The sequence below is a fragment of the Oryza brachyantha genome, chromosome 3 (genome assembly GCF_000231095.2).
Source record: "Oryza brachyantha chromosome 3, ObraRS2, whole genome shotgun sequence".
NCBI lineage: Eukaryota > Viridiplantae > Streptophyta > Magnoliopsida > Poales > Poaceae > Oryza > Oryza brachyantha.
In genome coordinates, this window is record NC_023165.2 from 4736430 (window position 1) to 4979340 (window position 242911).

Here is a 242911-nt window from a genome sequence, read left to right on the forward strand (position 1 = left end):
GTAAAGCTTCACAACGCATGAATCGATGGACTGCAGGTCTGCAGCCAGATCGTGATGAACATGTAAAGCTCGAGGCGACAAGGCCTAAGATCAATCAGACCATCCAAGATGGCCCTATACAAAATGGGCTAGCTTATTCTGTTGGGCCAGCCTAACATATACCTTAGGGATGGCATTTGTGCCCACGGGTATAAGTACCCGACCCGACGGACATATGTATGGGCGTCGTTTTTTACCAATGGGCATGCCCGCTCGCAACCCGACTATACAGTGGCGGCAGTAGCCGGGTTTTAAATTTTACCCACGAGTAACCCGTACCTGACTCAAAAATTAAATAGATGTTTAATAGACTTTTTCTATTCTGACCCAATTGTCCTATTTAAAAAATCATATATATACCAAAATGAAAACCCTAAAACTCCATCCATCTTTCCATCCCCTCTGTTCGGTCAGCCGTCAGCGTCCAAAACTCCAAGGCAGCAACAGCAAGTCCACCATTCCTCTGGAGTCTTGCCGGCTGCGGGCGGGCAGGGGCCGAGCGGTGGACAGCGGACAGGTGGGCGGCCAAGCAGCGGACGGGCGGGCAACCGAGCGACGGCCAGCCGGCCGAGTGGTGGACGGGCAGCCGAGCGGCGGGCAGCTGAGCGACGGGCCGGTGGCGAGCAGGCGGCCGAGCGGCGAGGTGGGTACCTACCGGGTACCTGGTGGATACCCGGTTGCTCGTCGGCATGGGTTCGAGTATAAAACTTTGCCCAATAACCAATTCGGGTACGAGTTGAGTATGGACGGGCGTGTATTGGGTTAAGCATGTTTGTGCTTCGTCCGTACCCGACCCGACGTCCATTACCATCCCTACTAACCTTCTGAATTCTAACGTACTCCACTCCAGCGTCGGTGCTGCACGAAGAACCCACAAAATCTGCCTGCACAAGCGAATTGGCGGCCGGGGCACACGCCCACACACGGCACACCCCACCCACCCGGCACCGGCTGACCCGCCGCTGCCAAGGACGGCCTCCTACCAGACGCAGCATGAGAGGGTGGTCGGCTCGCCTGTTCGCCTCGTGGCCTCGCCGTCGCTCTCGACCGGGAGGGCAGCCAGGCGGTGGTTGGTGGGTGCTGCTCTCTGCTGCTGCGCCTGCGTCAGCCGTTACGTGGGCGGGGCAAAAACGGGGCGCCCCTGAACGGTGGCGGGTTGGTTTTCCGCGACATGTACCTTAGCCCATGATGCGACGGTGGCGGGTTGGCCTCCTGGTTTCCTCAAGCAACACTGGCAATCAAGTTTACCCCTGCGTTGCATCTCTCAAAGAAAATTTGGCATGGGATGCTGCAACTCCACACCATAATAATCCATCGCATCGGCTGTTTGAGATATTCAGGTAAATTGTGTTCTACTTTTAGGGGCTTCTGATCCCCAAAATCAAGGACCAATACAAGCACGAGTCGGTAACAGATTACGACATGAATTACAGTTGGAGGATGCGCATGAGACATCACTACATGCCATGGGGGAAGCTAGAGTGAACGATTCGCATGTTAATTTGCCATGAAAACACCCGTATCAAACTAACAACTGTTTCCATTCCAGAATACAAAAGCACCCATAAACACTCTGAGCACGCAACACAGCAAAGCTAGGCACGCAAACGACAAGCTTTTTCATATCTACAGGAAGCTCATCTTCGGTCAACACTAGGTTCTCTGTATACATCCCACTGCAGCAACTGCAGGTAAAAGGGCCATTTCTATGGTGATATGCACTCAAAAAATTACACGAATCAGCTACACTCGGTGAGATCAAAGCAGATTAGGACACACTTCACACCCAACAAATGGTTACAGCTTTCATTACCTGTAGCACAGTCTCCAGTGTGAAAAGATGAGGCCGTGTGATGTTAGTGACCACCAATGTGGCAAGACAAACTGATCTACAACCGTGTCTGGCTCTGCTTTTGCTTTCGTTGTAGCATATGAGCTTGCAAGCTACACTGTTTAACCTGTGTTTCAAATATATAATGAACGCGATGAGCTACACAGCAATATATAGAGGAAAAAATAGACAAAAAATATCACAGAAATTCTCCATACATGTATAGCTGCGACCATGGACAAGAGATCTCTTGACTGGTCCAACAACATCTGTTCTTGTGTCGCAAGTTTAGCAAGCTCAGACACCACAGAGCTCGTTCCTTCCACCTGGAAGACCAAAAAGACATGATTTAGAGGTTGCCAAGGCAGAGATGCCATGAATTACACAAAATGCATGTCCAATAGTTCGCTCATTGCCCAAGGCCTTACAACTCATCAGGTAAAGTTCAAAGAACAGGCAAACAACCTGCAGTCTACCCAGCTTATATTTACAGACAAATGATTCTAGCTAGCCAGCTTATATTCAGCATTCTGGATTCAATACAAGGAATTTAAGTTTGGTATGAGCAGAGGCTGTTTTCCATCGGATGCTAGGATTCCAACTTCCTATAAACCAGTAGATCTCTCAATACATTTGAGTGCACATAGGACCAATATATCATGAAAGGTTTACAGTTGCTAGCTGTTCATTGGATGGCCAATCTAAGGTCATTAGCCACAAGTAAAGGGTTATTTAAGCTGGAAGAGTACAAAGTTATGTATGACCATATAGCCACCCATCAGGATGTACCTAAAGAATCTATGTACGGACTTGGAAATTTAGATATGATAATTTCAGTCCTGATGTAATAAAATGGAAAGAACGGAGAAGGATTATAAGCTCAGCTCAGCTCTACAGAAAGATAGGACATACGCACCTTAGACAACAAAGTACATATTGAGGATGCCATTGTGTGCATCACATCCACCGCTGAGTTAACAGCTTCTTTCACGCCTTGGGCATCAGCCTGCTCAAAGAGAAACATTCAAACTATTCATGGCTGCAAATCAAATCATGTCAAACAACTATACTGTATTATGAGAAAATTCCTAACCTTCGCACCACCAACAACTGGAAGACGGAGAGTACTAGCCTTCAGCGCTTCGATTGCTGCTGACAAAGCACTTGAATGATGTTTTTCAATATGAGACCACTCATCTAGATAGTATATCTGAACATGTCAAATGGCAGAACTTAGATACAGTCAACCTTACCAGAATTGCTATAAAATCCTAGCATAAACTGCATAAATAGATAAGCCAATAAAATATATGATCTCTTTTACCTGTCGTCTGAGAATAGCAAACAGCTTGAGCTTTTGTTTTAGAAGTTGGAGCTTGCTCCTTTTAGAACTGACATTGTCTCGTAATTTTGATATTTCTTTCCATGCACTGTGCAGAGTTTTCTGAAAAACAATGAAATAGCAACATTAGTTAAAATAGTAGCTCAAGTTTTTCCATATTTTCTTTCTGTGGAGCATAGTGCTCAATATATTAAGTGTCACAGCATCATTCAGTAGTTACAGGCTGCACATGGCATCTCCAAGTTTGCTAATTTACCACTGTGCATTTTCATTTGCATCCCTCAGATATATTTACTCCAATATAAACCACACAGATCTGACTACTAGTTGCACATGAACGTACACTCATGTAGCTGAAAGACTCATCAGTAGATTTTGCATCACAATCACTGTTGAGAAATCTAGAGCATTGATAACAATGGATATCCACTGTGGTATCAAAGGAAAATAACAGAAGAGTTCACCTTTACATAAATCCATATATGGAATCCAAAACACAGATTTAATAGCATTGCCAATTTTCACCAAACGATGGATAGATGTAAAATTCTACGTCTAGATTGTTTCCCCCAATAACCAGTCAGTATAAGGACCTACGTGTATCTCAACTGGCTAATAGTGACCAAGAAATAATTTCAACAGTTATCTATTGATCAGTTGCTAATAGGTGCAATAAAGCTGACAGCACTAGATTAAGGTTTACAAGCTAGTCACCTAAGTCCAGACACTGTCAACATCCATAGCAACATTTCACTAGTATCCTTTTGTAACCTGACAGTACATAGAACAAAGGGGTACGGGTCCAACCATTTACCATTCATACTCAAACTATCCTTGGGCATGAATAACTAAGGTGTATCATCTCTTTGACATGTAAAGCTACTGAATGTATTTGAGGTGGCATATACAAAAATATTTTGGTTTAAATAATAAAATCGAGACATAACTGCAGGCATGAAAATATCTTACAGTTTCAGTGTATTTGATGCAAACAAAATCAAAAAGGACTACTGAGATGTATTTATATACAACACCCATCTATATATGACACACTAAATGACAATTGCCCACCAAACTAAATACACTACGAGCACTGAACTCCGCAATGCAATTGTTATGTATTCTTAATATGCTCCCTGTGGCTTATGGAGTATATTTGATTGCTAGTCACCGGTTGGAGTCAACATTTAAAACTCAATTCATCAAAATCAGGGAGCAAGGTATTAGCAGATTCCTCAATTCTCTTCAGTAAAAAAAGGATTTGCATTAAACGTTTGCAGCATAAAACATCTAAGATTTCAATACAATAATTGTGAGCAACAATGAATAATAAGCTAGCCAGTCCCAGCTGTTTTAGTGGTCTAAAACTACCAAGTTACTTGCTGGGCTCCTACAGCCCACTGATACCTCATTATAATAGGAACTTTTGTGCTCTTTCCTCGTTTGCGAAATATAATAGATACTATGACCTAAATTGACCAAGCACCCACTTGATTTGCATTTGCTCTAAATCCAAAAGATATAATGAAACAGAGTCAAATGTGCAGTTGCTGATTACAGATACCCCAGAGGCCCAAATGTACCCCACACATTTGCATTTAGGAAGTAAAGCAAATAAACACAATAATAAAAGTGAAAGTAGTAGAACATTAACTACTATAATAGAGTGGATAGATAGATATTATGAGTAGCCAATAAATAGGATTTTGAAATGTTATAACTTCAACCCATATAGGTCAACACAATTTACCTCAGCAGTGAAGCTCTGCACCAGAAGCGCTGCGTCTGTTCGAGCATTGATGCATCGCCACTGCAAATGCCGGTTATCCAGCAGTCGCAGCCTGTGTGCCTCCTCAATTCTGTTCTCTCCTTTTTTCGCTCTCCTCACCTCTGCAGCAAAGCTAATGATAGATGGCGCATTCGCTGGTGCCTGCATTGTATGCCCATTGGGTGATGCCTCTCCACTCCGCCCTCTCGATGGGCTCGCCATGCCCCTGCTTCCACGGCTTGGAGATGGGGAGCGGCCAGGCAGTCGCGGTGACATTTGACTGTCCGAGAACGATCTCCTGCCAGACGATGATGGTAGCGGCAGGCCTGGTTCTGGAAGCCGACGCAGGCGGCTGTTGGTCTCCTGCCAGAACCTCGCTGGCACGCTGATGCCGCGGCGTGGAGGATCACCGGCGCCCGAGTTGCTGCCCGATGAAACGCTGTCGGTGTCGGAGGATGCAGAGAGGTCGGGGGCCGCGGCGGCTGCCGGGTCCGAAGGGGAGAGGGATGTGGTGGAGTCGAACGCCATGGAGCGCCGGAGCAAGTGGACGGCAGCCAGGATGGAGTCCTTGCGGTCCAGGCTGCAGTCGAGGCTGCGGGCGAGGGGGTCCGACGCCTTCGGCTTCGCCGCCGGCCATCGGTGCTGCGGCCGCGTGTTCTCGGCCTCCGGCACCGACGACACGCTCTTCCGCCGCTCCGGTGTGGGCCCACGCCGGCCGGCGGGGGACGACGGCGACGCGGCCCGCGGCGCGCGCGACGTCTGGTAGAAGAAGGACTCCCCCTGGAACGACACCGAGAGGCTCCGCATCGTGGTCGCCGTCAAGGTCCCCGGGGCGGCCGCCGCCGCGGCCGGGGTGGGCGACGTCGAGTGCTGCGGCGGGGGAGTGGACGACCGGGCGCGCTGCGCGGAGAGGGAGCGGCGCGACGACGACGTGGACGACGAGGACGACGTCGAGGACGAGGTGGAGGAGGTCGGCGACGCGGCAGCGGCCGACAGGTACCGCGAGGACACGGGCTTGCTGGAGCGCGCCGGGCGGCGCGGCGCCGGGGCGGAGTTGGGCTTGTCGAGGGCCGGCGTGAGCGGCGGGCGCGCGGGGTGGGCCGGATCTGGCGCGGTAGCCGCCGCCGCAGCAGCCACCATGCCGCTTCCCCGCGGCCGTCGAGGCGAAGGACGCGGGAGATCTATCTACCCGCTGCCCTCCCGCCGCAATGCAGGTCCCGTAGGCTCCAGATTCGCCGCCCCCGCTCTCGCTCCGGCTGCGGCGGCGGGGAGCGCCCTCCGGATCGACGCGGCCGCCTGCGAGGAGGAGGAGGAGGAAGAGCAGCAGCAGCAAAGCAAACTGGTGAGTGGTTGATGGATGCAGAGAGAGAGAGAGAGAGAGAGAGAGAGAGAGAAGCAGAGTGAAGTGGGGGATTTTCTGCGCTTTTTTTTTTCTCCTTTCGCGGTTTTTTTTTACTCGTTTTGTAATCCGCCTTTGGTTTTTGGGATCTTTGCTTGTGTTGTGCAGCTCTGCAGCTGATTCTTCCAGCCAGGTTGTGTGGCCGTCAAGCTGTCCTAAAGAGAGGAGAGTGGCTTTTTCTTTCTCTTGATCTCTCTTTCTACAGTGCTTCTGTTAATTAATACTCGGTATATTTTTGGAGAAATACTCCTAAGCACAGGAACTAAATAGGTTACATGTCTATCTTGAAAAAGTGTCCGCTGAAGCACCTTTGTATAATGAATAAGAAAATAGAAAATGTTTCGCGTATGATTCCCGTACGATTCAAACGGTTCACCCGGTACTGCCGTAGATAGGACCGTAGATAGGACGAGCGCCGTTACCGTACGACGGTCGTACGACTCCTGTTATACATATAACATCGCTGATAAGAAAATATATGGCGGGAAGTGTTTGTTTATAAATTTTAAAATATGGGAAGATAAATAATGGCGAAACAAAATAAGAAGAATATTTTTTTTCATTTATCTTGTATTCTTAAATGATATCGAAAATTCACAAGTCATGAATTTGAATTTGTGGAATGTAAATGTGGGATATTTTCCTGATAAAAAAGTGGGTTGACATGGAAAAAACTGAAGACTTGAGAGGATGGTTTTGTTCTTTATTTTAATTGGTGGTTAGGGTTTAAAGGAAAATCAAATATGGATTAAAATTTCTTTGAGAAATAAAAGGTGTCTGGTCGTGTCAATTTGTTACTTGTGTTGGATAATGACTCGATTGTGCGGATGGTTGAAGCAAGCTGACCAGTGTAAGATTCCAAAGATGATTCAGTGGTACCAATTTTACTTGAAAAAGATATTTGATAAATACAAGAGCGTGATGAGAAATGGGAGCCGGTAGTGAAGTGCAAGGGTGAGAAAAATTGAAAAAAAAATGAAATACTGAGTCACATCAATCTAAGGAAATATTTCTCAACTTATGAAATGTTGTATTTGAAACAGAGATAGATTGAACGTGAAGAAGATAACATCAATAAGGGACAAATTTTGGTGTTGAAAAGGCAAGTACTTGTTGAGAAGATTTGGGTAGGTTAGCTAGACTGAATATGTCCTAGTGGTACTTCCAATTAATTTAGGATGTTATTGATAGAATGGAGGGACATGTTGTCCTGTTTACATTGTTTAATTGGGTGTTTGTGCGTGTAACTTGTGGGAGGATTAGGCGCTAGTATCAGATTTTTTTTTCGCCTTTTAAACCTTATCTAGCTCTTCATCAGTGAAATGGTGTGGTTCTAATTCATTTACATGGATAAAGAAGTCGAGATGCCCATCTACCTTTATTTTAAGATAGCTCGGAAAAGAATACACCACATTCACAATGATCTTATTATTACAAGTTTACAACATTAATGGGAAAACAATAAAATATATGGTTTTGATCTTGATGGAACCAAATTATAACGATGTAGAGCAGTAGCAATAGTTATGCATACAAAGTACTATTGTACCCATAAAACTTAAGATAAGATATGCTTATTGAACTCAATACTACTTTTAATATCTTTGTGTACACAATATAATTGCATATATAGAAAAGGGGATACCAAAAGTAACTTTATGAAAACTAAATTAACTAGCCGTTTTAGTGTAAAAATTAACTAGCCACGCAAAATTAAATTTACGTAAAAATTCTCTAGTTAAAGTGATCTGAACACAGATGGTGGACAGGGAAGACAGTACATAAGGTAGATCTCAAATTTTGTACAATAATTAACAGACATCACTCGCTATCATGGAATTAGCATTAATAATTTTTACTGTATTGGCTACATATTCTTGACTTGATTTCCTACCTCGTATGGAGTACAAATAAATAGCCCCCTTGCCCGGTTTGATTGCTACAGCCTACATTCAAAAAAAAAAAGTTTTTTCCCAGAAAACAAAAGTTTGATTGAATGCGCGCGTTCGCCGATATTGATGCAAACAGGAATGGCCATGTTGTGATAATTTGACAGCAATTACCCAAAAAAAAAACATTACTAAAATACTCTGCATTATTTTGTTGGGAAATTTTTCTCGTTGCTGAGAAACATCTCAAAACTTTGATTCACAATTGTTAGGAATTAACCTTATGAACTCGGGCATGATCATGAGATAATCAAATGTAAAAAAAAATAGTGGGCTTTTCTTTAACTAGAGAGATTACGCTTGAATTAATTTTGATGGAGGAGATAACAGGAGTCCCGTGAAACGCATGCAATAAGTGGCCCGGTTGTGAACCAGTGTGATGGCTACTTATGATCTCAATTGCAGGGGCTGATTAAGTTTTCTTCAATTAAACGCCACAATTATTGATTTTATCACAACTCTGAATTTAACCTGAAAAAATAATAGTAGCAATATGGATGTCCCACCAGAACAACTCTTTAGTATAAAAGGTTCAGTGTAAATGGCTCTACGTATAGAAATTGACATGAGCAGTTTCCCCCGAAAAGGATGACCTAAACAACATTAGCTAGAAACGTATTGTCTAATTTTTCTCTTTTGATAAATAGAAAAGAGTGATGGATGGCACAGAAAAGGTAAACAGGGGAAAGTAGTTCCTTTGCTAAAAGAAAGGTACCATCTCCAAAAATTTCTTGTTGGACTTTCTGTACAAAATCACCAATTTCTTAAGCAGTTGTACCAAGAACACACCTTAAATATCAAGTCTTTTGCAATATGATTGCTTATGTGACCCATTAGAAAGACCACTCAAGAAAGTCTGCATATTACCACTGACCAGTTAGTTGGTTTCTTTATGATATCAAAACTGTAAAGTGATTTAATCATGTGTCTAAAATGATGAGAACTGTACTGTGTGAGTAAAGAAAATAAGATCAACTATGTTTGCTGGTTTCTTCTTGAAATTAATTTAACATAAAAGCTTGATGTTTGCGGATAGTAGTTGTACAATTTTCTGATCAAGGGAAAATTGTATGATCCTGCCAAATATTCGAAGCTGGATGAATGTGTACACTTGTACTCCTTGGTCTAAAACTGTTACAAAAAATAATGACACAGAATAAACTTTGAATGAAAAAAAAACTGCCGATACCATTTTTCATGTGAAAATAAATTAAATATATTTATACATTGTAATACATGGACTAGCAAAATTTTAGTGTGACAAATACAGAATAACAGAGGGAGTGATGTACCAAATAATCAGTTAAAATCATTTTACATTCACTGCACTAACAACTACCTGCGCACATTTGATTTATTAATGTCATTTCCATCTCTTTCTCTGGTTTAGGTAACAGTACATTTTTTAACCACAGCTGAGCTGAGAAACTGCATGCACCTTTGCACATCTTGCTAGCTGCCTGTACCCATCTCTCCTAATCCTCCGTTATGACTCACTGTCATCATGCTAACTATAGTATTTTTCGCTAACTAGTCCTTCTCAGAACGACGCTGTGTCCTCGCCTTTCTTCTCTTATATATAATCGCATTGTTGCTTGACATCTAACCTTCCTAACGCTTTACTTGAGGTTTTAATTCGTTTTGCGTCCTGTCAGGTTCAGGAGGCACCACTACAGACAGGTCCTAGTAAAACATGCCAATTAGGAGAGATGCCTCTTCATCAAGTGACAGTAATTCAAGCCCTAAAACAGCCCCCCTACTAGTTTATTCAAAAAGGATATTTCCGCTGGACTTAATACTCAAAATTTAAGGAAGTGCTCGAGAAAATATTCGCCAGAATAATATTGTTTCTATTTATACTAGTGAATGAAAATTTTGTCGTTCCAAATAGTACCCAGCGATTCTACGATAAAATTCAATGATTTGACAATCTCGACACTCGTAAAGTATGACATATGAGACATGGCTACCTGAGTCAGTGATAATAAGACGATATGTCAAATAATAGAACCCTAATTTATAAAGTGTCAAAAGAAGAGAAAATCAAATATCTGGATTCTGAGTATGTGCAGATGTTTTCTGAAGGAACAGATGTCTATAACCGTCGATTGTTTAATCAGTTTTATCCAGTATATTATTGCATCAATGTGGGCACACTAGTTCTGACAGATGGTATTCAAAGGTTCAGAGCGGAGCACAAGCAAGCACACTCGTTGATCATTTTTGGGAACCACAAAACTTTGCAAGCCGTCTCGTTATAAACGAAAACAATCTGCAATGGCTTCCTAAGTGCCAATCACATGTCAATTTTCTCTGCAAAACTATGAGTCCATATGATCTTGAAATTGGTCGCCCCCATAATATATTGGAGCACATCACATGGCCACTAGACAAGCTTGAGACGATCATTAATTAATTATGGATTTTTTTAAGGTGCACCAAGTTAATACGAGTCATCCATTGTTCATAGATCTAAGGGTTGATAATACTCTTACCTCAGGTGTGGTAAGAGTCATTTATTGCCATTCAAATTTAAATATGATCATAAATTGCACTGTAATAAGGAAAGAAAGAGATAATATTTCCTTACTTAAATACAACAATTATACTAGTAAAATTAAAAATATGAAATACTCTCAATATCTTTATACTTTCAATTTATAAACTAAGTTCAAAATAATTATGATGCATATATGAAAAAATAATTTTCACTTTTGTAATTTTTTTTTTAACAGAACCTAGTATCCAAATTCAGTCATATCTATTTGGCTTCAAATAAGAAAAGTATTTGTAATAAATTTCATGTTAAATTTGAATCCTTTGGGGAATCAATTGGAGTTTGCACGATTTTTAGCAATATGTATAAACTAAAATTTTAGTTTGACTGGCACGTTGGTCTACCAAAATTTTGCCTAATATTTTAGTATGGAATTAATGTGCTTGGCGTTATTGTCATTTCCACCGTAAGCATGCATGCACGATTAGCGTGATTATTATAATAGCACTTTACTTATTTGAGCATGCTAAATTAATGAGGTGTTGGATCTTTTATGTTGATTAAAATAAAAGGGCAAAATTCAATGGTCAAGATTAATTGAGAGCTCTTACCTCACAAGAGGTAAGATGAAGCCTGTAAAACTGCTCATTAATTATTGTGTAACTTGTTAAGTGACACGAGCTAGTTAATCGGCAAAAGAAAAACAAGTAGCTAATTGGATATCATCATCATCTGAACAGTGGCAACAGTACGTACACATGCTGTGCATCTCCATGCATGCCATGGCCAAAAAATGTGCCTATAGTTAGCAGACACTATAAATACTTCACATGTAGAAGCACCCATGCTCCATGTTAATCAAATGTGTAGTTAGACAAGTATAGCTCACCAAACTTGACGAATACCATACAGAAATGTACATATCGATCGGTAGCTAAGCTGCTAACCAGCAGAGCTATCGATCTCATCGGTCATGTTCAGGCAACCGCCCCAACTAAATGGTGCTAACACTAATTAAACACCGTCCTTAATATCGACGTGTCGTACAAATTTTTATGTATTCCCATCTGTTTCGTTCAAATTCATAGAAAAACATAGCAATATTTATAACACCAAATTAATTTTATTAAATTCACTATTAAATATATGTTTTTAATATATTTGTTTGGCGCTAAAAATGCTGAAAAATATTAGGACAAAACCAGAACACGAGGGATCATTATTCTTGATGCATCTAAATATATTCGACGTGACGGTGTAACTGTACAATCACCAGTTCTATTGTAATAGCATTTGATTAAGTTAACCCTCTTCCTTTCCTCATTAATCACGGTAGTTGTATTATATGTTAAAAGTCAATATATAGTCTATATAGACAAGAAGAAAGTGCTAGCAGTATTTGACAGATTGAAAACTGGCAGGTGAGTATTTTTGCTTTTTACATACTCCAGCTAATGGTGACGATAACAATCTTTAGTTCGTGGTGTATATAATATGGGGTTGCTTGAACAACTAAAGTTGCGTAAGTTAAATCAATTAGTACTAAAAGTATACTTCTGTACACTTGTACAGTTGCTATAGTATGTGTGATCAGTGGTGCTGTGCATTGTCAAGTCATAAATAAACCGTGGTCACCGGAAAGAAAGATGAGCTAAATGCGTAGCTACGCAAACCTAATCGGTCCCTACTGCATGCACCACCTACGCATGAAGCGATCGATGTGTCACGTCGATACAAAAAAAAATGTGGTTGCACCGCTCATGGCTATCTGCTACGTCGCCTAAATCAGCAATTAAATGGTGATAGATACGGAGAATTACGTTTTGGGTACTCGTCAGAATTAATAAATTGGTTGAATATTGATCAAACCGGGTGAATGGGCCAAACAACCTGAGAGGGAAGTTCAACTGGCCATACATGTATGTGCCACCACCGGTCCAACTTTAAAAGGACCAAAACCTACTGACTACCGAGAATTTCACACTATGGTACCCACTCCATTTCTCAAAAAAAAAGAATTCATTTTCTTTTTTATATTCCTTTTTTTTTCAAAATGTCGTTTTTTCTTCAACAATCTGCATCACTTCACATTTCGTCACATCTTTCACCTTTTTGCCTACGAGGGTTTCCGTTCCAAAACTCTGTTTTGTTAAAACTCTCAAAGCTTGACTTGTAGCGCTGCAGTGCTGCCTGCTGCTAACCGCGAAACCCACAGGTAAGCTCCCGTGGGCGAGGCTGTAAAGCGCACCGGCCAACCAACCAACCAAAACCCCTCCTGCCCTCCACCACACCTCGCGTACGCACGTTGCACGGCGACCCGCTTGCGTTTTTGGATGCGAAATGGGCCGCTTCTCACCCCACCCCCACCCCCGGTCGCGAGGCCTCGTCTGCGCTGCACAGCACAACCCCAACACGCACACCTCTGGTCCCCGGCCGGTCGCTCGCTGGACATATATAATAAGAGCAAGAAAATAAAGCTGGTTGCACTGGTGCTGCCTGTAAAGGGGTAAAGTTCGTGTATAATTTCCTTCGAGGCACACTGCCAGGATGGAAACGGATGGGTCGGTGTACGTAGTATCCGATCTAACCATGGATCGGACAACCAGCGACGCACTTCGGGCTATGGAATGGATGCGACGGAAATGGACACGACTGGCCCCAGCCAGTCACGGTAGCCAGTACTAGTAGCTACTAGCATCAAGGCATGGCATGGAAAATGGAGTATAGGAGTACGTGTACAAGAGCTAGCACGACGGAACTGGAAGGGAAGGATCACTTGGATTGGAGCTAGTAGTAGTGATACTTTGACAGGACAGAGGCAACAGAAACAGTGGCGTTTTCTGCGTTGCCTCCAGGGGACCAAACCAAACCAACCAACCAACCCGTTACGGAGCCCATCTCGCCGGCCATCGAGGCAGCGGGGGCTGCATGCTCGGCGAAGCGATCTAGAAACACGGGAGGTGCCGTGATCCACGACGACCCTGGACCACCGCGCACCGGGCGGCCGGACTCCATCCTGCACTCCACACCTCCCTAGCTTGACCGGATATGCCTGGCTGCCTCCTGCCCCCTTGCCGTTTCCTCCGGCTCTGTCGTATCCGCCACCGTCGGTGCTGGTCCTTCCCTCTCGTCTGCTTGCTGTTTCCGTCTATCGATATACTCTTTCCGTCTTCGATGGTTGGTTTTTTATACATGTTTGACTGTTTATCTTATTTAAAAATTTATATAATTATTTATTATTTTTATATCATTTTATTTATTGTTAAATATACTTTTATGTATATATATAGCTTTACATATTTAAAAAAATTAAATAAAACGAACGGTCAAATATATCGAAAAGTCAACGACGTCAAACATTTAGAGATAGAAGGAGTATTATGTCTTCTACGCAGTTAGTCGTAGATATGTTGCACAACCTTATTGATCCAAACAGTGTGTGCGTTTCTTTTTCCTTCTTTTTACAATTACGATATACTCCATTCGTCGTCCTTTAATAAAAGAGATTCTAAGGTTTAAATTTTGTTTTTAAATATAGATATTATACAACATTATTTATCACATCAAACACCTCTCATTCAAATTTATATCTATTTTATCATCAACTACTTTCTACTATCTAGTCTATATATTAACGATGAGCACCACAGTCCTTTTATTTTATCCTTAATTTGTCCAAAACAACTTATAATATAGAATAGTTAAGAACAGAGATATTATTAGAAAGAAGTCGCAAATGAGCACACACATATGGAAATCTATAAGCATGTTTTATCCTAGTATATAGTGTGCTCTTTAGATAGAGACTAGTGATAAACCTATTAAAAATGCAAACCACACCCAGGAAACCGTGACACTTCACCTAAGCGAAAGGTTGGATTTTTTTTCCCCAAAAACTTGGTATTGGTTCATGTTTCAAATAGAACTCCAAAAACCTTACAAAATGTTTTTATACCAAAATCAAACATTTCAGGGTTGGATTTTATCAGTTTCAAATCAGATACTTGAAATAACAAGAGTCAAGCTAGGTTTTCTTACTGTTGTTGCACTTGCCACTTGCACATTGATTTCCGATATGTTGCACTTGCATGGCCGATTAATTAGAAATCATCAACAACCATAGTTATGGTGGTGATACTAATTAATGGAAGGAGGTGGTATATTTTTATAAGATAAAGTATGTAACTAAAAATTAATTGCTAGGATGTATGGTGAGCTCTTACCTCTCTATATGTAAGATAAGATGGAGTATATATAGTAAAAGAGCTCGATGATTTATCATCTATGCTTCACTAATCATGGATCCATGTAAGCTGAACCTAGTTTCTGGCCAAGTACAGTGAACCAATAGTCCACTGACAAACGGCGGAATTAAGAAGCAAAATAGTCCAAGAAAGATTCCATCTTCCCATGGAGGCATGGAGCCATGCATAGTACGGAGACATACAAAATTTACATATTCCCCCATATCTTGGACAAGAACGAATTTACAAATCCACCAATCATCAGCATTGCTTGGTTTATTTGAGTTCAATTTGACTAGAGATAATGTGTAACGACATTGCCAATTAAGAGACACTAGATCAGACATGGGAAGCATCAGCCGCCCATGATTGTGCTTGTACATGTTGTGTCTGCCTACGGCTAAGGGTTCCAATCCCATCATGCACATGTGTAACATGTGGAATTGCGAATTATTTGCAATGTACATGTAGTGTAAGATAGTGTAGCTAGTGTACAAAACATTTTCTACAATAAGTGTTGATAATAGTACTACAAAATGGATAAATTTGTTTGTGCTCTGCATGGAAGTTATTGTCAATATTTAGAAACAAATTCCATGATTTTTCACTCTTTATATTGTCATCTACCACCCCATGACAATAATGTGTAGGATCCTCCGACTCAACAACACGTGGATTAGAATGACAAATCGTCAAATCCCGGATCTAAAGAGTGACAAATTATTAAATCCCCTATTCTTAGATAACGAAAACAATTTATTTCTCCGGCCACTCTAGGAAGACACACTAGGGGCTCATGACATGGTAACGTGATGTACTTCTAGTGGTCAATTCTTGAATTATAAATTAATTAGATTTCATTTCTAACCATTTGATTTGCTCTATAATCATTAAAACGGTAAAAATAATAGGAATTAGTGTAGAAATATTTATATTATAGATATAAAATTTAAGCAGTAGAAATGATTATATTTGGAGACGGTCGGCGGAGGGAGTAAGTTAGAGATGACTGTCTCAGCATTCAGCAGAATTTCTGTTGATCTGGCGGTGCAACTGCGACACAAAGGCTCCCAGAGATCTTAAGCTTTTTCAGTAGTTGGAGAAGCTATACCGGTTTCAGGAAAGAGAACAGAAGGTCTCTATTCAGATACCGACACGAACTACGTACATACGCTCTCGGAGACAGGGACGTGGCAACGATTGGGAGCGTCGCGTTTTCTTCTTTAGCCTCTTGTAAGTAGCCGTTTGTTTCTCGCTCGCCCGTATTCTGATTTGTGCATGTGAGGCTGTGAATTGAATGACATGACATCACGGTGGTGCTGCTGCTGCTGACACGCGGATCGACCTCGTTCTGAAAGAGCCGGATTAGCAGCTGAGAGCCATGCTAATAATATAGCCAAGAAAGCTGGCTATAAGTCTCTTTGCGGTCTTCTCTTAATTCACTATATAGTATTTAGTTCTTTATCATTAACGAAGGTTTCACATGTCTCTCTCACATAGTTTTTTTATTCATGTGACCAAGCTGGCTATAAGATTATGGTACACTTCTCATCTCTCTCTACTCCTCTCTTCTTCACATAAGCATTTAGTTAATTCATAGTCTACTATTATACTTGCTCTGATAGGCGCATGTAAGCGCCGGATCACTACGCGTGGATTTCGTATTGGTAAGTGAGTGGTTGAGAGGGAAGCTATTGTGGTGTTTTGCCTACCTAGGATCTTTATTGGATATTTCATTTAGTTTTCTCCTGAGTGAACTTTGCTGTTGATAACTGTTCTTTATTATTTTTGCCTGAATTTTTGCCCTCTCTGTATCCTGCAATACGAAGGTGCACCTGGGCATTCTTGATAGTTGATGCTAATCAAAACCTCAGCTTAGAAGTCGTTTTAAATTGGTGGGAAGATTAAAGCATCTGTTGGCTGTCTTATTGGCTAAATCGTCATCAGGTTTAGCTGGAATGCTAAAGCCTGATGTAGTGAACAAATTTATCTCCTAGACAGGATGCAGCTTAAATGCAATGCATTAAAGAAGTAAGAGCAACAACAGGCAATGCCAGGCACTGAAAAAGAAGATCAGAGGGGGCACCTCAAGATTCCAAAGAAAGAGAATCAAATACAAAAGCTGCCATAGTATTGTTGAAAGCAAATCTGAACTTTGAAAGGCTGAGAAGGTTTCAGCAGTACCTGGGTTGGCAATGCAAGGCTCCCGCAGATGATCAGGGGTGAGAAGCTTAGCAGGTGACTGAAACCCAGCCTCCTAAACCAGCTGCTCAATTGATCTCTTAAGAAAAGAGCCTCCAAAACCCAGCAAGAAGCAGCTTTAGTGCCCTTAAAAGCAGCTATTATTTGCAGATTAAGCTATGTGAGCCCCTCACACAGTTCCCTTCCCTCTCTACATACCTTTCCCTGTCCTCTCCTCCTTTGCTTCTAAGGAGGTTCTACTCCCTTTTTGATTCCCTTTTATTCAATCCTGGGGTCACACAGTCTCTTTTTAATTTACAGATTGGAACAGTGTATCCACTTTCCCATAAGCATAATTTTCTCAGTATTAGCCAACGAATTTTAATCACATTAGCATTTTGGCCATGTGCTAGTGCATGTGCACTAGGGTACAAAGGTGACTGGTATCTGACTTCTGCTCATCCACACAGTAAAGTGGCAGCATCTTTTATAAGAGCTGCTGGACCTGTGTACTAATCACTGACTAGCTCATGAAGATTTGCAGATTGCAGGTTCTTGCTGCAGTGGTTAGTTTCTGGGAAGTACTGAAATGTTATTACTGCATGTGACTTTGGTTACTCTGAACACTCAACATAGAATAACACTGGAGAATATCAATAGCTCTGGGACCATTACGGCTGTGCTTTGATGCTTTTACTCGACTCATGTATTAGTACCAAGTACTGTACTGTAGTTGCTGCTTACTACGGCAACTGGTACACCGCAGTATTCAGCTGTATTTAAGTACCTGTACATAGAGAGAAGCATTTAAGCTTGATCTCTCGCGTGCCATCCAACAATCTGAAGTGGCTTGACATTATAACTCACAAGATTAACACTAAAAACAGAAGAACTGAAGAAGCATCCAGCAAAAAGAAGCAGCATCATTTATCTTTACATGACTTAGCACTGACTACTGCTGAAAAGATCTGTGGGGATAATGGCATGTATGCGTAATCACACTCAACTCTTGCTAACCTGGGCAGGGCTGGCATAATTGTTTATGATGCCTTTGCATCAACAACAGCGTGACTAGGACGACTGCTCGTGACTTTAGGATAAGGAAGGAGCAACACAATTTGGAATGCAACAGCTAAGCTTGTGCCCAGAGCTAGACTTGTTTGCTCATATTTCCATGCAGCATCCAGATGAATTTGACACTGCTTTGAATCAAACTGAGTGCATATTTTGGAGGATATGCAGCTGGCAATGATCTTTACTCGTTATCCATGAGTTATAAAGATTCATGACCCTGCTTATGCATACTCAACATTTCACTTGCGATTGCAACCATTGCATTGTTATGAATTTTTTAGTGTGAATCAGGGAGTGTCATGGCCTCATCTTTTCCTGTTGCTTACGTTTATAAGCCAAAATTTGAACTTTCAATTTTAAATTTAGAATTGATTTTGAAATTTTTCATTGTAGTTTATTTGTTAACCTTTTCTTTTTAGATCGCTAAACACACACAATAAACAACGCGTGATACAACATCCATATCCCACACTGTCCATCATCCCCCCACCTTCACACCTCCAGTTAAATTTTAACTTTTTGAACAACACACCACATATATCGATTTGAATTAAAATTTTACTAAAACACACCGCATATATATATAACTTTTATTTATAAATTATTTTTTGTTTGCAAATGTACCGTTTGGTTTTTTCAAAAAACAAAAAAAAAATGACCCCCTCATTGTTTGGTTAATGGTCCTATTCATGTTCAATACTTCAATGCTTAGTAATTCGAAGGATTCTGCACTTGAAGATAGCATAGAAGTAACGTTTCAAAAGCTTGATGTTCAATTTATTTTGGTCATCTGATTCAGTTGTATGGTTAGGTCCATTTTCTTCCTGGAAAGGAAATATCCAGTCTCTTTAGAACAACTTTGAATATGTAGGGGAATGAAGCACTCAAAGCATTGATCAATTGCAGTTGCTTGGCAAATGGCCGAAGAAATGTAGAGCCTAGCGTTTCACTTGTATCATAATCTATTCTCATTTGAAACTTAGGAATTTATCAAAGTGAACACACTTTTCTTTTTAAAGCTGTCCTGAAACAACGGAATTGTGCAACTTTAGCAGCCTTGAAGATCCATTTCCCATTGGATGAGCATATGAAATTTAGTATGCTAGTAGTCCTTTATACCATACACTTATTGCTATAAATATTCTGATTTTCATAATATTAATTTGAAGACGACATTAGGTCCATAAGGCTGTGGATGTCATACAAATCTGCAGTAAGGTTTTCTTACGAATATTGGGATCCTCCGACAGCAAGAAATATGAACGGAAATGACAAAAGTGAAAACATAACGAACTTCAGTTGCAGAACGGTGTTATTACAATCAAAAGCCCGAATCAGAAATGCAGAATGTTCAGAGGGTCTTAATCCTGATTTACAATAACCAACAAAACCTTCCTCTCGTTATCTAACAAAGGAAAAAAGAGGGTCTTTTTCATATCTAATACGCAGATTATTCAAGAATTGTGTCGAAGGGTAGCAGGTGATAGATCATGGATGAACATCAGTTTGCAAAAGATAAGGGCAAAACACTATGCCAACAGCTCCTGAAGTCTGAACAACCTGTGTGACTGTAACCACGGACTCTGTGTACTGCTGAAAGAAACAGCACCACCGGTTTTCAGTCGTTCTAACGAAGATTTCAGCATTAGCTAGGGTGTCAGCGAAGGGCGACTGGAGTGATTGCTGAGTCTTAACACCGGCACTAGTCCACCATCACTGGCTGATTGTCCACTAATGATGTGTGTTAGCTAGGTGGTTTGTAGTAATAGGCCCATCTCTGAAATCCTGAAAGTAAGTGTCACCTACAGAGCATAATTTGGCCACTCGAACAGCCTCAAAACTGAAGCCTTATCTTTAGTTCTTTAATTAATTTAGATGGAGGTTGTCAGTGGAGAGGTAATTAAACCTCAGTGCCTACTAGATGAAGAAATGGTAGATATCAGTGGCACATTTTTCTGCATCATTCTGTTGCATCATGGCTCAAAGATTGCATGGTAGTGGTCTAGTGGATGCATGCTATATGGGGGATCAGTAGAATGCTGATGGCCTTATTATGACTTGAAACAGAAGGAACATACATGCCATTGCGCATAATTGTAATCGAAGTTGTTGCCAGTGATGCTTGGTGATTAGGTCTCATGTCAGTCAAGCTTATCCAAGTTGATAATATTTTTCATTGTTTATATCTTTTATATATATGTGAATCAAAACAGTGTTTTCTAAGAGCAGGATGTGGCCTATCTGTTGTTCAGCATGTTTCCTTCTGTTTGCTTACGATTTAGGATGGGCTAGGCTAACAGAGGAATTCTTTTGACAACAAAATTCATTTCAAAACGAGTTGTGGTCTAACTAATTTGCTTTTGAAAAATATTAGGAGAGAGACGAAATAGTGACATATATTCTTTGCCGTGTCTATGTCAGTTCAAATAAAGCTTGAAAGGATATTGTCCGTAAGGGAAACCATCGCTATTAGTTTGTTCTGCTTGTCCGAGCTTAAGTTAAAAGCAATGCGAAAATCTTAACTAACAGCTCTAAGAAATTGAAACATTACATCAGGTAGGTATAAGCCAACACTTGTTTTAAACGACATATTGAGTGATAATCTACGAGGTCAGGTTATATATGTCTAAGAAAGAAGCTAACTGTGCTTTATTTCTTCTTATATTTAATGTTGTCAAGATAGTACTCAAGTTCGTCAATGCAATTAGATTATCTGGAGTCAAATCAAAACTTGACTTGACAAACTAAGATTTGTTGCAGTTACATCAAATATTGAAATGCAGCTTGAAGGTATTCTATTATCACAAGCAAGAATTTTCCAAGTTCTCAACGAAAAGTCCAAAAGACAGTATAAAGGTATGCTTCCTTTTCTGATTAAATCATAATTCTTAGTGTATAAGCCAAACAAAGAATAAAACAATTAACATGTGCTTAATACGATGTCATAAAATACGTACAAGGGTATGGTAGATTGTTAGGTGGTCGTGAAAATTTAATCAGCACATGTTTGTATAGTGGAACAAAGTGGCTTTTGTTTAGACAACTCTAAAGAAGTCATCCTTCGAATCATACCGAGCAAAATTAAGTGTCTCCTAATCTTACCATGAAAAAAAATATTATTTTTACTGACGCCAGTACGCTACACATTGAAATATATCCAGGAACTTTTCCATTAACCAATAAATTTCAGTATTATCTTCTGAGACTGGATAGAACAACACAATGATGCACATTTTTGCACAACCACCTACAATAGTCATCACGTAAGGACCTCTACCTTCCGGTGATGATGCACGTCAGAAAATGAGGCGTACAAAGTACAAACACTAGTGCAAAGTTCAGAAAATGGACATCTGCGCTCACTAGGACACAAAATTTCAGTCCCAGTTGTGACAACAACATAACAATGTCAGTTACACCTAACGATTCACGAAATGTATGTTCTCTGAATTTGAGCAAAAGAGCAGTTACCTGATCCATCACTAGCAAGGTAAAATAACACCATATATACTAGTGAAACACAGCACAAAGCATGAACTACTCAAATGCTCATGGTAACAAAGTTTGAGGCAAATGGTACTTTAGCAAACATGAACTTAGCAGCACAAAACAGCTGATTCTGGCCACATATATCCAGTGCGGTGAGTAATTCAGTTTTCACCTAAGTAACGGGAGATTGGGCAGGATGGTCAGGAGGCGGCGTAGGTCGCGGCACATAAGGAAGGAGAGGAGTGCCATGCTCAATTGGACCTGCCCCAATAGTTGCCTTGGAGCTTGGACTTGGATCAACAGGTCGGTAGTCATCGATCCTGACATCTTCCAAGGACCTTGTCTTGCGGTTAGTAGAATCAAGTCTTCTTTCCTGAGAACGATATATGAAAGAACATGAGTTATGCAGAAGTACTGGAGTATTATTATGAAACTGGAGAAATACCTTCCAACTAACTTTATATCTTCTCAAAAATAAGATTAAAAAAAATGAACATCAAGGGAAATATATACAGGTAGCATAAGTTTTCCATGTTCTGCCTGAAACTCAAAAGTGCACACCTGTAGTCTTCTGCCATTTAGCTCAATGCCTCCATAGGCCTGATGATCTGCTATTGAGCAAAATGTCATCCATAGTTAATAAATATATTACCCTCTTAATCTAAAAAAAGTTCAATAAAACGTTGAACCGACATACAAAAGACTGAAGAAGCCAGAACCAGGTAGCCAATGAAGAAAAGTGACGATGTATAGCAAAAACCGAACTACTACTCTGACAACGGATGGAAATCCAAATATATTCATTGAAAACTGCAAAATGGTGCTTAACTACGCCTACGGTACCTAAGAACGTTGAAATGTCGATAGCATCACATCTCATTCAAACTCTTTTAAGACATCCAACATCAAACATGAAGCAAGCACCAATGGCAGATAGCTGCTAAAGCTAAAAAGGAACGGAAGCTATCACTTTTCACTCTAAACCAATAGGACATCAAGAGAGGACATGAACAGCACGAACCAAGTAAGTGACAAGAGAAAAAACACAAAGAGGGTAGGATAGGAACAGATAGAGCAATCCTTTTCTTTGTGTACCTGAAGATTTCGCCATGCTTCTTGCATCTAAAGACATCCCCGCTGACATGTTTCCTCCTCCAGCAAATGTAACGACCAACAAAACAAACAAAGGGAGACGCTTCATCTTCAGCTCCCCTAAAACACAGCAGCTACTTCGAACGCCAAAGGCTTCTGTTCTGCACCCCCTCCTCGGCTTCCTCTGGCTCACTCTTTTTCAAAGATAACGAAAGGTCCGTGCATGATGTGATTTCATTTGCATTTTACTCGCAAGGTGCCAGTACATGATTAAAAAAATGATGTGATAAGACGGCAGAATTTATGTCTCGCCAAGACCGAGGAGCAGCAGCTGCAGAAAAAATGGCCCAGGGCAAAGGCCAGGAAGCTGGCCACCATGCATTCCTCCGTTGCCAGCACTTCGCATTAATTGCCAATCGTGCAAACATATACCAGTGCAGGAGCTCCGTAGCTTCCAGGTTTCACTGATAATGTTCAGAACTTCAGAAGTTCAGATACAGGAACAGTACGCACAGAAATCTGCTTGTATAGACATGATTAACAGGTAGGGCGTTGAATCAAAGCATCAGATTGAAGTATACATCCACAAATGGGACAACTTCGCCAAAATATTCAGCTGAAGCTTGTAAATAGAGTAAGACATGACATCAGGGGCAAGCTCATTTGATACAAAAAATATAGCAATATAGTAGTATTACAATGATATAGGAAGCATGTCGGCACTGGCAATTAGAACTCCTTTTCCTTGTGCTCTTCATGCTGCCCATCCAGTACTGATTTAAAATTAGTCCATGTTGCAGAATTTCTAAATGATTCTTATATGAATGTCATCTATTCGGGATGATGTCGTTGGAGCCTTCTAGGTCACAGGTGCGTTCAGGGCAATCCAGCTTACCCCACCGTGCATTTACTCTCTGGCAGGGAAATATTGGTTTTCCAAGGCTGCAAAAGACAACCAAAAAATGATAAGATGAGCAACTCATAAGAGAATGATCTCGTCACGGGAGGCCATGAGATTCAGCAAAATCATGATGTTGTGAATGAAAACATCTACTTCTAAGGACATACCCCCTTTATGGTAAAAGGGTGCCAAAACGGTATGGTGCCTTAATTTTCCTCTTTTTGGCTTTCAGACCTTATTTTTGCAGCAACTCTATATGAACAAATTAGCATTGCAATACCTTAAGAATTTTCCTTTGGGAATGCCAATTCAACGGTTCAAACTTGGCTAGTATGGACTTACCTTCGATTGACAACGTTGTGCACATAGCATAACCACTGAGAGAATTCAGCCTGAGAACCAGCCTGCACAGGATTTGATCTATGAACAAGAAGTTAAGAAGGTCAGTTCAATATTGTGCCAAGTCAACTTATTGTTGTTACATTGAGAGAAAAACATGAAAAATTTAAGATAGCAGAAGAAAAGAACAAAAGAGCAACAATAGGCAGCTGGATAGCACCTCATGACTGGAAAATAATAAACTATAACAGGCAAAACGAATATACCTACACAAATATGAATATACATTAGCAATTAGTGAAATGAGCTTAAAAAATAGATACGGATTGTTACATCCAATGCCCACGTCCCGTTGTCACCATAATTTCTGTGTTGAGATAGTGTAAAATAACTAAAGAAGTATTTTAAACAAATTTGTGGATGCAAAACTTCAGAAGATAAAAGATACAGAAATATAGTTTCGTATTGCAAAACTAAAATGAATTCCTAGTTCCTACATTATGTCCTTGTATCTCATCCTAAAGCAATCAAAGAACAAAGGCTGATATCTTATTATATACCAACATTTCAACAAGATATAATCCTGTCACACAGAAACACTCCTCGAGGAATCAAACAATCAAAATGGATATTATAATTTCTCCTAGTGGATGGACAGCGTCACTTACTTTAAAACTTCCTTGAAGTGATCTGCACATTCCTTGCAAGGGTACAGTCTAGATATTATAGCCATCTGAACATGAGAATCAGCAGAAATGTTACCTTCCATGAAACAAGTAACCAAGAAAAAGGAATAGTGAGATGCAGAAAAGGGTAAATCTTCAGTAAATAATAAAATAAATTCCTCTTTGTTAGAGTGAATGAAAAATAGGAAACAAACTTCTCATAATTCATCGTGGGTTGAGGCTCAGTTTGCAGTTCTGTGCTACTATGTTTATGTTTTAAGCTTTCAAGGAAGAGTTTTGTGAAATTCAGTTATCTCAGGTTAAAGCTAGATATTGTTCAACGGTCAATTTTCATCTCATATTTTTTAGAGGACAATAACAGCTAGACAAACACCCATATATCTAAATGTGGTTCAACCAAATGAGATCACCATAGTCCACTAGAATTCCAAACAAAGGCTTAGTAGTATTCATAACATATTGACACCTATTTTCAACAATGTAAAATATAACATTTATTTTCAAGGAACGTAGTGGTAATTCACAGCCATGCTAGACCAAGAACAACATACTTTTTAAAATGTCTAAGCTCAAAGCTGGCGGGGAATGAATCAAGAGAACAAAGCCTGCATATTGTAGTACCAAAACCACAAGACTTGCCATGCTGGAATTACACTGATCAGCCTTAAAGTAACCTTGAATCTTTCAGTGCACATAAATAATACTACATCCGTTTCACAATGTAAGACTTTCTAGCATTAACTAAACTCATATGGATGCTAATGAATCTAAACATATATATATATATATATATATATAGATGAATCTAGTCATAACCAAAATGTCTTACACTATGAAGTAAATTAAAAACAAACTATTTATTAAAACAAGATTGATTACAGGTGAATACAGGGCTCACAAGATTCAATAATATTGCGGTTAACCATGACAATATTACGAGCAAGTAACGACTGCAAAGTTGTCATGTTGTTCCAAAATCTCGTGTACCCAAAAAATCAGAGGAGACTTCCCAAGAATATTATACATCCTCCCCAACTCTAAAGAAACATGACCAAGCTGTTTGGCCTGCTTAGTGCTTACCAGCTCTTTCGCATCACGTTTTTGTTGCCTTGTTGGTTCGTCAGGAAACTGAAAGACAATTCACAAATACAAACATGGGTTAAACATAGACAGCTAAAGGAGTAGAAATGCGAACTTTAAACAATTTGCGCCTATTCACAAGTGTGTCAATCAATCTAAGCAAATGAGTCATGATTCATGGATATGCTCCAAGTTCACCCCTAATCCTATATGAGGTAAAGCTTACTAGTGTAGGGCAAATACAGAAAATTTATATGTGCTTTCTTGTGCCACTCAGTACTCACAGAGGCAAAAGACCGAGCACCTGCGCTGCGATGGTGTGGAGCAGCATCCACGTGGCCCTGCCGACCTCCTCCTTCGTCAGGGGTGCGGCCTTCGAATCCTTCTGCCGCGCATTCACCCGAACAATTTCAGAAATCCCCTCCTCATACGGTAACAATGATGCAAATGAAGGAAGGCCGGGGGGGGGGGGGGGGGCTTACCTTCAGGACCTCCGGCGGCGGTGGCGGCGGCGGCGTGGGCGGTGGGGACAGGGAGAGGGAGAGGAGGGGGCGGAGGCGTGCGTCGTCGGGCGCGGCGTCGGGGGCAATGAGGAGGCGGCGGGAGAAGGCGGCGACGGTCTGGACGACGGGCTCCAGCGGGTTCGAGCCCCACGGAGGAGGCATCGCGGAATCGCACGACGACGACGACGGCTGCGGGATTGCGGGTGATGAGTCTGCCGCCACCTCGCCGGCCGCGGACCGGTGACGGCAAGCGACCTCGAGCGACGACAAACTCGACGGCTCGCGTGCGGGGAGAGCGAGGCTGCCACGACGAGAGGGACGAGCGGAAGGCACGAAAAAACGCCAAAACCGGCGGCGGTGCGTTTCTTCCAGGAGGAACCAGCCGATGGAGTTGGACGGTGTTCCCGTCCCACGTTGGACCGTGGTCCGTGGGCCGCCGGGGCCCTCCCTGGTTTTGTGCTTGTGCAGCGTTGCGGTGTGCGCGGCGCGCCGCGGAGCCACCGGCCCACCACACACACGCGACGCTACGATCGATGGCGTGGCGTCCAAGACTCGACGCGTGACGGTGTTGCGCTCCGGATGGGCGGTTAATTTCACGTTTTGTCCATTGCTCGGTTGTATACAGTATATACGTGGTTACAACAAGTACCAGAAAATTACAAGTCTACGTGAAGAAAAGATAAAATACAAAATTAAAGAGGATTGGTTCACATGCAAAAGCTAGTTTTACACTTGCTCTAAGCTAAATACATAAATACATAATTAAAAGAAATAGATCGGAGAAAATATTAAAGCTAACATTATAGCTAATATATCGTACATTGTTAGCTAATTTATAAGCTTATGGCTAATAGTTGGCTATGCTATTAAACTCAGTTTTATTTCCCTGCCTGACGACATCTTATATTATGCTTTGGAAAATCGTAAAAACATGTCCGAATATCACTCTTGGGTTATGTTTGAAAAGTTTAAGACTCTGAGACTTGCTTCTCAAAATCTAAAAAATGTAGGGTTTCCTATTTCTGACTTCTAGTTTATTTTCTGAATTCTACAGCTCCATATTCTTACAAGCTAAATGTTGTTTAGGACCATGGAGATTTTGTGCGAATATATAGCTGTCAAAAATTACCTCAAACAGACCATTAGTTTGAGATTCTCTCAATAAGTTGATTTGTTACAAAATACTCATGTCCTAATTTATTTTGGTATGAGATTGTCCCCCGTCACCATTGCTGGCGGACTAGCAAGACACATCTAGAAAATATTAGCCATTGGATAAATGTTCCGTGAACGGTCTAAAATAATTTGGTGCACCTTCAAAATTTCCGCTAGCGGCCTAGCAAGACACAGCCTGACTGATATAGTCGCACCGTGTCAGCCGTTAACACGCCGAGAACGACGAACGGGTGGCTGTGGCTGGCGATTAATTAGGCCTGACGCTGACGGCAACGTTCACGCAAAACAACCGTCCGAGTCTATTGCGTGATCGGAACCACGGGCGCTTGCGGCCGAGAGCGACGCGGCCCCGACCATCCAACCAACGGCGGATCCGTTGAATCGCCGACGCGCGAGATTGCGAGAGCCAGCTACTAGCGAGGAGGGCAGGGCAGTGGAGGAAACTGGATAGGCACAGCGGAAGGATTGTTTGGTTCGTGGACTAACATATATGTATGCATATTGATATTATTTGGTTACGTATAATAAGAAACACACATGAATTTATATGAAGCATATTAGCCACAGCCATAAGACAGAAAAAGAAATTACAGCGGAAGAGACAGCGAGCTTTCCCCGGCGCGGCAGCGAGCTCCCCCTCTCCCCGGCGCGGCGCGACGAGCTCCCCCCCCCCAGCGGCCACGGGCCCACGGCGAGCTCTCCTCCCTTCCCCCGACGCGGCGAGCTCCCCCCACCCCCGACGCAATACCAGCCCACCCCGGGTTCCTCCCGTCTGACCATTTTGGTGGAGCCATCCACCTAGCATATTGAGAAAATATTCTCTACTTAGTCTAACCCAACTTAACTGGTCCATAAACCAAACACTATCTAGGATGGGATGGTTCTATCTCATCACATCTTATCATTGCAACCAAGCACACTCTTAGCTATTTGTCACTTAAAATTGAATGATGATAGATTTGTCACGCGTTTTTAATAACGTGTGGACCCTTATGTGTGTATGACATATGAGTTCAGTGACGAATTTGTTATCACCACTCGTAATAGTGGCAAAAGTTAATTATTCTGGCACAACGTGGTTGTTTTTTAAGAAAATAGTTAAACAGTATATTTTGTAAATAAAAAATATTTTATGATTAAAGTTTTATATAATTGTTCCACTAATATCGACCTTAAATTTAATATTAAAAAATAAAATTTTGATTTACAAACAAAAGCATAAGCGTAAACATGCATATGCCGGCCATACGCCCAGGCAACGCAGCAATTAATGGGCGACGATGGCTGTTGGGTGCTCAGCATCAGGCATCAGCGATGCATTCAACGGCAGGGAGGGGTCGCGACCAGGCAGGAGGCACAGGAGGCAGCTGCCGGCCTCGTGACGGCGCCCGGTACGCCACGGGCGCTGTATGTACATGGATGCATGGCCGGCAGGTCGAAGTTGACGGTGATCATGATATTCAGACGCATGGCTTTCCATCCAACCCATGCATCCATGGATCCATATGCATTGCCGGCCGGGACACGAGCCGGTGGGTCTCGCGGTGGGGCGGCTCGCTGGCTGTGCCCGCGGGCGATGGCGACGAGCGAGAGGCCGTGCGGTGGTCCGTCCGCCCCCGCTCGTGGCCTCGTGGGTGGACTGGAAGGGAACCGGCAGCCGGAACAACGAATCGATCCCTCGAAGTATCGCTTTAGACCATGTCTACCGTTTGCATTCTTACGCTGAATCCGAATACGAATAAGAATGACAGAATATTCACAGGCTCCCGCTCGATTACTTCCCACCGTTTCACGACCATGTGTATGAATCAGAAATTCAGACTCGACCAGCATACATACCACTTCTCTAGTATGACATAACGCTACACTTTCAGAGAGCTGCTATTACTCCTCGAGGATGGCTCTGTCTAATCCTTCGGTTTTAAAAAGACTTTTATTTTTAGCTGATCTCACATATACATATACAAAACTAAAAAAACTATAATACTGTTGATTTAAAAAACTTCAATGCATTTATCCTTTTTTAAAACCTCAATACATTTTACAACATCCTTTACTTTACTACACTATAATATAATAATTATCTAAAAATAAAGTGACCCTGCACCGTCCTTTCCTTCTATACTATTGCTACCTCTGTGACTGTCTTCAGTTTTAAACAAGCTGCCGACACAGACGGCGGTGCTAAGTACGCATGTACTGTGTGACATTGGATACCCAAAAACACACCGCGATACTTTTTGACAACGTATCTGGCCGTTGTCACGTCTCTGTCAGCCACGGCAGCCCGCAACTTATAGATGCCAAGGTATCACCGTGTGTTGCACCTCTATTATTTTGGAATGTTCGAATTGTTTGCTCGCGTCAAAGAGCAATTAACAAACGAAGAGTCTCAGCTGCATATGGCTGAACACACGCGAGGAGAGGACGGTCTTGAGGATCGACATGGCCTCTTTTTAATTCAAGTTGGTCAGCTAATATGAACCATCCGAATTAACAAACTCCCAGCATTTGGTAATCAAGGGCGTTGGTTAAGCAGCCTAAGCTAATTAGTAGCTTTTTCTAAGCACGTACACTTACTTTACTGTATCTCCAGACAAAAGCTTGGCAGACCTTGCTTTATTGTTTTCATACGAGATTGCACTGGGAGCAGCAGCCATCAACAGTGCTCCAGTAGTGGTCTCCTATCAATTATAGCCATCAAAAACAAATAAAGCAGATCTAATCATAACGCTGTTTTATTGGAAAAAGAATTTTTCAGGAAAATGTCCCTAAATTAGGTCATCTAGACAGTGGCTTAGTTAATGATCATACGGATAAGATATTGTCAAGTTTACATTTCATATAGCTACAAGTACCATCCGATTTCGCATCCCAAATAATTTTGTAATGTTCATGAAGTGTTCCTATTGAACTATAGTCATGGACCAATAACTTTTACTCATTGCTGGTAGTTTAGCATTATTAATTTAAATTATTATCTAATTTTGACCCTTATTTTTTATTGAATGTCTGACACTGAAATTGTTTAAAAACATAGTGTGATTATGAAAGTTCTGCTCAAGAATACATAATATCAGTTTGAAAGAAACTTGTGCAGCTGACAATTTTGAGCGTGGAAGGGACAACAGTATCCTAGGCCCTTATAGAAGAATCACAAAACCATCAGAACCTGTCGTTGCCAATGGCTGGATATATTTAGTTTTTAGCATTTAAAATTACCGGAGTAGCTAGGAGTGACATCGACTTTTACCAAGAGGACCTAAAGGCGAAAAGTCAGTCCAACGACCGAAAGCTCCGAGGATCTCTTTTCCTTTTTTTTTCCTCAAAAAAAAGATGAATACTTACAGCTTAAGTTACTGATTTTAGACGTTAACAGGATAGCTTAATTGATATAGACAGTAATCAGTGCCATTAGTTGAAGTGTGATTCAATCATTCAAGGGAGATACTTGTCGGAAGAAAAAGAAGGCAATTATTGATGGCCTCTGACAATATGAAGCACAGTGATTGATAGGTCTCGCTAAGCACCGAAAACCACAGAACAAAACTGTGAAACAAGTCATTACGTCAGGATGAGGCGTCAAAATCCTTGTGTGTATGGTATTTCTACTCAAATTACAGATTTTGATTTTCTTGGACACTTTAAGCTGCTAGTTTGGTCGGCAATCAGTCAGTAACTTATATGGTGTATAACTTGATATAATCATTTTTAAAAGTAGCAGGTGTCTCTCCGAATCTGTTTATCCTCAACCTTCCCCCTTGTGATGATCTTTTTCTGAACTGTTGAGTGGCGGCCGCTGCAGACTGAAGTTTGAATCAGAAACTGAGGTTTAATTGATTTTTGATCAAATTCTTGACCCCCCCCCCCCCCCAAAAAAAAAAGAAAAAAAACCCAAAAGAACCTGAATTTCAGTTCTAAGGTAAACGTGATCATAGCAACCACTAAATAATCAGATAGGAAAATCAAGATGAGACTTGTAAACTGCAAAGGAGACGAGAAATTAACAAGAAAGTAATCTGAAACAGCTCTGTTCATTCACATACCCCAAGTATCATCTACAGGCGGATCGATACATGAGGAGGAATCGACTACATCTCAGAGCCCAGCAGCGAGACGGAAGAAAGGGAAAGTAAATCAAAGAGAAGTCGCGAGAGAAGAGCACGAGCTAAGCCAGCCACAGCTTATAGGCGGTGGTGGCCGCCCGGCCGCGGAGACCTTCTAGAAGCCCGCGCAGAGGCAGATGCTCTTGGTCCATGGACGCGGCTGCCGAAACCGGCTGTGCCTCCTGGCCGGCGGCGGCGCACCCATTCCCGCCGCCGCCGTACTGGTGCGGCTCAGCATCTCCCACATCACGTGCACGTCCTCGTACTCGCACGTGCTCACCTCCTGCCGCAGCCTCCACAGCCCTGCGAGCAGAGATCAAAAGGCATCGCCGGAGTTAGTCACCACGTACGCCGCCGCACCCCCACGCCCCCCCCCGCCGGGTCGCCGCCTTGCTTGCTTACCTGTCTGGCGAACCCCGAAGCGTGCGGCGACGCCGAGCCACACCCGCCGCACCGGCAGCACGACGCGGTCCCACCAGTACCCCATCGCCGCCGGCGTCGGGCGAGTCCGATGGCTCCTATCGACCGATCAATATCCTCGGACCCCCTCCCGTATCCTCTCCGGCGACCACCGCCCAGCCTCGCGCTCCCCTCTTCTCTGCTCCCCTCCCCTCCCCTCGATTGGGGCCTGTTCGTCTCGCCGCCCCCCCGAATTTGTACACGCGGAGGGGAAAACACCACCTCCACCATCAACCACGCCCTCCCCTCCACACTGACACCGCGGGCCCAGCACCGAAAAGGCTTGTGTGGGGACACGGGTGTCAGTGACACAGGTAGGTACGGCGGGTGGGGGAGTTTGTTACGCGGGGGCGGCGTGCACGTGCCCGAATGCGGTAGGCGGTGGTGCACACGTAGGCGAGAGTGGGGGGGGGGGGGGGGGTGGGGGTGGGGATTCCTGATAAAGTGGGGCCCAGCTGGATTCATGCGCAGTCGTAACTGCTGGAGTATGTGGCAGTTGAGTGGTGGTTACGGCGGCGTGGCGGTATAGTGGACGGAGTTAGGTCACCGAAGCGCGCAACGGTGGTGACATCTCCACCGGAACACAATCCACGGCGATTTCGGCGAGCCGCCGTGTCAGGTCAGACGAACTAGGAACAACTACTACCGGCATTTTTTTTAACTTTTAATATTTTTAATAAATAATTTTATATTTTAGTTAAATATTTTTACTATCTAAATCTTTTTGTCACGACACTCATTCTAATATGGCAAAAATAATTGTCACTCTAATATGATTGACATGCCAACAACATGAACAAAAGTTTCAGATAATGAAAATATTTAATTAAAAGAGTTAGTAATAAAAATGTCTAAAAAATCTTAGCACCTCATGTTTCACTTTGAGATTCGTGTGTTTTTAGTTGTATGGTGTTAACTCGTAATCGACTTGGTGATGTGCAAACATCAGTGCTGATGGCTGAGCTAGACGAGCGTTAGTTAACACCTGCAGCAAAATGATCTTGACGTCCGATGCGGATGAACGGGACTGCGTTTGCTGCAGGTGAGCAGTCGCATGCACGCACGCACCGACGCACGCACGCACGGCAACACCTTATCTCTAAAATGACAACTTGTGCAAATTGCAACACCGGATCATACATAATTCTGAAGCACTACGTACCACACCGATTTGTCACGCTGCTGAGAAGAACAATAATATCTCGTTAGGCAGTATGTATCGACGGGGCGTTTTTATACAGGATGATATAGACGTGATAACAATAGGAACGTGAAAGTTCAGAATTGCGTGCGAAACAGATTTGGTCGTTGAGCTGAAAGAAGGATCGATCACACAGGAAACAAAACTCCAAACTCAATGGATCAGCACGAAGATTTGACTATCTAGATTAATGTCAGAGCTGGCTAGTTGGTCTAATTCTGCCTACTGTCTAGTGGCTCCCGTTCCATCTACATGCTTGAAATGAAGTTCTCGACTACGTACTTCAAAGGGGAAAAAGAAAATAACTTGGTATGTGGCTGTAGCAGTAGTCAGATCGGTTAACAAGTATTTGGAACGTGAGAATGTGAGAGCAGATTGCTATACTATCTGCTGATGACTTCGTGCCTTGAATTCTCCTGGCCCACCGGCTGGTTGCCCGGTTGGTTAGTGCAGATCACCAAGCCTAGCTCGATCTGCATGTTAGTTGCAGATTACAACATCGCCAAACATACAGCCTACGCCCTACAGGTTGATGTTCCTGGAGCATCCAAAAAAAGTGAGCACCTATCATTGGATATTTGGATGGTGCAAATTGGTCCTTTCAGATTTCATGCTGGTCTCTCCAGACCTGGCAGATATCTTACGGTCAAGTTGGCTGTATAAACAAGCCATTGTCCTATGGCCGATCTCAATTCTCAAGGAGCAATGTAACCGGACATTAGTCCCCTGCCTCCTGTTATTTTATACCTCAAAGTTCGATGCGAACGGTATGATGACCATTGACTATGAGTCTTTTAGCAGCTACAGTAGCATATTATAAACCAACTATAAGCATATAAGGTGATAAAAGAGAAAAAAAAGTGACGGGCTATAGATTTATAGCCAGCTACAACTACGGACTCTAAGACAGATATGTGTATGACATGTGAGACTGGATATTAATTGTGTAGTATATGACTATTGTATAAGTTGACTATTAAGTTAGCTATAGATAATTTGTAGCGAGCAGTTGGCTATACTATATATTGAACTTGCTCTTACACGCCTTATACTTTAGCTTTTTCTCATGTTTATAAGTCAAAAATAAAATAAAATAAAATGTCAACTTTAGATCTAAAGTTAATTTTAAGGTTTATTTATTATAATTTATTTTATACTTTTAACTTTTAGATCGTTTTAGATATATATATATATATATATTATAAATTTTATTTAATACTAGCTCCGTTTCATATTGTAAGACTTTTTAACATTGTCTGAATTCATCAACTGATAAATGTATATAATTTATATATGTCTAGATTTATTAGCATTATAAATGTAGTCAACGTTAAAAAGTCATATAAAACGGAGGAAGTATTTATTTTATATTTATAAATACTCTCTCCGTCCCTAAGTGTTTTTGACACCATTGGTTTTTTATACGCTTTTAACTATTCGTCTTATTAAAAAATTTACCTAATTATTGATTATTTTATATTATTTTATTTATTATTAAATATATTTTTATGTATATATATATATATAGCTTTATATATTTTTTAAAAAATTAAATAAGATGAATAGCTGAACGTGTATATTTAAGGACGGAGGTACGTTTAACCCACATTGGGTCTGCAGCCTGACCACCGGTCACGCGCGCTCCTGACCACCGCACGAGCAACCGCCGGCCGCCGGCTGCCGGCTGCCGGCTGGACCATCCCGCTCCGCCGCCCCCACCCACGATCCGGTTTTTTTCACTTGCTCCAGTATAAACGGTAAACAGCGCATTAAACCAGAACAAACCTGCCCGTACTTTTTTAGTAGCAGTACGAAGGGGAAATCCCACTGGCAGGTGGGGCCAACGTTGCAGTGCGACGCCGGATCAGACGCGCGGCCCGGTCGGTGGAGCGCGCGGGCTGGGCGGGGCGGGGTCCACGGCGCGGCACGCCGCAGTGGCGGCGTGGCTCCCCAGAAACTACCCCTCGCTTTTTTCCCGGCCAAAAAGCAGAGCGAGATAAAAAGAAATAAATAAATAACGAAAGAAATAAAAAAAACCCTCTCTCTCACGAGGCCGGCCAAAAGGAGAGCGAGAGAAAAAGAAATAAACCCAGGGAAAAAGAACAAAAAAAAAAACCCTCTCACGAGGGCGGCCTCGATCGCACGCACTAGCCGGACGCGACGCGTTTGGCTGCTTCCTGCGGTTGCGGCGGCTGCGGTTGCTCTCCTCCTCCAACAACAAATCCAGTGAGGCCCCCTCGCGCACCCACCCGATTCCGGGCACCCAATTCCGGGGCGGCGGAGGGCGAGATGTTCGCGAGCAGGCCGGCGGTGCACCCGGTGGAGGCGCCGCCGCCGGCGGATCCGGCGGAGCAGCCGCGAGGGGTGCTGATGAAGGACCTGCCCGGGATGCCCGGCACGCCGGGCGGCCTCGGCCTCCGCCTCGTGCAGTTCGTCTTCGCCGCCGTCGCGCTCGCCGTCATGGCGTCCACCAACGACTTCCCTTCCGTCACATCCTTCTGGTGCGTGCGCGTGCGCCCCCCCGCCCCCCCTCGTCCTCCCCCGTCTCTGTTTCTCTTTCCGCCTTTATCCGTTCCACGTCAGTTGTTCAGGTTTCCTCTTTTAGGATTTGAGCTTTTCGCTGCATCCAGTTTGAATTGTTGCGTTAGAAAGGAAATATAGTCGTGTGTGTGGTGGTGCGATGGCCACAGGGTGCCTCATGCTTTCAGGTTTTGCCTTGCTGATTTATGATTGAACAGAGACAAATGGAGTATTTCTGAACTGTGGATATGGTAGATTAACTCAGCGATGAGTATTTGTACACGGCTTAGTTAACTGTGGTCTGTCCAAACTTGTGGCTCTCAGTTAACTGTCCATTTCACTTTCTATTGTATGGAGTTGAATATATATGCATCACTTGTCGATGTAAAGATGGTCATTATCTTCAGAGTGCAAACTTTTGAACTTGAATATACATCGCTTGTTGATGTTGAAGTATGTACATGGTGCCATATTATCATCAAGTCAGCTGTGAGCAGCTGTTTGAAGGCTTGTCAATACATAAGCACAGCCTCGTACCATTACAAATTTGTTTTAGCTAATTAGATGTGCAACCACACTATCCCGTTTCAAGTTTTCCCTTCCGTTGTACTAAATCAAGTACTACTAGGTATATTGCATTAATATTTTGTACTTTCTGAAATTTTCCTAGGGGTATAAATAGCTCATCCCATTATTAGAAAGAATAATACAGATATCCCAAGAAAAATATCCTTCTCATCCATGGTTCCGAGCTCTTCTTAGCAAGTTGCAACACTAAAATTCAATTTGGCGAATACTTGGGGACTAGCCGCCTCACTTAGCATTTTCCTTGGTAAAATTGTTGTGTTGCATTAACTTATAAATTGATTATGTGGCCATTTTTCTCAAAGCATCAAAAGAATTATTATGTATTATGCTCTAAAATGTGGTATCAATTATTCATGTAACTCAATGGGTGCACACTTTTATTTTAGAATTTTAAGTGGAGATTGAATTATTCTTGTACCTAAAGTATCAATTGGCTTTTTTGGTATTACATAGTTTAGTAGATAAGCCTTGTCATATAGGTTTATGATATCCAGTCATATTTTTCATATGCTAATTCTATGACAATGTTTGTGCTCAACAAAAAGAAAAAAAATCAACATCAACATATGGAACTATATATTCAAAATAATTATTTTCACTAGGCAAACATAACTAGATTGTTTTCATCGTCTTCTACTACAATTTATATTGACCAAATAATTCCCCCCCTGTTGTGTGTGTGTAGGGGGGGGGGGGCATTGGCCCTTTACTAATTTTTGGTCTTTCTTTTAGTCAGCCGTAAGGCTTTTTGTTATTATTTAGCTCAACTTAATTTGCATGGATAATAGACTAATGAGCTGCTGTTTTGACCAGCTTTCTTGTTGCGGCAGCTATTTTACAATGCCTATGGAGCTTTTCACTAGCAATTGTGGACATATATGCACTGCTTGTTAAGCGTTGCTTACGAAATCGCCGTGCTGTTTGTCTATTTGCTATTGGAGATGGGGTGAGTGAAAACTGTTTTTTACTTTCTTTCTGCTACTTGTGATATCCATTGGTCAGTGCACCTTCATTTATTCTCTGCGACTAATGGATAAATGTGTTGATAAATACATTAAAAAGTCCTGCTAACCATCATCTTGTCCATGACAACACTAGCATACTACTTTGCTGTGTAACTTAGACTATTGCAAACATTTTTCTGAAACTATAGGGGTTCGATGATACATAATACAATTGATTTATCTTGTAAACTATAAATGCATTGCCGTTGATCTTCCATTTCTTTGCAGATCACAGCAGCACTAACCTTCAGTGCCGCATGTGCATCATCAGGCATCACTGTGTTGATTGACAATGATTTAGACCTATGCTCAGAAAATCACTGTGCAAGTTTTGAAAGTGCGACAGCGATGGCGTTTCTTAGCTGGTTTGCCCTTTCACCGTCCTTTCTATTGAATTTCTGGTCGATGGCTTCTGGATGAGACGAAAGCAAAGAGGAAGTTTAGAGCCTGTTTTTTGAATGTAATGCGTGCCCAATTTACCAGTTGTGGTTAAGTGAGAATTGGATAGAGTGACACAGCTAATCATATTAGAATTGAAAGCTGATGTGCGGTCTTGGAATCATGTGTCTAGTATAACTCTGTAAAAAGAATAGGGAATGGCTCGCTTTGCAAATGTTTAATGTGGAGCTCTCAAAAGTCTCTTAAGCAAGGTGCTTTCCGTACGAGGCTTCTATGTTCCAGCTGGTTTAATTTCAGCATGTTGTCATGTGTTGGAATGATATCCTCTGCAGTGCTGCTTTTACAATACTGCTCATTGATATATAGGCCCACCAACACCATGGAGTTCACATGGTCGATGAACAGTACCGCTTATTGCAAGTACAGCAAATTAATTCTGACTGTGAATCATATAGCCTCGGCACAACTACATAACAAGGTTTGTGCCTAATTTCCATCGTTACAATTCTGTTGAGATGATTCTGAAATACAAATAACCACATAAATTGGTGAACATTCCGATGTCGGCTGACATTCTTGTGTGCAATGCCCATCCATGGTCACTCAAGAGCTCTGCAGCGGCCAGGACCATTCCTAGAATGTAGTTCTTTTAGCACACGGGTGAATGTTGATCCGTTGCTTCATGTCATCTAAACAGTCATTAAAATATATTAAAAAATTGATAAGATAGATTAATATGAGTTATATCATTCTACAAACATGCAAGTTTAAATTCAACTTCTAAAATAACAAAAATAATTGTAAATGGGCATATACTATTTTTTTGGCTACAACTTATAAAGGTTGAATTTAAACTTGCATATTTGTGAAGTGATATAATTCAATCTATGTAGTCAAATTTTTTTATATTTTTATGACTATTTATATGACATACAAACACACGGCTGAACATCCATAGTGCGCTTAAAACAATTTTCACCATTTCCTAGTAGAGCCGTAGATGGCACTCTCCTGGTCTCCATCGGATGTTCTTTCGTATCCTCGCTTTCTTGTTCTTTTCCTCAATATATGTCTGTATATGCTACGAAATGCCCAAAGTCCTGGTCAGGTCATGTTCTAGATGTCAGTTATCACTTGTAAGTAGCTGGGAGAGATGAGATGCATTCCTGGCCATGAAAACATCATCGTTATCGTCCGGGGAGAGACATGATAATGCCGCGATTTCATTCGCGTCGTTACCCGGACAAGCTAGCACTTCACTGGTTGGGACATCTCATCTTCTTGAAATGAAAAGAAGACATCTTGAAAAATTACCGTTTATACTTCAGTGGCTGAGAACGACTTCCATCATACCAGTTGCTAATCCGTAACAAAACTTGACACTGATGAGACTTCAAAACTATATACAGTGATGCTTCTCTGTAGGGATCTCTGACATAGTTTGTAGAGGCAAATTGCAGCACAAACGATACAGCTACAATGCTACATGCTGAAATACTACACTACTTGGAGTAATGCTGCCTCCATATTACCATGCTTATTTATTTATGTTCATGAAAATGTTGCTAATTAGTGATCATGAAAATTCACAAAGCAACCACAATGGAGACACCAGCCATGAATATGATCACTTGATCAAGCGTTGGCTGGTCAAGAAATGGAGTGCCTCCGATCCTTGGGCGGCTTCGTCCGAACCCTGCCGCCACCCAGCAGGTCCGATCGCAAGAACGGGTTGAGCCGCCCGAGCTTCTTGGACATGCTGTTCATGAACCCGCTGCTGCCGCCGGCGCCCGGCTTCTTCGGCAGCGGTGGCCTGCCGGACGGCGGGAGTCCTCCTCCTGGCCCGAACGACGCTGACGGGTCTCTCAGGCGCATCTTCATTCGGAGCAGCTCCATCCTCAGCTCGTCGTTCTCGCGCTGCAGCCGGGACACCTCGTCCGGCACGCTCGGCCGGTGCCGGCCGGTGAAGCTCGGCGTCGGCCTGTACGACAGCGCCGGCGACTCGCCCCCGGCGTACGACGGCGCGGCGCTCGGCGGCTGCGACGGCGCACGGAGGCGCCGCTGCTCGTGGTACAGCACCTGCACCACCGTCTGCATCGGCAGGCGGTCGTTCTGCGCCGCGTGCGCGCACGCCTCCCGCGACAGCTTCTGGCAGTCCATCGCCCTGCACACCTTCTTCCTTTCGCTCTCAATCAAATTCGGATGCGCCTATCGAATCAATCCAACAGAGCAATCAAGAAACATTTCGTGAGCTAATTAACGAAAGGAATTAGCCATTTTTTTTACGCGATCGATTTTAATGGCAGCTTCTAACCTTCAAGTAGATGTCGATGGCGCGGTACATGCCATCCTCGTTAAACCTGGCGCGCTCCGGGATGAGCTCGGCGAGGGCGGTGAACTTGTCAATGGACAGGTTCTCGTCGGAGGCAATCTCGGCGAGGTAGCTCTCCATGAGCCGGCCGACCTGGGCGACGTCGCTGTGCGGCGGCGACGCCGCCGAGCTGAAGTCGTCGTCCGTGTTGTAGTCCAGCCGTGGCGCCGTCTCGCTCTCTTGGTCGAGGTAGCCGGTCAGGATCCTCTGCACGGCGTCGATGTCGTACGCGGTGGTGCCGGCGTCGGGCGAGGAGGACGGGATGAGGAGGTCGTCGATCACTGCCTGGCCGAGCTGCGCCGCCATACGCTTCTCGAGGTCGAGCCGGCACGCCAGCGTTGTGTCGAGGTGGATCGCCGCGCGGAGCAGCATCGACAGGAAGCTCACCGACATGGTGTTGTTCTCCCTCGGCAGCAGGCTCACGATCGTCTCGAGAACCACCCGCTTCTCGTGCTCCTGCCTCGCGCCCATCTTCTTCCCGTCCCTCCCCTGCATGTCCTGCACCACCGGCCGAGATCGCCGTGGTCAGATTATCCAAGAAACGACCGTCCATTACCGGCGACGAGCGAGCTCAAGACTCACCAGCCGTCGCAGAGACTTCTGGGCGTAGAGCATGATCAGTGTTCCCATGGCGATGCCCTTGAACCCTCTCGCCTTCATCGCTATCATGACTCGCTGGAACGTGTCGATCCGCAGCGCCGTCAGCTCGTCGGCGCACCAGTCGTCGACCTCCCTCGACATGGCCGCGCTCACGCCGTTGTAGCCGCCGCCGCCGCCGCCGGGGGTCCCCAGAGACATGCTGAACTGGCTGTGACCACCGCAGACGATGGACGCGACGGCATCGATGCACCTGCCGATCAGCCGCGCCTTCTCGGACGCCGGGAGGAGCTCCTCGGCCTTGCGGAGCACGGTGACCGCGCCCTCGAGGCTCGCCAGCGCCACCTCCTCCAGATAGGCCTCCGTCCTGCCGACCAGGTTGCGCGGCTTGCACTCCTCGGTCATCTCGAGGTGCTCGGCGGCGCAGCGCAGCATGGCGACGTTGTCCACCGCGATCTCGAAGTTGACGCCGTAGCAGAACTTGATGACGAGCTCGAACGCCTTCGTGCCACCGGGCATGCCCGTGATCTCGAGGTGTGTCACCTTGCTGCCGCCGACTCCTGTCACCTGCTTCTTTATGTAGCCACACCTGGATGCCAATGGAAGCTGCAGGAACGAACAATCACAGACAATTTTTCGTTTGCTCGTCTCTAGCTAGAAGCCTAAAGCACAGAGTGAAAACCGAAAAAAAAAATTAGTGGTTGATATGAATCACCTTGTGCAGGTTGAAGGCTGCATCGTCAACTTTGATGGTAATATCGCTTGGTAATTCTTGCGAAAGTATCCTGTAGCAATTGTGTGAAAGATTTGTTCAGAAAGCGCTAACTTATATAGTTCAGTTACACCGTTAGAGTATTGTGATTTGTGACTCCGCACTTAAAGGCAGGATACTACCAAGCGAAAGTATCCTCTGTTGAGCCATTGAAAATTTTTAAGCTGTTCAGTTTGAAGCAGCACGGTTTATTCACTGTCACAACTAACCGACGTGCAAGTGAAGGAAAAACGCACAGACAAAATCACAGCTCACCATGCCAAACAAGTGAACTACACATCCAACAACAAGAAGAACAAGAAGAGCAAAAGAAGAACGACGAATTCATTCATCATAGCAGGAAGCAAAAGTTCATCAGGGAGGGAGGTGAGGAGGACGAACGAACTGACGCCGGGCACCAACGTACCAGTCGCCGGTTCGCTTCATCGCGGGCGAAAATAACCGAGCCTCAGCCTGCATCATCCCTGGCGCTCTCTCTCCTCCTCCTCCTCCTCCTCCTCTTCTTCCCTCACACAGAGAGAGAGAGAGAGAGAGAGAGAGAGAGCGAAGTGACGAACAGCCACAAAGCTGTTGCGCTCTCTCTCTCTCTGACCCAACATATTCTCACCTTTATCCCCGCCAACGCACGTCGCCGTCGGCCGGGGGAAATCACGGGGGAGCGGAGCGAGTGAAGGAGGTGCGGCACCTCCGGATTGAGCCGCGCTCGCCATTGGACTTCGAGAGGCCGTCCGGGCGGCTGGAAGTCACACGTTGGAAGTTTGGCGCGCACCGGCGCTTGTGGATGGATGGATGGAAATGCGGGGTGGAGTGTGAAGACGGCTTCTGCTTGCTGCCCCCGCGGCCCCGGATGCCCACTTGCGCTTTTTCCGCTCATCCGCTGTCGTTTTTTTGAGGGTTTTCACGTCAAAATTCTGTCGACGTGAGCTGCGCCGATGAACCATGGGCCTATACGAGGTGGGCTGCGTCTTAGAATAGAAGGGATGCGGCCCACTGGGAGATCGTTCATCTTCAGGATTACGATCATGCCCACTGGGAAGTTGCCACGGCAGTGCTTCCTGTCACGTCAGTCGTGGCGACGTGTCAAGTCAAATCTATCACGCTGATATTTTTTTTTACCATGGCAGGAGGGTCCCGTGGCTAAAAAAATTTATAATTTAAAAATATTTTTCTTTGAGGTATAATGATAAATTTTATTTATTAAAATGTTCAAAAAATAATAAAAAATTTCCCTCTCCACACGTGGGATGAGATCCTATCCCTTAGCATTCTAAGTAAAGAAAGCGTAATTAAGTTTTTGTATATCTAAAGTCCATTTCTATCCAGAACTTTGCTTATACACATTTTTTCATCTATTACTGTAAAACCAATTATTTCACCTTGGAATCTAATTTGAACAAATAAAATACGGTAGATATTTGTTAGTGGTTTTGTTTGAAATGAATGTGATTTCCTGCCCGCACTTGTTTTGCTGGTGCAAATGTCATAATTAGATTCATATCCATAAATTTTACAGAAATGATGATCATTTGATTAATAAAAATACTGCCATCTCAATCAAAACTAAAAAATGGTTTAGGTTGTTAATGATCTGGTTTCAAATAGTTAGAGATGTCCCCTGAAAAAAAGTTAGATGAAAAATAACCAAATTTTGTATTTTTAGGTTGAAAAATGAACTTTGATCAGAAACTTAAGTCTTTTAGAAAAGCTTTTACCATTAGTAATTACTGAGATATGTAAACATAGTTATTTTAGATGTTGACGACAGAGAAAACGCTCTCTTTTGATGAAAACGTTTTAGGTATAATACTCCCTCAATTGAAAATAATTTTGATGAATGGTTATTTAGTTTTTTCTATCTTAGGATGAGGAGAGTACTTTATCAATACATTATTCTCTTCATAATCTGAATGCTAATATTTTGATTTACAAACGTTTATATGGTGTTCATCTAAAAAATATTAAGCATAAAAATTATGCTCTCCTCAACCGAAATCTAAAAATAAATAACTTGTATTAGTAACAAGTATTCTTGTCCCAAATTTAGGACACACGTGAGCTAATTTTAGGCATACGTAAATATTAGGAATGCTTTTAAAAATCTGTTGGAGATATATTTTCTTGCTCAATTTCCAAATTTTAATTTTAGGATCAATTTTAAACATCTCTTGAAGATGCTCTTGCATAATATAGAAATTGTTATATTTTAAAACGGAGAAAACAACCGAGAGTGATATGCTTGTTCGAAATATTCTAGATAATACCGAAATGAGGATCGGCAGTTCGGCACCCTATTCCTTAGTACCTATACTAGAGCTAGTATACTAGCTCCTCCGTTTCATAATGTAAATGTTTGACTTTTTTACTTGTAATGCTTGCCTATTTGTCTTATTTAAAAAATTATGAAAATATCATTTATTTTGCCTGTGACTTATCATTTTCTATATTAGTACTAAATTTTTAAATAAAACGTTTGATCAAACGTTGCAAAAAAAAATCAAACATCTTACGATTTCACTATTTTTATCATTTTGGTTGAGAGTGTGGCCAAAATTTTAAAATTTAAATATTAATAAATTTTAAAATATCTAATTAAAAATATCAGGACAATCTATATATATTAGTCCTTAAGAACACTTTAATAAAACCAAATATTTATTTTTTTTATATATTTTAATTTAAAAAGTATAGTCAAAAATAAATTTAGAACTCTATCATTATCCAAAACAGAAAATATCATAAAAGAAGGGGTACTGTATAATGCATCAATATTGTTTATGTTTGGATGTGCCCTAGCCCCTAGGTGCACAAAAAACTACTGGTATCAGGAAATTAATTAATTAAGCGCGAAATAGGAAGGAACGACGAAAAAGGGGAAGAGCAAGCAAGCGAGCGGAGACCAACCAAATCTTTGTCCGTTCTCTCGCCGCGTCGAGGAGGAGAGGAGCTCGCACCGCCAGCGCCACCGCGCGCGCCTCACCCCGGCCCCATGACGAGCGCTTCCGAGCTGTTCACCGCCCGCCGCGCCCGCGCGGTCCGCCTCTCCGACCCCGACCCCGAACCGGATCCGCCCGCCGACGCGCTCCGTGACCTGCAAGGCATCGCCGCCGATCGCCGCGGCCGCCGCCGGGGGTGTCGCCCGCGCCGCCAGCTCGACGCCGCCGGGGACGCGCGCCAGCACCTGCACACCGGGGCCCCGCCCTCGCGCCGCCGTGCGTCGTACACCGTGAGAAAGCACACCCCCGCGCCTCATCCTCTCTAGATTATTGTTTTTATTTAGTGTTTTATTTTGTGTGTGTGGATGTGATTAGGTCGAAATGATTCCTTGTGTTAGCTCACACTAAAAAATATTGAAGGATAAGGGCTTGGTGTTTGGGGTTGCTCGCAACCCCGATTGAGGCTTGGGTGCCTTAGGTTAGGTTTTCCTCGCCTAGTTGATGATGAAATGAGGACACTTGCTGGTGAGGCTAGCGTATTCTGTTCCATTTTTTTTTGTTACTGTGCGTACTCATCAACATTATCTCGGCTAGTAGTACTGGTTCTTGCACAAAGTACTGAAATCAAACTTGATCATGTTTGTTGTTGTTGTTGTTCTTGTTGTTGTTGTTGTTGTTGTTGTTGTTGTTGTTGTTGTGTGTGTGTGGAAACTTGATCATGTTGTTGGTCTATTTAGGTATTTAACTAAGGTGTTCTGCTGCTATTCACTTGTAAATCCTTACGGTCAGTCAAGGCGTAATGAACTAGTGATCATACCTTGCAGGTTTCTCCAGCAGTGCATTCAAGAATTTGTTGGAACTTGGAAGACTTGATCTTTGTTAAAAACATTAAATTGAGGGAGGCTCTTCTTTTCTTTTCCATAGAAAGTATAATGGATCAAAATGGTGTCATGGTGCCTTATCTTTCTTCACCCACTGCTAACTTGGATGTATGTTTGGAATATTGGCTACGCATATTAGAATGTCAATGCTCCTCACAAACCTGTGCATTTAGACTTGCGTTGTTTTTTTTTTTCCTTTTGTGCTAAAGTTCCATTTGAAATGCTTATTATGAATTGTAATTGCTGATTGTTAAATTAAGATGTATGCTTCATGGCAGAATTTATTACTCTGTGCCATTCTGATATATTTATCTCAATTAAGAAAACATAGATATATATTGACATATGTTTGTTGTGAATTAAATGAGGATCATTGGTCTCTTTTGTTTTCTACAGGATCGTGTCTTATCATACATAGACAATAGCAACATTGGGGATTATGCAGCTAGGAGGAACCGACTTGATAGGCTGATGTTCAGAACAAATGAGCGGCTTCCAGGTGCTGTACTGCAAGCACAAGCACGTGTTCTAGAGAGACTGAGAGGCATTTCTATTGGTTCATCTGTGTCAAGGCCATCTATCACATTGGATGAATTTTCAGCTACTGACGTGTTTAGGATCATTGACTTTGGGAATAGGGAAGCCCCATATGATGCAAATAGGCCCAGCTCATCATTGGCCCATCCAAGTAGCGAGTCGGATGAAGAAGTTTCATCCATTGGCACCAGTTCCTTGAAAAAGTCACGTGGGCTTAGCAAGGCAGCGTTCCTTCGGCTACAAATAGAAATTTTTGAGGCAAGCAAGGATGACAACAGGGAGGCATCACCAGAATGCTCGATTTGCCTTGATGGATTCTATGATGGAGATGAGCTGATAAAGCTGCGCTGTGGACACAGGTTTCACTCTAATTGCTTGGAGCCGTGGGTACGGAAATGTGCTGATTGCCCGTATTGTCGAACAAACATACAGTCAAGGTCCTGATGACAAACCTTAGTTCTGTGTTGCCACTTTCATTAAAACTGTAATTATCAGGCAACATGTAATGTTGTGATTCAGTGCTGTGTTCATGCCCGCCACTCGGAGTTGTATGACATCACTCTGTTAAATATCATTTTTGGCACTGGAGGCTAAGAATTGTGTGCAATGACTGATAGTATATAGTAGCACTTCTTGCTGTAAGTCCTATGAGAAACTGACATAACCAATGTTGCTTCTGTTGGTATGAATTGCCGAGTATGCTTCGAAACCCTGTTGCAGGGCAGCAGCATGAGCTTTATTATATTTTACTGGGTTATCTGGATTGCAAGTAACAGAACCCAGAACAAGAAGAATAACTAGACCTTTATTATTTTACTATAGCTTATCTGGTGTGCTTTCTGAGTAATGTTCTAGTTATTCTTCTTGTTCTCTTTTTTTCTTTTTTTTTTTCTGGGGAGGAGTATTGTAGTTCAATTCTGTGTTCATGTTTTCAGCTGGTCTGCTATGGGCCTATGACCGTTCGTTCTTTCACATTGGATTTCTGCTACCTGATTCCTTTTGTGCCCTGGAATCCTGGATGATCGAGCATGAATGTCTTTGGAATCTTGACATTCACCTACTAATAATTTGTAGTACAACATTTCTAAAAAGTACTGTAATCACTATCATGTTCTTATGAATGACCTGTTTTTCTAATTTTTGGTCAGGAATGGTTCTTGAAGTAGGGGAAGAGCGCATCTTTGATGCCATCATCCTCCCACTCTAGCTGCTGCCACCACTCGTCACTACCCTGGATCTCCCGCAGCTTCAGTGGCCGCACGCCGTCCAGTCGCCGCAGTGCGTAGCAATGGCCGACCTCGAGGATCTCGAGCGCCGGGAAGCTGGCCGCCGGGACGCCCCGGCACAAGCACCCAAGGCTCCGCATCCCATGGACCGCAAGAGTCCTCAAGCAAGGGAACGTCGGCGCCCTCCGGTCCGCCGCGGCTTCGCCGCCGCCGTCGACGATCGCCACCATGTTGTGGCAGTAGTGCAGCTCCAGATATTCCAGCACCGGGAGGTGCAGTACCCAGTTGGCGTTCTTGAGCTCGAAGCAGTTGAGGATGTTGATCCGCCGGAGCGCCGGGAAGACATGAGCGGCCGTCGTATGGTGGAACCTGACCGTCTCGAGGTGACGGAGCCGCAGGAGACGGAGCCTCTCCAGCTTCGGCAGGCGGTAGGCTCTGCACAGATCGTCGTCGGAGTTGGCTCCGGCGGCGTCCACGACGATGTCCTTTACGCCGGCGCAACTCCGGATGGCGAGGTGCTGCAGAGTCTCGAGCATGTCAAGGCCTCCTAGCACGTCGGACAGCGTGGAGGGGAGCAGGTTGAGCGACGCCGGGCCGGCCATGTCCTTCAGGCACAACCGCCTTGTCGAGACGTTGGCGAAGCTGGAGAGCTTCCGAAGCGCCGCGACGCTGCTGACATTGATGCCGAGGAACTTGATGGACGCGTTTCTTGATTCAAGTTCATCGAGGCTCGCATCGGCGGCGGCGGAGTCTTCGCCGCCCTCGCCGGCGTCGTCGGCGTTCAGCCTCCACCCGGTGTACTTGCTGGCGTAGACGTCGAGGACCTTCAGCTTCTGGAGTCCCAGGATGACGCCCCTTGGGATGCTGTCGAGCATGTTCGTGTCGCTCAGGAGCAGGTGCTCGAGCTGCGTGAGGTGCACCAGATCAGGCGGCAGAGCGTTGATGTAGGTGCCCGCCGCGTTGAGGTACCGGAGGCCGACGAGAGAGCCGATCTCGCCGGGAAGAGACATGATGATGGTGTCGGAGAGATCCAGGTACGTGAGTGCCGGCACGCACCGGAGGAAGCTCCCGGGGATGGCGTGCAGCGACGTGTTCGTCTGCAGCATCAACACCCTGACGCCGGGGCGAGCGGGGAGCCGCGCCGGGAGCTCCTCGATGAGGTTCTTCATGAGCGAGACGCGCTCGGTCGAGCCCGCCGGCGAGAGGCGCCACTGCTCGGTCAGCTTGGACGCGGTCCTGATGCCGGCGCCGGCGCGCACCAGCCACTTGTTCCTCGTGGCGCCGCACCCGGAGGCGATCCAGATGGACATGTCGCGTATCATGTCGTGCATCCTGATGCCCTGAGTGTCGCCGCCGTCGCCGCCGGACTCGAGAAGGCGGACGTCCTTCAGAGCGGTGATGATCCGCGTGGCCGTCTCGACGTCGTCGTCGACGCTGCCGGAGCCGGCGATGAGGCCGAGCCCGAGCCAGCACTCGACCAGCTTCTCCCTCTCGATCGGGCTATCCTCAGGCCAGAGGCAGCATGTCAGGAAGCACTCCTGCATCACGGTGGTCGGGAGGTAGTCGTAGCTGAGCTTGAGCACGCGCAGCATGCCGGAGTTCTCCTCCTCCATCCCGGTGATCTCATGGAGGTGCGCGTCTCTCAGCTTGTCGATGGCGTGCCGCCACAGCTCCGGGTCGGTCTTGGTGGAGAGAGCCTTGCCGATGGTGATGAGCGCGAGCGGCAGCCCACGGCACTCGCCGGCGACCTCCCTGGCGAGCCCGGCGATCGCCGCGTGGGACGCGATCGTCGCGGCCGTGGCGTTCATCTCGAATAGCGTCCACGCGTCGTCCTGCTTGAGGCACTCCACGTTGACAACCCGATCGGCCTTCATCCTGCCGCAGACGACCTCCGACCTCGTCGTCAGTACAACCTTCCGCCGCCGTTCGCTGCCGGCGCCGTCTGGATAAGGAACGCCGATGAGCTTGAGATCGAAGCATTCCCACAGGTCGTCGAGTAGAATCAGGAAACTCGTGTTCTTCAGGTGCTCCGCGATCGGCAGAGCACGTTGCTCCAAGTCGGCGTCGGAGTGCTCGTCGGGGAGGTTCGCCAATGGCAACCCAAGCTTGTTCGCCACGTCGTTCTGGAGCCGCTCGATGCTGCATTCTTTCGAGGCCACCGCCCAGATGACGTGGTCGAACTTCTTGCTGCTCGCCGGCGACTGCCGCGCGGGAAGGAAGCAGTTGTTGATGGCGCGGAGGAGGGTGGTCTTGCCCACCCCTCCCATGCCGCAGACGCCGATGACCCCCACGGCGTCGTCGGTGATGTAGCCGAGCGCCTCCTTGAGGTAGTCGTCCGTCCCGACGGCGCCCGCGGGCGCCGGCGCCGGCGCCGCCTGGTGCGTGGTGGCGGGGAAGCTGCCGGCTCCGCGCCGCGCGGCGCCGATCCCGTCCCGCTCTTGCACGAGCAGCTGCGCCTGCCGGAGCGCGCGCGCCGCGCGCTTGCCGATGCGGTAGCGCGCGACGAGGCGGAGGCGGGGCAGCGACAGCGCGGCGTAGTCCGCCACGACGGCGTCCCCCTGCTTCACGGCGACACGGGCGCGCCCCAGCCAGTTCACCGCCTCCTCGGTGCACCCCAGGCGGCGCAGCCGGTCGGCGCCCCCGTCTTCGCCGTCGTCGGCGCCCGCCACGGCCACGATAGCGCCGTGGACGCTGCTTCGCTGGGCGGCTAGCTGGCCGACGGTCTCCTCCAGGCGGCGGACGTTCTTCACCACGTCGAGCATGTTGTCCAGTTCACTCCACAAGTGGATCGTGCAGCAGGTGGACGTGCTGCCGACGTCTTGTTGGTAGGCCGGAGCGTCCATGTTACCCTCGCCGCCGGCAATGGCGTCTGGTCATGGTCGGGGCAGTCAGGTTGGGTTGGCAGCGATCGCAGTGCGGACTAGATCGAGCTTGCACTGGATATAGCCATATAATCTTGTACTACCCTCGTTATTCCGCTTACGTTTATACTTATAAATCAAAATTTGAATATCTAACTTTAAATTTTAAGTTGACTTTAATTTTTTATCATATACTATATCATGTAGCCTTTGTTTTTAGATCGTTAAAAACATACATATAAAATTTTTATTTATTAGATTATTTTTGTTTGTAAATACGTTCTTTCGTTTTTTTTCTTAAAAAGACAAATCAATGAACTTGTTACTTGTATGATATATGAATTGTGGTGCCTGATTGATAAAATTTCACAATGTTTGATTGCCTGTTAAAAAATAGAATTAGTGAATTTCTTGGAAGTAAACAGAAGATATTGAACATGTGCGAGCAGTTGGATTGACCCAGTAGTCAGACTAGTCACCAACTAATATTAATAGCAAATCCAAAGTTTAAAATATGCAGAGGTTCTCAAATACTTGTCCTTTTGCAAAAATGAACTCGCAAGTCGCAACTACTTTAGGATGGCGTGTGAGTTGTGACAGTTTGACTGACAGGAACAGCTTAATGGTTCTTTTTCCTTTGGCTAACAATCAGGCTTGACCTGAATAAACAGAGTCAACCATAATCACCGTGTGAGGATAGGATTTATAGGCGCATTATGAAAGCTGACCATGATATATACTTCCTTTGCTTTTCTTTATTTCACATCGTTAATTTTTAATCGATTGTTTGTCTTATTTTATTTAAGCTTATATATATATATATATATATCAACATAACTATTTAAATGATATGAAAGTAACATGAGTACATCCTGTTGAGAGTTTAAACCCATTCCCACAAAATCAGCAGTCAATACTATGGGTGGACGGGTGGTAGTGATGGTTCACAAAACCGTGATTATCGCGATAATAGCACGTATCGTCAAGATAGGGTAAAGGGTTTTGTCGATACGGTGTCACAAATATCGTTCTAGTTCAATTTTTTTGAAAAAATTTAGTAGAAAAATCCAAAACAATCATGGTGATAGTTATATTTATCCTAAGTTTAGTGGTGAAGAAAATTTTCTAAAACAAGACATAAATCAATTAAACAAAAGGTTAAAAGGTGAGGAAAAAATTAAAATCTCACTGTTCCTGAGGCCCAATGCGGAGAAATTTAAAATTATCGCGATAATCGTAGTAAACCATGTGATAATAGTAGAAAACCGTATGATTATTGTGATCGAAACCATGATTATCATTGTATTCAAAATCACACGATAATTATACCAAACTGCGCGATTATCGTGATCGAAGCCGTGATTATTGTCGTCTTCGAAATCGCCACTGTGATGATTTGTTTTTTTTTGAATTTTGAGTTTTAAATTCGTATGATTTTTTAACGATGATAATCACGATTATCATCAATTATCGTCGCTCCGCCTAGGACCGGTTTTAATCCCCTCCGTGGTAAATGAAACCCTGGTGGTAGTGCACTGCAACACTATAAGCTACAGAAAATATAATGAAGCACAGTTACGGCTGTATACGGAGAACAAAAGGGAAACACATAGTAGTCCATTTCTTGGTCTGTTCTTCTGAGAGACTGCGCCGCTGCACCAGAGCATATTCCGGTTCGCTAAGGAACACAACCTTGTCAAGTGTCAACTGCTTTTGCCCATTCCGGTACACAAAGCACGACCTAACGTTGAGTCTTAGTTAGACTGGTTCTTGCTGATTACTCGCTTCTGTTGTGGATAACGACACGATAAAAGACAGTACGAAGAAAAAAATCAGGACAGGAAGATCCAACTTGTTGAGGATATGCTACTGAATTAAAAAAAAAATCCTGGGTTTGCGGTACCGTAACCTATATTATTTCTTTTTATGTACATGCTTTTCAAAAGGTTTTTATACAGAAAGAGAAGATATATTTTTTATTTTATATTTGTTAACTTTATAGTTTACAGTTTTACACCATTAAATAAGATAATATTTTATCTTTGTCGACCAAAAAGAACATAACCCTAAGATTTGTTCTCTCTTATTGTTGTTAGTTTTACTTGCAAGAACATAACCCTAAGATTTGTTCTCTCTTATTGTTGTTAGTTTTACTTGCAAGAACATAACCCTCAGATTTGTTCTCTCTTATTGTTGTTAGTTTTACTTGCTTCTATGTATATATTTTCTGAACTACTAAAAGGTATATTTTAAAAAAAAGATTCACAATCTCACATTCGTATAGTTCATCTTTCATCATTTATCACCAAAAGAACACAATAAGTCCCCACCTCAAGGAATCTTCTGAATAATAGAAATCGAACTTCGCTAAGACTCATCTTTTTTGTTTAGAAGCATAAGCAAAACCACATATAACAACTCGAAAATAATTTTGGTTAAAAATTTTATATACATATCTTAGCTGTGTAAAAACAAAGGATGAAAAATAAACTATAATAAAAAACATCGAAATCAACTCTAAATTTATGTTTTAAAATTTAAAATTCTGCTTATAACTATAAACTCAAACGAAAAAGATGCATCCTAAGACTTGGCTGTCAGATGCTTCTGTATAAATTCGCTCTTTCAAGTCCAGTCATTCTGGAAAATAAAAAGATTGATCAATGAATTGTTGGAAGTGCCTATATTAAATATGGGTGTGAACCAGAGGGGTCTATCTATTTACTACGTGACTACAAGAAGATACACGAGCAAACCGGGTTCCCATTATAAGTTTATAACCGCTGACTTCTCCGGACTTCTTGAGCGAAGCTTCTCCATCTTTTACTAGATCTGGTCCATCAAGAAGAAATTAAAAAAAAGTCCTAGAATCAATTTAACATAAGAATACATGAATTAGAACCTCTCGAAGGGGTAGAAACGGGCCCTAGGATTTTCTTTACCTCCCTTAAGAGGTATTGGAGTGATTGAAATGACATATTTGTAAACAATAAATAATAAATTTTGAATAAAATTTTTATATTTGTGTTCTTAGTGATCTTAAATTATTTTCCAGCGTTGGTTTTAAATCGTTAAAAATACATATAGAAAAGTTTTTTTATCATAAATTATTTTTCGTTTGCAAATATACGATTTATTTTTTCCCAAAAAACCAAACAATCCACCTGCCCCATTCACGATATGTTGATAACCTCCTTTCACAAAGTTAATTAGCTGGTTGGTTACCAAAAATAACCAAAAGAAAATGTTTCGTCTGTACTTAGTGCAGAATGAACTCTCTAAAACTCGGAATGCTTGTGAACTGAGAGAAGCTCAAACCTCTCCAAGTAACAAAGCAACATGTTCAAGTACAAGCTCATGTTCTTGCACCATAGTAGCACTAGCACGGAAAGTACTCGCGAGTACTTTGAATTTGACCGCCTCCAATTATAACTAAAATAACGTAGACTACTAGTCCAGCATTTGCTGTACACATCTTCACTGGAACAGCTAAAATCCATTTTAAAGTTTCAGAGCGTCTTAACAAATGGTGTGCACTGTGCAGCAGTGCAGCACACCCGAATGGGCTTGATGACGAGGAGTTTTTGCAGTAAGACTGAAGTTGAGACTTTGACCCGTTGCAAGTTGCAGCTCTTGCCTTACGTTAGAAATTCGTAGCAATTCCAAAGGAATGGTTAAGGTGAATACAACTGCACAAACACTCACAAAGAGGAATTTTCCTCTGCAATTGCCTGTTACTATTTCTTTCCTGGTTCATTTTAAACGTGGGAATTTCTCACGAACAAAATTCTCCAATCCAACAGTTCAATGTAAGAACAGGCCTGAATTGAGTAACTGGACCAATCTTTCATCACTAATACTCAAATTTTCCACGCTTGTAAACTGTGTATGCTGTCAGACAGCTAGTAAGAGAAGGAACTCAAAACCAACCACTAAATCCACATATAATCTGATGCTGACCCACTGATGGTGATGCTTGTAACATATAATATGTTTCTTGTTTTCTTAAGCTAGTTATTGTCATTCTATTACACTCATCTCTATTATTATATCGCTATCCGCAAAGTCTCCGTTGTCCTGAAGTCCACCCTTGAGGCTTTAAGAAAAGCAAGCTGCAAGTGTTGGCATATCAATTCCAGGGAAGTTTTTTTTTTTGGTAGTTGTTAGCATGGCAAGTTTGAAAAATAGCAATCAATTTCAGTTGAATTCCAGTGTAAACTTCTTGAAACGTTAGTGTGCATGGTCAGTTGGTCACAAGACCAAGATCACTAGTCACTGGAGTAAAATAGTAACAGAGCAAGAAGCTAGCATGGCAGAGCTGGTGCCGCAGGTTGTCGGCGCCGTGAGCCGCAGCATCGCGGACCGCCTGCTCGCCGACATTGACCTCGCCAGCAGCGCCGGCACGAACGTCGAGGACGTGACGGACGCGATCACACGGCTGACGTCGATACGGACCGACCTCGAGGCCTCCATGAGGCGCCTGCCGCAGCGGCGGCGGCCCGAGGAGGTCAGGGACTGGCTGTCGCGGGTGGACGGCGCCGAGAAGCGGGTGGCCAAGCTCCGGCGGGACTACCAACGCCGGTGCTGCTCCTGCGGCTGCGGCGGCGGCGGCGGGGCCTTCTCCCTCAACGTGTTCGCGAGCTACGCCATCAGCCGGCGCGCCTGCCACGAGCGCCACCGCCTCGCCGCGCTGGCGGGGGAGTGCGACAGGGTGAGGAGCCTCGTCGCCGGGGCGCCCCGGCCGTCGTCCGGCGGCGCGAAGGCCGTGCCCTCCACGGTGGTCGGCATGGAGGGGTACCTCGAGGAGGCCCTGGCGTGCCTCGACGGCCGCGACGCCGGCGTCGTGGCCATCTGCGGCATGGCTGGCGTCGGCAAGAGCACGCTGCTCCGCCGCATCAACAACGTGTTCGTCCAGGACCCCGACAGGAGGGACGAGTTCGACTACGTCATATGGCTCGACGCGCCGAGGGACTGCGCCATTGGCAAGCTGCAGGACGCCATGGCTGACCGGCTTGGCCTGTCCGCGCTGCCGGACGGCGGCGTGCTCGACCACCGTGCGCGTCCAATCTTCGAAATCCTGAGAGACGCCAGCTTCTTGCTGCTGCTCGACGGCCTAACGAAGCCTGTCTACCTGGCGGACATCGGAGTCCCGCACCTCGTGCACGACGATCGCCGGAGGCAGAAGGTCGCCATGACAGCCAGGACGAAGGGAGTCTGCGGCAGGATGAGCTCGTCGCAAAGGATTGACATGCAATGCCTGGACAGTCACCATTCGTGGACTCTGTTCAGAGCTGTCGCCCGGGACGAGACGATCAACGCCGACCCAAGGATACCGGAGTTGGCGAAGGAGGTTGCCGGGAGGTGCGGCGGCTTGCCGCTTGCACTCACCGCCGTCGGCGGCGCCATGAGGTGCAGGAAGCACCCACAGGAGTGGGTGAGCACGGTGAGCGCTCTCAGGAACCTGGAGCTCGACAAGATCCCCGGGATGGACACCGGCGAGAAGCCGGCAGCCATGCTGCGGGTGCTGCAAGAGAGCTACGAAGATCTGCGTCATCCCGTGCTCCAGGAATGCTCCATCGCCACGTCCCTGTGGCCCGAGGACCACGCCATTGACAAGAACGAGCTCGTCGAGTGCTGGATCGGCCTCGGGTTGGTGGGCGAGTCGCTGCCGATGGACGAGGCGGTGCGCACGGGTCTCGCCGTCGTCAACGAGCTCGAGGAGGCCAACCTGCTGCTGCCCGGCGACGCCGCCGGCGAAGTGAAGCTGCACGGTGTAACGAGAGCCGTGGCGCTGTGGATCGCTCGCGACCTCGGCAGGGCGCCGAACAGATGGGTAGTGCACACCGGCGGCGTCTCCCTCCGGTCGAGGCAGAAGCTCGCGGAGTTCTTCGAGCGCGCGCGCGGCGCGGAGCGGGTGTCCGCCATGCGCAGCTCGGTCGAGCTCCTGCGGCCAATGCCACCGTCGTCCCCGTGCCGGAGCCTCTCCGTCCTCATGCTGCAGCACAACGCGGCGCTCCGCGACATCCCCGGCGGCTTCCTGCTCGGCGTGCCGGCGCTCACGTACCTCGACGCCTCCTTCACCGCCGTCCGCGAGGTGCCCCCGGAGATCGACGCGCTGTCCTCGCTGCGTTACCTCAACCTGTCGTCAACGCCGCTCGAGTCCGTGCCGCCGGAGCTGGGGAAGCTGGGGCAGCTCAGGCAACTTCTGCTCCGGCACACGGCGCACCTCTCGATGATCCCCGCCGGCGTGCTGCGTGGGTTGCCGAGCCTGGACGTGCTCGACGTGTGCCCGAGCCGGTACACCGAGTGGTGCGGCGCGGGAGGAGGAGCAAGCCTGGACGAGGTGAGGTCGAGCTCGGCGTTCCTCCGGTCTCTCGGGATCGCCGTCGCCACTCTCGCCGGTCTACGCACGCTGCGCGGCCTGGACAACGTGCGCACGCGGCGGCTGCTCGTGACGCGGGTGGCGGCGACGGCGCCGTCCGTCACGCTGCGCCCCTCCGCGCTGAGCTTGCTCGAGACCCTGCACGAGCTCACCGTCGCCAACTGCTCCGGCCTGCAGGAGCTGGAGATCGCCGGCGACGACGATGGAACGCGTAGGAGCACATGGTGGCGCCTCCCGGAGCTCAGGAAGCTCGAGATCGACGAGCTCCACGAGCTGAGGACCGTACGGTGGACGCGGACGGACGTCGGAGCGTTCTTGCCGGCGCTCCGGTGGGTGAAGATATCGCGTTGCAACATGCTGAGGAGCGTGAGCTGGGTGGTGCAGCTGCCATGCCTGGAGCACCTCGAGCTGAGCCATTGCTCGGAGATGGTTCACGTCGTAGACGACGCTGAGGAGGAGGAGCGGCAGAAGGGGGAGCTCCCGGAGGCGCGCACGTTCCGCTGCCTGAGGATGCTGCTGCTGGTGGAGCTTCCGGTGATGAGCAGTATTAGCGGCGGCGCGGCGACGAGCTTCCCTCGGCTGGAGACCCTGCAGATTGCCGGCTGCAACAGCCTCGGAGAGCTGCCTGTTGAGCTGCACAAAAAACTGAAGATTTGAGTTGAAAATATTTTCATCCCTCGGATAGATATCCAATCTTTCTTTCACATAACCTAAATAATTACCAAAAGATTATAAGATAAATTAATACAAGATATATCACTCCACAAACATGCAAGTTTATATTCAATCCTACAAGTTATAACAAACACGTACAATAGTTCCAGTTTAATTTGTTTTTTATAACTTGCAGGAGTCAAATATAAATGTGAATGTTTGTGAAGTAATATATCTCATATTATTCTATTTTATCAAAAAAAAAATTATATTATTTGATGACTATTTAGATGATATATAAGAACGGGATGAAAATCCATCTCCAGATTTGAGATTATGTTGAGTCTGTTGAGGAAGCTGTGAATCTGGACACTGTTTCCCTACCATCTTAAGGCAAAGCTGAGGAACATACTTAATTTGTCTAAGGTTGCCACAATATTTTAGCTAAGCTGACTAAGGTTTGGCTAATAAAAATGAAGTTACACTTTAGCTAACGTGTGACAAGTTTACCACACTTTATTGTATTATTGACATGTGGGTCCTATATATTAAAAAGGAAATCTTGTCATAAGTATGGCACAAACCAAACACACACCTAACATGGTCAAATTTGGCTAACTTAAGATGTAGCAAGCTTAGACAAGTTATGGTAACCAACCAAACAACCCCATAAATATCCACCATAAATATTCACCAGAAGTTTCAAATATCACAATACATCTATGGCTATCTAGAAAGGAGTGGACGCCCCAAAAGGACTCACTGCCTGTACAGTAAAATTTCTCGTCCAGGTTGACTTGATCTGAAATTAGCCGTTGCAAAATCAATAGGAGCCAATGGTAGCTCCTGTAATAGCCTATCTAACGAAATGGAGAACTGCAAAACTCTAATTCCAGTGCCCAAACAAACAGGACGCCCGGGCAAACTACTGATTCTGTTGCGATTATTCTGTCATCTTGCACGGTTCACTTCAGAACCTATTCCTATGGAACCAACTATGACGGTTCAGGTGAAATATAATTCCGAAAGGAAATTTACCATTTCTTCCAACTTTCCAAAGCAGGCCCTTACACTGTTCCACATGTCAAGTGGCCATGGTCAGGATCAAGACCTTGAGGTTCATCATTATCATACAGGCAACGGACCGCACACTGCATTTGCCAGCGATATAATGGTGCAGCACGCATCCATACAGTCAGTGCGACAGGTTCCTCCAGTTTGATCATTCTTCATGCCGCAGCCGCCAGTTGAACACCAGTAGTAACATACAGGCAAATGGTAGCACCTCGCAAGCTGCTCATCTCATGAGGCTTCTAAGGAAATCATCGGCTCATAAAAAGTCACCAAATTTTCTTGAATACACACATGACTGCAAAGTATAATAAATTGTAAGGTATAACAGGACAAATGAAAAGCTGTAGAATATGTAACCGAAAGCTGGGAAAATTGACTAGATTATCCAGGATTGTTAGTGTTAATTTAAAGTTACAATGACATGCACACGATAAAACAATTGCACCAACTGACGAATGCATGAGCAAGTGAAAAATTAAAAAAAAAAAGCAATATGGCAGCATTTGTATCAAAATTAATTTGGAGATAGGTTTGGATAAGTGCAACAAGACCTTCAAAGCATTAAATATTTACTAAACCACGCTTTAAATGTGTACCTCAGTAACTAGAACAATGTCAGTTGACAGGCTGGTCACTCAAAGATCACAACTGAAAATGAAAATGAAATAGCAGCACATATAACAACTAATGAACTTACATATTAAGAGAACAGCAGCTGCTAACACAATTAATTGAACAGGGTGCCCATATCGAATTTGATATTGCGACCTCTGCAATCGTCTATGCAGGGCTCCAAGCCAACCATAAAGTTTCTTATTGCATATACTCCCATCGCAAGTACTTGCGCAACTCTTGCTTCTTTCAAAGCATCCATCTGATCCCTACAGAAGGAATGGTTTTACAGTATTAAAGAACTAGAATATCTTCTCGAACGAAAACATTATTGGACAATGAGTGTTTGCATCGTTCAAGGATGCCATCTGTACCTGAGCCATCTGAGAACTCAGAGGGATTGTTTCTTCCACATCTTGTTGGTCAACAGCTGCCCATTTCACAGATCCACCCTTTTTCTTCGTCCTAGGCTTAGACTGCAAGGCACTCGTCAGTGCACAAGTTTTCACTATCTTCAACAAAGGTTCTTGGTGTTGTCCATCATATGATAGATCAGCAGCACTCTCGCACTCATTTGGAGATAACATAGTCCATGACCCAATATCAGCATGGGCACTAGCAGCCCTTCTGTGCCCACGACGCATTTCTTCCTTTGCTCTTGCTGAACTCAACTCTGCAGAGCCAGATTCCTTGGAGCTGTCAGCTGACATATCCTTTTTCACCATTGCTGCATTGTTGCCAACTTCAATATCACCAACAGATGGAAGTGTAACTACTTTGTCTTGCTGTTGAAAAGAGCTTGCAGATAGGAAGGCTGCAAGATCAATCCGTTCATCCTCATCCAAATCAATCCACCTTAGGGCCCCTCTTCCCTCTGACACATTGGATTCTTTCAAGTTGTTCTCAACCTCAAGTATGCGATAACCAATTGCCGCAACGAAGTCATCACGCCGTGCTTTTGTATCCTTTCCAGAACAGAAAAACTTGTCATTTGATCTAATCGCCCGCTCCAATTCATCAAGCTAAAATCAGAAGACATAAAACACAACTATTAGACACCTTGCCCAACAATCTTCAATATAAAATCTCTGAAATTGAAAAATAGCACATTTTGGGACAATGTTGCTCCTCAAATAGCACCTTAAACGACAAAATCAACATAAATGCTGGTTTTCTATATTTTTCTCATGTACCACAGTTCGTAAGCGAAAATATCAACATAACAAAACAAAAATGATAAAATCAAGCGGCACGCATTAGTGGCTCATCGACAAGAAAGGTGGCTCGTCGACAAGAAAGGAAACCATACCACGTTATAGATGGTTTCCTGCTCTAAGCAGTGAATTGTATTTGGGGCTGTCCTAATAATTTAGCGACAAGGCATTCACCATTCACCATTCACCAACCAGAGATCAACACGATCGGGCCCCGCCCCGGCACGGCACAAATTAAGAAGTTATACAGCAGCGAAATGGATATCGAGAGCAACAAATCACCTGCCACTTGGCGGTCCCGAGCGCAGTGTGCAGCTCCCGGCGCAGCTCGCCGGCGGGGAGCCCTCCTCCTCCGCCGACGGCAGCAGCCGCCTCCGAATCACCCCCGCTCCTACCCTGCACCCATATCCTGTACACCGACTCCATGCTAGTACAGAAACACGCCAAGAATCATCTTCAGATCCAAAAACCAACCCAAGAGAAGGGAAAAAAAAAATCCACGGAATGGGCCAATGTGGGGGACGGGCAACGCACCGGTCGGCGGATTGCTGCACCTCCTCGGCGGCGGGGAAGAAGGGGTCCTTCTCCCAGCGGTCGAACGACGTCGCCATCGCGAGGAGGGAGCGCGCGGGAGGGGGAGCCGAGGCCGGAAGGGGAAAACGCAACGGGAATGGCGAGACCCCCCCTCCCTCACGTCGAGGGGGCTCGCTGTTTCGCTTCCGCTCGCCGCTGCCTATTATTAACTCTCTCTCTCGGCGAAATGGCGCTCGCCTTCTCGCGCTCGGCGCTAGGCACGCACAGGCAGCTAGGAGGAGGATGTGTGCTTCCCCGGTTTCTCTGAAAGACGCTTGTGCTTTCTCGCAGCAGCTGATCCGATCGCACCAGGATTTGCGTTGCGCTTGCGCGCGCGTGGCAGCTGCCAACTCGACTGCACGAGAAAAAAAATAGTACTTCGTTTCGATGAATTTTATGGGCGATCTCGGCATGCTGTAACACGGGTGGTGGGAGGGTGCTGTCGCATCGTGATTACGACGGTCATCACGTCGTCCTTCGCTGGCTTGAGCCGCCTGTTGTCTTCAAATATATATAAGATATCGTGATAATACAATAATAAATCTATATATATATATAATATATTTATTGAGAAATATAATATAAGATGAAGAGAGTATTGATTAATGGTCGCCCTGTCGTTTTATCCTGTGCTGTAGCTTTTATCCGTTATTTATTCCAGGGAAAGGTTTAGTTATTGTTTAGCTTTTCACACAGTTGCTGAACTGCGGATATCTTCTAACCTCAAGATGTGCATCTCCACGAGCACATGCGCCTGCAGAAATGCAGGACCGCCAATCGCGCTAATGCATTATATTGACTCGTTGGTGCATACTGCCAGTGTATCGTATAGGTGATGAACTGATGACAGTTTGGGCCTTTGGCTTTCTGGTAAACAACAGAATGAAAATATTTTGATCATTACTACATCATCGCGGAGCCCTCTCTGTTAAACAATTTCCAGAGTTCCAAGTTCTGACAAGTGACAACTCCGACGAAGGGATTAGATGGAAGACAGATGTCACTGACTGGAAGTTGACAGGGCGACACCAACAAGGAATACCCAAGTTTGCATGTTATTATCTGATCACGGAGGAAACATAAAGAGGACCAAAATGAACTGTAATCACTATGAGTCGAATAGCTGCACTAACTAGTTCTTGACGTGCACATGAAACAGTTCTGCAATCACGACATCAAAGAACACTAACTGTTTGTCTGAAAACCCGACTCACGTGATCACATCTTCAGTTCTGTCGTCCATGTCCCCTGAACACTGGGGCGTTTTGTTACATGTCTAGTTCTCAGCTTCACCACTTTCCTGCCCAGAGAATTCCGTAGCCTGGTAGCTTGCAATAGTATGTCCTCAGGCGGTAAATTTCTGACACAAACAACTCGCTCATTATGATTTTCTGCACAAGAACAATGTTCCTTAGAAAACTGAGGGCAAAAGATTCATTTTGTCATAAACACATTACTTGTAGCCATGTAGACATAAACATAAACAATATAGCTGTTTGTTTTAAAGAATACACTCATCCTAGAGTCAACAGGTCCCACAGAATTTTGTTTTGTTAGTAAATGGGAACACATGCAGCTGAGATTATGGAAGCTTGTGCAATGCACTCACCCACAACTATGCATCTATTCATCCAAGATGGGTGTACAGTGTACTTATTGTAGCCAACGGCAACCATAGTAATAATAATATGTTTAAAACAATGCTTCAGCTAAGATAATTCCATTCGAAACACTCAAAGATAGACAATACAGCACAACTGACAAATGACCATGGTGTGCCTGCTGCGCAAATGGGTGAGAGTTTGGGTAGACATATACTCTTATGGTGTTTTGTTCACAACGAACTCAACAATCTAATTTGAGTACCAGAAAGTGGCATTCTTATCAGTAACAGGAATAAAGCTCCTAATCTCCTATTCTATAGAGTTCCTGGTAATTTTACAATGGTTTAAAAGCAAGGGAGAATGTCTTACTGTAAATGCCCTTCAAGTTAGGATGCTGACCACGGACTAACTCTGTCACAACCTCTAAGTGAGGGTTCTTTTCCTTAAAATCTGGAAGATGTGCCTCCATGAAAGCCCTGCAATTCCAAACAGCATTTTCATGATGGAGCAACTAAATCAAATTATCTAACTGTTGAGGCATCAGCTTCGGACAACACATTGTATAAGCTCAAAAACTATACGAGTGGATATAATGTGCAAATTACCGTCCAGATAAACCAAGGTCCAAAATGATGGCCATGATCCCAACGTGTGGCAACAAGCATCTTATAATGCACTCAAATTGTGGTCAGATGGCCTAATGCCTCGCTTTTTTCCCACATGTTACAGTATGGTAAAAGAATACCTATTAACTAGCCACTTTTTTTGCCAGATCGGTGATGGATTGCCAGGTCAATTCTATCAAGATTTTAGGAGGAAAAGCTACAAGTCGCAGCATATGGTGCTCCAGAGAGAACACCCTGCCAAGCAGAGTGAGCATACTTACAAATACAATTTACAACCTGTTGGGCATACCAAACCCAGCAATTAGAGCTTACTACTCCATCGGCTCAGCCTTATTTAAACAAGCCATCCCGTCCTCCATTCTTAGAACTATCATCTAGAGTCAAGAAGGTTGTCTCCTTCGGAGACTGGTCATATTGTGAAAAAACGGAGCATTTCTCTCCTTCCAAATTATCCATCGTTTCGTCATTTGGAAGAAAAACGAAAAGAATTTTTGCAAACAAAAAATAATTTAAGGGTAGAATTTTGATATATGTCTACGTAACGACTCAAAAGCAAAATCTCTAAAATAAACCATGATGAAAAAACTATAAAATCAAGTCCAAAATTTAAAATTCAAAATTGTCTTATAAGCAGTTGCAACTATGAAATGATGGGAGCCTAAAATTCGCAGGGAGTTCATTATCTGACGAAATCGACAGAGTGTTGCATGCAAGTGCTGAAGTAACACCCATTCTCTGATGCACGGCCACCAGACTACTCGGGGTAATCTCTCGCAGACAAAAGTAACAGTACCCGGATCTAAATCAATCCCCCCAACAAAGCAATGGCAAATTGGGTCACTTAGGGGGCTTGTAGCATCATCATGGATAAGATATACACCTGATCCCCCTGCTGCTCCCTCCCCAATCGCAGTAGTTCACGACGAGCTTCTGCAGCTGCCAAACGCCCCTCAGCGCCATCCCGCCGCCACCGGAATCGATCCAAATCGGGAGCTGCACAGGGAACTCCGCTTCGCTGTGCAAAACAGCGCGGATGGTCACAGGGCGAATGAGAAGGACGAGGAGGCAAGCGAACGAAGCCAATCGATCACTCTCCTTACCTTGCTCGGCTCCGGCGGGCGATTTGGGGGAGGAGACGGCGAACGGAGGTGGCGACGGTGGAGGGGGCAAGCGCTCGGTTAGGGTTTAGCCCAAAGGAGTTGCGAGGAGTTCGGCTGGGCCTAGATGGGCCTGGCCCATGTTATCCATTAAGGGCCTGCTCTGCCTTGGAATAAAACAAAAGGTAAAGATCACTCGTACTCGTATAATACTCATGTATATGTACATATCAGTATTCATACGAATCAAATGAAAGCCAAAACATCTTCCAATGTGAAATGTAGGTTATATACACTATTATATACTGTTTGGCAAAGAACATAAAAAAAATAATCAAACCTTGATTTGATGAACGAGGATATCTTATAAGCCAAAATATTTTATAAGCTGAAATGAAGATAACATATACAATTATATGCTGTTTGACGAAGAACATAAAAAAATCAAACTTTGATTTGATGAACGAGGATATCTTACGAATTCAATCGAACCAGCTAGGCTAGAAATCTGACCAAACAAAATGGACTGGGGGATTCAAGAAAAAACAACAAAATTGATCTAATTTTTCAAAAAAAAAAAGATTTTGTGCATTGTATTGTTCATCAAACAGTTTCGAACAGAACAAAGAGAGCAGCACGGGACTTGATGATAAATGTTGTGCAAAACCATCAAAAGCTATAGCACACATCTCTTTTCATGGCAACCAACAGGTCAGAACTCATCAACATTTACAAGGTAGATGATGGCGATCTGGAGAGAATCGATGCCAACAACATTGTTGAGGTGGTACGATGGAAATCCAGTACATTTTATAATCTCTCTTCTTCTTCTTTTTTCTTTTTTGACACGGTGTTTCAAAATTTAAGGATTTGCGCACCTAAGGCGCATGATGCCATGCTACGACTTTTTCGTTGCCTCAATAGATATTAAAACAAAGGAGCAAATCTGGAAAGCCATTCCACAATACAATCCAACAGCAGCAAATGGTGCTCGTTCCTGTTACGGTCTCATTCTACTTTCTTCTGCTGCCCTCACTTGTTCAAAGTAGGGATGCGCCTGCAGGGGAGACCAAAGCACCATGTTACAGACTTACAATCCAGGGTCCAGGCCAACAAACTGTTTGCGACATTTGCTCGACCAACAGGTCCAACAGCAAGTTAGTTTGTGGACGAATAGCTGGTGATAACATACCATAGCTTCACGAGCTGTGAGCCTGTCTTGATGGTCGTAGCGAAGAACTCTATCAAGAAAATCAATGGCCTGCACAATGATTGTTGTGAAGATTAGTCTTGAATTTCTGGTAGCAGGAAATGGCATATGAGAGAAAATCATAGGAAGAGAAAGAAATCAATGTAACCTCTGGGGAGACAAGATGCCTATTATCTGGATTGATAAACTTAGACCAAGGTTTCCTGATATGCCTGTGTGCAAGACAAAACAAACGTATGAATGAAAACTTTGGTTTTCCTAATCCGAATGTGATATAACGTGAAAGCATAATAATAACATACTATACTGTGAGATAATACCTCCCAATCAGAGACTCAAGCTGGGGGTCAAGTTCAATTCTGTATTTATTCAGATAAGCATAAAGTTGATCTGTACCTAGAACCTGCTCAGGTATAAATAGTTCATCAATACGCTAGAATATTTTCAGGCTGAAAGCAGAGCAGTAAGATATATACACGTGCAAATGCCCAGCATAAACACAGGTGCATGCACCTATGTGAGGAAAAACAAAACAACTGTGGCTATGAGTGTAGCAAACCTTGGCTATTTTGACAAGCTGGTCATGGTTGTCATGACCATAGAAGAATGGTTCCCTGCGAAATATCTGCATACAAAAGAGCAAATAAAGCCTAACTGTTGCGATATTTCTATAAACAAGAAATTTACAGAAATATCATTTCCATACATTATTTTATAATTATAGGAGGGCAAACACACCATTCCAGCAAACATACAGCCAAGGCTCCACATGTCTAAAGAGTAGTCATAACTTTGGAAGTCAACCAGCAATTCAGGCCCTTTGAAGTATCTGGATAAAGAAATAAGTTTACAGATAAAGCTATCCGCATTTTCAAATATAAGGGTTAATATAGTTTTCTAAGACCAGTAAATTTGCTGTAATGCCATAAACAAGCATGGACTATCCAACTATGCTTGCCCATAAAATCAGAAAATTTAATAAAATTATTTTGCTAACTATTATGCAGAATCAATGTAACAAGGGACAGCAGAAGGTCATGTCACTTCAGATGTTTTTATTGAAATAACAAGCGAAAATTCATAAAAATGATATGAAATTAATAGGAAATTAAACTAGTACCAAGAACTATATAAATAATGTTCTATAATGGAAACTTAGATTTCCTCTTGAGGATAATAGGATGGCTAGACATTTAAATGAACAGAACACAGTCAATTTCCAGAGCTGCAGAATAGTGCAGGCATATTTTATGAACTTGCCTTGAGGCAACCCGAACATTGTACGCTTTTTCTGGAAAATAAAACTCAGCAAGTCCCCAATCAATTAAGCGGAGCTTGCGGAGGTCATGGTCTATCATAACATTGTGAGGCTTGACATCGCGATGCATAATTCCTTGAGAATGACAGTAATCCAATGCCTGGAAGGTAAGCAGAACAGCAATTAGAAAAATAACAAGAGATTAGATAAATAAATCCTGACTAATAAATCCATGAACACCCGACAAGCCCAACTAGAAAAAGGAAGCAATAGGAAGCAAATTATCCAAAAACTAGTAACAAAACAAGAATTTAATAGCATATGCTGTACTTACCACATAAGCATTTCTGTTATCAGTTCATTCACATAAACAATCAGCATTAGCAGACCTATGTTAGAGGGCTGCTATTGAATGATATCCCATTACGGAACAGGATGATGCATGCGAGGTAGCATACTTGATACCTCATCGGTATCGGCTGATACTAGGGCGCTACCAGATGATACCCTGCCAGTACCAAATCTGGTGCCTCACAGTTATCATCTAATACCCATTTGATTATCATGTTGATTCAAATCCCTCTAGGACATAGCCTTAATGCTAGAGATCCATGTTAATCAATTTACAGATCAATGCATACAATTTTGTAACACACTCAATGTTGCAATAAACAAGGATTGTATGTTGTATCATAGTTGCTATCTACCAGAATATCTTTTCCATAATGTTATCACGAAATAATGTTAAGCTAATGCCATTTGGAATAATCACAAGAACAATTCACATGAAGTCCATGCATAGTTAATGGTCACCCTCTGACAGGGTATGTACATACAACTACTTTTAACTATCATTGTTATAATTAAGCACAACAACAGTTTTGTAGCTGTGAACTTATTGCAGCAATACTCATTTGGGCAAAGTTTAGCTTAATGTGGTGTTAGATAGGAACAATCAGATCCGTCCACCCAGGTACTGACAACTCTATTCACCCGAGCTGAATTTACAACAGTTTTACTAACGACTAAATACAAAACACAAGAACTACCTTAAGAAGTTCATAAATGTAGAATCGAATGTCATAGTCTGTCAATGTTGGATACAGAACTTTGTAGTCTGTGCTGTTTACATATTCAAATATCAAACTTGGAGTTTTCGATTGTTGGTCTCTGACAATATTGAGAAGTTTGACAATATTTGGACCACCGCAGAGGTTCTGAAGAATTTTTATTTCCCTCTTTATCTGCAAAAAGAAATAAGCCACTCATATATGCCCACTATTATATATGAGTAAATAGAAAACAGTTCCAAAAGAAAACAAACGAGGTCAAATATCCAACAAATGAACAAAATTGAGATCATGCACTGTAGCAGGAAGGAGCACCAAGATAACAAAAATTGCAGTTAAAAATTAAAAATAGTAAAATTAACTGGATAAAAAAAGTATCACCAGCCATTCAGTCCAGCTACTTGCTTGTAATCATGAGCTACTAAATGAAAACGGTAAGAATGTGAACAGAATTGGGATGTTAAAATTCAGATAATTGAACCAAGGAACACCAATGTTTAGATTTTGGAGAAGTAAGCAATGCAGAGTTTGACCCATCAAAATGAGGCCAAGTCTTGAGTGCATTATCTGGAATAATTAAGCATACATCCAAAGATCTAATCTTAGAAAATATGGGTACCTTCTTTTTCTTAACAGGCTTGAGAATTTTAATGATGCAGCGCTCATCAGTTGTCACGTTAATTCCTTCGAAGACTTCACTGTATTTCCCTCTGCCTACCTTTCGCACAACCTCGTAATCATCCTGCTCACTGAATGGAGAACAGCGGTCCATTGTTAATAGAGCATAACTAAAAGAAATTTAATACTTTGATTTTACTACAAATTCCCCACAGTTGTCAGTTAAAACTGGAAAATGGATAGGTAGTAGAACATTTGTTAATCAGACAGCATTAGATGGTCATGGATCTGATGTCGACTCATTGTAAAGAATTTATTCAGTTAGGCATATTGGTTGGTGCAACTATACTTTCTTTCACTTAAACTTACCTCCAGCCGTACAGTGAGGTAAAATGGTTTCCCTCGAATCCTCGATGAATATTTTTTTTGAGTAATTTTAGTAGTGTAGTGTATAGTTCTCTAAATGCACGCACAACAACAGCATAATTGTATCGTCAATCCTCTTTCAAGCATCACAGCTCACATGATAAATCTAGTCGGATGACCCACAACAAAAAGGGACATCAATAGTACTGAAGAACAGGGTCATTTATTTAACTAATATATACAGATTACAGTTAGGGAAACTTTAGCAACTAATCCTGTCAAACTTAAAACAATCACACCCAGATGAAAGAACGTGTATGATCATAGCTTGGTAAAAAAAGGTTTAACACGGTCATGAGAACAGAAGGTCCAGCACTATCTCGGGAACACGGGTGATGACCAGACCCAATACCCACTTCGAACAATACCACTGCCGAACACACCGATCGAGCACAACTAGCTCGCAGTTCACACAATCTCCACAGTTCAATCATACGAGCGCTACGAAAGCATCATCCCTGATCTATCCCCAACCCTCGACAGGCGTAGGGAATCAGCCTTACCCCCATTCGACGGCGAGGGCCTCGTAGTCCCAGTACTCCCTGGGGCGGTGCACGTTCACGTCGGCGTAGACGCGGGCCGTGGACATGGCCGCCGCCGCCGCCGCCACCGAGCGGGCGCGGGGGAGGGATCCCGCGTGCGCCCCCGCCGCCGCCGCCGCGAGGGCCGCGACGGTGCCTGTGGCAAGGGAGCCGACGGTGGCGAGGATGGAGGGGAGTATGGTGGTCGTGGTGGCGGGTGGGGTGGCCGCGGCCGCGCTCTGGCCGGCGAGGCCGATCGGATTTGTTTTGTGGGGTCGGGTCGGGTCGGAACCGGCCGGTGGGGCGCTATATCACGGCGGGGGCGAGCGGGTGTGCTTTTGGCGGCTTCCGTTCCCGCTGAAAAAGAGGGTGCGCCATGAGTCATGCGTGCTGCGCGCGCGCACGCACGCCGGTTTTCTCAACCAAAAACGCATGCAGCTCCTGCAGCTGCGGGTTCATCTATGACTGACTCTCGATAAGATAGCTGACAACCTTATCTTTTTCGCTTAGTTTATATGTTTATAAGATAAATTTAATTTTTAAATTTTAAGTTAATTATAATATTTTTTATTATATTTATTTTTCTTATCCATGTATCGTTTGTTTGGTATTACACCCTACATATCGTTTATCTAGTGGACATCAATGACCTAAGTAGCACTTGAGTAGCACTTAAGGTTCTTAAGTTCAAATATCCAAATGAGTCATTTCAAATTAGATTGTTTAAGGTCTAAATTATCACTGAAAAGATTGCATATATCTGGTTGGATATAAAAGTTTGATGAAAAAAAAACTTCTCACTATAACATTGCAATAGCGTTTGAGTCCTTCTATGTGGTTGGGGGCAAATTCCTTTCAGGCCTTCACTAGCTTCGTCTCCTCTCAAACAACAACTCCAAAGTCATGATAGAACTAGGGTCATAAGTGGGTCATCCTCATTGAGGAAAGGGGAGAGCTCTAAAGTAATGGTAGAACTAGAGTATGAGTACCAGTACTTGAACTACCACTACTCCATGAACTCGATTGTGGACATGTGGTAGGGAAGGTCCCTCTGTCACATGCTATGGAGCTTTGTCTAGTGCTTCTTTTGCCATCCACCTCTCTAGGTATGATTTGGACAGGGATGACACCAGATATGCCTCTTTAAGTGAAACTCTTTAAACTCTCAAGGGGATATCTATTTATTTATTGCATGTATTTTATATAGTTATGAAAAAATAAGATGATTTAGCGAGATATAGTGTTGTATGATATATCGATATACACACAAAGATCATTTTTTTATGTTCACAAGTTACAAAAAATAATAAATATAACTTTAAATATTACGTATAGTACTCAAAGTTTATTTTGTTTTTTTATGACTTACAGACCAAATTCATATATGCATGTTTGTAGAGTGATATATCACATATTAATTATTTTGCCAGTTTTTTTTAAAAAAACATAATTATTTAGATGAAATAAAATATTGTGAAAACATCCGTAAAGAGATTAAATTCCATTTGGCATGTTCAACTCAATTGTTGACTACAAACAACGAAGAAAGTCACGTATACCAATCGATCCATACCAGCACAAAAGAGAGAAATGATTCTAAACCAATACATCAATGCTATCAGAAAGGAGAAAAGACCGTTCCTTTAGATGAAAAATAAAGGACAAATAAACCAGGAGACATGGGCTCGTACAGAAAAAACAGAGCTCGATCGAGTGGGTAGGCATGGAGAAGGGCAAGGAACCTTTAACTTCAAAGTCAACTTTAAAGCCACGTATCTTTATCACTAACATATGAGCCTAATAAAACTTTTGACCTATATATCAATGACGAACATACTTTAACTCTAAAAACAATGTACAAGAGTATCGAGCTCTACTGTCAGAAACCGGTGACGAGTTCGAGATGATAGGAGAGGGAGAGACAAGAAAGACATAATACGTGGGGTCATATTGTTTTAATTCATTTATCACTTAAGTGTAAGTTCTTTGTTTTTTAAATCTTTTATAACATAATGAACCATGTAGACAGCATGCTAGATTACGGCAAAGTCAACATGACATGTGGGTGTCTGTCGGTTGAAACCAACTACTGATTTTGGAAGATGACGGATGCGTTGTATCATGTATTGGGTTTCAATGACATTTTTTTTGTTAAAACTCAACAGCAAGATAAGTTACCTGAAGTGGAATTTTTCCAAATATACGAAGGCTGAATTGGGTTGTGAAAGTATTCATAGGCCTTAGACTATTGTCACCTGTACTTGGGCCTGATCCGGCCAGCAGGCCTAACCGAACTGGGTGTATATGTCGTAGCAGTCCAGCACCGGTAACACCGTTACAGCTACTATCCTAAAACAAGCAACACATATTTAAGGCCTTGTTTATTCCTTAAAAATTTTTCGAATCTTTGAACACTTCAATGGAGCATTAAATATAGATAAGACGAAAAACTAATTGCATAGTTATGTGAGAAAATTAGTCCATGATTAACCATAAGTGCTACGTTAACCAACATGTGCTAATGACAGATTAATTAGGCTAAAAAAATTCATCTCGCGGTTTCTAGGCGAGCTATGAATTTTTTTTTCATTCATGTCCGAAAACCCCTTCCGACATTCGATCAAACGGATGTAACTTTTTATCAAAAATTTTTGGCAAATAGGTCTTATTTAGTTTCCAATTTTTTTTTCCAAAAACATCACATCAAATCTTTGGACACCTAAATAAAACATTAAACATAGATAAATCAAAAAACTAATTGCACAGTTACGGAAGAAATCTTGAGACGAATCTTTTGAGCCTAATTAGAACATGATTAGCCATAAGTGCTACAGTAACCAACATGTGCTAATGACGGATTAATTAGGCTCAAAAAATTCATCTCGCGGTTTTCAGCCGGAATCTAAAATTTGTTTTGTAATTAGACTTTTAATACTTCAAATATGTATCCGAAAACTTGATGGGATGTTTTTATAAATTCTTTTTAAAACTAAACACCACCTAAACAAGGCCGCAAAACCGGAAAAGAAGCCCAGCAATTATAGCCTATCATCACGTAGCCAAAAAAAAAAAAGTTCATACCGAAGTCTGCCTTCTGCTATTTTCACAACATCCACACTGCAACTCTCCAAAAGAAAAAACGCGTGATCGTGAGCAAGTCGTCCTTCCGTGCTACCAGTAGTCCGAGATGCATGGTCAACCAGGTCCAGATATGCCCTTCCCGACATCAACCGAGAACCCCGATCGAGCTCGTACCGTACGTTCGCAGGGCACGCCATCCCCGCCCGCTTCGCGGCGCCCAACGGGCGGAGATCCGGCGCGCGGCTCCCCTAGCGAAAATGATGACGGTCGAAACAGTTCGTTTGCCGGTTAATCCACGTGGACACTTTATATATGCAAAATTTGTATATAAAAACTTTCAATTATATATATATACTCTCTCTGTCTCATATTATATGGGATTTTGACTTTCTGTTTGTAATGTTTAACCACTCATTTTATTAAAAAATTTGATATTATTAAAAGTAGTTTAAGTATTACTTATAAATTTTTGTACTTACACTAAATTTTTGAATAAGACGAATGATTAAAAATTACAAGTGAATAGTTATAATACCATATAGTCTGGGACTGTGGGAGTATATAGTTTGTGTATACAGTTTTTAGTATATATTTTTTATAAATATAATTTTTTAAGATGATATTTTTAGGTAGATACTTTTTTACTAAATACTTGATATATTACAAATTTATTTTTTAAAAAAAATACACATTACTTTTTATGTTATATATATATATGTAATCCCTGCCAGATGGGACGCAGACTAGGTGACATTGCCACGTGACATTGACATCGAGTCACTGACGTGTGGACCCTACATGAGTCTTTGCATATGTGGGTCTTACACGTTAGTGACTCAATATTACATAGGCAATGTTACCGAATCCGGATCCTGACTATGTGTGTATGCGTGTATATATGTATGTATGTGTGTGTCTTCGTGTTCGGGCTTAACGGACGCGTGAACGGATTGTCAGCTAGACACGGTAGCGAAAACCTCGCCTAGCTTGGCTTGGCGAGCTAACAAACGCGTCTGCCCAATACCGTTAGTTCCGCGTCTCCGCCCGCGCGCGCGCGCGCGTCGTGCCGTGCTCCCCCGGCTAAGCTTTACCCGGAAACCGGTAAACACGCGGGCCACCCATCGGCATGACGGCATCCCGCCTATACACACACACCACCACGACGCGCGCAGCGCACGGTGGCTCACTTCACTCTCACAACTCACGACCCCGCACCGCGCGACGAAACCCAAGAGCGGGCAGAAAAACCCTGCGACGACGTGTACCTGAGCAGCGTCCGACTGCTGTCTCGCCTCGCACGCCATGCCCATGGGGGCGCTGCGGCGGTGGCTGCCGTGCTGCTGTTGCGGTGGAGGAGGAGGTGGTGGTGGTGGTGCGGGGAAGGGGAAGGGGAGCGTGGGGGACGGGCTGGTGTGGGACGTCCCCCTGAAGGCGCACGCGTCCGGGGACTACTCCGTCGCCGTGGCGCAGGCGAACGAGGCGCTTGAGGACCAGGCGCAGGTGCTGGCGTCGCCGGCGGCGACGCTCGTCGGCGTGTATGACGGGCACGGCGGCCCCGAGGCGGCGCGGTTCGTCAACAGGCGCCTCTTCACCCTCATCCAAGGTCGCTTCCCATCCTGATGAGACGGCGAAAGGATTTTTCATTTTTCATGGGCGCGCAAGTGATGATTAACCGGAGACGTCGATCGATTTGGTTGTGTTGCGCAGAATTTGCAGTGGAGAATCGTGGCCTCTCGGCGGAGGTGTTCGAGAAGGCGTTCGGCGCGACGGAGGAGGAGTTCGTGGCGACGGTGCAGAGGTCGTGGCCGTCGCAGCCGAGGATCTTGTCCGTCGGCTCCTGCTGCCTGGTGGGCGCCATCGAGGACGGGACGCTGTACGTCGCCAACCTCGGCGACTCCCGCGCCGTGCTCGGCCGCCGCGCCGCGCACGGCAAGGGCAAGAACAGGGTGGTCGCCGAGCGGCTCTCCAGGGACCACAACGTCGCCGACGAGGACATCCGCCGTGAGCTGAAAGAGACGCACCCCGACGACTCGCACATCGTCCTCAACACCCACGGCGTCTGGCGCATCAAAGGAATCATCCAGGTTGGTAAATTAGCCATAACCAATTCTTCCTTCCAAGAACACTCGAGCTGCTCGATTTCGCTCTTGCTGGTTACTGATTTGGCTCCCGCGGCGACGCAGGTGTCCAGGTCCATTGGCGACGTGTACCTGAAGAAGCCGGAGATATGCAAGAGCAGCCCGATGCTGCAGCAGTCGATCTGCCCGTTCCCGCTGCGGCGGCCGGTGATGAGCGCAGTGCCGTCGATCAAGACGCGGAAGCTGAGGCCCGGCGACCAGTTCGTCATCTTCGCGTCGGACGGGCTGTGGGAGCAGCTCACCGACGAGGCCGCCGTGCACATCGTGGCCAGCGGCCCGAGGAAGGGCGTCGCGATGAGGCTGGTCCGGGCGGCGCAGCTGGAGGCGGCGAGGAAGAAGGACATGAAGTACGAGAGCATCAGGACGATCGAGAAGGGCCAGAGGAGGCACTTCCACGACGACATCACCGTCGTCGTGCTCTTCCTCGAGAAGTGCCGCGGCAAGGGCAAGGGCAAGGGCAAGGGCGCGCGGCCGGGACACGGCGACGAGATCGACGGCACCTACGGCCCCGTCGACGTCTTCTCCCTCAGCCCCGACGACCAGGAGGACCCAGCGAGGCCCGTGCTCCGTTGATCGGCCGGCGACTCTGCACCAGCGGTACCGGAAGTACATACTGTTCTTGGTTCTTTTGCTCCCCAAATCGAAGCTGCATTTGCACGGATCCTGAGGCATCCGTGTTGCTGTTGCCACGAATTTGGCGCGAAACTGGCCTTTTCAGCCAAACGGGATTTCTTTCATTTTGCTGCTCGAATCGTCTTCTGGTTCAAAGCTTCAAAATTCAATTTTTGGTTTGTTCAAATAATGCTGAAAAATCACTTCATCACAGAGAGAGAGAGAGAGCTACATGTAATTTAGTTGTGAAGAGTAGACAGTACTAGTGTGTCGTGTCTTGTAAATTGGGAATTCTAAACAGCACCAGTTGCTCGAGCTTCTCCGTGGAGAGGCATCCAGTGTTTTTTTTTTTGTCTCTTCTACTTCTGCCACTGCCAGTGTTCTTGAATGTGGTCAAGCCAATCAAAGAAGACATTGGGATACACAATTCACGTATCAGATCGAGAAGATCATTGAAGTCCAATGTGCATTCATCATCAGCCGAAGTCTTGCTGAAATTTTGCACGAAATTTTGGGTGCAGCCACTATCGTGGATCGGTTCAACCAACGCTCTGTGAGCTTGTGTGACTTCTCCGGTCAAGAAGGGTACTGTCTTCCAAACTACATTTATTCGTACAGACGAAAAAGACGGCTGCGAAGAAATGGTAGATGAAACCTAAGTAAAGTACGTAATTGCCTTGAAGATTTCTTGGTAGTGGGTTGGGAGTGTTTCCAGGTTAGCTGAGCCGTGAAAGCGAAGACATATGCCATGATGCCAATTCTTCATTTGCAGTTGATGACCCCTTCAACGAAGAACTAAAGTCTACCAGGTTCAAACGCAGGTCAAAAGCACACTAGTGCTACCGCGTAGGACTGTATCCTTTTGTGCCATCTGATCATCTTCTCCACTGTCCAAATGGCCTTTTTCATCCGAACAGGAATAGATCTTTTTTGAGAAATAATAGTGTGGTCTCTAGTGGTTAGTATTATACTATCGATATAATCGATCTAAACCATCTATGTATATGGGTATTGTAGTACTTTATTAACTCAATGATTAGGAGTAATGTGTATCTGTGATTTATTATTTGTTTATAAGAAGTTTTATTTATTTATTAGATTATATTGATACCTAGCACATACTTGATGGTGCAACCTTCGGCACACATGCAAATATATGATTTTACCTCTTTAAGCTCATTTTTAATCATCATACGACTTCATGTTTCTACCACTATCAAATGATATGTGAGTAGAAATAGATCTAGGCTATTCGATAAAAACAGATCAAAAGTTTAGATTTAGGGGACGTTTAGTTGGTGAAATAAAAATTTTTGCGTGTCACGTCAGACGTTTGACCGGATATCGAAAGAGTTTTTTGGACAAGAATGAAAAAACGAATTTCACGGCTGGTATGGAAACCGCGAGACGAATCTTTTGAGTCTAATTAATCCATTATTAGCGTATGTGAGTTACTGTAGCACTTATGGCTAATCATGTACTAATTAGGGTTAAAAGATTCGTCTCACGATTTTTCATGTAACTGTACAATTAGTTTTTCGATTTATCTATATTTAATACTCTATTTAGGTATCAAAAATTTGATGTAATGTTTTTGGATGAAAATTTTTGGAGACTAAACAGGGCCTTATCTCTATTGCTAGCAGAGACCAGCGCAGCGGGGCTCATCCTTTTTATGTAAAAGAATACTGGATACGAATGATCCGCTAATTCCGAGGTTTGTAAAGAATCTGAAACAGAGACGATGGTGTTGTTTTTGGCCGTATCTTGACCATGCGTTTTTGAGTCGTGAGTCCAGGTCTCTCCATTCTGTTCTGGCTCCTGACTTCCAAGGCCAAACACACACGAAAGCCTTAAGTTAGTTAAATTTGACTATGTTAGGTGTGTGTTTGAGTTGTGTCACACTTGTGATAAGATTTTATTTTTAATATATAGGACCCACATGTCAATGACACAATAAAGTATGGCAAACTTATCACATGTTAGCTAAAGTGTGGCTTCATTTTTGTTAACCAAACCTTAGCCAACTTAACTAAAATATTGTGGCAACCTTAAGTAAATTATGTATGCCAACCAAATATCCCCTACGTCCCCATCTGTCTGCTTTTGCTTTCAGTTCTTTTGGTCCGTTTTCCCCGTTATTTTAATTAAGGCTTGTTTAGGCCATGTTTAGATGACAAAAAAATTTTAGAGGAAACGTCACATCGAACGTTTGACTAGATGTCGAAAGTAGTTTTCAGATATGAATAAAAAAATAAATTTCACAGCTCGACTGGAAAGCGCGAGACGAAACTTTCAAGCCTAATTAAGTTGTCATTAGCACATGTTAGTTACTGTAGCACGTATGGCTAATCATGGAGCAATTAGGCTCAAAAGATTCGTCTTAAGATTTCTCCCATAACTGTGCAATTAGTTTTTTGTTTCTTCTATATTTAATGTTCCATTTAAATGTCCAAAAATTCGATGTAATGTTTTTGAAGAAACTTTTTGGGAACTAAACAAGGTCTTAGATTGCAAAAACATTTTAAAAAAATATCATATAAATTTTTTTAACACATATTTAAAGTATTAAACGTAGTCTAATTACAAAAAAATTTCAGATTCCGCCTGGAAATCGCGAGACAAATCTTTTGAGTCTAATTAATCCGTCATTAGCATATGATGGTTACTGTAGCACTTATGGCTAATCACGTCCTAATTAGGCTCAAAAGATTTATTTCATGATTTCCCCGTAACTGTGTAATTAGTTTTAGTGTTTATATATATTTAATACTTCATTTATATGTTAAAGATTCGATGTGATGTTTTTGAAAAAAGTTACGGGGACTAAACAGGATCTAATTTGTCTTCTGGGTCATCTGATGAACCACACTCAATTCAGGTCATCGCGCAGGTGGTTATTTTAATTAATACTAGTACTAGGATGCATTGCATAATTGCATTGCTCATGATCTAGCTTGACGTTGACTCCAGGTACAAGACGACCTGACAAAACCCACGAGGCGTGTCAGTTTTGCTTCCATGTGACTTGTTCTTACAGGGCATTTTTTCCCTCTCGACAACAGCTACCGAGAAACGATCACCGTATTTGCGTCTTTGCTTATATTTATAATTATAAGTCAAAACTTAAATTTTTAATCTAAAATTTAAAGTTAATTTTAGGTTTTTCCACCAAAATTTATTTTTTGTCATGACTCTTAAATTACTTAAAAATACATATATATATTTATTCATAAATCATTTTTCATTTGGTAATATACAATCAACCTTAATGGTAGGTCAAAATGGTAGTGGTCAGCTTTAATCAAGACAATCTAGACTCACAATGATCTAATAGCGTATATTTTTCTCTTTGGGACTAATTCTCTATCCATTTTATATCCATTTTATATTATAAGACTTTCTTGATTTGTCTATATTTATCCATATATTAATGTATATGTTTTATATATGTGTCTAAATTTATTAGCATATATATAAATATAGACCAGAAGAGAAAGTCTTATAAAATGGAATGAAGTAAATAATTTTTTAGTCTGCACAGCGTACATGCTGGGTTTTTTGTGCCATCTTTAGGCCCCGTTTAGTTCCCAAAAATTTTCACCAAAAAACATCACATCAAATCTTTGGACACCTAAATAGAGTATTAAACATAGATAAAACGAAAAACTAATTGCACAGTGACGTGAGAAATCGTAAGACGGATCTTTTGAGCCTAATTAGTACTCCCTCCGTTTCATAATATAAGAAGTTAATTCATCTATTAACCAATATATATTGTTTATATATATATATATATGTCTAGATTTATTGATATCTATATGAATTTAGGATACGCTAGAAAATCTTACATTATGAAACGGAGGTAGTACATGATTAGCCATAAGTGCTACAGTAACCTATATGCGCTAATGATGGATTAATTAGGCTCAAAAGATTCATCTCGCGGTTTCCATGCGAGCCGTGAAATTCGTTTTCTCATTCTTGTCCAAAAACCCCTTCTAACATCCGGTCAAACATCTGATGTGACACACAAAAATTTTCATTTCACCAACTAAACACTCCCTTATTGTACGGTAAACTTCGCACCTTCAAAAGTTTAGTATAGAAATAGTGGATCATTCTGTATTAGATCGGAAAATCCTATCAATAAATATTTCTCAAAACAAATACTACCTCTATTTTTCTAGTATTGATTAGATTCATATGAATGTTAATGAATATATATATATATATATATATATATATAATACATTTATATATTGATGGATTTAGATATAGCCAAAAGTCATTAATATGAAACGGATGGAGTAGCTCCAAACCGTAAAATATGGGAACTTTTGAATATCAAAGCCTTACATCAGAGCTTTAGAACGTTAGAACTTCATACTAGAACTTCCAACCCATCCTTTTTCATGAAAGTTTTATTTAACTCAATCAACTACATCAACATCAAGATAGTAGAATCATACTGAGAATACTCCCGAACTTTGCATAACAAAGACACACCTAGAAAATTATAAAAATACCACTTGAACGTTTCATATACTAGATTTTATAAACAAGGGGCAATTGCAAATTTGCCACTTGAATGAAATGATATTGCAAGACTATCACTAGAAAATTATAAAAATACCACTAGAACAAATAGTTCTAGTGGTATCTTTGTAATTCAGTAAAAACGAGTGAAAAATTTGCAGGTGTAGGAAAATTCTAAGGACCATTAACCTGTAGACTAGATTGTCATCCATGCTCATGTAAAAACATTTCCTGGTGATCCGCTACAACACATGACAAGCCGATGCAACTAAATCACATTAACCTGAGTTCTGAAGTTTACCCCAACACAGTGCTAGTAGATAATTAAATGGATAACCTGCAAAGTATAAGTAATTGTTTTGCTCTTATAACCCAAAAATCATTCCTCCATAATCCTACATAACCATAACGACCTACAAGTCACGACTCCTCCTAATAAGATCCGCAATTTCAACTCTTTTGACATTCTCAAAAGCCAATAACTAAAAATATGCTAGACACTATATAGAGGAACATTGCTATGAGCAGGAGCTAGATGCTAGATGATGAGATTTCGTTGAGAACTCCCTATTCGAGGTCAGGTTCTAATGAAATATATCTTGCTCCTACATTAGCACATAATGGCGTATATAGAATCTTATGTTTGGGTGGTTAAACTTATATAGTTTTCTTTAAATACAATAAATATATAAATATAAAAAATATAATACAACAATCATTGAAAAATCACCATCACGTATTATTAAGGAAGTTTTTTTTTCTTTTTCTATGTATGTGTGTTTGTTGTAGATTAGAATTTTTTTGGTATCAGCACAGTATCAACAATATCAACATAAGGGACATTAGGTTATTCCACACCACTGATTTAGGCCTTGTTCGGCAGCCCAAATTCCAAACCAGTCCAGGAACCATTCTAGACCAGGTTTGAATGGAGCCAAGTGTATTCACTAAAAATCTGAAACCACACGTGGTTTGAATCCACTCCTTTTCTTAATCCAGCTCTTCAAAAAAAGTGTATTCGGTTTGAGCTGGAAAGAAAACAGCTAGCACCAATATACAGTTTGTCACAAGTGCCCAAGGGGCTTAACAGCATAGCAAATTAACAGTTTCAAGTGCCAAAGGACAGACAACACTCTTTCAAGTGCCAAAAGGGCTGGACATAGAAGACCCTTAACAGCAAATCAACAGTTTGTCACAAGTGCCAAACTGGCATGATCAACAACCATAATATTCAGATTCGAATGTTGAGACAGCTCCTCCATTGTGTGCAACTCCATGGGTTCTTTCCCTTCTTCGCATGCTTTATCCAAACCGCAAACCCACAATTAAGATAAAATGACAAATGTTTATAAATCAGTGTGAAGTAGAATCAGTATGATAATCATTTTGATATTGGAGACACAAAAGATTGTACTCTCAATTTAGTCTTCTAGAAATAACAAAAAGCACAGCTTGAAGAGCACCACAATGAGGCTCATGTCTTCAAGAAATAATACATAGTTTTTTCATATTCTTTCAAAGGAAATCAGGTACTCCTAGAATTGCAGTTTTTTCAGTTCTCACTTGTCAGCCTAGTCATCATCTAGCAGACTTTAGAAAAAAAAAGCATGATCTAATCCTTAAACATTAATTGATATAGATTAGTACTATAAGCCAAACAACTATCCAAACTGAACATCATACTGAGCATCTATCCAAACTGACATCATATTGTTAGAGTACTGAATTGAACTAAATATACTAATCAATTTACTTAAACATGAATTACTATACTGTTTAAAACAGCAGTAAATGTCAGCGTTCCATTTTCTCTTAAATAGTACTACCATACTTCAAGAATCTTAGCATACACCTAAATTTATTAATCAACTACATAGCCTGAAATCAGTCTGCAGAAAAAGGGCATCAAGCAAATGATCAAAGCAAAATAAAAACACATACCAGTAACACAAAAACTGTAACATGTTCTTTTCCAAACAATACAAGTAGCCCAAAGTTTCAACAAGACGAGAACTAACCTTTGGTGATGCTAGGCCATTTCATTTCTCAGCCACATTAAAGCAGACTCTAAGTCATCTTCGCAGGCACACAAAAAGATTTCTCTATTTGCTAAGGTCTTAAAAACAGCAAAAGCCTTTGCCTTCTCTTGTTTGGTAACATCCATTGAGTTCAACATAGATACACACTTCTTGACAGAATAGTCTGCTGCTTGTGAAAATTCCTTCTCTCTAGCTATAGCTTCTTCCTCGTGTTGCTTAGTCCTCATCTCAAGGTATCGATCCATCATGTTCTCCACTCTTGAATTCTTACTAGTCTTTTTATCTTCTTTTTCTTGTCTCCTCTTTGCTATTAAAGCCTGTCTTTTTTGCTCTTCAGTCATAATTCTTGAATCCTCAGCTTGAGTTTCCTTCTCTCTCGTGTTTCTTTGGTCTTCAAGCAGCACATCAGTTTCTTTCTCTCTCGGGTTTCTTAACACAACATCACTTTCTTTCTCTCTTGAGTTTCTTTGGTCTTCGAGCAGCACAAGATCATCTTGCTGTTGACTATCATCGTCCAATTCTTGTACTAGCCTTAGGGGTTTCTCATCTTCCATTGAATCAAGGGAGGTGCAGTTGTGTTTTCCTTCAGCAAGTTGGCCTATGTAACAACAAGGATACAATACACGGTTTAAATTGTAGATAAGTAGCAATTTTTCTACCAAGTTACTTACTAATTTGGACAAGGAGAACTCATTAATTTGGACAGCAAGATCAAAACCTATCATCATATAGCTCACCAAGTGCAGTACAAGGGAAAGTTGGCCTTGTTGTTGCAGAACTTTTTGATCTTTGGGAATGTCTGCACATGCAAAAGGATAATCACAAATCATTGTAATGCATCAAAGAAATCACAAATCACGTGCAAAGGAAGATATTGATCACAAATCCACTTACAATTTGCAAGTTTTCCCACATAGCCGGCGATCCCTCTACCATGCATCTCTTCTCGTTCCAAGAAGACCCACTTTGTTGCCTAGCCGCTTTCAACATCTTGTAATCTCTTTTCAGTTGACCCTCCTTCTCTTGAACTTGACTATTGGTGAATGATACACACTTGTTCCGTGCATGGAATTCCTTCACCATTCTATTCCATGATTCAGTGTTCCAGCCATTATCTCCTCTATAGTCTTTGTGCTCGAAAAGGATTTCAACAAGTGACTTCTCCAACTCCGCGTTCCAAATTGCTCTCTGTTTAACTTGGTTGCCTAGAAGGAATTATATTTACAATCATTTACAAACATAATAGATGTACATTGTGAAATCATGAATACACAGTAAATACAATACCTTTTGGAGAGACTCTCTTCATCCTAGTACTTGTCGCAGATAGCATCCTACCAAACTTAGGAGTTCCCTTTGGAATCATACTGAGTTTTGGCGAACCTCTTCCAACCATAGCTGTCATATATACATAACGTTATTCAACTATTACATGATGATTTATATTATACATAACTTTATTCAATTATTACATGACTCATGACTAATGTATATGCTGTTGATACTGGACCCACATCTCTTGAGCAATCGAGTCTCTCAATGTGTTGCCTTCTTCACTACTAGCTGAATTGCTCTGATCACCACTTGGCAAATCAACATAGTTTGTTGGGTCGATATTATCTGGCCGATCATCCAGCCACGACTCATCTCCTTCCATTCCTTGATTACATTGTGAAATATAGCGGCTGCAATGGGTATTTTGACTTGATTATTCAACTTGTGGAATGTTGCGACTTTAAGAATAGGAAAACACTTCTTAAGCACTCCTAGAGTCCTTTCCACATGGTTCCTTAGTATCGCATGTCGGTGATTGAACAACTCTCTAGGATTTTGTGGCCTTCTATGTCTAGCCCCAAACTCTTTCAAGTGGTATCTGACTCCCCAATACGGTGCTAGAAAAGAAGAGGTGTTTGCGTACCCGCCATCGACAAGATAAAACTTGCCTGGAGGCACCTCAAATCCTTTACTCATTGCAGACCTCAACACTCTGGAGTCTGTAGCAGAACCCTCCCATCCACTAGAAACATATGTGATCTTAAGGTTAAAATCACAAACAACCATAACATTGATGCTCAATGTTGACTTCCTATTTCTAAAAGGGGCAGCTTTTTCAGAGGCAATTGATATAGGAATGTGGGTACCATCAATGGCACCAAGACAGTCTTTGAAGAAAGGAAAGAATCTTGGATTTGTGGCAATTTTTGGATGGACTAGATTGGGGTTAGGAGGTTTCATGAATTCGCGAGCAAGACCTGGCAGAACATGCTTGAAGAAGTGCTTTAGGTGGCGGTGAAATGTATCATTGCTGTGGTGAAATTGGAGCTGGAGATCCTCATAGGAAGAGTTATGGCTTAGCATCCAAAGAAAAAAATCCAAGTTTCTCCTCGATCTTGATTCTCATATCAAGAACAAGTTCATTCCTTCGAAGATAATCAGCAAAATAATTGAAGATCCAGGGTTCCATCCGGAAAGCTACCAAACAGTTCTTCACATGTCCTTGGAGCAATCGACGGACCTCCTCCTCACCCGATACCTCAGGGCTATGACGTTGTTGCTCTTCCCCTCCTTGGTTAGAACCCAAAGGAGAAAGGGCAGGGAAAATAAAGAGCATCATGTTGTCGTCCTCCTCTTCCTCCCTCCTCTTTCTAACACGGTCTCTCAAAGTCATATTCATTGGATTACTATATACCAAAAGAATAGGGTAGTCATATATTTATTGATTGAAGAACAGGGCAGCCATATAGAACAGTAATGACAATGAATTCAGCTTAACAAAATTAAAAAGGAGACCCTAAGATCATCCCCACCACCACCACTAATCCCCAATCAACATTCATAATAGAGAGAGAGAGCAACAAACCGGAGCACCTTTCGGAGTCAAAACAAAGTCCCAGGAACGAGGCGGCTCGTCTTCACCAATCCTAGGAACTGCTAGCACAATCTGAATAAAAGCACAAAGTAATTAGAAATTAGGAAATGCACAATCAGAATTTATATATGGCCACTACTGCTACCTAATCAGCACACCAAAGCCATATAACTGATTAATAATGAACTAGAGCTGTTATATAACAACCATTTACCTAAAAGAAGAACAATTCAGATACTACTACTGCTACACTATTACAGGTTTGGCAGGTTCAGAAGAAAAATGAACTAAGGACTAGGAGTGCATCCATTCTTAACTTATTTACCATATTAACAGTACTATGACCAGATAATAATTTTCTCTCTTTTTTTACATGCTATTCATAAAGAAAAAAACCTGAAACATCATACAGATAATAGGCTTTCAGAAATTTAAAATTTAATTAATTCAAGCTGCTACAGCCTACCACTAGACCGATTTGCAAACAAGTTCCAAAAGTAATAACACAAGAATCCACATGATAGCTACAAGCTGAAAATACAAGCTATGTAATGGAACCAAACTTTAAATTAAGCCACCAAGAACCTGCACCTTTCCCTTCCTTTTGGCCATTTCCATAAAGTGAATCACACTATCACACATATATACACAATATCTCTCTCACACAAAAAGTACGGGATCTCCTTGGCAGGGTTAGCCCATCCCAATTTATCCAGGATAACTAAATCAAATGTTGTTTGTAACTGATGTCAAGATCAATTGCTGCTGCCATAGGAAATTAAGGGAAATACTAAAAACTAGCAAATCTCTCAAAGGATGAACGCAAATCTCTGTGTAATCACACTAGCCGAACCAAGAACCTAGAGTTCTTCCACCAATAGTCCCCCAAAATATCGCAAGGACCTAACTGCACACCAAATCGCCAAGAACCCATTCCGATTACCACACCACCTCCCCCTTCCCTACGCAGATCAGAATCCTCAAGAAACACCCGTCCTTGGAAACCCACGCAAGAGAAGATGAACAACACAAGCACCCTATCAAGAGGAAACCCTAGCAAGAGGAAACCCTAGCACAACAGTCGTGGTGGAGAGTTACCGGAGAGAAGGAAGCGGGGAGCGCGGAGGAAGAGGTCGCCGTCGCGTCGCTAGCCGCGAGCGCCGTCTCCTCGCGTCGCCGCCACACTGTCTCCTCGCATCGCCCGTCGCGTGCCGCACGCCGCCGCCTCGCTTGGAAAGAAGCCAGGGGTAGGAGGTGGGGATTGGAGCCGGGCTTGGAACAGGTGGAATGAGGCCAAAACGGGCCCGTTTCTAATTTGGGCAGGCCGAAACGAACGAGGATTCCGGGCCAGGTCAGATTTGGAAACAGGCCACTTCGTTCCGGCCGGGAACGAGGTCATTCCGGGCCATTCCAGGCCTAACCGAACGAGGCCTTAAGCGGATCGAATCCCTTCTCCAATAGAAATTAGGAGGGAAGACATAAAACTTCTAAAATAGTAGCATGTTTGTGTTTGACAATACTGTAATAGAGAGCTCAATATTTTGGAAAATTGGACATTCAGATGGTATCGTAACTTCTAATCTAATTCAGTTTAGTGTACATTTGCGAGTGAAATTGGAGAAATTCCAACCCAAATACTAGTCAAGACTCCCCCCCCCCCCACCCCCCTCCAACACACACAAATAGTGAAGGCCAAATTTGATCAAAACAACACCCCATCAATAGATTACCTTAGGGTATATACTAGCGCGCTCTTACCCTAAAAGGGTCCCTACCGATGGAGCATTCGATCGATGAATTTTGCACACATTGGAACTTACTTGGGTCTAACTTTTGCCTAATCCTTTCTTTTTGCTCTAGGTAATTATGTGTTTATTGAATTTGGATCACCCCAAGACACTTTTTCAGCACATCAAAAATCTTGAGCACATCAGCTTTGGTACACCGACGAATTCCTTCACTTATGTGCTGATCATCAACTGAGATCCTCTGCAGTATTGCTCCTACAATACTGCAAACTGACAGGTGGAGCACACAGCCTGCAGTACTAAAGAGGATAGGTGCCCGTGGACCATACCTTTGTTGAAGGAGGATATGGAAAGTGGCTAGAGAAAATAGTTAGGTTGGTACAAAGTGTAACAAACGTAAAAGTTAAGTAATCGAAAGTAAAAACATTAGATAAAGGACGATCCAAAGTAAACCTTTGGCGATAAAAGATGTCTTAAACCTTGATTCAATCTACCTGGGGTGTTCTCACCGTGCCTTACCTTGACTGCAGGACGTCCATGCATGTGCGAATTGCGATTGATTTGCCAGGTTAATTTGAGATCCCCAAGGTCCTCGTCGGCAGGTGATTGTGTTAAGTTTTGTGTGTGTCATGGCCACATGGGAACTCACAATAGAGTATCCATGGCGGCTCTTGCCATTGGCCTCCCAAGCAGTTTGTTCTGCTCGAGTAACTTGCCCACAGGATAGTTTAATCAGCTTGCCCTGTGTCTGAATTCCTGCTAGTACAGTAGCTTGGGCCTAAAGTTCATCATTTTGGGGGCCTCTTTTTCGAATTTCTTTCCCCTTTTTCCTCTGTAGGGCAGCCTGCAACATGGATGCAGGATGCAAAATTTAAATCATGTAAACTGTACTCCTCACTTGAAGGACCACAGATTACTTTTGCTAATTGCTACGTATCAGTCTTCACTTTGTGAGTGGGAATGACACTTTCAGAAAGATAGACAAAAGATGGTTTGCAGAACATAATTCAGATTCAGCAGGTTCAGCAAAAACAAAAGAGGGTTAAACTTGACTGCTGGATAATTCTCAGTTTAACAACTTAGCAAATATACTACTCTCAATGCATTGGCAGGGATTGAGTTAGAACTTGAATTTCCTATCCAGAAAGCTTAATCTAGCTAGCAAACATTATAGCAAATATACTACTCTCACTACATTGCAGGGACTGAGTTGAACTTGAATTTCCTATCCACAAAGCTGAAGCTAGCAATGTTAGCTAGCTTCTAATTTAATAATTAGCTAAAACTAGCTTAATTAACAGAGTGAAATATGATGGATAGGTTTGTTTAGTGCTTTGCCGGGTAGAAAGGCTCCATGTTGGGTTAAATTAGGCTGCTTGTTGGGGGGTGATTAACACTAATTAACAGCCGCAACTTTAGACCTTAGCCACGCCAACCCGGCGAACTATCAACGCTAATGACATGCCATTAGTGTTGCAGAATATGCATTGACACAATTATCCAGCGAAAACAACTGATGCCAAATCTCTGTCGACGCACAGGAAGCAGGTACTGAATCCTGCCTGAACTGATAACAGAGTGACTGCCTTGTCTGGCTCAAGGAGATTCTGCTGTTAATCAGGACCGATCTGACACTGTTACCATCTGCTGAAACAATCCCAAAATTTTACCTACCTCGTACTGAATGAACTATTTGTTTCTGTAATTCTGTCTGCATGTGTGTGCAGGTTGGGTTAAGTACAGTTTCAGGTTAACCTGGAGCATCAGTAACGGGAAGAGGAGAAAGGCAATTCGTTCACTCTGCGCTTTCATGAAAAGAAGTTAAGAAGAGCATATATAATCCTTGCCTAATTGACTAATTATATAACAGTGTAACACCTGTCACACTACTTGCACAAAACCCTACTCTTTTCAGTTCTTACACTCTTCTCTTGCTTCTTCTACCTCCTGCACAAGAAGCACACGCTCACAGATGGAGCTGAATGCTAGAAGCATGCAGCTGCAGCAATCTGGCAGCAGCAGGAGCAAGGGCAAGATCATGGCCAAGATCGTTGAGGAGGAGGAGGAAGGGGAGGAAGAGGAGGAGGAAGAGAGTCTTAGTCTTAGCTCGGGTTGCGGCTGCTTCTTGTGCGCCATCAAGGAGCCTGATGCTCGCCTCCGCCGCGGCAATCTTGCCGCGTTCTTCCGGGAGTTGCCGTACTGCGAAGATGGTGACGCCGGCGGCGGCGGCGGCGATGGCGGACAGTCATGTGGTGAGGTGGTCGGTGCGGTGTGGCGCGCGGCCATGGCGGCGCCCGACGACCCGGAGCTTCCGTCGCTCGGCGCGATCCGGTGCATGTCGCTCCTCCTCGAGCACGCGCTCGCCGACGTGGGGTGGTGCCGGCGCGGCCAGAACGTGTGCGTGCCGTACTACGCCGCCCATGTCATCGGTTCGTACACCATCCGCTCCTCCGCGCACGCCGAGCTGGCGGTCGCGGCCGGTGCCGTGCGGCCGTTGCTCTCCTTCCTCGGCGGCGCCATGACGTGGGTCGAGCAGCGCGCGGCCGCGCGTGCTCTCGGCCACCTCGCCAGCTACGACGCCACGTTCCCGGCCGTGGCGCGGTATGCCGCCGAGGCGGTGCCGCTCGCCGTGCGCGCCGCGTCCACCTGCGTCGGCGATGTCTACTCGAACTTCGTCGCGCTGGCGCCGAGCAAGCGGCCGAAGTACCAGCGCGATCTCATGACACGGGGTCTGGACGGTGGCGGCGGCAGCGGCAGCGGCGCCGACGGCGAGGACCGGAAGGCGGAGGAGTGGGCGAGCCAGCTCCAGTGCTGGTCACTCTACTTCCTGAGCTGCATCGCCTCCAGGGACGTGTCATCTCATGCCACGATATGCCAAGACCACGTCTTCCTGCGCGAGCTGTGCCAGATGTGGGGCGGCCTGGCCAACGGCGACTCTCCGGCCGGCGTCGGACTGCTCCGCCTTCTCTGCAGGAGTGCGGTCGGACGCGGAGCCATCGCCGCCTGCCGCGACGCGCTCCACGGCCTCTGCGTCCTCGCGCGGTCGTCAGACGACTGGCAGTACATGGCCATCGACTGCTTGCTCCTCCTCCTTGACGACCGTGACACTTGGCACGCGGTGGCTGACGCCACGGCCGCGCGCCTCGCCGACCTTGCCGAGCTCCGGCACCTCGGCCCAAGGCGGCGGCTCGGCAATGCAATAACAGCTGCATTGCTTATCGACGACGACAACCTTGTCCGTGGCCGTGAGCTCGGCATGGAAGCAAACGAGGCAATCGCTAACTTGAGAGAAGTGCAAGTAGAGAGGAAAGCGAGAGAAGACGACATGTCTAGGGATGAGCTGCTCAAGAGAAGGATCATGGTTAAGGAGAAAAAGAGGCAAGGCAACGACATGTTCTGGCACGGCGAGGTGGAGAAGGCGATCGATCTGTACACCGAGGCACTGGAGCTATGCCCGCTGAGCAGGAGGAGGGAGCGTCTGGTGCTGCACAGCAACCGCGCGCAGTGCTGGCTCGCGCGGCGCGACGCCGACGCGGCGGTGAGCGACGCCACGCGCGCGCTGTCGCTCGCGCGGCCGGCGGCGAACGCGCACGCCAGGAGCCTGTGGCGCCGCGCGCAGGCGTACGACATGAAGGGCATGGCCAGGGAGAGCCTCCTCGACTGCCTGGCCTTCGCCGGCGCGTGGCTCAACCGGAAGGACGGCGGGGCGGCGGCGGCGGCGGCCGCCGCGCGCGGTGGGAACCCCAAGCTGCCGTACTGCGTCGCGCGAATGATCAGTAAGCAGATGAGCCTGACGGGGCTCTTCTCCGCCGTGGCGACGAACGGTGCTAACAATGGAGGTAGGGATGATCGCATGCCACACTACAACTACAGCGACGACGACGGCGGCGGCGGCGACAGCGTCGACGGTGACGAGGAAGGCGACGACGTCGATCACGACGAAAGCGAGGAGGAATTTGCTGACAAAGAACTGAAGCTTTGTAGGTCAGGTAGTAATTAATTAACCTCGAGCTTAATTGATTTTCCTACGCAGCTCCTTGTACACATTATATGCATGATTTTTTTAAGGTACCCTTAAATGATGAGTCGTCTATTTGATCTAACGGATCTAATTTTATTCTACTACACTATTAGTTTGTGTAGTAAAAATTCTATAAGAGTAAAATTGAAACTAAAATATATAAAATATATAATGTGGTTGATAATGTTGATTCTGAAATTAATCACTCATGCATGGTCAAGACTAGCCATGTACATGTTATGCACAGTTAATCTTGATTATGAAGTTATATATACTGTTACAGGTGTTCTATGATGCTCTCTATTATTAGTAGAATTAATCTAGATTATTTTTTTTAATTTGATGAATCAGATCTATTTATATTACCACGTCAACTACGTAACGGTTGATCCAATTGCCTAATCTGGTTAAAGCAGGTAAGGGTTTACCAATAATCACGGGCCAGGCTTGGAGGAGATTAGCACGGAGGAGCAATAAGACGAGCGAAATGTTATCTCATGATCGTATCCTAGTTCGATCCATTGAAAGAAAAGTAGACTAACACCGCTAGCTAGAGTTTACTGATCATCAGTAGGGATGATTGATCATTATTCAGACATTCGATCGGGGCTTAATTGCAGACTTTCAGACATTAGCTAGAGTTCAAGGGATGGTGTTAATTTGATGTTGACGCTAGCTTAGCTATTAGCCAGCTTTAAATTTGTAGTTTCACTCATGTGATCAAATGATGTTACGGTTTCTGTTATTACTTGCAAAACGTTGCCAATGTGAGAATGCTCGATGGCCATTGAATTGGCGAAAGCAGCTGACCTATATCATATATAACTTGAGGAAATGTGCTATTTAAGAATTTTAAAAGAAATACTAGCTTCCTGCAAAATTAATCTAAAAGTCATATGTATTAAAAAATATACTATATTCTCCTCGTATTATAAGTTACATTGGATTTAATCTTGTTGATGCCTCAGGGTGGACCATCATCTTTGGTTTACCTTACCCCTCTGGCCTCGCAGGTTTTGAAATTACCTCGGTGCATTGTTTCTAAGGTGCTACGATATGTTATCACTTTTTAATAAAGAAAATAGAACAACAGAATGTATTTCATAATTCATTTTGATTATAAAGATATTACACGCGCACACATCAGTACGCAAATTTTGTTGGATTTTTGTGTGATTTGCAATATTTATATATTGTGGTATTTATTTAATTTCATACGATAAGTATTTATATTACATGTGATGGGAAATAATTGATGTGGAATTTAACGTAAAGAATAACTACTCGAGATGCTGAGGATGGTAACTAACCCAGAACCTTATGTGTTACTCAGATCATTGTAACCACTAGGCTACATGTCTTTTCACACATAACTCACATTTATATATGCTAGAGAACATAATATGTATAGACTCTTATAACTAAATTGTCTTATGTTACTAGGTGACAGTTCAAGAGTTTAATGGTCTACCAAAATGTAAGTGGAGTCACTAACGGTGGAGGAACTTGGGAACAAAGTCATTTTTCCATTTGTAGGTTGATCCGCCTTGTTTTTGTTACAACTGCAACTAAGAGCAAGCATTTTCTGCAATGAGACTTGTTAAGACTGGCTACGAAACAAAATGAAAGATGAATTTTTAAGAGATTGTTTAATACTCTATATGGAGAGAGAGTACAATGAAGGTGGTGACAGATTTGATTATCGATTATTTCAATACGGGGAATAATCATATAGTGAAATTTAAATGAATATGTAAGATATATCCATCACTTTTGAAAAGTATTAATTGTTATGTATTGTCGCTTTATGAAAATAATGATAAATTGTCATTTTTTTAACTCTATCCAATTCTATCACTAGTCTCTACATATGTTCCTAACTCTAGCCTTGTTATGTATTATCGAGGCATCAGGGGAAGAAAGGAAAAGAGAGACCAAATATTCTCCACAAAATTAATCCAAGGTTAAAAATCATCACACATATCATATACACAATAAGTACATAATTTCAAGCACTCTTCTTTACACTTGTTCAACCAAACGAATGCTAAAAGTATATTATTGATCTCACTTAGTAAAAGCACACCATATATATAATATTCAGACTTTAGGACCTGGTCCAATAAATGAAGCCATATGACCACGACTCCTCTGTTTAACCATTGATACTTTTCCAGTCTTCCAGACATGGATATGAACAGAAGAATCATATGAGATGAACAGCAGCATCATGATCAGTGGATCGATGGAAAATGGCGCGACGTACAGAAGGCGACAAGGACGCATGATTAGCTAGCCAGGGGAGGAATCCGAGTGCCAAGCATGTCACTCCTGACCCAATAATCGACTGAAGAATGCGACGGCCGTACGAGCAATTTGAGCGTATCCCCAATGTAAATCATACGCAAAAGCTAGCCGGCGATGATTTGATTCGATCGGCAGGTGGTTACTGCGTACTAAGCCGGTCCTAGAAAGTGGTTAGTGCATGCTAAGACAGTACTAAAAGTGGTCATTTTTGCTATATTTTTCTGTACTAAAAAGTTGATTAAGGTGCGCACATGACGAGCAAATGCTAGTACATGTGGCCCATGGCCGCTTTCCGGATATAGCAACCTGACGAGCCCAACTTTTCAGTACAGAATTTATCTCTTGTTTACGATTTTTAGCTTGGTCTCCTGGGGAAGCATGCGGATAGATTATAACGAAAAATTCTGGAAATTATTGGGCAGTATCGCCTTTTGCCCTTTTATCATTGAATTCTTTTGTAAAACTGTATTGGCAGCTTTAGTACTAATCATTTATCAAGATATCAATGTTATTACATTAAGACATTGATCATCCAATAACATAAGCGTCGGCACCTGGCAAAGTGATGACTGCAACAGGCACCGGGAAAAAAGAACACATCTGTAAAGTCACGTACATAAACCACAAGATGCATGTGCGCAAGTGATCTCCAGGCTTCACTTTGACAATCTATGATAAAGACTATCACCTCAGGCACCGACGAATTACGGTTAACTGAAACCTTGTCGATCAGAGAAACTTAAAGGAAAATAAGAAATGAACAGGCTACATGCTAAATGCAACACAGATGATTAAGTCTCAACTACATAGATCCACCACTTCGATTTAACGATTTCATTTTGCATCGGCGCACCACATCTCCACTGTTTCTAAGGCATACTACATAGAAATACTGTGTGTGTTCTCGATAGGGACTCCACGAACTAAAGTCACTTAAAAGTTATTAGATATCATCGTCCTCGGTGGCTTCATCATCAACAGCAGAGCTGTTCCCGTTAACAGGCTCCACTTGCTTGCCATTGGATCCTGGGGACTTGCCGTTGGACTTGTTCTTTGTTGTTGGTTTTTTTCCCTTCTCAGCTTGCTGCAGCTCGAGCCCCTTAGCCGACAGCCTCCGCCTCCTCTTTGAGTTCGCAGCTTCAGCTGGTTCTTCAGCAGTAGAATTATCCACTGCCAGAGAAATAAAACCAAGAATGATGCCCATGTTCCAGAGAAAATAGAAGTATAGTTGACAGTCATTATCATGAACGAATACTTGAAACAAGATCCTATTCTTGCCGAGAAATGCATTTTGTCTTTATTGCAAATACGTTCAACTTGTTCTACTTTGCAACTTTGTATATGTTCACATATGTTTTCTTTCAATAACATGGTTTCCAAACTTGTGCATTTAATTTCGTTATACATAAATAAGATGGTATGGGTAAAACTGCAATAATTTTGTTTAACTTAAATTAGTGACCAGGTTCCATTTAATCATTTATAGCGCACCGTGATGACTGCACTACAGTGTTCCCTTGGAGGGAAGCAAGTGCAAGTTTTTTTAGATCAATACAGAATGCACCACGGTGCTAGAAGATTTTGAATTCAAATAAATGTGATACTATGTGTTACCAATTGCATAAGAATAAGAAACAAAGGGCAAGTGAAATGAAATAATACAGCAGTCTACCACTTTACCTTCCATTGGACTAGATGCTGGAGGAATGGCTTGACCATTCTGTACAGCATCCAATGAGGATGGGGAACCAGAATGATTGCTGTCCTCCAACTTCGATGAACTTCCAAGACACTTGTCGGGCTGCTCATCAGGAGTGTCTGGGATAGGAATAGCTGCCAAGTAGATGAGCTCCATCGTTGTACTATCATCCAAATCACTGAACGTTGAGTCCTTATCATATGTCTCAATATCGACATGCTCATCCTCATTTATCAGTTGTTCTTCAGCCTATACAGAAAGATTTAGATAAAAAATGAATGCACATTTTTACGGCATGAATAACAGCTAAAGTCTTAAAGATAAGTAAAAATTTGCCATTCACCTTTTCTACATATGCATTTAAGTCGAACTCGTCCTCTCGTTCAACATACTCTTCGTTTTCTTCCAATTCTACAAAATCAGGAGCAAATGCACTCCAATTCTCTACATGTTCTTTGGCCCAAATATACGCTAAGCCTGCTACAGACACTGAAACAATTGTAGGATCTACTGGATGCCAAGCAATATCAATGAGAGCTTCTTTTGGACCTTCAAGGATCTTTACAAGACGTCCCGATCGGTTCCATATGCACAATCTGTGCTCTCCTTTGCTTGCAGAAGCACCAACAATCCATTCACTATCACCACTAAAGCATGGCGCCTTCCACGGTATCTTTGCAATGGCATCCGAAAGTTCACAAGAAATAGTTAGGCAGCTTGCACCATTTGCTTTTAGCTTCTCATAATTATTCTCATAGCTGTTGTTGTTACTGCTTATTTTCTCAATCTCCTTTCCAGAACCTTTAACAGAAAGAAGATTATAATAGACTCTAATGACCCGATCATTAGAGTTTGTGAGTAGATATCGGCCATCCCTGCTGAAAACAATATCCTTAACTACTGTTCCACCTGGTATGGGAACTACAGCATGTACCTTGATGCTTTTTGAATCTATTATTAATATCTCTCCCTTGGAATTGCCCACATATATCAGATCCCCATACTTGTCAAATGTTGCAGCGGTTGGTGTAAAAGGTGGAGAACCATCAGAAAATTTATTGCGGGAATTAGGAGCAGGGGGGTTACCATTGTCAGACACAAAAGCTGGGAGAACTGTAGTACTTCCAGTGTTTAAATCAACAAGAACAGGTGCAGATGAGAGAGGGCATGCCAAACAAATAGAAGGTGTAGGTGGACCACCGGGATGAAGACGGACACTCAATGGAGTCTGCTGAAGAGTTATGCGGGCAATCTTTTTCTCATTGACAACATGCCAAAGCGTCAATGACTTATCAGTAGCGGAGGCGAGCAAATGGTGACCATACTTGGACCAGGCCACACTTGTTATAGGTGCAGTACAATCTTTATCATGCAGTTCTCTTGCAATCCCCCTTGTTTCAAAGTCCCAGATAACACAGGTACCATTTGCACATCCAGCTGAAAAAAGACAACCAACATAAATTACTGGGTAAATTTATTTTCAGGGTTAAAAACAGCAGTGTACTATAAGTTATGATGATAAAACAAATCTAGAACTATCCAAAGAATTAATGGCAAATCACATGAATGGTGCTTTTCATCCGTGTAACAAGATCTTACAGGTCCGCGCGGGTTAGTCTTAAAAGAGAACAAAAGACTACACTGCTGAAGTAAATAATTGTCTAGCTAAACGAATAAGCATAGCATTCTCCTATCATGTCACCATGTTATACTTATATATGAGAATGCCAAGATAAATAGAGCACACAGCGACAACAAAAATGAAGAAAGAAAACTACATCTTCAGGCTACAAGAAATAGCTTTGGTTAGTGCTAACCGCTAAAGAAACTTTCAACGAATTAAAACTAACATTATCATGCAGACAGGCACCACAGTGTAAAATTACATGGGAGAACAAATTAAGTGCAGTATTACAGGAGTAAAATGAGACAGTTACCAGCAAGGAGAGATCCCCTGCGATTGAACGCAATGCATTTCATACTCCCATACTGCAAGAACTCCTCAATTGTCTCAGGAAAGTCCCCCTGCAATGGATCTAAACCAACAAACATAGCAGAGGTCAATATATTACTGCAAATTTCCCTGTAGTTATTATCATAAAATTCAGAAGAAGAAGAAATGTGCTCCGGTGATTGCAGCAGTAAGGTAGGCTACTAAACAATGCTCATAAGAATCTTAGACCAACAGGACACTCATACTTGCTTAAGAACCAACAATCTACCCAATTATCTGAATTCGCAGAACATAGAAAATGCACTGATAGTATAACTGCAAATCTTCTCAGATCCTCCTGTACACAGATTAATGCAATACACGCAACGAGAGCATTGTACAAGCGCCATTATAGACAAGCAAAACAATCGAAAATCTGAGCGCAAATGCCATTTCATTACAATGCATCCAGGAAACAGGAACCAGCAGAACTGTTCACCACATATCAATTACTCGCAAGTTCTACCCGCAGACCAGACCACGTCCCAAAATCACCAAAAAGAGGGGAAACTAGAGCCAAACAGAGCAGCCCTAATTCGCGCAAACCCGCCCTAAAAACCCAAAATTCCACCTCAAATCGGCGTAACTACATCACAAATCCTCAAAAACACCCTACCTATCCACCCCGATTCGCTCTAATCACCACATCTCCAACCCAGCCCCACGCCACCACTGCAAATGCGAAGAAAACAAATTTAAACAAACAAACAAACAAACGCACCGACTATAGGGACGTTCATCGCGGCGCCGCCCCTCGACGCGCCGGCGCCGCTAACCCCTCCAAGCTAGGGGAACCCACCCCCCGAGATCGAATTGGGGAGACACCGCCGCACCGGGGGCGAGGTGCCCGTTGCTGGCCGCTACACAAAGCCCTAGCTAGAGGAGGAAAAACCTCTCTCTCGCGCGCGGGCACGGGAAGAGCGAGGCAGTGGGGAGAAGAGAGAGGGGGAGGGGTGGGGTGGGAAGCGCCACGGAGAGAGGAGAGGGGATCCGTTTCGAGCACGACTGCACGAGTCCGAAACGGCCGCGCGCGCGCTGGGAGCGCGCGGGGAAGGGAGTTCCCCGTATTTTGGGCGGTCAAGTACGTAAAACGTGTACGAGTACTAAAAGCTCGGTGAGGTTTTTGGGTGTGGGGGAGTATTTAATGAGTATTTAATTCGTAAGAATTAATTTTAATAAAAACTATTTAATTTATAAAAATAAAGTATGTAAAAATTAAAGAAAAACTTTCATCCATTCAAATCTGTTGGATAAAATTCTGTGGACTTGTGTTGCTGTGCATTCTTATCCTTAGTTTTTTCTATTACTATGAGTTAAACTAGCATCATGGCCCGTACACACTGCGCGGCTAATTTTGTTATAAAATTTCTTATATAATATCAAATATGTTTTATATTATATTTTGTAAAATATAAATACTAAAAGTGGTAATATAGTTTTAAACTCGGACATAACTTAAGATCAAACTTTTACATTTGATGCTTTCGATTCTTTTCCAATTTTTTTTGCGCTTTTAAGTCCTAGTTTCTCTTATAGAGACATTGATATGTCCAATTGATCTTTTCTCTCTGTTTTTCAATTGCTATTGATCTGATCTGTCATTACATACGTCGAAAATAAAAATATGATCTGGCGACCTGATCTTTTCAGTAATTCGTCTCCGATTGATCTTTCGTCCGATTGAAAATCTGATCTATCGACATGATCTTTTCTGTTATAGCTAATATTCTTTTCTGTTATAGCTAATATTCGCCTGATTGATCTTTTGGCGAAAATAAAAATATGATCCGACAACCTGATCTTTTCTGTTATTCATCTCCAATTGATCTTTCGTCCGATTGAAAGTCTGATGTGTCAACGTGATCTTTTCTGTTATAGCAAATGTTCGCCTGATTGATTTTTTCTTAATTTTCTTCGATTAATCTTTTCTCTTATTTTTCTTCGATTAATCTTAGAATTTCTAGTAGCATATATGTATAATATATCCTTGTCCGATTCCACACAAACATGATTTTTTTTATTTCACATAGTTTTTTTAAAACAATTCCTAGTCTGATTCCACGTGCGTATGCAGTATTTTTTTTCTTTTTTCCTCTTATTTTTCCACGGTTGTAACAAACTGTAGGTAGTTTTCCTTTTTTAAAAAAAACTTCCTAGTCCGATTCCACTTAAAAAATAAAATAAAGTCACTTTTTTTTCTTTTTTACTCTTGTTTTTCCACGGTTGTTTAGGTAGTTTTCCTTTTTTTAAAAAAAAACTTCCTAGTCCGATTCCACTTTAAAAAAATTCAAAAAAACACGTTCTTTTTCAGGAATTGTCCGATTTTTTTATCCAAAGAATCACGCTCTTTTTTTTGAGTTATCTGATCAACAAAATCTCACATTCCTTTTTTAAGGAGTTGTCCGATTCAAAAAGTAGTTTTTTATCCAAAAAAATCACCTTCTTTTTTTAAGTTGTCCGATAAAAATCCTTACCTTTTCTTTTTTTCTCTTTTATTTTCCTTCGATTAATGTGGGATTTTCTAGCACGTGAGAGTAAACGCGGTAGCTTCTTTTCCTATTACTTTTTATATATAATAGATTTTATTCAAACGGATTATGTCTAAAGGTGTCCTTGCTACCACTTATACCATCTATTATGCTTATAAACACTCCCATAGTGATTTTTAGTGTGCTTCACAAAATCAAACTACGAAGATTAACAATAGGATAATCATCAGGATGGTAAAACAGGATTTCGCCGGAACACTTTTCAAGTTTCAGGAAAAACTAGTCTATCCAAAGAACTAAACGAAGGGTTTAAACTTTCACGTGAAATTAAAGAAGTCAGGTAAATAGATATCAATACGACAAAAGAGGGGGATAATGTTCTTCCACCTAGATTTTATGCATTCTTAAGGCATATTTTTATAACCGAAAGTTGAAACATTCTCTCAGAACCAAAAGAATCGAAAAACCCAAGTACCTTAAAGAATACATTCTCTTAAAATCAAAAAAAATGAAAAAACAACTTGTATCAGGTGAAGAATGATAGATCGACATTTAGTTGGCGTCTAGATCTAGATCTAAATCATTTTTCTCGTACTAAGATCTAAGTAAAAGTTTGATTTTTTTTCCAGATCGAAGCAAACGAAAAATAAAAGTTTGTGGGCTCCTCAGAACACATGAATTTTAGAGAGGATTTTTTTTCCAGATCGAAGCAAATGAAAAATAAAAGTTCGTAGGCTCCTCAGAACACATGAATTTTAGAGGATTTTTATAAGAAACAATTCAATCCTTGAAACCCAAGAAACCCTTGTTCTAGGGAAAAATAAATAAGGGAAGATCACTAGCAATTCAAAATGGATACAACATTTTTTCGGATGTAAATCTAACTATAATCGATACATTCCCCCCACCAACCCACACCCCCAACCCAAATTGAGCACCTTCCTAAGAAGGAGAATAATCAATGACTAGGGAAGTGACCTTTGATTTTGGGTTAGCCTTTTATGCTCACCTTTGCCTTCTTAATCTGGTAGGACGGTTGTAAGTGGGGTCCACAGCCAGATCTTAATTTGCTTGGTAGAGTCCTTGCGAAAAGATGGGGGAGACGAAGTCAACGGCATGACGGGTAGTACTAGGGCCTACAACCACAAAGGTGCTCTAGTTCAAGATTTCTTAGGCTACAGTAGTATGTGGTATGGGCGCTTTTTATTGGGCAAAGCAGAACGGGAAGGGGAGAGAGAGAAGGAATGGAGCGGGGGAACACTATCGGAAAAAGGGGCCATTTTAAGCACAAGCCTGAAATTATTGCGCTGGCGCATTGGGCTTGGTGAGGTGCATGTGAAGAGGATGAGTTCACCATATTTTTGGCAACTTATTGCACTCACTAATAAGATGAAGTTTTATCGAGGGTCTACTACCCGTACCATTACTTAGGAACACTATTACATCACACTACTAAGATAACATTATGAAAACAATCAAGGCATTAAAACAAGATTCACCAAAAAGTTATCATATTTGAAAGACAGATAAGAATCTATTAAAAAAAACCAGATATGACCAAAAGTTTAGATTGTTTCCTAAAATTTCAGCTCTTAGGTGTGGTTATATGTGTGTGTTGGTTTGGGTAGGGAAGGGGAATGAGGGGTAGGGGTACTTTTTATTAAGCAACTTGTAGCACAATGGTTGTGTTATTTTGGTTGATAAAAGATAAAAATAAAATATTATCCAATTTTTAATAGTTATTTAATAGTATAAATTATGAAATTAACTGCTATAAAATAAAAAAAACTACTCTACAAATGTGAGATGATGAATTGAAATTTTTTTTTTAAAAAATAGAACATTTAGTAGTTTGAGAAACGTGTACGAATAAGCAAGGCTAATATGCCGAAATCCAATGGCTATATGCTTGACATGGGAACAAGGAGTTCTACTTGACCGTACAAAAGTAATTTTAGCAAGGCAAAATTTGCTATTGAATATCTGAAAAAGCATGTAATTAGTTGATAGACACCATAAGATTATGGCATCCCTAGAAGCCACCACCACTCCTACCACTAGTCCACAACTACGACATCAGCTCCTTGTCAAAAGCCGCATGGATGAAAGAAAGGACCCACCTATAGTAGGGACAAGATAGGAAAAAAAATCATATGTATATGGATAAAGGGCAAAATAGATATTTCTTCCTCAACACAACGAAAAATAATATTTTCAGACGCACTCTATTTTCAACTATACCTTCGCCCCAAAGAAAAGTGACAAATTTGGTTAAACTCAACAGAAAATAATACCATCAGACCCACTATATTCCCAGTTATACCCCCCATCCACCCCAAAGGGAAAGTGACAGATTTGATAAGGTAGTTCGTGCAAGGGAGGACACATGAATGAGTTTAAGGGGTGACAACTTGTGTTTAGGGGTGGATATGAAGCTCTTTGTCTTGTTAGGTTGCTCGACTCACGATTATAATAAAAAACCTTAAAATCTACTCTAAATTTAAAGTTGAAAATTCAAATTTTAGCTTATAGGCATAAGCAGAAACAAAAAGATGAGGTGCTAGTAAATTTTCATATGAAATATTGTATGGAGCTAGATCTTAAAAGTGTTTTCATATATATAAATATAACTTGTATAGAATAGATTTTAAAATAGAACTAGAGTTGATACACAAATAGTGCATCTCTATTTCCACATATACGATTGCAATTCATGTAGAACAGATTTCAGAAGAACTGGATTTGTATACAATCTTAACAACTATCTCCATTGATATGACTGCATTTTGGATACAACTTGTTTATACCTCGGTCTTGTTTACAATTTACATACATGTTTTTACCCATAAATTATTTTTCATTTGCAAATAAGCCATTTCACTTCTTATTTCAAAGAACAAAACCATGGAGACCAACCTCGGCAGGTCGACCATGGCATTTTTACCAACCCAGGAAGAAATTTACCAAGTACTGCAAGGATTTCTGACTTCTGAGTATACGTGATGTTCATCAGTTCAAGTGTCAATAACATTACAACACTTCTGCAGATCATCACCATCATCCTCCGGCAAACGAGAGACAGGTAACAAAGCTATCTACTGGTATTTATAACCTCAAATACGAGAATTCCAGTGTGGTTTATCCCAATCCTAATGGAGAACTAGAAGCCTAACCAATCCATTTATACAACAGCAAAGGAATATACAGTGTAGTTCATTAGACTTCTTCCTGGAGCTAATACACATATGCAGTCGTACAAGTTTTACATGGGGGAGCAGCTTTCTTCAAATATGATCTGCTTCAACATGGTGTTTTCTAACAGTTCTGAAGGTGACAAGGCAAATCCCCTGCCATTTTTCCTCAAAAAAAAGGCTCTGAGGGCACTTATGAGCTCTTTGTCATTGCTGAATGAAGGCGAGAATACAGGGAGGTGTTTCGCACAATAAGATAGATGATGAATGCAAGATAAACTGCCAACACAATGCACAAGCTCGAGCGAACCAACGCCCCCTGGATTTCAGTGGCGTAGAAGGACAGTATAAGATACCCATTGATGAGCATCAGGAATATTGTAACTATCCAGCTAATCACCTAAGTAAGAGTACAGAAAAAAGTTAGCAGCCTGTCCTTGCCAACACCAAAAATATATATGTTCAATCTCATCAGAATACAAATTTGCTGTCGAACATATGAAGTGGACCAAATCAATCGACAGTTGATTAAGAGGTTGGTGAACCATATACTGAGAAAAGGTTCATATAGATTTATTTTTTTAGATAATAGTTCATATAGATGTATGGAGGAGAAAATTTATGAGATGGTTTCAGCTTCAAGGCTAATTGTTTAATGGAATTAACGTTGAAGAATCATGTAGATGTGGATCAATTTAGTTAAACCTATGGAAAACCATGATGTGAAACTAAGGAGCTGTTGCTTGATGATTATGAAATTGAAAACCATTTACTGCTTTCAACTTCATAAGATGACAAAATCATATTTATTAAAAAGATCATGACCTCAAACATCAAACAGTCAGTTCAACACTAAGTTATCTGTCAATATGAGAGTATGAGACATCAGATATGATAAAAAGTCTCAAGGGAAAACTTACTTTTGTGATAGGACCAACCACAAATGACCCCATGACTTGCTCTTTTGAGACAAGGGTGATGAGAGGAATCAGTGCAAATGGAATCTGTATGGACTGAAGAACATTGAGTGCCTCATTCAGGATATCCATGGTAGGATCCTCCGTGTCAAAAAATAATGCCACAATCATAGTAGGAACAATTGCAAAGCTGCGTGTAATCGTTGATCTTAACCACTTCTTCAACCGAAGATTTAGGAAGCCTCCCATAACAAATTGGCCTGCATATGTGCCAGTAATGGTGCTACTCTGTCCTGATGCTAACAGCCCAATAGCCCAGATATACAGTATAGGAAAGTACGCAGTCCCGTATTTCTCCTGTAAGTACTGTCCAGCATTCTCAAGACCTATGCCATCAGCTTGTTCAGACCCATAAAACCCTTTCGCAAAAACTGTCGTAACACAGATGTTAATAAAGAAGGAGACAATGAGGGCAAGAATGGACTCAATGTTGTAATAGAAAACTGCTTCTTGAACGCGGGATTTCTTGTTTGTGTCAATCTTCCTGGACTGCACTAGTGCTGAGTGCAGGAAGACATTGTGGGGCATGATGACGCAGCCCACAATTCCAACCGCCTGTTTGATTGTTTTTGAGCTCAACTTTGGCACCACCAAACCTAAACACACAACAATGGAGTATTTTTTTTTACTTCTGAAGGATGCAATATAAACAAAGGTATGTGCTAACATGTCAGATTGAGTACCAATCAGAAGATCCTTGCCACTTGGCTTTGTTTCACCAAACATAACTGCAAATGACATTGCCATGACTGCAATCAAGACGCCGAAAAATGCTTCCAATTTTCTCACACCGTAGTTCTCCAGGAATAAAAAGATGAAGCTGACATCAACACCATGTCAAATATAAATCAGTTTAATTGAATACTCAATCATTATAGGAATAAGACAATTGGTCACACACAAACAAAGCTTAAGTCACAATATATAATCATTGAATACAGCAGACACAGACATGAAAAATGATGTCTCTTTGTTGCCCATCCCATCCTTGTTTGTAATACTTCTTCCTGTTCCTTTCATTGTTACGAGTTTCATATCCAAACATCACTATCTTTCTATAACAGTAATATAATTCGAAAGGAAGAGGTCTTAACCAGGGAAGCAGGTAAGTAGCAAGTAGAAATTTACGGACAATAGGTAAGGAAGTGTACATAGTTTAATCAATAAGCCCAAAGTCTTAACTGAATAAAAATACTCAGTAGTAGTATTAAAACACACGAAAAACGTGCATTATCGACTGACCTACACAGCTAAAGTGACGTGGTGCGATGGACGAGCACGGTGCATAAGCATGACGCAACCTCCAAAGTCCAAACATCGCTCTGCGGATTAAATCAAGCAACCAAAAAAAAAACCCGCAACATAATACCATCAATCCAGCAAGTAGAACGGAAGCTCCTCCAGAAGCTTAAAATGACAATTGGTCGAGAAGGGGCAGAAGAAAACTGTAGTCCCCAATCCACAAAATGCTTTTTGACTAGATTTAGCTCCCAAAAGGAATTCAGAAGACGAATTCAAGGTAGCCATCATCACACTAATAGAATAGAGAAGGCCAGAAATGACCCCCAAAAATGCTTAACTTTCATCAGCAAAACAGCACCTGGAAGCAAACAGAGCGAGTGAATAGTCCCACTCAAAATCGACACGCTACAAGAGCACCTCACCAAAAAAGACAAACTTTATTGATCGCCTAACAAATTGGCCGAACCAAAGGAGTCCAAGGCAGCGATCTAGGATACGGGGAGGAAAGGGAAAGAACAGAAGCGAGATTTCTACTCTCCTGAGATTCCATCCGGTAGCGTCCAGCTGACGAGAAGGCACAAACCATGGTCGCCGCATCAACCAACAGGACAAAAAAATACACAAGTTACAAAACCAGGAAAAGAACAAGTTGAGTGAAGAGCAGACAGAAGGTCCAATTTGTTTTAATTTTAACCACCAAGAAAGCAACGAATCCATGAAAAGGAACTCCTAACCAGGCAAGAAAAAAAGTTGATGAATTTACTAGCAATTTTTACTCCACAGCGGCAAAACAGTAACACAGAAAACTCAGTTCTAGAATCAAACAATAAACCGAAAAATAATTTAGGACCTTTCTGCTAACAAGGCTAACAGGAAAAGGACAAAAAAAAAGGTAAGGTTTGATCCCAGTACGCGCTCGAGGCTACTCACCAATCGAACGCAGTGATGACGACGCCGCCCCAGAGCGGGACGGTGCCCGCGGAGAGGATCTTGATGGCAATCGCGCTGCCAATCACCTCCTGGATGTCCGCGCCGACGAGCGCGAGCTCGGTCATGGCCCAGAGCGCGCGCGCGGCCCAGGGCGGGTACTCCTCCCTGCAGAGCTCGGCGAGGTGCTTCCCCGTGGCGACCCCGAGCCTCGCGGAGAGCAGCTGCACCAGGCCGCCCATGGCCGTCGCCCACAGCAGCAGCCACAGCAGCTGGTACCCGGCCGCCGCGCCGGCCTGCAGGTCGCCCTCCAGGTTCCCCGGGTCGAGGAACGCGATGCACATGAGGAACCCGGGCCCCGTGAAGCGCCACAGCTTGCGCCACGAGAAGGCCGCCGGGCGGGCGCCGGCGTCCCCGCCGCCGTCCTCGGAGTCGGAGTCCGAGACGGCAATGGAGACCTTGTCGTCGGAGTCGTACGCGCGCTCGTCGTACTCGACGTGGGAGGAGGAGGAGGTGGTGCCGTCTCCGCCGGCGCCGGGGAGGAGGCTCTCGGCGAGGTCGCGCGACGCCATGGGCGGATGCGTGGCGTGGGGGAGTGGTGGTCAGTGGGAGTGGGAACGATGGATTGTGGGGGTCTGGGAGGAGTTATGCTTTCTGGCCTCCCACTGGGGTGGTGGTTTCTCAGAATTTATAGCTTCTTTTATCTTCAAAACCTCCAAAAAAAATCTTGTTGCGATACAATCAATAATCTGTTTCCTGAAAAAGGATGTCATAACTTTCAAAATAACATGTGTAGATATTTAAACATAACTAGTACTACCTTCCGTTTCATACGTTACGTCTTTGCCTAAATTCTGATTATCTAAATTCATTGATTGATAAATATATATATTTTATATATGTGTCTAGATTTATTAGCATCTATATATAAATCTAGGTAATGTTAAAAAGAATTATATTACGGAACAGATGAAGTATGAAAGTATTTATTCGTATGCATATGTCGCCTATAATATCGAAATTGCTAAAAAATATCGCAACACTTTTAGGTGCAAATTTTGTAAATGTCTGTAATATAATCGGAACTTTATCATCACAATATATCGAGATTCATGCGAGAAGAAGTAAAGGGGTGGTTGTTTGTCTTTTTTTTATATAAAAAACAGACGCTTTGAAAAAAATAATTTATAAATAAGACTATTATATACATATTATTAGGGATCTGAAAACCAATACTAGAAAATAACTTCAGTAAAAAAATACCCAAAAGCCAATTCCAAGTTAAATGTTTAAAATTCAATTTTTGACTTATAAACATAAGCAGCTGCAAAATGATGTGAAAATATTGAAATAGAATTGATAATTGTGTAGGATGAGAGAAAATCGTACTACACACGTTTTTAAATAGTTGTGTAGAAGTCATGGCGTAATTACAATACTATTTATGTATTTCAAAGTTTTTCAAATAACATACAGATTTTTATACAGTCACATAAAATATGTGCATAGGTGTCGTACTGTCATGTGTGTTATTCTTTCTGAAAATATATATTTGTAGATGCATAAGTAATGAGTATTTGAGTAGGCTTTTTTATTCTGTCATCGGTCTGTACTTGATGTACCGAAGTTGCTTCTAGCTAGTGTTTAGATTTAGAAAAGTTTTTGGAAGAAGTGTCACGTCAAATGTTTCATCGGATGTTGGAAGGAGTTTTTGGACACGAATAAAAAAATAAATTTCACGGCTAGCCTAGAAACCGCGAGACGAATCTTTTGAGCCTAATTAATCCATCGTTAGCACATGTTGGTTACTGTAGCACTTATAGCTAATCATGGACTAATTAGGCTCAAAAGATTCGTCTCAAGATTTCTTCCATAACTGTGCAATTAGTTTTTTAGTTTATCTATGTTTAATGCTTTATTTAGATGTCCAAAAATTCGATGTGATGTTTTTGAAAAAAAAAATTGGAAACTAAACCAGGCCTAAACAACACTCCTTCTGTGTCGATATTGGACTAATAGTATATTACACTCCATTGTCCATTGGATAATGTTTTGTACACTTCCTACGTCTCTGAAAGTTCTTCAACATTCAGACTCGCCCAAATAAAAAAGGGATTCCTCGATGCTGGTTTGCACCGGCTGTTTTTTCTTTTTATTTTCTTTGTGGTGATGCACCGGTTGTCGACAGGCTAACAAGTACCAGCAAATTTAGGGGCTGTTTGGGCACTTATCCATACTCATCTATAATCGAATATATTGAGTCTAATTAATCGATGATTTGCCTAAGTGATGCTACATTAAATATGTTCTAATTATGGATTAATTGGGCTTAAAAAAATCGTCTCGTGGATTATCACTCATTTATAAAATTAATTTTTTATTAGTCTGTATTTAATACTTTAAATTAGTATTCAAACATCTGATATGACATAGAGCTAAAAAGTTTAGCCCTATCTAAACACCCCTTAGCGTCATCGCGGGGGGATTATGATTCAAGCATAGTAGTAGAATTTTCGGCTCTGAACAACCCGTCTTGGCGGCTCCATTAATTGCTCGCCGAGGTACGTAGATGATTCCACGAATTTTAGTCTCCAACGACACTGATATATTCCAGGTTCGTATTACCAGGACACTGCAGCTTGGACATTACTCCCTTCGTCTCTTACTATTCAACGCAGTTAACTTGTGAGTTTGTATTTGATCATTGATCTTATTTAAACGTTTATATAATTATTAATTATTTAATTATAATTTAATTTATTATTAGCGATATTTTAAGTGTGTCTTATAATTTTATATTGTTTGCAATAATAATTTTGAATATAATAAATAGTCAAATATCAAATCCAAAAATTAACGCCAGCAAAACAACAAAATCGCCGTATCGTTTTCACCGTGGATATTTTGGGCCAGGCGAGTAGAAAAATCCGTTACAGCGTTTACTCTAGTTAATCATCAGGACAAGGACTCGATGCGCGATTCGTCCTTTGGGGGGTTAGCTTTTCCTTACCACAAATAACAAAAGCTAAGTGCGGAATAGATCGGTCGAGAACTCGAGGCCTCTCCTTTTCTTCTGCACGACTGCACCTCCTTTTTTTTCCACTCACTTTAATTGTGCGCTCCATTGGGCATCAACAGGCAAACAGCCCCACCGGTTTGACGTGTCTGCGTCGTTTGGAACGCGATGCACGTATCCGAACTGTGTAGCGTACGTTCCATGCGTGATTTGGTTCACGCCTGACCCGGCTAGCTACGAGCCTACGACCCGCCGACGACGACGATGGCGAGATCATGAGCCATGCGTAGAAATGGATATGGTCGATACAGAATAACCCATGACCGATTTCACTGTATAAGTGCCAGCAGCACGGTCCAAATGTTAGAGCAGGTACAATAGCAAGTTATAAGCCGACTATAAATATATTTTAAATAGATAAGAGGAAGAGAGAAGAGAGATGGGTTACTTTATGTATAAGACATATGAGACCATGTATTAATGTTTTGTAGCTAACTATCGTATAAATTGGCTATAGAAGAATTGGAGCTAATAGTTGGCTATACTATTAAACTTGCTCTTAATATACATATTTTTATTTACTTAATTTAGATGAATAGAAGTTATGACCAAATTATTCCTGGCACGTCCATCTATGGGCGCGTTCTCAAGAGCTCGTCCGATTTAATCTATGTCACTTTTCCCGCACGCACGTTTTTCAAGCTGCTAAATGGTACATCTTTTGTAAAAAAGGTTTATATGAAAGTTACTTCAAAAAATCAGATTAATCTATTTTTAAGGTTAAAATAGTTAATATGTAATTAATCATATGCTAATGATGGTTCTCGTTTTACGTGCGCCATTGATTCTAATCCCAACTCATCCTTGCGAACGTGCCCTATAGGCTGCGTTCGAACCGGTCTATTCGGCTAAACTACTCATCGGTTTCCTTTAGCGTGTTTTTTAAACTACTAAATGATGTATTTCGTGCAAAAATTTTCTATATAGAAATTGTTTTAGAAGATCAAATAAATCTATTTTTAAATCTTTAATGAATAATACTTAATTATTCATATACTAATTACATTTATTGTTTTACGTGCGGCTAATGGGCTTCGCAGCCATAGACACATGGACGTAGGTGGATTCATGCTAGGGTAATCGACCACTTCATTAAACCATTCTTAAGATTTTATAATAACGATCAAAAACTAAAGTTTTATATAGTTTATTAGACTCTTTAGTATCGTTTGGTAGATACGCAGTAACGCAACTATACTCGGAGTTGGCAGCGCGGAACAGTCTAGCTAGTCCCCATCTCGCTGTCCCCGTGCAAAAACCGAACACGGGGGCATCGCACAGGGCACATCGCGCCATGACTCCATGGAGAGCGACGACGGCGTCGCTCGTTCGGCGTTCCAGTCACCACGACGCGCGCGCGTGCGACAGAAGCCGAGGCTCCTAGGGTAGGGCGGGCGGGCGCGCCACGCCGCGCGCGCGCTGGGCACCGCACCGCAACGCCACTTGTAGGCGCGGGTCCAGATTCCAATCAGTGCTGCCGGCCTAAAATTCTCGGACGCACTGGTTGTGGTTGGTCGCTCTGGTTTGCTTAGGCCATCGTTTAGTTGCTAAAATTTTCCTCAAAAACATAACATCGAATTTTTAGACGTCTAAATAGAGATGAAACGAAAAACTAATATTATAGTTATGTGAGAAATCACGAGACGAATCTTTTGAGCATAATTAGTTTATGATTAGCCATAAGTGATACAGTAACCCACATACACTAATGACGAGTTAATTATGCTCAAAAGATTTGTCTCACGGTTTCTAGACGAGCAGGAAAATTCGTTTTTTCATTCGTGTCCAAAAATCTCATCCGACATCCGATCAAATATATGATATGACATCCAAAAATTTTCATTTCTTCGACTAAACACCCCCTTCGACAAGCGGGAATCAGGGGCGGGATTGACAGCGGCCGGGCGGCGGGCGCTGGACAATCTGGGAGACGAACGTCGCGCTCAGCTCGCGGCAAATGGCGCGGTTTCTATTTTATCACCGGGAGACAGGTGCCGCAAGTGATGTGCAAGTCTGCAACTGCCAACTGCCAAGTGCCACAGAATGCAAAATCGAGGGCGTACGTAGCGTGCTGCCTTGCAGCACTTCACAGCTTCAGTTATTTAGATCCTCCGTATTTGGAATTTTCAGATGGTTTGCGTCGCTGTTCGTGCGATAAGATCATAAGACCGCGGCAGCTGGGAGACATTTCTTCCAGGAGTAGTTTGACCTTTCTTCGGCTCAGTGGACTGTCAGTTCAGCTTTGCCGACGTGGCGCACACGTACCTTCTGTGTGGGGCCCGGCCGGCAGACTCCGTAGCGGAACGGAAAGGATGCGCGCCACGCCAGCGAGCAGCGCGCGTCCTCGCCGCCGGCGTGAGCGTGGCGGCGCCGTGGCGACACGGGCCTCGCTCGTGGCCATTTCTCTGAACTCTGATCCGATCTCCCGCCTAAAGCCGATGCAACAAACAAAAGTTACGACGTAGCAGCAGATGGCGCCGTTAAAACGTCCAAAGAAAAAAACGAACGCTGCTTGGTTTGCACGGGGCTCGTGAAAACCGTGGTGACTGACTGACTCGTGAGTGCCAAATCACTTGAAGACGCTGGCCATGTGTAATCAGATCGTACACCACACCCATGTGATTACGGCGATACGGGATCGGAAGTGATGCGGGCTAATCTGGGACCATGGAACAACCAATCTGGAATTCCAGCGTGCGCTGCTGAACATCTTTTCGCTGTCCGGCTATGTGCCCGCGTGTTAATTCAGGACGATTGCGATGACAATGGTATATGCTACCGTCGCTGTGTTAATCAATTGCGATTTTTCGTTGTTAAGTAGTACCAGGCACTCAACTGTCAATTGGCTACTGTGATCATGAGCTAGCTGAGGTTTGCTGCGCAGTTCATGCTGGCATGCATGAATTTATGGCTATATATCGATCGGGATGGAGCTGATCTTATGGGCTTGAATCGATAAGACACATACGACGAGCAGAGATAACTAAGCAGCAAAAGATAGTATCCATGGTGGGTACGGCAGCTCTTGTGATCACCTGGGCCGCCGCGACCGTAGTTATTACTCCCTCCATATTTTTATTTTTATATATGACACCGTTGACTTTTAGGATTATGTTTCACCATTCGTTTTATTTAAAATTTAGATCCAAATATTTAAAATTATAATGCATATTTAAAGTTCCTATAATAATAAATCATATTACAACAAAAATTAATAATTTTATAATTTTTTTGAATAAGACGAATGGTCAAATGTGGACCTAAAAGTCAACGGCGTCATATAAAAAAATATGGAGGGAGTACATTTTATCTTTCGCCTGTACTCGTGGTTATAAACTAGAATTATTTTTAATCTTAAATTTAAAGTTGATTTTGAGGTTTTTTAATCATAATTTATTTTTAGCCTTTGATTTTAAATCATCGAGAACATGTATATAAAAAATCTTATTTATAAAATATTTTTATTAGATATTTTTCCGGTGAAAAACAAAACGAGGGCATTAGCAGCTCTGCGAAATAACGATGACATGTAGCTGATGTAGTAGTAGCGTATTCAATTAGCCAAATAAACTAGTGCCAGGATTAATTGTTTGAAGTGTACCATCTGTTCTTCTTCGGCAGCCTAATGATTGAGATTGATTGAGCTGGTCAATACATAACTTTCAATACACAAGAGATGAGTAGCACAAAACAGTGAACACACTAGCCGTCTCTTTCCAGATACAAGAGCGGAGCCAGCCTGAAAATCCAACCACATGAACGCATGCAAGCTGCAGCTGGTAATCTAGACACCGCCAACCAAATTGGAATGGCTTGTTTGTAGCTGAAGTTCTTTCTGTATCTGAGACCATTTTCTCCTACGACATGCTCAATGATGTCAGTAAGTAACCACACACAAAAACTGAAAGGGCTGCTGGCTGCTCATCAGCTTGGAAGATGGAACAACTCGACAGAACAGGACAGAGCATCGGAACCCGGACGCTCTATCCTTTTCGGCAGCAACGGAAGACTGTTCGTGTGGGAGCTTCCCCCTTTGGCTGCCGCTAATTTCCAGAAGATGAGGTGAGGTCCACATGGCCACGGACGACGGCGTGACCATCCCCGTCCTTATGCACAAGCAGGCGATGTCTCTCAACACGATGCACTCGCAGTCTATGTCCAGCCACCGGCGCTCTAGGCTGAACTTTTGGCGTGTTCGCTAATTTGTGGCAGGAGTAGATCCAGGAAAAAATCATACAAGCGCTGAGCAAACCAGCTGCCCTGCGCGGGTGCGTCCCTGCCGCCCTTCATCGTGTCGCGTGTGCCGGGTTTCCTGCCATGTCACGCGCTGCTGCCGACCCCTACCGCATGCGTAGGCTACCCGCCGCCAGCTAACTCGCCGCTCGGTTCACTCCTACGCGCCCGCCGTCGACTGCCAGCTGACGACCGCCTCAGCCGCTCCGTGCATCCATCGTTCGCCGCCAACCGGCTGAGATTGGGTGGGTGTGGGTGAGGATTAGAGTATTGTGGTGGGAAGGAGGAGGTGTGGATTAAGATGAGAATGGACGGTTTGGATGGAAACAGATAAAAACATATGGCTGAATGTTGATGGTTGTGTTCTGAGTGGGCTACGCTAAGAAAACAAATTTGCTAGGATTCTTTTCACAACGGTCCAACTAACTTCATCTTCTAGCTCCAACCACGAATTAAAGAACTCTATCCCCCATCCCATGAAACCATGGAGAAAATTTGTATGAAAGCTTAGGAAGGTTTCCATGGGATCGGCGCCGGTAGTGGAGGCTCAAGACCCCCAGCTCCCATGCCACCTCAGCCGCTGATCTGTAGGAATATTATATATATAAAAACTTTATTAGTATACAAGTATAGACTTGGTGTATATAACTTTAGTATGTAATCTTTATAGATATAAGTATTTAAGATGATAATTATGATGTAGATATTTTTTTATTACATACTTACTCTGCCTATGTATATTTTTATTGTTTATGTTCGATATTTGATCGTCCGTATTTCTTAAAAAAGTTATATGATGAGTATTTTTATTGTTACTAGATGATAAAACATAAATAATATTTTGTGTGACTATTTTTCTTATTTTTTTTATAAAATTTTTAAATAAGACGATCAATCAAACATTAGACACGAAATCCCCGAATGCAGTTATATTGTGACAGATGTAGTACTTTATATGCTATAAATTTGTTTTTTAATAAATTTTCTACTATAAAATGAAACTTTATACTTTTAAAAATAAAGTATAAATAAGTTATATGTATATTTTTTTATATACTGTTCGTACGATTAACGGACGCGAAACGTTCGACGGTGAGACCCGTCCCACCGGCGCGGCAACTGCTCGCAGCCGTCGCCGAAGCGAGACCGGACATGCCCGTGCAAAATCCGGCCCAGGAAGGCGGCAGATTGACGGTCCATGCCGTGAGCGGCTTCGACTAGTGGAGACGTGTAATCTTTTGGACTGGGCCGAGCCGGCTCGCTCCAGCCCACCGCGAAGCACTGCCCACTTCCACTTCCATGGCGCGGCTCGGTCAGCTGCGCCGAGTGACGACGCCCAAAACCCTTGCTACACAGGGTAGAGGAGCGCCGCGGGCGCCGCCCGCCACGGAGAGCGGGAGGAAATGCCGCCGAAGCAGGAGCGGCAGCTGTTCAGGTACGTGGGCAAGCCGCGTGGCTCGGGGCGGCCGCCTGCGCCGGTCCCCGAGGTCAGCGGCGGCGAGGTGCCCGCGTCCGACGCTGATGCCGACGCCGTGTACCGCATGGTCACGGCGGCGCCCACGCCGTCCGCGATGGAGTCCGCGCTGTCCGCGTCCGCGGTCCCGGTCTCCGCGTCGCTCCTCGACGGCGTGCTGCGGAGGTTCCGCTTCGCGCACGGGGACCCGCTCCGCGCGCTCTCGCTGCTCTCCCACGCCGCCGACCGCCACGGCGTCGTGCCTTCCCCCTTCACGCTCGACACCGCGCTCTACGTGCTCGGCCGCGCGCGCAGGTTCACCCACATGTGGGACCTGCTCCGGTCCTCCCGCCGCCTCAGCCCGGACGCCATTACCCCGCGCACCGCCATGGTCGTCCTCGGTCGCGTCGCCAAGGTCTGCTCCGTCCGAGAGACCGTCGCCTCCTTCCGCCGCCTCTTGCGGATGTTCAGCGGCCGCGGGGACGACCAGGTGGGCCAATTCTTCAACGCGCTGCTCCGCACGCTGTGCCAGGAGAAGAGCATGTCCGACGCGCGCAACGTCTACCACGCGCTCAAGTACGAGTTCAAGGTGAACCGCCAGACATTCAATATCCTGCTGTCGGGGTGGAAATCAGCCGAGGACGCCGAGGCGTTCGTCGCCGAGATGAGGGAGCTCGGAGTGGAGCCAGACTTGGTGACTTACAACAGTCTGATTGATTGTCACTGCAAGAACCGGGGCATTGAGCAAGCCTACAAGCTGCTCGATGAAATGCGGGAGAAGGACATTTCTCCTGATGTTATCACTTACACGAGCTTGATCGGTGGACTGGGGTTGATTGGCCAGCCAGACAAGGCAAAGCACTTGCTGAAGGAGATGCATGAGCTTGGATGCTACCCAGACGTAGCTGCATACAACGCAGCGATAAGGAACTTTGTGATTGCAAAGAGGCTTGGCGAAGCGTTTGCACTGATGGACGAAATGGCCTCAAAGGGATTGATGCCAAATGCCACAACCTACAACCTCTTCTTCCGTTGCTATTACTGGGCGTATGACATTACCAGTGCTTGGCAGTTGTATGAGCGGATGCGTTCTGAAGGATGCTTCCCTAATACCCAATCTTGCATGTTTATTGTCAGGCTATGTCATAGGCATGGGAGGGTCGCACAAGCACTAGAGCTGTGGAGTGATATGGTCAACAATGGGTTCGGGTCATTCACCTTGGTGTCTGATGTGCTGTTTGACCTGTTATGTGATGAAGGGAAGCTGGAGGAGGCTGAGAGGTGCTTCCATCAAATGATTGCCTTAGGGCAGAAGCCGAGCTATGTTGCATTTAGAAGGATAAAGATACTTATGCAGCTTGCCAACCGTGAAGAATCTGTCGCCAGATTAACTGCACAAATGGCACAGTTTGGACTGTTGGCACTTGAGGATTGCCAAAGGGTTAAAGCCATTGGGGGGGGGGGGGGGGGGGGGGGGGGTATCTAAATTGTTCTGACTCCTCTAACCTTGGTGGCTAGATCCGCCATTGCATCAGAATAGTTATGGAGCTGATGCTGATGCTGTAGTGAAACATAGCAACATATTTGAATCATGACGATGATTACTTTGGTTGGATAGGGACATGACTGAATGCTTTTGAGGAGTTCTGTCCTTTGATATGTTGTTCAAGGTATACATTCATAGTTTCACTTATTCATTGCCCATTTTGTAGATTCCTATGACTAATGGCTTGTATAGCAGGTATGAAAATTTTGCATGTGATCGACAGATAGCCAACTGGATTATTTTCAGTATCGATAGATTATGTTTCTGAAAGTTGACGTCGTGGAAGACCATTCTAGCATGCCTGTTGAGACAAATGGTATTCCATCATCAATGTTATCTCTGCAAGCTGAATGCCTGGACGCAAGATCACGATTGCTTTAGACACACTTTTTTTTTTCAAAATCAAGTCACTGTTGGTGTTAGTGTGGATGATCATAGAGAAGTCATGCTTGACTCTTCCCCCAGCTAGTTTATCCTCTGTATCTGTGATGGAGAAAATTTATCCAAGCTTGATTGGAAGATTTATCTTAAGAAAGAGGGAAGAAATCAAAAATAGATGTCAATGATCACTTCTTCACCGCCGGTGGCTGTGAGGCCATTTCAATTAATTCGGTCCAATCTTCGATCTTCGACTAAATTTTAGTCACTAGAAATTCAGAACCCATCGACCTTGAGAAAAAAAAAAGAGGACCGAGAATTCAGCAATCGTTTCATATATGTAAAAAACCCATAAAAATTTCCAACCCAAAAATCATAAAAAATCACAAGCAAGTCCGAGTGAAGATTCTTGTTGGGTTATATGCTTAAGGAAGTATTGACATGAAAACTAGAGTTCAATACTATTAAACTTAGTGAATTGTAGGTTGTATTTGGTTACTTTTTTGGGTTAATTTGGTCTTTCCGGTTAATCGTAAAACTAACCGGTCAAACAAAATTCGGTTTTCACTAACTAAATATGATTTTCTCGGTCTCGATCTTTCCGGTTTAGCGTTTTTCTGCCCACTCCTAGGCTTGTAGTATTGCCATAGAGTCAAACGCATAGGAGCCACACTCATGAAGCTTGTAGCCAAGCAGGTCCATCAAGCAATCGGTGTGGAGGAAGTCCACATTGGATTAGAGTAAGGGGTTGTTTAGGTTGTGAAATTTTTTGGTTTGAGTATCATATCATGTATTTGATCGGATGTTAGAAAATTATTTTTGATGATTAATTAAAAAATCAATTATATAGGGTGTCAGAAAACCACGAGACGAATTTCCAACCCTAATTAATCTGTCATTAGCACATGCGAGTTACTGTAGCAGTTATGGCTAATCATGGACTTTAGGCTCAAAAGGTCCGTCTCACAAATTCCTTTTAAACTATACAATTAGTTATTTTTTAACTACATTTAATTTTCTATACACGTGTCCAAAAAATTCAATGCGACGGGTGAACGCGAATTTTTTTAGGAACTAAACATGGTCTAAGAATGCTGGCGGTAGTCTTATTGAAATCCATTATTTTATCTTATCATGCTTTATTGTTGGGGAAATATTACTCTCTCCATGTTTTTTATATGACGTCGTTAATTTTTATGTTTACGTTTGATCATTCATCTTATTTAAGAAAAATATATAGTTATCGATTATTTTGTTATTATTTTTTATTATTATGACAACTTATTTTGTTATTATTTTTTATTATTATGACAATTTTAAGTATGATTTATGATTTTGTATATTTAGATATATTTTTTAAATAAAACAGATGGTTAAACGTAAATATAAAAAACAATGACATTGTATTAAAAAATAGAGAGAGAGTATACTGTTTCATCATTTTTATCTGCGGAAATGCTACGATACGGGATCCACGTACGGCAACTACACTTAGATGGTGACGACATTTTTTGTTTATGTGAACCACAGTGCCTCCGCCATCGTCGCGTCCACCTGCTCCGTCTAGACTGCCACCTCACCGCCGATCACCGGCTTGGTCTCCTCGGTAGTAAGCCCATAAGCGATGTCAACTACCGCGACGACTGTGAGATCGGATTAGGCTATAGAGGGGGTGAATATAGCTAAAGTATAACTATCCCCGGAAAGAACAAAATTCCAATTTAATCGCAAAACTCCGAAAAAGATATCTCCGTGAAAAATAGGAGGACAGGAATGGAGATATCAAAAATAAAATAGAGCAGTAAATATTGACAGGAATTTAAATGCGGAAAGTGTAAAATTTAAATGCGGTAAATAAAATTTCATTTCACAAGTAAACTTCAAATTTTATTTTTGAAGTTTACAAAGCTTGGTTCACAAGCTTAACAAAAACAATTCATGAGAGTTATTGTCACATCTAGCCAACACAAGCTAGAGTAACAAACCACTCTCGAAAACAGTTTTCATTCCATCACAAAGTTGCTTAACTCAAGCAACCATTCCTCCCCTATTTATAGCGCTAATCCTTCATTGCAAAATGACCAAAAAAACTCCTGAAACTTGGCGGCTGCTTCAAGTCCTTACAGCCGTCGGATGCAAGATCAAGGCCTCAGAATGAGCCACGTCTCCTTTTTCTGATCTGCCGCAGCCGATCCGGATGCCACCGAAAATCCACCTTACAGCTGCCTCCCGTGCGCGCGTGAGGACGAAGGTCTTGCCACGCGTCGGCCGCAGGCTGGTTTCTTGTGTGCACCGAATATTCCGACCGAGGCCCGCCCGTCAGCGGCTGCTGCATCACTCGGTACATGCACGCATGCAGGTTGACCAAGCCGAGCAATCCAAGCCGGCCATGCTGCCTTGCACCAACCAACTAGCTAGTCATCCATTCTTTGCACGTACGTATGCATGCAGCCATGCATATCTACTGTATCTCCTCTTCTTCGATTTTCTTTGTGAATTCCGATGCTTTCACATGATGTTCGTTTTTTGTACACGCCTATGTCCCACCTTGTTACCTAATGCTCTCGACCGTGCTAGACCACAACTCCCCTTGAGTTTGATCCTAGTCTGTCGTTGACCAAGGTTGACCCTAAGCACCTGCACACAACAATCTGAACCACCGTTTTGCGGACACAGATTTCGCGACCTGACCCTCATTAGTCAACACACACGCTTCACCCACATCGCCAATTTTCCATCACAATTAATACAAACCACTCTTGGTTTCACAACGACTACCGCGACAACGACTGCAACAACAACGGCGGCGGCGATGACTACCACAATGGCGATGACTGCGGCAACAACGGTAGTGGCGGTGGCCGAGAGCAGCTAGCGACGATCCACGACAGCTGTAACTTCGGCGATGACTACTGCAGCTGCGACAGTGGCGGCGGTGGCCGGAAGCAGCTAGCGGCGATCAATGGCAGCGGCAACGTCGACGAGGATTCACTACCAGTGATATGATACTATTCATGATACCACTAGTACCAGATATAATATTGTTTAGGTATTATACATGATACATGTGAGGTATCATGTTACTTAGAAGATATCATGATACTTGAGTATGTTACTTTCAAGTTAAAGTATACAGTAACATGCATAATACATTGAAATAGATAATATGTACCGTTACTAACGGTACACCGTACCTTAGCAGCCCTTTTATCTGATTATGTATATGATGTGTACTATACAATACGGCTAACCCCCCAGAGAGAAATGAAACCATAGCCTAAGCGCAACGCAAAGAGGGACGAAGGCGCGCAGGCAGCGGCAGCACGAGGGGGAGCCGCGGAGGCGGTGACAATGGGGAGCAAGGCGAACGCCGCCGCGCCCGAGCGCGACGCCTATAAATATGAAGGCCAGGGCCCCATGAGCGCCCTGGCTCCCCCCACCGACCGTCTCGATCCCCGTCGCCGCGGATGACGAAGCCGGGGACGAGGTCGGTGGCCCGGTCCATGGAGGCGGGGGCGGCGCGGATCAACCCCGACGGCGCGGAGGGCACGTCGGGTTCGGCTGTCTCCATCGCGCCGGACGTCTCCGAGGGTTCGCTGGAGCCGGGCGCTGCCGAAGTTTCCGGGGCGCCGGACGCCGGTGAAGTTTCGGAGGAGTCGGTCGCCGGTGAAGCTTCGGAGGAGTCGGACGCCGGTGAAGCTTCGGAGGAAGCGGCCATGCCGTATTTTCAGGATATCGAGCAGTACCTCCGGTATCTCGAGGTGAGGGTTTCCCGATCACCTCTCTTAGTCGCAGCTTCCGTGTAGATGCTTGAAGTGCTTCAGGAGGCACATATATTGGCTATGAACCTAGTGGTATGATCGAATCGCAATGGATTGTGAATTTGTGGGCGGAACTGATATACTTCGGGATTTTTTTGGGGGGAACAGGATTTATTGCAAGCGTGGATTCTGAAATTTAGGCGACTGGGATGATCTGTGGATTCTCTGATTTTGGATAGTTGGCGTGAATTATTCAGTATCTTACTCATGGATATTGGAATCTACCTGATTTAGTTGCTGATCGATGGCTAGGGAAATGGCGAAATGTTTGGACACTGCACGATTCAGCGCTGTGAGTCTTCCATTCAGAGGGCTAGTTTTATCACCTTTCACTATCACTAATTTAATCTGTCATACTAGATTATCCTAGCTTCCCTTTTCAGGAAGCATACCGACTTGCAATCTTGATTATCTGAAGCTACTTGCCTCACACATGAGTAGAATGCAATTATGTATTGGAATGTTCTCTTCGGTTAAATTGGTGCCTTTTTGTGTTCCTTTGTTTGTCTCAAATTTCTGAGGTTTTTAGGTTGAGGAATCAAGGAGGCCAATAATTAGCTATGGTCAGGAGATAAAAGGAGACATGCTGAGCATTGGTATGAGGGGGCGCATAGTGAACTGGCTGGTGACTGCGTCTTATGCGATCGAACTTCTGGATGATACAGTTCATCTTGCGGTTTCATATTTTGACCGCTTCCTTTCAAAAAGGGCCATTAGCCAGGACAGGCTTCAACTTCTCTGCGTCACCGCATTGTTTGTTGCTTCGTAAGGGACTAGCCTGTTCTACTTTGTAGATTGTTTTATCTTTCTTTTCTTTGAGCATGACTCCCTGATTAGAATGGTTTGAGTGTTGCAGTAAGTATGTTGAAATTGACCATCCTAAAGCAGCAACATTCAGTGCCATGACTAAATACACTTACTCCAAGCAGCAGGTAGTGCAAATCTGCTGAAACTTTCTATTTCTTAGTGCTGTGAGTGGTAGGATGGATCTGTAGTTTGTATGCTATGCAGGTGGTGAAGATGGAGGCGGACATATTGATATGTCTGAACTTTGAGATGGGGACTCCCACTGTAATAACTTTTGTACGGTATGTACCCCCATTTTAAATTTTCCTAACTAGAGTAAAGATTGCAGATGACTTCTTCAGCATGTAATATTTACGTGTTCCATGTTGCCAACAGTACCATGATTATTCATTTATGATTTACTGACCTTCCAAACGTCTATAACTGTCTGATTTTCTGTTGTAGGATGTTCTTAACTTCTTGTTGTGAAGACAATGTAAGCACACGTTTGGAGCACCCTCATTTGTCTATCTTTTGCTCGCTCGTTCGCTCGCTTCTGATAATCTGTTCCCCTCTCAAAACGTAGAGATCATTAAATGCCAAAAAACTGAAGTCAATGTGTATCTATCTTGCGGAACTAAGCTTATTAGGTGATTGCTCTATAAAGTTTCGGCCATCGGTTGTTGCTGCTGCCTGCCTGTTTGTAGCCAAGTTCACAATCAACCCAAAGATTCGTCCTTGGGTAAGAAGACATCAACCTCTTCTGAGCCTACATGACTCTTTATATTCATCTATTTTTTTGAAAAAAATAGACGAAATATCATTATATACTTTATGTTCATTTAACATTAACTTCCATTATTCTCCAGAGTTTGGCAGTTCAACGCAACACAGGCTACAAGGTCTCTGATATCAAAGGTTGCATTGTTGACATACATAATTTGCAATCGGGAAGAAAGTTCGCCGTGACAGCCATCAGAGACAAGTACAGGGTCGACAAGGCAAGGGCTGCTTCTTCCATTTGGGTTGGTTTACATGCATATTCTAATTATGTTTTGTTCACATTTGTTTGTCCGAACATTGTACAGTTCCAGCGCGTGTCGACAATTATACCAAAAAAAATCAAGGAGTCTTTCCTGAGGAATATCAAGTACGCGAACGGCTGAAGTGCTCTTGCAACACTTTGAAACCAGCAGCCTGCAGGTGGTGTGAAAAATAGAAGGTCAGAGGAGCATGTGTATCTTCAGATGCTCTTTTTGGTAGATAGCCAGCATCTCCGTTTCGTCGCATTGACAGTATCTGCATTGGTATTTCGGTATCCTGTTCATCTGAAGCGTTTCTGTACAGAGGTTTAGACTACGATGGTACATGATATATAGTCAATGCTATTTCATATGTGAGTCTCCAGGAATATCCTAATGCTTTTAACATTAGCTCACCATCTTTTGTTGAGAATATATTGTGGAGTTGAGTAATGACCGACGGGCTTAGCAATATTACACTTGTCATCAGCAAGTAAAGTTGTCTGAATAGCTTACCGTGATAGTACTTTTTAACCCACGGTACATTCAGGAACAACAAGCTATGGCTGGCGTTCAAAAGATGGCTGTATCTCCAAAGCACAACACCGTTTTACAGCTGATGCTTGGTAGTAAGATGGTAATTAGAAAAAAAAAGCATAATCTGTTTGTCATTTTCACGCCCATCTGCTTACGCTTATAAGCTAAAATTTGAATTTTCAAATTTAAATTTAGAGTTGATTTTGAGATTTCTTTGCCGAAATTTATTTTCCAGACTTGGCTTTTAGATCGCTAAGAATACGTATATAAAAGTTCTATTTATAAATTATTTTTTATTTGTAAATACGCCGTTGAAAAAGCCAAGCATATAATTATAGTGTATTTTTTGTTTGTAAATGCGTCGTGTATCAAATTGATATATATTTGCAGCCACAAATATAATTAAAATATAATTATAGTATAGTTACATTATATTAACTAACATATAATTACGAATGTAACTAATGTGTAATTCCAATATAACTAGCAGTAAGCTATAGCCATTTTTTGTTTATACAAGACCTATAATTATAAATGCATGCTAGTTACAGTATAATTACAATCATGTACTCTAGGTACATTAATGCTATTTTAGAGAGAAAAATGGTTAAGTGACATATAGGCAGTCTCTTCCTTGTTCATGTATCGCTCATATAAACCGTATTGGGTTTATGCCGTTTCGGTAGTTTACCCGACAAAATTCCTGCCTATTCCTGTGAGGCCTTCGACCAGTTGACCCTCGAAAAGGCTAATGGGCGAATATCCCCGAATACGTTAGCCCACATTAGCACTCTATACATACAAAATTTCTGTGTATATATAAATTTTAGTCTATAATCTTTATAGATACAACTTTGATATTTTAAAATGATATTTTTAAGTGATTTTTTAACTACATAGTTTATATCTTAATTGTTTCTATATTCTATATATAAACTTTTTACATAAACACAAAATATAAAAATTATATACATAAACTTCCTAAGCATGTACTCCCTCCGTCTCTAAAAAAAGATAATTTTCCGGTTTTCTATCGAGTCTTATTTGAATTTTTTTAAAACAAATTAGTCACACATAAAGTATTGTTCATGTTTTATCATCTAATAAAAATATTAATTGTAATTTTTTTAATAAGACAAAGAGACAAACACTGCATCTAAAAACTGAAAAATTGATTTGTTCTAGGACAGAGGGAGTACAAAGTATTCACGTGGGTTGACCGACACCGCATTCGCAAATTAAACCCTACTACCTCCGTTTCATAATATAATATGTTTGACTTTTTTGGTTGCAATGTTTGATCATTTATTTTTTTAAAAAAATTAATACAAATATAAAAATAACAAGTCATGCTTAAAGTTCTTTTGATAATCACAAGTAAAGTAAATAATATTTCTATAATTTTTTAAATAAGATAAATAATTAAACATTAGTAGTAAAAAAATCAAACATTTTACTATATAAAACACGGAGAGAGCACTGTTGACTGAGTATCGACAATTTCCCTCTAAAACCCCAAACCCCAGCGAGACTGCGGAGTGCGAGAGACCAACCGTTGCAAGCCCAAGCCAAAGCGCAACGCGAACAGACGAAAGGCGCGCGGGCGATGATGCGTTGCCGTTGCCGGTGGAGAGAAAGGCGAACGCCGCCCGCGCGGCGCCGCCTATTAATACAGGCAGAAGAGGCCCAAGGCCACCACCGCGACCGACGCGAGCTCGCTCCCCCACCGACTCGAAGGCGCGTGAACGGAATACTACCACCGTTTCGACCACGAACCCGCAACCCCCCCGCTGCTGCGGATGACGAGGCCGAGGACGAGGTCGGTGGCCCGGATGGAGGCCGCGGCGGCGGCGGCGGAGGGGGAGGCGCGGAATGCGAGGAATCCCGACGGCGCCCAAGGTTCGAGGCAGCCGAACGAAGGTGAAGGTTCGAGGAGGAGGCCGGACGCCGCCGCTGAAGGTTCGGGGGAGCCCGTCCCCGACGCCGAAGCCGCGGCGCAGTTGGCGGTCGTGCCGTTCGATGAGGATATCAACCAGTACCTCCGGGCTCTCGAGGTGAGGGTTTCCCCCATCACCTTCTCCTGGCCTCGGCTTGCGTGTGGAGGAGGGCTTGAACTGATCCGATCAGGAGGCAAATCTGTTGCTATATATGACCTATGTGGTATGGTGATTGGATCGAAATGGACTGCATGTGGGCGGAACTGATTTGGGGATGGATTTTTTGGGGCAGGATTACGAACGCGTGGAATTCTGGAATTTAGGCGACTGGGATGATTTGTGGATTCTCTGATTTTGATTTGTTGGCGTGAACTCTGAACTATTCGATGTCTTAGTCATGGATATTGGATTCTGTTCTGCTTTGGTTGATGATGGCTAGGGAAATGGCAAAATGTTTGGATACTGTACCATTCAGGTGCAGTGAATTGTCCTTCCAGTTCCAGAGGGTTAGTTCTATCACCTTTCACCATCAAAATTAGATGATCTTAGCTAATTACCTTCTCTTTATAGGTTGCTTACTAGTACTACTTACTGTCTTGCAGTATGCGATTATATATTGAAATGCTTCGTTCGATGAAATTGGTGGCTTTTGTTGTTCCTTTGTTGCTCAAATCTGTGAGATTTTTAGGCTGATCCAACGAGGAGGCCGATGATTAACTATGATCAGGTGATACAACAAGGGCACATCACAATGCGTATGAGGGAGATGCTACTGGACTGGCTGGTGGATGTGGCTTATGATCGCGAAATTAGTGATGAAGGACTTCACCTTGCAGTTTCATATGTTGACCGCTTCCTTTCGATGAATTCCATAAACCGGAACCGTCTGCAGCTGCTTGGTGTCACTGCACTGTTTGTTGCTTCGTAAGAGACTAACCTTTTGTGCGTTTATCTTTCTTATCAATGAACACGTCGCACTGATTAGAATGATTCGATTGTTGCAGTAAGTATGAAGAACGTAGCTATCTCTCTGCAAGAAAGCTCAGTGACATGACTAATAGAACTTACACCGCGAAGGAGGTAGCGTAAATTGTGCTAAACTTCCTGTTTCTTAGTGCTGTGAGCGGTAGAGATGCATCTGTACTTTTGAAGTTTTTACGCACTGCAGGTGGTGGTGATGGAGGCTAACATACTAAGAGATCTGGACCATAAGTTGGGGGGTCCCACTGCAATAACCTTTGTACGGTATGTGCCCCATTTTGAACTTTCCTAATTAAGTTAGGATCACAGTTGACTTTCTTCGTTTGTAATATGGTTATATATGTGGTCCTTAACTGTATAAGTGTATATGACAACTCATTTCTGGTTTACTTGAACTTCCAATCCTACCTCTAATACCTTTCTGTCTGTCTGCTGTAGGACATTCTTAAGTAAATGTAGAGGCAAGGTAAGCACACTCTAGCGTCCCCCCTCCCTCCCTGCACTCTTTAATCTGTCCCTCCCCACATCAAACTGCAGAAGCCAAGAGACAAAAGACTGGAGTTGATGTGTAGCTATCTTGCGGAACTGAGCTTGTTAGATGCTTACTATATAAGGTTTCTGCCATCGATGGTTGCTGCTGCTTGCTTGTTCGTTGCCAAGTTCACAATCAACCCAAAGACTCGTCCATGGGTAAGAAGACATCAACTTCTGTTGAATCTGCATGACGCTTTATATTTATCTAACATTAACGTCCACTATTCTCCAGAATTTGTCGGTTCAACGCAGCACAGGCTACAGGGTCTCCGATATAGAAGATTGCATTCGTGCCATACATGATTTGCAGCGGCGCAAAAACAGAAATTTTTTGCCGGAAGACGGAAATGTATCGAATCTGACAGCAGTCAGAGACAAGTACGAGCGCGACGAGGAAAGGGCTTGCTTCTTCCATTTCTTTTGTACATTGATACTCAAATCATGTTTTGTTCACATTTGATTGTTCGAACATTGTACAGTTCGAGAGAGTGGCCACAATTGCTCCACCAAAAACAATCAGGGCGTCTTTCCTCAAGGATCGCGAGTACGTGAACGGCTGAAGTGCTCTTGCAGCATCTTTGCCACCTGCAGGCGGTGTGGAATATGCGCATCTTCCGACACTCCTTTTGGTAAATATCCAGCATCTCCGCTTCAGTCGCATTGACATTGGTATTTTTTGTATCATGTGCGTCTGAAGCGTTTCTGTACAGAGGTTTCAGGTTTAGAATACGACGGTATATGAATGTATGATAGTCAAAATGATGTTTCATATGAAGGTTTTCACTTTCCAGGCATATCCTAAAGCTTTAACTTTTACTCATCATTTTTTTTGTTGAGAATGTATTGTGCATAACGCAAGCACTGTAGAATGATGATTGACGGGCTTATTTACAAAATTTAAATGGAGGCAGCAAATATTGCATATGCCATCAGCAAGGCAATGTACTAGAAAACTGTGTGCATAGCTTTCCGCGTGTCCATTGGAAGTCTCTTAGCACACCATATTAAGTAGTACTCCCTACTTGTTAAACCCATGAGGTTTTCTCCCAGATCGTATGTGCTCCTTTCTTCCGTCCGCGTCGTACAAACTTTGTACGAAAAGTATTGTACGCTAAGCTATTTCCTTTTCTCCCATCCTATGTACCTCGTGTGCCTCTCCTATTACTTGTGATATAGAAAAAGATCGTTAGTTGACCTAATAAAAAAATTAAGTGAATGGGTCAACAATGTTAGGACTTGTCTAATATGTTGGGAGGTATAGAGAGGCATACATACCGCAATAGAACTCCCTCTATTTTTTTTATTTGATAATGTTGAATGTTGGATTTTGACGATCCGTCTTATTCAAAATTTTTGTAAGGAAGTATTAGTAAGGAGGTATCTACAGGGTTCACGTTACCGTGGTAACTGTGGTCTCCGCCGAGGAGCGACTTCGGTATAACACGGTAGGGTCATTTAAATTTGAGGAGACTTTAAAATTTTAAGAAAATTTGGTAGAAAAAATTATATGTGTTAGAGATTAATTTGTAGTGAAGTTTGGTTCAAGAAATAGATGAAAAGAATAAATTTACGAACGATTAAAATTTTAGTAGTGAAAAAGGAGGAGAAAAAGAAAATTTATAATAGTTTATTAGGTAAAAATTATTTGTAGGTACATGTTTATATGAAAAACTTGACATGAGGGCGGTATTTTCGATGAGATTGATTTGTAGACATGTATGGATATGTTTGTACGTTGTCTGATTATGTTATTATGGAAAATAAAAATTGTAGCTATCACTCGTTAATTCATACTAGATAGCTTCCTATATCAATTAATTTAGGTAACATTTGTAGCTTTTATGGATATGTATGCATGGCAAATACACATGATTCTTGTATAAAATACGTGATTTATTTCTTTGTTAAATGAATGCAGGTGTATTATGGTAGATAGAATCTCTTATTTTGTGTGGGAACATGGAGAACCTCTGAGCATGTTTTTTCAAAACATGTCCTAACTATCAAAATTATAGTTAACTATTAATTTCTTGTTTTCTTATAATTTTATAGTTTTTTAGATTTCTTTTATAATTTTTACCTCGGTTTATACTGTCCATGGTTTTCGCTTGAAACCGTACGGTTTTGACTACCTACAACACGGTTTTGACCACTTACCATGCTGTTTATACTGTCCAAATTATTTTGCATTTTACATGTCTTGGATTGTACAAGCCGTGGTTACCACGAGAAACTGCGCGGTTTGACCAGAAACCACATGGTTTTGACTTGAAACCGCGCGGTTACCACGATTTGAATTCAAATTTTTTTAGATTCAAATTTATCGCGGTTTCGGCGGCATCCACGGTAACCGTAGAAAAACCGTGTGTCCGCCGTCCCTCGACAAGGAGGCTTGCACAATAAAGGAAACCTTGGGTATATATTCCCTCCGTACCACATTATAAGATTTTCTGGTTTGTCTAGATTTATGTGCGTAATGAATCTAGATATATATATATAATATATACATTGATAAATTAATGAATCTAGACCAACCTAGAAAGTATTATAATATGGAACCGAGGAAGTACATCTAAATAGAAGTATATACCTTTTAACACTTTGCCAAGATCCCTTAAAGATTAGAGAAAAACTCACTAGCAGATATAAAGAGAATTTCTAATCTTACTATAACTTGCATTGTTCTCTCTCGTATTTCTCCCGCTTTTACGCGCACGCTTTTCGAATGGTTAAACAATACATTTTTTGTGAAAAGTTTTTTATATAGAAGTTTGTCGTCTCATCTTAATAGAGTAGATTTTTACCTTTGTACTAGTTAATTTTATTATTTATACCATTAAATAGCTATAAAAAATTAGATAATTTTATATCTTTCATCACTAAAAGAACACATTCCTTATAGGATTAGTTTTATATACCTCTCCAAAGATGACCTATGCCTCCAAAATAGATCCGAATCAGCTACAATTGCTATAGCAACAGTAACTTAGACAGTAGCATCTATTACCACTGGATGCATGCAGATCAAATGGCCTAAATCAGTGCGGTGCACTATATATATATATATATATATATATATACTGTAGTACATAGTACTATAGCTCAAGATGTGAACCATTGATCAATGGATGGCCAAAACTAGATGCAGTTTTAAACTTACAGTCGCAAGACAGCAGCTAATCCGAATTCCTCCAGAACACACACCGGTTACACCACCGCCCAGTTGACGCTTGGTAGACAATAGTTAGTTCAATAAAAAAAATGATGTCATCTGTTTGTACATTTTTTTACATCAGTAAATTTTAGGCTAAATGAGTAAACAAAATTACAGGTACCATGTCTGCTTGGTTAACATAGACTAATGATATCTCAATATGAGGGAAGCTTACAAGGTGGCAACAAAAGAGAGGCTACATATTGGTCCGCAGACCTTATTTGGAATTGAATGAAAATATGAATTATGAAAAGACTATTATAGTATGATCTCTTCTTGCACACTGACATTGAGAGTTTTATTGGGGAGCACGATGCTGTTAACTACAACCACTTCATCTTCAACATCAACGGCTTCACCTGCAATTTGCTAATGTGTCAACTCAATCATAGGAGCTATCCCACACGCACAAAGCATACAATCACAAGATCTTCCGTGGGAGGGTATGGGTAGGTTGGGTCTTACCAAGAATAGTGATACCGAGTTTGGCGTTATGGTCACCTTCACCCTGAATTACAAACATAACTTTCATTAGATGAGCCTAAAAGGGGAGTCCTGGATTGGCAGTATGCGTAGTTGCATCTTCATTTCAGAGGGAGTTCCACTGGGACGAGCAACCACACCAGAGTTGAACTCGAAGAAAGTAAGTGAATACATGCAAAAAGTTTTCTTTGAGCAATATGTATAAATCTTGTAGATGGGACTAAAGAAAACCCAATTTTATATGCTAAAAATGTTAAGGAATAAAATTTGACATCGATGAAATTTGCACTAAAAATCATGAATTCTTCTTGCCTCTTGAATTGGGATATGATTATTCCAAAACACAGTCCTTGGAATACAAAAAACTTAATACAAGTAATGATACAATTCTTGCCTGTACACGTGACCATTTTCCTATTGTTGACTTCCACCCCACAATTGAGTGTATGACAACTGCATTCTCCTGCCAACAAAGGAGCTGCATGAGACACGTTTGCAATATCAGGTTTATCATATGGTACATAGAAAACTAACCATAATTTCAACATCATCCAGAATAATGCAATGTATAAGCCTGGCTCCAGATCCAATGCGTGCATTTGCTGATATCGAGACATTAGGACCGATCTGTTAATGAACCATTACTAAATTGGTTAGCTTCAAATTCACCTAAATTCATTTACAAGACAGTGCCCTTCATTTTATACAACCAAGACTAACCAAGAGATAAGTAAATGCGACAGCAGGATCAAAAGCAATCTAATCAAAATAGGTTAGAGAACAAAACTTCACCTTTGCAGTTGGATGAACCTTTGCAGAGGGATGGATGTACACATCACCTATAATAGTGGCACTCTTTTTGCCATCTCCTGAGGCTAAAAGATGAGGTGATGTATGACGGAACTGAGAAAGATATAGGCCAGAGCATCTCAAAGACATCCTATGAATAGGTGCAGTCCTCTCAGTATTACTTAACAATTCCAAAGCTAGAAAGAGGACAGTTAGGAACAACTATTACCCTGGCGTTTTGATTTGTTCCCAAAAATCGAGTGTCTGGTATGTGTAAAGTTCCTTCTTTCCTGCCAGAGGGGATAAAATATCTTGATCTAACCTAACATAGTCTGCTGGAAGTGCTCTGTTGACAATTACCATAAGAGGGTCAGTGTTGCAATGAAAATTTGGGATGACACTCATGGCAGCAGTATATTATACATTTGTACTGAGCCAAACAAGTACTGAATGGCAATGATATACTCCTTCCGTTCCATATTATAAGACTTTCTAGGTTTGCCAAGGTTTACCCATGTATTAATGTATATGTGTCTAGATTCATTAGTACACATAAATCTAGACAAGGCTAGAAAATCTTATAATGTAAAAAAAGAAATAATAATCATGGATGACTAGTGCCAACAGTAATTATACATCACAAATGGAGGGTATGATTCTAGTTTCCACATTGCATTGCTACATAGCCACTTAATTGAGTCAACACTAACAAAAAAAAAATCCCTCCGGTCAAAAATATTTGTCATTTAAAACAAGATTTAGTCAAACTTCTAAAATACCGATCATCGATTATTTTCTAAATGCTTAGTTTAAATACAACACAAATAATATACATAGATTCTTCTCGAAGTACTATCATAATATCATAAACTTACTAGGTTTTATAAGTTTATTATAACATAAAATTGCTTATTCGAATTTAGAGGTTTGACTAAATCTTGTCCAAAACGACAAATATTTTTGACTGGAGGGAGTATATCTTCTACAAAATCAGCAAGGTGTATACTAGGTTTAGTCTACCCACCCCCTCTTTTCTTTCAGTTGCATGAGTTTGATGGTTGTTAAACTGGATTAGAACAGTAGGCAGTAAGCACTGTTCCCCCTCGGGATATGTAGAAGGGACCATGGTAGGAAGGCAGCTTAACAAAAATGTGACAACTGTTAGCATTACTGTGGCAGGTTCAAGGTACCAAACTAAATTTTCCAAAGTTAATATGAAAAAAAAAAACATCCCAAGATGCCATAATTGACTAGCAACATGAAAAATACACATTGAGTACATCATTATTGTGTTGTAAGGGCAATAATACCAGACATAAAACTTTTAATACGGCCAAACTCCACAGTGGCAGTTTTCATTAGTGTGGTGTCACATTTAATACCCGAAAGTCAAAGTATTGCTGGATTGTACTTATATCTAACGAGAAATTGATTTGCTAGAGATCAGTGGTATCATAAGTTATAAAGAATATATAATAACTCCCTACACGGTCTATTTTCAATTTCCTAGTGATACACTTATAGGTTATTGTGTGCTTGTTCTTTGCGATACATCTAAAAGTTTTCCATAAATAAGATAAATTAATTGAGAAATATTGGGAATAAATATTCAGGACGATGAATTGAAGAATATATCATATACACACTTTGTTGCCGAGTGAAGAGCTTCGAAACTAGATACGCGGCGCAGGTTAGCTGAAATATAGCATTGGAAAAGAATAAGTTTTGTGTTATAAATAAGAACCAATGCTGGACAAAAGAGGAGCAACACAGAAATCTTAACTGAATAGAGGAGGCATAGTTTCTCCCATTTAAGGAAAGGAGGAACCAAATTGCAATTACTAGCATAAATATTAATATAGTTTTTATGAACCTAAGTTTCCAAATGACTCGCATCATAGTAGTAAAGAGGACATTTCACATCTGATGCAAATAACATGTTTTCTACTTATTATTCTGTTTATGTTTGAAAAATTTTAGAGCACCCAAGAACTTAACCGGAAAGTTAAGCTGAGTATACCAGAAAGTTGCCATCTCTCATAACATAGGTTTACAAGGAAAAAGTCATGATATTGCTGAACATATTACCTCTGTCTTTCTTCTGTATTAAGACATCCTCGATGGCCTTAAAGATATTGGGTGTAAATATATAGACTCCACAATTTATGAGATCACTCACCTACAACAATGTTAATTAATACCCAGTTAGAGAACCATCTCAGTGCTAAGTGTTGACACAACCCAAAACCAAGAAGTGCATATTCATAATTATCGAGCAAGAAATACAAGAGCAAGGAAAACAGCGCATGATCAGAACTTGTACTCACAAAAGTCTCTGGTTTTTCTGTGTAGTGTAACAGTTCATTTGTTTCAGGGTCAGCTACAAGCTCACCAAATTGGTTTGCGGACTCCGCAGAGACCTGAAAAAGTGTAAACAGGTAACATTACATATGAAATATCAGAACTTCAGAAGAGGCTAATATGAACACAAACAGAAGGTTCTGTTGTAGTATCCTTGCACCTTATTGACTAACAAAGTACCCATCCCACCGTACTTTTTATGAGCCTCTGCAATGATAGATGGTGATAACAATTTTGTGATCAGAATCCAACACAGATAACAGCCTTAACACATAATGAACTATCCCAACTTCAGTAACTTGGAAACCTACCGAGCATGTCTGGCAGGGGAAAGCTCGAACAGACATCACAATTCAGCAAAACAATGTGCGACTACATAACCAAAAAGGGAGTTTCATCAGAACTTAGAAGATAAAACTTCCTGTAATCCTACAACAAACTAGCTGTTGCATATCGCCCAAACTAGCCGACACTAGTCAAACTGCCCGGTTTAGAGAAACCCACTTCAACAAATCTTAGCAAATTCATATTCATATACAACTGTCTTAATCCAATTTCAAAATTCAAGCGATAATCGGGAATTCGAGCATACCGGACTGTCCTCCATGATGTAATCCCTGAAGCTGTAGAGCCCTCCAGCTGATCCATGGGGCTTATCCTCCCTCAGGTACCTAGAAGTGCCACAGCAAAGCCGTCAATGCCACTGTTCTGACACCCAGCAAACCCGGATGGTCCTGAATCGGGAGGAGGGCACGGGAAGCGAACCTGACGGGGACCCTGAGCTCGTTGGAGATGGAGGAGACGTAGAGCGCGAACTCCCGCTCCTCGTAGAAGCCGACGAGGTATATCTGCGCCAGGTTGGGGATCTGCAGAAGCGGGGATCCAAAGAGCATCAAAATTTTCCGCACGCAGCAATCAATGCGAGGCAGAGGGATACGAGGTGGGGGAGGAGTCAATCGTACGCGGCGGCAGGCGGAGATGGGGTGGTGCACCATGGGCTGGCCGGCGAGCGGGAACAGCGGCTTGGGCACGTTCAGCGACAGCGGCCGGAACCTTGTCCCTGCACAACCCCACGAACGCCAAAAACCAGAAGAACCTCACCGGTGAGATGGTCACACGACTGCCGGCGGCGTGGAAGCACCCCCCCGCAGATCTGCCTTTACCTTTCGTCGGCCCGCCGACCATGATGACGGCGACGACACGCTGCTCGGAGCCAGCCATGGCTGCCCGTCCGCGTGGCGCCGGCCGAGGCCTTCGGGAGGCTTCGCGCTAAGGCAAGGGGGGAAGGACGGTGGCGGCGACGGCGTGTGGTGAGATTTGCGGCGAGGCGACTGGCGAGGCGAGCGTGGACTGGAGCGCGCGGCCTTCTTCTTCTTCTTCTTTTTTTTTTTCTTTTAGAGAGAAGACGCCGGCGGACACAGACACGCCGTGCGGCCGCGCCAGCGCGTCGTTGCCTCGCTGGAGATGGCGATTCGACCGACGGGGTTGCACCTGCACGTGAGCCTGACCCGTGGGGTCCGCGCGCTGCCGGTGGGGCTCGCGCACCACCGTCCGATCGGAATATTCGATTCGATCCAGCATCGGAGTATATACGAGGTAAATCTCACCACTGGAAAAAATGGAAAGCACTCAACTCCATCCGTGTGTATATCTTTTCACCCCAGGCATCCATTTACTCGGATTTTATCCGGATCGCCTACCATTCCTGCTTCGAATCGAACGTTAAAATTTCAAATCCAAACGAATCGAGAGAGAGAGAGAGAGAGAGGAAAAACGCATCAAAACGGCGAGCACCCAATCGACTCGCCCGTTATAAGTAGAGCGCCACCAACCGACCGACGATCTCCACGATCTCGGATTGGTTTTTGCGTTGCGTTTCTTCACTTGAAGCCACCGCAATCTCCCTCCCCCCGCACTCCGAACAAATCATCATCAAATTACAGCGACGCTCCACCGCACCCTGCCGCCTCCGCTTTTTAAGGGAACCCCCCCCCCCCCCTACCGCGAACGGATCGGCGGCCTAGGGTTTCGAGGTTTGTGCGTTTTTTTTATCCTCTAGAAGCTTCCGCGGATGGCCACCGAAGAGCTCCCCTCCGCTGCCGCGGCGGCGGCGGGTGGTGGTGGTGGGGAGGAGTCGACCGGGTTCTCTTTCAGCATCTGGCCGCCGACGCAGCGGACGCGGGACGCGGTGGTGCGGCGCCTGGTGGACACGCTGGGAGGGGACACCATCCTCTGCAAGCGCTACGGCGCCGTGCCGGCGGCCGACGCGGAGCCCGCCGCGCGGGCCATCGAGGCCGAGGCCTTCGACGCCGCGGCTGTCAGCGGCGCCGCGGCGGCGTCCGTGGAGGAGGGCATCGAGGCGCTGCAGCTCTACTCCAAGGAGGTCAGCCGCCGCCTCCTCGACTTCGTCAAGTCCCGCTCCGCCGCCGCCAAGGCCGCCGCCGCGCCGCCGTCCGAGGGGGAAGCCCCCGCCGCCGCTTCCGAGGGCGAGGCCGTGGAGCCGCAGCCCGCGGAATGAGCGGGCTCCCATTCGTTCAGAAGATAACTTGCATCTAGAGTTCGTTTGGAGACTGTGCCTTTGGTCTGGAAATGGATGTAGTTGCTTGCTCTGCTTATCTATGCATTTTGTTCTTTAATGAGTAGCTCCTGGCTCTCGCTATTCTAGTACTGTCTGTTTTGTTTCCCAGTTTTATCTCTGAGCAAGGATTATGTTCCGCTTGTTGTGATAAAGATCAAGATTTCAACAAAGTTTCTGCCCCTAAGATTTGCAATTCAATACAACATCAAGTTATCTGTATAACCTTTAGTGGCAATTATCTGAGATTGAATTGGTTTGCAGTACCCAAGTTAAGAGCCGCTACTTTTATAAACCTCTCGCAATTGGCTATAGCTCTGTAGTAGTCCACCCACACGCACAGCAAGGACTTAAGTCGCTGGCAACAATGAAAAAGATTGTGACCTTCAGTCTTTGTATACGGTCAGCATTTAGCAATCTCTCTGTTGCAAAGGTAGTTATTACTAACTGGTAGCTTGTAGATTATAGGTCGGTCATGGATTTGAAGATTCTCTCTCAAAAGCAGGGATTCATCTGTGATAACCATGTTTCATGTGAATATGTGATTAAGGATTAGCAATGCTTTGAATTTTTTTTTCTTTTGCTCTTGCTATTGCTTGTGAGTGCCTTTCATTTCACCCTTTTCTCCATCTTTATCTCACTTTAATATATGGGACCTGTTCTTTGAATATATTTAACATGGAAGCTCATGCTCATATCATTGTTTAAGGATGTATCGTTCTCTTTACCTTTTGCTTTCGTTTTTTATGAGGACTGGGATTTTGTTGTTCATTACATGGTTTGTGCTTCATCATATTAAACATAGTAGGGGAATATAGTTCTGATGGTAGCATGGTGATCTTGCTTCCCAACCAAGCTCTCGCATGAAGCATTGCTGTTTTATTCGACATCAATTAATATGATTTAATTAGTTCTAAGATGGAGACACCAGATCTTCCATGATTGGATGGAGATCCCCAACAGCATGCTCCACAACAAAAGGAAGAGGTCCCCTTGCTAAACAAAGTTAGAGCTTTTTTCTTTACACCTGTCGGTGTTTGCATTTGGGGACACTTAAACTGTCTGGAAATGTCATAGTATCAATTTTTGTCTTCAATAGCTGATGATACATGTTGCTTGTACCTTCCGTTATATTTTTCGTATCTGACCTAACTTTGCAAAACTAGATACGAGGGGTCGTTTAGATGGGGCTAAACTTTTTAGCCCCATGTCATATCGAATGTTTAGACACTAATTTAAAATATTAAACATTGTCTAATAAAAAAACCAATTTCATAAATGAGTGCTAATCCGCGAGACAAATTTTTTAAGCCTAATTAATTCATAATTAGCAAATGTTTACTGTAGCATCATATAGGCTAGTCATGGATTAATTAGGCTCATTAGATTCGTCTCGTGAATTAGCCCAAGATTATGAATGGGTTTAATTAATAGACTACGTTTACTATTTATAACAAATGTCTAAACATCCGATGTGACTAGGAGCTAAACTTTAGCCCCTATAAACAAACACCCCCTAAGTACTGTAAAACATGACTTTCTTATCCATATAACTTGTCAAGTTCTGGACTTCTGGCTTCAGAATATCCATATAGCTATGGTGTAGAGTTTCAGAATATTTAGTGTCAACCTTGAGAGTTCCCACAATCTGTTGCCCTGTTGGGTTGTACTTTTCACAGAAAGTGCAGCATTGGAGTAATCTTTCATCCCAGCATTGGAGTTTCTGCCCCTTGCTGTTTGGTTGGTGCACATGAGTGGAGTTTGTTGTACCATGTGTTGTGATGGCTACAGTTTGCGCACTTCCTTAACCAAATTAGCATAGTATCCGTCGTCTTTTGCATGTTTAAATATATCTCCAGGACTCATCTTGTGACGGCTTTCTTTTGTTTGGTAGGGCATTTTGGTGGTTCACATGCCTTGCTTTAACATAGTATGCAGATGAATGGAAAATCTGTTACCAGGTTCCAACCTGCCAAAGCCCAAATGCCAATGCTTTGAACCTTGTATGTCCATTTTCTTTTGTCCACCTGAAGTTTCTTCTCGTATCACTTAAAGGCGATGATAAGCGCGACGTAATAAGTTATAATGCATATATAGTCCTAACAAAATTTCGGTGCAAACTAAGACTAATATGAAAGAAATAAAATATAGAAATAGCATTTAAGAATAAATTGAACCGCTTTTAATAGTTTGGGATGTAAAATAAGCCAAAAGTAGATTAGAGGGCTAAGTGCTACAATAAAACAGTTCGGGAAGTAAGATCTTTTTAATTTTTTTAAAGATAATAGGAGTTTTATTAAACTCAGTCAATTAGATAAGATAATAAAACAAACTTAGTCGACTCCCGACTTCTGCATACTATAAGATGCACACAACTACGATGGCCACACGTGAAATAGTTTAGGCAGTGAAGATACACTAAACATTTCAGTAAAATTAGTGTATTACTCCCTCTGATCCATATTATAAAACTTTTTGAACTTGTCTAGATTTATCCACATATACTGTATGTGTCTAAATTCATTAGCACATATATAAATCTGAGCAATATTAGAAACAAAGGGAATATTACATTGGTGGCACCAACAAACCAATTTCTAGCACCGTCTCTAGGCCTAATATTTCTTTCTCCATCTTAAAATATAAAAACCTTAGGATTAGTTTGTTATCAACGAGTTTTGCTGTGATTTGATCCCTTTGTCTTCTCTTGGTGATCGGTACAAGATATAGGGGCAGCTCTTTCGGAAATGGTGGAATTTCAAAATAAATTTACAGCGTTCAAACGAATTCCTATGAAAATCTTTCAAAACTCATGCTGTTCCATAGAACACTTTTTTTAAAAAAAGATATTCCAAAGAACTTTATTATCATGTACAAAATCACGGAGAAGGCATGATCAACGCACAACATGACCATTGTCATTTGTCAATGGACGTGGTGGCAAGGAACAATTGCTTTGAGATTGTAGCTGGAGTGCTGGACACGCGGAATGAAAGGGAGAGAGAGGGTCCTTCACATGAATATAGAGCTATTTAGGGAGCTTTTTAGTCGTAGCTTTTTTTAAAAAAACTGTTTTTGCTAAAAACTACTATAAACGGTTTATAGATTCTGAAAAGAAACCAAAAAAGTTAGGTTTGAAAGTTTTTTCAGATTATCAGAAACTGGTTAAAGAGGGTAGAGTAATGTCAGTTTTTTTGTTTTCTTGCTGCACAGGCGCCACTCACCGTCCCCTCCCCGCTCGCAAGGCCGCAACGACTCAAACGCCGCTCCCCCGCTTTCCGCCGCTACGCTACTACGCGAGGCCGCGCGCTCCCCTGAGTCCCCTCCTTTTCTTCTCCGGCGCTGCCTCCGCGGGATCGCCTCGCCGTCCCCGGTAACGCGGTTAGTCCCCTCTTCTCGCTTCCTCGGTTGTTGTGTGCACGGCTGTGGTGGAATCACCCTCGGCCCGGCTCGATCCGTGGGGGGGCTGTCGGTGTCAGTGCCGGCGATCCGGACGGGTGAGGGTGGCGCGAGCCACGTTTTAGGGGCGGAATTGTTGCTCGGGGATTTTAGATCTCGACAGCTCGATTCGATTTAGGAGGTCAGCATTCGCAGGAGGAGGGTTGTTAGACTAATCATTTCATACGGACATCGGTGAGGTTTTCAGTTGCAAATTTCCGCGATGAGTGCCTTGTTGTTCTCGTAAGTTTTAACCTGTTGATGCCATAGATAATTGATGCCACAAACGCCATGCGGTTGCTAGATTTAGAAGAGGGCCATGCTGCCGAAAAGGCGAAAACGAGAACAAAATGGTGATTGTTGGTGTCTTTGACTGAAATATGTCATCTTATATGCCTATTGGTTCAGGCATTGGTGCTCTTCTGGAGCTATTTTAAGTTTTTAACTATTGCAGTTTGCCCTGTTTTGTTTGCATTATTTGTACCTAGTTTTTTTAACTTTGTGCAGTTGCAGGTTTTTGTTCTACTCTTCATTGGTGTGGTTACTACTCTTTGCTCAACAAGATGGTTTCCTTTGAGATGAATGACCTCAAGAGTATGGACTAGACTCTTTTTTTTTTTCGAATTGCATTCTAGCAGTTACTTCTCTTGGGAGCAATGTTTACTTCCTATGCTCATGAAATTCGAATTGATTTAGTTTGTCTAATTTATTTCTGCCTCTGGTCTTCACATATATGAAATGTCAATGACGCCACTGACTGAAAAAAAATGGAAAGACTGGTCTATGATAATATACTTATTTTACAACTTATGGTGCTGGCTAATTTAATCATGATACATGTGGAAAGATTTGTGCCATTCCTATCATTTTAAGTTGTATTTATTGGGGGCAGGGGTTTGTCCTGTACTATTTTCTTGATTATATGCTGGTTGGCGTAGAAGGATCAAACATTTATCTAGATACATCGATGCATTATTAGATAGCATGTGTTGTACCCTGACCATAACCTAGCATTTCAATACTACATAATTGAGCTTGCACACTATGTAAACCTCTAGGACCCAACAAGGCCAATTTAGCAAAACTAATAGTCAAACTGAAAAGAGAAACCTAAGATTTGGTGTGGGTAGGGATGGAGCATATCAGAAACAATGGTAGTGGCATAGTTCTGGTTTCATTCCATTCAATACTTCAATGATTCATGACTTCTGTATTCTATCTTCACCAGAGATTGGGCTAGGCCTGACAGGCTTTGGAGTATTCTTCTCCTTCCTGGGAATAGTTTTCTTCTTTGACAAGGGGCTTATTGCAATGGGAAATGTAATTATCTTATCTTTTGTATTTTCCCTTGAATTTTGTGGATCTGAGTCAGCTGAATATGCATGTGCTCACTTCTTCTGCCCGATTTCAGATTCTCTTCCTGTCAGGTTTGGGTTTGACAATTGGTCTGAAATCAACTATGCAATTCTTCACCAAGCCTAAGAATTACAAGGTTCGAAAACTGCTAAATTCATAATAGCTATGATCCATCAACTTTGTATTATCTAATTATTAGCAGATGTAATGAACAGGGTACCATCTCATTTGGTGCTGGATTTTTCCTGGTTCTCATTGGGTGGCCCTTTTTCGGCATGCTTCTAGAGGCATATGGCTTTGTTGTGCTCTTCAGGTCAGAATTTTTTTTATTGTGTCTTTCTTCAGCAGCCTGACGTTCAAAAGTGTTTGACAAAGCCTAAAAAATGTATTAAATACTTTGGTTATGATTATATGCAAAATCAGTGTGTTCCTTGAAAATTCTCCATCCCTATTAAAAGTTTTACCCATGCCTGTCCTGGACTAACTTGGATTTTATTTCAGTGGATTCTGGCCAACTCTTGTGGTTTTCTTGCAAAGGATTCCTATTATTGGCTGGATATTTCACCAACCATTTGTCACATCGGTATGAACTTCGGGCAGAATAATATCCTTTTCTCACTGGAGACATGTGGCTTGTTCTGTTGCCTATTCTAACTGTTCAAATTTCCCTTATCTGCAGTTCCTCGACCGCTACAGAGGAAAACGAGTTCCAGTGTAGTGCACACTCGTTGTTTTGTTTCGTATGGTGTAGCAACTGAAGGTTTTTGGGGGGTACAACAGCAAGTAGTGTTAGAAAGCGATAGGCAGATAAACGATGAACAACAATAGATCAATCACAGAAGACACGAGATTTAACGTAGAAAACCCTTCTAAAACAGAAGAGAGAAAAAAACGGGTACTAACCAGCAAATATCATCACTATATCGGATAAGCTTACAACACCGAACAACCTTACAATAAGTATATATACGATGAAACCTCTGGCAAAGTGGCCCTTATACGAGAGTACAGATGAATTTGGATCACAACTCAACAAGTGGTTCTCCCAGTGTGTAGTCCTTTCTCTACATGTTTACTTGCTGGTAGGTTTGTTCTTTTGTTACACCCCTGGACCCCTGCTGAATACTTTCGGCCAGAGACATGCAAATTCTACAATGAAATGGATTGGAGAAACATCTTAAGCAAGCCTCGTATGTTGGGAAAAGGTTGCAGTACAGGATCGCTATTGAAAACTAAAATAGATGTTACATACGCTTTATCTTGGTTTGTAACAGTGATTCAGTCCAGATATGGATATTTCAGCCTCGCCGGTGTATGCTCTATTGTGTTATCACAACTTCTATGTGCACTTAACAAGCTTGAAGAAAGGAAATTCGCTGCAATTGAAATTAACTGTGGCAGTAATGGCTCCATGGTTCGTTTTATTCGTGTACAGCTATATGATTTGCAGACATTTTATTTTAGCAGCTTTACGAGATTAGGAATTGGTGCTGTGATGCAAGCCTTTGCTTGCTGGACTGTAGCATACTGGTATTCAAACGAAGTATGGTTCAACTGCTATATGTTAACATTCAACCTAATAATAATCAAAATGAAGTACTGGGTCATGGCAGATCCTCACAAAAGACCATTAGACCGGACAGAATGCTGTACTGATCTCAAATGAGCGCAACGAATGTCAGATTCACATTTGCTGGGACACAGGTGAATGCCTGACAACCACAAGCCTAGCAACACAATTGCCGTTTCGCATGCATTAACATCAAGACGAACTAGGCACCAATCACCAGCAAAGTTACTGCTAAACCTAAAATAACCACCAATGTGTTGCTGCCAACAGTGAGTGATCTGCTGTATACCGCAATTCTCCAGGTGCCAACACCATATGCAACTTTATCATATGGCCTGGAAGCAAGGCAGATCTGACTAGCTCGACCTGGTGGCTGGAGGTAGAGTTACCCATCTGATGGAGGCATCTGCAGATCAGCTGCAGGGCCTCCCTGACCTGAGCTCAGGATGGCACTGGCCCAGTTCGACGATCTGTGAACAATTCTCGAGGGGATGCGATCGCTGTCCTCACCTCCTGATGCTTCATAGCCATCGCTCGTCGACCTCGAAAACTTGATGCCACTCTGGGCTGGATGCGGGATCACCCCCTGCATCTCATCAGCTGTGCATGAAGAAAGGCGGAATGGATGCAGATCAGGTGAGTCAAAGCTGCTCTCAGGTGACGAGGCAGCGTTCCTGGTGGACGCTGCGGTGCTCGGTTGGAACGCGCTCCTCGCTTCGAACTGCAATGGGGCTAAATTTCCAGATGTTTCTATCGCTGCGTCACTGAAGTTGCTTTCAGTACCACTTGCAGATAGCCTTGTAAGGGGGTCGAGAGATAGTTCAGCAGGGAACCGTCCCCTTTTATCAGGTCTTCTGTTGCTATCAGATTTAGGAACTAGTTTCCCACCACCAATGTTGTCATGGCCGATTGGAACATCGTGTCTTGCAATTGGCTTCAGAATTTTGGATTTCTTCCTTGCCTGTGCAGCTGCCTTTGACACTTCCTCAGCATTCAGGCGTGCCAGTGTCCAAGGACTGATTTTCACTGTCCCAGTTCTTCTCCTTGCTCCTTCGTCTTCCTTTGGCTTCTTACTCCCTGAGTTTTGTGGCATGCCAATCTCTGGAGGGATGACATCAAACTGTGCCCAAACAGAATGACCATTAAGCATAAAAAAGTCTTAATAAGGGGATAAGGTTTGTCTGGAAAATTCTCCTGATTGTCCAATCTTTTTTATTAGGGTAAAGCTACTGAATTTGGATAATGTTGGTAAAAGAGTAAAAGACTAGAAGTAGTTATTGGAACCACCAAATCTTGATAAAGTGATCTTAATTGCCACAGTTAAAATTTTAATACTTATATCAAACAAAAAATTTACTATAGCTAACTAACAGTGACAATCCAGGAGTAGGTGCAACTTTGACCAGAAAGTTCACTGAAAACATCAATAAATAATAAATTCACACACTTCATTGGAAATATTACCATGTGACATGATCAAGTTTCATCATATTTAACTATATATATGGCTTTATGCATCTATGGGCAATCTTATTCTTGACAGAATGAGCAAATGGCACTGTGTAGTCACATACCTGATCTTCAAGGAATAATCGCGGGGGTGTACACCATGAACCTCGATGAAGTGGACCAAAAGAGCTTGCAGTGCTAAATCCAGTAACAGAACTTACAATAGACATCTGTGGACTTTGGTGCCCAGCAATCTCTTCTTGTTGATCATCCTCTTGCTCTCTTAAAGCTATTATGTAATCATACGTGCTAATTCCCTATATACATATAAAAACAGGACAGTAAGTTACTTTCCAGTTATACAGGGAAAGGAAAATGAAGTTTAAATGCATGTAGATGAACTACAATGCAATATTAGTTCAACAAACAATTATGACTTGCAATGGATTGATAAATTTGTCTTCCCCATTTTTATTTTTAGTGAAAATAGACCAGGAGCTCTGCTGATCACCTTCATTGCAGTAGGTGGTTTCGACCAACAGGGCATCTCTCAGTTCATAATAAAGAAATGTTCTGACTTAGTTAAATCCAATTAAGTGAATTGGTTATAGACTAGTGTACTGACTACTGAAAAGCAATCCATTGACACTAGCACTATCAGCAGTCAGAAAAAGGAACATAGTTGTGATAGTTTGTGACAGATGGAAGGAAAGGAAAATTTTGTAGAGAGAAGAAATCGCAAGCCCAACAATCCATATCTATGTGATATTTACAAGATTGATGAAAGCTAAAAAACTTGCCTTCTTGATAAGAAGAATATGGAAACACAAAAGCTGAGCAAGTGGTACAGTTGCAATCATTGCTAGTACAGTGCAGGTGGCCTGCAAAAATCATATCATATCAACATTGTAAATGCTCTCTAGTAAGATCATGATAGAAAACAAGAAATGTAGCCAGTAAATTTTCTTGTGCTTTTGTGCAGCCATCACACATTAAAAAGGAAAAATTCTATCAAAACTCACCACAACAATTATAAACACTACAGTTGAGAAGCTACTTCCCAACTTGGAAACAATCTGTCTGGAGAACTCCCCTCGCTCCACAATGCAGAGAATCAGCACAAGAACTCCTGACAGCCACTGCATTACAAGCTGGCCCAAGGTATACAAACCATGGAGACCTGTCAATAATCAACCAGAATAACAGGGGTATGGGAAAAAAATGCTAAATTCATGCACTACCCACTTAGTTACATGTCATATGATGACTGATGGTTTCTGCTCAAATAAGGGCAAATATAATTATACAAGTATTATTGCAACTTTGCAAGGCTAGCTGTCATAGCTGCAGTGTTCTTTAAAGACCCATCTCGTCAGCCCAAGTAGGAATATCCACTTACAAGGAGAACGGCAGAAGTCATCAGAAGGAAGAACCCTTTGTAGTTTCTTTTCCCTATGCAATTGTTGAGCCACTACAATAGAACAATGAAATTAGATAAATAAACACATTACATTGTTAAAAGGACTGAGGTTATAACTTATAATGATCAGACGAAAGACAAAAAAGAAAGTGGATCTTACTCTGCAATGATGATCAAAGCCATCAACACACTTGTCACATACTCTACAATGCTTACTATTCTTCAGCACCTACATATCACATGCATAGTCTTAGCAACATGCTCAGGAAAAGTAGAAATTTTATGCTAATACCATAAGATAGCACAATCACTGACGATAATATCAAATATTTTGTTCAGGCTAAAAGTATCAGCATTCAGCATGAAAAACACTTCTTTTTTGTAGTTTCAACGCATAACTATAACACCTGTAGGACCAGAAGGCACTGGTATGAATAATTTGGGTAAACATTGTTTGCATAGCTAAAGCAATTGATGTGATCATCTTGAAAGTGTGCATATGCATAGCACATGGACAATCGTCCTGATTCTTGTCAGAATACAATCTAGCTAGTCACAGTTGTTTATAAAGTGCATTGATTATTCAGATACTCCTGCTAGTTTATATTTACTGGCACATGTCACTAATCTGAAGTCCTAACACAACCTTAATACAGGCCAGTGCAGCTTAAGGAATTGGAGATTATGACTGGTACAACCTTAGAAATTACAATAAAAAATAGAATTTTTTAACACAGTTGATCATACCTCTGCTTCACATAAGCTGCAGAAGAACATGCCTTCCTCACTCATGTGCTGTTCAGATGACTGATTACCCGCATGGAAGCATCTTTTGCAAAGGCAGGAAAAGGGGAAACAGAGTATTTCAGAAAATGTGGACCAGGAGTAGGAATCCTTTTGCTCAAGCATGCTGCTCAGTTTCTCACTGTTATCAACAGCATTAAAACCATCACTTGACATCTTTCCTCCATGACTTAACCCATGATCTGAATTTTTCTGGGATTGCCTTCCATCCTTATTCAATTTAGGATGCTCCGCTGACTTGAAAATGCCCGGGTCACCAGGATTTGTTGCAGCACACCAAATGTATAACAGGACAACAGATGTAATCTGCAATGAGAACCTACATATCACTCAACAGAAAATAGCTCTGCCAGGCAAACACGTACACATGTACTTATGTATGCTCCACAGCTGATATTTATATGGCACTTGGCTTCTACAGAATAAAGGCTCTGCTCAAAATGCTGGTGCATGAATGTTTCTTGTAAATTATTCTCTACTTCCTCACATCATTGCTATACAATATACATGTGCAAACAAGCAAAACAATCTCTCGCAATAGCTAATGATACATTCTCTTAGTCGTCAGTGAGAAGGAAATCAGTGGAAAGAAAAGGAGGAGCCCCAGAACCCAGATCTGTTCTTGCTAGCTAACTCAGTCGCTTGAGAGGAGAGGAACCTCACCAAGGGAGTGTAGAGACCCATCACCACATACTGGACCGCCTTCCTCCCCACGAACGGCACAAAGAAGACATAGAAGGCAAAACCCAACGCCAAGAACACAGCTATCGCCACCACCTGCAGGTGAGTCCAGCCAACAACAACAGGAACAGCAAGAGATGAGCTGAATGACAAAATGCTGGTAACAGTAGCAACATCAAGAACACCTCAAGCAAGAAGTGAGTGAGAGAGAGAGAGAGAAAGCAGGCCATTACCTGGAGAGGATGGTAAGGCAGCTGCCACCCATGCCTCCTCATTTCTGGATGGATTAACTAAACCCCCCAGAACCTCCTCCACTCCAGGGAAGAGACAGCAACGCCGAGACGAAGGGCTACCAAGAAGATGATGCCCCAAGAACCATGCTTTTTCTTTCTTTACTCAAGCAAGTGGCTGCCTCTCCATGAACACCAGCGACCAAGTGACCAGGATGCCCCCCCCCCCCCCCCCCCCCCCCCCAGGCTTTCTTTTTGGCTGAGAGAATGGGAGTTTCTTTGATCTCCGGTAATGGACGGAGAAAGAGACAGAGACACAGAGAGAGAGGGGGCATCCAATGCGCCGTCTCGGGGAGTATGACGACGACTGCGGCGTCCGGCGTCGGATTTATTGTGGAGGATGGGCCGTGTTCTCGCGTGGATCCATTGCTTATGTAAAATCCATTGCTTTCACTCGTCATCTTCTTCTCCCCCTTTTACTGTCGCATGGCTGCACGTCCTGCCCCAAGTTGTCCTTTTTGGGACCTGGATGCTGTGCTTACAAGTGATGCAAAACAATTTGAGTATTTGACAGCTCTTGATTCATCATGTTTTAAATTCTACTCAGCTGTGTTTGGTTAGCACGGTGGGAACTGACGCATGGAAAACGTAATGGTATAATAGCATATGAATAAAACCTATGACTTTTAAAACAGTTTTTAAAGGTTTTTTTATAAGTATATTATCATTTAATATATTAGAAAACGTACGTGGGCAAAACGAGGAAACATATATTAGGAACGAAGGGGTTTAAAAACCTGAAAATTGCGCTGTATTTTCAGGTTGTGATCCGTTTTATGTAACGCGAATACGCGATTCCTTCACGGTAGGTACCCAGCAGAAAACCCCAAGAAATTCAGGCTTGTTTTGTTCAGTTCCAGCTAACAAAAACCATCCATATGCGTAGATGTTGGCAAAAACAATAAAACACCGATCGGTAGCCCCATTCTGATTGATAGGTCGTGTGATTGGACAAACGTGCCCGGACAAAAAAAATCAGGAAGTGCTCGAAATAAACAACTCGGAAAGAGTTCCAGCAATTACGGGAAGAAAAGCACCACATCGATCGCTCATCAGCCATCATGAACTCCTATTACACTGAAAAATAAATCATGCAAAAAAGAGCCTTTCTCTCGATGTCAGGCTGACATGATTACGAGTTTATTATAGCTAATCACTCCAGCAGAAACAACAACGTCGTGCGAATGCGCAATTAGTTAGCACTGGTAATAACTGAGATTACAGGAGAGCCTCTGGTGACGCAGAGTGTGTCCAAGCTCCAGATGCCATGTCTCTTTTTGATCTTTTGGCATGCTGAGGCTGAGCTGAGGGCAGCGGCTGCCACTGCAGCACAGCAGCAGTACTATAGTGCAGAAACTTTTGGACCGGTTGCCTCAAAAGCAGATACTCGTTGCCGCGCTCATAAATTTGGGTGGTCAAAAGGAATGCGAAACTGGCGCGCGGCCGAGCCCTTGTCCGCTGCGCGGTGTGCGCGTGCGTTCTGCTTCTCGTCTCATCATCTTGCCCACGCGAACTGCGAGCATTCGTCAGATATTTCGTTTCATTATCACTCTTTTTTTTTCTTATGTTTATTTTTATAATTTTAAATTTAAATTTTTAACTTTAAAATTAAAATTGATTTTAGGTTTTTTATTGAAGTTTATTTTTCAGTCTTAATTTTTCTATTGTTAAGAATATATATATAAAAGTTTTATTCACTCAAAGCTTATTCGGATGATTGTTTGATTTTTATAGAAAAAGTCAAACGAAATACTTGATTAAAACTTATGTATATGCATTCTTGACTATGTAAAAGTAAGACAGAAAAATAACTTTCAATAAAAACCCTAATCAACTCTAAATTTAAAATTCAAAATTCAAAATTTGGTTTATAAGTATAAGAAAAAAGTATGGGGATGGTTGTCATCTTGCATGATCAACGCGAGTGACGATGATGACTCCTATCAGCTTATCAGCTTGTTAGTATCATAAGAGCACTTGTGGAATCTAGTTCCAAGGAAATACACGAACATAAGCAATTATGAGATGAAATAAGACAATTTTGAAAATGGTGCTAGTAAGAAACAGGGGTACCGAAACCGTGGTTACCGTGGCGGTAACCGCACTCTCTGCAGAGGCACGGTTTCGGTAAGCCGTAGTAACCGAGTTTAAATTTGAGGAGAATTTAAAAAATTTGAGGAAATTTAGTAAAAAATATATGTTGTATATGTTGATATATAGTGTAGTTTTGTCAAAGAAATTCAAAAAATGTATTTCCGGCGTAATTAAAAATCATAAACGAGAATTTTAGGAAACAAAATTAAAAAATAGCCTATTGCAAATAATATTTCATAGGAAGATGGTTAAGAATATTTAGTTGTTAAGTCATTATTAATTTACACTATACAATAAGGTACATAATATTGAAATACAAATATACAACGATGGATATATGAAAAATATGTATGGAGAAAAATTATAAATGCACGTTAGTAATAATTGGTAGTAGTTATAGTTGTGATGCAACAATCAAAATGAAGTTATTACTTGTTATTGGTGTGAATTATTTGGTGAAGGGTGATATGAGTCATATGACAGTGTATGTTTGTATGTTGTAATGTCAAGAATTTAGAAAAGGTCATATGAAAATTTTCTTGTTTTCCCTAAAATATGTTCTATTTTTCTATTTTTCCTATGTCACGACTCACAAATATAGTCACAAAATATTTTCCTACTTTTCATGTATTTTTAAAGATTTTTTAATATTTTTCTTTTGCATTTGACATCATACCCGCGGTCTTCTTGCGGTAACCGTGGTTTCGGCCGCAAAAACCACGCAAAAAACCACGGTTACCGCGGTTTTCATGCGCTGTGTCAGCAAGTGCTTACCATGGTTACCACGCGCGAAAAACCCGGTTACCGCGGTTTTCATGCACTGTGTCAGCAAGTGCTTACCGTGGTTACCGCGCGGTTTTGAATTTAAATTTTTTATTTTCAAATTCGTTGCGGTTTTTGCGGTTACATTGCGGGATCCGTGTGAGCGCGGTACCGTAGTTTTCGCGGCGGTAACGGTAAGGGGAACCTGGTAAGAAATGATACTATAGAAGGAAATATAATGGCACCCTTATCTTTTTCAATTTTTCAACCTTCAAATTTGAGTTGATTTGGGTTTTTTTATCGTTGTTTTTAGATTACGAGAAATATGTATATACAAAATTTATTTATAAATTATATTTTATTTATAAATATGCCTTAAAAACAATCAATGACCTCCTGGCTGGTATTGGGGTTTGCATATTTTTTTCTCCTAGAAAACCGTTCACCTTTGACCGCTCCCCAACCGATGTTGGGTAAATTTTGTCAAAACAAAAAATTAAGGATTTTTATTCAGCTTGACTGATTTACATCGAGTGGGTTCTTGATCGTAATATCTCTAACTCCAAGGAACCAAATAGTCAAACAATTACCTTTATATTCGCCAACCATTGACAAATGACAACGCACGAGGCACGAGCTTACCATGAAACATGAACAAACACATGATCAATTTCAGCTGTTTTTGGTGCACACGAGTTTGGAAGTTTCGAACACAACACACTCATCTCATCCTGTCGGCTTGCCTTGGTTCTAAAGAAACACAGTTCGCGTATGGCCTTCGTAGAGCAGAAATGCTATTTCGCAAATATTCGCGCGGAAGGGTTACTCGCCAACGCTTGTTATGATCTTTTTTATATATAACTCATTTTCTTTTTTTTTTTGAAAAGTTTATATATATACACTTTATACTTATTTACGTAATGTTTACATATTTATTTTCCAATTTTAAATCCATATGTTTATATATCTATATTAAAAGTATATATACAAATTTTATATAGTTAAAATTTATATATTTTAATTTTACACATATAAAATCTTTATATATTTAGTTAAATAAAGTGTTTGCTAGTAAACTATCCGCACGAACATTTGCCAGATACACTTGACCCTTCGAATAGGGCCCAACTGTGAATGGACTAGCCGGCCCAAAAGCATTCGACGCGTCCAGCCCAACACGTAGCTCAGCATCTCCTACCTCGCCCACATCATCCATCCGCTTCCCCCTCCTCCTCCTCGCGAGCGAGCACACGACCCAGGCAAAACCCCTCCTCTCCTCCGCTCGCCACGGGGCTCCGTCGCCATGGCCGCTGGGCGGGCCTTCCTCCGCGCGCCCTCCTCGCTGGCCGCCGGCGCCCGCCGGTTCGCCTTCGCGTGCCCCCCGGCCCGTCCCCTCGCCGCCGCGTCCCACCGCCGGGGCCGCGGCCGCGGCCGCTGCTACTGCTCCGGGCCCGCCTCCGATGCCCCGGCGCCCGCGCCGCCGCCCTACGTGCTCACCACGCCGCTCTACTACGTCAACGCCCCGCCGCACATGGGGAGCGCCTACACCACCATTGCTGCCGATGCCATCGCCCGCTTCCAGGCAAGCAGAGCAAGCTGCGCTCGCGCATTCGCGGTGTTTTTTGTTCCGTTGCTGCTCATATTCTAATAGCAGTATAGGGATTTTGATTGCGTCAAACAGTTTATACTTGATACCTAACGTGTCCAATTGTTAAGCGTCTCAAGTGAAACCACTCGGAGTGTATATATGAACCAAACAATTCATATGTCAAACACACAATGGATTCCTGGATCACTTGTCTGCCTGTTCATATATACACTTGCAATCATGTGGAATCGGGATCTGAATTCACTGAGTAAATTGTTCATTCTACATGGCTATGGGTTGGTGAGAACAGTATGAGTGCATATCATGTTAGAGCATCTCCAAGAGACTAAGCATCCAACATTTTAGCTAGTGTAGCCAAAACACACACACACACACACACACACACACACACACACACAGACACACACACAGACACACACAGACTCACTCACACACTCCAAGAGACTAGTCATTTGGCTTGGCTAGCCATTCCACTAGCCAAATGGGCTGGCTAGCTAGCCAAGTTTGGCTAGCCGTCCTTCACCTCCACTTACTTACTATTGAGGTCCACCGAAAGATATGAACCATGGATAGTGGTATTTGGCTATCCTCTTTGAGTGCAGGGGAAATATGGCTCATTTTTTTTGTCTAGCTAGCCATAAGATCATTTGGCTAGTAAGATTTAACCAGACTCTTGGAAAAGTTCTCTCTTTCTATTCATGCCCTTCATCTTGATGAATTTCATCTAGGGCTACAATAAAAATATGACAACTTAAAAACTGTCTAGTTTTGATGCACATTTTTGCCTGTCCATTGATCTGGCCACCAAATTTTTATTAACATTATGGGAATGAAATGTGCAGTATCTGAGTATTTGTTGATCAACTCTCGTAATCTAAGTGTGTTGATGCTACTTTTATGGTCGCAGAGGTTGCTGGATAAGAGGGTTGTATTTATTACCGGAACAGATGAGCATGGCGAGAAAATCGCCACTTCAGCAGAGGCTTGTGGTAGAAATCCAAAGGATCATTGTGATACAATTTCGAATTCATATAAGATGCTTTGGGATGATGTATGTCCACAATTCTAGGTGTTTCCATTTTGTGTTTTCATTCACCGCATGGAAGAAATGATGAGCTCAATTTTGTCTTCCAACTGTGTAACACATTCGTTGCAGCTAGACATAGAGTATGACAAGTTTATTCGCACAACTGATCCTAGGCATGAGGCAATTGTCAATGACTTCTATTCCAGAGTGCTAGATAGTGGTGACATATATAGAGCAGATTATGAAGGACTTTACTGTGTGAGCTGTGAGGAGTACAAGGTAAGCTTCTGTTTTTACTTCCCCATGTGCTAGTAGACTAATAGAGTGGTAGTACTACACTACTGTTTCCTTTTAGGTGAATATAGCAGGGCATTATAAAAGATGGTTAAAAGAAATATGTATTGCTATACCTTTAATCAAGAATATTTTACCTACTAATGACTGACTTAAATAGTTTCTGGCTGTTTACCTTGTATATCCCAGTTTAATTGTTCGATATGTCTTAACTACGGAAGTGGAAATATGCCTAATAATCAACATGCATGTGCCTACAAGATGTTTTAGGTTTTAACCTTAGAATTTTGGTCCTTCAGAAAATCGGACACATAAACAGAATTTTGTTATAAAAAATACTTCTCTGGAGAATTATGTTTTGAATTTTTTTACATGCTATACAGTTGTTGCCATGTTCGCTTTTAGACCATCCTTCTTTTCCAATATTGGTAACTGTGCAAATTCTGGTTTTGTTGTTTGATGTACAGGACGAAAAAGAGCTTGCGGAAAACAAATGTTGCCCAGTGCATCTAAAGCCTTGTGTACCAAGAAAGGAAGACAACTATTTCTTTGCCTTGTCAAAATACCAGCATCAACTGGAAGATCTACTGACAAAAAATCCTAATTTTGTACGGCCATCACATCGATTAAATGAGGTGATGCTATAATCCTCATTCTTATGCTCAAATTTTGTCTTCAATCTATTCTGTTTTATCAAGTTGTTGCGCATTGTTGGTTTATTTAATCATTGTACATCGCTGCAAACTGTGGTGGAGAAGTGTAAAACTATGTGTTGGAAAGTTGACTCTAATTATATGAGTTGATAATTGACAAATAAATGCCAAAATAATCTAGGTTACACGTGTGTGCTTAGAGTTCTGGCACAGTCATGTTGAAGAATATATGTATCATCAAATATGTACAGTTACAAAGCAGACTATTTCATCCTCGTTGGTCCTTTTTTATGTTGGAAAATGCTATTGGCATACTGAACAAACATCCTTACAATTTGTTTTCTTATGAAACAACTTATCAAATGGCTATCCAGATGGCATCCTAACCAGTTAAGGATATGGTAAACTTATTCATCATACCTTCAGGACTTGAGAAGGCCTACTGACATGTGCTTTAGTTTCTACAATATAAATGACTATATGAACTAATCAATAAAGCTAAGTGCAAGTGATTCCTTTTCTTTTGACTTCTCAATGTACATATGTGGAAAGGTGCATGCAAGAAGAAAGGACTGGCGTTACTCTTAAAATTTGTAAATTAAGACCTTCTATTGTTTCCTGAAGAAAGGCAGAAAGGGCTGTGCATCTTCATAAACGACATAACATTACAAATATTGTGCTCACTATTGGAATTTTATTGGAATCAACTTGCCAGGGGAACATGGTATTCCCTTTTTTACTGTAATAATATAAGCAAGCAATTTTCATGTAGTGAACTAATATTGTTATGTTTATGGACAGTCTTTCAGCATGCATATGCTTTTTATTTGTGTTTCCAAATATAGCTGTTCTTTACCCTTTCTGATTAAGATACAGTTGTAGGTCCAAGGTTGGGTTAAAAGTGGATTAAGGGACTTCTCTATTTCCCGTGCATCTGTAGAGTGGGGTATTCCGGTGCCAAATGACACCAAACAGACAATATACGTGTGGTTTGATGCGTTGTTAGGGTATGTTTCTCTGCTTCTCAACACAATATACACTAATGTATACTCTTTCCCCCCCCCCCCCCCTATAATTTAAGGATAGAAAACATCCTTTAGAAAAGTACACAAGACATGCAACTTCATTTGTTTACTACTTTTGCTGGAAATTTATTACACTGTTTGTGCTTTTGTTTTTACAAACTCGCAACTTTATATGAATAAATGAAGACTGCTTCTGTTTCAAACTTTTAGCTATTGTCCATGGTTACATTTTGTATTTCGTTGAATTCTTATCATTCGGCATTCCTAGATGTATTACTGCCGTGGTGTTTCCCTCTACTCTCTGTTGAACTCTGATTGATCTGAATCTTCAGATGTTCTCCGATATCTTCTCATTAATAACCCTCCTGATATACCTCATGAATGTTCAACTCACCAGTACTACCAAATGCTCTATGCCTGTAAATAAATACATAATCTTATGTATTACCCTACTCCTTTTTTCAGACTAACTGTTTTATTTCCATATGTTGTGTTTAGGTACATTTCAGCATTACTAGACGATGGGGAGAAGGCAAGTTTACAACAAGCCGTTGAACGTGGTTGGCCTGCCTCCCTGCACTTGATAGGAAAGGTGGAAACTTTTTTAGCAGTTTCAAGTTTCAAGCTTCAATCATTCATGCTCCTTCTCATTTCTAGCAAAATGATGTTTGCTTCTCTTCTCATATATCCCTAGTTTATTTGTTCGTTCTGTTTTATAGCTTCTTGTGATGGTAAGGAGAACTCTTGTATGGGCTGATAACTAAGCACTGATGCTGCTTGAATCTTAGAATAATCAGCAATGAAGTATAAAAAATATATTCCTCTGTCTCTAAATAGTCACCCAGATCATATGCTATTACAGTTTTTCCATCCTCTAACCCTATTTTTAGTGATCCCTGCACAAATGAAGACAGTAGGTGGACAATTATTCTGAAGTTGATTGAATGTTAATTTTGAAAATATTCATTGAAAAAATTCTTATCTGCATGCCTTAGTTGAAACTATTTTAACAGAATAGGCCCTCATTATAAAAATTGACAGAAATAGGGTCAGCTAAGACATCAATGAGAATAGGCTTCTGCTACGATAAATCACATTATTTTCATATGTTTCCTGACTTTTATAATGCCAAGATTCACTTTACTTCTCTCTATCTACTGCTTTAAGTATTGTATTGTTCCTTCTCCATTCTAATACAAGGCTGTAGTCAGTGGTGACATATTACCTGACATAACCTTTGCAGTAGGCATTGATATTTATGTCCAGTGTACAAGCAACATTGTTGGATGGACTTCTTGAGTTTTTATTTCTATCTTTAATTTGGTGTGATATGGTTTATGATCATTCTTTGTTCATCTGCCTCAGGATATATTGCGGTTTCATGCAGTTTATTGGCCAGCAATGTTAATGTCAGCAGGAATAAGTGTTCCTGATGCAGTTTTTGGTCATGGATTTTTGACAAAGGTGATCCTAACTATTTTCATCGTTATTATTTCCACTTCTACAGACTGATGACAGCCTAGCACTGTACCTTAAGTAAAGAGTAATGATGTATGTTGAAATATGAACCTGATTTTCCTTCAACTCATGTTCATTTTCCTGATCCGAACATTTGGATATCCGTGCTCGATGATTATTATTTTTATTTATCCTAATGTTCAAAAACTTCAACTTTCTAGGAGCATGAAGCTCTATATACTTCAATTCTATATAAATATTTCACGGAATCCTGGACTAGTCTCTTATAGATATTTACATTCTCGAGTGCAATATCATCCCTATGACTGTACTGTAGCATGCATTGTGTTTTGCTTTAGATGGTAGTCAATATATTTTTGCTGTTTATAGTAGTAGTATATGGGCTTTCCTCTTATGTTGGTTAGTATCTCAAATATAGTCATATAGGTAGCAGTAAAAGCTTACAGAAAAATATGATATGGTTTTTGCCACATGTTCCGTGCTGAAGTTTGTAACTAGTATGTCCCCTACATTATCTGGAAACAAATATCAATCTTATATTCCTTGAGAAAGGTTTCAGTGGCGAACAAAAATAAAGAACTATTTACAGGTCCTCTGTTGCTACTTATCTCATCCAGTCACTTTTATTTCATGCAGCAATGCTTTTTATTTTGAAAAATTTTAGGATGGCATGAAGATGGGAAAATCATTAGGCAACACACTTGAACCAAAGGATCTGGTTAACAGATTTGGAGCTGACGCTGTTAGGTACTTCTTCTTGCGGGAGGTGGAATTTGGCAATGATGGGGACTATTCAGAGGAGCGCTTTATCAATATAGTCAATGCACATCTTGCCAACACTATTGGTAGAGAAGCACCTTTATTTCTGGAGTATAAAATGTTGCTATGGCTTTTGGAATTTTCTTTAGCTGGTCACTTGAATTTTTTCTCCAATACACATCTTTATTTGTTGTTAATGATCATTCTCTCTCTGAACAGGAAACCTCCTGAATCGCACACTTGGGCTGCTAAAAAAGAATTGTAAATCCACATTAGCTTTTGACTCAATTGCTGCTGCAGATGGAATTTCATTGAAGGATAACATTGAAAACTTGGTAAGTCCTCTTGCCCCCTTGGCATATATAAACTACAAGTGGAGTCTAGGAGTAAAATTTAAATGATAAACCTTTTGTTAAATCCTTTCTTATTGAGAATGGAATGCTCAAAAGACTTTGCAGACAATAGAGAAATCCTTCTGAATGTATACATTAAAAGCTTGAATTCTTGAACATATAGCTGCTGCTCCTCAACTGGACTACAATATGCATGTTTTGGAGGTCACTTCAAGTCCATTTGTGAATGATCATTTAGCACTCTTCCAAATTTTTATTTCTCAGCCTATAGACAAATAAAGAGACCAACTTTTATCGTTCTAGCTAATCTGATTCATGGTTTATGCATATGCCATTCATTATATTAGCACGTGATCCACATGATTTCGTCAGTGGTGTGTTGGTCTCGCTTATTTTTCCAAATATGTGTTGCATCTGGATATTTCAGAACACCACCTGCCATTGTGTATATGTTGGTTTGCAGACGTATAAACCTTTTTATGCAGGTGGACAAAGCAAAAGGGCAGTTTGAAAATCTTTTGTTGTCATCAGCATGTGAAACTCTTATGGAGATTGGTAACTTAGGAAACTTGTACATTGATGAGCAAGCACCATGGTCTTGTTTTAAGCAAGGGGGTGAGAGTGCTGAAAAGGCTGCTAAGGTAAGCATTTAAAGCTGTCACAGTTTGCCATACTTGTTTTAGATTCCATTTTGTCAAACCGTAGTCTGTTAGCATTGAAAGGTCCAGCCACATCCCCAACCAGAACTCAGCCAGCATGGCTTTCCTTTAAGCTCAGATTTCTTTCACTGTAATAAGTCTTATTACAACATCCTTGTTCTGATATCGCATGTTTCTTAAATAAAGAAAGGGTTCAGATGCTCAGCTATAGCATGAGTCTGGATGTACTGTAACTGACCAGCATCAGCAAAGAAAATTTGTAATATATTTCCTTCTGGCCAGCAGTTAATGACTTAAGCTAATGCTATTAGATATAAGCCATAATATGGACTTCTTGTCTCCAAAACCGACCTTGTTTAGATGTATTTGTTATAAGAATTGGGAGCATTAAATTCATATTTATGGACCTGTTATTTGTCTGTATTTTGGATTGAGACTAAACGCATTGTTGTTTGCTTTGTGATTTTGAGATATAACTTGTTCAGTTAATCTGTCTGCAATCATCTTTAGGATCTTGTTATTATTTTGGAGACTATGAGAATAATTGCAATTGCATTATCACCGATTACTCCAAGCCTTTCTTTGAGGATTTATACACAGCTTGGTTTCACAGAAGACCAATTTAGAACACTGAGATGGGTACGATCTTACGTCAAATTGATATCCTCCTTATTTATATTTCCCATTTTCCAATTATTTTATGGTCATCCTCGAATATATATAATCTAACCCATGCAGAAGAAGCAAGGTTAGACAATAGCATATAATTTGTGATCTATGTTCTGCAGGAGGATACCAAATGGGGAGGTCTAAAGGCAGGTCAGGTAATGATGGAGCCAAAGCCAGTTTTTGCAAGGATAGAAACGGAGACGGATGAGAAAGACCAGCCAAGTTCGAAGGCCACAAAAGGCGGGAAGAAGAAAGCAAAAAGTCATGGACTTGTGGAAGCATGAGTCAAGTTTGTGATGGTGTAGATAGCATAAAACCACCTGCGAATCTGCGATCCTGCCGCTTGTTGGGGGTTGGGGGGGGGGGGGGGGGGGGGGGGGGGCGGGGGGTTGTCTTCTGCAATTTTGTTTTCCCATAGGCTTTTCCAAATTGAATAACTTCCCAGTAAACATAGCTATTGTTTCTGTTTGTTATTGAAGTAACAAAGCATCCTGATCTCACCTATCATTAACATCACCGTCTTTACCGTTGTCTTTTAATACGCACTGTCTCCATTCTAGCATTTACTAAATTCATATACATATATATACATACAATATATATTTATCGATAGATAAATTTATATGTAGTCAAAATATCTTATAATATAAAACGTTGGATGTCTGCTACTGTTGGTACTATTCTTACCGCTTGTAGCTAGGTTGCTGCACCTTGGCGGTGGCCATGGCAAACAAAAAAAATATAAAGTCAAACAAAATTTTATCAGGACGTGAGATCAATCACGTAGTTTCGGTAGGAGCCCGCGCACGGTCAACGGTTTTGTATGTTTTTGTATATCTGTGTAAATCTAGATAGTATCAATTACATTATATTATAAAATGGAGGGAGTAGATTGGTGCATCGGAAGGCTATTTCCCATACTGATGGATAATCAGAACGTGTATAACCACAAATAACCAAATAACTCCTAAATCCCCTGATCCACCAAAAAGTTATAAAAAGAGGGGCATATAACCCCGGATACTGGAAACAAGTGCAACACAGACCATGAGAGGAACATGCATGGTATAATTAATATCTTTCAGGTATTTATCCAATTTAGTTTGTTTCGTGGAAGGGTACATTGTAGCATACTCTATGCCACTTCATTTTAGATAGTTTTTATCACGATTTGCTCTCATGGTATTTAAGGAGCTGGGAGCACCTTATATATTAGATGAATTTGATAATACCCAAATCGATATATTTTGAAATGAAGAAATTACTATGTCCATTTTATAATATAAGTTTTTCTAACATTATCTAGATTTATACAAGTATTAATGAATCTAGACACATATATAAATAATATACATTAATAATTAGATGAGTCTAGACATAGCTAATAAAATTAAAATATGAAAATGAGAGAGTATTTGTTAATTATTCCACTATTTAGGAAAGAAAAATTGTACAGCATAGAATTCGTAGTACTCATTTCGTACAAAAATATAATCACATCTGACACGTGGGTCCAGCCGATGCCCGGGCCCACGTTGTAGCGGACACGTCGTCAGCGACTTCGTTGGGCTCGCCCCTGCCAAAAAAAGAAGTCCCCGGAGGAAAGTGCGGACGAGAGGCGAGGGAAATAGAAAGAGAAGGAGAGGAGCGGAGGAGAAGGGGAGAGAAACAGTAGGAGGAGGTGGAGATGGTGGCCGGATCGATGGCGTCGCGCGTGCTCCCGTGAGGTTCCCGATCGCGGTCGTTGTCTCGCAGGTGAGCCGCATTGCCGCCTCCGTTTTCTGGTTCTTCGAGCGGTGCAGTTTGCGAAATCCTCCTTGGGCTGGGCTGGGCGGGGCGGGCGGGGGAGGATCGAAATGGCTGGTGGCCGAACGCCATTGGTGGCATGTTCTCATGCGCATGCGCGTTGTGGATTTGCGGCCAGTGCACCCGTTTTGGGGCTCGACAATGGCACGCATGGCGCGTTGAAGTACTGACCTGAGAGAGGCGGAAGGAGTCTCGCTTATCTGCATGGTGTGTGATGATTCTGATTGCGAAAACTACATGCGGATCGCTGCGGGTGCAGCCGGTGGTTCGATCCATAGGAATTTTTTGATCCAAGGAGGGGTGTTTCGTTTATGATAGTTTTGAGATTGCTTGGTGTACAACTGTAAATTGCAACGTTTGATCATTTAAATCTGCGCTACGGGGCGATTTTAGCCGGGTTCTCCGGACTTCGGAGCGAATTTGGTCCTTGATTTGTTCAAGCGGATGCCTCATTTGGTGGATTTTGTTCGGAGCTTTAAGCATAACTACGTAGCAGTGTAGCACTACTTTGATCTGTGTACAATTTGAGTTATCTGATCGAGACACAACGTTTCAGACGCAATTAAATCGTTTGATGCTCTGCCTTATGGAAAGTGCAAATATATCTTATGTTTGTTTGAGAAATGTTGCTTTATTGTCTTAAAGCAAGCAAGTTTTGTAATAGAGGTGGATACAACCTTTAATTTTATCCATGTCATTTTCTCATTAATTAAGATGCAACATGCATAATATATATAATACACAAACTTCAATACTATGTAAATTATCCCCAGGTCCAACTAACGTCTTGAAAACTTATAGGCTGATGCTTAGGGTGGATTCAGAAGCCAACTCAACAGATTTGAAGCTACTGCATGAGGGGCTAATAAATAAGTTTGCATGCTTCAATTTCTTGTGGTAAATACTTAATCTTGTTGTAGAATTTTGTGTTTCATGGGGAACTCACTTCGTTCTGGATTCCTGTCACCTTGCACAATTTTTACTAATCCCTCTATTTTTTAATTGACGCCGTTGATTTTTGGATCTACGTTAGATTCTTCGACTTGTTTTAATTTTTTTGTGCAAATATACAAAACTATAAATCATGCTTAAAATTACTTTAGTAATAAATCAAATCATAACAAAACAATTTATAATTATTTAATTTTTTTTAATAATACGAATGTTCAAATGTATATCCAAAAGTCAACTGCGTCAATTAAAAAAATGGAGGGAGTAGTATTTAAAGAAGGGATTGGGCCAATCAAATGGTTAAATTACATGTAGATTTTTAGTTTAGCTCTGAATAGAGTGAAACAATCATGGTTAAGTATTGAAGTTTGATTTTTCTGAGAGCATTGATGTTTCAGTCAATGATATCATTGTGCCTATTATTTATTTTACAAGAAATATATCACAAATTTATCACGAGTAACCTTGTATACTTATCAGTCTCTAGAGAAACATCAACTCATCGGTGGAACAGACACATCTTGGTGCATTCATAAGTCAGCCATTTAGAGAAGACGATGTCAGCTTCAGAGTTCAGGATTCCTTACCAGCAAGTAAGAGAGAATATGCTTTCCTTATAGTTTATTCCTTTTTTATATCTTCTCCATGACCCGTTTGCATTTGGCTATTCCAGTGAATAGTTCACTATTCAACCACTTAAGTGAAGTTCAGTTGATTTTGAGTATATATTGAGATACTGGAATAGTGCAATTCACTTAAATGTAAAGAGAAAGGTGAAGGCCTCATTTTGTTGATCAGTGGGAGTCCCTGTTATATCTTTCATTACAGTTATATTGATGCTAGTTTAATACAATGTTTTAGCAGCCATCAGTTACTTCTTCTGTCATAAAGAGTGAATCTACTGAAGCACAAAATATACATTTCAAATTATTTAGCAGTCTTGATAATCCAAGTTATAAATACACTGTTGCTGTATAGCACCTCTCTTTGGCAAAATATTAGCTTTTTGTTTAAGACTTCTTTATGACATTATATTATACACTATGTGCATGCATAAAATACCTGGAATGTAAATGCTTTTCGTTGTTGCCAAAGTCAAGCTTCACAAGGTCTGCTACATCTCTTGATTTTGGAGGCCTTAGTATGAGTATTTACTCCATTTTGTTTCATACTTTTCATAGGTATCATCTTCACAGCCTGCTGAGAATGCAGGTCAGTACAAGGTCTGCCGATGTGGGGAAGGAGACCCAAACATTCAGAGTACAGACACATCTGAAACTGGTGACAGTTCGCCAACCAGTTGTCCTAATTGCCAGGTTTGTGAGATCTTCTTGCACTTGAAAGTTATGACATGCATTTAAAAATAACCTAGTGAATGACTTATTGTACACTACTTGGGCAAGTGATACTCTGCTTGACACATCACTAGTTTGCAGCAAAACTATCATATTGTCCATAGATACATAGGTTGCGTACTTGCCGCTTATTCATACTTGGTTAAATTTTCAGTGTTTTATATTCTTATCTACCATTTGTGCTTTGGTGAGCATATGAAAGAGATGAGAGGGGGATTCTTATTGTAAAGTTGCACTATTAGTTAGTTATGTTCAGTGGGAAAAAAGTACACGTGATTGCTTGTGTGCTTCATTCTCGCATGCACAACTCTGCCTGACCAATGTTAAGTACTCTTCTGATGCAGGTTCTTAAGAGCGGGCACTTACTGCTCTCATCTAAAGGTATGTTTTGTGGTAATATCTGTAATGTTGCATAAATTCTGCTTACTACGTACATTGTTACATCAGAACATATGTTAGTAGTTGAATGCTTCAATAATGTATCTATAGATATGAATATTGTCCATACAGTCAGCTAAATAGGGCCAATAAAACCTTGTCCTGCACATCAAATACACAAACCAATAGAGCAACTTTATCATTCTTGAGGAAGTACCACTGTTTTCTATGTAAAATTTGGTACCTCTTGGTACCTTAGATACTAGAAGGTACCAAATTTTACATAAAAAACAGTGGTACCTCATGGTACCTCCTCAAAGATGAGAAAAATGCTCAAACCAATAACACACTATCCTGAAGTTCGCACGATTATGAAAATGTCTTAATAACAATAATACCAGCGGTCATGGATGTCTTGGTAGCATCGTAAATGGTAGTTTGCTTTTGTTCTGTGGTTATGCAGTAGTTTAGTTAGTAGATAGGGGATCAAGTAACTAAAATGGTGAATTATATATTACAAAATTAATAATTGTTTTCATTGGCACGTTAAATTGGATTAGACCATGATTCATTTTAGTCTCTCTTGTATTAAGTACAAAAATGTGAAACAATATATCATGTGTTTACTATCTGGATAACCTAGAGAACTTATAGTTTTGCCTCTTTAAAAGTCAGATGCTTGAAAAGTTTCAGTATAGTGCTACATAAACAATGTTCCTTGAAACGCCAAATTTCTGTTTTCTTCAGAATCATTTAACTGCACTAAGCCCCACAAGCCAAAAGAAGTGCTTTCTTATATTGAACTTATTTTGTTGAACTTCTATGCAGTTTGCATAGGTTGATCAGAATGTTTAGTTCCATCTTTTGCATGTGGAAAATAGAAGCTTGATTACCTAGTGACTCTTTTTCTATAAAAGTATATATCTATAAATTTAATACTTTTATTGGAAGTTTATGTACTTGTATCTACAGTATTCTTCCTGTTTCACTAAAAGTGATAAGTAACAGGAATTGGTTGGACAACATGGAAAAAGCGCTGGTTTATTCTTACAAGGGCATCACTAGTGTTCTTCAGAAGTGATCCTGTAAGATATATTACAGTGGTTCTTTGTGTGCTTTGCCTTTTTTTACGTAATACTGTATTATAGCATTGCAACGAAGCATGCTCTAGGCTATGCATACTTTACATTGTAAATTAAAACAATTTAAGCAATACTAAACTGCTAGTTGACTGTTGTGATACACAGAGTGTTTTCTATTGCTTTGAACCTTTGACCTGTCTTTCTCTTAAGTCTTTTTCTTGTATTACATTTCTACTGATTGCATTTCTACCACTGGTGGTAGTCTTGTTTCTGTATTTAGGGTCTCTTTGATATAGATATACCCTATGTTTGGACATCATAACATTTTTTTAGCTCCTGACTAGCACAATAGTCATTTGGATCTTTGAGAACTAAATGTACAAATCAAATTATAGTTGTAGTATATTCAGGATAGGACATGATTTTTAAGATAATATTTATCCGTACCTGCTCAGCACTCCCCTGCAATAGTATCCTGGCTTGGTCATAATTTAAACACCTGTAACCTGCACTGATTGTGAAGGAAAATATTATGTGGACCTGAAGAAGTCGAATACCTATTCGTTTGCACTATTAGTTGGACATGAAAAGTGATAAAACTGCAGCCATGTTGAAGAGGACAAAACCGATTACAAGAACTACGAAAGTATACTTTTTTTTTGTTCTTAATAATGTATGTTTCGGATTGTTGGTGACATATCATGATGATTGGTTTGCTAGTATGCAAACTTAAACGATTAGGGTATCAATGTATAACCATGATAACTCATCCCAATTTTCTGCTTTAATTTCAGAATGCACCTCCTAGAGGAAATGAACCAATTGTTACACTTGGTGGAATTGACTTAAATAACTCCGGAAGGTATATATTGAGAAATTAAATTTTGTTGAAAACCTAATTTCCTGTAATCTGACCATATAATCTTGAGCTATGGTTTCAGTGTCGTGGTCAAAGAAGACAGGAAACTTTTGACGGTGTTATTTCCCGATTCCCGTGATGGGCGTACATTCACTCTGAAGGTTTGTTGCACACCTGTCTTAATTTTTAACATATTATTGTTGTCCTTTTCTAGCAGTACATACTGCTGCACATGAGTGACGATCATCACTGGCAGGCCAACTGTTTGATAGATATTAGTTCATGCAACAACAATGAGTTGCCCTATTCATGTTTGATATCAATATGCCTATAATACTTTTTTTCTGAGAATACGCCTATCGTACTTTAATGGAATGATTTTCACTGAGCAGGCAGAGACTACAGAAGAGCTCAACGAATGGAAAAGTGCGTTAGAGAATGCTCTGGCACATGCACCTGCTGCAGCGAATACTGTTGGCCAAAATCCAATTTTCAGCACTGACATCGCAGAGCCTACTGAAGCTCCATCTGAACAGCGTAAGTTACGATAAATTTCATCAGACGCTCACCATCTCAGTTGGGATCCTTACCTTCAACTTGAACAAGCAATCCTACCGTTTCCGTTGCAGCGGAGGATAAATCTGTTATTGGCAGACCTGCAGAGTTTTCCCTTGTAGATGCTGATGGTAGTCCAGCTTTCCTGGAGAAGGCCTTGAAGTTCATTGAAGATTATGGTGAGTCTTTTTTAACCATAATTAATCAGAAAATGGCCTTGACTTATTTGTTTTCATACTATCCTGGTGAATATCAAATAACAATAAAGTAGAAGCATGATGTTTATCTAAAAACCTAAAAGCATTGTATATATATTTACTAATTGTGCAGTTTAGTGACGAGAAGGACATACTCTGTTTGCAGGTGTCAAGGTGGAAGGAATCCTCCGTCAGTCTGCTGATGTTGAAGAAGTCAAACGCAGAGTCCGAGACTATGAAAAGGGTGATTTCTTCGTCCTCCTCCCTTCCCCTCCTCTTCTATCTAACAATAACCTGATGAGTGCAACTCTAATCAAAATATAAACAACTCTAATCAAAATATAAAGTGTTTCTTTCATGAGGATATTTTTGTCACATGTAAGCCATTAATCATTGGTTAACATGTGATCCTTGAATTTTGTGCATCCTGTTCACATGATAAATATGTACCATTTAAATCACGATCTTGTAGGGAAAATCGAGTTCTCCCAAGAAGAGGATGCACATGTTATTGGTGACTGTATCAAGGTATTTATGTGGCAAGCGTTGAATATATTGTGGCAACATAGACTTGCCTCATTCTTTTTAGTAATGTATTTTCGGTTCTCCTTGCTACAGTATGTTCTTCGAGAGATGCCATCATCTCCTGTTCCCGCACCATGTTGCACTGCATTGGTTGGAGCTTACCGTAAGATTGAATTGAAATTTTCTTTATCTATTACCTCAACCAGTTAATGTTTTTTTTGCCGGAATGACTGAAGGAGGTCATTCAATGTATTAAGATAGGAAGAAAAGTTACAAGAAAAAGTTTTACATCGACAACTGGTTGTCGAGGAAGGATGTGTACAGAGTACACGCCCCGAACCATGTGCCAACCGTTCAAACACACACCACAGAAAGGAAAGCCAAACGCCGAACCGGCCATCGCTATGCAAGATTGATCGCCCCCGAGCTAACGACACCACTACGACACAAAGACTCTAAAACGATGCCCTTAGGAGGGTCGCGATGCCAAAAGACGTCGTCGTCATCCGTCCAAAGATTGGATAAGGTTTTCACCTAGAGCTCCTTGCCAAGAGAGGAGGGATGCCTCAACAGTGCCCTCAGGAGGGTTACTACGCCTAAAAGCGAAGTCACTGTTGGCCCAAAGAATTGGACTAAGCTTTCGCTTGGAACCCTCTACCACATGTCGCCCAAACCGAGACCACTAACTAAACATCGGCGACACATGGCTTTCGCCATACCCAACCGACGCCCCTCCATCGATCGGCTTCATCGAACCACCACCCCTGAGAGCTGGCCTAGGACCTCTCCGTTCCACCACCCGCCGGCCTCCTTGCCAGATCTGGCCGAAGGAGAACCCGGGATTGGATGGCATTTCTTCAGCAGCCTGGGCTTCCCCCCTGCAAGCCGCCGCCTCAACCCAACCTAGAAACTCCCCGTAGAGAAGGGGAGGAGCTCCAGAGAGGGTGAGGGTGCTGACCGATAATGAGGAAGACGACCCACCGCCGCCAGCTCCCTTCGCACAACCCTTTGGACGCCGGAGACGTTGTCGCTCTGGCTCCGGCGCGCTGTGTCGCGGAGGCCACAAGACTCCGCCGCCGTCAGCTGCCCCCAACGGCTCCTCCTTCCCCGCCGCTGTCACTGCCTGCCCTCAGGCCCTCCACCGCCGGCGTGGCCACCGGCCATCGGCTCCTTCCCCGCTGCCGGCCGCCAGCTCTGGCCCTAGCGCGCGCGCTGCCTCCGCCGCCAGCGCCGCGCGCTCCCTCCGCCGCCGGGGCCGCGCATCTTCCGCCTTCCATGTCGTCGAGCGCTCTGCGCTCCCCCTCTGGCCCACCGCCACCTCGTGCCTTCACCGTCGCCTCGCTACTGCTGCCGCCACCGCCGCGCGCCGTTCGGCCCGCCGCTGTCGCGCGCAGCCTGGGTAGAGCCCCGCCGCCGCCGTCATGGCAGCCGGCGGCCGCTCGGGCGACGGCGAGGCAGGGAGGGGAGATCGGGGGGAGGGCGGCGGCTAGGGTTTCGCCCGAGCCGCCCAGGGAAGCGACGCGGGCGACAGATGCAATGAAGATGAAGTAGGGTGTTTACCTTGTGAACAATCAATGCCTCAACCAACCAGTTAATGTAGTGCTGCATTTAATTGATGTCTAAATATGTTTGCTAAGATCAGCTCAGAACATGCCCTTAACCTGAAATATGTTGATGTTCTTATAATTACAAACTGATAAAGACGTCTGATTGTACAGGAACCGACAAAACAAGAAGGCTTGATGCTATGAATAAAGTGATTTATGAAGTTTTTCCAGAACCGAACCGAGAACTATTGCAGAGGTATCTATCTTGGATGCTTTGTTTGAAATTCTTGTCAGTTAACACCCTCCATGAGTCCATATCATGTCTGAGGTTTTCATTTGTGACAAAACAGTCCACATTTCTTATAATTTTTTAATTATTTTATATTATGAGTTAGCTTTAGATTCTGATACGATAATAGCTTCAAAATTATACCAATGGACGCCAAAAATCACTTGTTTTCTTTTAGGATTCTTAAGATGATGCAGATTGTTGGATCCCACAAAGCTGTGAATAGGATGTCTCCGTCGGCTTTGGCAGCTTGCATGGCCCCACTCCTTCTCCGACCTCTTCTTCTCGGTGAATGTGAAATTGACAATGACTTTAGTATGGCTGGGGATGGTTCATTCCAGCTGCTTCAAGCTGCAGCTGCTGCCAACCATGCTCAAGCAATCGTCATCATTATGCTCGAGGAATATGATCAGATATTTGATGTATCCTCCTTTTCCTTTATGTATTCCTTATATACAGACAAGTTTCATTTGAATTTATACTCCATCGACACTTCAAGAATTCTAATTCAGAAATACCTATATAGGACTTGAATGATGGTTCATGTTCTTCAGATGCATATACTGAGTCCGAAGATGGTGATTTTGACAAAGAATATTCCACAGAGAATGATGTCCCTGAAGAGGATGGCTCTTATGATTCTGGTGAGGATAACATTGAAGAAGACATGGATGATAATACTGAGCATTCCTCTGGTGCCAGTGAATGTGACAACAACATTAGGAGCAATGTCTCTGATGACAAGGTATTTCAACTAGTCAATGTTTTAGTTTCAAGCATTACATGAGTTTTTTGAATAAGACGCATGGCCAAACACATGCCAAAAAGTCGACTGCGTCATCTATTAAAACACGGAGGGATTAGTGGAATACATCCGTTTAGTTTAAACCATAATATGCTTAAATGTTTAAACTAGACCATGTTAGTAGTGAACCTTTAATGTATGTAAACTAGAAAATGCTAAAAGGCAATATGGGATTGTTATGCCACTGCAATTGTAGAAAGAACTACAATAGCTGCTACCCCACTATCTGCTATAGTTTTTTATGCTTTAGATCAATGGTGTCTGCAATTCCTAGGTTACCTCTGAAAAATCATGGCCAAAGTTATAGTAGTGTTTCAACCTAACTTAGAATTGAAAGGCTAATCTTTCATAGGATGCTTGCTAGTACTATATGCTCCAAAAATCTTCTTGAAGTTTGTAACATTGTTCTGACAAGAACGACTTGTTCACAGTAACTCAATGACTTGAGATGTCAAAATGAATACGACCATATATTACAGCTCCACAACCGTGTACAAACCTTTAATAAGTAACTGGTGATTGACATGGTTAAGTATATTGATTGCCTATACTTACATCTTTGTCTCTGACTTAATGCTCTTGTCATTTGTATGTCACTCTTACTGTACATTGATACATATTTTGTAGGTTAAAAAAAATTACTCTGGCACGGCATCTAATGGCAATGTTCAGGGCTTACAACCTCCTACAAAAGCCGCAAAAAATGGTGCGGCAAGGGAAGACACTAATCAAATTTCTTCTGTTCCACCAGTGGAGAACACTTCCCAAATGGAGAGCAATGATCCATCCACTCGAAAACAACAATTGTACGAGTCAAATGGATCTACAGATCAAACAGAAAAGTTGAATGTTCACTCATCATCATCAAGAGCAAAATTTATGGAGAAATCATGCATCTCAAGAAATAAGAGCAAAAGGACCTCATGGGGCCGTACTTCAGTATGTACAGTTGTTGTTTGCGTACTCCTACACAGTAATGAGAGTAGGACAATCTCATGATTTGAGTAAAATATATTCTTTACAGGCAAGAAAGGACATGTCAGCTGATGAGATTGACTATTGCAGTGATGATGAGTAAGTATCCAGCTATATATTCTTGTTTTCTGTTGTTGGAAGAGTTCCAGAAATATACTTTAGATGCCCCAAATTATTTTTCCACTTGCAATTATACCTCCTCGCAGCTCTCCTTTCTTTCTCGCAATAACTAACTACTCCTTTTATGGTGGACCAACAGTGGGAATAATTGACTTTGGTTAGGGTAACCATGTGAATAAGTAATATTTCTTATTGTTTTAGTTTTTACTTGTCACCTCACTTGTCTTCATTGTGGTAATTATATGTATGGGATGCTTATGATAATATGGTATCGATAACTTTTAACTATAAAAGGTTTTTCACATTTTCTGGTCGCCCATCATTTTCATGTAATTCCCTTCCACTCCCATTAGGATCAGTAGTGGATAGTGGAAAAGGAAGGGCTTGTGAAGTTAAAATACAAGAACACTTCCATAATCATTCCTGGAATATTTTGGGTCTTCCATTATATGATTGGTGATTTTGTACCATTTAGAGTTTACCTCTTATCTTTCATTAGCATATTTTAAAATATCAAAACAGGAACAGTAGGAAACTTTTAAAAAAGGAGAAAGATCTCGGGTAGCTTTTTACACTGTTGATAACTTTTGAATTATTTCTTTTAATTTAAATTTCCAACTAGGACTCTTATTGAGAAGCTTGAGAACAACAAGATGGATCTTCAATCTAAAATTACAAAGGAGGTACACCCCTTTCCCTAGTATCACAGATTGTGTACCAACAGATTCTCCTGCATGAGGTGATGTGCTGTCTATTTCAGGTGAAAGAAAATTCAATCCTCCAGGGAAGTCTCGAAAGAAGGAAAGAAGAATTGCACGAACGTCGTTTAGCACTTGAAAAAGAAGTAAGAGCGCAAACTATGGAAAAGTACTATATTTTTGTTTCTAGAAAGAGAACACCAGGTAGATTTATGATTGAGTCTCTTTGTCTCCATAAGATACTTACATTTATATAAAGAACACCAGATTTTTTTATACATTATCAATATCTGGTTAAAATATGCACTCTCTGTTAAACGAAAAATGTTTTTGCATTCAACAGGTGGAAAATTTGCGAGATCAGCTACAGAAGGAGAGAAGTTTGAGGGCCTCATTGGAGTCTGGGTTGATGAATTTGCGAAGAGGGCAAGTGTCCTTGCCATCGACAATTGATAGCAAGGTTTTATTTTTTTTAAAAAAAAATCGTTGTTGAGTTAAAGTGCAAGTGTTTTTTTCACCATTTGAAAAGTTTTTGTTCTGGTAATAAAAGACTAAGGCTGATCTTGAGGAAGTTTCTACTGCTGAAGCTGATATTTTGAACTTGAAGCAAAAGGTTTCCGATCTCCGTGGACAACTCAACAACCAGGTCCAGATGAGCTGCACCTCATTATGTGACTCATGCAACAAACGACTCCTAAATACAGACAAGCTTTCCGAGTAAGAATTTATTTCAGCATTCTGTGGCATTTTAGCGCTGTAATTAGAATTGTGAGTAATGTAAAGGGAACATACTTGTCGATTACTTTTGTGCAGAGATGAACAGAATACTGCATCATCAAATGTTGGGCCCAATTCTATCTCTGACATGGTAAGGCTCTGAGAGCCAAATGTTAATTTAGGAGAGGAGAGGAATGGGATGAACTCTATTGCAATTGAGTTAGGAACATACTAGCGGAATACCCATGCTTTGCAATGGAGAAATATGAATTATATGCATGCTAGTATTGTTTGAAATAACTTGTATTTTAGATATAAAAAATAGAACCAATATATAGAACTATTTTGTATATTTTATACATAAAGGGGTAGTTGGCAAGACAATATATACAATAGAGTTGATGGATGGCAGATTTCAATGCAATCACCGTTAACTTCTTTTAGAATAATATAGACATTTGTACAATAGATGGGAAAATATTAAAATACCTATGGCATATATATTATTCCCTTAACACTATACACTATTTAGTCTGGGACGACTAAATAGTCCTAGAGTAGATGTTTTTGAAACTGTGCTACCAAGTTAATTAGTCACAGTAGCAAATGCGTAGGAAGAAAAGAACTAAATATCTTTGTTGCATCACAATCTTGCATATTTCATTGCTGTAGATAACCAAGGGAAAAAACAAGATACATAGCAAATATCCAGCTCAATGAAGTTAACATGAGTACACAATCAATTGTATCATTAAGTTATTTTTGTCACATTTCAGGCTGATATTGAGCAATACAGGAAGCAAACCAGACAACATATGAGTTCGGGAGGTAAAATTGATAAATATACTTCCCTCTTCATATTTTAAAGAAATAAATCCAAATAAGCAACACTCTCAGTTGTTCAAAATCTTTTGTTTTTCCTAGGTATGGCATCCAATGAGCAATCAAGCACCTTCGGCCAAAGGGCTCAAAGATTGTTGTCTTCTAAGGGTGAGATTGTGAAGGATGGCCAAGATGGATCATTTACATCAAAGTGGAACTTGGCACAGAAACAATACTCAAATAATCCACTATTAGGAAGACTTGGATCAAATGCCTATTCGGGTACTAGACCAGAGGTAATCTCACTGACTCCTTACCAATATCAGTTCTAGCCATCAAGATTGCTACTTTGTGTTTCTTATAAGCACACTGTTATTGTTACCGTCACTCAATACAAATGCGGTTGTTACTACCACTTTAGTGGATTGAAGTTTGTGCTAACCGTATGTGCTTGCTATCATTTCAGGACTCTGGGGCTGTACCATTTGCATTAGCCAAGCTGACAAGCCGGCTCAATTTTTTGAAAGAAAGAAGGGCGCTTCTTGCAAGCGAGATGCAAAACTTAAATTTGGCTCGCCCGCCAGGGCCTACAGCTCCAACTCCAAAGAGAGATTCTACTTGAGAAGTGGGGAATTTTGACATGGCATCATTCTCATATCCTGCTTGTGGAAAGATGGAGATGACGCAATACTATACCTAACCACATTTATACCCAGTCCGAGATGCATCATCATGTAAGAAAAAAAAGAGGATGCTGGTGATATTTACATAAATCGTTGATTGGACAAACATCCAAAGTTCTAGGCAAACATAATCTGTAAATTTCTCGTGTTATCGTGATTTTACCACGGATGTTTCGTAAGTATTTGCCGCAAAATTGTTTTATCTGGCTTGTGCCATTGCACGTAGAAAAGAGAGAACCTTTACGATACAGTGGTACTTGACCTGGCAACTTTTGCTTTGGGTTCGCCAGATCACGCCGCCGCCGGCGACATGTCTTACCCTGAAGAAGTAGCCCCTGCATCGATCGTGGCCGTGAGCCGCAATGAGTCCTGCCGTCTCACCGCCGTCGTCTCTCGCTCTGGAAGGTTATCGTCTGAATTTGACAATTGATTTGGACATGAATACGTGGATTGAAGATGAATTACAAAATTACTGACATAACCTTTGTAATTTGGTGACAAATTCTAATTGTGCCCTTGTTTATACTTAGTATATATACTGCTCATGTAAACGTAATTATCTGCTGCATTCAACGTCTTCCCGTTCTGTACAAGCAGTGCTAAATAAGAGCATCTTCAGCAATAGTCCATATTTTCGTGCCACAAATATTAAATAGGGACCAGCCATTAAGTGAGGATCACAAAAAAAATACTTCCAACTTCATTAACAACCAACATTCTTAGCCTCTTATTTTAGTTTCAACGTACAGTCATCAAACATGAAACATTTATAATGTAGAGTATTCAACCATACTCAAATTCACAGTTTCAAACATCGACTTTCTAAAAAAAAAGAGGGCGGTTACAGAACGGTATACGGTTCCAGAATGGGATATCCCTCATACCTAGGTATCAGGTTTGATACATATGTATTAGGTTTAATACCTAAGTATTAGTCCATTCCATTTTAACAATATACCGTATTCTAGCGTTTTGGTTAAAAAAAATTGCCAACTTTTTGATTTAATATGGTCTTCTACCGAACAAATTACATTTTTTCCAGGATTGTTTTTTTTTTGTCCAATGTACTTTGCTATTTACCCTTTGCACTTCTTTTATAGTTTTGTTGAAAACATGTGATATCGTTTTTTTTTCTTGATTCCGGTCCCATAATAACTATTGTTTTGGACGCGGGTATAGTCTAAAAAAATAACTTTGACCATTGTTTTCTATTACAATATATATATATATATATATATATACACCAATAAATCTATAATTTTATTGAAATGCATTTCAAGGCTAATCTAATGCTTCTAAAGTTATTCATAGTGAAAGTTCTAAAATTTGACCACAATAATAATCTATACAAATATGAGTATTTCTATTGCCCATTAACTACATTAATAAATGGAGACTCCATGTCTAGCTACGTCACAAGAATATACCAACCCTTGGGTTAAGACTTGAGAGGCCTCCAATTTCATCAGCACTTCCACCACTGTTTTAACAAGATTAGGGGAAGGATTTGAAGTGGCAGCTGGTACCGCCGCCGCCTTCTCTTTGATGCGTACTTCTCTTCTTAATTACGGGGTTATTCAGTTGGTGAAATAAAAATTTTTACATGTCACATCTGACGTTTGATTAGATGTCGAAAGAGGTTTTTGGACAAGAATGAAAAAACGAATTTTATGGCTGGCATGGAAACCGTGAGACGAATCTTTTGAGGCTAATTAATATGTCATTAGCGCATGTGGGTTACTGTAGCACTTATGACTAATCATGTACTAATTAAGTAATTATCCTCAAAATATTCGTCTCATGATTTCTCACATAACTGTGCAATTAGTTTTTAGATTTAACTATATTTAATACTCTATTTAGATGTCCAAAGATTTGATATTATGTTTTTGGGTAAAAATTTTTGGAAACTAAATGAGGCCTACATAAAAAATACAAAGAACACAATGCCAAATAAACAAAAAGTTGTGCTTGCACGATTGGAATATCATATGTGATTATGTAAGCACTCACATGATACGTGTACTAAATAAGAGATCAACCGATGACTCTTAAGTCTAAAGTGAGGACAAATCCTCAACCACAATGTGTTTGCGTGATGGATAAATTTAGGATAATCATAGGATGATTTTGCGAACGGTGTGCACGATTGTGCTTTGTGCGCGGTTGATGCGTGGACCACGTGGTGCGAGATTGCGTGCGACAGGTGTGTCGTCGTCCGTGCGTGCGACGGTGGGACCGTGGGAGTGCTAGTGGCCAGGGTTCCCTTACCGTTACCGCCGTGAAAACCACGGTACCACGCTCCCGCGGATCCCATGAGGTAACCATAAAAATCACAACGAATTTAAAATCAAAAAATTTGAATTCAAAGCTGTACAGTAAACGTGATTACCGTATGGTTTTCCACGGTTACCGTACGGTTTTACACGGTAAGTACGTGCTGAAATAACGCATAAGAACGGCAGAAACCGTGGTTTCCCGCGCGGTTTTTCAGCCAAAACCACGGTTATCGCGAGAAAAACGTGGGTGTGATGCTAAATAAAAAACATTAAAAAAATCTTGAAAAATACATGAAAAATAGGAAAATATTTTGTGACTATATTTGTGAGTTGTGACATAGGAAAAGTAGGAAAATAGAACATGTTTTAGAGAAAACAAGAAAATTTTCATATTGCCTTTTCTAAATTCTTGATATTGCAACATAAAAACATACACCGACTCATATCACCATTCACCAAATAATTCATAACAATAACGAGTAATAACTTCATTTGATTACTGCGTCACAACTATAACTAGTACCAATTATTACTAACGTGCACGTATAATTTTTCTCCATACATATTTTCCATATATCCATCGTTGTATATTTGTATTTCAACATTATGTACCCTAGTATGAAATTAGACTTAACAACAAAATATTCTTAACCATCTTCCTATGAAATATTATTTGCAATAGGCTATTTTTTAATTTTATTTCCCGAAATTCTTGTTTATGACTTTTAATTACGCCGAATATACATTTTTTTCATGAATTTTTTTGACAAAAATACATTATATATCAACATATATAACATATATTTTTTTATTAAATTTCCTCAAATTTAAACTTGTTATCGCGGCTTATAGAAACCGTGCGTCCGCGGAGGACACGGTAACCGCGGTTTCGGTAACCCTGCTAGTGGCCGCATGCCGCATAGGAGTAATGGAGGATGGACCAAATGGGCATCTCTCGCCGCCTGCGGCATGCCGCTCGAGTCCACGCCGGTCGAACACAGTCGTTTATGTGATCGGGTTAGTACTTTTTTCTTTTTTTTAAATGCATATATATATATATATATATATATATATATATATATATATATATATATATATGAAAGTATATAACGCAGGAGTGCATAATACCTAGCATACCTTTTAGATCTACCTCTGGTTAAGGCCGACCTAGGCCGTGTTCGGCCACCGGGGTTAGATACCTAACCCTTCTTTTTTTTCCACACGCACGCTTTCTGAACTGTTAAACGGTGTATTTTTTATGAAAATTTTCTATAGGAAAGTTATTTTAAAAAATCATATTAATCTATTTTATATTTTTTTAATAATTAATTAATTATGTACTAATCTATTATTATGTTTTTCGCGCCGTCTTTTCCTCCAATCGAACGCAGCCCTAGAATGAAGGGGGCACCATCCTCCAATCGAACGCAGCCCTAGAGTGAAGGGGGCGCCATCGATAGTCTGGAGGGACGGGTGGAGGACATGACTTGGAGAGGACTTTGATGGACCGCAGTCAGCGGAGTGGAGAGATGGAGAAATTGGCGGGCTGAAAAAGTTGCACACTACTCCCTCCATCCCAAAATAAATCAACTTTTCACTTTTTATATATAATTTTTGACTCTTCGTCTTATTTAATTTTTTTTCGATTGATATTTTTGTTTTTATTAGATGATAAATCATGAATAGTACTGTACGTGTGACTAATTTTTTTTTTAATTTTCCGAAAATTTTTTAAATAAGACGAATAGTCAAACATTGAACACAAAAACCGGAGAATTGATTTTTTTAGGACAGAGAGAGTAGACTTCTCATATATGATTAACTTTTGGGCTACGATTGAGGAGTACGCGCAAGAATAACTTATATGTTGGACTGTTGTTTTTAATGTAAATCCCAAAAGAAAAAAGGTTTGGGGAGCTTGTTTGTTGTGTTGTTAGAGATCCTCCTAAAAAGTTAGCCCCCAATTGGATTGGGTCATCCCAAAAAATTGGTTCAAAAAACATGTTTCAACTTCAACAATTTCCCTAAAATCGGATGATAAAAATGTGTTAGTTGGCCTCATAGGAAATTTATCAGTCCACGAAGCCGTCAACATTCTTCGAGTTTATGAATGTTCCGTTGGGACTACATCAGAATTATTTTTGCTGCATTCTTCACCATTTTTTTACAGTAAAATGCAATTCTCTTTCTTGGAGAAATCTGCTGAATGCTGATTGCTCTTTGTTACAATGAAATCTAATGGCAGAATAAAAGCGAGCAGTCATGTAAAATACTTCTTCAGTCTTCAGCTAAATCAATATATCTGGGATTTGCGTAATATGATTGAAGAGCCCAAGCCAAGCAGCTGAGCTGTGGCTGCTGTGATTCACAGTTCTTTTCTACATCAAGGCATGGACAATGTGTATAGCAGCAACAGATAGTGATAAATTGGACATGAACCATACACCAGTTGAATTCTGAGTTTTGACACATTTTCCCATCACACGCACATAATTTTCAAAGAAGAATCCTGAAAGTAGTAGACATTGCAAATCCCCTGTACATTACCTAGTTTGCATCTGTTTCAAACCCTCTAAATTGTGAATATATCTAGCTTGCAATAGATATAATATATATGTACGTCAATTTCTAAGTATCCCATTGAAATGCCAATCCTCCTCCAGCGTTAATATTATTATCTTTGATGCTAATATACAGAAAAGGGTAGCACTCTCAGTTAATTCTCGAGCAAGATATTCAGGGTTCCCAGTTCTATGCTTGTTCAGAAATCAGGTTAGTGCTGTCGATATCAGGTAGTGCCATGATAAATTGTGATGGCTAACATGTTCTGATGACTGATGTATCGTTGGACTGAAGTAAATTCTGGTAAGGCATCTAAAAGTATTCGATATCAGCTGCCAGAGCACAAGTGCTTTCTAGGTATAGCTCATCACCAAACAATTATAAGCACTGGATTCATTGCCACGAGCCCACGACCAAGTCACCAGATTAGGAGATCAGAACGGACTACCTTGAAAGGAAACAGGAAACAGATATTCAGCTTGATGACAACAAATAAATATCAATAGAACTATAAAAGTAATGATCCAGAAAGCAATTGGAACGGAAGCATAAAGAATAATTAATGAGCCCAAAGTTTCAGAAACAGAAAATGGAGAATATCTCTACTATTATAAAAGACAGTCGTCCTCCCTCCCTTCCCTCCCACCAGTAAAAAAACCCACGAAAAACCAGCTTACACTGCGACAAAAGCCCCATCTCATGCGTGGGATAAAAACCCACCAGTAAGAAAACCACCATCAAATGCCACAAAAAAAATGTTTCATTGACCACCAGATTCCTTGCCGCCCGCACCAATTTGCTACTCCCCACGACCCCCCCGCCCCCGCCATCGACACAGGCGTCTGCAGAGTAACTGGCAGTGGTGGCCTCCCTCTCTCTTGCTGGCGATGAACGACGGTGTTGGGTGGATCCAGCGGCTGTGAGGTAGGTGATCCTGAAGCTGGCAGTGGCTAGCGAGAAGCTCTGGCAACAGCGATGAGCTCAACACGAGCTCGGTGCTTCTGTCACCAGCTGAAGGGTGGCAGCAAAGGAGAGGATGGGCAGCGGCTATCAATGGGTTGCCAGTTTGGCCCTGTTGTCACTGGCCGAAGGGCTACACCGAAGGAGCAGCAAGGGCAATGGAGAAGATTGGTGGCAGTCAGTGGATGGGCGGCTCAACCCTATTGTCGCCAGCGGGAGGCTTATGACCCATCGTACCACCTCGTCACCTTCTCATATAGGTTCCATCACCCTCCATGCGCTCCTGCTCTCTCCTCTCCATGTTGTGTTGTTTGATTTCGCCTCAAGAGTCCGTTGTGTGTACACAGGGGGGAGCAGAGGGAGGAGTGCCTGGGACGGAGCTGGCTCAAGTGATGGCTGACTCCGGCCGCTCAGCACCCGCCTCTCCCCAAGAAGCATGTAAGGACCAATCCTAATCGTCAATTGTAGTAGTCTTTGGTATCAACATTTGCCTCTTAAAGATGTGTTGCTAGACGGAATTTAGCACTATCAATATGGCAATTTGACCTGAATCAACTTCAAGGTTTAACGAGGGATAGATGTTTGTCAAGATATAGCTAGCGATATAATGTTTCCTGTTATATACAATCAGTAGTTCAACACCATTATTTTGGCTGCTCTTGTTTGACCGATTGTTTGCCCTTTTTTGGTAGTGTCATCTTCAGGTAGAGAGTATCATGGAGTTGTGAAACAAAGATGATGATTTTCACAGACAGTATGCTGACTTAAACAACAATAGCAAGCTACAAGGTATATGATGGAAGGTGGTGAGGTGGACAGGCAGTGACCTTCAGAAATGTTAAACAACAATAGCAAGCTACAAAGACGATCAAGATGGAGGCAAGGCACTCACTGTCTTCCTAGCACAGCATGCAGAGTGCTGGTGGCGGCACAATCCAATAGTCGTACGAAGCAAAGTTGCTTTGTGACTTACCAACTGTTATGGAGAACACTTAATCTGTTGATTCTGATATGTGAACTGAAAATTTAGCGTTTCCTAACAAACTCCAGCTTTTGTAAATTAGCATGCAATGGTAACAAATTGTTGCCTATGTAAAGTGTTATACTGCTGGAAGACGGAAGTGTTCCAAAATCCATTTTAATAGAGATATAAGTTCGAAAATTTACTAGAGATAGAGATGGACATATTCTACAGTATGTATTCATGAAAACTTTCAAGAACAAACTCAACTTCATCTGCTAGATTTGAAAATACAATACTTCCTCCATCCCCGTGGAAACAGTGGCAGGTTTTTTACACTAAGGCCTGATTTGGAAGCCCATAGGCCACAATCTCTGGTCCATCCCCGTGGAAAGGCCACTCACAAAAAAGCCTTAGGTATTTGTCTTTTCTGTAATCTGTCAATTAAGACAGTTTGACCTCTAGCAAACAATTTTTAGATGTTCTAGAACCTCTATACCTATCTAGTGAAAAAGGAATTTAAAGAATTGAAGCAGATTTTCTCTTCAATAGCAGTTTTTCCTGTGCCATGTTCAACACGTGGGCATGCAACAAATTTGACTTATTCAGCAAGCATACAACTTTGTCAAATTTAGCTAGGCTGACTGTGGAAGCAGCACTCTAATGAATAAGGAAGCACAACAAGTTTTCTAGAAATAAGATAAATTTTGCAGTACAGTAATGATCTGGTTTGTTTTTGTTCAGATAATCAAACTTCAAATAGTGGAAACAGACACCAACACCATGATACAAGAAAGCGGACAGAGTATTACCTGCGAGTTTGAGGTGATGATGGTTGATCAGGAGACGAATGTGAAGAGCCACCCCTAAATGCAACATGCCTTTGCCCATAAAGCTCGTTGGGCATTGCTTGACTAGTGGGTTGTGGCATGCTGCCACAATCAGCTGTAGGAACTGGCCCAAGTGAACCAAATTCAAGTGGTTCAGATGAAGAGCTGTGATTTGTGCCTGCCTCACTTGAGTAGTGTGTGACATATGGAGTTGAAGGTCCACACAAGGCACCAATACCATTCGAAGCAGATGGTAATGGATCCTCATGCATCATGTTCCCTTGTTTGCGTATATAGTTTGTAGATCCGGAAGATTGGGTGCCTGCCTCATGCCTGTATGAATCATTTCTGTAGGGCCGCCGCTGCCTATCATACTGGCTTTCATCTGCTGTTTGTCTATCCGACCGCATGCCGGATCTCTCTGAGTGGTTACGTCCATAGCCGCGGCCAGGATTTCGTTGTTTTGAGTTTATCCAATTTCCTTCTTTATCATTATGGTCACCCTTGTCACTGTTATAACTTCCTCTGTGGTTTCTTGAGCTTGAGTGCCGGTCCCTATATGGAAACTTCTGAAAAAATGCAAAGGCATAGAATTCACATATTAGTATTAGCAAGTTCAGACAATCGAGTTCATAAATGATTGCTTAATAAATTTAAACTCTTACTGAATAAATAATTATTGCACATAAGATACAAGTACTAGAGCTAAATTCCATCATCCAGAAAAATCTTAAATTCAGACATAGATATACTCGAGAGTTTTCTTCATTCAGCACCTGGTAAGTATGTTGATCCAGGTAGCTGAGGATCCATCCTCAACAGTGAACCATGAAACTCACATCTAGTTAGCTATATAGAATATGTGAATGTTGTCAATCGTCACTATACATTCCTACCAATTTACTGCTTCCTTAATCACCTTTAATTTCTATTACATTTGGATTCTATTACAAGTTCAACACGACTTGAACAGACATTATTTGTTACGATTAACCCATTTCTTGATTGTTAGAGAGTAGCAGCATAAGTTGGTTATGGACTTACATCCTATAACAGCTGTTACAAAAAACTAGAATCAGTTATATAGTTTAGAAGCTAAGTGATACAAACATTTTCCAAAACATTAACATCGTATTAGAGTTCTGTGTATGTGATAGAATATGTTTAAGTTTCCAATATGAATATACCAATAGTACACAACTAAAAATGTTATCGGTGCATTAAGATAACAGAGCAACTTATTAGGATCTTACAGGATTTGGAAAGTAAGTTCCTGTCCCACCACGGAATTTAGGCAAATCCTCCGCATTATGCTGCGGAACACCAGTAATTCTTTCAGGAGGTTGTAGTGGCATCACAGGAATGATTCGTTGGCCGGGAGGCACCATCTGTGTCCAATTAACATTTGTTGAAGGTGGTCTACCAGGCCCATCCCATGGAACATGGCCCTGTAAATACATTGGTGGCACTGCAAAAGGGTATAACACATGATTCATGGAACGTTGAATTTGGCATGATCGTCCATATTGTAAATTCTTCCAGTGGCTATCAAAATCGCCTTTCAAAATGTCGGGCTTTTGGTCGTCAGATGGATCGCCTATAGCACTGGATGAGGCTGTTGAGGTAGAATTCATATCAGGATGGTGAACATCGTTGAGTGAAGTAAAATTTTGGACAGGAATATTGACAGAAAGTTGATCAACTACTTCATTCCTCTCAAACTGTGGAGCAGATCCATCGCTATTTCCAGGAACATATGGCAACATTACCAAAGAAACCGCTGGACCTGTTTGAACATAAGTCAGCCCAGCACTACCAGCTTGTCTCTGCTGAGAGGAACCAATAAAAAAAGGTGCAAACACTGGATTAGGCATGCCAATCTGTGATGGTTCAAGATCATTTGGCACTTGACTAGTTCTTGATGCTATTGGGCCAGACCTTGTTATTATGTCAGAAGTCTCATGTCTAATGTTTGGTATTGCAACCCCATTCCTGGCACCATCATCAACCTCTGGGGGAATATGCTCAGAAGAATTTCCAATCTGCCAACAAGTATCATTTTTGCTATGTGCAGTTGTGTCAGGTCTTGCAAAGGCAGGCCTCTTTTCCCATTTGTCCCTCAATGGTTTTGTTGTGTTTCCAGCTAATTCATCCCATGAATTTTCTGGCATAGCTTTGTTTCCTGACAAACCGGATGGAGAAGGAATCCTTGCATTTCCACTACCCATTGGAGTATTTATGCTGACTTGTCTACTTGTTTGGTTTTGAAACATGTTAGTATAGCTATCTTCTACTGCTCTGTTATCCTCAATAGCAATCTCTCCCTGCCTTCCCAAGGGGGTACCAGAGACAATGTTAGGTGAAGAGGGCTGGTCCTTACCATTAAAATGGCACATCTGTGGATCTCTTCCTTGTTCATTAAAATATCTAGGCAACCCAACACCATACTCATGCCAATTGTTGCCATCATCACGATTTGCATCTGGTGTAATAAGCTTCTCGCTCTCATTACCTTCTTCAATGTTTGGCGGGAAGGTATGATTTTGGACATAATGGGTCATGGGTGGTGGAACAAATCCATGGAGCAAATGCATATTGGGCCATGGAGCGCCGATTAAGCTAGTTGGTGGAATCCCAGGAAAATGTTTTTGGGGGAAACTTGTTGGTGCAAGTAAAGGGGAGGGTGCCGCTGAAAAATGAGATGGAATTTCCATTGGCAATTGAATTTGTCCATTGAGTTCATGCAATTTAGCTGATGACATTAGATTAACTAGGACTTGTTCCTCTTGATTTTTCTCTGATGCCTCAGATACAGAAGGAAGTTCTTCACTCATTATAAAACCATTATCTTCATGGTAACTGCTTGGCACACTGTTTGAGTAAGAAGCTGCTTTCCCACTATGGTGAGATGAACTATTAATCGAAGAGATTGACTCATCCTGTGAAGACTTAGTGATGTGGCTGCTAGAAACTTCTGGAGCCATGTTGTTTCTTCTGCTATTGTAATCAACCTTCTGAGATTTTTCCATTTCAACCACTCTGGTCTGTCTTCCACAAGAATATCCCTCAACAGAAGGGTCTGTTAGTTCAGGACTAGAGTGGGCTCTTGCAAGCCGAGACTTGTTCTGTCCATTTCTATCATTAGCAAAGAGAGAATTTTGCACTGTTTTGTCCCTTTCATTTTCCATTGATCCATCAGATCTGTTTCTTTCAAGCTGCTCAGAGACCTGAGAAGTAGCTTCAGGATAGTTATTAGCACTTTCACTGAGATTAACCTGGTTAGCATGAAGATTAGGATTTTCGCTGCTTTTCTTGAGTGCCATCGCACTTCTCTGACTGTTTGATGCTTCAGCAGGAGCAACCTTCAGAGGAAGTTGATGAAGCAGACTTAGTGTAGGTGTATCAGGATGATTGCCAGTACCATGTCTTATCCATGTATTTGTGAAGAACTGATTTACTTCAGAAATTAGATCTTCTTTCGGGCATTCAAGTAACTTTGCCAACCTTTTTGCCCCAAAGGAAACAGCACTGCGTATCCTAAAGAAATTGCCTGGATGGAAAAGAAGCTTATCAACTCAATAATGCTGTAAGTTTTTTTTAGCGGAAAAAGAACTTATAGTAGATGAAGTCAAATGGCAAGTTACAGTTCAATACTTGACGCTGGATGGACCACAGCATAAAAAATGACCACAAATCCAACATATTGAACAGTTACGTTTGACAAGAGATGCATCACAAATTCATAACAATAAGGGTTCTTTATACTACTAGATATATCCCAGTATACCACGACATACTAGAAAAATGCTCACTATCAAAGCTGGAAGGATTGAATAATCAAAAGAAAATACTGTTTGTAGGCCTATTGTTAAACAGATTATATGTCAGCAAAATAGAACTTCCTAAAAGAAAGAGAAAACGAGGACCATGAATTTAGATAGCCATTAGAATCTTTGCAATATGAATTATGTAGGCTTACAAAACACCTTGAACCTTAAAAAAAAATAGGCAACTGCATTCATAGTATAGCAATATCAGAAACCACCAGTACTGAACTCTGCCCAGTTCATCTAATTTCAATACGAAAACACTAGGTAAGTTGATGCTGACAGTTACCTTTACTTACACTCCTTCCAAGGTTATTGTTTGTTCGTAAAGGATCAATAACATTGAAGTGCTTTGAAACAAATGGTTGTTGAACCTGGCTTTCCAGGATATGAGGCGTAACTGCATACATGTAACTGCATTTATCAAGGAAGGACTTGCTCAGCAACAATTCAGCAGCATCCATCCGTGGAGGCTCCGCTGCATAAAATCACGTTGAAAAGAAAAACTAAAATAACCATTTTACAATTAACTTCCATATAGAAGTCATGATAAGCAGCATATAAATTACCAGTCATATCTGGAAGTGAACTTATAGGAACAGGACCACACAAACTCAAACAAAATTTCTCCCAGTCAAAGTTGCTGAAGAATTCTAAGAAACGGTATAATACCTACAAACACATCGGTAGCAAATAAGAATTGTTTCTCATGCCATGACAGTAAAGGGAAAGAGATAATAGTCACCTCCAGCGGTCCAGTAAAACAATTGTTGAACACATGAAAAATGTACAGAACCAGGGTCTCCAATGCATAGGTGGATATAAGACCATGGTGAGCTCCAAGAATACGACTCTCATAGAAACACCACGCCTTTATCAAAATGATACTCCTCTTGAATAAATGGTTCTGATTGATCAAGGCATCAACCTAATGTAGATCCATTGAAGCAAGTTAGGCAGAAAAATCAAATAATTCCTAATCCATATGCAATAAGAAAGTATTTTTCAATAGAGTTTCTACCAGGCTATCTGCCTATGCTATACACATTCAGCTAGATTTGAACAAGAGAGCGCACCTCTTCGAGGAAACAAAGTGTACACAATCCACCAACTTGATTAAATGATATATCAACAACAATGTTGTCCACAAGACACTTAATAATTTTTACCTGTGCATGATTAATAAAATAAATGAGGGCGATACCAAAGAGATTATGACAGAAAGAGAGAGTTGACACATCATAAAAGTACAACATGTAAACAAAAATAAGTAAACAAAAGAATGCATTTCCTTGTGCTTAGTAGGATGCTAAAAGTATCTTCAATTAAACAATCATCTTGAATGTTCGCACCAGATAGTAAAAGGGTTATAGGCTAACAGGTCTTACAATAGTGGGTTGCCTAGAATTTCATGGCACCTGAAAAAAATACACTTTCAATTCTCCACACTATCTGCTTTTACAAACACAATATCAACAACCATATGTAAATCCTGATCAGCAAAAAAGGAAGAGCGTAACATAACCAGCACTTTAGAAGTTTGGATAGGTGTAATACAAATTGTGGTTTATTCTACTTTGCTCCATGTGGCAGAAAATTTCATGAGTAACTTAACATCTATGTACCCAAAGAACAACATAATTCTGAGCTGTGAAAAAAATTAAGACAGCTACATGAAAGATCAATAGCCATGTTTCCAAAACTAAAAAATTCAGAGGAAGGGTCTTACCTCTGCCTGTATATACTGAACTTCTTTTACACGAAATTCAGCATTTTCACTTTTCTCTTCGTGCTCCAATGCATCTCGAACCAAGTTGGCCCAAATATCCTTTAATTCTTCACTTCCACTAAAAGCAGTGACATCAATGTCACCATCAGGTAAGTAAGTCTTCAGAGGGACTGATCCAAAAGTGAAAACCTAGAAATACAAAAAAACAATTTCTGTCAGGTGTATATAACGAATCAAAAACCACACTTGAAATTCTAAAGGTAAGACCGCAGAAGCTCCAGGGCATGCAATACTCTCTTGGACTTAAGGAAGAAGGATGTTTTTTATAAAAAACAAAGTATATTTCCATTTCTCAAGAAACGAGAAGCTATTTAAACATCGTTATCACCAATACACCTACTACAAATGGTCATTCAATCAGCCAATCAAGTGTGTGCAAACAAGACCATCACATATGCATATGGGTATCGAACTGTGACTTTAAATGTTGAAGATTTGCTGGTTTATCATACCATCACCTTCCCCTAAGAGCATCTCCAACAAATTCTTAATATCAGTCCCTGAAGAGAACTTTTGGGAATTTAATTAAAAAAAAAAGCTCCAGCAGATTCCCAAAACCCCTCCCAACTTTTAGGCACAGCCAATTCAAGTGTCATCCTGACTCAAATTTTGGGACAGTGTTTGCACTCCCAATCCTGCAATCTCAGTGACATTTTTTCCTTCCCGTGCAATTTTGCGTGAACCCCAAAGAAAAATGTAGTAAAGTATCATATTCGACTAGACAGTATTTTAGGTATATGGAATTTTGTAGAATGATGGAAATCATGTTTAGGATCTTAAATTTAAATGGTTCATTGCCTCTAAATTTGGAAACATGTACTTTAGAATTGGAATTAAATTAGAGCGTTGAAAACACAGTGCTATAGCATTATATAGTTTCACATATGAATGTAGAATTTGCACACATTTGTATGCAACAATCTATGGTTACTTAATATATAGTCCACAAAATTCAAGTTACGTCAAAAATCATTTGCTCTTGAACCACGGTCTAGCAGCAAGTCTACAGGAGGTGGTAGGGTCAAGCATCGAATAGCACTACTGGCAACAAGCGACAAGCACCACGAAAAAAAAAACTATCGCTATAGTGAACATGTAAAACTGATCCCATGTTTCCAACGTGGCCAACTTTCAAAATTTTAGGATCTAGTTTTAAGGGAACTGTTGGAGATGAGAGATTTTTTGACCCAATATCTTTTGGGATGGTCCCAATCTAAAAATATTAGGAGCTAATTTTTGGGTATTTCTTGGAGATGCTCTAAGGTCAATGCTGTAGTTCCACAAGCTTTTCATTAACATGATAAATGCTAGTATGATGCATTCCATGTTGCAGGGAAATGGATGATAAACAGTTGAACAATTCACAACCACATAACACAAAAACATACTCCCCTCCCAAAATGCGGTTTAACCCCTATCATCTCCAGTGGATGATATCTCAAGGTGTAACAATAAAGATACCTCCCATGCGCTTGTATGAAAGTGCTATTGGAAGCAAAACCTTCCTACTTTTGAAGAAAAACCATAACGATCCAATAGGGCACTGATCGGTGTCCCTTCTCAGATGGAACTTGTAGGGAAATAGAAATCGATTGCCCTCTTGTCCCAGTACCATTAATCTGGTAAAATCTACTACAGTCAAGTGAGCTGAACAACTGCGCTCTACTAAATCGGTCCTGACGAAATCACGCAGAGAAGCACTACAGTCTAATCATCCGTATTATACTTTCGGGAACAACCAGACCAGTAGTTAAACACCATCCCTATACCTCGCAGGCGAGGCAATTCATGATGAGGCGCCGAACGTAGTGGTAGACGGCGCTCCTCCGCCTCTCGGAATCCTCGTTGGGCTGGATGCGGGCGATCAGCTCCGCCGCCCGTACCTCCGCGACAGCCCAGCGCTCGTCGTCGAGCTGCCTCGTGACCCCTGACGACGCACTGGGCAGGAGCCCGTTGGGCACCATCCCCATAGCAAACGCGCGGCGCGCCAACCAATGCTTCCCACGGGGCCCGGAACCCAAAACCCTACCCCCGGGCACGGCAGCGGCCCGACCTCACGGCCCCCGCAGCAGCCAACCCCCAGCCCCCCTCCGCCGGCTCGCAGCGGATCGACCCCAAGCACGGTGGAATCGCGGGGGCGCCGGCGCGCAGAACCCCCGACGAGGAGCTACCGATCGGCCCGTCCGCTCCGCTCGGCGGCGGCGGCGGATGATGGGGATGGGGAGTGGTCGGCGTGGAGAGGGGAGGAGGGGACCGGACGGGACGGGGAGGGTTGAGGCGCAAGCGAAATGGGCGATGCGGTTCGGGTTGGTGTTTGGTTTGGTTTGGTTTTGGATGTGGCGTACTGGAGCGGCCGCGCTGGGGGACGGAGGAGTCACGGAGACGGACGCACGCAGGCGGGCGTGCGTGCTCGCTCGACCAGCCACCGTGATTTGCAGCCATTGTTTTGTTCACTGAGGCTCGAAACCACTTGGAAGTTGGAGAGTTGCTCTGGGCCTCTCTCTGGCTTAGGTTCTTGATGGAAGCCTGGTACCGTCGTCGAGATGATTGTCAGAGACTCGGAGCTTTCGGGGTGCATGATTGGTGGCTGGTCTCGACTCCGTTCATCGTGGTCACATGACTCACGTCGACATGGATCTTGGCGTTGGCACTCCTTTCTTTCCTTTCTCGTCGTGTTGTCGCTTGATCTTGTCACGGAAGTCGTAGCTCTTGTTAAGATGCAGTAGTTATCGGCATCCGGTTGTTGGTGTTGCTCTTCATCTAGACACTATCGTTTCTTTCCAAGTTTATGTCTAAGACCTAGGTCGATTGTCTCTTATCCCGAGTGGTAAGCACTCAGGGGGCCTCTTGAAGACCGATCGTCTAGATCGAGGTGGCCTTGATGAGTGGGCTTTCAACTAGATGGTGTGCTCCCAACATGGTATTGGGATTGTTAAATCATTGTAGCGACGATCATCGCCTTAGCTTTTTGGGTAGTCCCCGTAATCGAGTGATCAAGAAACTTCTTCATGATGTCGTCGAGTAAGGCAGCAGCAATGTCCACATTTTATCGAGGAGTTTTAAAGACAACGTGGCATTTAACTTGTGTGTGTGGAGGATGTCGCGCTGCAGTTTGCACGACAGATGGTTCCTTAAATCCTCGCGAGCTTGAATATCGTGTCATCACTATTCATTGTCTTTTTGGCGTTGTTGCTTCTCGTTCAGGCGTCTCTCCTCGACTAGCTAAACAGCCTCATCTTCCTAACACTTGTTAGCCATCTTGGATCAATCGAGACATCACGAAGATCTCCCATGGGAGAACAAAGCTCCCTTTGATGTTGCTGTTGTTCTACAAGTCAAAATGGACGGTCAGTTGCACATGAATATCTGACCTGAGTAGACCAGATCCCTCCTCGGATGGTTGCATCTCCATGGATTGCAGCTCAAATTGAATTCTTTTTCTTGGGTGGCGGTGAGGCGACTGGTTCGAACTAGCACATATTCTCTCCCCACTCGACAGATTCTAAATCTACGAAGGAGAGTGCATCATATGCATCGGCCTGAAGTAAAATGCCGTCAAACTTAAATGTTTGCCCTGGGACAAATTTGATCTTCAACATATTGGAGTTAGGATCCACTGAATCTGAAGAGTTCCTCGTTGCACTACTACCTGACACACCAACTATCGACGATTAAGATCGGCAATACTACGAGGTGGCAAGAGAGTAGCATAAATCAATGCTTATTTAGTAGACAAGGGGTTACCTAAATTTAGGCTCTCAAGATGAGATAATAAACTACTCGTTATACTATTGTATTAAGTCGTGAAAATAGATTGCAACAAACGATTACACAATCTAATAAGCCGTGTCCCCTCAGGGACCCATGGCTTCCTTATTTATATACAGGCAAGGTCTTAAGGATAGAAAACTAATCTAATAAGACTAAGCTTATTCGGCTTAGATACGACGGCTACATAAATCCGATGATAGAATCTCAATCTTTACCAATCGCTTAACAGATCTGACCTGATACAAACATAAAAAATTATTTCTATTTTCTGTTTGATGTTTTTACCTTTTCTTCTCAAAATTTTAGAGGGTGCACTTATGCCTTGGGAATTAACATAAATGTAATAAATTATCCGTTACTTATGTTAGGTGTTGGCGTCCTGGCATGACCAGCGCCTTCGCCAGGGCGGCCAGGCCGGAATCCAGCCATTGCCTGATTGCATCTCATGCCGTGCATACACGTGAGATCCAAACCAAAGCTAATTGCAACATACATAAGTTAACAGCAAAAAACAGCATCAGCCAAGCACTCTGTCCCTCGTCGACCAGCCAGTACTCTACGTTATAAGATATTTTATTTTTTAATTTATTAATATATATATATATATATCATTCAGATTTATTAGTATTAATATATATATAATTAGAACATTTTATAGCCTGAAACAGGGATAATATGTTATTTCCTGCGTTCATATAAATGTAACCAAGATCTCCGCAATCGATCCACCGCTACATAAGCTCCCGACCAAAAAACAAACAAATTGCTGCTACTCCTGCCGCTACTGGTTCGGCTCTCCTGCCGCCGCCGCCGGCAGCTGCTGGCCACGGGCGTATTCGACGGTGACATGCACCTCCACCTTGTAGTTGTCCACGACGCCCTCGCGGTTCCCCATGGCGACGGTGAACAGGTAGTTGATCCCGGAGGCGCTCTGCCGCTTGCCGCTCACCACCCCGTAGAACCGCATCGGCGCGCCGAGCTCCTCCGCCACCCACTGCCCGAACTGCTGGATGTGCGGCGTTCTCACGCTCTCGATCGGCGTCCAGCTGCCGTCGTCGCCGTCGCCCGCCGCCGCGGCGGCGACGGCGGCGACGGCGACGAGGAGGACGGCGGCGCAGGTACTAGCCCTCATGATCGATCTGGCTGTCTAGCTAATAATAATCAAATGAATTTGGATTGTTTTGATCGGTGGAGGACAGGAGAAATGTTGGGGGCGTTTAAATAGATGAGCTAGGCCAAGCACGCATGCAGAGACTTCTTGACTGAACGGATGCAAAATTAATTCAAATTTTTGGATGCACGTCTACCTATTATTTGAGTGATTAATGCATCAGTTAATTCGATGCATATACCCATCCTGCAATTTTGTAATGTAGTTATTATCTTTATTTTGTATTATAAAATTTTTTTCATCCTTCCTAGATTCCTACATTCGTACTAATGTTAATGAAATTGGACACATGTATAAAACATATATGTCAATTTATTAATAAATTTAGATAAATCAAAATGTCTTATAATATAAAACGAAGAAAATATTACCAGTGAAGATACATGGATAACTCTTATAAACCTTCGAGGGGATATCCCCGTTGTTTTGCATGTATCTAAATGGTTATAAAGAGTTAAAAATATTAACAATATTGATCACGTATAATATATCAGTACACAAATATATAAGATTAAGATTATATTGGACTTCTACATGTTAAAAAAAGAAAACAAATATGACTCTAAATATATGTACAATAATCAAAGCATAATTTGTTCTTGTTTATAGTTTATAGAGGTTGAATTTGGATATATGTATGTTGTAGCGTGTTATATCATATATTTATATATCTTATGAATTTTTAAATGAATATATAGATATATAGATATTACGTATAAAAGCGAGGAGACATCTCCTTGAGGATATAGAATCCATCTCCAAGATATATACCGCGCGTCTATGGCTCTTCCTGTCTTAAAGTGTATATATCCTGTAATGCCGCGTCAGTTAGTCAATATCTGATATATCAGATTATCAGGTACTACAATATTGCATTTGCTTGACTTGATTCTGTAGTAATAACAAGAAAGGTTACAACATGTGCATTAAAATCCTATGGCGTTGATGGAGGACTAACTCCCGCACAATTAATTAACGATATTTTATAAGAGGATACCAGAATATATCATATATTTTTTAACTTAGTATCTTCCTGTAACTAGCTCGAGAGCCATAAAATTTCTCATTCATTAATTTTCTCTCGAAAAAGAAAATATCTCCTTAATATTTTCTATTGAGTTACTATCTCTAATTACAAATTTTTATACTCCTGAACATGCATGTAGTTTGTAAATTTATCACTGTTTTTTTTCTATACCATAAGATATCATTCAAATGACAGTTTTGATAGTATTTTTTAAAAAAATCTTCCAGTGAAATTTTTTGTCATAACGATTCAAACCAGTAGTAAATTTGCAATTGTTCTAAAATTTATACATAGAAAGTTTATGTAACAAAAATATTATATGTATACAATTCTATGTAGAAAGTTGGGCTTAATTGCATAAACTTTGTGCATATATTTTCAAAGGGTTTTTAAACCATGTGCTTGGACTAATTCGGCCCAGCATATAGAGAACCCATTTGCACAAACTTTATATGCAGTCAAGCAAATATACACATCGATCTGCAGTATATTAGGACCTGTGCTAGCTTCAGTTCGTGATATACTTAAAATCCCTTTCAAAATATATACACAAACTTTATGCAATTAAGCCCAACTTTCTACATAAAATTTTATAGTATTTTTTGTTACATAAACTTTCTACGTATAAAATTTAGAGCAAATGCAAATTTGCTACTGGTTTAAATCGTTATGGTAAAAATTGTCACATGGAAATTTTTTAAAAATACCATCAAAACTGCCATTCGAATGATATCTTACAATATAGAAAAAACAGTGAAAAATTTACAAAAGCCTATAACTTATAGGTATATAAACTAAACTTTATACTTCATATGTTATGAATTGTCGTAGGGCCATTTGAAATAGTGCAACCCAGTTTGTATTGAATTATGAAATGATTGATGGTGAATGACATAACATATTTATAATTGATTTGTATTATTGAATATCGCCGTAACATTAGCACGGACATATAACTAGTAGGTATATAAACTAAACTTTATATATATAAAATTTTAGGTATATATAAACTTTCTTAGATGAATTTGTAACGAATTGAAAAGAAATATGTTCAAAAAGAAAAATACGCTAGACAGCATATCTATTGTGACTAAACCAGCTCAGCTAAAAAGCATGCCAAAATGTGAAACGATATCATCCCGCGCTCACGTATACAGTAAGAAGAACAGATGTGATTAAATTAAACGTGATTATATTAAGCCCGAATTTTCTTGATTAGGAAAGCAAACGTTGCCCTATCGTCCAATTAGGAAATTAAACATGCACCCGGGCTCTAATTATAAGCGTATTTTGGCTTACATATAAAATCTCTATTTCCCTCAAAAAGAAAAGAGAGAGAGAAAAGTGTTTGAAGCCTGGGAGGAGAGAAGGGTGGCAGCACATGAATATCTACTAAAAACTGTTTCTGAAGAGAGTAGTACTCCACTTTAGTCTCTCCACCTCTGGAGAACATTCGACAATTTGATCAGAGACGATCATACGAACATAACAATTCCAGATACCAATCTTGTTTATATATTTATGCGACGATCTGTCCACACAGGAGTTACAGTAATTAAAAAACCATCAAAAAAAAAGAGGAAAAGATCAGATCAGTTGGACGGGATGAAGGAGACGAGCGTGCGCGAGTTGATCCAGTCCTGCTCCAGCACCTGCGCCGTGTAGGAGCCGTCGTCGCCGCCGCCGCGCCCCGCGAGGAGGACGAGGCGGTAGTTCATGCCGTCGAACTCCTGCGTCTCGCCGCTCGTCACCCTGCGGAACGTCAGCCCGGCGTCGCCCGGCGCCTGCTTGACGTGCTCCGCCACCGCCCAGCTCCCGAGCTCCTGGACGTGCGGGTCGTAGATGTCCCTGATCGGGTCCCACGACCCGACGATGAGCGCCGAGGCGCCGCGCGCGGCGGCGGTGGCGGCGGCGCAGACGGCGACCGCGAGGAGGAGGAGGCTGCGGGTCCTCATGGCTAGCTGATGTTGTAAGTGAAGGTGTTTGATCGAGATAGCGAGAAGGAAGAAGAGGACGCTTAAAAAGAGGGGATGGTGAGGCTCCAGTAGGCAGAAATTTATGATGCATTCATATCCATCCAATAGAATAATTTATTATCCATTAAAGTATTAAATCATATTAAGTAGTATATTTTTTTTAACTCGGATGTATGACTTGCTTATTACTTACTGTCGTGTTTTGCTTGCGCAATGGAATACTGTCCCTCGAAAAATATAATCATTTCTACGTTATCCAGTGTAGACCAATAACATATTAAAATATTTTTTATCAGTTTAGTGGTCAATTTTTAATTTTAAGTTAATTGAATTCTCTTTCTAAACATCTGATTGATTCTGAAAATCTCGAATCATCGGAATGATTGAAATAGTGAGAATAAGTGCAGAAATGTTTATAATGTGATATAAAATTTGAATTACATAAGTACTTATATTACCGGACAAATGAATTATGATGTACACTTCTCACCATCCAAATGTTACATATAGTTTGTGTTTTTATGCTGTTTAGCTTGTCAATGTGTGTATTGCAGAGATATGTTCGTGGAAACAAGGTTGTCTGTCGTGTCGTGCGTATCTGACTTTGTTGTCACATTGTTGTGTGGTTCCAGTGATACAAAGTCATAAAGAATTCATAACTTGATCACAAAGAATTCTAAATAATAATGAAAATATGCAACCTTATTTTGTTTGGGTTAACAAGGGGGACGGGCGCGGAAATGATCGATGTTTTGATTCCCATTTCATTTTCTTCACCCATACAACAATTTTAGCATTACGAACAGAATATAAATATAAAATCAATTTGCCTCTTATTGATGCCAAGTTTCATGGATAACAATGGATGGATCGATCGATCGCTACGTCTCCATGAACGCAGGAGAAGATCAAAAGAATAAACCGGGGTAATCAATCAATTAACGTAATCTCGCCGGAGTTTCGCCGTCGCAAGCTCGACCGACCGATCGATCAGTGGATGGGCTCGAAGGAGACGAGCTTGCGCGAGTTGCTCCCGCCCGCCTGCTCGTACACCACCGCCTCGTACCTGCCGTCCTTGGCGCCGCTGCTCGACGCCTCCAGGGTGAGCCGGTAGCTGACGCCGGCGACCACCTGCTTCTCGCCGTCGGTCACCCTGTCGAACGTGAGCCCGGGCAGGCCCGTCGCCGCCACCGCCCACCGGCCGAGCTCCTGGACGTGCGGGTCGTTGACGTCGACCGTCTGCCATGACCCGACGGTGTCCGCCGCCGCGGCCGCGGCGAAGATGGCGGCGACGGCGATGGCGATGGCGACGGCGGCGAAGAGGAGGCTGCTGGTCCTCATGGCTGTCGCTAGCTAGCTAGCTGCTGCTGCGGAGCTTTTCTTGAGACAGTGTGAAGTGAAGGTGATGAGAAGAAGCAAATTAAGGAGAGAGCGTTTAAATAGATGTAATGGTGTGCTCTAGCAGGTAGAAAATCATTGGGGTTTATATCTATCCAATTTGTATGATGTAGCATCCAATTAAAATCGTTGACTGCATATGAAATGAAATGGTACCTGTGTTTTTTTTTTTGGTAGTAGTATATGCGTTTTCACTTCTAATTGCTACCTGTTTTGCTCCATATGTGTTGTGTGCTGCACCAAGGAAAAAAAATCATTGGCAGTGGCAGGTTTACAGATTGGGATATGCTTAATTTGGATCTCTCTAAATGATTGCCAGATTACAATATCACAGAAAATACTGCTCATGCGATCTGCATGTGTTAACTCCAACTACTGGCGATTTGATTAATTGCTAATTATCGCTGTTTTGATTGGGGATTTGATGGTTGTTTATAATCATGCCCACATATCATTGACCAGACTGGTCTGCATATCATTGTCAGGGTGACATGTGGCATTAATCTACAGAATGTCAAATCATCAAATTTCTCCCAATATATATACCCAATATATATAGTTTTCTAAGTTTAGCAAAATATGCATCCAAATACGTATCTCTGATCATAAGGACTTAAAATCTCAGTAAAAGATATGAAATCTTAAAGCAAAATCTTTGGCAGCTGATTGAAAACTGCCTCACCATTTTTGAAACACAATTAAGTTAATTATGGCATGCATGCAATCCTATTCATCGATAAATAAATTTAGGCAAGGTTTAGGCTTTACTAAAAGTAGGAAAAGGAATATAGTTTTACTTTGAAAATGGATATTCCAACTGGAAAGGGGTGGCAAAGGGAACTTGTCCATAGAGATGTTACCTGATAAAGAGGACAGAGGGATCACAATTTTGAAAGTTTGCTTGGTGCTAGACAGTGGTTTAAATGGGGTGCGTTTGGAAAATTGGCAATGGGAAACGTGTTCAATTCTGGGAAGATATTTGGACAGGAACTTGTCCATTAAAAATTTATTTTCGTCAATTGTACTTAATTTGAATCAGCAAGAGTGCAGAGTGGAAGAGGTGGGTCTAAATGAGGTTGAGTTTTTAACCTTTAGAAGAGGTTTTGGTTGGTCTGAGCTGAATGCTTGGTATGAGTTGAAAGCATTATCATCCCACAAAAATAATCATTTATCATCCCACATTTATCAATCAAATAATTATTCAACACAATAATCATTTATCATCCCACAAAAATTAAAATTCGAACTTCTCTATACAAACACCACTTTGTTGGTAGAAAGAATGGACCAAACTGGGAGGAAACGATGTTGTCTGAATTGAACGGTTCGTTTTCACTTACATATAAAGCTTTCTCGTCATTTACAAACTTACCATCAGTTTTTTCCATTTTACAAGAATATCACTTCAACGATAGTTCCGGTGGTATTTTATAATTTTTAGTTATACATTACAATAACGTTCTTACCGATGATAAATTTGTAATTGCAAAAAAAGTTTTACCGTAACGAAAAGGAAGAAAAAAAATGCCTCTTATTGATGTGAAAATGGGAGTGACATGGATGATGGATCATGGATTACATAAAAAAAAAGCAATTCTTGCGGCGCGGCTCAGCTGTGGTTCTTCTCGAACGAAATGAGCCTGCGCGTGTTGCCGCCCAAGCCCTCGAACAAAACCGCCTTGTAGCTGCCGCCGATGCCGTCGCGGCTCGACGACGCGTCGATGTCGAGGCGGTAGTTCACGCCGGCCACCACCTGCTGCTCGCCGCCGGTGACCGCAAGGAACGTGAGCGCGTCGCCGCTCGGCGACCGCCGGTTGTTCTCCGAGACCGCCCACCTGCCGAGCCCCTGGATTTGCCAGTCGTCGATGTCGTTGATCGGAGTCCAGCCTCCGGCGATCGCCGCCGCGGCGGGAGCGGCGCAGACGGCGGCGACGATGGCGACCGCCGCGGCGAGGAGGAGGAGGCTGATGGTCCTCATGGCTATGGCTGCCGCGTACTGTGTGCAGTGCAGTGTTGAGGTGATTTTGAGTGATGTGGTGACGTTGGCGTGGACAGGCAAGGAGAGGATTAAATAGATGCGATTGGTGTGGCTCAAATAAGCACAGAATTGATGGATCGATTTTTTCAGGAAAAAAAATTGATTGAGTACGTACAGTATCATATCCCGTTGCAGTAGTATGATTTGGTATTCATTAAATTTTCGGATGGATATAGCTGAGTATGATTTGGTATTTATTAAATATTGAGGAGACTATAGGATATTATGTCGTTTTAGAATAATATAAGTCTGATACCTATTATGCCGTTTCAGAATAGTATAAGTCTGATATTCAGGTCTATTACACATGTGCATCAAGTTTGATAAATAGATATTAACATGTCCCGTTCTAATATACCTTTTTTAACCTTTTTGTTAAATATTTTGCATTGTCCTGTTTCAAAACGGGATAAAACCTATGAGATATACATGTAAGGTACCAAGTGAACCTAATTGTGATGGTTAATACCTATCAATACTAGGGCCGTGTTGGTTGCCCCCTATAAGTTAACTTATCACATAGTTTTCTGTACGGACGCTTCACAAACTGCTAAAATGTGTGTTTTTTGCAAAAAAATTTATAGAAAAGTTGTTTTAAAAATCATATTAATTTATTTTATATTTTTTTAATAATTAATAATTAATTAATCATGTATTAATCTATTACCGTGTTTTTCGTGTCGGGGTAAGTTCTCTCAAACGAACATGGCCTAGATCTGATACCATCAGTTCGGCATCATACGAAACCTCGACGGTATCAGACCAATATTTTGCTATTAAATATTAACTATGTAATACCTATAAAATTGAAGACTAAGATGCAAAATAGCTTAGATATTTATTGAGCCATTTCTTTATCGTTGCAAGAATTCCTAATCAAATTCCATCGCAGTGGTTGTCTCCTTCCATGACCACAATAGCTTCCTCCCTCACACGCAACAATGTCATTGCCCCTATGTCCTTCCTTACCGACAATCGAGGTTTTCACCGTCCATCCCATTGCAAGTGTACCTTCGGCCCTTGGTGCCATTGAGAATGTGATTAGCGTCCAAGCGCTAGCAACCATATACAAGCAACTAACTTCGTGCTCATGATTAGAGAATTGCCATGCAGTTACTCCATATCATCTATATATATGTACAGTGAAAAATCAATAAAGAACACTTCGCTCTACTGTCTCATTCACTTTCAATACGCTATCACGCACGTACGCACTGACACTAAGTGAAGAGAAAAGAGATAGCAGTAACCGGCGATCTTGCCGGAGACAAAACAACGATCTCGCCAGACAAAACAACAGTGGGTGAGTATGTTTTCAGGACTCTCCGTTTCCATCCTTCTCGCGACTCTCCGCATCCTCCACGGCACTAGAGGTCGCCGGTACCACCACCGTCGACGGATCTTTAGGAACCGCCACGACTACATCTTTCATGGTGTCTACCGCCGAAACTTCTTCAATCGCTTGCACTCCCATGGCTGTCATCAACACAGCGTCTTCAATGGCCACCACGGACGTTGTCCCAACAAACACAGCAACCATCCACTTTGGTGGCGCCCAGGCGGCCCAAGACCTACGCATCCTTCCTTGGCGGCGACACTACCTTTGCGGCTATGATTTAACCTCATCCTTCCTTGACAGCGACACTCCCTATATTTTTTGGTTTTACGCCTATGACTTTCCATGTCTTCCCTTGACCTAACAGCAGTAGCGTTTACTTCCACCCTCCTAGGCTCAATGTTAGCAACGGTGACCTTTTCCTCCCTAAGAGCATCTTCAATAGTATAGCCAACTACTAGATCTAAATCATCTATAGTTAATTTAATAGTCAATTCATATAATAATTACCTATAAAACATATACTTTTGTCATACACACATTGAGTCTTAGAGTTTGTCCTACAGCTGGCTATAAATCTGTAGCCCGCTTATCTTCTCTCTCCTCTTTTATCTCATTAAAATATATTTGAGCAATTTTACAGTTTTTAAGTAGGTGCTGAGAGATACCAAAATTTTACACTAAATTTTTAGTACCTCCTGGTACCTTTTTAATAACTATATAATTGCTTAATATATTTATAGCTAACTTATAGTCTGCTATTGTACTACAATTGCTCTAAGCGAGAAAAGGAACAATAGGGGCAACAACAAGAAGAGAAGCAGGAACGACGAGGGAAGCAGTAGAAGTGTCGTGGAGGAGCAGCAACAGATCGAGTGCTAGGGCAGGAGACAAGACGATCCCGTTCCATACCTTGGAATGGTTTTCCTGTCTATAGTATTTCCCAGTTCGTATTCTAATTTCGAAAAGTTTACAATGGAGATGATACGCAAATAAACATTACAGGTAGTTACAAAAGGAATGTTGCTTTATTTAAGGACACCAAAAGCACATGGAAATTTACTTTAGAATGTCATTGATACTAATATACAATATCCACTCAAACGTAGAGCAACAGCGTGTGGGCACATTATAGAGGTCGTCTATTGTTAACCGGAATAATTTACTTTTTGTCACTCTTAGAAATGACATTAACATATTTGCCACTGAGCCCACATGTCATAGACATATGAGACTACACGTGTCATAGACAGCGGGTGACAAATATATTATATCTCATTTCTAAAAGTGGCAAAAAGTTAAATGCCCCTTAACTTTACCATTATTTACAAATAAAATTTGATAACTAGCCTAAATTGAGGTTATCAATTTTTTGCAATATTTTTTTTAGCTATTGACCTATAGGACCTAATATATTGAAGGAAGCATGCTATAACTACGATTGCAACTAAATAATTGTCAAACTGATAATGAAAATATAGGTTATAATTTAGTTATTCACATCAAAATAATAAGACGAATGATAAAAAGGGTTTAAAAGTACTACTTAAGGAGATGATTAAGGCAGCATAGTCAATCGTAATCATAGGCTTACACCACCACAATTGAATGAACACTTGCATGACGCACCGTCGACGTTCAGAAGAAAAGTGTGAAATTTGTTTACTTGTACTTCATGTTGAGCACCTTCCCTAGGGTCAGGCAGCCTCCCGGCAATGGCCTCCCATCGAGGCCTCCTCCCGGCGAGCTTCTCAGCCCCGCCAATGGCGCCGGCGCCCGGGACGGCGTCTTTGGCAGCTGCGAGCGCGGGCGCTGGGCCTTCTTCTGGATGTCCTCCTTGAGCGCTCTCTCCAGCGCCGCCTTCGCCTTCTCGGCCAGCTCCGCCCGCCTCACCGCCTCCTCCAGGCTGAACCGCAGGTGGCCGATCTCCGCCTGCGCCGCGTCCAGCTTCCCCTTCAGCTCCTCCTCCGCGTCGGCGTTGCTCTTTGCGACGAGCACGTACCCGTCGAGCCCCGCCGCCTGCTGGTCGTTCTCGATCTCCTTCGTGTAGAGCTGCTCGCCGCCGTCTTCTCTGGAGACCAACGTGACGAGGCCGCCGCCGCCGCCGGCGATCACAGCCTCCGCGTCGGCATTGCCCCGCGCGGCTTCCGTCGCCTGCTGTTCTTGGTTTCTTGCCATGGTTTCTGATGCCAAAGCAGCAGCAGCTTCTGACGAAACGCAGTGCTCCTTCACCTGCTGCAGCTCCGACTGCAGGTAAGCGATCTCCACCGTCTTCGCCACCAGCTCACTCTCCAGGCTCTCGACCATCTCCAGCTGCCGCTCGATCACCTCGCGGTTCTTGTCGGAGTTGAAGAGCTCGAGCGCGATCTCCTGGAAGAACACCGACCTCTCCTCCTCCGCCCTGATCGCCGCGACGGCGGACGCGAGGACATACTCGTTGAGCCGCAGTATGTGGCTCAGAGCATCCTTGGTGTTCTCCCTCTCCAACACCATCGTCGTCTCCATCAGCTCGATCTCTCTCAGCAGAAGGGCGTTCGAGCTCTTGACGGCGTCGAGCTCGTCTTTGACGACGGTCAGTTCATCCCTCAGAGCCCTGCACTCTTCGGAGGCTTCAGGTTGCTGCCGTGCGATCATCCGTTCGTCAGCTTCGAGATGAGCTATCCGATTTTCGTACTCACCGGACAGTTCTTGCATTACATTTCGGAGGGTTTCAAGCTTCAGGTTGGCCTGCATCTTCTCGTTCTCTTTGACTTCGAGTTGCAGCCTGCATCTCGCGAGCTCCTTCGTCAGGTTCTCGATCTCCTGCAGCTGTATTAGACAGTGCGTTGAGGAATTGTTGGCTACTGCTGCGTTACAAAGATAAGAGCTTGAACTAGAAACGGCATTGCAGTTCGTAGATAGGTTCAGTTACCCACATTTCTATCAGGGCTGAACCTGGTGTGATGATCAGTTCTCTGCTGGAAATGGGTCAATGCTGACCTCACAGATTCAAGCGGCCTTGTGTCGATCTCCGCCATTTCTTGGACGATCGATAAGCTTCAGCCTTACTGTCGATCGATCAGTACTTTCGATGTAGTATTAAACAAGAGTCAAGCGTAACACAAGCGTAATACACCGATTAAAAAGACGTTAGCAAGCTCGGATACCTATCTCAACCTCTAAACGTCCATAACCTCAAGTCTACTGAGTATATTAACACACCAACTAACAGAAGAGTTGCAGGTCTGTCAATTACTAGCGGCTAGAAAGATAGGACTAATACCACTGGGAATGAAAGAAAGCCGTACCTTGGCCTGAGCAGATGACCACCGGGACGGTGCAGAGCAGCTCGGCGAGAGAAACGACGAGCAGCACACACAAGGTGCGACGAGGCGACGGGCCGGTTGGGTTGATATATGCGAGGCGGCGGGACGGAAGAGGAGACGAGGCGTCGTGGCAAACAAGGGGGCGCCGATCCAAGCTAGGGGAGGCGACGCGCCTTCGGGTTTGGAGCCGCCGACGCAGACGAGACTCGTCTTCGTCGGCTACGACGGGACGTGCAAATGTGTTTCCCAGTGGATAGCGAGGGTTTTGTTTGTCACGTGATCTTGCTCTCGGTACGTACGACGGCGAGCGCGGTTTATCCGTTATACCGGTTCAGATCGGCCGACGGACATGCTTGCGACCAGGCATCATTAATTTCTGATCCTACTACTGCGTGGTAGTACAGTAGCCAAGGCCAACAAATGTAAACATATGTAAGCAAGAACATCGATATTTCAGCAGAATGACCATTTAGAGATGAAAACAATGACCTGATGCTAGCAACAAATTGCCACCCAGTGCTATACAAATCCTGTGCTTGCTGGTCCTCCGGTAACGCTAGTACTAATACAAAGGGCCCTTCCATGGCTTAAGACCTATAAATACTGAGAAACATGCTAATTTAGGCTGCGAGAGATACAACGCAAGGGCAAATGTCAGTCCTCGGGTCAGTAGTATGTGCCGGCTCCGTAGTACGGTTGCTGAGCTGCAACAGGTTGCTGCGGGTAAGCTGCCGCCGGTGCAGGCGCCGGTGCCACTGCGGGTGCGGGTGCTGCGCCTGCCATTGCCGCTGGCTGTGCATAGGTTTGCTGTGTGTAGGCCTACAACAATTTTGAGCACGATTTGATCAGATTACCAGGAACAAAGTATTTAAATATCCAGAAGTGCTTTCGAAGTTTACATCGGAAACAGACTCGGTACCTGAGCAGAGTACGTTGGAGGATATGCACCGTAAGCAGCCGTTTGAGGAGCCGATTGAGGCATTTGATGGCTGTAGTCATAAGTTCCATACGCAGGATACGTAGCCTGCAAAGCAAACAGGTTTTAAGTCAATACACGGCAACAAATAGTTAGAAGAAATACAGCGTTATAACAAAGATACCGTACAAGTGACAAGTTACAGCAGAGAAATAGCAGGCGGGGATATCTAAATAGTAGAAGAAACTCTCAAAATTCAGAACAGATTTAAAAATTCAACATATATTTTCAGTTATGCTAGCTGCAATTTCAGAACATAAATAACGGTAGGATTATAGGAATATAAACAACCTGTGGTGCATAAGCAGCTCCCCATTGTTGGCCTGATGCTTCAGAGGTCGGGGGCCAAACTGGAGGATTAGGAGCATTTGGATCATTTCCCACAATTGGCTGAGTAACATCCCCAGTCCTAGCCATTTTTTCTCTGTCTGATATAATAGCATCATCTGCTCTTCGCTTCTTTGATAAAAGAATGCTTCTCTTCCGTGAAAAATGAGCTATATGCCTATTGGTAGCTTTCTTGATTGCTTGTGCATCACCAAATAGATCCAAAAACTGAGAACAATTTGAACAGACATCACTAACTCAACAATCAACAATCTTAGTTGGTCAACAAAAAAATCAAATAAAACAGGTTCTGCCATTCAGCCTACCAACGGATAATTTAGGGTAGTACGCTATAACCTGTGAAAACCCCAACTGCTTCAACTTCTGCTAGAGAATTAGAGATATATGTCTATATATAATGCATAGAAAATCATCCATATTGGAATTCACATATGATCAGATACTCTTGCCCTTGTCATTTTCCCTTTTCTTCTGTTGAGGCAAAACTCCAAACTAAACATGACAATTCCTATATAGAACCATCTTGTTGAGATTTTCATATTCCTACGAAGAATAATATGATCCATTCTTCTATGTTAGACAAACTACCACAAGCTAAACTTGTAGCATAGGTAAAAAAACAAAACACCCGAAATGATCTCTAATTTGCAGTTTTGATGCCTTCTGAAATCTGAAGATAGGTATCCTAATAGGCCAATTACATAAAAAGAGAACTGTCATGTAGCTTTTAACTTGAAGTATTACCTCTAAAAATATGGATGATATGTCTTCCTTATCAGCTAGACTTGTGGCTTCCCCCTCTGTTGGTTCAGCCATAAGAAACTTCTCAACCAGTGAATCTAAAAATTCAATTCTCTTTTCAGACGGAAAGATTGACTCTAGTTGCATGATGGCCTGTCCAAAAATTGGAAAATATCAGAAGCGGTGTATAGCAGTGGGTACAAGTGAAGGTGGGATTTATCAAGAAAAAGCTAACCTCAAGAATTGATTTTGTCAAGTTAGATTGTTCAAGAAATCCAGTTAGTGTCTCCTTTGCCTTCTCTGCCTCACCTATGGCCTGCACATTTCCAAGAAATACATCAAATTACACTAACCAAAAAGAGGTAGCAAAGGCCAAAAAGGGATATAAATGTTTTACCCATAAATTATTTTTAAATCAATAAGCCATTGCACTAATGCTTAATTTCAGCAAAAGAATCATGCTAGAAGTGTTATGCATGCCAAACAATGACATTCTAGTTAAGTTGATTTGAGAGTTTTCTTATAGGCTAATCATGCATGTTCCATAAATGTTTGATGACACAAATTAGACAGCAGGCACGAGCAATATTTCTGGTATCTTAAAAGTACCAAAACAGATAAACAATTACCAAAGATAAAAATCGTGAGTATTGAATCAGCAAAATAGGCAAAATCCGGCTCTGGTCCTTTTCCTTTTCAGCAGCAATGGCCTTCTCATAAACTAAACAAGCAGATTCTTTGTCTCCCTGCAAGAAGGAAGAAGGAAAAAAACAAATGAACCTCTCAACACTGACAAAAAAGAAACAAGAATACTGCTGTTTGATTAAAGTGTACCAGTCGGTGCTCCATATTAGAATGCTTAACAATGGCTTCTAAAAGGCCAGGGTACAGTTCAGAATAAAGATGTTGGTATTCTACACGTGCTCCAGAGACATCGCCACTAAGCTCCTTGAACCTTGCACTGAACAGATGGATCTCTGCCTGCTTCTGTTAAAGAATAGAAGAAACAGTGTGATTCAGTAAATCTAAAATGGCTGCATTATAAACTAGTACATGGCATTGTGTTGAACTAAATTAAATACAGTATTGTTATTATTGACACAGTCCCACACCCAAATCAGATTATCAATAGTAACTGGTAATCATGAGACAAATTACAACTATTCTGTGTTTTCAGCAGATCAATAATCAAACAAGGTTTCAAAAGGCCAGTCTACTAAAATCACAGTATAAATAACAATTTACAAGGGTAGATATGCATTAAGACCAGCAAACCAATAATTCAGACCACTTCTTATCTTATTTGTCTTCATTTTGAGTACCAATATGGAATTAAGAATCCTAGATTGTACAAATTCCATTGGCAGATACAGAATATGCAGCAGTGAAAGAACATAACATGAAATGAGAAAAGAACTTTTGGATCAGCAGTCAGAGTTTGCTGATTGATATAATGAAATGATGGTATGCACATAACTACATGTGGATATAAGTATACGCACAAGATGCACATCAAGAAAGTGCCCAGGAGGAAAAACATAGTGGATCCAGAACTCTGAATAACTAGAACATGCAATATGTGATACCTTGACAAAAACATGAGTAGCACGAGCCAGAGCATTGTTTGCTAGTTCTAGGCTTCCTCTACCTTCCATGCATAGCACATAACGGATCCAGAACTCTGAATAACTAGCACATGCAATAACACATCTTTCATACAACTTGATAACCTGAAAAAAAATTGTGTAACATCAGAAAACTTGAACAGAAGGAATAAAGGAGATAAAGGGAATAACAATACAATATTGACCAAAAAACAAGAGAAGTTCACACAGGTTACTCCATTAGCTGATTAGGGAGGCCCCTCCATAAGGAGGGACCATCCTTGCCTGATAGATAGATGGTTAAGGAGAGCATTAAGCAATTACCTGCATATATGAGATTAAAAATTCAAACAACTGATATTTGGTAGCACATATCATTAACCCAGAACGGCCACTGACAAATGAAAGTTTGGAGTACTTAGCCTCATGGAAACCAAACATTATGTCCATGCTCTATCCTCAGTTCAATATCCCATTACAAAGGAAGCTTCGTCCAAATACTAGCCGTTAAAGCATATAATGGAGCCAATAAGACTAAAATTGTAAGTTACAGGACTCCAGATACTGCAGGAAGTCTACTGAATGAAAAAGTAAAAGGACTATTTCCATTGCAAAAGCATACCTTGTTTATGTCTTCTTCTTTCTCGATAAAATCAAGATAGTTATGCCAGTTTTCAAGCTCTGGATTGTCAAGGGACTTAACATGAAAATATGGTCTTCTAATGCCTAGCTCAAAACCAACAATCTTGGACTCATACTCTTTAGCCTTGTTATACATTTCTTCTCTTACAGAAACGTATTTTGCCAAGTTATCCGCATCTGCTGAACCTGAAATTTCTGGTTGAGCAGGCATGTCTATATCATCAGTGTGTGTCTCCCCATCAAGTGTCTGAGCAGTGTTCTCAGCGGTAACAATATACATGGTGGCTTCCTCTGCAGTAAGTATTTCTGATAAACTTCGTGTTGCAGCCAACTCCTTGAGGCTGAGTAGAATTTTTTTTTTAAAAAAAAGAGCATTAGTACCAGTATAAAACTAACCTTATTATGTTTCGTTAAGAACGACACAGTCCGCAGCACATTAATTATTACGATCATTATCCAAAATACCACATTATATGGCAATTTTTTTTGTCTTTAGTGGTTTATATGACTCTAATTCAATAATCACCCAACAACATTGACAACTGATACATCACTAATCAACAACTTATTCATAACAAGCTATACAACCAGAAAACAAATTGCAGTTGAACACTAAAATACACAAATATCTTATGATCTTACCAATGGAAATATCGATCAAGCTGTTGTATAGGATGCTCTAATATTCTCGTATATATGATGGCTAGATGACTCCATGCCTGCAGTGATTCTTCATACTTAATGTACTCATCCCACAAAATATTGGAACGGTAATCCGTTCCAACATATGCCAAACCCCGTTCGAACAGTCTGTAAAAGGAGGGGAAACAAGGTGAGAAAAGTAGTTGATGTAGAAACAAAATCATTTACCATCTATGATGGCTGGTTGCTGCAAGTCAGTGGTAGCTACATTTATGTCAAAGGACAATATTATTCTTCATAGAAGTCCAAAGTTTGGTATTGCTAGCATATTTGAAGGCACACATATCAAACATTCCAAAATACAGATGGCATACAGTTTGGTTCTCTACCCTTCCAAAATCTGTAGGGTCAAAAACCTCAACAATAATTGGAACTACCATAATTTGGTAGGTGCAGTTCTGCCTCACTTGATTTGCTACTAATTAGGAGCCAGATTTTGGTAGGATTGCCAGTATTGGCCTCAATCCAATCAAGTGCAAGTACTATTTAAAGTTGCCAAAAAAAATGGCAGGACAGATTTTGCTAGCGACAAAAAATAAGCTAAAAACATGAAGGACGCAACCATCAGATACAAAAAGAAACAAATAGGAATAGATAGATTGTGATTGCTACCTTCTGATGATATCTGGGTCTTCATATGTAGAAATTGCAAACTGACAATAGTTATACCAAATGTCCACAGAATAAGTAACAGCAAGAACTGCACGTTCATAGACCTCTATAACTTTAGTGACACCATCAAGACGCGCTTCATGGTCTGCATATTTCTTCCAGTATCCAAAGCAGAGAGGGAATTCCGCAAGGAATGCGTCATACACTTTTCGCAGTTTCAAGATATTGCTCTGGACAGTAAATAGATGAAAAGAACAGTATTAGCTCAAAAGAACTACTCTTGTCATATAATTAAATATTTGCAGAACAATCCTAGGTAAAAATGATCTCAGGAACCCTTCTACATGGTTATAGAAAATAAGAGATTTATGAAACCCACTAGTACACATGCTGATATCCAATATCATAAAAGGGAAAAGGAACAGAGCATGATGCAGTTTACTACCATTAAGGTTGCAAATGTTGTCTCAATAAAACAACGAATCAAATTATAACAAATATGTTTCATATACATGGATAAGAGCTCTACCATTTCAATAAGAGATGCAGAAAAGAAAAGTTACAGACAACAACTCAACATGACTAACTATACCAAAATACATAAAGGATTACAAACCAATATGAACATACACCACACAAAAGATTACCTATATGATTTGATGCAAATCAATGGCACAAGGCAGATTCATGGAACCAGAATCTACCAGATAGATACATTAATTGCATATAATCATAAGGTAGAACTATCATGCATGTGAATGAACAAGAAAAGAAGTTCCAGATATTTAGTGCTTATGCATGAAGAGAAGTTGTATAATGCAAATAACAATAAATTTTATGGTAACGGCAAGAATAAAAACATTACCTCAGCAATTTTCTCTGTCTCGTCAATAAGCGCAGTCCATGCATTGAAATCCAAGCAATTCGCTGTAACAGCATTCCACAACCTAGCCTCTTCAGCTGAAAGTACAGCTGCCAAAAGAAGAAACTAATTAGCAAGAACAAAGAGGTACCAAAGGTCTAAAGCAAATTCATAGAATATATAGGCCAAAACATTACCATCCTCATACAACTGCTCTTGAACCGGCTCGCCCAACGCGTTTGTGGCGGCGCCATTCTCTGTAACTCCAGCGGACTGGTAATCTGCTGTCTGGCCTGAAGTCCCATTTAGCGGAGCGTGCTCGGCCGGGTACATGGAGGCATCCGCTCCCTGAGAGCCATCGGCTTGCGGGACGGAACCCGGATTCTGACTGTAAACGTTTGCATCAGGGTTTGCAGTGGCCGAATCGAAAGACGCAATGGAAGAGGCTGCGGCGCCAGCCCCCGCGCTACCGGAATCGGGAGCGCCGCCGTGGCCGGCACTCGGACCCTCCAACGCCGCGGCAGCAACGCCCTGATCTTGCTCCATTGCGAGTTGCGCCACGGACCGTACGCTGCCGAATCTCTCGCCCTACGGGGAAGAGCGGCGGAGGCTAAGAACCACACTAAGAGAGAACGCCAAAAGCGGAGGCGTGAAAGAGCTAGAAGAGAAAGTAACGGACCACGCACCTGCGAGCGGAGGCACGCGGGGGAAGACGGGGGGCCGAGAGGTCGCCGACGAGCGGAGAGCGCTTCGGCGTCGGCGTCGGCGAGGCGAGGCGGAGGGGGAGGCGGAGGCGGAGGGTTAGGGTTGTTGGATCGGTGAGGGGAAGAGGGAAGGGGAGCACGGAGAGGCGGGCCGTCACGGAAAGTAGATGAGAGGAGCCCATGTGGGCCGTGTCCCATATGGCAAGCTGTGCGTGACTCGGCCCAAGTTAGAAAGCAACGGGGCCCAAGATGGAGGTAGTGGGCTCGGCCAGATTGGAGCAGAAGAGCTTTTTGACGGCCCACCTTGTGTCGAAGAGGAGCAAAAAGCGGCAGCTTGGTCAAATGTGCTATTTAGCAAAAGGCAGCGCATCTAAATACTAGGTTAAAAGCGTAATGGCCTCTACCCTAATGGTTACAAGGGTCTTAATAATACTTAAGGTCTTGGATTTGACTCACACTACAATTCTAACGGTTTTGTGCTTTCAGGGATAGGCGTCGTCGTTTTCTGTTGATTAGGCTTCGGAGACATTCATAAGAGTAGGGTTCGTTGCGTGCGTTCTCTAAGGGAGAGTGTGCGTGCTTTATGAGCGTCTGCGTTATACCGTGCTCTAAAAAACTAGGTTAAAAAATAAACTATAACGAAAAAACTCAAAATTAATTGTGAATTGAAAGATAAAAATTCAAGTTTTAAGTTATAAACAAAAATATAAGCAAAAGGATAAATCTTTTACATTTTAGCTAGATGGAGAGCTACAAGGACTCCCTTATCCCGATCTCATGAAATCCATGAGCAACGATCGTAGATTCGTACAGGACGGGTGCTTATCCTATCAATCTCTCTAGTTCTACGGCCACACAAATTAATTTCTTCGTGACTGTGTTCGTTCTTGCGTGGCTTTCGTACTTGCGCTCGGTTCGTTGGTAGTGGAGTAGCAACCCGAGGCCCCGTGAAGCCGTGACATGTTACTTGTAGTGTACTGTTCCCTCGCCATCTAGATACAGCGTGCGAGAGATCGCAACCGTGCACAATCCGTCCGATATACATATGCTTCAGCGGTTCGCTTCTCGGTCCCCCGCGCGCCCGACGCGTGAGCCCCGAGCTAAGCGTGCCGTTCGCGGATCAGACGGCCCGGCAGGCTCTCGTGATCACCAACTCAGGTGAAGCGCGCGGGGCGCGGGGGGTCTGGGCAGATGCGTCGCGCCGCGCGTGCTCGTTCCGCACGAACGTTCACCCGGCGCGGCGCGGGAGCACGGCTGAGTTACCCGCGAGCGGTGGTGGGGGTGGCGCGGTGTGATGCGAGACGCGGCCCCGCGGGTTTCCAACGATCGATTCGAGCCGGCTCCGCTCCCGTGCAACCACAACCAGCAGCGGCGCGCGCATGGGTCACGGCCTCACGGGCGGGGCCAACACGCCTTGGCGTGTTTGCTTGCCGTGAGGCCGGCGACGCGCGCCTACGCCCGATGCCGCGAGTGGGGCGATGCAGCAACTATCACGGGCCCGCTCCTCCCACCGTGCGGATTGCGTCTCGGCCTTTGCATCGCTGCCTTGTCTTCGGTAACGGCGTCTCCTAACGAGAGCCAAAAATCCAAGTCCTAAAATTATTACATACAGAGCTGTTTTAAAATAGTTTTATATAAAATTTTTTTAACTCCAACTATCCTTTTGTTTTTATCGGCTGGAGCAATTTGGAACACCAAAACAACCTTTAAATCTGGCTCATTATTTTGTTATTATTAGAAGCAAGATAAAATTAGGAGTAATTATTGGACATCGTTATATATTGATTTTTAGATTATTTTTTCAAAATATTTGAAGGTAGATATTAGTCATATGATCTAAGTTCGATGATACGGAGTGCTTACGGTGAATAAATAGCTAATTTTGTCATTATTCAGAGCAAGTTAATTTTTGTGAACTAAAATTATATATATATATATATATATATATATATATATATATATATATATATATATATATATATATATATATATTCTTAGTGATTTAATTAAGGTTGGAAAATAACCTTCAATGAATAAATCATAAAATCAACTCTAAATTTAAGATTAAAAAATTATATTTTGGTTTATAAGCATAACAGAGAAAATGATAAGTGTGATTATTGCGCCGATTAAACTATACGGTTTCACATATTACGCGAAGTCTCCCATGAATTTTTGTATACCAAAAGCAAAATTGAGCAAATTTCTACCGGTAATACGGGCATCCCATGCGGCAAAATCTCAAAGGCAACGAACTGATCACGGTAAACAAGGTACGCATTTTCTACATCCTATGGAGGTACTGATCGGTGATCGCAGCAGACAGTGGAGCATAACATACTCTATGGCCGCAGAAGATCCGGTGCCCTAGGTCCACCACCATATCGAACCCCGAGCCCGCTGCTTAGGCCTCGTTAGTTACAAATATTATTTAAAAACATAACATCGAATTTTTATACACATAAATAAAACATTATATATAGATGAATAAAAAAACAAATTGTACAGTAATGAAAGAAATCTTGAGACGAATCTTTTGAGCCTAATTAGCTCATAATTAGTCATAAATACTACAGTAACCAATATGTGCTAATGACGGATTAATTAGGCTCAAAAGATTCGTCTCGCGGTTTCTAGGCTAGCCGTAAAATTCGTTTTTTCATTCATCTCAAAAACCCCTTCCACATCGGATCAAATATTTAACGTGACACTTCTTCTAAAAATTTTCTCAATCTAAACATCACTTATTTATTGGATCCTGTCGAGGATGGTGCCAGAGCTTTGAACCCGGTTCTCTGTCGCCCATCCTGCGGCACCCCACTCCGCCGTCCGTCGTCTACACGTCCACACTGCCTCCGGCCAAGGGCGGTTGGGTTGGGTTGGGTTGAGACGCTGGGTGGCCCGTGCGAGCGGAACGCATGGAGAAGGCCCTCACCAAGATCGGCAGCTTCACCATTTCCCGGAAGGCCAAGCAGGAGCTCTCCGCCATCGGCGACGATATCTCCGTAAGCGTAGTACTTGTTTACTCCCTACCACCATGTTCTTGTGGCAACTTCTTTTGGTTCTGTTTGGTTTGGTTTGTTAGGCCTGTTGGGAGTTTGGATTGAGACCTTTTTTCTTTGCTCGATGAATCCTTGCTGGACTACTGAACAATGTCGTTTATGGTTTCCTTGTTATCTGGCTTGTTTCTTGGAGATGCTATCGCTTGTTCTCTTTACCATCGGTGAAAGTAGTTGCTGTCAAGAAATAATCTGGTCTTTTTGGAGGTTACTGATTTGGTTATGAGTATGGGTGATTTGCTCATCCATATTATTGTTGGCGTTAGTATTAGGGGGGCTCTTCATTTGGAGTTCTTGGAGATGTCTCTGCAACTGCTTTGTGCTTCTTTTTCTTGCGGAGATGCATGAAAAATGACTTTTAGTTGATGTACATTGGACTTCGCATACCACGCTGACAATCTAACTGTTGTGATTTTCAGCGTTTGTCGAGCACTGTGGAGGAGAAGGCGAAATGGGTCTTCGACAAGCTCAAAGGTATACTGTTCTTTTCAAATTCTGTTCAATTTGTGGCTGTAACAATAAGAGTGAGTTTGAAGACAGGAAGCAGACCTTGATGTATGCATGTTGTTGTCATGGCAAATCGTTGCTCCTACAATTGTTAGTACATAGTTATTAGCGGTGCCAAATTGCTAATGCTGCTTTTCTCGCCTAATGCGTAAATCCAAAGCGATGTAAAGTGTTGCTTGGTTCCTAACCTTTTTTTGCTTTTCTGGTTTGGATTTCGGATGCAACTTTTCTTTATTTTTCTTTCAGCTTCCCTTTTGATCTGCACATGGGGGCCAAACGGAAGACTTTCATGACATTCTGCCAATGTGCATTGGTTGTCACTGGGTCCAGTTTTTGTTGACGACATTATGCAAAGTTCCTACGAGAGGGAGACGATTGTCTAGCAGAATTGCTCACCTAACACGTTGTTTTACTTGCAATCTTTTGCCTTGGTCCTCTTAAAGTCTTTGGCGGTATTAGTAAGGCTGTGTTAAGTATGGCATGGTTTTAGGAGACACCAACAAGCTGATTTGCCACTCGCCAGCCTGTAATGCATATTCTGTTTCGTACATGTATCCAAGCATCATCCAATATATACTCCAGTAGGTATTCTCTGAAAAAATAGTAGCATGATCAATATCGGAATCTAACTGCTCGCATGAAAACATTAACATAAAAATGATATATTTTTAATATATGCCCGTGTTGCGACTTAGGAAAAAAGGGTGATTGTTTGGCTTTTCCGGTAAAAAACCAAACGGCATATTTGCAAACGAAAAATACTTTATGAATAAAACTTTTATATATATGTTCTTAGTAATCTAAAAGCTAAGCCTAGAAAATAAACTACAATAAACACCCCCCCTCCCCCCAAAATCAACTCCAAATTTAAGATTGAAAATTCAAATTTTGGCTTATAGGCATAAGTAGAAGCGAAAAGATGAGGGTGGAAGAGTATGCATGCTTGCAAAGGTGATCTATTTGTGTTTTATGACACTTCTAGTTATATCTTTTTTAGCATTTTATAAAACAGATGTTTGCAATGTTGTGTGGTATTTTTCAAGTTACTGCCAGGGTTCTTTGTTGTTCATACAATTTAGAGTTGAGACTTGTATGAATTTATGCACTTTGATTGCAATTTTGTTCATAGAAAGGGACATTCGAGTTTTATGTTACATAAATGTTACCTTTTATATTTCACATAGAATTGACTGTAGTTGAACTTCTTTGAATAGCTCAGAACGGCTTGTGATTTTGCCTATTAATATGTTAGAAGTGATCATTAGTTACATATTCACATGCCTTGAATGGCATTTACTCTTAGTGTCTGTGGAGAAGTTACATATAAAAACTACTAGTAATATATAATGGCAACTAAGGAACTGACTACCATTTTCCTCTTATCCAGGCAAACCAAACAAGTCACTCTCTGATCTCCTGCGTGAGTACAACCTTCCTCCAGGCCTCTTCCCTCGGAACATCATCTGCTACGAATATGATCAAACAAGCTCGAAGCTTGTGGTGCACCTGTCTAAGCCCTGTGAGGTGAGCTTCAAAGATTCGTCTGTAATTCGGTACGCTCCTCGTGTCAAGGCGACGCTGTCTCGAGGTAAGCTTTCTGCAATCGAGGGCATGAAGACCAAGGTAGTTGTGTGGGTGAAGGTGGCTAGCATAAGCCTGGAGAGCTTCAGGTCTGACAAGATCTGCTTCATAGCCGGCGTGAAGAAACTGAAGCAGAAGGATGCTTACGAGGCCCCCAGGGAAGCCATCGCAGTCGAGGAGTTCTGAGCTTGAGTTCATTAATCTTCTTATCTCATAGTAGCTTCATGCTTACCATTCTTTTGAGTCCATGTGGTGTGATTCTGGAGGACATATTGGTGGTTTCTGTGCTGGGATCCAGCAGATTTGTATATTGGAAAGATGGAGAATTTGTTCCTCCTGACAAAAGACACTCAGTGCATGTTCTCTGATCGGTCCTTCACATGTATGATGTCCTACCAATGTGAACTTTTTAGTATGTGTTCTGGTTCTGAATTGCCTGTTTTCTAGGGGACATGTGATCCTGTGATGTATGGTCGTGCATGTGGTTGGGCAGTGCCTGTCTGCTTGAGTTGCACGTCCTTTTATTGAACAAGTTGCTTCATCCTTCCTGGAGCTGCAGATATTGGGCATATAAACACTGGACCTGTTTGACACTTTGATGCTTAACCATGCTCAAGTTGAAGAGAACCTGCCTCATACTGAAATATAAACCTCTGGGGAAAAATGACATGCATCTAGGTTCGTGAATGATCAGCATGATATTCTGCAGTCAGGCTAAGCACCAGCATAATATTGTGAGTCGGGATATAGAAAGGTATACATGATATTTAGCTCGTGCTGGTTTTATTCGCAATGAAACACTTCCATTGTTTTATTCCAGCAAATTAAATTATTCGGTACTGAAATCAGCAGCCGCCAAGTTGCTAGCCAAAACACGCGCCCCTAAAGCATACCGTAGTACATAGTTACACATGTAGATATTTGGGTATAGCAAACATGCATACAACACCAAATAATGATTGCCATGAAGAGAAGCAAACACTGATAGCCCATGGATCAAGAAATGAGCTCAGCATTTCCTGGTGACCCTTTGGTTAGTTCAGGAAGTTCCTGAAACCAACTTGTAACTCCTCCATGACAGCAGGTTGGCCTTGCTTCTTCAAGAACATCTGCATCAAAATCTTGGTAATCATCTTGATCGCCTCCCTTTGATTCATGGTTACCATCACCACAGAAATTACCAGAAGCCAAACAACAAAAGTCTGCTAGTTGGCAGGCTTGCTGTACCAACCATCATTCCTACAAACATGTTTCTCTTCTGGTGAAGACTGATGTAAGGGTTCTTTTTTGGTTATTTTATGCTTCACTAGACAGGCGAATTCCACCACCTTCATGATCACTCATCAGACTTAGGTGACACAAGCCCTTGATGAAGATTGAAACTGATGTATGTAACCGACAGAGTTCTCGATGCAACAACGGAAGAATTTCTACTTCATATGGCCACAATGGGAAGCTAAATAGAGGAGGTCAGCTGTTTAACCAGCACATCCCTTGTCAACTTTGCTGAACATAGCAGCTGCTGCCACTGCCTCAGTGTTGGGACTGTAGATCTCCAGGGAAGATGGCAGCAGTAGTGAAGCACCAACTATGACTGCCTCTATCCTCTCTATTGTATTGTCGAAGTTGATTAAATTAAACCACTGAAGAAAGATTGAGAGTTTTTGAACACTTTGGCTTCTAAAGGTTATCTGAAAAGCTTTGGATTTAGCATTTGAGATCTCACACATAAAAGAGACACCTGCTGGATCATAACTTAAGCAGCTGCGAATAAGGTAAGATGGACATTGCAAAAATATTCAGCCAATACCGGAAGGAGATGACATTTGCGCTTGTAAAGGTTATGCTATTTATTCTTGTTCTTGTTGACTGGTGACTTTTCTCCTTATCATGGAATTGGGAGGAGGGGAAGGCATAATAGTTGTTAGATTATCATCATAGAAGTTCTGGAACAAGGCCTGCAGTTAGGAACAGGCTGATATCCTGTTTTTTTTGTTTTCTTTTCTGTTATTGAATTTTGTCTTTTCAAGATTGTTGTCTTGTAAAAATTAGTACTAATGTTTCAGTCCAATCATCCTAAAACGGAATTCAAATAGAATGTTTTTGCTAAATTATCTATATTTACTTTAAACATTTTATCACTAGATTCTAGTTAAAAATTGAACACTACCTCTAATTAGACAACTGGAGCATATATCACTAGGTCATTGAACAATATACTGATGTTAACTACCATCGGTAGACAGTCATTTTGCATGAAACATCACTATATTGTAATGCCAAAAAATAAATAAATAAAGGAGTTGGTGACTGCCTCTTGAAGATAAGAGCTTACAGCACAGGAATGGTCCGTGAGTCATATGGACATAACTTGCATAACAACAGTAATTCACCTATACAGCAAAGAGCGAAGTTTGTAAAGATTAAACCACTGTCAATCAACTAATCAAGTGAACAGTCAGGAAGAAGGAAAAAGGGCATTTCTTCTGTTAGCCTAGCAAACCTTAATAGCAAGCCAAATTTACACTGTATTTGTCCTCCTTGTTTCAGATTTAGCTTGACTGACAGTCCGGTATGGTGAGATAGAATACCCACACACTCCAGTAGCACTCCTACTTTGAGTATTGTTCTCTGAAAACACAACTTTGAGTATTGTTCCCTGAAAACACAACTTTGAGTAATATCAACTACAAAGTATGAATCAATAAAGAATAATTTCTGAACAATGCATTTGCATTGCACTGTAATGCTTAAATATAGTCAGTAACAGCATACAGAAATATGAAACAACACAAGTTTCATCCAATATTTATTCCCCTGCATTCATAAGTAGCACCTTAAGTATTCATGTTACAGTACACAGTTTATCTGTGTCCGGATGGAGATCATGGAGATAGTACGGAATTACACACCAATTGGGCATTTAGCAGGATAGGAGACTAACCAAATACAGCAAGATCCTTCAGAACTCATGTCATAGCATAAATTCAGTTATGAATCAGCGCTTCTTCAAGAAGCCTTCTGCAAGCTTCAAGTAGTCCCCCATGCCGCCGCCACTGCCGCCACCGCTCTCCCCTTCTCCGCCTTGTTTCTTCATTAGACCCTGTGCCAGTTTCAGGTAGTCTCCAATGCCACCCTCCGACTCATCGCCGCCCTGCTTCTTCTTCTTCTTGTCTTCGTCCCCTTCCTCCTTACCATACTTCCCTCCCCCATGGCCACCAGGCTTCTTGTACCCCTCCTCTTCCTCATACCTGCCACCTGAGTGCCCACCAGGCTTCTTCTTGTAGTCCTCTTCTTCATACCTCCCTCCATCGCCTCCACCACCTGAAGCCCCATGTCCGTATCCACCGCTAGGCTTCCTGTACTCGTCATCTTCCTCATACCTCCCTCCACCATGGCCACCACCAGGCTTCTTCTGGTACTCATTTTCATATCTTCCTCCACCTCCATATCCACCTGCACCTGCACTAGCCTTCTTCCTGTAATCATCTTCTTCCTCGTACCTTCCTCCGCCATAGCCACCGCCACTCGGCTTCTTCCTATAATCATCATCTTCTTCATATCTTCCTCCACCATAGCCACCACCACCACTGGCAGGCTTCTTCTTGTACCCATCCTCTTCCTCATACCTTCCTCCACCATAGCCACCGCCACCACTGGAAGGCTTCTTCCTGTAATCGTCTTCATCCTCATACCTCCCCCCTCCATAGCCGCCGCCACCGCCACCACTGGGAGGCTTCTTCCTGTACTCATCCTCCTCCTCATACCTCCCACCACCGGGCTTCTTCTTGTACTTGCCCTCGCCGTCCTCCTCCTGGTACTTACCACCACCACCACCTGAACCGCCGGACCCCTCCTTGCGGCCGTACTGGTGGAGGTACTCCTCGGCCTTCTCGAGGTAGTTCCCGGCGGGCTTGCCCTCGAGCTTCCCGTACTGGGAGGCGGCGTGGAGAAGGTCCGCGGCGGCGCCCGCGACGCGGCCCTTGTCGACCTTGTCCAAGTTTTTGTCCTGGAACACCGACTTGGCCGCGTCCGCCACCAGCTTGGCGCTTGAAACCAGGTCGCCGCTTCCGCCTCCGGACGGCCGGTGCTGCTGCGGCGGCGGGCGGCCGCGGCGGCCGGCGCCGTCCTCGTCGTCGTAGGAGGCCATTCGGATTTCGGCGAAGCTAGCTCGGGATCTGAGGAGAAGAGAGAGCTTTCGCGATGCCGTGTGAAGCGTGTGTTACACGCGGACGTCGTGACTTCGTCGGAGGCAACTGAGGGACCGTTTAGTTCCCATTATTTTTCAAAAAAGAAAAAACGGATTTTTGGATATATAAATAGAGTATTAAACGTAGATAAAAAACTAATTGTAAAATTAGAGAGAAAATCATGAGACAAATCTTTTGAGTCTAATTAGTCTTTGATTAGTCATATAATTAGGTTCAAAAGATTCATCTAACGGTTTGCAGATGAGGTATGAAATTCGTTTTTTTATTCGTGTCTGAAAAACTCTTCCGATATCCAGTCAAACATCTGATGTGATACACAAAAATTTTCTTTTCGCGAACTAAACGGGCCTCGAAAAACCGCCTTCGTTCTTTCGAGTGAGATTCTTTTAGTTTTCCTCGCGCATTCTTCATTATTTTACCTATATTTTCTATAGAATAAAAATTATATCAATATATTTTTAATTCTTTTTTAATTAATTAATTAATAATTATTAATCTATATTATATATATCTTATTAATCCTCTTTCCATGTTCCGTGTATTGTGAAGGCCCTAAAGCTGTCAACATCTTTTTTGTGATTAAGAAAAATGGATCAAGATTTTGTACAATGCACATGGTATTATTAAACATATATATCTTATAATATTATCAAATATGGTACAATGAGGCAGTTTTGAGACTTTAGACAGTCAATCGTGCTTCATTTAACAAAAAAAGAGTACTGAAGCATACTAGAACCTACCAAAATAGAGAAGTTATTTCGCATTCATAAACAGAAGGCACGAAATTTAGAAATAAATGGAAACCGGAGTAACATGATGTCGAAATTTAGTTCAGACAAAAATGTTTGTTCAGCTGCGTGAAGTTGAAATCTAGTTGTAAGATTGCATCAAAGTGGAAGGGCAAAAACAAAGTTCCAGTTTCCTAGTTTAGAATTACACAAAAGGGGAGACAAATGATCTGCATCCAACATATGAATCACATATCAAAGTACACAAAATGTTTTCCATGCCAATCTAACAACATGCATCAAGCCGATCCGCCAAACATACGAAAAGAGTAAATGGCCATGTAATGCTTATATGATTAATTTAGAGTTGATTTTAAAATTTTTTCATCAAACTTGATTTTCCAGTCCTTTTATATAGCTAACAATATGTATATAAAAGTTTTATTTATTAATTATTTTTTAATTACCAATATGCTATTGTGTTTATGCATAATAAAGTTGTGTTAAAGATTATTTATTTATTTTTTTGATAGAGTACAAGCGATTAAATTAAACGCTACAAATTAAAAAATCTATTTTAGAAATATAAAACAATAAAATTGTAACAAAACCTTTGAAACACACCATTTAACCGCTAGAAGAATATATATGTATAAACCATGGAAAATCTAGGTAAAAACTGTAAAAAAAGAAAAAGAAGGAGCGCTTCCATCGTTCGGACGCGTAATCTCCCCAAAAATACTCCCCCACTGCCCACATCCCCACGCCGTTTAGTGGCTGACAGGAGAACAGCTCGGCACCCATCAGCCCACCTAAACCCCATCCTCCCCCGCTCTCGTTCGTAGCACGATAATACATACATACTACCCCACTCCCTCGCTCAAGCGCAGCGGTGTACCACCATGCTTGGCCTCCGAGGCCTCGTCGCCGCGCCCCCGGTCGCCGCACCGCCGCCTCCTAGGGGGCGGTGCAGTGCCGCGGCGCCGGAGAGGACGGCTGGCCACGCCCGGCTTCCTCTCGCCGTCGTCCCTGCCGCCGCCGCCGCCTCGCTCTCACTTGCCCTCTGGTCCACTCCAGGTACACGGCCATACTGAGCCAGCTCAAGTCAATTAGTAGTAGGCTAGTACCATTAACAACTGATAAACAAGCTTACACTTGTTGATCTCACTCAATTACATCAAGCAACATAACTGCACCAAGAACACTCCAGTACTACCCTGCATAGCTGCAGCTTTGCAGAGTCCATTGCACTTGCGCATAAGTAGTATTGGATGCACTAGATACTTGGATGCGGCAATAGATGAACTGTTGGGGTGAGCTGAACACACAAATCACACAAACACAACGGGTACTGACTGTTGCCGATTTCTTGCAGTACATGCCGGCATTCTGTCAGGGTTCACCGGCTTGGAGTCGGTCCCAGGACCAGATCTGCCACGAGTGGAGTTCTTGGAGAAATGGAATGGTTAGCGACCTAGCTACTCTCCTAAATATGCCATCTCTTGTCATTTCTGTCCTGCCATGCATTCGCTGATAAAAAAAAAAAAACCCTTGTTCTTGGCGCTCTCAAGCGGAGAACCAGAAGAAGTACGCCGAGTTCGACTCCAGGTTCAAGTCATCCCAAGTGCTCAAGGAGCTTCTCGAGAAGTCCAAGCAGAATAAGCTGAAGTGCGTACTCCCCATTGGAGCTAGCAGCTCTTGTGTTCTCCTGAGCATGTTCTTGGCAAGAATTCATCTGAACAATTTGTCGAAAATTTACAGGAATGAGAGGCAGATTCAGGATAAATACTGCTTGCGGGGCGCCGAGTGGGGCGTCGGTGACTGCTCGACGGAGGGGATGTCGGACCAGGAGAAGGAGGATTTCATCGCAGAGCTGAAGAAAAGAACTGGAGCAGAGTGACCAATGCATAGTTTCCAGTGGATAATGGGATATGCGTGTGAGTTTTGCCATTGCATATCGCTTGTTGCCAGACTGCAATGTTGTGATCCAGGAACATGGAAATTTACCCTTGTCCCTTGATAGCCTGACTAGTAGAAATTTTGGATCTTAGGAACGAACAAAGTCTGAAACACTCCAAGACATTATAATCTTTTGAGAAATCTTGTTGCCAATTTTTTTTCAGATTTCAGTACAGAAATCAAAGATGCAGTATGTGAGGAGAACTGTGAATGAGCCCACGAGAGGATGAGTACATACATTCATGCACACGCATATATTTTCCGTCTCTTGTCCTTAAAACGTTAGCTCTGTGCCTACTCTTCTCTCTTCTGTGTGCTTGCTGTCGTACATCTGCTAGACAAATACACCCTCTCCATCAAATTCTTTAATTCTTGTTTTTTAGACAATAATATATCAAACTTTTAAAACTTTAACAATTAATAAATTTTAAATATTTAGCTTAAAAACGCTAGGGAAACATATATAACTGACTCATAAAGAGTACTCTAAACATTTTTTATTTACTTATTTTAATATAAAATCACAGCCAAAAATAGATTTGAAAGACGTGTCATCGTCCAAAATGCCAATCATTATTAAACTAAACTAGACGGAGTATACGTCTATACCATCACATTACCCAACATTGCCCAAGGTAAACGCAAGCACCAGGTAAAAAAACAAGCAGACACTGGGAACATGAGTACCAACATTTTTTTTTTTACTCAGTCAAAGAAGGCTAGAGACAACCGTTCAGTTTGCTGTTGAGGATTCGCCTAAAACCTAGTCATCTAATGTGAAAAAGTTTGTTGTATGTAAAATAACGAGTCCGCGTCTACCTGTAGACGAGAATGTATCATTCATTCCGTTACATTGGTTCAGCCAACAACATTATGATCCAGTAATTCTCCATGCTTGTCCTTCAGGGTTGAAAAGCCAATCCACCTCCTTCAGCGTTAATACTATTATCTTTGACGGTAATATACATAGAAGGGTAGCACTCTCAGTTAATTCTCGAGCAAGATATTCAGGGTTCCCAGTTCTATGCTTGTTCAGAAACCTGAAGGTTGGTGCGGACGAAATCAGGTAGTGCCATGATAAATTGTGATGGCTAAAATGTTCTGATGACTGATGTATCGTTGGACTGAAGTAAATTCTGGTAAGGCATCTAAAAGTATACGATATCAGCTGCCAGAGCACAAGTGCATTCTGGGTATACTTCATCTCCAAACCATTTATAAGCACTGGATTCATTGCCACGAGCCCACGACCAAGCCACCAGATTAGGAGATCAGAACGGACTACCTTGAAAAGAAACAGGAAACATAGATTTTCAGTTTGATTAAAACAAATAAATATCAATAGAACTATAAAGGTAATGATCCAGAAAGCAATTGCCGGAAGCATGAAGAATAATTAATGAACCCAAAGTTTCAAAAACAGAACATGGAGAATATAATGAGTAAAAGACCAGTACTAAAAATGTTAGCTGTATAGGTTAAAGTTATGTATGATAGTATTAGGCAACAATTTACTATCCATTGTTAAGGAGAACACTTGATCTGTTGATTCTGATATGTGAACTGAAAATTTAGCGATTCTTAACAGACTCAACTTTTGTAAATTAGCATGCAATGTTATCAGTATTCAATAATACTGCTGGAAGACGGAAGTGCTTATGGTGATTGTCCCCATCTGGGACGTTTATGTAAATTGCACAAGTGTTGCAAAATCCATTTTAATAGAGATATAAGTTTGAAAATTTAATAGAGATAGAGATGGACATATTCTACAGTCTGCACTCATGATTATTCTACAGTCTGCACTCATGAAAAATTTCAAGAACAAACTTAACTACATCTGCTAGATTTGAAAAATACAAACACTTACTACCTCCGTCCCCATGGAAGGCCTGATTTGGAAGCCCATAGGCCACAATCTCTGGTCCATCCCCGTGGAAAGGCCACTCACAAAAAAGGCTTAGGTTTTATTTTTGGTAATCTGTCCAATTGAGACAGTTTGATCTCTAGCAAACAATTTTTAGACGTTCCAGAACTTCTATACCTATCTAGTGAAAAGGGAATTTGAAGAATTGAAGCAGATTTTCTCTTCAATGGCAGTTTTTTCCTGTGCTAGGTTGACAGCCAGGAAGCAGCACTCTAATGAATAAGGAAGCACCACAAGTTTTCTAGAAATAAGATAAATTTTGCAGTACAGTAATGGATCTGGTTTGTTTTTGTTCAGATAATCGAACTTTAGATAGTGGAAACAGACACCATGATACAACAAAGGGGACAGAGTATTACCTGCGAGTTTGAGGTGATGATGGTTGATCAGGAGATGAATGAGAAGAGCCACCCCTAAATGCAACATGCCTTTGCCCATAAAGCTCGTTGGGCATCGCTTGACTAGTGGGTCGTGGCATGTTGCCACCATCAGCTGTAGGAACTGGCCCAAGTGAACCAAATTCAAGTGGTTCAGATGAAGAGCCGTGATTTGTGCCTGGTTCACATGAGTAGTACATGAAATATGGAGTTGAAGGTCCAGAAAAGGCACCAATACCATTCGAAGCAGATGGTGATGGTTCTCCATGCATCATGTTCCCTGGTTTGCGTATATAGTTTGTAGATCCAGAAGATTGAGTGCCTGCCTCATGCCTGTATGAATCACTTCTGTAGGACCGCCGCTGCCTATCATACTGGCTTTCATCTGCTGTTTGTCTATCCGATCGCATGCCAGACCTCTCTGAGTGGTTACGTCCATAGCTGCGGCCAGGATTTCGTTGTTTTGAGTTTATCCAATTTCCTTCTTTATCATTATGGTCACCCTTGTCAGTGTTATAACTTCCTCTGTGGTTTCTTGAGCTCGAGTGCCGGTCCCTATATGGAAACTTCTGAAAAAATGCAAAGGCATAGAATTCACATATTAGTATCAGCACATTCAGACAATCGAGTTCATAAATGATTGCTTAATAAATTTAAACTCTTACTGAAAATAAATAATTATTGCACTTAAGATGCAAATGCTAGAGCTAAATTCCATCATCCAGAAAAATCTTAAATTCAGACATAAATATACTCGAGAATTTTCTTCATTCAGCAACTAGTATGTATGTTGATCCAGGTAGCTGAGGATCCGTCCTCACCAGTGAACCATGAAAATCGCATCTAGTTAGCTATATATAGAATATGTAAATGTTGTCAATCGTCACTATACATTCCCACCAATTTGCTGCTTCCTTTATCACCTTTATTTTCTATTACAATTTCAACGCAAATTGAACAGACTTTATTTTGTTATGATTAGCCCATTTCTACTTGATTGTTAAAGAGTAGCAGCATAAGTTGGTTCTGAACTTATATCCTATAACAGGTGTACAAAAAGCTAGAATCAGTTATATAGTTTAGAAGCTAAGTATACAAACATTTTGCAAAAATATTATCATTGTTTTAAAGTTCTGTATATGTGATAGAATATGTTTTAGTTTCCACTATGAATACACCAATAGTAAACAATTAAACATGTTATCGGTGTGTTAAGATAACAGAGCACTTATTAGGATCTTACAGGATTTGGAAAGTAAGTTCCTGTGCCACCACGGAATTTGGGCAAATCCTCTGCATTGTGCTGCGGAACACCAGTAATTCTTTCAGGAGGAGGTTGTAGCGGCATCACAGGAATGAGTCGTTGGCTGGGGGGTACCATCTGTGTCCAATTAACATTTGTTGAAGGTGGTCTACCAGGTCCATCCCATGGAACATGGCCCTGTAAATACATCGGTGGCACTGCAAAAGGGTATAATACAGGATTAATGGGACGTTGATTTTGGCATGATCGTCCATACTGTAAATTATTCCAGTGGCTAGTAAAATCTCCGTTCAAAATGTCAGGCTTTTGGTCATCAGATGGATCGCCTATAGTACTGGATGAAGCTGTTGAGGTAGCATTGATATCAGGATGGTGGACATTGTTGAGTGAAGTAAAATTTTGGACAGCAATATTGACAGGAAGTTGATCAACTCCTTCATTCCTCCCAAACTGAGGAGCAGATCCATCACTATTTCCAGGAACATATGGCAACATTACAAAAGGAACCGCTGGACCTGTTTGAACAAAAGTCAGTCCAGCACTACCAGCTTGTCTCTGCTGAGAGGAACCAATAAAAAAAGGTGTGAACACTGGATTAGGCATGCCAATCTGTGATGGTTCAAGATCATTTGGCACTTGACTAGTTCTTGATGCTATTGGGCCAGACCTTGTTATTATGTCAGAGGTATCATGTCTAATGCTTGGTATTGTAACACCATTCCTGGCACCATCATCAACCTCTGGGGGAATATGCTCAGAAAAATTTCCAGTCTGCCAACCAGTATTATTTTTGTTATGTGCAATTGTGTCGGGTGTTGAAAAGGCAGGCTTTTTTCCCCATTTGTCTCTCAATGGTCTTGTGTTTCCAGCTAATTCATCCCATGAATTCTCTGGCATAGCTTTGTTTCCTGACAAACCGGATTCCGAAGGAATCCTTGCATTTCCACTACCCATTGGAGTATTTATGCTGACTTGTCTACTTGTTTGGTTTTGAAACATGTTGGTATAGTTCTCTTCTAATGCTCCGTTATCCTCAATAGCAATCTCCCCCTGCCTTTCCAAGGGGACACCAGATACAATGTTAGGTGAAGAGGAATGGTCTTTTCCGTTAAAATGGCGCATCTGTGGATCTCTTCCTTGTTGATTGAAATATCTAGGCAATCCAACACCATACTCATGCCAATTGTTGCCATCATCACGATTTGCATCTGGTGTAATAAGCTTCTCGCTCTCATTACCTTCTTCAATGTTTGGTGGGAAAGTATGATTTTGGACATAATGGGACATGGGTGGTGGAACAAATCCATGGAGCAAATGCATATTGGGCCATGGAGCGCCAATTAAGCTAGTTGGTGGAATCCCAGGAAAGTGTTTTTGGGAAAAAGCTGTTGGTGCAAGTAAAGGGGAGGGTGTCGCTGAAAAATGAGATGACATTTCCATTGGCAATTGAATTTGTCCATTGAGTTCATGCAATTTAGCTGATGACATTAGATTAACTAGGACTTGTTCCTCTTGGTGTTTCTCTGATGCCTCAGATACAGAAGGAAGTTCTTCACTCATTATAAAACCATTATCTTCATGGTAACTGCTTGACACACTGTTTGAGTCAGAAGCTGCTTTCCCACTATGGTGAGATGAACTATTCATCGAAGAGATTGACTCATCCTGTGAAGACTTAGTGATGTGGCTGCTAGAAACTTCTGGAGCCATGTTGTTTCTTCTGCTATTGTAATCAACTTTCAAAGATTTTTCCATTTCAACCACTCTAGTCCGTCTTCCACGAGAATATCCTTCAACAGAAGGGTCTGTTAGTTCAGGACTAGAGTGGGTTCTTGCAAACCGAGACTTGTTTTGTCCATTTCTATCATTAACAAAGAGAGAATTTGGCACTGTCTTGTCCCTTTCATTTTGCATTGATCCATCAGATATGTTTCTTTCAAGCTGCACAGAGAAGTTGATATTGCCATGTGTTACATGAACTTTTTGGTGATGAGTGTGAGAACCAGAGGGATTAGCTGTTCTCAGTGAATTTCTCGATTGTAGAACAGTTCTCTGAAGTGGCTGAGAAGTAGCTTCAGGATAGTTATTAGCACTTTCACTGAGATTAACCTGGTTAGCATGAAGATCAGGATTCTCAGTGTTTTTCTTGAGTGCCATCCCACTTCTTTGACTGTTTGATGCTTCAGCAGGAGCAGCCTTCAGAGGAAGCTGACGAACCAGACTTAGCGTAGGTGCATCAGGACGATTGCCAGTACCATGTCTTCTCCATGTATTTGTGAAGAACTGATTTACTTCAGAAATTATATCTTCTTTTGGGCATTCAAGTAACTTTGCCAACCTTTTTGCCCCAAAGGAAAAGGCACTGCGTATCCTAAAGAAATTGCCTGGATGAAAAAGAAGCTTATCAACATAATGCTGTAAGTGTTTTTAGCAGAAAAAGAACTTATATTAGATCAAGACAAATGGTAAGTTACAGTTCAAAACTTGACGCTGGATCGACAACAGCATCAAAATGACCACAAATCCAACATATTGAACAGTTAAATTTGACAAGAGATGCATCACAAATTCATATGATAAGGATTTTTATACTAGTAGATATATCCCACTAACAAAGCTGGAAGTATTGAATAATCAAAAGAAACTACTGTTTGTGGTCTTACTGTTAACAGCTCTTATGTCAGCAAAATAGAACTTCCCTAAAAGAAAGATAAAACAAGTAATAACAAGGACCAAGAATTTAGATAGCCATTAGAATCTTTACAATATGAATTATATAGGCTGACAAAACACCTTTAACCTTAAAAAAATATAGGCTATTGCATTCATAGTATAGCAATATGTGAAACCACCAGTACTGAACTCTGCCCAGTTCATCTAACTTCAATAAGAAAAGCACTACATAAGTTGATGCTGACAGTTACCTTTACTTACACTCCTTCCGAGGTTATTGTTTGTCCGTAAAGGATCAATAACATTGAAGTGTTTTGAAACAAATGGTTGTTGAACCTGGCTTTCCTGGATACGAGGCATAACTGCATACGCGTAACTGCATTTATCAAGGAAGGACTTGCTCAGCAACAATTCAGCAGCATCCATCCGTGGAGGCTCCACTGCACAAAATCATGTTGAAAAGAAAAGGTAAAATAGCCATTTTACAATTAACTTCCATATAGAAGTCATGATAAGCAGCATATAAATTACCAGTCATATCTGGAAGTGAACTTATAGGAACAGGACCCCGCAAACTCAAACAAAATTTCTCCCAGTCAAAGTTGCTGAAGAATTCTAAGAAACGGTATAATACCTACAAACATATAGGTAGCAAATAAGATTTGTGTCTCATGCTGTGACAGTAAAGGGCAAGAGATGATAGTCACCTCCAGCGGTCCAGTAAAACAATTGTTGAACACATGAAAAATGTACAGAACCAAGGTCTCCAATGCATAGGTAGATATAAGACCATGGTGAGCTCCAAGAATACGACTCTCATAGAAACACCATGCCTTTATCAAAATGATACTCCTCTTGAATAAATGGTTCTGACTGATCAAGGCATCAACCTAATGTAGATCCATTGAAACAAGTAAGGCAGAAAATCAAATAACTCCTAATCCATGTGCAATAAGGAAGAAAGGACTTTCAAAAGAGTTTCTACCAGGCTATCTGCCTATGCTATACACATTCAGCTAGATTTGAACAAGAGAACGCACCTCTTCGAGGAAACAAAGTGTACACAATCCACCAACTTGATTAAATGATATATCAACAACAATGTTGTCAACAAGACACTTAATGATTTTTACCTGTGAATGATCCATAAAATAAATGAGGGCAATACCAAAGAGACTATGACAGAAAGAGAAAGTTGACACATCATAAAAGTACAACATTTAACAAAAAGAATAGTAAACAAAAGAATGCATTTCCCTGTACATAGTACGATGCTAGAAGCATCTTTCAATAAACAATCATCTTGAATGTTCACACCAGACAGTAACAGGATTATAGGCTAACAGGTCTTACAATAGTGGGTTGCCTAAATTTTCATGGCACCTGAAAAAATATACTTTCAATTCTCCACTATCATCTTTTACAAACACAATATCAACAACCACATGTAAATCCTGATCAGCAGAAAAGGAAGAGTGTAATATAACCAGCACTTTAGAAGTTTGGATAGGTCTAATATAAATTGTGGTTTATTCTACTTTGCTCCATGTGGCAGAAAATTTCATGAGTAACTTAACATCCATGTACCCAAACGAATAACATAATTCTGAGCTGTGAAAAAATTTAAGACAGCTACATGACAGATCAACAGCCATGTTTCCAAAACTAAAAAATTCAGAGGAAGGGTCTTACCTCTGCCTGTATATACTGAACTTCTTTTACACGAAATTCAGCATTTTCACTTTTCTCTTCATGCTCCAATGCATCTCGAACCAAGTTGGCCCAAGCATCCTTTAATTCTTCACTTTCACTAAAAGCAGTGACATCAATGTCACCATCAGGTAAGTAAGTCTTCAGAGGGACTGATCCAAAAGTGAAAACCTAGAGATACAAATAGATAATTTCTGTCAGGTGTATATAATCAATCAAAAAACACACTTGAAATTCTAAAGGTAAGACCACAGAAGCTCCAGGGCATGCAATACTCTCTTGGACTTAAGGAACAAAGATGATTTAAAATAAGTATATTTCCATTTCTCAAGAAACGAGAAGCTATTTAAACATCGTTATCACCAATACACCTACTACAAATGGTCATTCAATCAGCCAATCAAGTGTGTGCAAACAAGACCATCACATATGCATATGGGTATCGAACTGTGACTTTAAATCTTGAAGATTTGCTGGTTTATCATACCATCACCTTCCCCTTAGCTCAATGCTATAGTTCCACAAGCTTTTCATTAACATGATAAATGTTAGTATGATGCATTCCATGTACAAGGGAAATGTATGAAACTGTGAAAAACAGTTGAACAATTCACTATCACATAACTCAAAATCAGACTCCCCTCCCAAAATGTGGTTTAATCCTTTGTCATCATCACTAGTGGATGATATCTCAAGGTGTAACAATGAAGATAACTCCCGTGTGCTTGTATGAAAGTGCTATTGGAAGCAAAACCTTCCTAATATTGAACAAAAAGCATAACGATCCAATAGGGCACTAACCGGTGTCCCTTGCTCAAATGGAACTTGTTGGGAAATAGAAATCCATTGCCCTCTTGTCCCAGTACCATTAATCTGGTAAAATCTACTACAGTCAAGTCAGCTGAACAGCCGCGCTCTACTAAATCGGTGCTGACGAATTCACGCAGAGAAGCACTACAATCTAATCATCCGTATTATACTTTTATACTTTCGGGAACAACCAGACCAGTAGTTAAACACCATCCCTATACCTCGCAGGCGAGGCAATTCATGATGAGGCGCCGAACGTAGTGGTAGACGGCGCTCCTCCGCCTCTCGGAATCCTCGTTGGGCTGGATGCGGGCGATCAGCTCCGCCGCCCGTACCTCCGCGACGGCCCAGCGCTCGTCGTCGAGCTGCCTCGTGACCCCTGCCGACGCATTGGGCAGGAGCCCGTTGGGCACCATCCCCATAGCAAACGCGCGGCGCCCCAACCAATGCTGCCCACGGGGCCCGGAACCCAAAACCCTAGCCCCGGGCACGACGGCGGCCCGACCTCACGGCCCCCCCGCAGCAGCCAACCCCCACCAGCCCCCCCACGTCGGCTCGGCGCGGAACGGATCGACCCCCGGACCCCGGTGGAATCGCGGGGGCGCCGGCGCGCGGAACCCTCCCTACGAGGAGCTACGGATCGGCCCGTCCGCTCCGCTCGGCTGCGGCGGCGGCGGCGGGAGATGGGGATGGGGAGTGGTCGGCGTGGAGAGGAGAAGGGAGAAGGGGAGACGGGACGGGAGGAGGGTTGAGGCGCAAGCGAGACGGGCGATGCGGTGCGGGTGGGTGTTTGGTTTTGGTTTTGGACGTGGAGCGGCCGCGTTGGGGGAATGGATGCGGGCGTACGCCTGCGTGCTCGACCAGCCACCGTGATATGCGGTCGCGGCTTTGCTGCAGTCTCGAGTTTTGATTGCGAGGACGCAGCTTGAATTAGTCGTAACTTGTTAGTTTGGGTATGCTAGTGGTTGTGGTAAATGCAATTGTAGGGATGTTGTTGTACAATTCAGGATTTTCTACGTAACTTTGTTTACGGGTGATGCCACTTGGGATGTTTCCACGGTCATTCTAGGTTGTTGATTGTGAAATTTTCAATCCATCTTGGGGAAACTAAGATTCAATTTCACTATAAGAAGTCGTCACTTTAGCTAATCTTTTGCCTTATTTGTTTTATATACGTGTTGTTAGTTATTTAAAGCAATGTAAAAAAAATAAACTATGATTTAAAAACCTCAAAATTATCTTTCAAAATTCAAATTTTGACTTATAAGCATATGCATAAACAAAAATATAAGACTTTAGATTATTCAGTTATATTACTATATGATAGTTATTATAGGCTACGGTATATAATGGATGGCAACGTGAGTAATTAAGGTAAAGTACCAAGGGGTAGTCGGTATTTAGTCACACAATAATTTAAAAGGTAAGTGTCCATGGAGAAGCTTTTCATATTATAGTAGATGTGGGCTCTATACTATGTGTTGACACAATAATCTAGTTGTGTATTTTAGATTGTTTTTATAATCTAGATTACATTAATCTTAAGTTGAAAAAAAGGGTCTTAGATGAAGTTGAATGCTTTGGAAGCAAGAGGAGAATTGTTAAAGTGCATTCCTACTAAAGTGTGTATTTCCAATAAGTTTGTCTAATGATACAAATGTTGGATACTTCCTATAGAGACAATTTGTTAGTACATAATTTTAAATGTAAGAAATCATTGCACCCTCTTCTAAGACAATATATTCTTTAGGAAATGGCACATGCATTAGTTTCCATAAACTTTATGTGACATCTACAAATGTTGGATGCTTCCTACATAGACAATTTGTTAGTACACAATTTAAAATGTGAGAAATCACTGCACCCTCTTCCAATATTCTTTAGGAAATGGCACATGCATTAGTTTCCATAAACTTTATGTGACATCTACAAATGTTGGATGCTTCCTATAGAGACAATTTGTTAGTACACAATTTAACATGTGAGAAATCACTGCATCCTTTTCTAATACAATATATTCTTTAGGAAATGGCACATGCATTAGTTTCCATAAACTTACCAACATCTTGCCAATATACTATAAACATAGATTAAATATGTAAACACAGTGATACAATTGGAATCTAATGCACAATCAATGTATTTATTATAAGCTTTTTGGGAACAATAATTCAATCTCCTGACCTTTGTATTCGGCTCAAAATTCACACTATACCCCATCCTTCTCAGCATCTTTGACAACTTCCAATGAGCCATTTGATTGGGGAGAGTATGGGACAACGGAATAATAACGCAAAGTTGGTGCCGATAGATATGGGAGGTAAAGATGTTAAGGGTGACATAGAAGCTTTACTCAAGAGAAGGCGATAGAGTAGATCTAACAAAGGGGATCACTAGATGAGAGAAACAATACCGGCATGATAACTTCTCGCCAAAATTGTAGAAGACGAAGAGGCGATCATGTGACACACTTTACAATTACTAGCACTGATGGAGATAGGTCGATGGACCTCATCGGCGATGGCGTTTATGGAGATAGTCTAGGTTGATATTTTGCGTCGGGGTGGTATCGGCGACGGCGGCGGCGGCTCTCAAGGAGGATGGGGGAGGTAGGAAGTTAGGGTACGAGGTAGGGCTTTTTATACCAAAAAGAGGAATGGCGCATGACCGTTGGATACTGATTATACGGCCGAAGATTAGAATGATTTACGAGGATGCACGCCGTGTAGATAATCTCGGCAATCAATGCCTACTAATATATTTTGAAGTGACTTAAAAACAATATCTTCTAGAAGGGATAAAATAGTACTACCGTTTTTGCAAATATGTTTGTCTATAGCTTGGCCCAAGCCTTAATCGATCGTATTTGGGCCTTGATTTTTTTCCTCAAAGACTAAACACGCCCAAAATAAATTAGATATTAATATCTATATATTTTTATTTTAAAACAACAACGACTATATGATAATAGCATTTAATTAAAAGATGGCGAACTATTTGTTTTTATAGCTCAAGGCTCGAGCTTAAATGTTTTTGTAGGCTTTCTAGAGTATAGACTACTTTTCAAACCGCTAGGTTTGAGGCTTTGATATCATTCGTGGGTTAAATTCTTTAGATTCTAGCCCTGTCTATCTTCGCTGCAAGGGCTCTCGATTGGATCAATGGTAATAAAAAAATACATAACCTCTCCAATATGGCAAATGTGCAATGACTAAGAACATTTACAACACAAGAAGCCTCGGATAGTGACATCTTGAGAAAAAGCAACCTTCACGTAGACCTGTCTGTTTCAAGGGTACTCTGATCACAACGCATATGGTTCAGTCTAATATTATGATTAAACTTATACAGTTACTAGTTATCTTGTCGGATCAATTTAAGTTATTTCCATCTATTGGATTGTTTGGGTTTATCTATTACTTTGTGCGAGACTTATAATGTTGATATTTTCTATTTATTATTGTCAATCTCATACTATATCAGTTAAGTCCAATCTATTAATTTGTGAGAACTACAGTCTTTTGTTGAGTTGATAAGTTATGTTTATGGGCTTGGTCGTTTCAGCCAAGAAGTACAAGATGACGCGATCTCATCTCTTTCGGGCTCTCCAGGTGGACCTTCTTATGCAAGTCACGAAGAAGAAGATTGACAAGGAGGTGTGGGATTGCTTGAAGACAAGGTTCATCGACGTGGACTGCAGCCATTAAAGAGTGACTTTGATGTGCCACAGATGCAGGAAGGAGAGACGCTATGCGGACCAATATGCCGGGAAGCTCACTGGCATGTCTGTGCGATATACAAACCTGGATGACGAACTAAGTGAATAAGTGATGCTACGTTGGTGAAGAAGTTGTTCGATGCTGCGCCTGAACTTTACATCAATGTTATAGCTGGGATTGAGCAATTTTATGATGTCGATGGGCGCGTTCTCAAGTGAACCATGAGCAAAACTTTTACCTGTTTTTTACATGCATGTTTCCCGAACTATTGAACAGTATATTTGTGCAAAAGAAAAATATATGAAAGTTTAAAAAATTCAGATTAATCCATTTTTTCAAGTTTACAAAAGTTAATACTCAATTAATTATGTGCTAATGACCTTCGTTTTACGTGTGACGACGTGACTTGTTATTATAGCTGGTTGCGAATGAGCCCGATACCATGCCTTTTGAGGTGGCGGTCGGGCAACTGAAGACGCACGAGGAGCGTACACGCCCGCGCGTGGCCAGCTACTCTACAAACGCCGATGGCCAGCTCATGCTCACCCACGCACAGTGGGTGGCGCGGCCGAAGAATGGTGTTGCTGACTCGTCATGAAACGAGAAAGAGACGCACACTGATGGAGGTGAAGGGATCGAGTATACACGGGTGAGACGGACGTGGTCGCGGAAATGGTCGTGGCAAGGGTGGGGCGGGGCAGGTTATCGCGCAAGGACATGGCGAGTGGCTCTAGTGGTGGTCACCATGACAAGAGCCATATGCGTTGTTTCAACTGCGAAATTTTTGGGCACTGGACATGGACAGTGCGAAGTAGCCCTATCGAGGATCTCCAGGATCCAACTAGGATGAAGGCACTCACCCAAAAAAAATGATTTTCTACGGTATTAGTGCCCTTTTCATGTCAGTCCCTACGCTCTTTTATATTAGCCTGTATATAAATCTTTACAATAAAAACTCCAAATTAAAGTATTCATAATAAATCTACCCATATACCCCACCGTCACATTCCCCTTCAAGTTATTCCCCTCCACCGTCCCCTTCGTCGCTGGTGACAGCTTCACATCCCCTCCACCACGCGGTGGTTCCCCGTCATGCTTGCCCTCCCTTCCCACCTCTCTAGCCGACAACGGCCGATCGAGGTGGGGCGATGGAAGCGGTTGAGGCGGGCGAAGACAGGGCGACAACAGTTGCGGCGGCGAAGGCGGGCGAGACGGCGAGCGAGGCAGTGATCACTGGAGCTTGGGGCAGAGGTGGTGGCCGGGCGTAGATCCGGCAGAGGCGACATCCGGGGCGGGCGGAGATAGGGCGACGGTTGCCGGAGCTCGGGGTGACGGTGGTCGTGGCGGCGGAGGCGGGCAGGACGACGAGCGGCGCGACGGTCGGAGCGTAGGGCAGCGGGCGGGGCGGCCGCGGTGGGTGGGGCAGTGAGCGGGCCGGAGCGACGACGACCTCAACGGCTCAACCTGGCGCCCTCCTCTCCACTCCCACTGCGGGCTTGCCTGTGCGGTACACTATCGAACTGTCCTTTCTCCGACAAGACACCGGTGTCCTGCAGAAGGCACAAGGACCCTCGTGAAGCTGCTCTCCCTCACCTTCTCTTCCCTCCACGTGAGCATTACGCCAACATGATGAGCTTAAGCCACTTGCCACGTAGACGTAGTGTGCATGTCCTTATATGTCAGAGTGCAGGTCCAATACAGGTCAGCTCGCCGCTCCAGCGATCTGTTTTGCGTCGGGCGGCGAGCGTCGAGGGATGCCTCGCACGCATCTGGTGAGGTGAGGACCATGACTTTTGTCGGTTAGGCCCCGTTTAGTTCGCAAAAATATCACATCGAATCTTTGAACACCTAAATAAAGTATTAAATATACATGAACATTAAAACTAATTACACAGTTATGCGGGAAATCATGAGATGAATCTTTTAAGCCTAATTAGGACGTAATTAGCCATAAGTGCTACAGTAACCAACATGTACTAATGATGTATCAATTAGACTCAAAAGATTCGTCTCGTGGTTTCCAAGCGGAACCTAAAATTTGTTTTATAATTAAAGTATGTTTAATACTTCAAATAGATGTCTAAAAACTTAATTTGATATTTTTGCAAAAACTTTTTGCAAACTAAACAAGCCTTAGTTTCGCACCACAAGAGTCTCGTTCAGAGGTCGACGTTCTGCTTGCTAGCTAGCACACGTGTGGACGAGAAAGAAAGCTGCAAAACACACTCAACACGCACATACATCTAGCTAGCGCGCGCAATGCCGCCGCCGCCGTGGGCTTCCGCCGACGCCAAGGCCGCCGTCTTTCCCGTCCCGCCGCCGCCGCCGCCGGTGCGCTCGCGTGGAGGCCGCCGTTCCCTCCGCCCGTGCAGCGCACAGAAACCGGGAGGAAGCGAAGGGCGGCGAGGCGCCGGTGCGCTGCTGGTCTCCTCCAGAGGCGCCCTCCTGCGGTCCGGCGCCGCCCTCTTCGCGCTCGGCTTCGTCGACGCCGGGTGAGAGACGCACGCTGTTGCCGTGGACGTTTTTTGCGCATGTCGTCTCACTCACCGTACGTGTTTCGGTGCTCTCGCAGGTACAGCGGAGACTGGTCTCGCATCGGCGCCATCTCCAAGGACACCGAGGAGCTGCTCAAGCTGGGCGCCTACGCCGTCGTGCCTCTCTGCGTCGCCTTCGTGTTCTTGCCATCATCGCAAGACAGCAGTGACGTCGAGTCCTAGGTCTATATCATGTAGACCTTCGTCGGAGTCCTCGTGATGCCGAGGGGTGGTTGATACATTTACAAACAATTAAATTGTTATATCATATTTTTAACGATTCAAAAGTTAGAAAATAAATTTTAGTAAAAAATATTTAAAATCAACTATAAATTTAAGGTTAATAATTTAAATTTAAATTTATAAGTATAAACATAACCGAAAAGATACAAGTGATATGTTCATGTGCTCTACTTAAACTTTTTGCCTTAGCCGATGCATGTACATGAAAAAATCGGGATGGATTACCCGATTGGTCTATGTTTCAATCCGCTCGGATGTTCACTGCCCACGTAAAAAATGTACCTCTAAAATTTCGTAGGGCTGATCTGAATAATTGATGGAAAGATAGGCAATTAAGCAGAGCGTTTGCTGTTTGCTCTCGTGATCTCCTCTCTGTTCCAGGAAAGACGATGCCATTTTCTCCCGCAAATCTTTACCACCTCGGTGTCGGTGCAGCAATCTCGTCACCACGCTGCCCGTCAGATTCTTGTGCAGCAATCTTCGAAATCGCTATGTATGTGACCCAACCTCTCAACTTACGTATGATCTAATTGATTAACGGTTAAAGTGTTAACTATTTAATTCTCTTTACCTAATCAATTTCTATCGTGTTCATATTTCAGTCCTATGCAGTAAGTATAATTGTCTTATACGTATAGCGGGACTAGTCCATATACTGTGTACCGGAGTACTAGTCTACTGCCATCAAGACGATCGGTCATAGTACACCAGCCGCTGATGCATCAACCGCAGGTCGGTCATAGTACACCAGCCGCTGATGCATCAACCGCAGGTCGGCAAGCCTTATGTGGTTCTTGACATCTTTTATCAAGGAAAATGATGTCTCCCATAGTGAAAATGTGTTTTAGCAAACGGAAGATAATTTGAAGGTGAAATATTTTATATACGTTTCATAATGACTTAAAAGCAAAAGTTATAAAACAAATTATAACGAAAAAAAACCATAAAATCAAGCCTAAAATTAATAAAATTAAGTTTTAAAATTCAAAATTTAGCTCATGAGCGGTTGTAACTGTGAAATGATGGAAGCCGACATGATGCGACGCCTGTTTTTATTTTGTTCATCGCAAGCAACCTTAGACAACATTTAGTTGGAGAAAATTTTTGGATAGAGGTCACATCAATGCGTATGGTCACATATTTAAAGTATTAAACGTAGTCTAATTACAAAATAAATTTTAGATTCCGCCTGGAAACCGCAAGACGAATTTTTTGAGTCTAATTAATCCGTCATTAGCACATATTGGTTACTGTAGCACTTATGGCTAATCATGTACTAATTAGACTCAAAAGATTCATCTCACGATTTTCTCCATAACCGTGTAATTAGTTTTAATATGCATATATATTTAATGTTTTATTTAGGTGTCCAAAGATTCGATGTAATATTTTTAGAATAAGTTTTTAAAAACTAAACAGGGCCTTATATTCCCAATTTCAAGTAGGATGTAACGAAACTTTTTAAAAAAAGATTAAAAAGAAGTTGGATTCGCTGTTGCAGTAAAGAAAAACTCAATAGGGCACATCATTCCAACTTTACCAAACATCACACCTGACACTTTGTTCTAGATTAGAGCAAGCGTGGCACTAAAAATGTTTTGTTAACACAAAAGTAGATGAACATCAGACCAAACAGACCAAGAACAAATTTTCCTTCTAGAGTCCAAGACATGCAGATGGCTCCATCTGAGCCGTCCAGATGAGGGAACGGTCCAGATGTACCGGACCCCCGACGGGTGGAGACCGGAGAGTAACACAAACGGGGGAAATCGAAGGAAAAAAAAACGGGTGGTCGTCTTCCTCCTCCTCCCTTTCCTCTCCTCCGCCGCCGCTCCCCACTCCGGCGAGCAACCCCCCACCCCCCCCCCCCGCCCCGCCCTGCCCTCGGCGCGGAGTACGTCGCCGAGGAGAAATTTAACTATATGCCACTCCAATGTCCAGAATGCCCTCTTCTATTCTGAATAGATGTGAACTGGCTGGACAGATCTAGCGTCGGGTCGTCCTCCCATCAGGCAGCCACGCCCGACGCCGCCCTCCCCCCAGTTCCCCGCCGATCTGCACGGTCGCCTCCGGCTTCCCCGGCCGCCGGACCCGTGGCGCCTCCCCGGCCTCCGCGCCCTCCCCACTCGGGACTCCGCGGCCCACCGGCCTCCCGGCCGCCACCGCCGTCTCCCCCTGCAGCTGCGCCTCCACTGTAGCCGCGGCCAGGCTGCGTCCTCAGGCCCGGCGGCAGATCACCGCGGCCATCCCCCTGCAGCCGCGCCATCCCCGGCCGCCGTGGCCAGCTCGCCGCCTCGGGGCGGCGCCGGCAGTTATCCTCCCCCCGGCAACAGCAGTAACCCGGCCGTCTGCTGCCAGCTCTCCTCCCCTGGTAAGCCCTATTTCAATTTTAGTGCTCTAATTTTTTTTTGATTAGTTAGTATACTGCTAAGATTTTAGTTAGTGCATTTCCCTGAATTTAGTGTTTAGTTAGTGTACTGATATGATTTTAGTGAGTGGACAGCATAACCGATTTGCATGGTAGAACCTAGAAATTATTTTTTGGAGTAAGAAATGACTTTAGTTACCGCTTATTATACTGAATTTAACGTTGATGACACAAATTCATGTATAATATGATTTATTATATGATGATGAATGCCTGGAATTTAATTTTAATGTTTGCAAATCAGCTGAATGGATGCATTTTAATATTTGCAAATAAGCTGAATGGATGCTCTGTCCGCCTGGGTGCTGTTCGGTTTTTTTGCTGGGCGTTCTGTCGGCCTGGAGGTGTCTGGACAGGCTGCCATGCTTTTAAATTGAGCAAGGGCATTTAAGCATTTTAGTCCTTTCACAAATCGGTTTGGATGCAAAAAAAATGGAAATACAGCTTCAAATACATGAGAGTGGCATTTTGTTAAGAAAGTTAGATGAGGGGTGGCATTTTTATAAGAGCATGCTAGAGGGTGGCATTTTGTTAAGGCAGCTGAATGGAGTGGCATATAGTTAAATTTTTCCGTCGCCGAGATGAACGCATCCGTGAGGATCTGACACGATCTGCCGTGGCGGTCTCCACTGTCCTTCCCCTGCTAGAGATCCGGTTTCTTTTCGGTAAGCTGCTGACATCCACCCTGGGCAATCTCCCCCCTAATCCTCGAGTGAGACTGCCTGATTCGCGTCCAATTCCTGCCCGCGCGTTGGCATTGGCGGGTAATCTCATGTTGCTAGTTTGCGCGTGCGCATGTTGGTTGGGTTGAAGAGTGGTGTTCGATACTTCGATCCTTCTTCGTTGTGGAACTAGGAGACATCACCAATGTGAATTTTCCATAGATGTACGGATGGCCGAAAAAATGAGTTGAGATATCCTCGACCATCTGCAATTCACAGTTCCAAGATGGTTTGCAATTTGGATGTTGGGATTGGGGGTGATCTAGTTGTCACCTGTGACCTGTCAATGGCCGAAGAGAGCAGCTGCCTCGTCGCGCACTTGTCAGGGAGTGACATGAGCGGGCAGTGGTTAGTTCAGGATATGTTAAGGTTTCAGACTTCCGGTAGAGGCAGCAGATGTGGTTCTGGCAGTCACCGTCAGGCGGTGACCTTATTGTGGGAAGTTTTTAGCCACTTCTGGTCATGGAAGCTAAAGAACCAATAGAAGAGATAATCAGATAATATTGTTAGTACATGGATGTTCCAATCCTATGGAAATTTTGTGATCAAATAGGTTGTGATCCTGATCAGGTCCGATTCCTAGCGCACCTGAAGGTCTGTTAATATTTTTAATCATGTCCGCTGAAATTCTCAGAAAGTATGGCATAGTATCTAAAGTTCTAAACGCAGGTTAGGCTGTGTATTTGGCTGGGGGAATTGGGTTAGGTTCCTTAATCTAGGTGAATCCATTCTCCTAAAAGCTGTACGTAACCAGATTTGTACGAGGAGGCACACGTTTTATTGATCTCAGATTCCATCATATAAGCTCTGGATACTAAATTGACAATGAAAAAGTAATGAGCAAAGGCAAATGGCTTACTAAATTGGTAATGAACAAGTAATGAGCAAAGGCAAATTGCATTGTCTCCAAGTTGGCTGTCAGTAGGGAGTCGTATCATAGCTTAAATTTTTGAGCCTCCATGGACTTTTGCGTTATCTATTTAATCTTTGAATTTATTGTGAACTTGTGCAGTAAGCCCCATGTGAATGTGTACTTGATGGTTCAGCAACATCTCCATGCATGATCTGCTTCATTTCCTTTCATGCTAGTACATTTGTATTTTGCTTGGATATTGTTACATTTTTTTAGAATTTATTCCATCTTTCCCCCATTTTTGCAATCACTACTGCACTGAAAGACTGCCCAAAAAACTAGACTACATCAACTAATTCTGTGATTCAGTACCTTGAAATGTGTCATCTACGTAGCATGTTTAGAATATTTGGGGCCCTTTTCTATCTGTCAAGTTAGATGATGCTACTTGCTCTACTGCTATTTCTTTTGTTTTAACGAGAGCATTTGCACTTGATATTTTCATCGACACAAATAGTAGTGGCTAGACTTACTGGAGCAACATATATGTTATGATTTGTTTTCTGTGAAGCAGGATTTCAGGAGTACAAAATATAGTGTAGCGGCTCTCACTCATTCAACATGTGGAGTTTTGCATCAAATGCCATTGCTGGAAGCATAAGGAAAAAGGCACAGCCCTCAAAATGCAACCAATACAATCCCGATTGCTCTGATGATGATGTTTCTTCATGCGCAAGTAGAGAGGAAGGCCTCGAATGTCCAATATGCTGGGAATCCTTCAACCTTGTTGAGAACATTCCCTATGTCTTGTGGTGTGGTCATACAATGTGCAAGAACTGCATCTTGGGTCTTCAATGGGCTGTTGTCAAGTTCCCAACCCTTCCTATACAATTGCCTCTCTTCATCTCATGTCCATGGTGTAACCTGTTGTCTTTCCGGCTAGTGTACAAGGGAAACCTCAAGTTCCCACGCAAGAACTATTTCCTGCTATGGATGGTTGAGAGCATGAATGGCGAGAGAGCAAAGTTCCATACCCCTAGTCATGAAGAGCGCCATTCTTTATGCCCTTCCAATGGTGGCCCAAGTTCCAGTCAACACCACCGAAGACCTGCTCCACGAACTGAAAGCACTGCTGCCAGAGAGAGGAATGTTGTTGGCAACGTTCTCAATGCTGATAGCATCAGTGCATCTCTCCAAAAGCTAGTGTTGTCTTTCGTTCAGATGACAGCCAAGTTTCCACTCGTGTTAATTTTCCTTCTGATAGTTCTGTATGCTGTCCCTGCAAGTGTTGCAGTTTTAGTGTTGTATGCCCTTATTACAGTATTGTTTGCACTGCCGTCCTTTTTGATCCTCTACTTTGCTTATCCCAGTTTGGATTGGCTCGTTAGAGAGATCTTCAATTGAGTTTTGTTGTACTGCCTGTCATTACAGTTTATAACTCAACAGCAGAAAATTTAACATTTGCAATCTCATGTGCTCTCCTGTGGAAGTTAAGTTTAATTTCTTGTCCATTCTATTGCGGCCTTTAAGGAGAGTTGTAAGATGGAATTGCAATTGTTGCATTCCTGTTCATGGCTCATCGTCAGGATTATAATTTTCTGTTATACTTGCGCTGCTAGTTAGTATGTCACTTTGTCCAAAATCAGCACTATCGTGATATCTAAATGTCTGATGGTTCACTTTTGTATTCTGTACATGGTACATATAGTTTTTTTACTCTTCTTTGCCCCGGGTGAAAGTAAATATGATTTACTATATATTATGCACCTTCAGAACGTTGCATATTATTATTACTTGCCAATGTTGTAAATAATAGCAAGTCAATATACGGTTTTACTATTAGAGAACTTTGTTGTTTTTAACAGAATGAAACATCATCTTAGGCCCTGGTTGATTTAGATTATTAAGTGTTTTATTGATGTGGATCATCTACTTGATTATAGAGAGAAATTAATAATTTGAGAAAAAAACTTGAAGTAACATAAAACAAGTGGTCTAAGCATTGCTGTAGAAGAGTTTTTTTTTTGAGAGAATGAATTTTACGAAGCGCACAACAAATAATCCGACAAATAAGATGGAAAACCCGGGGGGGGGGGGGGTTAGGATTGCTCCATGCCTTAGATTAAGTTAAAAACTTCAAACAACTGAATGTTTAAATCTGCCTCGAGAGTCAAATGCTTTTGCTTCAAACATAATCATCAATGAAATGTGACTTTTTAGAAGTTTGACAGCATAAACATATGAAAAGGATTTGTTTAGCCATTTGCTAGGCGCCTTGTCGATGGAGTCTCGGACGAGTTTGAATGGCACGCGTTTGGGATCTGATCGATCGTCTCAAAACCCAAAGAGGCTGTCTGCAACTCTGCATTATACTACCATGGATAGTCATGCGTACAGTTTTTTCTTATTAAAAACTTCGATCATAATATGTACACTCAACTATGATCAATAACTACTTGACCCTTGTTTACCTCTCCTTCCAAGCAACTTGACGGTCTATTTGGAAGAACTTTAGATTCTGATAAACAACTGTTTGTTAGTTAGCTTCTGAGAATCTAGAAAAGCTTTAAAAATCAGTTTCTCTAGCTTTTGGTTTCTTAGTTTATTTTTCAGAATTTGTATCTTAGAAGTTGTGTACTATTTATTTAGAGCAGCTTCTATAACAGAAGTAGCCTTTTCTAACAGTTACAGCCAGAGAAGCTCGGCAAACAGATCCCGAGTATAGACCATCTAAGTGAGCAGTTCACCATTTTAGCCGGGCCGGAGCAGCATTACGGCCTCCGTGCGTGCGTATTAGTTGGGCCATAACGGACCAGCGTGCTCCTTGCGGCCCGTATGATTTTTTTCACTTCTCGAAACATTTTTTACTTTACAGTTTGTGTAAAATTTACACGTATAAATTTATATGTATAAAAATTACTATACATTAAGTTTACATCTACAATGTTTTGTATATATTATATATACACACACGTATATTATACTTATAGTAGGAAACCCATCACTGCGGGCCATACTTGTTGGGCCGGAACGGGAGTTTGCTGCTCACACGCGGCCTGTTTCGGAACTGGCCAGCGCCGCCGCACGCCATCCAATCCGCGGGTGCGCCGCCCCGCGGTCTCCTCCCCCGGCAGGCCAGCTTTGTCACTTCCTCTTCCCAAGATTGCCGCTGCACCGTCCCCCCACGCCGTCGGCGGCAGATCGATCTCTCCGGCGTAGGATAGGAGCACCGTCTTCGGTTCCGTTCTCTACAAATCCAGCGGTCTTGCAGCAATTATCATCCCAAATCACCCTAACCATTTTATGCTTTCAGCTTTGAATTATTATAACTTAGATTATAAAAATAATCTAAAACAAATAATTAAATTATCGTGCCAGTTTGTTATACTTAGAGTAGTATAATGTGATAAGCTCCTTCAATGATATTTTTTTATATTATTATCACTGCCTTGAGCTACTTTAAATTAATTAGTCCAGTTTATAGTAATCTAGGTTATAACAATATGTCTGATTACAATAATAAAACAAACACCTATCATGTCCTTTTAAAAACAGACATGACCTTATGGCATGTACAAATGTGTTTATTAACTGACTCATTCATCATTCAATCAATAAATTTAGTGACATGGAGGAGAGAGCCAAGGAGAGAGAAAAACTGTGGTCGGCTCAGAGTCAACTCTTAGCATTTATTAAATGAAACTTTCTTGCACGAAAGTGAATAAAAAGAAAACTAACGTAATAAAAAAATATTTTATTATATTAACGAAGAAACCATACTTGACTTTAGCTTTATACGTATAATTATAAAAAAGATTTTTATTGTTAACATGGATCAGATAAGA

At 42.0% G+C, this 242911-nt stretch overlaps 38 protein-coding genes across 53 annotated transcripts; 16 read left to right on the forward strand and 22 right to left on the reverse strand.

The window, feature by feature from the left end:
- Positions 1 to 1536: 1536 nt before the first annotated feature.
- On the reverse strand, positions 1537 to 17465 carry LOC102721257 (QWRF motif-containing protein 2). The gene is made up of 7 exons (XM_040522353.1): positions 17254 to 17465; positions 4963 to 6276; positions 3195 to 3314; positions 2964 to 3080; positions 2787 to 2876; positions 2089 to 2196; positions 1537 to 1997 (listed from the first exon to the last, which is right to left on the reverse strand). The coding sequence occupies exons 2-7, from the start codon at positions 6118 to 6120 to the stop codon at positions 1929 to 1931; spliced, it is 1662 nt and encodes a 553-aa protein (XP_040378287.1). The 5' UTR covers positions 6121 to 6276; positions 17254 to 17465; the 3' UTR covers positions 1537 to 1928.
- A 4218-nt stretch (positions 17466 to 21683) lies between these two features.
- On the reverse strand, positions 21684 to 23062 carry LOC107303887. 2 transcript variants are annotated; one of them, XM_015835170.1, is made up of 3 exons: positions 22909 to 23062; positions 22375 to 22421; positions 21684 to 22186 (listed from the first exon to the last, which is right to left on the reverse strand). In XM_015835170.1, exons 1-3 carry the CDS (start codon positions 23012 to 23014, stop codon positions 21986 to 21988), a joined length of 354 nt encoding a protein of 117 aa, XP_015690656.1. In that variant the 5' UTR covers positions 23015 to 23062; the 3' UTR covers positions 21684 to 21985. The 2 variants fall into 2 exon arrangements, with proteins under 2 accessions (XP_015690656.1, XP_015690655.1); XM_015835169.1 differs by having other exon boundaries at positions 22375 to 22424.
- Positions 23063 to 23421: 359 nt separating this feature from the next.
- Positions 23422 to 26819, reverse strand: LOC102721535 (FAD-linked sulfhydryl oxidase ERV1). 2 transcript variants are annotated; one of them, XM_040522394.1, is made up of 7 exons: positions 26394 to 26819; positions 26216 to 26296; positions 25912 to 25959; positions 24814 to 24878; positions 24149 to 24226; positions 23974 to 24058; positions 23757 to 23847 (listed from the first exon to the last, which is right to left on the reverse strand). In XM_040522394.1, exons 1-6 carry the CDS (start codon positions 26574 to 26576, stop codon positions 24013 to 24015), a joined length of 501 nt encoding a protein of 166 aa, XP_040378328.1. In that variant the 5' UTR covers positions 26577 to 26819; the 3' UTR covers positions 23757 to 23847; positions 23974 to 24012. The 2 variants fall into 2 exon arrangements, with proteins under 2 accessions (XP_040378327.1, XP_040378328.1); XM_040522393.1 differs by lacking the exon at positions 23974 to 24058 and having other exon boundaries at positions 23422 to 23847.
- A 4774-nt stretch (positions 26820 to 31593) lies between these two features.
- On the reverse strand, positions 31594 to 32346 carry LOC102712511. The gene is made up of 2 exons (XM_006649532.3): positions 32099 to 32346; positions 31594 to 31999 (listed from the first exon to the last, which is right to left on the reverse strand). The coding sequence occupies exons 1-2, from the start codon at positions 32181 to 32183 to the stop codon at positions 31812 to 31814; spliced, it is 273 nt and encodes a 90-aa protein (XP_006649595.1). The 5' UTR covers positions 32184 to 32346; the 3' UTR covers positions 31594 to 31811.
- A 3060-nt stretch (positions 32347 to 35406) lies between these two features.
- LOC102712787 (CASP-like protein 5A1) lies at positions 35407 to 38163 on the forward strand. The gene is made up of 3 exons (XM_006649533.3): positions 35407 to 35857; positions 37278 to 37410; positions 37697 to 38163. Exons 1-3 carry the CDS (start codon positions 35646 to 35648, stop codon positions 37886 to 37888), a joined length of 537 nt encoding a protein of 178 aa, XP_006649596.3. The 5' UTR covers positions 35407 to 35645; the 3' UTR covers positions 37889 to 38163.
- Positions 38164 to 38950: 787 nt separating this feature from the next.
- LOC102721822 (BTB/POZ domain-containing protein SR1IP1) lies at positions 38951 to 42373 on the reverse strand. The gene is made up of 5 exons (XM_040522572.1): positions 42014 to 42373; positions 41551 to 41620; positions 40821 to 41441; positions 40182 to 40736; positions 38951 to 40075 (listed from the first exon to the last, which is right to left on the reverse strand). The coding sequence occupies exons 1-5, from the start codon at positions 42067 to 42069 to the stop codon at positions 39518 to 39520; spliced, it is 1860 nt and encodes a 619-aa protein (XP_040378506.1). The 5' UTR covers positions 42070 to 42373; the 3' UTR covers positions 38951 to 39517.
- A 2092-nt stretch (positions 42374 to 44465) lies between these two features.
- On the forward strand, positions 44466 to 46829 carry LOC102713057 (probable E3 ubiquitin-protein ligase RHY1A). Its single transcript, XM_040522816.1, has 2 exons — positions 44466 to 44830; positions 45818 to 46829. The coding sequence occupies exons 1-2, from the start codon at positions 44594 to 44596 to the stop codon at positions 46400 to 46402; spliced, it is 822 nt and encodes a 273-aa protein (XP_040378750.1). The 5' UTR covers positions 44466 to 44593; the 3' UTR covers positions 46403 to 46829.
- A 20-nt stretch (positions 46830 to 46849) lies between these two features.
- Positions 46850 to 50027, reverse strand: LOC102722103 (disease resistance protein RPS5-like). Its single transcript, XM_040522815.1, has one exon. It carries the CDS (start codon positions 50025 to 50027, stop codon positions 47103 to 47105), a length of 2925 nt encoding a protein of 974 aa, XP_040378749.1. The 3' UTR covers positions 46850 to 47102.
- Positions 50028 to 54354: 4327 nt separating this feature from the next.
- LOC121053859 (disease resistance protein RPS2-like) lies at positions 54355 to 57118 on the forward strand. The gene has a single exon (XM_040522074.1). The coding sequence runs from the start codon at positions 54355 to 54357 to the stop codon at positions 57082 to 57084; it is 2730 nt and encodes a 909-aa protein (XP_040378008.1). The 3' UTR covers positions 57085 to 57118.
- On the reverse strand, positions 56767 to 60790 carry LOC102722662. 3 transcript variants are annotated; one of them, XR_005811358.1, is made up of 6 exons: positions 60516 to 60787; positions 60264 to 60408; positions 59142 to 59789; positions 58853 to 59036; positions 58120 to 58450; positions 56767 to 57060 (listed from the first exon to the last, which is right to left on the reverse strand). XR_005811358.1 is itself a non-coding variant. In XM_040522076.1 (5 exons), the coding sequence occupies exons 1-5, from the start codon at positions 60590 to 60592 to the stop codon at positions 58422 to 58424; spliced, it is 1083 nt and encodes a 360-aa protein (XP_040378010.1). In that variant the 5' UTR covers positions 60593 to 60787; the 3' UTR covers positions 57622 to 58421. The 3 variants fall into 3 exon arrangements, 2 of the variants coding, with proteins under 2 accessions (XP_040378010.1, XP_040378009.1); XM_040522076.1 differs by lacking the exon at positions 56767 to 57060 and having other exon boundaries at positions 57622 to 58450; XM_040522075.1 differs by lacking the exons at positions 56767 to 57060; positions 58120 to 58450 and having other exon boundaries at positions 58681 to 59036; positions 60516 to 60790.
- Positions 60791 to 61583: 793 nt separating this feature from the next.
- LOC102713336 (54S ribosomal protein L51, mitochondrial) lies at positions 61584 to 63977 on the reverse strand. Its single transcript, XM_006649535.2, has 4 exons — positions 63885 to 63977; positions 63665 to 63799; positions 62528 to 62634; positions 61584 to 61945 (listed from the first exon to the last, which is right to left on the reverse strand). The coding sequence occupies exons 2-4, from the start codon at positions 63742 to 63744 to the stop codon at positions 61773 to 61775; spliced, it is 360 nt and encodes a 119-aa protein (XP_006649598.1). The 5' UTR covers positions 63745 to 63799; positions 63885 to 63977; the 3' UTR covers positions 61584 to 61772.
- Positions 63978 to 64639: 662 nt separating this feature from the next.
- On the reverse strand, positions 64640 to 69342 carry LOC102713608 (casein kinase II subunit alpha-2-like). Its single transcript, XM_006649536.3, has 10 exons — positions 68967 to 69342; positions 68039 to 68168; positions 67399 to 67593; positions 66352 to 66509; positions 65830 to 65920; positions 65651 to 65716; positions 65412 to 65494; positions 65240 to 65303; positions 65074 to 65142; positions 64640 to 64938 (listed from the first exon to the last, which is right to left on the reverse strand). The coding sequence occupies exons 1-10, from the start codon at positions 69050 to 69052 to the stop codon at positions 64882 to 64884; spliced, it is 999 nt and encodes a 332-aa protein (XP_006649599.1). The 5' UTR covers positions 69053 to 69342; the 3' UTR covers positions 64640 to 64881.
- A 3915-nt stretch (positions 69343 to 73257) lies between these two features.
- Positions 73258 to 75862, forward strand: LOC102713883 (probable protein phosphatase 2C 29). The gene is made up of 3 exons (XM_006649537.2): positions 73258 to 73668; positions 73773 to 74149; positions 74249 to 75862. Exons 1-3 carry the CDS (start codon positions 73368 to 73370, stop codon positions 74774 to 74776), a joined length of 1206 nt encoding a protein of 401 aa, XP_006649600.2. The 5' UTR covers positions 73258 to 73367; the 3' UTR covers positions 74777 to 75862.
- A 4430-nt stretch (positions 75863 to 80292) lies between these two features.
- LOC102722945 lies at positions 80293 to 85429 on the reverse strand. Of its 2 annotated transcripts, XM_015835124.2 has the most exons (7): positions 85361 to 85429; positions 84262 to 84334; positions 82681 to 82791; positions 82288 to 82598; positions 82131 to 82192; positions 81373 to 81991; positions 80293 to 80654 (listed from the first exon to the last, which is right to left on the reverse strand). In XM_015835124.2, the coding sequence occupies exons 3-6, from the start codon at positions 82787 to 82789 to the stop codon at positions 81979 to 81981; spliced, it is 495 nt and encodes a 164-aa protein (XP_015690610.1). In that variant the 5' UTR covers positions 82790 to 82791; positions 84262 to 84334; positions 85361 to 85429; the 3' UTR covers positions 80293 to 80654; positions 81373 to 81978. The 2 variants fall into 2 exon arrangements, with proteins under 2 accessions (XP_015690610.1, XP_040378630.1); XM_040522696.1 differs by lacking the exons at positions 84262 to 84334; positions 85361 to 85429 and adding an exon at positions 82908 to 82982.
- A 2553-nt stretch (positions 85430 to 87982) lies between these two features.
- LOC121054005 lies at positions 87983 to 90717 on the forward strand. 2 transcript variants are annotated; one of them, XM_040522843.1, is made up of 2 exons: positions 87983 to 90002; positions 90448 to 90717. In XM_040522843.1, the coding sequence occupies exons 1-2, from the start codon at positions 87983 to 87985 to the stop codon at positions 90570 to 90572; spliced, it is 2145 nt and encodes a 714-aa protein (XP_040378777.1). In that variant the 3' UTR covers positions 90573 to 90717. The 2 variants fall into 2 exon arrangements, 1 of the variants encoding a protein (XP_040378777.1); XR_005811476.1 differs by having other exon boundaries at positions 89937 to 89999; positions 90448 to 90532.
- Positions 90718 to 93111: 2394 nt separating this feature from the next.
- Positions 93112 to 96951, reverse strand: LOC102714160 (protein RBL). Its single transcript, XM_006649538.3, has 5 exons — positions 96752 to 96951; positions 95975 to 96073; positions 94381 to 95474; positions 94019 to 94286; positions 93112 to 93508 (listed from the first exon to the last, which is right to left on the reverse strand). The coding sequence occupies exons 1-5, from the start codon at positions 96768 to 96770 to the stop codon at positions 93282 to 93284; spliced, it is 1707 nt and encodes a 568-aa protein (XP_006649601.1). The 5' UTR covers positions 96771 to 96951; the 3' UTR covers positions 93112 to 93281.
- Positions 96952 to 101290: 4339 nt separating this feature from the next.
- Positions 101291 to 105506, reverse strand: LOC102714438 (metal transporter Nramp2). The gene is made up of 4 exons (XM_006649539.3): positions 104860 to 105506; positions 103371 to 103507; positions 102631 to 103283; positions 101291 to 102110 (listed from the first exon to the last, which is right to left on the reverse strand). Exons 1-4 carry the CDS (start codon positions 105426 to 105428, stop codon positions 101904 to 101906), a joined length of 1566 nt encoding a protein of 521 aa, XP_006649602.1. The 5' UTR covers positions 105429 to 105506; the 3' UTR covers positions 101291 to 101903.
- Positions 105507 to 113568: 8062 nt separating this feature from the next.
- Positions 113569 to 115754, forward strand: LOC102699946 (putative pentatricopeptide repeat-containing protein At1g02420). 2 transcript variants are annotated; one of them, XM_040522416.1, is made up of 2 exons: positions 113569 to 115288; positions 115357 to 115754. In XM_040522416.1, the coding sequence occupies exon 1, from the start codon at positions 113569 to 113571 to the stop codon at positions 115102 to 115104; it is 1536 nt and encodes a 511-aa protein (XP_040378350.1). In that variant the 3' UTR covers positions 115105 to 115288; positions 115357 to 115754. The 2 variants fall into 2 exon arrangements, with proteins under 2 accessions (XP_040378350.1, XP_015689811.2); XM_015834325.2 differs by having other exon boundaries at positions 115360 to 115754.
- Positions 115755 to 118809: 3055 nt separating this feature from the next.
- LOC102700227 (putative cyclin-F3-2) lies at positions 118810 to 121697 on the forward strand. 2 transcript variants are annotated; one of them, XM_015835019.2, is made up of 9 exons: positions 119227 to 119303; positions 119472 to 119655; positions 119893 to 120128; positions 120220 to 120295; positions 120375 to 120451; positions 120615 to 120645; positions 120736 to 120891; positions 121019 to 121150; positions 121238 to 121694. In XM_015835019.2, the coding sequence occupies exons 2-9, from the start codon at positions 119608 to 119610 to the stop codon at positions 121313 to 121315; spliced, it is 834 nt and encodes a 277-aa protein (XP_015690505.1). In that variant the 5' UTR covers positions 119227 to 119303; positions 119472 to 119607; the 3' UTR covers positions 121316 to 121694. The 2 variants fall into 2 exon arrangements, with proteins under 2 accessions (XP_015690504.1, XP_015690505.1); XM_015835018.2 differs by lacking the exon at positions 119472 to 119655 and having other exon boundaries at positions 118810 to 119303; positions 121238 to 121697.
- A 1804-nt stretch (positions 121698 to 123501) lies between these two features.
- Positions 123502 to 126092, forward strand: LOC102700512 (putative cyclin-F3-2). Its single transcript, XM_040522842.1, has 9 exons — positions 123502 to 123762; positions 124041 to 124151; positions 124334 to 124569; positions 124650 to 124725; positions 124814 to 124890; positions 125065 to 125092; positions 125164 to 125316; positions 125393 to 125554; positions 125640 to 126092. Exons 1-9 carry the CDS (start codon positions 123508 to 123510, stop codon positions 125718 to 125720), a joined length of 1179 nt encoding a protein of 392 aa, XP_040378776.1. The 5' UTR covers positions 123502 to 123507; the 3' UTR covers positions 125721 to 126092.
- Positions 126093 to 128396: 2304 nt separating this feature from the next.
- On the reverse strand, positions 128397 to 133444 carry LOC102700788 (mannose-1-phosphate guanyltransferase alpha). The gene is made up of 15 exons (XM_040522443.1): positions 133171 to 133444; positions 132970 to 133067; positions 132773 to 132873; positions 132600 to 132678; positions 132319 to 132379; positions 132168 to 132214; positions 131974 to 132066; positions 131735 to 131825; positions 131293 to 131341; positions 129876 to 129992; positions 129650 to 129797; positions 129392 to 129484; positions 129252 to 129320; positions 128840 to 128882; positions 128397 to 128733 (listed from the first exon to the last, which is right to left on the reverse strand). Exons 1-15 carry the CDS (start codon positions 133226 to 133228, stop codon positions 128633 to 128635), a joined length of 1248 nt encoding a protein of 415 aa, XP_040378377.1. The 5' UTR covers positions 133229 to 133444; the 3' UTR covers positions 128397 to 128632.
- Positions 133445 to 133761: 317 nt separating this feature from the next.
- Positions 133762 to 134807, forward strand: LOC121053901 (MFP1 attachment factor 1-like). The gene has a single exon (XM_040522400.1). It carries the CDS (start codon positions 134079 to 134081, stop codon positions 134523 to 134525), a length of 447 nt encoding a protein of 148 aa, XP_040378334.1. The 5' UTR covers positions 133762 to 134078; the 3' UTR covers positions 134526 to 134807.
- Positions 134808 to 137838: 3031 nt separating this feature from the next.
- Positions 137839 to 140968, forward strand: LOC102714712 (vesicle transport protein GOT1-like). The gene is made up of 7 exons (XM_006649540.3): positions 137839 to 137963; positions 138534 to 138614; positions 139249 to 139340; positions 139432 to 139512; positions 139592 to 139689; positions 139878 to 139959; positions 140056 to 140968. Exons 2-7 carry the CDS (start codon positions 138584 to 138586, stop codon positions 140092 to 140094), a joined length of 423 nt encoding a protein of 140 aa, XP_006649603.1. The 5' UTR covers positions 137839 to 137963; positions 138534 to 138583; the 3' UTR covers positions 140095 to 140968.
- Positions 140969 to 141012: 44 nt separating this feature from the next.
- Positions 141013 to 145747, reverse strand: LOC102714991 (probable protein S-acyltransferase 22). Its single transcript, XM_006649541.2, has 9 exons — positions 145534 to 145747; positions 145283 to 145396; positions 144563 to 144925; positions 143976 to 144044; positions 143795 to 143866; positions 143418 to 143546; positions 143196 to 143276; positions 142521 to 142712; positions 141013 to 142066 (listed from the first exon to the last, which is right to left on the reverse strand). The coding sequence occupies exons 1-9, from the start codon at positions 145573 to 145575 to the stop codon at positions 141332 to 141334; spliced, it is 1797 nt and encodes a 598-aa protein (XP_006649604.1). The 5' UTR covers positions 145576 to 145747; the 3' UTR covers positions 141013 to 141331.
- Positions 145748 to 149699: 3952 nt separating this feature from the next.
- LOC102701068 (methionine--tRNA ligase, chloroplastic/mitochondrial) lies at positions 149700 to 157327 on the forward strand. The gene is made up of 12 exons (XM_006651096.2): positions 149700 to 150028; positions 150963 to 151106; positions 151212 to 151361; positions 151844 to 152011; positions 152912 to 153036; positions 153553 to 153646; positions 154420 to 154518; positions 155198 to 155378; positions 155512 to 155627; positions 156131 to 156286; positions 156815 to 156943; positions 157093 to 157327. The coding sequence occupies exons 1-12, from the start codon at positions 149750 to 149752 to the stop codon at positions 157255 to 157257; spliced, it is 1806 nt and encodes a 601-aa protein (XP_006651159.2). The 5' UTR covers positions 149700 to 149749; the 3' UTR covers positions 157258 to 157327.
- A 1275-nt stretch (positions 157328 to 158602) lies between these two features.
- LOC102715274 (rho GTPase-activating protein REN1-like) lies at positions 158603 to 171531 on the forward strand. 2 transcript variants are annotated; one of them, XM_015835783.1, is made up of 26 exons: positions 158603 to 158728; positions 159581 to 159676; positions 160211 to 160323; positions 160912 to 161046; positions 161430 to 161466; positions 162472 to 162548; positions 163340 to 163407; positions 163487 to 163565; positions 163797 to 163941; positions 164034 to 164138; positions 164323 to 164400; positions 164629 to 164684; positions 164775 to 164844; positions 166400 to 166484; positions 166696 to 166939; positions 167044 to 167262; positions 167950 to 168261; positions 168347 to 168396; positions 169040 to 169100; positions 169178 to 169261; positions 169459 to 169575; positions 169666 to 169832; positions 169929 to 169983; positions 170609 to 170660; positions 170757 to 170950; positions 171121 to 171531. In XM_015835783.1, exons 3-26 carry the CDS (start codon positions 160288 to 160290, stop codon positions 171274 to 171276), a joined length of 2682 nt encoding a protein of 893 aa, XP_015691269.1. In that variant the 5' UTR covers positions 158603 to 158728; positions 159581 to 159676; positions 160211 to 160287; the 3' UTR covers positions 171277 to 171531. The 2 variants fall into 2 exon arrangements, with proteins under 2 accessions (XP_015691269.1, XP_015691270.1); XM_015835784.1 differs by having other exon boundaries at positions 169723 to 169832.
- Positions 171532 to 175735: 4204 nt separating this feature from the next.
- Positions 175736 to 186773, reverse strand: LOC102715550. 2 transcript variants are annotated; one of them, XM_006649543.3, is made up of 9 exons: positions 186315 to 186773; positions 184486 to 184674; positions 183833 to 183925; positions 183502 to 183684; positions 183326 to 183428; positions 183046 to 183234; positions 180183 to 182479; positions 178912 to 179498; positions 175736 to 176622 (listed from the first exon to the last, which is right to left on the reverse strand). In XM_006649543.3, exons 1-9 carry the CDS (start codon positions 186513 to 186515, stop codon positions 176613 to 176615), a joined length of 3852 nt encoding a protein of 1283 aa, XP_006649606.3. In that variant the 5' UTR covers positions 186516 to 186773; the 3' UTR covers positions 175736 to 176612. The 2 variants fall into 2 exon arrangements, with proteins under 2 accessions (XP_006649606.3, XP_015690873.2); XM_015835387.2 differs by having other exon boundaries at positions 175736 to 176626; positions 186315 to 186772.
- Positions 186774 to 192044: 5271 nt separating this feature from the next.
- On the reverse strand, positions 192045 to 192488 carry LOC102701345 (putative cysteine proteinase inhibitor 7). Its single transcript, XM_006651097.3, has one exon. It carries the CDS (start codon positions 192467 to 192469, stop codon positions 192107 to 192109), a length of 363 nt encoding a protein of 120 aa, XP_006651160.1. The 5' UTR covers positions 192470 to 192488; the 3' UTR covers positions 192045 to 192106.
- A 992-nt stretch (positions 192489 to 193480) lies between these two features.
- LOC107303916 (putative cysteine proteinase inhibitor 7) lies at positions 193481 to 193831 on the reverse strand. Its single transcript, XM_040521680.1, has one exon. It carries the CDS (start codon positions 193829 to 193831, stop codon positions 193481 to 193483), a length of 351 nt encoding a protein of 116 aa, XP_040377614.1.
- A 1483-nt stretch (positions 193832 to 195314) lies between these two features.
- LOC102716021 (cysteine proteinase inhibitor 6-like) lies at positions 195315 to 195916 on the reverse strand. Its single transcript, XM_006649545.2, has one exon. It carries the CDS (start codon positions 195864 to 195866, stop codon positions 195498 to 195500), a length of 369 nt encoding a protein of 122 aa, XP_006649608.2. The 5' UTR covers positions 195867 to 195916; the 3' UTR covers positions 195315 to 195497.
- A 3008-nt stretch (positions 195917 to 198924) lies between these two features.
- Positions 198925 to 200279, reverse strand: LOC102716301 (cingulin-like protein 1). The gene is made up of 2 exons (XM_040521673.1): positions 200178 to 200279; positions 198925 to 200070 (listed from the first exon to the last, which is right to left on the reverse strand). The coding sequence occupies exons 1-2, from the start codon at positions 200277 to 200279 to the stop codon at positions 198925 to 198927; spliced, it is 1248 nt and encodes a 415-aa protein (XP_040377607.1).
- Positions 200280 to 201035: 756 nt separating this feature from the next.
- LOC102701623 (pre-mRNA-processing factor 39) lies at positions 201036 to 207871 on the reverse strand. Of its 2 annotated transcripts, none has more exons than XM_040522133.1 (14): positions 207741 to 207871; positions 207252 to 207642; positions 207058 to 207164; positions 206193 to 206422; positions 205521 to 205688; positions 204859 to 205219; positions 204219 to 204362; positions 203467 to 203619; positions 203262 to 203378; positions 202868 to 202948; positions 202636 to 202785; positions 201835 to 202098; positions 201487 to 201591; positions 201036 to 201386 (listed from the first exon to the last, which is right to left on the reverse strand). In XM_040522133.1, the coding sequence occupies exons 2-14, from the start codon at positions 207598 to 207600 to the stop codon at positions 201234 to 201236; spliced, it is 2382 nt and encodes a 793-aa protein (XP_040378067.1). In that variant the 5' UTR covers positions 207601 to 207642; positions 207741 to 207871; the 3' UTR covers positions 201036 to 201233. The 2 variants fall into 2 exon arrangements, with proteins under 2 accessions (XP_040378067.1, XP_040378068.1); XM_040522134.1 differs by lacking the exon at positions 207741 to 207871 and having other exon boundaries at positions 207252 to 207442; positions 207525 to 207610.
- A 2668-nt stretch (positions 207872 to 210539) lies between these two features.
- On the forward strand, positions 210540 to 213337 carry LOC102716579 (uncharacterized protein At5g01610). Its single transcript, XM_006649547.2, has 3 exons — positions 210540 to 210763; positions 211237 to 211291; positions 212712 to 213337. The coding sequence occupies exons 1-3, from the start codon at positions 210677 to 210679 to the stop codon at positions 213089 to 213091; spliced, it is 522 nt and encodes a 173-aa protein (XP_006649610.1). The 5' UTR covers positions 210540 to 210676; the 3' UTR covers positions 213092 to 213337.
- A 1816-nt stretch (positions 213338 to 215153) lies between these two features.
- On the reverse strand, positions 215154 to 217123 carry LOC102701904 (glycine-rich cell wall structural protein 1.0-like). The gene is made up of 2 exons (XM_040522361.1): positions 215409 to 217123; positions 215154 to 215298 (listed from the first exon to the last, which is right to left on the reverse strand). Exon 1 carries the CDS (start codon positions 217053 to 217055, stop codon positions 215904 to 215906), a length of 1152 nt encoding a protein of 383 aa, XP_040378295.1. The 5' UTR covers positions 217056 to 217123; the 3' UTR covers positions 215154 to 215298; positions 215409 to 215903.
- A 1527-nt stretch (positions 217124 to 218650) lies between these two features.
- On the forward strand, positions 218651 to 219947 carry LOC102716853. Its single transcript, XM_006649548.3, has 4 exons — positions 218651 to 218924; positions 219223 to 219312; positions 219419 to 219515; positions 219609 to 219947. The coding sequence occupies exons 1-4, from the start codon at positions 218750 to 218752 to the stop codon at positions 219745 to 219747; spliced, it is 501 nt and encodes a 166-aa protein (XP_006649611.1). The 5' UTR covers positions 218651 to 218749; the 3' UTR covers positions 219748 to 219947.
- A 539-nt stretch (positions 219948 to 220486) lies between these two features.
- LOC102717136 lies at positions 220487 to 229282 on the reverse strand. 3 transcript variants are annotated; one of them, XM_015835451.2, is made up of 10 exons: positions 228789 to 229282; positions 227740 to 227928; positions 227088 to 227180; positions 226755 to 226937; positions 226579 to 226681; positions 226299 to 226487; positions 223354 to 225758; positions 222349 to 222679; positions 222093 to 222234; positions 220487 to 221087 (listed from the first exon to the last, which is right to left on the reverse strand). In XM_015835451.2, exons 1-10 carry the CDS (start codon positions 228987 to 228989, stop codon positions 221078 to 221080), a joined length of 3846 nt encoding a protein of 1281 aa, XP_015690937.1. In that variant the 5' UTR covers positions 228990 to 229282; the 3' UTR covers positions 220487 to 221077. The 3 variants fall into 3 exon arrangements, with proteins under 3 accessions (XP_015690937.1, XP_015690936.1, XP_006649612.2); XM_015835450.2 differs by having other exon boundaries at positions 222093 to 222679; positions 228789 to 229280; XM_006649549.3 differs by having other exon boundaries at positions 220487 to 221091; positions 222093 to 222679; positions 228789 to 228989.
- Positions 229283 to 234446: 5164 nt separating this feature from the next.
- LOC107303742 lies at positions 234447 to 235082 on the forward strand. The gene is made up of 2 exons (XM_015834327.2): positions 234447 to 234778; positions 234859 to 235082. Exons 1-2 carry the CDS (start codon positions 234546 to 234548, stop codon positions 235001 to 235003), a joined length of 378 nt encoding a protein of 125 aa, XP_015689813.2. The 5' UTR covers positions 234447 to 234545; the 3' UTR covers positions 235004 to 235082.
- Positions 235083 to 235171: 89 nt separating this feature from the next.
- Positions 235172 to 240651, forward strand: LOC102717412. Of its 3 annotated transcripts, XM_040522009.1 has the most exons (3): positions 235172 to 235556; positions 237048 to 237434; positions 239641 to 240651. In XM_040522009.1, the coding sequence occupies exon 3, from the start codon at positions 239688 to 239690 to the stop codon at positions 240468 to 240470; it is 783 nt and encodes a 260-aa protein (XP_040377943.1). In that variant the 5' UTR covers positions 235172 to 235556; positions 237048 to 237434; positions 239641 to 239687; the 3' UTR covers positions 240471 to 240651. The 3 variants fall into 3 exon arrangements, with proteins under 3 accessions (XP_040377943.1, XP_006649613.1, XP_040377944.1); XM_006649550.3 differs by lacking the exon at positions 237048 to 237434; XM_040522010.1 differs by lacking the exons at positions 235172 to 235556; positions 237048 to 237434 and adding an exon at positions 237479 to 238156.
- The last annotated feature ends 2260 nt before the right edge of the window (positions 240652 to 242911 follow it).

What these genes read in the sequence shown, in the direction of transcription:
- LOC102721257 (XM_040522353.1), bottom strand. Translation starts at nt 6,120, where the DNA reads ATGGTGGCTGCTGCGGCGGCGGCTACCGCGCCAGATCCGGCCCACCCC. An exon ending in TGCAGAGCTTCACTGCTGAG is followed by an intron (nt 3,315 to 4,962) that starts GTAAATTGTGTT and finishes ATTGTTTTTCAG; the next exon opens with AAAACTCTGCACAGTGCATG. An exon ending in TATGTACTTTGTTGTCTAAG is followed by an intron (nt 2,197 to 2,786) that starts GTGCGTATGTCC and finishes TTGGTCTTCCAG; the next exon opens with GTGGAAGGAACGAGCTCTGT.
- LOC107303887 (XM_015835169.1), bottom strand. Translation starts at nt 23,014, where the DNA reads ATGAAGCGTCTCCCTTTGTTTGTTTTGTTGGTCGTTACATTTGCTGGA. An exon ending in AAGCATGGCGAAATCTTCAG is followed by an intron (nt 22,425 to 22,908) that starts GTACACAAAGAA and finishes TTTGCTCAATAG; the next exon opens with CAGATCATCAGGCCTATGGA. An exon ending in TAAATGGCAGAAGACTACAG is followed by an intron (nt 22,187 to 22,374) that starts GTGTGCACTTTT and finishes TATCGTTCTCAG; the next exon opens with GAAAGAAGACTTGATTCTAC.
- LOC102721535 (XM_040522393.1), bottom strand. Translation starts at nt 26,576, where the DNA reads ATGCCTCCTCCGTGGGGCTCGAACCCGCTGGAGCCCGTCGTCCAGACC. An exon ending in CGCCGCCGGAGGTCCTGAAG is followed by an intron (nt 26,297 to 26,393) that starts GTAAGCCCCCCC and finishes AATGCGCGGCAG; the next exon opens with AAGGATTCGAAGGCCGCACC. An exon ending in CACTTCAAGGAAGTTTTAAA is followed by an intron (nt 24,227 to 24,813) that starts GTAAGTGACGCT and finishes TCTTGTTCATAG; the next exon opens with ATCAAATCCTGTGCAGGCTG.
- LOC102712511 (XM_006649532.3), bottom strand. Translation starts at nt 32,183, where the DNA reads ATGGGGTACTGGTGGGACCGCGTCGTGCTGCCGGTGCGGCGGGTGTGG. An exon ending in CTTCGGGGTTCGCCAGACAG is followed by an intron (nt 32,000 to 32,098) that starts GTAAGCAAGCAA and finishes CTCTGCTCGCAG; the next exon opens with GGCTGTGGAGGCTGCGGCAG.
- LOC102712787 (XM_006649533.3), top strand. Translation starts at nt 35,646, where the DNA reads ATGTTCGCGAGCAGGCCGGCGGTGCACCCGGTGGAGGCGCCGCCGCCG. An exon ending in CCTTCCGTCACATCCTTCTG is followed by an intron (nt 35,858 to 37,277) that starts GTGCGTGCGCGT and finishes TGTTTTGACCAG; the next exon opens with CTTTCTTGTTGCGGCAGCTA. An exon ending in TATTTGCTATTGGAGATGGG is followed by an intron (nt 37,411 to 37,696) that starts GTGAGTGAAAAC and finishes ATTTCTTTGCAG; the next exon opens with ATCACAGCAGCACTAACCTT.
- LOC102721822 (XM_040522572.1), bottom strand. Translation starts at nt 42,069, where the DNA reads ATGATGCAGGCTGAGGCTCGGTTATTTTCGCCCGCGATGAAGCGAACC. An exon ending in CAGCCTTCAACCTGCACAAG is followed by an intron (nt 41,442 to 41,550) that starts GTGATTCATATC and finishes TCGTTCCTGCAG; the next exon opens with CTTCCATTGGCATCCAGGTG. An exon ending in AGAAGTCTCTGCGACGGCTG is followed by an intron (nt 40,737 to 40,820) that starts GTGAGTCTTGAG and finishes CCGGTGGTGCAG; the next exon opens with GACATGCAGGGGAGGGACGG.
- LOC102713057 (XM_040522816.1), top strand. Translation starts at nt 44,594, where the DNA reads ATGACGAGCGCTTCCGAGCTGTTCACCGCCCGCCGCGCCCGCGCGGTC. An exon ending in GCCGCCGTGCGTCGTACACC is followed by an intron (nt 44,831 to 45,817) that starts GTGAGAAAGCAC and finishes TGTTTTCTACAG; the next exon opens with GATCGTGTCTTATCATACAT.
- LOC102722103 (XM_040522815.1), bottom strand. Translation starts at nt 50,027, where the DNA reads ATGGACGCTCCGGCCTACCAACAAGACGTCGGCAGCACGTCCACCTGC.
- LOC121053859 (XM_040522074.1), top strand. Translation starts at nt 54,355, where the DNA reads ATGGCAGAGCTGGTGCCGCAGGTTGTCGGCGCCGTGAGCCGCAGCATC.
- LOC102722662 (XM_040522075.1), bottom strand. Translation starts at nt 60,592, where the DNA reads ATGGCGACGTCGTTCGACCGCTGGGAGAAGGACCCCTTCTTCCCCGCC. An exon ending in GTGCAGCAATCCGCCGACCG is followed by an intron (nt 60,409 to 60,515) that starts GTGCGTTGCCCG and finishes TTTCTGTACTAG; the next exon opens with CATGGAGTCGGTGTACAGGA. An exon ending in TGAGTTCTCAGATGGCTCAG is followed by an intron (nt 59,037 to 59,141) that starts GTACAGATGGCA and finishes TTCCTTCTGTAG; the next exon opens with GGATCAGATGGATGCTTTGA.
- LOC102713336 (XM_006649535.2), bottom strand. Translation starts at nt 63,744, where the DNA reads ATGGCGCTGAGGGGCGTTTGGCAGCTGCAGAAGCTCGTCGTGAACTAC. An exon ending in GGGAGCAGCAGGGGGATCAG is followed by an intron (nt 62,635 to 63,664) that starts GTGTATATCTTA and finishes TTGGAATTGCAG; the next exon opens with GGCTTTCATGGAGGCACATC. An exon ending in TAACTTGAAGGGCATTTACA is followed by an intron (nt 61,946 to 62,527) that starts GTAAGACATTCT and finishes GTTCTTGTGCAG; the next exon opens with AAAATCATAATGAGCGAGTT.
- LOC102713608 (XM_006649536.3), bottom strand. Translation starts at nt 69,052, where the DNA reads ATGTCCACGGCCCGCGTCTACGCCGACGTGAACGTGCACCGCCCCAGG. An exon ending in CTTGAGTCTCTGATTGGGAG is followed by an intron (nt 65,304 to 65,411) that starts GTATTATCTCAC and finishes TCTTGCACACAG; the next exon opens with GCATATCAGGAAACCTTGGT. An exon ending in TCACAGCTCGTGAAGCTATG is followed by an intron (nt 64,939 to 65,073) that starts GTATGTTATCAC and finishes TCTCCCCTGCAG; the next exon opens with GCGCATCCCTACTTTGAACA.
- LOC102713883 (XM_006649537.2), top strand. Translation starts at nt 73,368, where the DNA reads ATGCCCATGGGGGCGCTGCGGCGGTGGCTGCCGTGCTGCTGTTGCGGT. An exon ending in CCTCTTCACCCTCATCCAAG is followed by an intron (nt 73,669 to 73,772) that starts GTCGCTTCCCAT and finishes TGTGTTGCGCAG; the next exon opens with AATTTGCAGTGGAGAATCGT. An exon ending in GCATCAAAGGAATCATCCAG is followed by an intron (nt 74,150 to 74,248) that starts GTTGGTAAATTA and finishes GCGGCGACGCAG; the next exon opens with GTGTCCAGGTCCATTGGCGA.
- LOC102722945 (XM_015835124.2), bottom strand. Translation starts at nt 82,789, where the DNA reads ATGGTTGGAAGAGGTTCGCCAAAACTCAGTATGATTCCAAAGGGAACT. An exon ending in GAAGAGAGTCTCTCCAAAAG is followed by an intron (nt 82,599 to 82,680) that starts GTATTGTATTTA and finishes AATTCCTTCTAG; the next exon opens with GCAACCAAGTTAAACAGAGA. An exon ending in TGTGGGAAAACTTGCAAATT is followed by an intron (nt 82,193 to 82,287) that starts GTAAGTGGATTT and finishes TTGCATGTGCAG; the next exon opens with ACATTCCCAAAGATCAAAAA.
- LOC121054005 (XM_040522843.1), top strand. Translation starts at nt 87,983, where the DNA reads ATGGAGCTGAATGCTAGAAGCATGCAGCTGCAGCAATCTGGCAGCAGC. An exon ending in GAAGCTTTGTAGGTCAGGTA is followed by an intron (nt 90,003 to 90,447) that starts GTAATTAATTAA and finishes TGGTTAAAGCAG; the next exon opens with GTAAGGGTTTACCAATAATC.
- LOC102714160 (XM_006649538.3), bottom strand. An exon ending in TAAATGCATATGTAGAAAAG is followed by an intron (nt 94,287 to 94,380) that starts GTGAATGGCAAA and finishes CTTTCTGTATAG; the next exon opens with GCTGAAGAACAACTGATAAA. An exon ending in AGCATCTAGTCCAATGGAAG is followed by an intron (nt 93,509 to 94,018) that starts GTAAAGTGGTAG and finishes TTTCTCTGGCAG; the next exon opens with TGGATAATTCTACTGCTGAA.
- LOC102714438 (XM_006649539.3), bottom strand. Translation starts at nt 105,428, where the DNA reads ATGGCGTCGCGCGACCTCGCCGAGAGCCTCCTCCCCGGCGCCGGCGGA. An exon ending in TGGCAAGGATCTTCTGATTG is followed by an intron (nt 103,284 to 103,370) that starts GTACTCAATCTG and finishes TTGTGTGTTTAG; the next exon opens with GTTTGGTGGTGCCAAAGTTG. An exon ending in TGGTTGGTCCTATCACAAAA is followed by an intron (nt 102,111 to 102,630) that starts GTAAGTTTTCCC and finishes ACTCTTACTTAG; the next exon opens with GTGATTAGCTGGATAGTTAC.
- LOC102699946 (XM_040522416.1), top strand. Translation starts at nt 113,569, where the DNA reads ATGCCGCCGAAGCAGGAGCGGCAGCTGTTCAGGTACGTGGGCAAGCCG.
- LOC102700227 (XM_015835018.2), top strand. Translation starts at nt 119,010, where the DNA reads ATGACGAAGCCGGGGACGAGGTCGGTGGCCCGGTCCATGGAGGCGGGG. An exon ending in ACCCAAAGATTCGTCCTTGG is followed by an intron (nt 120,892 to 121,018) that starts GTAAGAAGACAT and finishes ATTATTCTCCAG; the next exon opens with AGTTTGGCAGTTCAACGCAA. An exon ending in ACAAGTACAGGGTCGACAAG is followed by an intron (nt 121,151 to 121,237) that starts GCAAGGGCTGCT and finishes AACATTGTACAG; the next exon opens with TTCCAGCGCGTGTCGACAAT.
- LOC102700512 (XM_040522842.1), top strand. Translation starts at nt 123,508, where the DNA reads ATGACGAGGCCGAGGACGAGGTCGGTGGCCCGGATGGAGGCCGCGGCG. An exon ending in ACTGCACTGTTTGTTGCTTC is followed by an intron (nt 124,570 to 124,649) that starts GTAAGAGACTAA and finishes CGATTGTTGCAG; the next exon opens with TAAGTATGAAGAACGTAGCT. An exon ending in TAAGTAAATGTAGAGGCAAG is followed by an intron (nt 125,093 to 125,163) that starts GTAAGCACACTC and finishes ATCAAACTGCAG; the next exon opens with AAGCCAAGAGACAAAAGACT.
- LOC102700788 (XM_040522443.1), bottom strand. Translation starts at nt 133,228, where the DNA reads ATGGCTGGCTCCGAGCAGCGTGTCGTCGCCGTCATCATGGTCGGCGGG. An exon ending in CAGAAAAACCAGAGACTTTT is followed by an intron (nt 131,826 to 131,973) that starts GTGAGTACAAGT and finishes ACATTGTTGTAG; the next exon opens with GTGAGTGATCTCATAAATTG. An exon ending in GAAAATGGTCACGTGTACAG is followed by an intron (nt 128,883 to 129,251) that starts GCAAGAATTGTA and finishes TTTGTAATTCAG; the next exon opens with GGTGAAGGTGACCATAACGC.
- LOC121053901 (XM_040522400.1), top strand. Translation starts at nt 134,079, where the DNA reads ATGGCCACCGAAGAGCTCCCCTCCGCTGCCGCGGCGGCGGCGGGTGGT.
- LOC102714712 (XM_006649540.3), top strand. Translation starts at nt 138,584, where the DNA reads ATGGTTTCCTTTGAGATGAATGACCTCAAGA. An exon ending in TGAGATGAATGACCTCAAGA is followed by an intron (nt 138,615 to 139,248) that starts GTATGGACTAGA and finishes TATCTTCACCAG; the next exon opens with AGATTGGGCTAGGCCTGACA. An exon ending in CCAAGCCTAAGAATTACAAG is followed by an intron (nt 139,513 to 139,591) that starts GTTCGAAAACTG and finishes TGTAATGAACAG; the next exon opens with GGTACCATCTCATTTGGTGC.
- LOC102714991 (XM_006649541.2), bottom strand. Translation starts at nt 145,575, where the DNA reads ATGAGGAGGCATGGGTGGCAGCTGCCTTACCATCCTCTCCAG. An exon ending in GCTTTGATCATCATTGCAGA is followed by an intron (nt 143,867 to 143,975) that starts GTAAGATCCACT and finishes GTTCTATTGTAG; the next exon opens with TGGCTCAACAATTGCATAGG. An exon ending in TAGTGTTTATAATTGTTGTG is followed by an intron (nt 143,277 to 143,417) that starts GTGAGTTTTGAT and finishes TGATTTTTGCAG; the next exon opens with GCCACCTGCACTGTACTAGC.
- LOC102701068 (XM_006651096.2), top strand. Translation starts at nt 149,750, where the DNA reads ATGGCCGCTGGGCGGGCCTTCCTCCGCGCGCCCTCCTCGCTGGCCGCC. An exon ending in TGAGCTGTGAGGAGTACAAG is followed by an intron (nt 151,362 to 151,843) that starts GTAAGCTTCTGT and finishes TTTGATGTACAG; the next exon opens with GACGAAAAAGAGCTTGCGGA. An exon ending in CCCTGCACTTGATAGGAAAG is followed by an intron (nt 153,647 to 154,419) that starts GTGGAAACTTTT and finishes CATCTGCCTCAG; the next exon opens with GATATATTGCGGTTTCATGC.
- LOC102715274 (XM_015835783.1), top strand. Translation starts at nt 160,288, where the DNA reads ATGTCAGCTTCAGAGTTCAGGATTCCTTACCAGCAA. An exon ending in CCAGTTGTCCTAATTGCCAG is followed by an intron (nt 161,047 to 161,429) that starts GTTTGTGAGATC and finishes CTTCTGATGCAG; the next exon opens with GTTCTTAAGAGCGGGCACTT. An exon ending in CATCGACAATTGATAGCAAG is followed by an intron (nt 169,576 to 169,665) that starts GTTTTATTTTTT and finishes TGGTAATAAAAG; the next exon opens with ACTAAGGCTGATCTTGAGGA.
- LOC102715550 (XM_006649543.3), bottom strand. Translation starts at nt 186,515, where the DNA reads ATGGGGATGGTGCCCAACGGGCTCCTGCCCAGTGCGTCGTCAGGGGTC. An exon ending in TGAATTGCCTCGCCTGCGAG is followed by an intron (nt 184,675 to 186,314) that starts GTATAGGGATGG and finishes TTGTATTTCTAG; the next exon opens with GTTTTCACTTTTGGATCAGT. An exon ending in TTCACTTCCAGATATGACTG is followed by an intron (nt 183,235 to 183,325) that starts GTAATTTATATG and finishes GATTTTATGCAG; the next exon opens with CGGAGCCTCCACGGATGGAT.
- LOC102701345 (XM_006651097.3), bottom strand. Translation starts at nt 192,469, where the DNA reads ATGAGGACCCGCAGCCTCCTCCTCCTCGCGGTCGCCGTCTGCGCCGCC.
- LOC107303916 (XM_040521680.1), bottom strand. Translation starts at nt 193,831, where the DNA reads ATGAGGACCAGCAGCCTCCTCTTCGCCGCCGTCGCCATCGCCATCGCC.
- LOC102716021 (XM_006649545.2), bottom strand. Translation starts at nt 195,866, where the DNA reads ATGAGGACCATCAGCCTCCTCCTCCTCGCCGCGGCGGTCGCCATCGTC.
- LOC102716301 (XM_040521673.1), bottom strand. Translation starts at nt 200,279, where the DNA reads ATGGCGGAGATCGACACAAGGCCGCTTGAATCTGTGAGGTCAGCATTG. An exon ending in GGTTCAGCCCTGATAGAAAT is followed by an intron (nt 200,071 to 200,177) that starts GTGGGTAACTGA and finishes TGTCTAATACAG; the next exon opens with CTGCAGGAGATCGAGAACCT.
- LOC102701623 (XM_040522133.1), bottom strand. Translation starts at nt 207,600, where the DNA reads ATGGAGCAAGATCAGGGCGTTGCTGCCGCGGCGTTGGAGGGTCCGAGT. An exon ending in AGAGCAGTTGTATGAGGATG is followed by an intron (nt 207,165 to 207,251) that starts GTAATGTTTTGG and finishes TTCTTTTGGCAG; the next exon opens with CTGTACTTTCAGCTGAAGAG. An exon ending in CTCCAACGTACTCTGCTCAG is followed by an intron (nt 201,387 to 201,486) that starts GTACCGAGTCTG and finishes AAATTGTTGTAG; the next exon opens with GCCTACACACAGCAAACCTA.
- LOC102716579 (XM_006649547.2), top strand. Translation starts at nt 210,677, where the DNA reads ATGGAGAAGGCCCTCACCAAGATCGGCAGCTTCACCATTTCCCGGAAG. An exon ending in CCATCGGCGACGATATCTCC is followed by an intron (nt 210,764 to 211,236) that starts GTAAGCGTAGTA and finishes TGTGATTTTCAG; the next exon opens with CGTTTGTCGAGCACTGTGGA. An exon ending in GGTCTTCGACAAGCTCAAAG is followed by an intron (nt 211,292 to 212,711) that starts GTATACTGTTCT and finishes CCTCTTATCCAG; the next exon opens with GCAAACCAAACAAGTCACTC.
- LOC102701904 (XM_040522361.1), bottom strand. Translation starts at nt 217,055, where the DNA reads ATGGCCTCCTACGACGACGAGGACGGCGCCGGCCGCCGCGGCCGCCCG.
- LOC102716853 (XM_006649548.3), top strand. Translation starts at nt 218,750, where the DNA reads ATGCTTGGCCTCCGAGGCCTCGTCGCCGCGCCCCCGGTCGCCGCACCG. An exon ending in TGCCCTCTGGTCCACTCCAG is followed by an intron (nt 218,925 to 219,222) that starts GTACACGGCCAT and finishes GATTTCTTGCAG; the next exon opens with TACATGCCGGCATTCTGTCA. An exon ending in GTTCTTGGAGAAATGGAATG is followed by an intron (nt 219,313 to 219,418) that starts GTTAGCGACCTA and finishes GGCGCTCTCAAG; the next exon opens with CGGAGAACCAGAAGAAGTAC.
- LOC102717136 (XM_015835450.2), bottom strand. Translation starts at nt 228,989, where the DNA reads ATGGGGATGGTGCCCAACGGGCTCCTGCCCAATGCGTCGGCAGGGGTC. An exon ending in TGAATTGCCTCGCCTGCGAG is followed by an intron (nt 227,929 to 228,788) that starts GTATAGGGATGG and finishes TTGTATCTCTAG; the next exon opens with GTTTTCACTTTTGGATCAGT. An exon ending in CACTTTGTTTCCTCGAAGAG is followed by an intron (nt 226,938 to 227,087) that starts GTGCGTTCTCTT and finishes GATCTACATTAG; the next exon opens with GTTGATGCCTTGATCAGTCA.
- LOC107303742 (XM_015834327.2), top strand. Translation starts at nt 234,546, where the DNA reads ATGCCGCCGCCGCCGTGGGCTTCCGCCGACGCCAAGGCCGCCGTCTTT. An exon ending in CTCGGCTTCGTCGACGCCGG is followed by an intron (nt 234,779 to 234,858) that starts GTGAGAGACGCA and finishes GTGCTCTCGCAG; the next exon opens with GTACAGCGGAGACTGGTCTC.
- LOC102717412 (XM_040522009.1), top strand. Translation starts at nt 239,688, where the DNA reads ATGTGGAGTTTTGCATCAAATGCCATTGCTGGAAGCATAAGGAAAAAG.